This window comes from Muscardinus avellanarius (genome assembly GCF_963383645.1).
Source record: "Muscardinus avellanarius genome assembly, chromosome: 4".
In the NCBI taxonomy this organism is placed as follows: Eukaryota; Metazoa; Chordata; class Mammalia; order Rodentia; family Gliridae; genus Muscardinus; species Muscardinus avellanarius.
This window is the reverse complement of record NC_137789.1, coordinates 116,821,877-117,060,963: the sequence shown is the minus strand read 5'-3', so window position 1 is coordinate 117,060,963 and position 239,087 is coordinate 116,821,877. Positions and strand designations below refer to the sequence as shown.

At 42.5% G+C, this 239,087-nt stretch overlaps 4 protein-coding genes across 6 annotated transcripts; all 4 read right to left on the bottom strand.

Annotated features, from left to right (window-relative positions):
- Window positions 1-6,167: 6,167 nt before the first annotated feature.
- Window positions 6,168-35,201, bottom strand: DDX21 (DExD-box helicase 21; the record flags this gene model as incomplete). 2 transcript variants are annotated; one of them, XM_080694942.1, is made up of 15 exons in its annotated part: window positions 6,168-6,437; window positions 8,662-8,706; window positions 10,764-10,898; window positions 13,044-13,203; window positions 14,783-14,856; window positions 15,845-15,964; window positions 19,724-19,885; window positions 20,546-20,695; window positions 21,424-21,569; window positions 23,761-23,946; window positions 25,743-25,860; window positions 26,695-26,873; window positions 27,968-28,043; window positions 31,231-31,683; window positions 35,115-35,201. In XM_080694942.1, 15 exons carry the CDS (start codon window positions 35,199-35,201, stop codon window positions 6,168-6,170), a joined length of 2,361 nt encoding a protein of 786 aa, XP_080551068.1. The 2 variants fall into 2 exon arrangements, with proteins under 2 accessions (XP_080551068.1, XP_080551069.1); XM_080694943.1 differs by lacking the exon at window positions 19,724-19,885.
- An 8,207-nt stretch (window positions 35,202-43,408) lies between these two features.
- On the bottom strand, window positions 43,409-91,600 carry DDX50 (DExD-box helicase 50; the record flags this gene model as incomplete). Its single annotated transcript, XM_080693778.1, has 15 exons — window positions 43,409-43,720; window positions 45,188-45,232; window positions 47,639-47,773; window positions 52,048-52,207; window positions 52,430-52,503; window positions 53,467-53,586; window positions 54,821-54,982; window positions 63,987-64,136; window positions 74,937-75,082; window positions 75,558-75,743; window positions 75,861-75,978; window positions 78,746-78,924; window positions 79,738-79,813; window positions 82,697-82,993; window positions 91,514-91,600. The coding sequence occupies 15 exons, from the start codon at window positions 91,598-91,600 to the stop codon at window positions 43,448-43,450; spliced, it is 2,208 nt and encodes a 735-aa protein (XP_080549904.1). The 3' UTR covers window positions 43,409-43,447.
- Window positions 91,601-102,305: 10,705 nt separating this feature from the next.
- Window positions 102,306-152,607, bottom strand: STOX1 (storkhead box 1; the record flags this gene model as incomplete). The annotated part of the gene is made up of 4 exons (XM_080693777.1): window positions 102,306-102,453; window positions 105,984-108,336; window positions 109,923-110,075; window positions 152,307-152,607. 4 exons carry the CDS (start codon window positions 152,605-152,607, stop codon window positions 102,306-102,308), a joined length of 2,955 nt encoding a protein of 984 aa, XP_080549903.1.
- Window positions 152,608-168,516: 15,909 nt separating this feature from the next.
- Window positions 168,517-235,933, bottom strand: CCAR1 (cell division cycle and apoptosis regulator 1; the record flags this gene model as incomplete). Of its 2 annotated transcripts, XM_080693774.1 has the most annotated exons (24): window positions 168,517-168,576; window positions 171,972-172,177; window positions 172,804-172,989; window positions 173,085-173,205; window positions 174,617-174,763; window positions 176,633-176,715; window positions 184,511-184,622; window positions 186,294-186,533; window positions 191,453-191,644; window positions 195,357-195,542; window positions 196,906-196,989; window positions 197,788-197,998; window positions 198,726-198,892; window positions 199,419-199,532; window positions 200,056-200,281; window positions 202,683-202,844; window positions 203,085-203,211; window positions 205,515-205,707; window positions 205,795-205,909; window positions 209,957-210,150; window positions 216,361-216,393; window positions 224,577-224,621; window positions 225,679-225,851; window positions 235,861-235,933. In XM_080693774.1, 24 exons carry the CDS (start codon window positions 235,931-235,933, stop codon window positions 168,517-168,519), a joined length of 3,450 nt encoding a protein of 1,149 aa, XP_080549900.1. The 2 variants fall into 2 exon arrangements, with proteins under 2 accessions (XP_080549900.1, XP_080549901.1); XM_080693775.1 differs by lacking the exon at window positions 224,577-224,621.
- Between the last annotated feature and the right edge of the window lie 3,154 nt (window positions 235,934-239,087).

The following is a 239,087-nucleotide window of genomic DNA, read 5'->3' as shown; positions in this document are numbered from 1 at the left end:
CCCCTACAGTGGGAGTTGGGACTCCTCTTGGTCTGTTGTTTAATATCGTCTTACTTTAACGAAGCATTTCAAAATATTGCCTACAAACACACTAGCTAGCCGGGCGTGGTGGCGCACGCTTGTAATCCCAGCATTCGGGAGGCTGAGACCGGAGGATCGCGGTTCGCGGACAGCCTCAGCTACTTAGTGAGGCCCTCTGCAACTCAGTGAGACCCGGTTTCAAAATAAAGAATAAAAATAGGGTAGGGGGTGTAGCTCAGAGGTCGAATGCTCCGGGTTCCACCCCAGACCCGCCAAACACACACACACACACACACACACACACACACACACACACACAGAGAGTAACTCGTATTTAGTTGATGTAAGCGGGAAGGCAGAAATCCTTTGGACATTAACATAGTACTTTCCATCACTGGATACAATTTTCTTTTAAAAAGACTGAGATGAAGCCAAATGCAGTGGTGCATATCTATAAACCCAAGAATTTGGGAGGCTGAGACTGGAGAATCTAGGTTCAAAAACAACCTGAACAAATGAAGAATCAGCAACCTGGCGAGACCGTCTCAAAACAAGAAGTAAAATAGGGTTGGTGTAGCTCCGAGGTAGAATGATCCTGGGTTCAGTCCTCAACAACACACACACACACACACACACACACACACACACACACACACTGAACTCCAAGAGGGATGCACCCATTATTATTGATACATGACTTCACGAGCTGGGATCAGTGGCACAATCCGTAATCCCAGTACTAGGGATTGCAATTTGAGACTAGCCTCAGTATTTTGGCAGCCCTCAGTAACTTAGTGAAACCTTGTTTCAAATTAAAAAAAAATAAAAATAAAAGGTGGTGGGAGTGTAACTCAGAGGCAGAACACTCCTGGGTTCGATCAAAAGTACCAAAACAAATTGAAAGCCATAAATGTAAAAAGATTTCAGTGGTGGTGATAGGCAAGAATTTTCACTTCAACTCTGAAATATAGGTTGCAGGGATGGGTATAACTGCCCAATGTCAAAACCTAAGGTTCACAACAGTGAGGGGCACCTCCTACATGGCATTTCCTCATTATGTATCTAAGTTAAGGGAAGGGCAGGTAAGATTTTAACCCTTAAGCACTAGCTGTGTAAAGCACTGACACATAAAAGGGCATGATGGCACATGCTTGTAATCTCCGCGCTTGGGAGGCTGAGACAGGAGGATCATACAGGTTCGAAGCCAGCCTCAGCTACTTAAGTAGTGAGGTTTTCAGCAACTTAGTGAGACCCTGTAAAATATAAAATAGGTCTGGGAGTATATGCCCAGAGGTAGAAAGCCCCTGGGTTCCACCCCCAGTACCCCCAAAAAAAGAAGGCACTGTTTTAGAAAGCACATGGACATAAGGTTTCAATTTCAGATGTTTCTTAGTAAAAAATTAACTTTTCTAACCTTTTAAGATTCTTTTTTCGTGTGTGTGTGTGTGTGTGTGTGTGTGTGTGTGTGTGTGTGTGTGTGTAACTGGGGATCGAACCCAGAGGTATTCTACCTCCAAGCTATACCCCCCATCCTATTTTTTATTTTGAAACAGGGTCTGAGTTGCACAGGGCCTCACAAGTTCCTGAGGCTGTCTTCAAACCTGGGATCCTCCTGTCTCAGCCTCCCAAGTACTGGGATCACAAGTTTGGGCCACCAAACCAGGTTTTCACAGTAAAATGTGTTAGTTATTGCCACAGAATTATTCTGAATAAATAAAATTAAATGCATATCCTCTAAGTGATGATATTCTTGGATTCCTTTCTCTAAGTCTTGTCCCTGGAAAATCTTACCCATTTCCAAGCTTTTCATTACATCTGCAGCATATCCCTAAATTCAGTCTCCAGACTGGAGCGCCATACTGGAATATCCAACATCCAAGCACTGAACAGTCACATCTCAATATTCCACCAGCTCCCATGTATTAAGTGGTCCCTCAGTATCTACCAAGGATCGGTTCCAGGACAGACGCTTCAGATTCCAATCTAAGGATGCTTAAGTCCATTATATGAAATGGCACCTTTGCATATAATCTGTGCATGTCCTCTTTTTCTTTTACTATTTTTCAGCTAAGGCAGCACATAGATGACTTATTGTACACGTAATACACTTGGCCACAACTGAGAACGGAACTAGTTTAGAATATCACAGGTCCGGGGCAAAGGAGCGAGATGGGCCTCTCAACAGTGGTCTTGGTGACAAAAGGGTGATGAAAGTTCCATTATCAATGGAGACAAAGCTCTAGACAGCAGGACACACCCAGGATTCCTTATTTCTGTCTTCCGAGCCTCCATCTCAAGTGGGCAGGCTGCTAGTACCTGGGCCTCTGCCTCCTCTGCCCTTCAGCCTGGACATTTGTTTATTCCTCCACTTGGCTCTCACAACCACAACACTGACACTTGTTTTGGGGATTGAAACCAGGGGTATTCTCTCTCTGAGCTACACCCGTATCTATTTCATTTTGAAAGAGTCTGAAACAAATTGTTGAGACTGGCCTCAAACCTGTAATCCTGTCTCAGCCTCAGAAGTACTTTGTATTATAGGTGTGTGCCACCAGGCCCCTAGCACTGACTTTTTTTTTTTGGGGGGGGGGGGTCTGGAGATTGAATGCAGGGGCATTTAACTTCCGAGCTACATCCCCTGCCCTATTTTTTTAAACTTTTATTTTGAAACAGGGTCTAAATTGCAGAGGGCCTCCCGAATGCTGGGATTGCAAGCATGCACCACCACGCCCGGCGCCAGCCCTATTTTATTATTTTTTTTGAAACAGGGTCTGAGTTGCAAAGGGCGTTAAGTAACACAGGCTATCTGGAAACGGGGTTCCTCCTGTTTCAGCCTCCCAAATGCTGGGATTACAAGCACGTACCACCATGCAAAGCTTAAAAATATACATATTTAAATTTCTTTATGGTACTGGGGGTGGAACCCAGGGGCTATATAGCTCCAGGCTATATTCCTAGACCTATTTTATATGGAAACGGGGCTCACTAAGTAGCTGAGGCTGGCTTCAAACCCACATGATCCTCCTGTCTCAGCCTCCCAAGTGTGGGGATTACAAGCGTGGACAACCACGACCGGCTTAAAAATATATTTTTAAGAATTATGAGCAATAACATGTTCTTAGAGAAGGCTCAATAACACCTCTTTATTTGTGAACGTGTGTACAGTACTGGGGAGTAAACCCAGGGGCATTCTACCTGAGCTACATCCTCAGCCCTAGGCTCTCATATAGTAAATCGTTATGAAATAGTTAACCAAAACAAACAAACAAACAAACCAGCCTGCACGCTTGTAATCCCAGTACTTGGGAGACTGAGACAGGATTATTGCAAGTTCAAGAACAGCTTCAACATATACTAAGATTCTGATTAATCTAGTAAGACCCTGTTTCAAAATAAAACTAGGGAGGGTTTTGAGTGTAGGTGGGAGGTAAAAATCCCCTGGGTTCAATCCCTAGTGTATGTACATATACATACATTTTAAAAAATAAAAATATTTTTTTCACATACTTATAAAGTAAGTATGTGAAAAACTGTTCACATTGTTAGAAATGGAGTAACTTGTGTTTTTTTACCCCTAGAATGTTTTCATAAAAATTTCAGGCTATTTTCATTGTAGAAAACAAAAAGGCACCAAACAGAAAAGTTCTAATATCTTTATTAGGGCATATATCTGTTATGTTATACAGTAACTCATTTTAGAGTTTAGAAATATTTTATGTACTGCTGTAGAGAAACCACCAAGCTACGCTCCCAATCCTTTTTTTTTTGTGGTACTAAGGGTGGAACCCAGGGGCTTTTCTACCTCCGGGCTATCCTCCCAGACCTATTTTATACTTTATTTGGAAACAGGGTCTCACCAAGTTGCTTAGAGCCTCACTAAGTAGCTGAGGCTGGCTTCGAACCTGTGTGATCCTCCTCTCTCAGTCTCCCAAACACTGAGATTACAACTGTGAGCCACCATGCTCGGCTATTTTTTTTTTTTTTTAAATATATAGGGTCTCACAGCCAGGTGTGGTGGCACTCACTTGTAATCCCAGTACATGGGAGGCTGAGACAGGAGGATCATGGGTCCACAGCCAGCTTCAGCTACTTAGACTCTCCACAACTTGGTGAGGCCCTGTTTCAAAATAAGGAATTCAAAAGAGGACTAGGGGTGTAGCTCGGAGGTCGAATGCCTCTGGGTTTCATAGCCAATAACAGGGGGAAAAGGTCTAAATTGTGGAGGGCCCTGCTAAATTGCTGAGGCTGACCTCAAACCTGTGACCCTCCTGCCTCAGCCTCCTAAGTACTGGGATTACAGGTATATACCACCACGCCTGACTGGGTTGTAATTTTAAAGTCCACTGAGTTATTTGAGACATATATTGCAAAATATTTCCTCTAGTAGAAAATAGTAAAAATGGTAACATTTTCCAGACTAGCCCAAAAAGTCCACTTAAACCAAACAGTAGCCGATCACATATATAAATATGGTTTCCATATTCAGAAGAAACGTTACCTTCATTTACTGCATTACAGTTTTTCTTAAAATTGCATAAAGCAAAATTCTTATTCTCCCTCTTACTCTTGATTTGCCTAATTTTCTAATTTAGGCTAATCCATAACTCATAGCAGTTTTAGCCATTCCTTCCTTCCTCAACAATAGCTACCGGAACTTTTTTTTAGCAGTATAGGGGATAGAGCCCAGGAGGCATTCTTCCTCTGAGCTACAACCCCAGCCCTATTTTTATTCTGTTTTGAAAAAGGGTCTCACTGAGTTGCCGAGGGCTTAAGTAGTAGCTGAGGCTGACTGTGAACCATGATCCTCCTGTTTCAGCCTCCCAAATGCTGGGATTATGAGCATGTGCCACCACGCCTGGTAACTACCATAACTTTTTTTTTGGGTGGTACTGGGGATGGAACCCTTCTACCTCCAGGCTACACTCCCAGACCTATTTTTGTATTTTTTAAATTTGGAAACAAGGTCTCTTAAGCCAGAAAGGGTGGCTTCAAACCTGCACGGTCCTCCTGTCTCCGCCTCCCAAGCGCGGGGATTACAAGCATGCACCACCACGCCCGGCTACCATAACTTTTGAGACAGGGTCTAAGTGGCCAGGATGGCTCCAAACTTGTGATCTTACTGCCTTAGACTCCAATTAACTAGGGTTATATAATGCACTATCAGGTCCAGCTAACATATCCTTTTAACCTGCCCAATAAGGTGCCCATGCCCATCCAAATCATGAACTGTTCTGGTAATTATTAAAGCATGGCACAGGATTTGGGCAAAACCAGAATAACTATAACCCACAAAAAAGCACAGATTCATCAAATATCTTCCCCTGATTCCCTGTGGCATGATAAAAACCATCATGAATAGGTGAGATTATAGGTATGCCCAGTTAAAAAATGTAATTTCTATGTATATTATCTGTGAAGAATTCACTGAAACACGAATGACCTTATATAAGAAGCTAAAAGCAGATTAAAATGCATATAACCACAGGTAATCGATACTGAATTACTTCATCCTCCAACTCCAGAGCATACAGAAGCACAAACTATTATAGCCAAGCTAAGTTTGAAATCTCATTTCAAAACACTGCTCAGTATTAATTCTTAGAAGACACATTATAGGATCACACAGTAACTGGCAGGAAATTGGCCGAGGAAAGCCAATTACAGAAAAATGGTTTTCAAAGGTGGAAGTGGTCCTCCAGAGATTGCTGCATTCCCTTAGGTATTTTAAGAGATGCTTTACAAGACTGGGGGCGTGGCTTGGTGGTACAGCACATGCTCAGTATGTGCCAGGGCCTGGGCTCAATCTCCAGCACCAATCTCCACTAAAAGAATAAAGACAAATCAACTTACAGGTATAGATTGATATGCTTGATTTTTACCTTGTATCTGCACACAATATATCAGAATAAAAATGTAAGAAATTCATATTTCTTTTTAAAATGGAAACCTGATAAAAGACATAGCAAAAAAGATATAAATGTAAATGATCGAATGAAATAATTTAGATGAAGCCAGTCTCTGAAACAGACGGGGACTGAGCAAGCCAAAAGGAAGAACAATATACTTTTAGCTTTGTAGGAAACAGGATTCAGTTCCATGGCACCAAACATAGTCCAGTTTTCGCCATATAAACCTTCTGCCTGTAATCACTGACCGAATGCTTTATTAAAATTCCGCTTCTGGCCTTTGTTCTGGGATCTGTTAGTTTGGTTGCCACCTCCTGATCGTTGTCCTCTGAAGCCTCTATTTCCTCCCCGCTGTCCCCTGAAGTTTCTGTTTCCTTCTCGCTGTCCCCTGAAACCACGGCTGCCTTCCCGCTGACCCCTGAAGCTTCCATATCCTTCCCGTGGTCCTTCCAACTCCGGCTGCTCTGTGGCTACAGTGAGCTGCCACCGCCGTGAATCATGCCATTTTTCCTGTTGAGAAAAGGTTTTATTTTCACCTGCTTTGGTATATAAGGCATAAGAAAAACAACTTTGTCGCCATTTTCCCAATGAACAAAAAGACTAGTAACTTAAAAGGCCATTGGTTGGAGCCGGGAAAAGTGACATACGCTTATAATCCCCGTGCTTGAGGGGCTGAGACAGGAGGATTGCACAGGTTGAAAGCCAGCCTCAGCTACTTAGTGAGGCTCTCAGCAACTTAGTGAGTCCATTTCCAAGTAAAATATAAAATAGGCCTGAGTGTGGTTCAGAGGTAGAAAGACCCTGGGTTCCATCACCAGTTTAAAAAAACAAACAAAAAAAAAACGCACGCACACACAGACACAGACACACACACACAGAGACACAGACACACACACACAGAGACACAGACACACACACACACACACACACACACACACACACACACACACACGCGCGCGCCAAAAACAATACTGACCCTCTGGCCCCAAAGTCAATACTGCTGACATGTAGGAAAGTAACTTTCACTATGATTCAATACAATTCAATTGCTACAGGGTCTCTGCATCTGCCAGAGTTAACACAAATACATCCTGTACAAGTGCACTTCTCACAGCAGTGCTAAATAAAGATGAAGCAATAGCCGAGTGTAGTAGGGTGTACTCCTGTATAATCCCAGTACTTGGGAAGCTGAGACAGGACTGCAGGTTTGAGACCAGATTCAGCAACTTTAAGTGAGGCCCTCTGCAACTTAGCAAGACCCTATTTAAAAAAAAAAAAAAAAAAAAAAAAGGCCAGGTGTGGTGGCACATTCCTGTAATCCCAGTACTTAGGAGGCTGACATGGGAGGGTATACATATTCAAGACCAGCCTCAGCAACTTAGTGAGATCCTATTATTGATTGTGGTATTGGGAATGAAACACAGGGGCATTCTACCTCCAAGCTATACCCCAGGGCTATTTTTTATTTTTTGATGGTACTAGGGTTCCGGGAAACCCTTCTACCTCCAGGCTACACTCCCAGACCTAATAATTAATATATATATATATATATATTTTAAATTGGAAACGGTCTCTTAAGCCAGCAAGGCTGGCTTCGAACCTGCACGATCCTGTCTCCATCTCCCAAGCACAGGGATTACAAGCGTGCGCAACCACTCACCATGCCCAGCTTTTTTTTTTTTGGCGGGTTTGGGGATGGAACCCAGGGGCATTTGATCTCCGAGCTACACCCCCTGTCCTATTTTTTATTCTTTTTTTTTGGGGGGGGGGTATATTGGGGGTGGAACCCAGGGACTTTCTACCTCTGGGTTATACTCCCAGACCTATTTTTATATTTTACTTGGAAACAGGGTCTCACTAAGTTGTTGAGAGCATCACTAAGTAGTTGAGGCTGTCCTCCAACTGCGATCCTCTGGTCTCAGCCTCCTGAATGCTGGGAGTTGGGCGTGCGTCACCACGCCCAATTCCCAGGGCTATTTTTATTCCTTATTTTAAAACATGTCTTACGCCGGGTGTGGTGGCACACGCTTGTAATCCCCACGCTTGGGAGGCGGAGACAGGAGGATCGCGCAGGTTCGAAGCCAGCCATACTGGCTTAATAGACCCTGTTTCCAAATAAAAAATATATTAAAAAAAAATAGGTCTGGGAGTGTAGCCCGGAGGTAGAAGGGCTTCCAGGAACCCCAGGACCACCAAAAACAAGGAAAAAAAAAAAAAAAAAAAAACAAAACCCCAAATCCAAAAAAACATGTCTTACTAAGTTGCAGGTCTCACTAAGTAGCTGAGGCTGGTCGTGAACCTGGGATCCTCCTCTCTCAGCCTCCCAAGTACTGGGATTACAATTGTGTGCCACCACACCTGGCTGTGAGATTCTATTTTAAACTAAAAACTAAAACAAAGCTGAGGTTATAACCGAGAGGTAGAAGGCCCCTGGGTTCCAAAAAAAGATATAACAAGTTAAAATATACATGAAAACACATTTAACATAGTTGTGCGTGTGTGTGTGTGTGTGTGTGTGTGTGTGAATATCATTCAACTATTCTAGAAAGGAAAAAAGGTAAACTCAACAAATGTATCAGAACAAAAAGGGTAAGAGAAAAATGCACTGAAATTTAATCCTCAACTGTCTTTTAGTAAGAGGACTAGAGCTATGTGTTCCCTCTATTGTTGTTTTCATAATGAACATTACAATTTAGGTATTAGCTGCAAAAACAAAATCCAAGAAAAAAAATACCTGTATTTCTGTGACTGCTGCAGTACGAACATCAAAACAAACACCCTAAAAATTAAAGGACATCAAAATTAATCCAATTGATATACATTAAGTGATGCTGCAAAACAAGACAATTAAAAAATTAATAAAAATCACAAGGCATTAATTTTCTTTTTCTAACTAATTGTTTTGAGATAGCACCCCTTCACTATGATGCTCAGGCTGGTCTCATGATTCTCTTGTCTCAAGTAACTGAGATTTTAGGCGAGCACCATCATGCGTGGTTTTAGGTATTTCCCAAAAGCACAACAGCAAGAAGCTAAAGGCTATTTAAGGACTCAAAACAACTTGAAACTTCCTGATTAAAGCCATCCCTGGTTATTACATTGTGCTAACTCTTCAAGTAGCTATTAGCTGGCTACTTGTGGTTTGTTTTTTTTTGGACAGCACAGGCTTAAGACATTTTGACAATTTTCCCATTAAGATAGGAATCCAGAAGAGTGCCATATGGACTCCTTTCTAGGTAGGTAGTGCAGAAAGGATACCAGCTCCATTTTATAGCTGAGCAAACAGGCTTGAAGAGGCTAGCTGACTTAGATAAGGCCCCACAGATGTTAAGAGGAACAAGCATTTAAAACCTGGCCCGAGATCGGGCATGGAGGTGCACTTGTAATCTCAGCATTTGGGAAGCTGAGACAGGAGGATCTGGGGTTAATGGCCAGCCTCAGCTACTTAGGCCTTCGGTAACTCAGTGAGACCCTGTTTCAAAATAAAGAACAAAATCTGGGCTGGGGGTGTAGTTTTGAAATAGAATGCCCCTGAGTTCAATCCCCAGCACCACAGAATAACAGAAAAGAAAATACAGGATCTGGTCTTTGATAGTGTTTCTTCCCCACTATCACTATCAAAGAGGTAAACTTGTCCCTATATATGACAGGCACTCTTCTCTCTTTGCCATCTTGAACTGCAGGATTTTATGAGAAACGCCCCAGTAATGCAGTTATTCCCAGGCCCTGATGGATTTTGCTGCTCATGCGACTCTTCACTCATATATGTGGCACGCATCTGTACTCCAGACATTCACTGGGGCACCGATAAACAGAAAGCAGTTTTTGCCTTGAGTAGATCATGGTACTCTTGAGGCTTTTAGTTATAAACACAGCCAAGGTAAAATTTAACTGAATAATGTTATGTCTTAAGTACTCTGAAGTGTAGATAAAGAGCTAGGGAAGCAGCTAGGGAAGCCTCACGGGCAGATTAAAGGCTAAACAAAAGCATAAAGGACACCGTGAAGTGAAAGGCCTCTAAACAGAGGCTCAGCCTACACTCTGGATGAGAATGCACTGAGTACCAGGCACTGCCAGAGCGGAGGGTGTTGGGGCAGCGAAACAGAGCTAAAACCGCCAAGTGGGCAGGATTAACTCCACCTCACTAAAGACAGCTCACCACCTATCTGGATGGCACAGTATCTAAAGCAATTCCACATAACCTCTGGGATGAAGCAGCTATGGTTCATAGCAATGGTTCCCAAAGTGTAGTCCAAATACCTTTGGAAACCAGAGACCCTTCAAGAGATCCACAAAGTCATATGTTCATAGTTATTTTTAAGCATTACATGTCCCTTTCTAACTCATCCTCTCACAAAGGTAAAACAAAGCTTCCCAGGCTTGGAATAAAACTTAATTTTGAACTTGAATTCAAGATTCTGAATTAAAGCCAGCCATGGTATATGCCTATCTCAGCTACTCGGGAGGCTGAAAGGATCAGCCAATCTGGGTTATTCATTGAGATCCTGTCTCAAAATAGAATAAAAAGAACTATAGATGTAAATCAGTGGTACAGGACCCTGGATTCAATCACAAGTACTGGCGAAAATAAAATCTGAATTAAGTCATTAAGTCACAGATGTCGCAATGTAGTTAGATCTTCAAGTCTGGCATCGGAACAGAATGGGTCGGGCTTGAGATCCATATGGCAGCTGTCAGTAACTGAGTGGCCCTCAGTTGCAGGGCCCAAGGAAGACATGACAGCATCCTCACAGAAGAGGGAAAAGACACCAGCCCATTTGCCTGCCCACATTAAGCTATTAAATCAAAGAGAGGACACAGAGGCCCCAGTCTTACCAGTTTTCCTTTCAGAAAGACCATTCCTTTCACTTTGGAATCAATATCCTCACCCAGTTGCTCCTTCAGTTCTTTCCAAGCGTAACTAATATTTGGCATTTCAATTGAACACCGCAAGATCATGGTCACAAAACCCTTTTGGAAGAAAGACAAAATTAAAGACTTGAAAAATAAACCTTATTATAATATAAACACTGGCCTTCACAATGTGATATACTTCCAGAAAAATTCTTAGTGAAAGCATACAACAGCTGGGGGCATTGGTGCATACCTGCAATCCCAGCATTAGGGAGGCTAAAACAGGAAGATCACAACAACCAGGCCGGTCTGAACAGATAAAAAAGTAAAAAGGGTGGGGGGTAGAACTGAGAGTTACAGTGTCCCTGTGTTCAATTCTCAGCTTGAAATAATAAATTAAGATACAATTCATATATACCTTAATAGTCAATCTATTTATTCATTTACTTTTTTACTTATTTACTAGAGATTGAGCCCAGGGGCATTCTACCTCTGAACTATATCCCCAGCCCTATTTTATTTGGGAAAAAAGTGTGTGTGTGTGTGTGTGTGTGTGTGTGTGTGTGTATGTGACTGGGGTGTGTGTGTGTGTGTGTGTGTGTGTGTGTGTGTGTGTGTGTATGTGACTGGGGGTAGAACCCAGGGGCTTTTCTATCCCCGGGCTATACTCTGAGACCTATTTTATACTTTATTTGGAAACAGGATCTACGTTGCTGAGAGCCTCACTGAGTAGCCGAGGCTGGCTTTGAACCTGGGCAATCTCCTGGCTCAGCCTCCTAAGAGCGGGGATTACATGTGTGCCACCACGCCCGGCTAAGGTCTTCCTTAGTTTGATGGTAAGAGTATCATTACTTGCCAAGACTCTTTGAACCTTCAAGCCTCCTATCTCAGCTTCAAATGTAATTCAAACTTGGCCTAGTTAAACCCAGGGCTGTGCTACATCCCAGCACTTTTTATTTTTATGTTATTTTTTTTGGCAGTACTGGGATGCAACCCAGGGGCATTCTATGTCCTCGTTACACCCCAAGCTGAATTTTTTATTCTTCATTTTTAATTTTTTGGTGGTACTGGGGTTCCTGGAAGCCTTCTACCTCCGGGCTACACTCCCAGACCTATTTTTACATTTTTATTTGGAAACAGGGTCTCCTAAGCCAGCGAGCACAGCTAGCTTCAAACCTGTGCGATCCTCCTGTCTCTGCCTCCCAAGCGTGGGGATTACAAGTGTGCGCCACCATGTCCGGCTTTATTCTTTATTTTGAAACAGGGTCTGAGTTTTGCAGGGCCTCATTAAGTAGCTGAGGCTGGCCACAAACCCAGATCATCCTGTCTCAGCCTCCAAGTAGTAGGATTATAAGCGTGCGCCTCCACAGAGTGGGTAGGTGAGTGTATGTATGTATGTACTCAGGGTGAAACCCAGGAGCTTTTCTAACTTTGGGCTATACTCTCAGACCTATTTTATATTTTATTTGGAAACAGGGTCTCACTAAGTTGCTGGGAGCCTCACTTAGTAGTTGAGGCTGGCTCTGAACCTGTGTGATCCTCCAGCCTCCCAAAATCTGGGATTACAAGCGTGTGTTACCACACCAGGCCTTATTTTTTATTTTAAAACAGGATTTTGCCAAGTTGCTGAGGCTGGCCATGAACCTGTGATCCTCTTGTCTCAGCCTGCCAAGTACTGGTATTATAGGTATAAATACCACACCCAGCTAATATTTAGCACTTTAAATTGCATAATGCAGTGGATTTTTTTTTTAGCAACCACAACTAAATACATTCCAAGCTGGGCATGGTGGCGCATCAAAAGAAACCCTGTGTCAATTAAGTCACTGCCTTTCCTCTACCAACCTGACCCTGTAACTACACATCCACTTTGTCTCTATGAATTTGCACATATGGTGTTCTTTTGCAGGAAGAGGGATTTTCTATAAATAGAATCCAGAGCCGGTGTGGTGGCACACGCTTGTAATCCCCGCGCTTGGGAGACTGATAGGAGGATCGCGCAGGTTCAGAGCCAGCCTCAGCTACTTAGTGAGACCCTGTTTCCAAATAAAATATAAAACAGGTATGGGAGTCTAGCCAGAGGTGGAAAGCCTCTGGGTTCCAACCCTAGTAACACACACACACACACACACACACACACACACACACACACACACACACAAAAGAAAAAAGAAAAAAAGAATCCAGAGGCATTCCACGTTGAGCTCTTCCCCCACCTCAGATCTTGCTCAAAAGCAAAATTATAAAGTATCAAAAACTTACTGCTTCTGAGTTTATCAAGGAGCGCTGGTCTACCGATGTGGCACCTGAAATATGAGCCAATGCGGCTGCCAGGGCTTCCACAGCTCCCTTCTCCTCTATCAGCTTCTCGGCTGACTGCTTGAAGTGGCTGATGGCAGTGGGAGGCACAGAATCTAAAAGCCTGTGGTTTGATGGGAGTACATTTGTTAGGAGAAAGGTTTAAAGTGAACATCACAGTGAGATTAATGATAATGCCAATATCAAAATTCCCTATACTATTATTATTATTTTTTGCAGGTTTGGGGATGAAACCCAGGGGCATTTGACCTCTGAGCTACACCCCCTGCCCTACTTTTTATTCTTTATTTTGAAACAGGGCCTCAATAAGTACATGAGGCTATCCGCGGCATGCACCACCACACCCGGCTTTAAGTATGAATACCTCTAACCTCTAATTTAAAAACTCAAAGATGTTTATTATTTTGACACAGGGCACTCTACCCACTGAGCCACACCTCCAGTTCTTTTCTTTTTATTTTCTGCTTTGAAACGGTCTCACTTAGGTTGCTGACAGTCTAAGTTGCTGAGGCTTACAATCGGAGTATTTGGGAGGGTTAGGAGGACTGTGGTTTGCAGACAGCCTTAGCTACTACTTAGTGAGGCCCTTTGCAACTCAGTGAGACCCTGTTTCAAAATAAAGAATAAAAAAATAGGGCTGGGGGTGTAGCTCGGAGGTAGAATGCCCCTTGGTTCTATCTCCAGCACCGCACACACACAAAAAACTTGTGGTGTAATCTAATCAGTCACAGAACAGAAAGTACCTATACCACATACAAGACACCACTCCTTAAAATGCCTAAATCAAACCAAACTTTTTTTTCCCCTACTGAGGATGGAACCCAGGGATAATCTACCTTCGAGCTACACCCCTAACCCTGTGTTTTATTCTTTTTTTTTTTCAGCTATATTTTCTGCTCTATTTTTTATTCTTTATTTTGAAACAGGGTCTCACTAAGTTGCAGAGGGCCTCACTAAGAGGCTGTCCATGAACTGTGATCCTCTAGTCTGAGAAATGCACCACTACACCCAACCTATTTTTTATTCTCTATTTTGAAACAATCTCACTGAGTTGCAAAGGGCCTCTAAAGCTACTAAGTAGCTGAGGCTGTCTCCAACCACACCCTCCTGTCTCAGCCTCCCAAATGCTGGGATTACAAACATGCACCACCACACCCAGTTCCAAACCAAATTATTAATAGTGGTTTTCTCTGGGGAATAGGACTGGGCAGGGATGAATGAAATGACATTTATTTTGTCAGATCCTACTTTGGCACAGCCTCAGTGTTTTGTGTTAAGCAGAGTATCAACTGTTAACAATAATAAAGAAAATAAATGTTAGCTGGGCATGGTGGTACATGCTTGTAATCCCAGTTTTCAGGAGGCTGAGACCAGAGGATAACGGTTACCGGACAGCCTCAGCTACTTAGTGTGAGGTCCTTTCCAACTTAGTGAGACCCTGTTTCAAAATAAAGAATAAAAAATAGGGCAAGGGATGTAGCTCAGAGGTCAAAAGACCCTGAGTTCCATCTCCAGACCTGCAAAAAAAAAAAAAAAAAAAAAAAAAAAAAAAAAAAAAGTTGATCACCAACACTGCAAAAAAGAAAAAGCAAATTTAAAAGCTCAAATTTCTGCACTACAAAGTCTAAAGGCATTCAGTATACAAAACAAGCACTAAAACAGACTGACTGTAAGGAACATACCTGATGGCATCTTTGCTGGAAGCCTTTATGATTTCTGTTGCAGAAGGAACACCTATTCGTTTAAATTTAATTCCCTACAAGAAAACAAATCACAGTTTAACCTAATAGCCATAGCGCCACCAACTGTTTCTGTTGAGATTAAATACTCTATCTGTGGTTGAATCCAGAATGCTCTACCACTGAACTACTCCCTCGGTCCTTTTTCTTATTTTGAGACCAGTCTTGCTAAGTTGCCATGGCTGGCCTTGAATTTGAGGTCCTCTGCCTCAGCCTCCAGAGCAGCTGAGATTACAGATGTGCATCACTGTGCCCTAAGTTTAAAGGAGTTGTTTTGTAGAATGCCCCTCAATATGAGATTGCAGAAAGAGGAAAGAATTCCAGAGGTGAATGTCCATCTCCCCATGTGCTTTTCACTCACAGCATGGACAATAATTATGTGGCTCAGATAATGTTTGCTAGGCTCTGTGCTGTGGATTTGACCCCCACCATCCTCTTTTCTTTGCAAGTCAATCGCTAAGTGCAGTATTTACAGTCAAGGGAATAGGGAGAGGCTAACCCAATCCTCACCATCTAGATAATTAATAAACTACAGAAGAGTCAGTTTTTATTCTACCGGACACAGGACTAAATTAAGATTGGGAATGCAATCTGCAATCTAATCAGTCAACAAACAAGACAAACCAAACTAATGATATTGTTTTCCATCTCCTAGAGGAGGAAATATCTACATAAATTATTAAAGCTCTGTAAGGAAAATTAGGCCCTCCTCTCCCCTTTGTGTTTTTGGCTGCTTCTGCATCCTTATGAGCAATTCCTATACCCCATAATTTAAATACCTTTGATATGTTCATGTTAACCTTATCTGAAAGTTGCCTTTCAAACATATGAAATGGAAACTCCTGTATTCAAATATGAAGTTATTTCAAAAAGCCTCATAGGACAACATACAGCATGTACGTAGCATGCTTCCAGTCAGGGCTATAAGCTAGAAAGAAACAAGCAAAGAACCAAACACAGACTTAATACTCCTGCTGAATCAAAGTTACAAAAATATACTCTTACCGCTTTTTGCTCCACTTGCACTAATTGATATTCTTCTTTGTGCTGATAAAAGCAGATGCAAACCCCGGTTCTTCCAGCTCTACCCGTCCGCCCGGAACGATGAATATAGGACTCTACATCCTATTGAAGTAAAACACGTGAGTGAAATAACAGAAAGACATACACACCTGAGTGGCCTATGCAGAGGTCAGTGAACACTAACAAGTGTGGTTATGTGCCTGGGGCACGAGGGAGCGGTTCCCTCACCCATCCATCTACCTATCCCTTCTGCAATACTGTGAATTGAACTCAGGTGTTATTCTACTGAGCCACATCCCCAGCCCTTTCTACTTTGTGTGTGTGCGCTTTTTTGTGGTAATGAGGCCTGAACAGTATTGTTCTACCCCTGAGCTATAACCCTAGTCGTATTTAATTTTTTTTTGAAGCAGGGTTTTACTAAATTGTTGAGGATAGACTTGAACCTGTGTATCCTTGCTGCAGCTTTCAGAATAGCTGGAATTACAGGTGAGCACCAACATGCCCAGCTCAATACTTCAATTTAAATCGATCTGTTAACAATTTTTCTTCTTCTTTTTTCTTTTTGCAGTACTGTGCATCGAACTCAGGGGCATTCTACGTCTGAGCTATACCCCCAGCCCTATTTTTTATTCTTTATTTTGTAAAAAAGGTCTCATAAAGTTGTAGAAGGCTTCACTAAGTAACTGAAGCTGGTTGTGAACCTGTGATCCTCTTTTCTCAGCCTCCCAAATACTGAGATTACAAGCATGCCACCATGCCCAGCTTTATAACAATTTTTTTTTTTTGCAGTACCAGAGAATTCTACCATTGAGCTACAACCCCATTGAGCTACAACCCCATTGAGCTACAACCCCATTGAGCTACAACCCCAGTCTTATTTTTTATTTAATTTTTTTCTGTGTGTGTGGTACTGGGGTTCCTGGAAACCCTTCTACCTGTGGGCTACACTCCCAGACCTATTTTATATTTTTATTTGGAAACAGGGTAAGAGACCAGCGAGGCTGGCTTCAAACCTGTGCGATCCTCCTGTCTCCACTTCCCAAGTACGGGGATTACAAGCGTAGGCCACCACGCCTGGCTTATTTATTTTTATTAATTTATTTTTGCAGTACTGGGGATAAAACCCAGGGGCACTGTACCTCCCCAGCTGTTTTTTTATTCTTTATTTTGAAACAGGGTCTGAGTTGCAAAGGGCCTCACCAAGTAGTAGCGAAGGCTATCTGCAAACCAAGATCCTCCTGCCTCAGCCTCCCAAATGGTGGGATTACAGTATGTGCCACCACGCCCAGCTCTTCTTTATTTTAAAACAGGGTCTAAGTTGCAGAGGGGCTCGCTAAATAGCTGAAGCTGGCTGAGAATCTGAATTCTCACTAAGTGGCAGTTGGCTTCATAAAGTAGCTAAGGCAGGCTGTGAACCTGCTATCCTTCTGTCTCAGCCTCCCAAGTACTAGGATTACAAGCATGTGTTATCACACTCCTGGCTTTTATTTTTTTATTTTTTATTTTTTTGGTGGTACTGGGGTTCCTGGAAGCCCTTCTACCTCTGGGCTACACTCCCAGACCTATTTTTTATATTTTTATTTGGAAACAGGGTCTCTTAAGCCAGCGCGGCTGACTTCGAACCTGCGCGATCCTCCTGTCTCCGCCTCCCAAGTCTCCGCCTCCCAAGCGCGGGGATTAAACGCTGCCACCACGCCTGAAACAATGGTTTAACTTTGCTTAAACTGGGCGTGGTGGCACATACTTGTAATCCCAGAATTTGGGAAGCTGAGACAGGAGGATATGGGTTCGCACATAGCCTCAACTACATAGTGAGGCCCTCTGCAACTCAGTGAGACCCTGCTTTAAAATAAAAAATTAAAAAAAAAAAAAAATAGGGCTAGGGGTGTAGTCTGGAGGTAGAATGCCCTTGGGTTCCACCTTCAGGACCACAGAGGGAAAAAATAATTGCATAATCATGTAGGCAAATTTGCAAAGAGCTAGTGTCTAAATAGTGTTCATCCAATAGAGGCACATAATGTACTTCCAATTTCCAAGCTGTTAAAATAAAAGTTAAATTAAAAAACTGTTTTGGGGGAAGATACTGGGGATTAAGATCGAGGATATTTGACCTCTGAAATATACCCCCAAGCCTTTTTTATTGTGAAAGTGTCTTGCTAAAATGTCAGCAGGTATTTTTTTTTAAATCACTGTAAACAACCTTTTTTTTTTCTTCTGGTGGTGCTGGTGTTCCTGGAAACCCTTCTACCTCCAGGCTACACTACCAGACCTATTTTATATTTTATTTGGAAAGAGGGTCTCTTACAAGTGTGTGCTACCACGCCCGGCTAAACAATCTTTAATTGTATGGAATTTGCCTGAGGAAGTTATGGAGGCTTCACAATGGAAGTGATTAGAACAGACTCCTTTACACATAAACACTGCTCAGCCAGGCATGGTGGCACATGCTTGTAATCCAAGCACTTGGGAGGCTAAAACAGGAGGATCCTGGTTTATGGACAGCCTCAGCTACATAGTGAGGCCCTGTTTCAAAATAAAGAATAAAAAATTGGGCTGGGAGTATAACTCGGAAGTAGAATGCCCCTGGGCTCCATCCCCAGTACTGCGCCAAAAAAAAAAAAGCTGGGTGTGGTGGTGCATGCTTGTAATCTCCAGACAAGAGGATCCTGCAGGTTCGCAAGCCAGCCTTAGCTGGCTTAAGAGGCGGTTTCCAAATAAAATATAAATAGGTCTGGGAGTATAGCCTAAAGGTAGAAGGCCCTGAGTTCCATCCCCAGTACCACCAAAAAAAATAAATACTGACCACACCACAAATACTATGCTGTTTCAAGTCTTTCCATAATACAAACTAGCACTTTCGTTTATGTAAAAGGCTTCGTAATCTAAAAACTTCAGCAGGGGGTGGGGAGAGAGAGAGAGAGCGCGCGCGCGCGCGTGTGTGTGAATCCAGGGGCATTATACCTCCAAGCTACACCCCTAGCCTTTTTTATTTATTTTTTTTTTAACTTTTTAAAAGTTCTCATAGGTTGCTGAGGCTGCTCTCAAAGCTGCAATTCTGTTTCCAGTCTCCCAAGTACTGAGAGTAGAGTCACGCAACACTATGCCAGCCTGAGGTGTGTGTGTGTATGTAAGAGAGACAGACTGACTAGAAACTGAACTCAAGGGTATTCTACCTCTCCGTCCTATTATTTTTGAAATAGTTTCTCACTAAGTTGCTGAGACTAGCTTTGAATCTGTGATCCTCTTGCATAAACCTTCCAAGTACTCAGATTACAGGCATAAACTAGCACACCTGGAAAACCCTCGGCAGTTCTACCAGAAGTTGACTCCACGTCTTTTGATCTGTTCTAGCCCATGCATTTACCATTTCCTATACCTACCCCATCTAAATCCTACCAACTTCAAGTTCCAGTTCAAAATTGTACCACCTCCATGAAGCCTTCCAGAAATCCCTTCTGGTTAACCAGAAGCCATCTTTCCAATTTCTGGCTACTGACTCTTCTAGCACTCAGCTGTCAGGGACTGAGCGGAGGCTCTCACAAAACAGATTCACTTTTTTTTAGCACAGGTCTGGAACCCAGAGGCATTCGCCTCCAAGCTATACCCCCTGCCCTATTTTTAATCTTTATTCTGAAACAGAGTCTCACTGAGTTGCGGAAAGCCTCACTAAAGTATGTGAGGCTGTCCACGAACTGCGATCCTACAGTCTCAGCCTCTTGAATGCTGGGATTACAAACATGCACCACCACGCCCAGCTAGCATCCTAGCACAAGCAGCAGTTTTACTAAGCATGTGTAAATGAAGTAATTACGTTTAGCACCAAAAATAAAATAAAATAAAATCTAGATATAAACTACATACCTTCGGTGGAGAGCTCTGTACCACCAAATCAACTTCAGGGATATCTAACCCACGTGCAGCGACATTGGTTGCCACCAAAACTCCAAAATCACCATTTCTAAATCCTTTCAGTGTGATTTCCCTTTGTTTTTGTGGGATATCACCATGTAAGGACTGGGCATCCTGTCAAAGAAATAAAACGGCTTAAAAATACCAGTTGTAACAATATATATCCTCACTTAGGCCTGTAAAAGATTCACATTTTGGTGAAAGTCCTACTTAAAATGTAACAGAGAAAAACATCCATGCATCATATTTGTTTTGCAAAACTGGGGATTTAACTCAGGGGCATTCTACCTCCCAAACTATACCCCCAGCCCTATTTTATTCTTTATTTTGAAATAGAGTTTCACTAAGTTACAGAGTGCCTCACTAAGTAGCTGAAGCTGGCTGTGAACTTTCGATCCTCCTGTTTCATCCTGCCAAGTACTGGGACTAGGAGCGTGTGCCATCACGCCCAGCTCATCTATCTTCTTAAATGAACACAATCTCCAATTTATTTCCAAGCATTCAGTCATTATATTAACCATATATATCTAAACACTGGTCGAGAACACCAGGCAAAAGAGATCAAATCTGTCAGTATAACTTTTGGTAGGTTTCTTCATCTGTAAGATGAAACTGATGAACTCTAAAACATATATCCACTCACCATCAACTGAGAAGCCGCTTATTATTTCTATCCTAAGATAAACCAGAAGTCACTAGATGAATGAAAAATAGACCTACCAAAGGTGAGGATCTACTGACACCTCCAGCTTTATAGGAATAAGAAGGACCAACCTGCTTTATACAGGAATTCTGTGACAGTTCCTGGGCTTCTTTCTTAGTTTCACAAAAGATGATAGTACGTCCTTGATGACCACTATACACTCGGATGACATCCCCAATAACTGCTGCCCTCTGAGTCCAGTGGCACTTGATAGCCAGATGCTTTTAAAAGAGGAAGAAGCAACTATTTAGATTTGCAGGAACCTAAAATTTTCTGCTCAACTCTAATCTGGTAACTGCTCAAGCCTTAGAGGGCAGACTGCTGCCACCACTGCCAAGAGAAAAGAGGACGAAACTAAATAAACCATTGAAGAGCAACATGGTCTGTAACCTGCACTTTTCCCCTTCCTCCAAAGAGCATTTAGCTTGATTTTCTGGGTCAGCTAAAAATGTAGGAAAGAAATGCTATTTCCCATGTTCCTACAGTAAACCAGGTTAACTGAAAAGGATAATATTCCAGTACATTTTGCCCTTTCGTCCATTTGAAAGTGCAATGTGTAGTCAGTTACTGAATTGGTCTGTCCCTTGGGTAAAATGAATTCATCTAGGTACCGGACCCTAATATGGAACCAGCTTCAAGCTAGAGCATTACAATTCTCTGCTGCCTTCTAGTGTTTAAATTCTAAGTGGCTTAAATTCTAAATTCTTTATTTACCTAATTCACGTGTATTTTATTTCCAAATGATTCTGAAATCAGGCTAACATATAAAATTTAGAAAACACAGACACCATGTGCAACTCAAGAGAAATATACCTTTACTTGGCTTTTCACATGGATTTAGCATTCATCTGGAAAAAGAACTTGTATTTGTCAATTTTAACTATTATTAGAAAGGAAACAAGGGATAGACAATCTTAAACTAATTCCGGCAACTAAATGAATCATTTACCTCCACAGTTATTGCTGCTTTCTGAGTCTTTTTACCAATCAGGTCCACCTGTTCATATGTAGATTTCATGTATTTCTTAGCAACATTAAATACCCAATGAGGGCAAGTTGCAGAGAAAAGCAATGTTTGGGGATTGTCTTCAGAATCTTTGGAGGGGAAAAAAAATGTCAGTATGAATGATCCAAACAAGCCTACACAGTACTTCACCTCACCTAGTACTTCCATGGTTCACCAATGTTCATCAATAGCTGCTTGAGGCCACCATGCATTGAGGACAGAAAAATAAAGAGAAGATTCCCAATGGGCAAAGAAATACTTATGAAATAATTTATGTGAAGGTTCCTTGGTTTTGCTTTCTGATAATTGGCATTTATGAATCATAAAGAAAATCTGTCCAATAGAGTGAGATACACCAACTGGTCAATACTAATCCATATGAAGTCCAGGTAACAAATAGTAGAGATATCTGAGCAAATAATCTATTCAAAAACCACAAGAGGCAGACACTGTTGCATATACCTGTGATCCTAATACTAAGGAAGCTGAGACAGGAGAATCAAAGATTTGAAGCCAAGACTGTATTTTGAATTTTTAATATGGACTAGAGCTGGAATATCCCTGGGTTCAATCCCCAGTATCAAAAAAACAAAGACAAGCCAACCAGGTGTGGCGACAAACTCTTGTGATCCCAGGATTTGGGAGGCCAAGATCAGAGGATCATGGTTCGAGGACAGCCTCAGCTACTTAGTGAGGCCTGGCTCCACGGTCTTTTTTTCAGCCTCCCAAGTACTTGGATTAAAAGTGTGCTCCACCAGGCCTGACTCCCCAGTCCTTTTTATTTTGAAACAGGGTCTAAATTGCTGAGGATGGTCTCAAACCCACAATCCTGTCTTAGCCTCCTAAGTATTGGAGGATTACAGGTATGTGCCACCATGCCCAGTTTCCTTAATGTTTTATAAACTGAGAATTCCAGCTGGGCATGGTGGCACACACTTGTAATCCCAGAGCTTGGGAGGCTGAGACAGGAGGATCGCACAGGTTCGAAGCCAGCCTCAGCACTTGGTGAGACCCTGTTTCCAAATAAAATAGAAAATAGGTCTGGGTGTTATACCCCAGAGGTAGAAAGCCCTTGGGTTGGGTTCTACCCCCAAGTACTACCCAAAACAAAACAAACAAACAAAAAAGGAAATAAATTCAAATGGCAATGTAAGCTGGTAGAACCCCTTTGGTAGAACCTCAATATACATATAACAATGTATATTGAGGAATCAATCTATTTACAACTTTTACCACTATAATGCTACTTTGGAAATATATCCTAAATAACTAATTTCAGATACTAAAGTAGGAGAAAATCTATCTGCGTAAGTGACTAAAAGACTTATATATGAAGCCGGGTGTGGTGGCACACACTTGTCATTCCAGCATTTGGGAAAAATGAGACAGGAGGATTGCAGTTTGCATTCTCAGCTAGTGAGGCCCTTTGCAACTCAGTGAGACCCTGTTTCAAAAAAAAAGACTTACATGCAATAAAAATGAAAATATGTAGTGAAATTAAATCACGATTAGATAATTCATGGAGTACACTAAATAATGTGTATAGTTAAGATTAATATTAGCCGGGCGTGGTGGCGCATCCTTATAATCACTGTACTTAGGAGGCTGAGACAGGAGGATCACAGATTCGTGGCCAGTCTCAGCTACTTACTGAAGTCCTCCTCAACGTAGTGAGACCGTTTCAAAGTAAAGAATAAAAAAGAGGTGGGGGTATAGCTTGGAGGTAGAATGCTCCTGGGTCCAATCCCCAGTAGCGCGCGCGCGCGCACACACACACACACACACACACACACACACACACACACACACAGGCAAAAAAATAATTATAGCAAACACATGACACTTGGCATTACTAACCTGGTAAAATACATAATCTTTCTTTTACTTTCCCAAGTTTTTCCCATCATAGTTATGGGATAAATCACTACATTTTTTTTTTGGTAGCACTGGGGATGGAACACAGGGGCATTTACCTCCGAGTCATACCCCCAGCCCCTATTTTTTATTCTTTATTTTGAAACAGGGTCTCATTGAGTTGCAAAGAGCCTCACTAAATAGCTGAGGCTGTCTGTGAACCAAGATCCTCCTGTCTCAGCCTTCAAAATACTGGGATTACAAGCGTGAGCCACCATGCCTGGCTAAATCACTACCTTTTAAAAATGCTACAAGTTTTCCCAAACACATCCTCCTCCAAATCTTCCACTTATTTCCTACAACTACTTTAGTACCACCCACCCTTCCTTTGGTTTCTTTCATCAATTCCTTGATTTTGGAGTTTACCTTTCTTATATGCCACACATAAAATTTCTTCCACTTGATCAGCAAAACCCATATCCAACATCTGGTCAACTTCGTCCAGGACAACATGTTTAAGCTTCGTGAGATCTAGCTTGCCATTCTGTAGGTGGTCTTTGATTCGACCAGGTGTGCCAACCAGGATATCAATCCCATTCCGCATCCGCTCAACTACAAAGAACACCAATGAAAAGATTTGCTGTGTTTTTAAAAAAGTCCTTGAGGGTACAATTCAAATGAATTTTTACTTAAAAAAAATATGGTAAGTAATGAAGATAAAGACAGTCAAGGTGCTTCTGATTCAGTGGGGAAAATATGTAGGAAGTGATAGTTCACTGAATTATGTGACATAATAGAAAAATACACCACTGGAGGATAGTAGCACTAACTAGGAAAGAATAAACCCCTAGGCTAGAAGATCGGTAATATGAAAGTCCCAAGGCTATACAGAGAATAAAATCTTAAAAGAAATAGCAATTTTTGTGGGATATAGTAGCAGACACCTTAATCCCAGTACATGTGAGGCTGAGAAAAAATAACTGGTTGAGGATTAGCCTCAGTAACTTAGCAAGACCGTGGGTCGCCGGGCGTGGTGGCACACGCTTGTAAGGCAGAGACAGGAGGATTGTAGAGGTTCAAAGCCAGCCGCACTGGCTTAAGAGACCTTGTTTTGTTTAAAAAAAAAAAAAAAAAGAAGTATAAAATAGGTCTGGGAGTGTAGCCCAGAGGTAGAAGGGTTTCCAAGAATCCCAGTACCACCAAAAAAAAAAAAAAAAAAGAAGAAAATGAAAAAGGCTGTGGGTGTGTTCAGACAGAATAACCCTAAGCTCATTCCCCAGAACCAAACAAGAAAGGATCTAGAAGATATAGAGAGGATGAGATAGAAAGGTCAATACTTTGATTCAGAAAGTGAAATGGAGTTATTCAACAGAACCAGGATGAGATAATAATAATAACCTAGACTTTTTTTCGTGGCACTGGGGATAGAACCCAGAGACATTCTACCTCTGAGCTATATACCTCCTGCCCTACTTGATTTTTATTTGGAACAGGGCCTTTTTCAGTCATTCTTTTTTCTTTCAGTACTGGAGATAGAACCCTGAGACATTCTACATCCAGACTATAAACTCAACTCTATTTTATTTATTTTGAAACATGGTCTCATTATGTTGTAGAGGATGTCCCTAAATTGCTGAGGCTGGCCTTCAACTTCACTCCTCCAGTCTCAGCCTCCCAAGCACTGGGAATTATAGGCGTGTGTCACTATATCTGGCTTTTTGCAGTCTTTAGGTAAATACTGATAGGTAAAACAAAAGTCCCAAAAACTATACACAGGATTTATCCAACACTCAGGATTATGTTCTTGACCGTTTTTAAACAATATAGGCAAAAGAGAAATAACACCAATGTCTAGACTAGGTAGAGAAGATCAATGTTAAGGTCAGGAAGATTCCTATAATGTAATTCAAAACAATTCATTGCCAGGTGTGGTGGCTTGTGCTTGTAATCCCCCTGCTTGGGAGGCAGAGACAGGAGAATGGCGCTGGTTCGAAGCCAACCTTGCTGGCTTAAGAGACCCTATTTCCAAAAAAAAAAAAAAATTATATATATATATATATATAAAATGGGTTTGGAAGTGTAGCCTGGAGGTAGAAGGGTTTCCAGGAACTCCAGTACCACCAAAAACGAAAAAAAGAAATACAATTCAAAAGCCAGGCGTGGTGATGCACACTTGTAATCCCAGGACTTGGGAAGCTGAGACAGGACTGCAGGTTCAAGGCAACTTACTGAGGTCTTCTGCAACTTAGACCCTGTTTCAAATTACAGAATAAAATAGGGCTGGGGTACAGCTCAGAGGTAGAATGCCCCTGGGTAAAATCCTCAGTATGCACTCACGCAACACACACACATAGACACACACACAAACACACAGGATGGCATTTCCCTTCACTTGCTTTTGAACTTACTTTGACCTCCATACGGAGTTCCACCATAAAAACAAGCCACTGCCAGGCTTTTTGTGATGTCACTGAAGTCTCTGCTTACTTGACTTGCCAACTCCCTTGTAGGTGCGAGAACCAGTACCTAAAGAAGAAAAACTCATTAAATGTAAAGTATGATAAATATTTCTCTTTTTTTGCAGTAACAGGGATCAAACCCAGGGGCATTCTATCTCTGAGCTATACACCTAACCCTATGGTTTTTGTTTTTTTTTGAAACAGGGCCTAAGTAGCTGAGGCTGGCTTTGAACCTGTGTGATCCTCCTGTCTCAGCCTCCCAAATGCTGGGATTACAAGATTACAAGCATGTGCCACCATGCCTGGCTTTTTTTTTTTTTTTTTTTTTTGGTGGTACTGGGGTTCCTGGAAACCCTTCTACCTTTGAGCTATACTCCCAGGCCTATTTTTTTTTTTTTAATTTGGAAACAGGGTCTCTTAAGCCAGCGAGGCTGGCTTCGAACCAGCGCAATCCTCCTGTCTCCACCTCCCAAGAATGGGGATTACAAGTGTGCGCGACCATGCTGGGTGATGCCAGGCTTTTAATTCTTTATTTTGAAACAGGATCTCACTGAGTTGCAAAGGGCCTCACTAAATAAGTAGCTGAGGCTGTTCGTAAACTGAGATCCTCCTGTCTCTGCCTCCCAATGCTGGGATTACAAGCATATGCCACCATGCTCAGTTTATACTTTATAATGAAACAGGGTGTCACTGAGTTGCAAAAGGCCTAAGTAACTAAGGCTGTCCGCAAACCACGATCCTCCTGTCTCAACCTCCCAAATGCTGTGATTACAAGTGTGCGCCACCACACCCAACTCCAATGAGTGGTTTTAAGGGAAAGACCCTCCCCAAAAGAGCATGTTCTCTAAGACATGCCCAGAAATTTTTCTGTGTTGATTTGGTGCCTGAGGAAGATAATTACCTGAGGCGAACGGCCTTTCTTCCTGTCTTGCATCTCACTCTTAAGTTTCTCAATCAGAGGGATAGCAAAGGAGAATGTCTTCCCAGTTCCTGTCCGCGCCTGTGCAATTAAATCCTTCCCACTATACACGTGGTGAAATGTCTTTGCTTGTATAGGAAACAGGTAGCTCACTCCACGAGCTGTGAATAAATCAATCATATTAAATTTATTTATTTATTTATTTATTTATTTATTTATTTATTTACTGCAGTAAAGGGGATGGAACCCAGGGGCATTCTATGTCTGAGCTACACCCCCAGTCCTATTTTATATTCTTTATTTTGAAACAGGGTCTCACTGAGTTACAAGTAGCTGAGGCTGTCCAAACTGGAAGCCCTTTTACTTCTGGGACACTCCCAGACCTATTTTTTTATATATTTATTTGGAAACAGGGTCTCTTTTAAACCAGCGTGGCTTGGCTTCGAACCTGTGCGATCCTCCTGTCTCCGCCTCCCAAGCACGGGGATTACAAGCGTGCGCCACCACACCCGGCTATATTTTATTCTTTATTTTGAAACAGGGTCTCACTGCATTGCAGAGGGCCTAAGTAGCTGAGGCTGTCTGCGAACCACAATCCTCCCATCTCAGCCTCCCAAATGCTGGGATTACAAGCATGCGCCACCATGCCCAGCTACAATTCTGAACATAAGAGTATTTTTCCTTTTTATGGTCCTGGAGATGTAATCCCAGGGCATTCTACCAATGATCTATATTTCCAGCACTTTTTATATATCAAGATAGGGGCTAGCATTACTCAGGTTTGCCTTGAACATGTGATACTCTTGTCTCAGCCTCCCAAATAGCTGGGATTATAGGCGTGTGCCAAAGCACAAACTGAATATAGAATAAATTTCAATTTCTTGTTAGAGGAAGCAAAGGTATCACTACCACAGTCCCTTTCTGAATATACTAGTCCTATACCACAAATTGGTTGCATATATTATCCTATAATATGGCCTGACTCAAGCCGGGCGTGGTGACCCACACTTTTAATTCCAGCATTTGAGAGGCTGAGACAGGATTGCAGTTCACAGACAGCCTCAGCTACTTAGTGAGGCCCTCCGCAACTTAGTGAGACCCCGTTTCAAAATAAAGAATAAAAAACAGGGCGGGGGTGTAGCTCGGAGGTCAAATGCCCCTGGGTTCCATCCCCAGACCCGCAAAAAAAAAGTCCTGACACATCCAACAAAAATGCTACAGTAACTCCAAATAGTATGTTCTAACATATTATTACCTTTGAGAAGCTTAATAGTTTCTTCTGATATGGGAAAATTAGAGAAAGCGCCTTCTTTTTGTTCCACAGGTATTTCCTGTCAAGTAAAAGACCACAGAAGGAAATCAATAAACTTAGAATTTAATACTGAAAGCCTTTAATTTCTAAAACAAATCTGTTAAACACTCAGTTAAAAAAAAAAAATCTGGGCATGGTGGTGCACGCTTGTAATCCCAGCATTCAGGAGGTAGAGACCCGAGGATCACGGTTCACGGACAGCCTCAGCTATTTAGTGAGGCCCTCCGCAACTCAGTGAGACCCAGTTTCAAAATAAAGAATAAAAAATAGGGCAGGGGCTGTAGCTCTGAGGTCGAATGCCCTTAGGTTCCATCCACAGACCCGCAAAAACAAAACAAAACAAACAAAAACCACAGCAGGGTGTGGTTACACATGCTTGTAATACCAGCATTTGGGAAGCTGAGGCAGGAGGATCGCAGGCAGATCACAGATAGCCTCAGCTATTTAGTGAGGTCTTCCATAACTTAGTGAGACCTGTTTCAAAATAAAAAATAAGCCGGGAGTGGTGGCGCACACACTTGTAATCCCAGTTCTTGGGAGGCTGAGACAGAAGGATCGCACAGGTTTGAAGCCAGCCTCAGCTACTTAGGCTTTCAGTAACTTAATAAGACCCTGTTTCCAAGTAAAATAGAAAATAGTTCTGGGAGTATAGCCCAAAGGTAGAAAGCCTCTGGGCTCCATCCCCAGAACCACAAAATAAATAAATAATAAATGAAAAAAAAGGAAAAAGAGAGTTGGGGTTGTAGCTCAGAGGTAGAATGCCCCTAGGTTTCATCCCCAGCCCCCCCACCAAAATCACAAAATATTGTAGGTAAATAAAAATCTTAAATGAAAACACATTAATCCATTAAACACTAAAAGAGATATGTAGCAAGCATACACTGCAACAGGGTGTGGGAACCCACACTTGTAATCCCAGCATTTGGGAGGCTAAGGCAAGAAGATCTTGTTTTGCAGTCTCAGCTACAGTGAGGTCCTCTGCAATTCAGTGAGACCCTGTTTCAAAATAAAGAATAAAAAATAGGGCTGGGGTGTAGCTCGAAGGTAGAACACGGGGGGGGGGGGATACTGCATACATACTAATGTTTGTTACTAGAAAGGGCAAATTCAGTTTCATCTAAGAACTATGTTCTATAACTATTTCAAACTAACAATGCTGTTAAACAGATTAGCTTTCTTCCATAGCAACATCATTCATACACATCCATAAACTACAACAAAAATAAAATACAGCTGAACATGGTGGCACATACCTGTAATCCCAATACTTGGGAGGCTGAGACAGAAGGATTGCAGGTTCAAGACTAGCCTCAGCAATTTAGCAAGACCCTAAGTTTCAACATAAAAACTAAAAAAAAAAAAAAAAAAAAAGTGAGTGTGTAGCCCAAATGTAGAATGCCTCTGGGTTCTATCCCAGGTACCCCCTGCAAAAAGTAACAAATATTAGCGGCATATTGGTTCTCTTTGTTTTATTCAATAAAAGAAATTCAGAAAGCGCTAAAGAAAAATATTCCTAAACATTTATATTATGCATTATGTAACCATTGAACACAGTATGTATGTGCTGCCTATGTGTGTGTACACATATGGGTGCATGCGTGTTGCTGGCAATTGAACTCAGGGACATTCTACCTCCAAACTACATCCTCAGCCCTTTTAATGCTTTTATTTTGAAATAGTCTTGAGGCTAACCTCAAACCTCAATCCTGTCTCAGCCTCTCAAGTACTGGGATTACAAGTATGTATGGTTTAAACACTCAGTATTTTTTTTTTAAACAGGTCTGTGGATTGATCCCAGGGGCATCCTACCTCAGAGCTACGCCCTCAGCCTTATTTTTTATTTTAAAATAGAGTCTCATTCAGTCCTGGAGTGCCTCACTAAGTAGCTGAGGTCAGCTACAAATCCATAATCCTTTCTCACCCTCCCAAGTACTGGGGATTACAAATATGCAACATCATGCCTGGCCAAACACTTCTTGTTTTATAATGACACCTATATAAAAGACACCTATATAAAAATGAAAAAGGTGCCAGTCATGGTGCATGCCTGTAATTCCAGTAGTTAGGAAGCTGAGAAAGGAGAACCACAAGTTCGAGATCAACCTCAATAATTTAGCATGACCCTGTTTCAAAATAAAAAAATATTAGCCAGGTGTGGTTGTACATGCACATAACCCCAGCATTTGGGAGGCTGAGACAGGAGAATCGCGGTTCACGGACAGCCTCAGCTACTTAGTGAGGCCCTTTGCAACTCAATGAGACCCAGTCTCAAAGTTAAGAATAAAAAATAAGGCTGAGAAGCCAGGCGTGGTGGCGCACGCTTGTAATCCCAGCATTTAGGAGGCTAAAACAGGAAGATCATAGTTCAAAGACATCCTCAGCTACTTAGTGAGGCCCTTTGTAACTCAGTGAGACCCTGTTTCAAAGTAAAGAATAAAAAATAGGACTAGGGGTGTAGCTTGGATGTAGAATGCCCCTGGGTCCCATCCCAAGTACCCCCCCCCAAAGGCGTAGCTGTAGCTGGACCTTGTGGTACACACTTGTAATCCCAGTACTTGGGGCTGAGACAGGAGCATATGGGTTTGTAGCCAGCCTCAGCTACTACTTAGGCACTTTGCAACTTGTTAAGACCGTTTCAAAATAAAGAATAAAAAATAGGAGCCGGGCTTTGTGCACCCTTGTAATCCCAGCATTTGGGAGGCTGAGACCAGAGGATCGCGGTTCACAGACAGCCTCAGCTACTTAATGAGACCCTTTACAACTTACTGAGACCCAGTTTCAAAATAAAAAATAGGGCTGGGGGTGCAGCTTGGAGGTAAAATGCCTGAGTTCCATCCCCAGTACCAGAGAGAAAGAGAGTGGGGGGGAGGGTAACATGATCACCTAAACCACTTCAGTGGTTCCACTGAATGAAAAAAGCACTTGGAAGTTTGGATCCAGTTACTTTATGTTTCCTACTGATTTCTGACTTGAAAATCAGCAGACTCTCCTTATGCTGAAAGAGATCTGCTTATTTGCAAGGGAGGCTGACACTTTAATTTTGCAGATGAAGTCTTACCCTACACAGCCTAACAAAATCTACAACAAGGTGCTAAAACATCAAACTTCTTTCCACTGTCAAAATATTATGAGTATATGTTGTCATGATATATTTATTTTTCTGAAACAATGAAACATTGTCCCTTACAAATACACTGTAACTTTACCTGCTCTATCTCGCTGTTACTTTCTTCACTGGTAGCTTCATTGGAGTTACAGTCGGGTTCAGAATGAGAGAACCCATTCTTTTGTTTGGAACCTTTAGCTCCAATATCTCCATTCACTTCCTTTTCTTTCTTCATCTTCTTGGGCCTAGGAGGACTTGCGTCTTCTTCAGAAGGCTCCTCACTTTTTACTGCTTTTTCAGTTTTGGGAGAGACAACTTTCTTTTCAAGGGGCTTTTTCTTCTTTGCACTTTGAACTTTAGAAGGAGCAACATCATCTTGAGAAGGCTCCCCTTGCTTTTTTGCCTTTTTGGATTTGGGAGAATTCATGTCAACTTCAGAAGGCTCTGACTTCTTTTTAACTTTTTTAGCTTTGGGGGAAATGGTTTCTTCATTTACTTCTGCTGATTCTTCATCTTCAGTCTTTTTAGATTTTGGCTTCTCTTTTCTAGCTTTCTAAAATATAAAAAAAATTAAAACACTGAAGAAAACTTCTATACATTTATATCACCCATCAATTCCATATTATTTCAAAAGCACTTGTAACTATGAAAGATAGAATTCAGGGGTATTTCACTTTTGTATTTTCACCTTGTCATAAGGTAAAAATCAAACAGTATGCTTTGGTGGGGGGTACAGGGCATTGAATTCAGGGACGTGTGTGTGTGTGTGTGTGTGTGTGTGTGTGTGTGTGTGTTACTGGTGACTGAACCCATGAGTAATCTACCTCTAAGCTATACTCCCAAGCCCTATTTTATTCTTTAGTTTGAAACATGGTCTCAATGAGTTGCAGAGGGAATCTTTAAATTTGCTGAGGCTGCCATGAACCTGTGATCCTCCCTTCTCAGCCTCCCAAGTACTGGGTTTACAAGCGTGTACCACCACATGTGCCTAACCCAGGGGAAATCTGAGCTGCATCCCCAAGTCCCCCCTTTTTTGTTATACTAAGGATGGAACCCAGGGGCATTCTACCTCTAAGCTACACTCTCAGCCCTAATTTTGTATTCTTTATTTTGAAAGAGGGTCTAAGTTGCAGTGTAACTTTTAAGTTCTTAGTTATATAGAGATAAATACATAGTTTTATCCACTTGGGGGGGAATCAAGTCACTTAGTAACTCTTACTTAGTAACTATTAGTAACTCTTAGTAACTATTCAATCCATATTAATCTAACTCTTGTAAAACCCAGTTTTTATTGTTTTTATTTATTTATTTATTTATTTATTTATTTATTTATTTATTTATTTATTTATTTTGCAGTACTGGGGGTGGAACCCAGATGCTTTCTACCTCCAGGCTATACTACCAGACCTATTTTCTATTTTATTTGGAAACAGGGTCTCACTAAGTTGCTGAGAGCCTAAGTAGCTGAGGCTGGCTTCAAACCTGTATGATCCTCCTGTCTCAGCCTCCCAAGCGCAGGGATTACAATGGTGCGCCACCACGTCGGGCTAAAACCCAGTCTTTTTGTTTCTGGGTTTTTTTTTTTTTTTTTTTTTTTTTGGTGGTACTGGGGTTCTTGGAAGCCCTTCTACCTCCGGGCTACACTCCCAGACCTATTTTTACATTTTTTTATATTTGGAAACAGGGTCTCCTAAGCCAGGGCACGCGGCTGGCTTCGAACCTGCACGATCCTCCTGTCTCTGCCTCCCAAGAGCGGGGATTACAAGCGTGTGCCACCACGCCCGGCTAAAACCCAGTTTTTATAACAGATATGAAGTGGGTCATGGGATGCTCTGACACTCTAAACTATAATAGAAAGTAATCAAGGGCGCGTAGTGGTGTATGCCTATAATCCCTGTACTTGGGAAGCTGAGATAGGAGGATCAGAGTTTGAGAACAGTTAGTGAGACCCTAAACAATTTAGTGACACGCTGGGAGTGTAGCTCAGAGGAAGACTATCCCTAGGATCAACTCCTAACATCACAAAAAAGTTAATTAAGTGTTGTCCAACTTTCTCTACAGAGAAGACTATATATATCCACAGATTTAATAGTTATAAGAGTTCTTTCTCACTGCTAAAATTCCTATAGTAAAAATGGGGAGTCATATTTGTACCTTGCCTATCTCACAAGAGCAAATGAATATAAAAAAAACCTTTCTGAAACAAAAAGCTACAAGCCAGGCATGGTGGCACACTTGTAATCCCAACATTTTGGAGGCTGAGACAGAAGGTTCGCAGCCAGCCTCAGCTCATTAGTAGGGCCCTTTGAAGTTCAGTGGGACCCTGTTTCAAATTAAAGAATAGAAAATTGGGCTGGGACATGTAGCTTGGGGGTAGACTACCCCTGAGTTCCAGCCACAGTACCACAAAAAAAAAAACCCTGCAAATTCAAACTATCATGATATGCATAAAAAACTACGCTCACTTAAATGCACAAGTTACAAATAAATGGAAAGGGTAAAACCTCAAAATGAAATCAGACAGATGATTATGGTTCTCACCCTAAAATTTTTAGTCCTCTCCAAGTTTTCATATTACTGAAAACAACTAACAATTAGGTAATATAGCCACCATAGAATCTCTCTGGTAGAGCCCCAGGCCAATTCCAGAACTACAAAGACCTAAAATCTGCCTCTCGGAAACTTCAGGTTCTGGCCTCTACACTCAAATCATGAATTAATCTCTAGACCACACTATCAACCTTCACCCTGGTTCGGTTAGCAGCCAGCTTCAGCTACTTAGGGAGGCCCTCTGCAACTTAGTGAAACCCTGTTTCAAAATAAAGAATAAAAAAAAATAGGGCAAGAGGTGTAGCTCAGGTCAAATGCACCTGGGTTCCACCCAAAAAAAAAAAAAAAAAAAAAAAAAGAAGAGGAAGAAGAAGCCGGGCGTGGTGGCACTTGTTAATCCCAGCATTCAGGAGACCTGAGGATCGAGGTTTGCTGACAGCCTCAGCTACTTAGTGAGGCTCTCTACAACTCAGTGAAATCCTGTCTCCAAATAAATAAAAAATAGCTTGGAGATAGAATGCCCCTGGGTTCCATCCCCAGTACCTCAAAAAAAAAAAGAATAAAAAGAGGGCTGGGGGTATAGAACGCCGGGATCCATATCTAGGACCGCAAATAAGTTGAGAGAGAGCTGCCCATCAACAAGACTCAAAAAAGGAAACCCCACAGTGTATACAACACAAGTTCAGGAACAATTTTTATTCTCACAGACTTTATCTCAGAACAGTCTCAGCCATAATTCAAATCACTAAGCAATATCCACATATCAGACAGCTACCTAGATAACTTAAGACTACCGCACACTGCTAGACTGTGAAAGAAATACGGTGTTCAGTCGCAGAAAACGTAGTTACATTTGCACACGAGACACGGCCAATAAATACTGAGTACTGAATTACCTCATTTTCTATGGACTGCCTTCTGAAAAAAAAAAAAAACATACTTCCCTTACTAAGAACAAGAAACTTTTTTTAAAGGAGGGAAAAGAAAAAAAATGTCCACGTCCAACTGCAGGCGCCGTCCACGTGCGCATTGGGGTTTAAGACCTTCGTCTCATCTAGGACTTCAGTTCCCACTTTGATGCTCACGCCTGGCGTTAAGTTTGAGCACGTGGGGCCCGACTGCGGCCGTCTAACTTCGCGCACCTGCCGCGGGCCGGATCGGCCGCGCCCACGTGGGGCGCCTGCCCTCTCTGGCGCGCAGCGGGCCTCTCTCTGCCAGGGCCAGGGCTCACGGAAGCGGGGCGCTGGAGAGGTCGGGGCGACAGAGCGGGCTCGGATCGGAGGACCAGGCGTCCAGGGGCCGAGAGAGCGCCGGCCGCGGGCCCCACGCCGGCTGCTTGGACCTGCGGTCCTTCCCGGGCCACGCGCCCGCAGCCCGCTCCGCACCCGGCCGCGGGGCCCAGCTCCCTCGGCGCCCCTGGTCCCTCGGTATCACCTTCGCGCTTTGCTTTCGCAGCGTCTCCATCTTCTCCAAGAGCGTGTCGGACTCCAAGCTGGCGTTGCTACGGAGTTTTCCCGGCATAATTCAGCACAAGCAGCTGAGGTCTACCGGTCTCTTCAACCGCGTGCAGAGGAAAAGGAAGTACCACCCTTGGGCCCACCCAGCTTCCGTCACTTCCGGCACCAAGGCACTTCCGGCGGAAGCACAACGTACCCGGAAGGCAGTGGGCCACCTGGTAGTTTTAGAGGGCTGGCCGCCGGGACCAACCGAGTGAGACGAGAAAGTACCCACAGAGGAAGCAGAACCGGAGGGACCCACAAAAATTACTTCTGTATTCTCATTCCAACACTGGTAGATACTCGCTAGCGCTGCTTGGTAAATGAACACTTGGAATTGGTGTGAGTGGCTCCTCTTCAGCGCTTTCTGCTCGAGTTTCCAAAGTCCTTCCACGTTCAAAATCCTGGAATGTGTTATTGTTATGGTTTTGTCAGCGCCGTTGGCTCTCTTCCTCGGTTAAAATAGATATGTTGAGTAAGGAAATTTAGCTAATAGCTCGGCTGTGGGTTAAGCAACTTTTTTTTTTTTTTTTCGGTACTGGGATAGAACACAGGGGCATTCTACCACTAAGCTACACCCTCAGCCCTATATATATATATTTTTTTTTCTTTATTTTGAAACAGGGCCTCACTGAGTTGCAAAAGGCCTCACTAAGAAGCGGAGGCTGGCCGCGAACCACCATCCTCCTGTCTCAGCCTCCCAAATGCTGGGATTACACGCGTGTGTCACCATGCCCGACTGCACATCTTTATTATAAAGTAAGAGATAAACCAGGGGTGGTAGTGAACGCTTGTAATTCCAGTTCTTTCGTTCTTTCATTCATTTTGCGGGTCTGGGTATGGAACCCAGGAGCATTTTACCTCCGAGCTACACCCCCTGCACTATTTTTTATTCTTCATTTTGAAATAGGGTCTCACAAAATTGTGGAGGGCCTCACTAAGTAGCTGAGGCTGTCCATGAACTGCAATCCTCCTGCCTCAGCCTCCCAAATGCTGGGATTACAAGCGTGCACCACCATGCCCAGCTTGGTATAGCTTTCAAAGTCAGCCCTTGTTACTATTTATTCTGTGATTATATACACTTTACTTAAACTAAATGTTTCTCATGCATGATGAAAAATGGGAAAACAAAACGACTTCTTAGTTGGGCACTTTGGGCCACACCTATAATCCCAGCTACTCTGGAGGCTGAGACAGAAAATCACACATTCAAGGCTGCTTTAGGCAATTGAGCAAGACCTTGTCTTAAAGGGGGGCTGGAGATGTAGCTCACTGGTAGAGTACTCCTGGGTTCAACTCCAAGTATTGTAAAATACAAAAACAAAGACACTTCAAGGCTTGACAAAGTTAAATATTGAAAAGGGTTTAGCAGTGCCTGGCACACAAAGTACAATAGATAAGGACTATTAAGCCATGGGCAATGGCATATACCCGTAATCCCAGTACTTGGTAACTGAGACAGGAAAATTACAAATTTGAGGCCAGTACACTGTAATTTAGCAGGATTCTGTTTCAAAATAAAAAGGAGCCGGGTGTGGTGGCGCACGCTTGTAATACCACATTTGGGAGGCTGAGACCTGGAGGATCATGGTTCATGGACAGCCTCAGCTACTTAGTGAGGCCCTCTGCAACTCAGTGAGACCCGGTTTCAAAATAAAGAATAAAAAATAGGGCAGGGGGTGTAGCTCAGAGGTCAAATGCCCCTGGGTTCCATCCCCAGACCCTCAAAAAAATAAAATAAAAATATAAAAAGGGCTGGTAGTGTAGCTCAGCCCCTGGGTTCAATCCCCAGTACCAAAAGACAAAAACAAACCCTACCTGACCAGTATATCACAATTATTTTTAAACATAGTTCAAAATATTGCTTTTTAAGCTGGTCATTGTGGCACACGCTTGTAATCACAGCATTTGAGAGGCTGAAACTGGAGGATTGTAGTTCTCGGACAGCCTCAGCTACTTAGTGAGGCCCTTTGCAACTTAGTGAGACCCTGTTTCAAAATAAAGAATAAAAAAAAGAAAAATGGGCAAGTTGGTCCCCAGAAAATAGTTGTCAAAGCTTATAAAGTATATGCAAGCCAATTTGTAACATATACACATAGGCACAAGCCCAAAATCTCAAGAGGTAACAAACAAAAGACTTTTTTTTTTTTTTTTTTGATGGTACTGAAGGTGGAACCCAAAGGCTTTCTACCTCCGGGCTATACTCCCAGACCTATTTTTATATTTTATTTGGAAACAGGGTCTCACTAAGTTGCTGAGAGCCTCACTAAGTAGCTGAGGCTGGCTTTGAACCTGTGTGATCCTCCTGTCTCAGCCTCCCAAGTGTGAGGATTACAAGCGTGTGCCACCACGCCTGGCCAAAAGGCCCTTTTTGACTCAAAAGTAGCCAAATTATTATATCAAGGCTAGACAGTAGAATAAAATTCAGTTAACAAATAGAACAATTAGTCGGGCGTGGTGGCACATGCTTGTAATCCCAGCATTAGGGAGGCTAAAACTGAAGGATCACAGTTCGCAGACAGCCTCAGCTACTTAGTGAGGCCCTCCGCAACTTAGTGAGACCCTGTTGCAAAATAAAGAATAAAAATAGAGCCGGGCGTGGTGGCGCACACTTGTAATCCCCACACTTGGGAGGCTGAGACAGGAGGATTGTGCAGGTTCGAAACCAGCCTTAACTGGCTTAAGAGACCCTATTTCCAAATAAAATATAAAATAGGTCTGGGAGTATAGCCCGGAGGTAGAAGGCCCCTGGGTTCCATCCCCAGTACCACCAAAAATAAATAAATTAAAATAAATAAAATAAAAATAGTGCAGTGGGTGTGGCTTGGAGGTCAAATACCCCTGGGTTTCATCCCCTGCAAAAAAGGGGAAGAATTAAGTTCTTGAATATTTTCCTTGAATATTTCCTCAATTCTGCCAAACCAGTTTTAAGTGATGTGCTGTTTTCATAAAATTTGTGAGCCGCACGTGGTGGCTCACGCTTGTAATTCCAGCATTCGGGAGGCTGACAGGAGGAACGCGGTTCGCGGACAGCTTCAGCTACTTAGTGAGGCCCTTCGCAACTTACTGAGACCTGTTTCAAATTAAAAGAAAAAATAGGGCAGGGGGTGTAGCTCAGAGGTTGAATGCCCCTGGGTTCCATCCCCAGTCTGGGGAAAAAAAAAAATACACAAAACAAAAACAATGTGAGAGAACGTTGTCAGTCATACCTAAATGTGAATTCATTATTCCATATTTTAATGCTGAGTAGAACAAAACAAATTGTATTTCATTTACAAATTCAAAAACTGAAGCTCAGAGTAACTGATCCAAATTCAAATAGCTGTTAAAAACTGGAAGCCAAAAGATGAAGTCTATAAAGATGCTGGGTTCTTTTATTTCAGGATTGGGGATGGAACCCAGGGGCATTCTACCTCCGAGCTACTCCCCCAGTCTTTTTTTTTTTTGTTGGTACTGGAATGGAACCCAGGGACTTTCTGCCTCTGGGCTACACTCCGAGATATATATATATATATATATATATATATATATATATATATATATATATATATATATATATATAAAATTTTTTTAAATTGAAATAGGGTCTAAGTTGCTGAGAGCCTAAGTAGCTGAGGCTGGCTTTGAACCTGTATAATCCTCCTGTCTCAGCCTCCCAAATTCTGAGATTACAAGCATGTGCCACCACGCCCAGCTTCCCAGTCCTACTTTTTTATTCTTTATTTTTTGAAACAGAGTCTCACTGAGTTGCAAAGGACCTAAGTAGTAGCTGAGGCTGTCTGCGAACCGCGATCCTCCTGTCTCAACCTTCCAAATGCTGGAATTACAAGCATGCGCCACCACACCTGGCCGAGATGCTGAGTTCTAAAAGGAAGGAGCAGAACAAAGCTCAGTGGCCAAGTGTGGCATTAAGTTGAATTGTGTGTGTGTGTGTGTGTGTGTGTGTGTGTGTGTGTGTGTGTGTAGCTGGGGATTGAACTCAGGGGCCTTTTACCTGAGCTATACCCCCAATCCAATTTTTTAATCTTTATTTTGAAACGGCATCTCACTAAATTGTGGAGTACCTCACTCAGCAGCTAAGGCTGGCTGCCAAACTGCCATCCTCCTTTCTCAGCCTCCCAAGTACTGGAATTACAAGCATCATCATCACATTATGCTTGAAGCTGAGAGTTTGATGCTACATTTTCCTTGCCCACTCTCTTAAAAAAGGTATGGGAAGCTATTAATCTTATTAAGACACCTGCTTAAAGGGAGGATGACTTTTAGCAGGTGGAGCCTTTAAACCCACCACTTTGAGCTGGGCGTGGTGGTGCAGTCTTGTAATCCCCGCGCTTGGGAGGAGGAGACAGGAGGATCGCGCAGGTTCGAAGCCAGCCTTGCTGGCTTAAGAGACCCTGTTTCCAAATTTAAAAAAAAATACAAAATAGGTCTGGGAGTGTAGCCTGGAGGTAGAAGGGTTTCCAGGAACCCCAGTACAACCAAAAAAAAAAAAAAAAAAAAATCCACCACTTTGCCCAGATAGTGACCTACTCTTGGGAGGCTAAAACAAGAGGATTGCATGTTTACAACCAGCCTCAGCAACATGAGGCCACTGCAACTTAAGAGACCTTGTTTCAAAATAAACAATACAATAGGACTGGGGGTGTACCTCATAGGTAAAAAGGCCCTAGCATCAATCCCCAATACTGCAAAAACAGAACAAAACAAAAGAATCAAAATCATACCTGATCATACCTGGGAATATGGGGGGAATTGACGCACAATTGTAATCCCAGCATTTGGGAGGCAATCAGGAGGAATGAGATTCATGGCCAGCCTCAACTACTTAGTGAGGCCCTTTGCAACTCAGTGAAACTCTGTTTTAAAATAAAGAATAAAAAATAGGGCTGGGGATGTATTCGGAGGTGGACTGTCCCTGGGTTCCACCCTCAGTACCACAAAAAACTATATATACATATACATATACATATATATATAGTTTTTTATATATCTATGTATATATATACACAATACACACACACACACACACACACACATATGCATTGCATGCCTGGGAGTATAGCAGCTCAAAAATAGAATGCCCCTGGGTTCAATCCCCAGTACCGCAATAAATAAATAAATAGCTTTACCCATACCTCTCCCATTTCTAGACTGAATGTCCTTATGCAGAGTTCAGGTATTATTGCACATAATCATTGCCATGGACCTAGATTTCTGTGTCCATCTATCACAAGATTCTTAGCTCTGAGGGCAGAGACTAGGTACTCCATATTCACCCAAAACAAACTACCTGGGACACTGTAAGCCTCCAACATAATCTGACTGTGCTAGTACTCCTACAGCTTAGAAGGAATTTATGTATAAATTTAGAGCTCACAGCCAGGCATCGTGGTGCATACTTGTAATCCCAGTACTTGGAGGGTGAGACAAGAGAACTGCAGTTTGGAGGACAGCCTCAGCATAGAGAGATTCCTAGCAAGACCCTGTTTCAAAATAAAATAACATAAAATAGGGCTGAGGGTGTAGCTCAAAAATAGAATGCTCCTGGGATCAATCCCCATTGCCACATACACACTAAAAGATATATTAAGAGCTCACAATTACATAAATGCAGTACCAAGATTCTCTCCATAGTCATGGCTGTCTGGAACTGTTTTACCTAATCAAAAATTTCTCCCTGGCTGGGTATGGGGCACATACTTGTAATCCCAGCATTTGTGAGGCTGAGACAGGAGGATCATGGTTTGTGGACAGCCTCAGCTACTACTTAGGCCCTTTGCAACTCAGTGAGACACTGTTTCAAAATAATAAAAATACAAAAAATAGGGTTGAGGGTGTAGCCTGGAGGTACAATGCCCCTGGATCCCATCACCAGTACCAAAAAAAAAAAAAAAAAAAAAAGCCCCTTCCTCAACCCAGCACTGAAAATCTTCCCCTTCTTGGTAATTACAGTCTGGCTATTCCAGAACAATATGCCCCTGCAGCTTTCTCAACACAGGCATTGCTCATCCCCCACATTCCACATGCCCTGGATTGTGCCGGTGTTCCCCTCTATTTCTGGAGCCCAGGTCCAAAGCTCTACTCCTTCACTTCATGTAAAAGCCCTGGGCCTTTGGAGGATGTATGGTAACTTTTATCCCACACCCCTCCTCATTCAGGTAATTTGCCAGCTTGACTTCACTGATAATTTGGAATCTGGTTTAGTCTTTATCCCAGGAACCTTGTCTGTGAAAAATATCTATGTAATACCTAGCTTTGTAGTTCCTCAACCACTCAAGTCTGATGACCTTTGCCCCCAACAAGCATCTACCACATCCTGCACTTTTCTTCTCATTGCATGGTGGGTGGGTGGGTCAACCCCAGGGCCTCAAGTATACTAGGCAAGCACTCTTCCACTGAGCTACATCCCCGCCCCTTCCATTCATGAAATGTCAAATTAAGACAGCCCTACTGATTCTGGGCAGGGTGGCACATGCTTGTAATCCCAGCATTTGGGAGGCTGATAGGATCAGGGTAAGTGGACAGCCTTAGCTACTTAGGCCCTCTGCAACTTAGTGAGACCCTGTTTCAAAATAAAAAATAGGGCTGGGGGTATAGCTGGAAGGTAGAATGCCCCTGGGTTCCATCCCCAGGACCACACACACACACACACACACACACACACACACACACACACACACACACACACAAAATAGCCTTATTGGACCTTCAGTTCCCTGCCCCATCTCTATCTCCAAGCCCTACATAGTCCAGACTCCATGGGCTGGACTTAAAAAAAAAAAAAGAATTACTTTGCCAAAATCCTCAACACATGTACCTTGTCATATTTTCATCTCTCAGAACAGAGTAAAATCCCAGTTCTGGGTCAGTTAACTATCTCCCATCTCCATTCCTACAACAGAATACTAAGTGTTGCTACAGACTATTCAGTCACTAATTGTAGCCACTACAAATTGTTTTTCTTTACTCAACACCTGCAAACAACCTGCAGGATGCTTTCTCCTAACAAAATGTTGAGATATGTTTCTCTCATCTAAGGCCAAAATATCTAGTTTTGTGCTTGATCCTATCTGGCAGGTCTTTTTAGGGATCTTCCTCCAATATATATTCCTACTTCTGAATCTTCACAGTACCTTCTAGCTTCTTCCCATTAGTACTTCAACAAGTTCAATGTTTACCATCACCACCCCCAAAAAACAAGACCCTCAAACAGAACAATCCCACATCCTTTATTCTACCTCCAGCTATAGTTTATTCTTCCATATGCACAACCAAATTTCTTTCTTTTTTCTTTCTTTTCTTTTTGGTGGTACTGGGGTTCCTGGAAACCCTTCTACCTCTGGGCTACACGCCCAGATCTATTTTATAGTTTTTTATTTGGAAACAAGGTCTCTTAAGCCAGCTTCAATCTTGCGCGATCCTGTCTCCACCTCCCAAGTGCAGGGATTACAAGCGTTTACCACCACGCCCGGCTCACAACCAAATTTCTGAGTGTGTATAATTGTTCTTATTTTATCTCCCATTTCCTTCAGAACCCACTGCAAAATGGTTTCTATTCTCAGTATTTTATTAATACGTGTCACATTTCCTTTTTGCCAAACCTGGTGGCCTTACAGGCTTCTATCTTGATTTTTTTTTTTCTTTCTTTTTTTAGGGTACTGGGAATGTAACCCAGGGGCAGTCTACCGCAGAGCTATATCCCCAGCCCTATTTTTTATTCTTTATTTTGAAATAGGGCCTCACTGAGTTGCAAAGGCCATAAGTACTGAGGCTGTCCTTGAACCTCGATCCTCCAGTCTCAGCCTCCCAAATGCTGGGATTACAAGCATGTGCCACCACGCCTGACTTACCCAGCCCTATTTCTTATTCCTTATTTTGAAATAGGGTCTTACTAAGTTGTAAAGAGCCTCACTAAGTAGCTGAGGCTGGCCACGAACCTGCAACCCTCCTGTCTTAGACTCCCAAGTACTGGGATTACAAGCGTACACCATGATGCTCGGCTCATAAAAGAAATTTTAAAAGATTAGACGGAGAAAATTCTTCACATACAGTGAAAAGAGACAATAAAAGGAGTTTTTTATTCAAAGGTATAACTGGATAAGTAGATTTGTTTACAACCATTCCTGTGAAATACTTTTTAAAAAAATACGACCAACTTCTTTGCAAATAGCAGACACATACTTCAACTATGATGACCTAATTTTTGGTGTGTAATGTACATGATTAGGCAGAAATAGGCAAGCTCACACTGGTAGATTAACTATCAAATACTCAGTCAAAACTCCGTTTGTGGCCCCCACTTCTTGAACGGTTCCTGTTCCCACCTCGTCTTCTACCATCTTGTCGACTTCCTGACCGACTCCCCTGTCGACTCTGTCTACCTGACCGGCCACCAGAACGACCTGAACGTCCTGACCGGCCAGACCTGCCACCTGACCAGCCACTCCTCTGTCTGGAATTGGATGTGTTTCCATCATAATATTCTTCAATTTCAGGTAGTTTGGCTGTCACCGAAAGTATCCAGTCTGAATCATGCCACTCTGCCTGTTAAAGGAATTTACAAGGTTAATATAAATGCAAAATAGAAACCATAAACAAGAAAAATAAAGAAGAGGCCTTTTAGATCCTTTATTAATTAAGTCATCTATCACTTAAATTCAAAGTGTTGGAAACAAAACTGAAAACCAGAAAATAAGCAAAACAAAAACATGTGCAAGGTTTATTCACTAACATTATTTATTTTTTGTGGTACTGGGGATCGAACCCAGGGGAATTCTACCTCGAAGCTATATCCCCAGTCCTATTTTTTTTTTCCTTATTTTGAAACAAGATCTCACTAAGTTGCTAAGGGCCTCAATAAATTTCTGAGGATGGCTTAGAACCTGTCATCCTTCTGCCTCAGCCTCCCAAGCATGAGCTACCATGCATAGCTTATTCCTAAATTTTAGTTCCAGGAGAATCTCACTGAGACAAATGATGTCAAGACTTATTCTCATACTGGGGATTGAACCCAGGGACATTCTACCTCCCAGCTACACTTTTTTTTTTTTTTTTTTTTTAAACCAGGTCTAAAGTCGGGTGTGGTGGCACACACCTGTAACCCTAGCATTTGGGAGGCTGAGACTGGAGGATCAGATCCGGGTTCGCAGACAGACTCAGCTACGTAGTGAGGCCATTTGCAATTCTGTAAGACCCTGTTTCAAAATAAAGGAAAACAAAATAGAGCTGGGGGTATATAGCTGAAGAGGTAGAATACCCTTGGGTTCCACTCCCACTACCAAAAAAAAAAAAATGTAGGAAAGTGGATAGACATAGAAATGAAAGAGCCGGGTATGGTGGCGCATGCGTGTAATCCCAGCCTTTGGGGAGCTGAGACAGGAGGATTGCAGTTCGTTGACACCCTCAGCTACTTAGTGAGGTCCTTCACAACTCAGTGAGACCCTGTTTCTTTTTTTTTTTTTGGAGGGGTCGTACTGGGGTTCCTGGAAACCCTTCTACATCCGGGCTACACTCCCAGACCTATTTTTTATACTTTTTTTTAATCTGGAAACAGGGTCTCTTAAGCCAGCACAGCTGGCTTAGAACCTGCACGATCCTCCTGTCTCCGCCTCCCAAGCACAGGGATTACAAGCGTGCGCCACCACACCCTGCCCCCTGTTTCTTAATAAAGAATAAAAATAGAGCTGGGAGTATATCTCAGAGGTAGAATGTCCCTGGGTTCAATCCCTAGTACCACAAAAAAAAAAAAAAAAAAAAAAAAAGAAATAGAAATGAAACAAAACTGTCTATGGGTTGATAACTACTGAAGTATGGGGATTGGGGATTCACTACACAGCTCAACGATTTTTTATGTTTTAAATTATTGTGACAAAAAAAATTTAATTATGAGACCAGATTTTATAAGGAATTCTTAATTGATATAGAAACAATGATATTATGACAATATTTTTGAAAACAATCTTTTAGAGAAACATACTCAACTATTTAACAAAGAAAAAAATTTTTAAATACCTGTAATCTTTCAGATTCAGTTGTGGGAACATCAAAGCAAACACCCTAAAAGCAAAATAAAGACATTTTTATTTAGGTATGTTAGTTACCTTTTACTAACACACTAATACTTGCTGATAATCCTTGCTAAAACAGAAAAAAAAAAAAGTATCATATTCTAGAGCATCTGTTTAATGTATTTTTTTTTTTTTTTGGTACCAAAGATTGAACCCAGAAGCATTCTATCTCCAAGCTACATCCCCAACCCTAATTTTTATTCTTTATTTTTGAAACAGGGTCGGACTTGCAAAGGGCCTCGCTAAGTAGCTGAGGCTGCCCACAAACCTTAATCCTCCTGTCTCAACATGTCTGTAACCTCAGTACTAAGGCTGAGACAGAATGATTGCAGGTTCAAGGGCAGCATTATCAAGTAGTGAGATTTTCATTAACCTAGCAAGATCCTGTTTCAAAATTAAAAAGAGCTGGGAGCAGTGGTGCATGCTTGCAAAACCAGCATTTTGGAAATTAAGATAGGAGGATAGAGGTTCGAGGACAGCCTCTGCTATTTAATGAGGCCCTCTACAACTCAGTGAAACCCTGTTTGAAAATAAAGAATAAAAAAAAAGGGCTGGGTAGTATAGCTCTGAGGCAGAATGCCCCTAGGTTCCATCTCTAGTACCACAAAAAACAATAATAATAAATAATAAGTGGCTAGGCATGGTGGCGCACACTTGCAATCCCAGCGCTTGGGAGGCTGAGACAGGAGGATCACTAAGGTTTGAAGCCAGCCTCAGCTACTTAGTGAGGCCCTGTTTCCAAATAAAGTATAAAATAGGTCCTGGAGTATAGCCCAAAGGTACAAAAGCCCATGGGTTCCACCTCCAGTACCCAAATAAATAAATAATAAAATAAAAAATAAACGAGTTGTGGGTTCAGCTGAGAGGAAAAATGCCCACTGAGTTCAATCCTTATTCTCACACACACACACACACACACACACACACACACACGGCTGGGGGTGTAGCTTGGAGATAGAATGATCCTAGGTTCCATCCCTAGTCTCACACACACAAAAACACTGAGTGAAGAGCTAGAGGTACAGCTCAGTGGCAGAGTCCCTGCCTAGCATATGAAAGGCCCTGCATTCGATCCCCAGCACTGTAAAAATAAACAAAGTAAAGCAAATTTAGCCGAGTGTGGTGGTGCACACTTGTAATCCCAGCACTAGGGAGGCTGAGACAGGAGGACCACACAGGTTCAAAGCCAGCCTCAGCTACTTAGTGAGGCTCTCAGCAACTTAGACCCTGTTTCCAAATAAAATAAAAATATGTCTAGGAGTATAGCCCGGAGGTAGAAAAAAGCCCCTGGGTTCCATCCCCATACCACACACATACACAAAAAGTAAATTTAATGCCAGAAAGTTTCTCTCTTAAAAAGCTGCTATATGTATCATATAATGAGATTGATGTAACCCAAATATGTTTCACCCCCAGTACCACGAAAATAAATAAATAATAAAAAATAAACATAAGCTGGGCGTGGTTCTGCACGCTTGTAATCCCAGCATTTGTGAGGTGAAGACCCGAGGATCACGGTTTGCAGGGGAAGGGGGGGCTCAGCTACTTTGTGAGGGAATTCGCAACTCAGTGAAACCCTGTTTCAAAAAGAATAAAAGACTAAAAAATAAAGGCTCTAGGTGTAGCTTTCCAAGGTAGAATGCCCCTCAGTTCCATCCCCAATACTGCCAAAAAAAAAACAAAAAACAAAACAAAAACATAAGACAGGAGTAGCGGCTCACACTTGTAATCCCACCATTCAGGAGGCTGAGACCAGAGGATCACAGTTCATGGACAGCCTCAATTACTTAATAAGGCCCTGTATCAAAATAAAGAAAAGAAAAAAATAGGACAGGTGCATAGCTTGGAAATCAAATGCCCCTGAGTTCCATCTCCAGACCCATAAAAAAAGTAAATAAATAAAAACAAACATAAACCAGGCATGGTGGCACACGCTTGTAATCCCAGCCTTCGGGAGGCTGAAACAGGAGGATCACAGTTTGGGGACAGCCTCAGCTACTTAGTGAGGTCCTTTGCAACTCAGGAGACCCTGTTTCAAAATAAAGAATAAAAAATAGGGCTGGGGGTGTAGCTCAAAAATAGAATGCCCCCGGGTTCCATCCCCCAGTACTGCAAAAATAAAAAATAAATAAATAAACATAAATGCAAAAACACATGGTATATGTGCCAAGGCAAAAGCTTAAATAACTTGGGATAATCAAACCAGAATAACTTTTAGCTCTTGAGGAATGAATAATTCATATAATTCCCTCAATTTCTAACTGGAAACAAACCAATACGGGAGTGGGTAGATGACATTCCCTTAGGCGTAAAAAAAGAAGGAACAAAATTTGGTAGTCTTTATTAACATTTCTGGTAGTTGATAATACCTTTTGAATTATTCAGAAAAGCTTACCATATTTCCTTTTAGGAGGCACATTCTGGTAATTTGGGACACAGCATTACTACTCAGCTTTCTGTTAAGTTCTTTCCAAGCACAGTTGACATCTTCTATTTCTTCTGGGCTTTCCAGAGTCATGGTCACAAACCCCTTAAGGAATAAAATTCACATTATGCTTGGGAAAAAAGAATCAGCTACATGAAGTTGAAGTGATAACTTTATAGTCCTCATAGCTTCACTGTGCATCTTTTATGAGCCAACAGTATAACATGGCTACTTAAAAATAACTTTTTTGAAACTATACTAGAAGACTAATGTTTATAGATCATTGAAAGTACCATTCTTCAGTGCACTGCCACCATAAGGTATATATTTAATTTTTTTTTTTTTTTTTTTTTTTTGCGGTACTGGGTATGGAACCCAGGGGCATTTTACCTCCAAGCTACACCTCCAACCCTATTTTTTTATTCTTTATTTTTCAAACAGGGTCTTACTGAATTGCAGTGGGTCTCACAAAGTAGCTGAGGCTCTCCGCAAACTGTGATCCTCCTGTCTCAGCCTCCCAAATGCTGGGATTACAAACATGTGCCACCACGCCCGGTGGGAATATATTTAATTCTAACCATCATGCTTTAAGAGATAATTAAACAAATCAGAGCATCAGAAAAAGATAACAGAAATAGTGAAGACTTAGCCAGGAATGATGGTGCATGTCAGTAATGCTAGTACTTGGGAGGCTGAGACAGGAAGATTCCAGATTCAAAGAAAGCCTCAGCAAGTAGTAAAACTCTCTGCAACCTAGCAAAACTCTGTTTCAAACCAAAAATAAGCCAGGCATGGTGGCACTTGTAATCCCACTATTTGAGAGGCTGAGACAGGAAAATCAAAGGTTCTCTGCCAGGCTCAGCAACCTTGTGAGGCCCTCCACAACTTCCTGAGAACCTGTTTCCAAATAAAAAAGAGCCTGCTGAGGGGTTAGGCCGGTGCCGGGGTCTCAGAGGCTGGGATCGAAGCCTGCCGAGGGGTTAGACTAGTGCCGGGGCCAGCGGCCAGCATTGGAGCCTTCCGTGAAGCAAGGCCACTACTGAGGCCTCTGAGGCCTGGAATGGAGCCTGCCGAGGGGTTAGGCCGATGCCGGGGCCATAGGCTAGCATCGGAGCCTGCCATGAGGAAGGCCGGTGCTGGGGCCTCTGAGGCCGGGATCGGAGCCAGCTGAGAGGTTAGGCCAGTGTCAGGGCCAGCGAGACCAGAATTGGGGCCTCCCATGAGGCAAGGCCGCTGCTTGAGCCAGCAAGTTCTGGATCAGTCCACCGGGTAGCCAGCCCACTACTGGGGCCGTCAAGAGTGGGATCGGTATTTTCAACACGGCATGTACAGAGAAATATCGCAGAAAATTAAAACCAAATGCTTCCCATAGTCAGCAATAACTTAGGAGGAAAGGGGCAACAGGAAGTGGTCGAGCTATAGAAAGGGCCCTATAGTGAAGCAATTAAGGTGACCAATCAGAGGGTATGGAATAGGGGAGGATGGAGCCTCTTTAAAAAGCAGGAGGTACATAAACATATGTATCAAAGTTAATCACCAAACAAGCATGGGATCAAGGGAGGGGGAGGGAATGGGATGGGGACTGGATGAGGGCTAATTGGATGATGTGTGCTTGTATATCCTCTCAAGTCTTGTATTCCAACGATGTATGATTACAATGCACCAATAAAAATAAATTTAAAAAAATAAAGTTAAAAAAAATAGCGCTGGGGTTATAGCTCAGAGGTAGAATCCTAGGTCCAATCTGTAGTTAAACACACACACACACACACACACACACACACACACACACACACACACAATAATAAGGATAATGAAGGTCTAGGGAAGAGAGTAAAGGGAGAAGTAAGCTATTTTTGAGTGGTCCAGGATGACAAGGAAAGACTTCAGATACAGTAATGTCTGAACAGAGAGCAGAATGAAGTAAAGGAGGAAACCATACGGTTATTAGAGGGGAAGAACATTCAAGACCATGAAAACTAAGTACAAAGACATTGTGAAGGAACAGGCTAATGTACTGAGGAAAAGCAAGTCAGTTAATGTTGCTGAAACAAGCAACAAGAGAGTGGTAAGAGATGAAGTCACAAACGTAGCAAGAGGAATATCCTGTAGGACACTCACTGCAGGATGTTCATGAGAAAGACTTTAGCTATTTGGTTTATAAATTAAAAAATTTATCTATAAAAAATTTTTCAAAACATCTTGCTCTGCTGGACGTGGTGGCGCACGCTTTAATCCTTGCACTGGGGAGGCTGAGAAAGGAGGATCGCACAGGTTCGAAGTCAGCCTCAGCTACTTAGTGAGACCCTGTTTCCAAATAAAGTATAAAATAGGTCTGGGAGTATAGCCCAGAGGTAGAAGGCCCCTGGGTTCCATCCCCAGCACCACAAAAAAAAAAAAGAAAGAAAAAAGTAAGAAAAAACATCTTGTTTCTAAGATACTTAATCAAAGATTGAACGACCTATTTGCCAAAGAAGAATTATTTTAGTGGATAAGAGCTGGGACTAAATAACCTCTCAGATTTTTTTTTTCTGTGTGTAGTACTGGAAATTGAACCTAGAGATGGTCTACCTCTGAGCTACACCCTCACCCCTATTTTTTATTCTCTCAATTTTTTTTTTTTATTTTTTTTTTGCGGTACTAAGCATGGAATCTAGGAACATTCTACCTCCAAGTTACAATCCAGCCCTATTTATTATTCTTTTATTTTGAAACAGGGTCTCAGTGAGTTGCAAAGGGCCTCACTAAGTAGATGAGACTGGATGCAAACCGTGATCCTCCTGTCTTAGTCTCCCAAATGATAGGATTACAAGTGTGAGCCACCATACTTGGCTTCTTTCTCTCTCTTTCTCTCTTTCCTTTCCCTTTTTTTCTTTCTATTTTTTGCGATTCTAGAGATGGAGGCCGGGGTATCCTACCTCTGAGCTACACCTCCAGTCCTATATTTTATTCTTTATTCTGAAACATGGTCTCACTGAATTGTAAAGGGCCTCACTAAGTAGCTGAGGCTGGTCACAAACCACAATCTTCCTGTCCCCTAAATTCTGGGATTATAAGCATGCGCCACCATGCCATGCTTATTCTTTATTCTTATTTATTTTGAAACAAGGCCTCAGTGAGTTGCAGAGAGTGTAAGTAGCTAAGGCTGGCTGCAAACCTGTGATCCTTCTGTCTCAGCTTCCCAAGTACTGGGATTATAAGCATATGCCACCACACCCAGCTATCTTTTATTTATTTATTTTTGCAGTACTGGAGATGGAACGTGGGGTCATTTTACCTCCGAGATACACCTCTAGCCCTATTTTTTATTCTTTTCTTTTTTTATTTTGAAACAGGTTCTCACTGAGTTGCAAAGGGCGTCAATAAGTAGCTGAGGCTGTCTGCGAAATGTGATCCTGTCTCAGCCTCCCAAATGCTGGGATTACAAGTGCGTGCCACTACATCCAGCATTACCTTTTATTTTATTTATTTATTTTGTGGGTCTGGGGATGGAACCCGGGTGCATTCGAACTCCGACCAACACCCCTGTCCTATTTTTTTATTCTTTATTTTGAAACAGGGTCTCACTAAGTTGCTGAGAGCCTCACTAAGTAGCTGAGGCTGTCTGTGAACTGAGATCCTTAGCCTCAGCCTCCCAAATGCTAGAATTACAAGCATGTGCCACCACTCCCAGCTATCTTTTATTTTAAAACAGAATCTCCAGGCCAGGTGTGGTGGCATACACTTGTATTCCCAGCACTTGGAAGGCTGAGACAGGAGGATCGCACAGGTTCAAAGTCAGCCTCAGTTACTTAGTGAGGCTCTCAACAACTTAATGAGACCCTGTTTCCATATAAAATAGAAAATAGGTCTGGGAGTTTAGCCCAGAGGTAGAAAGCCCCTGGGTTCCACCCCCAGTACCACCAAAAAAAAAAAAAAAAAAAAGATACAAAGCAATCCATCACAGCAACACACAACTGTTATCCTAGTACTTGGGAGGCTGAGGCAGCAGGAAGGCAAGTTAAACACCAATCTCAACAATTTAGTGAGACCCTCAGGAACTTATGTAGTTTCTGTTTCAAAAACAAAGGGCTGGGGTTATAGCTCAGAGGTAGAATGCCCCCCCTCATAAAAAAGTACATAAAGCAAACATATTAAAAATTATTGAATCTAGAGGGGTGATATATCTATTGCAATAGTTTTTACATTTTTCTATAGATTCCACAATCTGGAAATGATGATTGTCAAAAAAAATCGAGTGGCAGAGAAAATGTTAATACCAATATCAAATTGAGCAAAACAGTTCTACACAGAAAGCATAGTATAATGAAGAGTAAATGCAACGTGGTTCAATTTTAACCTTTTCCAAACCAAATACAAATTTTCTCACAGATGTCTACCTTATCAGAGGTGATCAAAGATCGTGGTTCAAAGCTTGATGCACCAGAAATGTGGGCTAATGCTGCAGCCAATGCATCTACTGCCCCCTTTTCCTCTATGAGTCTCTGAGCTGATGGTCGGAAAAAATCAACAGCAGCATAAGAAACAGATGCCAGAGACCTATGGTTTAAAAATAGAAAATTTTCTTGGTCAAGACACAATGAAAAATGGAAAGATAAGAGAATAAGTGGGAAAAGAGTAACGTTTTCATATTTTAATGTAACTAAATATCTGCTGGTAAAATTGTTGATTAAAATTTTTCTGATATTTCAACTAGGAGAGCTTAAAGATGAACAGCCTAATGCAAAAGAAAAAATTATTCAGCAAGGTCAGAAAGCATACCTGATGGCATCCATGCTTTTAGATTTAACTAAATCCATTGTAGAAGGAACACCTACACGTTTAAAAGTAATTCCCTGAAAATGAAAGAATTACATTAAAGAAAAATGGAAGTTGTTATAGTTAATTCCTAAACTAATAGTTTGTTGTTGAATTTCCTTTTTTTTTTTTTTTTTTGGACTTAAAAGATTTCCAAGCCTTAGCAGGTTAAAAGATCTGCTTTGTCTATAAATCATCCATTATAAATTCCAGAAAGAGAAAAAAAATTTTTTCAATGGCCCTTGAACTTGGAGTTTCACTTGTGAAACAAAGATGATTTTAAAAAAGAGAGACACTGTTTAAATCTATCACTTTTTTTCCTAAATATACTCCCATCTTACTGTACAAAGTATATGAGATACTATATGGAAATATCTTATTAAAACAGGAAAAAAATGTGAAGTACTATAAAAAATTCTAGAACCAAAGAAAATGAACAAAATTTTAATAGAAACTGGCTATTATTCCATCATCAATATAACTTTAACACCAAATAATGTCAATTTTAATGCTGTATTTTTTTTTGTGTGTGTGTGTGTGGTACTGAGGATGGAACCCTGGAGCATTCTACCTCCGAGCTATACCCCCATCCCTAATTTTTTGTTCTCTATTTTGAAACAGGGTCTCACTGACTTGCAAAGGGCCTCCCTAAGTAGCAGATGCAGCTGTTTGTGAACCGCGATCCTCCTGTCTCAGCCTCCCAAATGCTGAATTACAAGCGTGCGCCACCACGCCCATCTAATGCTATATTCTTATAACAAAGTCCTAACATTTTTTATTTCAAGGGAAAATAAGAAAGTCAACTCTTCTGTCTTCACAGTGAGGGCTGTATGAGAACAGTCTTGCAGCTGATAGAAATTTTAGCTCTCCACATGCATCACATCCAAATGCAAGTTAAGCTGAGAAGTTAGGAAGATCTATTTGTGAGAATAAATATTAAAAAAACTCTTCTCTAAGGCATCATTTAGATAATAAGGGTGAAATAATTTAAATTTACTTACTGCTTTTTGTTCCACATATCTTAGTTGACCTCTTTCTCTAGGTTGATAAAAACATATGCAAATTCCTGTGCGCCCAGCTCTACCTGTTCGCCCAGAGCGGTGGATATAGGACTCGACATCCTAAAACAAAAGGATGAAATGCTTTTTATTTTTTTTTTATTACAACAGATATTTATTTAAAGTGATACATCTGAAGGCCAAATAGTTCTTAAGTTATTATGTTTCAGGCTTAGCCAGCTTCATAAACATACTTTAAGGACAGCTACATTCACAGATGCCAACTAAAGGATTACTTCTTTGCCCATTCTTCTCTCTCTTTTCTTTCCCGGATAACTTCTTTGAGATATGGCTCAAGATAAAATTTATCCTCCTCGTATTTTGTCCACTGTTCTAAAAATATGGAACGCTTCACGAATTTGCGTGTCATCCTTGAGCAGGGGCCATGCTAATCTTCTCTGTATCGTTCCAATTTTAGTATATGTGCTGCCGAAGCAAGCACATGAAATGCTTTTTAAAAACATGACAAGTTCCAAAGGGATTATAGCATCCAAATAATAATGCTAATAATAAAAATGATAAAATTTTTAACTTCAATTCCACTGCCCTTTTCAACATCCCAAATAATTTCTATTTTAGAATTTTAAAGTAAAGGTAATATTATTTAAAAGCTTGTTATCCACTTACCCTAGGGTTCTTTATGTACTTTTTTTTGTTTGGTATTAGGGATGGAACCTTGGGGCATTCTACCTCCAAGCTACACCCTCAACCCTATTTTATTTTAAAACAGGGTCTCACAAATGTGGAAGGCATCATTAAGTTGCCAATTCTGGCCGAGAACTTGAGATCCTCCTGTCTCAGACTCCAAAGTACTGGGAATACAGGTGTGGATCACCACGCCTGGCTTGTACAACTTTTTATATATGTGGTACTGAGGACTGAACCTAGAGGCATTCTACCTATACCCACTCTATTTTATTTTAATTTTGAAACAGGATGTCACTAGGTTGATGAGTCTCACTACTTGCTGAGGCTGTCCTTGAACCTGTAATCCTCCTGTCTCAGAATCCCAATACTGGGATTACAGGCATGCGACACCACACCCAACTTATGTATAACTTTTATAATTCCTTTGTATGATTCTGTCGGTCCAAGTTTTAACAATGAAGTTAATAATTGACAAAAATATCAAATTCTAATCAATATAACACTAACAAAAAAATAGATAAGAGCAAGAAAAAAATGACATATTTTTCACATCCCAGGCAATAAGGTAAAATAAGCAGCAATGCTATAAATTACACAACAACTTAAAATATTGCTCTTGTTCTTCCCAAAGTCAAATCCCATTTCCTACCTGTGGAGGAGAACTTTGAATCACCAGGTCAACCTCAGGAATGTCCAAACCACGGGCAGCCACATTGGTTGCCACCAAAACTTTAAAACTACCTTCTCTGAAGCCTTTGAGTGTAATTTCTCTTTGTGACTGTGCAATGTCCCCATGTAAACACTGGGCATTCTATTAAAAAAAAAAGGGGGGGGAATTAAGTGTATTGTCATAGCTGCAAATGATAACATAATAATACCATCCAGTCTGTGCTTTTTGTATTGTTGCTTTAATGCTTTCTTTTATTTATTTATTTATTTATTTATTTATTTACTTATTTATTTATTTATTTATTTTGTGGTGCTGGGAATTGAACCCAGGGGCATTCTGCCTCCAAGCTGTGTCCCCAGCCCCATTTATTATTTTTTATTTTGAGATAGGATCTCATTAAAAGTTGCTGACTGCCTCACTAAGTTAATGTGGCTGGCTTCAAAACTGTAATTCTCTTGTCTTAGCCTCCCAAGTACTGGGAATATAGGCATGTGCCACAATGCCCAACTCTGTAGGCTCCCTTTTCAGACTTTTGATTGTTTAGTTTGCTACACAGAAGCCCATTAATTTAATGCCATCCTATTTATCGATGCTCGTTTCTCTCTCTCTCTCTCTCTCTCTCTCTCTCTCTCTCTCTTTTTTTTTTTTTTTTTTTTTTTTTTTTTTGGTGGTACTAGTGATTGAACCCAGGCAAATTTTTTTTTAAATCAATACTGGGGATTGAACCCAGAGGCATTCTACCTCCGAGCTATGCTCCTAGCCCTATTTTTTTTTTTTTTTTTATGGTACCAAGGATAGAAAACAGGGGCATTCTACTTCCAAGCTACACAGCTAGCCCTATCTTTTTATTATTCTTTTTTTTGCGTGTGTGTGGTACTGGGGGTGCAACCCAGGAGCTCTTCTACCTCCAGTCTACCCTCCCAGTCCTTTTTTTATACTTTATTTGGAAACAGGGTCTCACTAAGTTGCTGAGAGCCTTACTAAGTAGCTGAGGCTGGCTTCGAACCCATGCCATCCTCCTGTCTCAGCTTCCCAAGCACTAAGATTACAAGCGTGCACCACCATGCCCGGCTATTTTTTATTTTGAGACAGGGTCTCACTGAGTTGCAAAGAGCCTCACTAAGTATGTTAGGCTGTCCGAGAACCACGATCCTCCTGTCTCAGCCTCCTGAATGCTGGGATTACAAGTGTGTGCCACTATGCCCGGCACCTAGCCCTATTTTTTAATTCTTTATTTTGAAACAGGGTCTAAGTTATGGAGGGCCTCACTAAATTGCTGTAGCTAACTTCAAACCTGTGATCCTCCTGTATCAGCATCCCAAGTACTGGGATTACACCTGGCTAAACCAGGGACATTCTACAGTGAGCTATAACCCCACCCCTATTTTATTTCTTATTTTGAAATAAAGTTTCACTAAGTTGCTGAGTACCTTGATAAATTGCTGAGACTGATATTGAACCTGTGATCCTCCTATCTCAGCCTTCCAAGGATCACAGGTGTGTGCCAACATGTGTACCTCCATCCTCATTTTTATTTATTTTTCTTATTTTTTTTGGTGGTATTGGGGGTGGAACCCAGAAGCTTTCTACCTCCGGGCTATACTCCCAGACCTTTTCTTTAATATTTTATTTGGAAACAGGGTCTCACTAAGTTGCTGAGAGCCTCACTAAGTAGCTGAGGCTGGCTTTGAACCCGTGCGATTCTCCTGTCTCAGCCTCCCAAGCACAGGGATTACAAGCGTGTGCCACCACGCCTGGTCTCCATCCTCATTTTTATTTTCTGAGCTTTAGAAGTTATTACTGAAGAAGTCTCTACCAAGGCTGGGAGTGTAGCTTGGAGGTAGAATGCCCCTGGCTTCAAACCCCAGTACTAAAAAAAAATTGGTAAAATGCCTTAGTACTCTAAAATTACTACATACAGGAATTAATTCACTGGGAACTTGCTATGTGCCTAGATTTTCTTAATTTCAGAAAAATTGAAATATAGCTTAGAATTCACAATTTGACTGGCATTTTCAATACAGTATGATATATGCTGCAGGAGGTATACTGATACAGGTTACTAATGGAATACCCAAAATAGGAATCCAATTTACTCTTCTTTGAGGGGAAGGCAACACTGAAACTGAGAACAGACTGATAATAAAGAACCAGAAGTCAGGGCCGGGTATGGTGGTGCATGCTTGTAATCCCCACACTTGGGAGGCTGAGATGGGAGGATCACACAGGTTCAAGGCCAGTCTCAACTACTTAGTGAGGCTCTCAGCAACTTACTGAGACCCTGTTTCCAAATAAAATATAAAATAGGTCTGAGAGTATAGCCCGGAGGTGAAAACTCCTGGGTTCCAACCCCAGTACCACTAAAAAAAAAAAAAAAAAAAGAACCAGAAACCAGGTAAAAGAAGGAACAGAAGGCTATAGAGTTCTGGGTAAGAAATATGATATATAACAGTATGTCTGGAGAACTACAAATATTTGAGTACACGACTGCTAAAATATAGAATGAGAAGGAAAGGAGAGAGCTAAGACTGAAAATTGCCGGGATTGGTGGCGCACGCTTGTAATCCCTGCACTTGGGAAGTGGACACAGGAGGATCGCGCAGGTTCGAAGCCAGCCTCATTGGCTTAAGAGACCCTGTTTCCAATTAAAATATGGGTCTGGGAGTGTAGCCCGAAGGTAGAAGGGTTTCCAGGAACCCCAGTAACACACAAAAAAAAAAAAAAAGAAAGAAAGAAAGAAAGAAAGAAAGAAAGAAAGAAAGAAAGAAAGAAAGACTGGAAAGGAATATGAACTCTAAAATGAAGATGGGGTGGAACAACTGAATATTGTAGGCAAGGTTGATTACTATTTACCTTCCATGTGTTTATATCAGACATTTCAAACATAAAACTTAACATGACACAGTTAAAATGACATTGTAAAAGATCGCAATAGCATAGTCTTTTTTTTTTTTTTTTTTTTGGTGGTACTGGGGGTGGAACCCAGAGGCTTTCTACCTCCGGGCTATACTCCCAGACCTGTTTAATATTTTATTTGGAAACAGGGTCTCACTAAGTTGCTGAGAGCCTCACTAAGTAGCTGAGGCTGGCTTTGAACCTGCGCGATCCTCCTGTCTCAGCCTCCCAAGCGCGGGGATTACAGGTGTGTGCCACCACGCGGGGCTGTAGCATAGTCTTTCAATCTCCAGTTCTAGGATAAGGAAACTAAATATTCATAGACAACATCTATGGCAAAACTAAGTGATAGAGTATTCTAGTGATTTCCCAAATATGAACAAGAAAGTGAAAAACCTGTAACATATAAGTTAATTTACTAGACCCAAGAACCAGTACTTCCTAAAAAGCATATGTTCAAGCAAGAAATAGCAGCTAAAGAGCTGGGCATGGTGGTGCATACTTGTAATCGCAGTACTTTGGAACCTGAGACAGGAGGATCCGGGTTTGCGTTCAGTCGCAGCTACTTAGTGAGGCCCTCCACAATTTAGTGAGACCCTGTTTCAAAATAAAAAATAAAAATTAGGGCTGGGATCTGGGCATGGTGGCGCATGCTTGTAATCCCAGCGCTAGGGAGGCTGAGACAGGAGGATCGCACAGGTTCAAAGCCAGCCTCAGCTACATAGTGAGGATATCAGCAACTTAGTGAGACCCAGTTTCCAAATAAAGTATAAAATAGGTCTGGGAGTGTAGCCCAGGGGTAGAAAAGCCCCTGGGTTTCACCCCAGTACCACAAAAAAAAAAAAAAAAATAGGGCTGGGGTATAGCTGGAAGGTAGAATGCCCTGGGTTCAATGCCCAGTACTAAAAACAAACAAAAAAAAAAGGAGCTAAAGCTGGGAGTTACTGCATGGGTAAACATAACTGAAGCACCAGAGGTAAGGTCTGTGGAGATGAGAGCAGCTCTGACCCGGCTCTATCTCAACATTGAAAATTAGCCAGTACTCCCTTTACAGAGCAAACACTCACCTGAGGAAAAATTTTTGGGTCTAGAATCCAAACTAAAGATGTAGGAGATAATAGAATAAAGGGGAAAAAAATCAAGAGAAAAGTAAGGTAGGTCAAGCTGGAGCTGGAGCTCAGAAAGTGGGAGGCCTTTTTTATTTTTTTGGCGGGTATATATATGTCCTGCCCTATTTTTTATTCTTTATTTTGAAACAGGGTCTCACTAAGTTGTGGAGGTCCTCACTAAGTAGCTGAAGCTGTCCATGATCCTCAGTCTCAGCCACCTAAATGCTGGGATTATAAGCATGAGCCACAACACCCCACAAGAGGCCTTCTTTTTTAAACAGCTTTATTGAGATGTAATTTGCAAATTGCAGACTTTTTTTTTTTTGGCTTTGACTCTTAACTTAGTTTCAAAAACAAACAAAAGCCGGGCATGGTGACACAGGCTTGTAATTTCAGCATTTGTAAAATAGGAGGATCATAGGTTCGTGGACAGCCTCAGCTACTTACTGTGGCCCTTTGCAACTCAGTGAGACCGTTTCAAAATAAAGAATAATAAAAAATAGGGCTGGGGATATAGCTCAGAGGTAGAATGCCCCTGGGTTCCATCTCCAGTACCATGAAGAAAAAAAAACTGAGCTAGGCGTGGTGATGCACGCTAGAAATCCAAGAATTTGGGAGGCTGAGACAGGAGGATCGCGGTTGGCAGACAGCCTCAGCTGCTTAGTGAGGCCCTTTGCAACTCAGTGAGACCCTGTTTCAAAATAAAGATTAAAAAATAAAGCCAGGCGTGGTGGCGCACGCTTATAATCCCAGCATTCGGGAGGCCTGGTGTCCTATTTTATTTTTTTTAATTTCTAACTTTTTTTGCAGTTCTATTTTGAAACAAGGTTTCACTAACTTGCAGAGGGTCTCACTAAGTTTTTGAGGCTGGCCAAGAATCTGCATCCTCCTGTCTCAGCCTCTCAAATACTGGGATTACAAATTAATAATTGAGCTGGGCGTGGTAGCGCACGCTTGTAATCCCCGCGCTTGGGAGGCGGAGACAGGAGGATCGCGCAGGTTCGAAGCCAGCCACGCTGGTGTAAGAGACCCTGTTTCAAAAATATAAAATAGGTCTGGGAGTGTAGCCCGGAGGCAGAAGGGCTTCCAGGAACCCCAGTACCACCAAAAAAAAAAAAAAAAAGATAATTGAAAGTACTGATTACTACTGAATTTTTGGGGGGAGAGGCACCACAAAAAACAAGCCTGGCACTGTAGCACTTGCATATAATCCCAGTACGCAGTACATGGTAGGCTGAGACAGGAGGTTAGAATATTTGATGCCAGCTTCAAATAATTTAGAAAAGCTGGGTATGGCGCCACACACTTGTAATTTCAGTACTTGGGAAGCTGAGACAGGAGGATGGAGGTTCCTGGCTAGCCTGAGCTACTTAGTGAGGCCTTCTGCAACATAGGCGTGACCCTGCTTCAAATAGGGCTGGGGGTGTAGCTTGGAGGTAGAATGCCACTGGGTTCAATCTCCAGTACTGCCAAACAAACAAAAAAACTTAGAAAGACCATGTTTCTAAATAAAAAACAAAAAAGGTTGGGGGTGTAGCTCCAGGATGCAATCCCCAGTACCACAAAAACAAAGAAACTCAATTTTATATATATTTTTTTCTTTTTTTTTTTTTTTGGCAAGTGTGGAGATGGAACCCAGGAGCATTCGACCTCTGAGGGCCTCACTAAGTAGCTGAGGCTCTCCACAAACTGCAATCCTCCAGTCTCAGCCTCCCAAATGCTGGGATTACAAGCGTGCGCCACCACGCCCGGCTATATATTTATCATTAAAAAATTAATAAGCAGCCAGGCGTGGTGGCGCACGCTTGTAATCCCCGTGCTTGGGAGGCTGAGACAGGAGGATCGCACAGGTTCAAAGCCAGCCTCAGCTAGTTAGTGAGGCTTTCAGCAACTTAGTGAGACCCTGTTTCCAAATAAAATATTAAAAAAAAGTTCTGGGAGTATAGCCCGGAGGTAGAAATCCTCTGGGTTCCACCCTCGGTACCACCAAAAAAAAAAAAAAAAAAAAAAATTAATAAGCTTGACATGATGTTGCACACTTATAATCCTAGACTGAGACAGGAGGATTGCAGGTTTGAAGACAGCCTTAACAAGTAGTGAGACTCTTATCAACCTAGTGAGACTCTGTTTCAAAATCAGGAATAGAACAGTAGGGTGTGATGGTGCATGCTTGTAATCCCAGCACTTAAGGGAGGCTAAGACTGGGAGGATCGCGGTTCATGGACAACCTCAGCTACTACTTAGTAGGCTCTTTGCAACTCAGTGAGACCCTGTTTCAAAATAAAGAATAAAAAAATAGGGCTAGGGGTGTAGCTCAGAAGTAGAATTGCTTTGGGTTCCATCCCAAGTACTTCAAAAAAGAAAAAAAGAAAGAAAAAAAAAGAAAAAGAAAAAGAATAAACACTGGGGCTTAGAGTGTAGCTCATAGGTAGAATGTCCCTGGGTTCCATTCCTCAGTACTGCAAAAATAAATAAATAAATTAATTAATTAATTAATTAAAACAATAGGGCTAGGGTAGAATGTTCCTCACTAAACACTAACGGTCACACGTGACTGCACATGCTTATAGTCCCAGTACTTGGAAGGCTGAGACAGGAGGATCATAGGTTCGAGGATAGCCTCAACAAGTGGTGAGATGTTCATCAAACTAATGAGACCCTGTTTCAAAATAAAAATAAAAAGTAGATCTGGGGGTATATCTCAGAGGTAGAATGCCCCTGGGTTCAATTCCCTGTACCACAAAAGAAAAATCTGAAAGAAGAAATGGGTGGGCATACAGATAATATAAGCTAATTATTAAAGCTAGAAAATGAATACATGGGTTCATTACATTATTTTAATTCATTCAATAGATGTTTATTTTGTGGTATTAAGGATTAAACCAAGGATATTTCTATTTTTATTTATTATTATTATTTTGGTGGTACTGGGGTTCCTGGAAACCCTTCTACCTCCATACTACACTCCCAGACCTAATATATATATATATATATATATATATATATATATATATATATATATATATATATTTTTTTTTTTTTTTTTTTTTTTTTTTTTTTTTAAAACAGGGTCTCTTAAGCCAGCAAGGCTTCGAACCAGCACGATCCTCCTGTGTCCGCCTCCCATGTGCGGGGATTACAAGCATGGGCCACCACGCCCGGCTAAACCAAGGATCTTTCTACCTCTGATCTTCACCTCCAGCCCTATTTTACAATTTTTTATTCTGAAACAGGATCTTCACTGAGTTGCTGAGGCTGGCTCCAAATCTCCGATCCTCCTGTCTCACTCAGCCTCCCTAAGAACTGGAATTACAGACATGAGCCACAATGCCCAGCTTCAATAAGTATGTCATTTGTTCTTAAAACTCTAAATCATTATCCAGTCATATCAACAGAAATTAATTTTGCGCCAGGCTTGGTGATGCACACTTGTAATCCCAGCATTCAGGAGGCTGAGACCGGAGGATCACAGTTCGTGGACAGCCTCAGTTACTTAGTGAGGCCCTCTGTAACTCAGTGAGACCCGGTTTCAAAAATAAAGAATAAAAAATAGGGCAGGGGGTGTAGTCCAGAGGTCGAATGCCCCTGGGTTCCATCCCCAGACCCGCAAAAAAAATTAAATAAAAATAAAAAACACTAACAGCCAGGTGTGGTGGCACATGCTTATAGTCCCCGAACTTGGAAGGCTGAGACAGGAAGATCATAGGTTCAAGGACAGCTTCAACAAGTAGTGAGATGCTCATCAAACTAGTGAGACCCTGTTTCAAACTAAAAAATAAAATAGTAGCTGGGTGTGGTGGCGCATGTTTATAATCCCAGCATTTGGAAGGTTGAGACAGGAGGATGAAGGTTCACAGACAGTCTCAGCTACTTAATGAGGCCCTTTGCAACTTGGTGAGACACTGTTTCAAAATAAAGAATAAAAATAGGGCTGGGAGTGCAGCTTGGAGATAGAATGCCACTGGGTTCCATCCTCAGTACCATAAAAAAATAAATAAAATAGGGCTGGGGATGTGGCTTAGATGTAGAATATCCCTCAGTTCAATTCCACTAATAACAACTAACAATTCTCTCGTAACATCATGTTGTAAACCTTAAAATTAAATAATAAAATTCATTTTTATTTATTGGTTTATTTTTCATGGTACTGGACATTGAACCCAAAGACATTCTACCTCTGAGATACACCTGGCCCAAATTTTTTATTTTATTATGAAATAGGGCCTCACTAAATTGCTTACAGTCTCAACTAAGTTGCTTGAGGCTAGCCTCAAACCTGTGATCCTCCTGTGTCAGCCTCTTAATGATTGGGATTACAAGGCATGTGCCACCATACCCAGCAAAAAAAATTTTTTTCTGTGTATATGGTTCTGGGGATTGATCTCAGGGGTATTCTACCTCCAAGATACAACCCTAGCCCATTTTATTGTTTATTTGAAAAGATTTCACCAAGTTGCTGAAAGCCTCACAAATTTCCTGAGGCTAGCTTCAAACCTGTGATCCTCCTATGTCAGCCTCCTAAATACTGAGATTACAGGCATATGCCACCACACCAGGGTCAAAATTCATTTTCTAAGTGATTTGCCAGGCATGGTGGCACACCCCTATAATCCTGGTACTTAAGAGGCTGAGACAGGACAATGAAGGTTTGAGGACAGCCTCAGGAAGTAGTGAGACCATGTTTCAAAATAAAAAAAAAACCAGTCTGGAGGCATAGCTCAGAGGTAGAATGTCCCTGGGTTCAAACCCCAGTATCAAAAATAAATAAATAAAGGTTTTAGCTGGGTATGTTGGCACATGCCTATAATCCCAGTACTTGGGAGGCTGAGACAGAAGGATCTCCAGTTTGAAGACACTATTTTAAGTAGTGAGACTCTCATCAATTTAGTGAGACCCTGTCTCAAAATAAAAATTAAAATAAGGCTGGAAGTATAGCTTGGAGGTAGCATGCCCCTGGGTTTAATCCTCAGTACCACAGGGGAAAAAAAAAAAAAAAAAAAAAAAAGGCTATTTTTCTGAATTAGACTCAATTCTGAGAATTACTATGAAATCTGGTCTACAAAGGACAATTATGCTATTTGCTTAGCAATTTACCCCATAATCTCAATTAAAGAAAGCATGAAAAAAGAAAAAAGACTTACCTGTTTTATGTGCGGATTCATGGCCATTTCAGTTACGTTCTTCTTGGTCTCACAGAAAATAATAGCCCGTCCTTCAGATCCGCTGTAGACTTGAAGAACATCTCCAATAACTGCTGGCCTCTGAGACCAGTGGCACTGGATGGCCAAATGCTTTGAGGAAAGAAAAGGTGAAATATGTGTTTCATCAAAAGTATTTTCTTTCCAAGCCGGGCATGGTAGTACACGCTTGTAATCCCTGCACTTGGGTGGCGAAGACAGGAGGATTGCGCAGTTCGAAGCCAGCCTTGCTGGCTTGAGAGACCCTGTTTCCAAATAAAAATATAAAAAATAAGTGTCTGGGAGTGTAGCCCGGAGGTAGAAGGGTTTCCAGGAACCCCAAAAAACAAAACAAAAGTATTTTCTTTCCTGTATGTTTTTTCCTACCTGATCAAGAACTGGCCTTTTGGGAGACAATATGGTAGAATCTCTCTTCAATCACATTTAAAAACCAATAGATGGCTTTCAATATGTGAAAGGATAAACAACTGTAGTATATCAAACAACAGAATACTTTGGCAATTAGAGAAACCAACTACTAGCAGGGCGTGGTGGCGCACGCTTGTAATCCCCGTGCTTGGGAGGCTGAGACAGGAGGATAGCACGGGTTCGAAGCCAGCCTCAGCTACTTAGTGAGGCTTTCAGCAACTTAGTGAGACCCTGTTTCCAAAGTAAGTATAAAAAAGGTCTGGGAGTATAGCCCAGAGGTAGAAAGCCTCTGGGTTTCACCCCCAGTACCACCAAAAAAAAAAAAAAAAAAAAAAAAAGAGAGAGAGAGAGAGAGAGAGAAACCAAATGTAGGTGAATCTCAAGCCAGGCGTGGGCATACTTGTAAATCCCAGCATTCAGAAGGCTGAGACAAGAGGATCTGGGTTTGCAGCCAGCCTCAGCTATTTAGTGAGGCCCTTTACAACTCAGTGAGACCGTATTTCAAAATAAAGAATAAAAAATAGAGCTGGGGTTGCTGTCTCTGGGTTCCATCCCCAGTACTGAAAAAAAAAAAAAAGAAAAATATATATATATATGTAAATGTATATAATATATGAATCTCAGACAGTATGCTAAGTAACTGAAGCTTTACTACATACAGTATAATTCCATTTATATGAAGTTCTAGAATAGGCAAACTATTCAATGGTAAGGAAAAAATCAGATCGGTTGTTTTCTCTGAATGGGGGCATCTGGGAAGGGGCATAATAAAACGTTCTGGGATGACTGAAAAATCTGGTATATTGTTCCTCTCTGAAACTCATGTTCAAAATTGCCCCCAATGTAACACCGTTAAGAGGCATCAACTTGCTCTCCTGCTTTCTCCCAAGAGTTGAAAGAGCAAAAGGCCCTTTCAGAAGCCAAGCAGGTGCCAGTGTCCTGCTCTTGGACTTTGTAGCCTCCCAAACCAGAGCTAAAATGAACCTTCATATCACCCAGTCTCAGATATTGTTACAGAACAGAAAATGAACTAAAACAGAGGTCCTTCCAGAAAAATATCAAGAGATGTATACACCTTTCAATCTGTAGAACAGCAGAGATACTGTCTAAAATTATGACTTCCAAACATAATAAACTGAAAAATACACGTATAATCAAGCTATACCCACAGCCCCATTTTTTATTCCTTATTTTGAAACAGGGTCTCACTGAGTTGCAAAGGGCCTCACTGAGTAGCTGAGGCTGTCTGCGAACCTGGATCCTCCTGTCTCAGCCTCCTGAATGCTGGGATTAAAAGCATGTGCTACCACGCCCGGCTTTATGATAAAAAATATTTGATATACGGTAAAGGTTTGGATTATACACATGTATAAATGTGTCAAAACTAAGCAACTATACACTTATTTCATTGCACACAAAACATATCTTAAAAAAGTAATTATTAAGCTAAGTATCATAGCATAAGCTTGTAACCTCAGTACTTTGAGAAGCTGAGACAAGAGGATCATAGGTTTGTGGCCGACCTCAGCAACTTATATAGAGGACTTCAGCAACTCAGTGAGACTCTATTTCAAAATAAAAAGTAAAAAGCCAGAAGCCAGGCTGGTGGCGCACACTTGTAATACCAGCATTCAGAAGGCTGAGACAGGAGGATAGCAGTTCGAGGAAAGCCTCAGCTACTACTTAGGGAGGCCCTTTGCAACTCAGCGAGACCCTGTTTCAAAATAGAGAATAATAAACCAGGCGTGGAGGCGCACACCTGTAATCCCAGAATTTGAGAGCCTGAGACCGGAGGATCATGGTTCAAGGACAGCCTCAGCTACTTAGTGAGACCCTTTGCAACTTAGACCCGGTTTCAAAATAAAAAATAGAAAATAGGGCTGGGGGTATAGCTCAGAGGCAGAATGCTCCTTGGTTCCATCCCCAGTACCACAAAAATAAAATAAAAAATAAAAAAATAGGGCTGGGGATGTAGCTTGGAGGTAGAGTGCCCCTGGCACCATCCCCAGTACTGCAAAAAAAAAAAAAAAATTATAACAAAAAATAAAGCCAGGTGTGGTGACATATGCCTGTAATCACAGTACTTGGGAGGCTAAGACAGGAGGATCACAGGTTCATGGCCAGCCTCAGCTACTTAGTGAGGCCCACTGCAACTTAGTGAGACCCTGTTTCAAAATAAAGGATAAAAAATAGGGCTGGGGATGTAGCTTGAAGGTACAGTACCCCTGGGTTCCATTCCCCGTACCACAAAAAATAAAAATAAAAAATACAGAAAACAAAATAAAATAGAGCTGGAGGTAAAGCTCAGAGTAAAATGCCTCTGGGGTACAATCTCTAGTAACAGACACACACACAAAAACCATATGGATGAAGCTAAAACATACTAAGGAAAATAAATCCACACAAAATATCACATATTACTTAATTACATTCATATGAAATATTTAGAACAGGTAGATCCATAGAGACAGAAAGAAGATTGGTGGTTGCTACGGTTTCCTTTTGAGACAAAAAAAAGTGTTTGGGGCCAGGTGTGGTGGCACACACCTGTAATCCCAGTACTTGGGAGGCTAAGACAGTAGGATTGCATAGGTTCAAAGCCAGCGTCAGCAACTTAGTGAGACCCTATTTCAAAATAAAATATAAAATAGAAATAGATCTGGGAGTGTATCCCTGAGATAGAAGGCCCCTGGGTTCCATCCTCAGCACCGCCCAAAAAAAAAAAAAAGTTTTGGAACTACATAGACGCAATGGTTGGCCGGGTGTGGTGGCACATGCTTGTAATCCCTGCAGTTGAGAGGAGGAGACAGGAGGATCGCGCAGGTTCGAAGCCAGCCATGCTGGCTTAAGAGAGCCTGTTTCCAAATAAGTATAAAATAGGTCTGGGAGTGTAACCTGAAGGTAGAATGGCTTCCAGGAACCCTAGTACAAAAAGTAATGGTTGTATGTCATAAATGTATTGGATGAAACTGAGCTGTACATTTTTTTTTTTCCTGGTGGTACTGGGGTTCCTGGAAGCCCTTCTACCTCCGGGCTACACTCCCAGACCTATTTTATATTTTATTTGGAAACAGGGTCTCTTAAGCCAGCAGAGGCTGGCTTCGAACCTGTGCGATCCTCCTGTCTCTGCCTCCCAAGTGCAGGGATGAGCTGTACAATTTAAAATGTTTATAGTTTTTAGCTGTGTGTGGTGGCGCACACTTATAATCCCAGATTTTGGGAGGCTGAGACAGGAGGATCCAGGTTCGCAGACAGCCTCAGCTACTTAGTGAGGCCCTCCGCAACTCAGTGAGATCCTGTTTCAAAATAAAGAATAAAAGCCAGACGTGGTGGCGCACACTTGTAATCCCCATGCTTGGGAGGCTGAGACAGGAGGATCGCGCAGGTTCGAAGCCAGCCTCTGCTGGCTTAAGAGACCCTGTTTCCAAATAAAATATAAAATAGGTCTGGGAGTGTAGCCCAGAGGTAGAAGGCCCCTGTTGTTCCATCCCCAGTACAATAAATAAATAAATAAATAAATAAATAAATAAATAGAATAAAAAATAAGGCTTGGGGTGTAGCTCAGAGGCAGAATGCCCCTGGGTTCCATCCCCAGTACCACACACACAAAAAAAATATTTATAGTTTTAAGCCAACTACAAAGGGACATGCCTATATCCACGGCTATTTGGGAGGCTGAAGTAGGAGGATCATAGGGACTGTCTGGGCAACATTATCAAGGACAGATGAATGGATGGAAGGACAAAAGGAAAAAAGAAGAAAAGAAAGAAAAAGAAAGCAGCAAGGAACATGAGAAGGACGGAAGAGAGATGGAAAGTGGGAAAGGGCTAAATGAGTGCTGTGTGCATGTATGCCTCTACCATCTTGTACTCCATTAAGATGTATGACTACAATGCACCAATAAAAAAAATTTTTTTAAATAAAAGAAGAAAGGAAGGAAGGAAAGAAATTGTTGGAGCCAGGTGTGGTGGCATAATGCCTATAATCCCAGTATTTGGAAAATTCAAGCAAGAGGATTAGAGGTGAGATTGAGACTAGCCTCAGCAAATCAGTGACTGTGACCCAATTTCAAAATTAAAAAATTAAAAAGGGTGTATCTTTGAGGCAGCATACCTTTGGTTTCATTCCCAGTACCAAAAAAGAAAAGAAAAGAAAACGTGGGGCTGGGGATATAGCTCCAGTGATAGAGCACTTGCCCAGCAGGCACAAGGGCCTGGGTGTGTCCCCAGGACTGAAAAAAAAGTTCACTTTCAGTTATATGGATTTTATCTGAAATTTTTAAAATTCCAAATATTATGTTCTAGTTAAATATATGCATGATAAAATACTTAGGGGAAGCCAGGCGTGATAGGGCACACTTGTAATACCAGCAGTTAAGAGGCTGAGAAAGGAGCCTCGGCTACTTAGTGAGGCCCTTTGCGACTCAGTGAGACCCTGTTTCAAAATAAAGAATAAAAAACAGGGCTGGAAGCTGGGCATGGTGGCACACGCTTGTAATCCCCACGCTTGGGAGGTGGAGACAGGAGGATCGCGCAGGTTCGAAGCCATCTGCGCTGGCTTAGGAGACCCTGTTTCCAAAAATAAAAAAATAGGTCTGGGAGTGTAGCCCAGGAGGTAGAAGGGCTTCCAGGAACCCCAGTACCACCAAAAAAAAAAAAAAAAAAAAAACAGGGCTGGAAGTGTAGCTCAGAGGTAGAATACCCTTGAGATCCATTCCTAGTACTGCAAAAAAGAAAAGAAAAGAAAAGAAAATACTTATGGGGGTTATACCCCATAAGTATACCTCATTTCTGCAATATGAAATAAATACAAACATAAGATGGGCTGGGCATAATGGCACACACCTGTCATCCCAGAGACTTGGAGACAAGAAAGTCACAAGCTTGAGATTTTTTTTATAGGGGATGAAATCCAGGGGCCATCTGCCTCTGGACTATACTCCCAGACCTATTTTATATTTTATTTGGAAACAGGGTCTTACTAAGTTACTGAGAGCCTAAGTACCTAAGGCTGGCTTTGAACCTGTGAGATCCTTCTGTTTCAGCCTCTCAAGCACTGGGATTACAAGCGTGCGCCACCACACCCAGCTGAGTTTGAGCTTTGAAGACAGCCTGGGCAACTTAGTGAGATCCTGTTTCAAATTAAAAAATAAGCCAGGCACAGTGGTGCATACTTGCAATCCCAGTACTTGGGAGGCGGAGTCAGGACAATCACAGGTTCATAACCAGTCTTAGGAACTTAGTGAGGTCTTCCACAACTTAGTGAGATCCTGTTTCCAAATAAAAAAATAGGGCTGGAAGTGTCGCTCAGAAGTAGAATCCCCATGGGTACAATTCCCTGTACCACAAAAAACAACAAGCAAACAATAGATTTCCCAGAGTTCAATCTCTAGTATTACCAAAAAAAAAAAAAAAAAAAAGACAAAATCCACAGAGTTAGGGCATGATATAGTTCAGTGGTAGAGCACATACTTGCTTGAGCAAGGCCCTGAGTTCAATCCTTAGCACATGAAAACACACACATACACACAAAAAAATTTATGTATTTTTTCCTAGTATGAAAATAATACTTTGGATTTCTTTTTCTTTCTTTCTTTCTTTCTTTCTTTCTTTCTTTCTTTCTTTCTTTTTTTTTTTTTTGCAGTACTGGAGATGGAACCCAGGGACATTGTACCTGCAAGCTATACCCCTACCCCTATTTTTTATTCTTTATTTTGAAACAGAGTTTCACTGAGTTAGAAAGGGCCTCACAACTGAGGCGGTCCACGAATCACGATCCTCTTGTCTCAGCCTCCCAAAAGCTGGTATTACAAGCGTGCGCCACCATTCCCAGCTTGGATTGTTTTTTTAAGCACCCTAAAGAAATAAGATCTAGGGCCAGGCATGGTGACTTATACTTGTAATACCAGTTCTTAGGAGGCTAAGACGGGAAGATTATAGATTTGAGGACTGCCTCAGCTACTTAGTCAGGCCCTCCATAACTTAGTGAGACCCTGTTTCAAAATTAAAAAAAAAAAAAAAAAAAAAGGTAGATCGGAGATAGAACGTCCTTGGGTTCAATCCCCAGTACATCAAAAAAAAAAAAAAAAAAAAAAAAAAAAAAAAAAGAAAGGAAGAAAGAAAGAAAGAAAGAAAGAGAAAAAGAAATAAGATCCAGGTACTGTGTTAACACACTTGTAAGTACAAGAGGACCAAAAGTTTGGGGCCAGCCTCTGCAAATCAGTAAGACCCTGTCTCAAAGTGGAAAATAAATCTGGGGGGCTGTGATGTAGCTCAGTGGCAAAGTGCAGCGCTATGGTTTTGAACCCCGGTTCCAAACAGACAAAAAAAAAAAAAAAAAAAAAAGCCTTAAAAAAAAAAAGAAAAGAAAGCTGGACATGGTTGTGCACGCCCATAATCCTGTACTTGGGAGGCTGAGACAGGAGGATGACAGGTTTGAGACCAGCCTCACCAACTTTGTGAACCTGTTTCCAAATAAAAGATTAAAAACAGGAGCTAGGAGCCGGGTGTAGTGGCGCACACTTGTAATCCCAGCATTCAGGAGGCTTAGACAGGAGGATCGTGGTTTGCGGACAGCCTCAGCTACTTAGTAAGGCCCTGGGCATGGTGGTGTATACTTGTAATCTAAGCATTTAAGAGGCTGAGACTGGAAGATCATGGTTCACAGACAGCGTCAGCTACTTAGGGTCTGACTGAGTTGCAAAGGACCTCAGAGATCCTGTTTCAAAAATAAAGAATAGCTGGGCATGGTGCACACACTTGTAATCCCAGCATTTGGGAGGCTGAGACAGGACACAGTCATCCTCAGCTACTTAGTGAGGCCCTTTGAGACCCTGTTTCAAAAGAAAGAATAAAAAAATAGGGCTGGAGGTGTAGCTTGGAGACAGAATGTCTTTGGATTCAACCCTCAGCAACACACACACACACACACACACACACACACACACACACACACACACACACAGGCTGTATATCTAGTGGCAGAGGGCCTCAAAGTTCAATCCATAGAGAGGGAAGGAGGGAAGAAGGAAAAAAATACCTGGGATTGCTTCAAATGCAGGGGTAAGAATGCACTTATAAAAAATACATATATAAAAAATATAAAAAAGATTATTGTTGAAGCCTAGTCATAAGGTACAACATGTTCCTTACACTATTAATTTTTTTATGTTTGAAAATGTCCTTATTAACTATTTCTCACGGGTATATTTTACATTCTTAATGTAAAGTTGTTTGGGGGTACCATGTGTTGATCCCAGAGACTTTATACATCCAAACTATACCCGCAGCCTGTTGTTTTTATTTTAAAACATGGTCTTTCACCGGGCGCAGTGGCGCACGCTTGTCATTCCCGCGCTTGGGAGACAGAGACAGGAGGATCGCGCAGGTTCGAAGCCAGCCGCGCGCTGGTTTAGGAGACCCTGTTTCCAAATAAAAATGTAAAAATAGGTCTGGGAGTGTAGCCCGGAGGTAGAAGAGCTTCCAGGAACCCCAGTACCACCAAAATAAATAAATAAATATATAAATAAATAAATATGGTCTTTATAAATTGCTGAGAATCTTACTAAATTACTGAGGTTGGTCTTGATCCTATTATCCTCCTGTGAGTTTCCTTTTGACTATGTGACACTATAACTTCCACACAGAAATAACTATTTTTTAGAAATAATAACTATTTGCCGGGCACGGTGGCTGCGCTTGTAATCCCAGCATTTGGGAGGCTGAGACTGGAGGATCACAGTTTGCGGACAGCCTCAGCTACCTAGTGAGGCCCTCTGCAACTCAGTGAGACCCTGTTTCAAAATAAAGAATAAAAAGTTGGGCAGGGGGCATAGCTGGGAGGTAGACTGCCCCTGGGTTCCACCCCCAGACCCACAAAAAAAAATAGAGTATAATTATTTGATGTTTACTCTTTTTTTGTGTGTGGTACTAGGGATTTAATCCAGGGAGAGTCTACCTCCAAGGTACACCCCAACCTTATTTTATTTTTATTTTGAAATGGAGTATTATTACATTAATGAGAGTCTCACTACTTGCTGAGGCTGTCCTCAAACCTCCAATTCTCCTGTGTCAGCCTCCCAAGTACTGGGATTATAGGTGGGTGCCACCACAACTGGCTATGTTTATTCCTTAGATCTATTTTTATGCATTTTTCTTTCTTTCTTTTTTTTTGCAGTACCGGGGATGGAACCCAAGGGCATTCTACCTCCGGGCTACACCCTCAGCCCTATTTTTTAGTCTTTCTTTCTTTCTTTCCTTATTTATTTATTTTGCGGGTCTGGGGATGGAACCCAAGGGCATTTGACCTCCGAGCTATACTCCATACCCTATTTTTTATTCTTTATTTTGAAACAGGGTCTCACCAAGTTGCAGAGGGCCTCACTAAGTAGTTGAGGCTGTCCGCGAACCGCGGTACTCCGGGTCTCAGTCTCCCGAATGCTGGGATTACAAGCGTGCGCCACCACGCCTGGCGTCTTTTTATTTTTTGGAACAAGGTCTCACTAAGTTGGGAAGGGCCCTAAGAAGCTGAGGGTGAGCCGGGGCATGGTGACGCACGCTTGGGGGGAGGCCCTTCGCAATTCAGTGAGACACTGTTTCAAAAATAATTAAAAAATTAAATAGAAGCTGGGCTAGGTGGCGCACGCTTGTAATCCCTGAGCTTGGGAGGCGGAGACAGGAGGATCGCGCAGGTTCGACGCCAGCCACACTGGCATAAGAGACTCTGTTTCCAAATAAAAAGTATAAAATAGGTCTGGGAGTGCAGCCCGGAGGTAGAAGGGTTTCCAGAAATCCCAGTACCACCAAAAAAAAAAAAAAAAAAAAGAGGAAACAAACAAACAAACAAAAAATAGGACTGAGGGTGTAGCTCAGAGGTAGAATGTCCTTGGGTTCAATCCTCAGGACTTCAAAAAAATAAAGAAGCTGAGGCTGTCCTGAATCAGGATCCTCAGGTCTCCGCCTCCCTCCAGAATGCTGGGATTACAAGGGTGCACCGCCACACCCAACTATACATTTATACAAATACCTAAATAATCTTTTTGAAATTTTTTATGAATTTATTTACTCCCATTTTATTGTTATATTTCTGTGATAGCAGAATGAATACAGGTACATTCTATCTCTGAGCTATACCCCCAGCCCTATCTTTTTTTTTGTTTTTTTTTCGGTACTGGGAATGGAACTCAGGGGCATTTTACTTCCAAACTACACCCCCAGTCCTATTTTTTATTCTTTTTTTTGAAACAGGGTCTCACTGAGCTGCAAAGGGCCTCACTAAGTAGTACCTGAGGCTGTCCTCGAACAGTAATCCTCTGGTCTCAGTCTCCCAAATGCTGGGATTATAAGCATGGTCCACTACACCCGGTTCCTATTTATTTTTTACTTGAAAATGGGGTCTTACTAACTTGCTGAGGGTCTTGCTAAACTGCTGCAGCTGGTGTCCTCAATCCTCCTGACCCAGCCTACCAAGTACTGGGATTACAGGCATGCGCTACCATGCCCGAGTTTTGCATTTTAAAAAGTTTGATTCTATCCATATCATTCTGTAATTTGTCTTAGTTTTGCCATGCTCAGAACTGAACCCAGGCAATTTGGTTTTTATCACTCACTGTAATTATCTGTTTTTTATTTGGTGGTACTGGGGATGGAACCCTTCTACCTCCAGGCTACACTCCCAGACCTATTTTATATTTTATTTGGAAACAGGGTCTCTTAAACCAGTGAGGTTGGCTTCAAACCTGCCCAATCCTCCTGTCTCCGCCTCCCAAGCACAGGGATTAAGTGTGCACCACCACGCCCAGCGTAATTTATCCTTTTTAACCACTGCATTGTATTCTACAGATACTATACTGCTTGGTCCATTTTTTCCCACATATATATGAAAAAGTAATATATGCGGTACATGCCTGAAAGTCATAAATACTGTAAACAAGTACCTTCAATTTTTTGCGTGTAAATATACTACTGATTTAATTTTCATAAGGTCACAATACAATTTACCCTTATAGTTTATTCTTCTAAATTCTATGTTTTAAAAAGCATTCCTTTCCTGAGATAAAATAACTATTCACTTATATCTGTTTTAAACTGTTTTATTACAACTTAATTTTTAAAAATCTTTCAGAAACTTTTTTTGGTATATGGTATAAGATAAAGATCTGGCTTTCTTTAGCTAACCTTTCACAAATTATCTTAGCACTATCTTTTCCTAATGAATATGAATGGCCTTTTCTGTCTCATTCTAAAAATTTTCAGTCTGTCTCTATGGCTGCTGGTAGGCCTTCTGTTAGGACTTACTTGTTCGTATTTCCCCCTGTTTATTCTATTCTGCTCCTCATTTTCAAACTACTAAAATACATATATATCTTATTAACTAAAGGCAGAAAAGAGAACTTAGGCCTGAATGAATACAAAAACTTGAGTTTAGCTTTTACAAAAGTATATAACAACTAAAAGCTCAAATCTATCATGCTGGATAGCTACTTACTTCCACAGTAGTTGCAGCCTTTTGAGTCATTTTTCCAACAAGGTCAACCTGTTCATATCTGGATTTCATGTATTTTTTTGCAACTTTGTATACCCACTGTGGGCAAGTTGCAGAAAAAAGTAAAGTCTGAGGATTGTCTTCAGAATCTTAAATAAACAAAAAGAATGCAAATGTTTTCTTAATATCCCATGATGTAGACAACTTTTAAAAATCACCTCAAGCTTCAAAGAACTAATGAAAAATTCAAAATTGGGGAAGAATTTTTAGCATAGATTTCATTGCAACTATTAAAATTTTTTCACTTTTAAAACTGAGGACTGTATCAAGAAAACTGAACTCAGAGGAAAAGTAAAAATTGAGAAAAAAAATAATAAAGAATCAGTAAAGTGAGTTAGTAAACCTAACTAAAGACTATACAAAATTATACATGAAGGAAAACTCAGAAAACTAAGAAAATATATAAACCATGCTGTTGTAGTTTTCTTTTTAAAGAAAGAATCGACACCAAATTAGTTTTGTTAGAACACCAAGGGTAGTAAAAATTATGAAACAAAAAAATGTATAAGGTTTTAAGATCAAAGGATAATTTCTAATATGGTTATTTTTAAATTAGAAATATACCAGTTTTGTAGGATTCGTGGATAATATCTTCAACTTGTTCCGCAAAACCTAAATCTAACATTTGATCCACTTCATCAAGCACAACATGGCGCAGTTTAGAAAGATCCAAACGGCCACTCTGCAGATGGTCTTTGATGCGACCAGGAGTTCCAACCAAGATGTCAATACCATTTCGAATATGATTAACTGTGAGGGGAGAGAAATGTTAGTTGTATGTAAAAATCAAATCCACACTTCCAGATGATTTCTTTAGCTCTAAGTAGCAAATACATCTTTACACTACTATCACACATATGTACTCACTTTGGCTTTGATATGATGTTCCACCATAAAAACATGCCACGCTGAGCTTCCTAGTTATATCTTTGAAGTCTTTGGCTACTTGGTTTGCCAGTTCCCTTGTTGGAGCCAAAACAAGTACCTGAGCAAAAGGTTTAAAAACAAAGACACTTAAGATTTACTTAAATTCAACCTGAAAGGTCTTTTTTTTTTTTTTTTTGCGGGTCGGGGGATGGAACCCAGAGGCATTTGACCTCCAAGCTATACCCCCTGTTCAGTTTTTTCTTCTTTACTTTGAAACAGGGCCTCACTGAGTTGCAAAGGGCCTCACTAAGATCCTCCGGTCTCAGCCTCCCAAATGCCACCACGCCTGGCTCCTTATTATCTTTTTAAGCTACATCTAAAAATAGGAATCTCAACATTTATGTCAAAAGTATTTGAAGACAGAGAACAGGCTCAGTGGTAGAACACTTACTAGCATGCACAAGGCTTTGATCCCCAGCACCACCACTGCAACAACAAAGAAAGATAACACAAATAGCAACAACAAAAACAATAACTTTAAATCTTTTTTATGCTACTTGTCAGGTCTCTTCAAAATTCACTTTGTGCCGGGCATGGTGGTGCATGCTTATAATTCCAGCATTTGGGAGGTTGACACAGGAGGATCTTGGTTTACAGACAGCCTCCTCAGCTACTACTTAGGCCCTTTTGCAACTCAGTGAGACTCTGTTTCAAAATAAAGAACAAAAAATAGGGCTGGGGTCAGGCATGGGAGGCTGAGGCTGAGACAGGAGGATCACACAGGTTCAAAGCTAGCCTCAGCTACTTAGTGAGGCTCTCAGTAACTTAGTGAGACCCTGTTTCCAAATAAAATATAGAAATAAGTCTGGTAGTGTAGCCTGGGGGTGGGGGTGGGGGAGAAAGCCCCTGGATTCCATCCCCAGTGCCAAAACTGCCCCTGGGTTCTAACAGCAGTACCACACACACACACACACACACACACAAAAAAAAAAAAAAAAAAAAAAAGTCACTTATCAGTGAGGTTCCCAAGTTTCTTTATGTCTTCCTGGTCCTTTTTATTGCTTTTCCTCAGCACTTATACCATCTAGGATATTTATATTTTACTTATTTTCTGATTGTCAATTTAATCCACTGAAATGTAAGGGCCATGAAGACCAAGACTTAGTCAGCTGAGTCACTGTATTCCTCATATTTCAAACAGTACCTGGTATAGAACAGATAATCAGTATTTGCTAAATAAATCAACGTTAGCCAGGTGTGGCAGTGCATCCCTATAATCGCAGTACTTGGGAGGCTGAAACAGGAAGATTGCAGATTAGAGACCAGCCTCAGCAATTCAGGGAGACTCTCAGCCACCTAGCAAGACCCTGTTTCAAAATAGAAATAAAAAGCCGGGCATGGTGGCACACACTTGTAATCCCGGTACTTGGGAGGCTGAGACACGTTCATGGCCAGCTTCAGCTACTTAGTGAGGCCTCTGCAACTTGGTAAGACCCTGTTTCAAAATAAAGAATAAAAAATAAGACTGGGGGTGTAGCTCAGAGGTAGAATGCCCCGGGTTCAATCCCTAGCACTGGAAAAAGAAATAAATAAAAAGAGGCTCAGCATGGTGGCATGCGCCTGTTATCCTAGTGCTTGGAAGGCTGTGACAGGAGGATTAAGGCCAGTGAAGACCTGCAGCAATTTAGAAGACTCTTGCTGGGCCTGGCAGCACACGCTCATAATCCCAGTACTTAGGAGGCTGAGAAAGGAGAATGGCAGGTTCACGGCCAGCCTCAGAAACTTGTAAAGCCCTCCACAACTTAGTGAGACTCCGTGTCAAAATAGAGAAAATGGGGCTGGGTATGTAGCTCAGAGGTAGAGTGCCCCTGATTTCAATCCCTTGTACTACAAAAAAATTAAAAATAAATAGGGCTGGGGATATAGCTCAGAGGTAGAATGCCCCTCAATGCAATCATCAGTACTACCAAAAAAAAAAAAAAAAGGACTGAATGTTTACCATTTGCTAATTTGATTCTCATGAAAACCCTGAGGTTGTACTCTTATTCTAATTTTTTTTTTTTTTTTTTTTTTTTTTTTTGTGGTGCTGGGGATGGACCCCAGGGCAGGGGCTTTCTACCTCTGGGCTACACTCCCACACCTATTTTATATTTTAATTGGAAACAGGGTCTCTTAAACCAGCTGAGGCTGGCTTCGAACCTGCGCCATCCTCCTGTCTCAGCCTCCCAAGCGGGGGATTACAAGCGTGCGCCACCACGCCCAGCTCTCTTATTCTAATTTTAAAGATGAAGATTTGAGTCTCAGAAGTTATAAATCTTGCCCAAGATTAATGGAGCTATAATCTCTAGATTCCGATACAAAAGCAGCAGGATAGAAATAACTGTACATTTGTAGATTATTCTGTTACTGCTGCTGCTGCTTCTTTTTTTTTTTTTTTTTTTTTTGATACTGGAATTGAACCCAGGGGCATTCTAACTCTAAGCAATGCTCTCAGCCCTTTTTTATTTTTAAACAGGGTCTCAGTAAGTTGCTGAGGCTGGCCCGAACCTGCAATCTCCTGTCTTAGCCTCCCAAGTCTGGGATTACAGATGTATACCAATGCTAAGGTTTTAGTTTAGAACCCAAATTTTAGCCACAGGGCCAACTTCCACTTCCACTTCTCTTCTCTTCCCTTTCCTTCTCTTTTCTCTCTCCCTCCCTCCCTCTCCCCTCTCCCTCTCAGGTATTAAATCTAAGACTAGTATGGTCTTCCAGGGCTGGGAATACAGCTCACCAGAAGAGTTTAAGCTTGGCATGCAAGAGGCACAAAAAAAGACTAGAGTAATTTCTCTGTCTCTTTCCATTAGCGTAACGTTCAGAGGTTTTACTCCCTTTATAACCATTACCTTTGGTGAGCGGCTTTTTTTAAATGTTTCTTGATTTCTTTGGAGCCTTTCAATCAAGGGTATGGCAAAAGAGAATGTCTTTCCTGTTCCTGTTCGTGCTTGAGCAATTAAATCTTTTCCTTCATATACAGGACCAAAGGTCTTAACTTGAATAGGAAAGAGGTATGTTACCCCTCGACCTGTAAAATGAGATTTCATTAAAATATTTAAGATTAGCACTAGAAAAAATACTACTTTGAAAATGACAGTCCTGCTTCCTCTATGTCTGCCTAGAAATATCTAAAGTTATTCCTATCCTGAATCTTAACAAAATTCCTAAACTGAAATCATAACAAAATTAGTCTGAACTTTTGACAATTACATATGACTGATAAGGTTAAAAAGAGGTCAGAATGGCTGGGCGTGGCAGCGCACGCTTGTAATCCCGCGCTTGGGAGGAGGAGACAGGAGGACCACGTAGGTTCAAAGCCAGCCTTGCTGGTTTAAGAGACCCTGTTTCCAAATAAAAATATAAAAGAGGTCTGGGAGTGCAACCTGGAGAAGGGTTCCATCCCCAGTACCACCAAAATAAAAAAAATAAAAAAAAAACCCTGAAAAAAATAATAAATAAATAAGAGGTCAGAATACTAAAAAGTACGATGCAGCAATAATTGCAATTAAAGAAGAGCTATTTATCTTTTACATTCTTCTTCTGTTCAGAAAAAGCACAACAATTTTATAAAATCAAGTTATAAATTCGTGTTTGTGTGTGTGTGTGTGTGTGTGTTTTACTAGGGACTAAACCCAAAGGCAGTCTACCTTCAAGCTATACCCCAGCCCAATTTTCTTATTTGGAAACAGGGTCTTCCTAGGTTGACGCTAGCTGAGGCTGTCCCTGAACCTGCGATCCTCCTGTCTCAGCCTCCCAAGTCCTGGGATTACAAAGCATGCACACCACACCTGGCTCCAGTCGGAGATTCTGAGCGCATATCTGTTAAAGAAAATTATCATACCTCTCAGAAGCTTTATAGTTTCTTCAGAAATAGAAAAATTGGAGAAGGCTCCTTCTTTCTGTTCACGTGTTAAGGTCTGTTAAAAGAAAATTAAGTTCTAAATAGTACAGTTTATGTTAGACTTTTGTTCATTTGCTATCTTTAATTTTACCAAACTAGCTGCTTAATCAATTCTTTTTCTTTCTTTCTTTCTTTTTTTTTTTTTTTGTGTGTGTGTGGTACTGAAGTGGAACCCAGGGGCCTTTCTACCTCCAGGCTATATACTCCCAGACCTCTTTTATATTTTATTTGGAAACAGGGTCTCACTAAGTTGCTGAGAGCCTAAGTAGCTGAGGCTGGCTTCGAACCTGTGTGATCCTATCTCAGCCTCCCAAGCGCTGGGATGACAAGCTTGCACCACCACGCCCAGATTGCTTAATCAATCTAATTAGTACTTGCAAAAATTGTGTAGAAAAACTTAAAAAAGAAAATTAGACCAGGAGCTGGGCATGGTGGCACAGGCTTGTAATTCCAGTACTTCAGAGGCTGGGACAGGAGGATCAGGTTTGTGGCCAGCCTCAGCTACTACTCAGTGGGCCCTCCACAACTCAGTGAGACCATTTCCAAGCCAGGATGTCCATCAACACGTGAGTGGACTACAAAACTATGGGATATGTACACAATGAATTGTACTCAGCCATAAAGGAGAACAAAATTATGTCATTTACAGGGAAATGTATGGAACTGGAAAACATTATGCTAAGTGAGATTAGTCAGTCACAAAAAGAAAGAAATCGGATGCTCTTCCGATGCGAAAGCAAGGGAGAAAACGGGTCATAGGAACTCTAGACGAAGGAGAAACTATAGATGAACAAATAAGGCAACCTAACTGAGAGGGGTGGGGGAAGGAAAGTTCCCTAATGTACATGGTGTCCATTAAGCATATTGAAGTTAACACTAAGCCAAACACAGGAAGGAGGGCAAAGGGAAGTAGGGTGGAAATTGGGTAAGGGCTACATGAGTGATGTGTGCATATATGCCTCTACCATTTTATACTGCATTAAGATGACTACAATGCACCAATTAAAACTTAAAAAAAGGCCGGGTGGCCGGGCGTGGTGGCGCACGCTTGTAATCCCTGCACTTGGGAGGCGGAGACAGGAGGATTGCGCAGGTTCGAAGCCAGCCGCGCTGGTGTAAGAGACCCTGCTTCAAAAATATAAAATAGGTTTGGGAGTGTAGCCCGTAGGTAGAAGGGCTTCCAGGAACCCCAGTACCACCAAAAAAAAAAAAAAAGGGCCGGGTGTGGTGGCGCATGCTTGTAATCCCCGTGCTGGGGAGGCTGAGACAGGAGGATCGCACAGGTTCAAAGCCAGCCTCAGCTACTTAGTGAGGCTCTCAGCAACTTAGTGAGACCCTGTTTCCAAATAAAGTATAAAATAGGTCTGGGAGTATAGCCCGGAGGTAGAAAGCCTCTGGGTTCCACCCCAGTACCACCCAAAAAAATAAAAAACGAACTTAAATAAATAAATAAATAATCAGGCTGGGGGTATAGATGGGGGGGGTAGAATGCCTCGGGTTCAATCCCTAGCACCACAAAACAAAATAAGAAAAGAAAAAAGAAAAAACTTAGGCCAGGCATGGTGGCATATGCCTGTAATCCCTGTACTGGGAGGCTAAGACAGGAGGATCAGAGGTTCGAGGCCATTTTCAGAAACTTGGGGAGCCAGGCGTGGTGGCGCATGCTTGTAATCCCTGCGCTTGAGAGGCTGAGACAGGAGGATTGCACAGGTTTGAAACCATCCGCGCTGGTTTAAGAGACCCTGTTTCCAAAAAATATATATATAATAGGTCTGGGAGTGTAGCCCAGAGGAAGAAGGGTCCCATCCCAGTACCACCAAAAAAAGGAAGAAACAGGGAGAGCCTCAGCCACTCAGCAGGGCCTTATTCTAAATAAACAAATAGGGCCAGGTAGCAAGGAACCAACCACCAAACAGATTCTATACACTTAAAGGTTATGTTTTGGTACTGGAGATTGAACCTAAGAGTATTCTACCTCAAAGCTACGCCCAGTCCTTTTTTTTTCTTTTGAAGTAGGGTCTCTCTTAAGTTGCAAAGGGTCTCACTGAGGCTAAACTCAAATCTGCAATCCTCCTGTCTGGGTTTCCCTAGTACTGAGATTACAGGTGCACACCGCCACAGACAGCTGAAATTTATTTATTTATTTATTTATTTATTTATTTATTTATTTATTTATTTTTGGTGGTACTGGGGGTGGAACCCAGAGGCTTTCTACCTTTGGGCTATACTCCCAGACCTATTTTATTTGGAAACAGGGTCTCACTTAAGTTGCTGAGAGCCTCACTAAGTAGCTGAGGCTGGCTTTGAACCCGTGCAATCCTCCTGTCTCAAACTCCCAAACGCAGGGATTACAAGCGTGTGCCACCACGCCCGGCTCAGCTGAAATTTAGATTATTTAAATTTCTGCTATTAAGCCAGGCATGGTGGCGCATGCTTGTAATCCCAGCTTTCGGGAGGCTGAGACTGGAAGATCCGTGTTCACAGACAGCCTCAGATACTTAGACCCTTCACAACTCAGTGAGACCCTTTTTCAAAATGAAGAATAAAAAATTGGGTTAGGGATGTAGCTTGGAGGTAGAATGCCCCTGGGTTCCCCCCTCCCCAGTACCATAAAAAAATGCAAATAGGTAACCACCAATAAGTAATTTGTAAAACCTGTTTAGGAACCCAAATATATAGGAAATGTTTAAGTACCACACTCCCACTCCCCCCACAAAGAAAAGGCAATACAATGAAAGAAACAAGGATGAAAGGAAAAAAATATTTATATTTCAGCTCTACAGACTCTCGAGTACAAATGAGAGCATGAGACACTCTGCAGCAAATATAGAATCCATTTTTATTAGCCTCAAATGTCAAAGCAGCCTGTATTGCAAGGATTAAAAAAAGGTATGCCTACCTCCTCCAGTTTATCATCGCTTGATTTCTGAGTGGAACTTTCTAAGGATGATGCTCGCTTTAATTTTTTTTCATATTCATTAATATCTCCATTTGGTAGGTCTTTTCTTCTTGACTTATGAGATGTAGAAAATTCATCTGAAAGTCTATTAAATCCTTCTTCAGTGTCTCCATTTAGCTTCTCTTTTACTTTAGCTTTCTTGGGTTTGGGGACATCCAGGTCATCTGTAACACCGTTTTCTCTTGTTTCTGTTTTTTCATCTGAATCATGACGGTGCCTTGACTTCCTTCTGTCGCTCTGAGGACAAAGAAACAGTGACAAGTGGGTCACAGTCTTCTTTAGGACCCTAGAAAAGCCACACCACGACTCTCTAACCAGGAAGCTCAATCTCAGTTACAATGCAAACCTACCCGGTAGGAATTCAGATTATAATGCCAAGCCCCAGGCCTTACACATCACTGTGACTTTCGTCACATCTCTTTCATCCTCAAGTACCCTCTAGTCCATCTCTAATTCCATCATCAAATTTTAGGGAAATTAGACTAACTATAAATTAGAATACACATCCTCAGCTGGGCATGATGGGGCATGTTTGTGATGTTAGTACTTAGGAGGCTGAGACAGAAGGATCAAAGGTTCATCTCAGCAACTTAGCAAGAAGCTATTTCAAAGTAAAAAATATAAAATGGAGCTGGGCATGGTGGCACACGCTTGTAGCCTCACCTACTTAGTGAGAGCCTTTGCAACTCAGTGAGACCCTGTTTCAAAATAAAGACTAGCCGGGCGTAGCGGCGCACGCTTGTAATCCCCGCGCTTGGGAGGTGGAGACAGGAGGATCGCGCAGGTTCGAAGCCAGCCTCGCTGGCTTAAGAGACCCTGTTTCCAAATAAAAATATAAAAAAATAGGTCTGGGAGTTTAGCCCAGAAGTAGAAGGGCTTCCAGGAACCCCAGTACCACCAAAAATAATAATAATAATAATAATAATAATAATAATAATAATAAAATAAATAAGTAAATAAAGACTAAAAAATAGGGCTGGGGGTGTAGCTCAGAGGTAGAGTGCCCCTGGGTTTCATCCTCAGTACCTCAAAAAATAAAAAAAATCATAAAGTAAAAAAGGGCAGGGGTGTAGCTTGAAGGTAGAATGCCCCTGGGTTCAACCTCCAGAACCAAAAAATCAAAAACAAAAACATAGCCAGGCATGGTGGGACACACTTGTAATCCCAGCACTTGGGAGGTGGAGACAGGAGGATAGCAAGTTTCAAGCCAAATTCACCAAGTTAGTGAAACCCTGTTTCAAAAAAAAAAAAAAAAAGTCTAGGTGTATAACTAAGAGGTAAAATGATAGAATGTCACTGGGTTCAATCCCCAGTACTAAAAAAATAAAATTAAATTAAAAAAGATAAAATAAATGGGGCGTGGTGGCGCACGCTTGTAATCCCAGTACTTGGGAAGCTGAGACAGGATGATTGCAAGTTCAAAACCAGCCTCAGCTACTTAGTGAGGCCCTTCACAACTTAATGAGACCCTGTTTCCAAATGAGAAATAAAATCAGGCTGGGGGAAGCTCAGAGGTAGAATGCCTCTGGTTTCAATCCCCAGTGCCCCCCCACACACACACACACAAAGATAAAATAAAAATTTCTAATATCTCCAAGAGAGAAAAAAGTATTTATTGAGTACCTACCCAGCACTGTGTAATGTGCTTTCGGCTTATCTAATATAAATCTTCTTAACAACCCTACAGGGAAGTACAGGTCCATGATCCCTTATCCAAAATTCTGATATCCACATAGCTCTGAAAACCGAAAGTGTTTTTGTAACTCATATGGAGGCAAAATCTTACCTGACCTGAACTGATTTGATGGCAAAATTTTACTAGAACTAATGTGAAGCTATTTATAGTCTTTATCCCACTTAATATGACTCTTCATGTTTAATATTAAGGTGATTGGTTACAGGCTGCAAGTTCCAAATCCTGCTAGGGTATTACCCTTCTATAAATCCCCAGCAGTTTTTTTTGTTGTTGTTGTTGTTGTTGTTGTTGTACTGAGGAGTGAACCCCACAGTAAGTACTATACTCCCACCCTATTTTTTCATTTTTATTTTAAAACAGGGTCTCCCAAGGCTGATCAGAGTCTCACTACTAGGCTGAGGCTGTGTCCTTGAGCCTGCAATCCTCCAGTCTCGATCTCCCAAGTACTGGGATGACAAGCGTGCACCATCACGTCAAGCTAAATCCCCAAAATTCTGAATTCCAAAATATACCTAGGAATTTTATTTTATTTTTCAGTACTAGGGATGGAACCCAAGGGCATTCTACCTCTGAGCTATACCCCCATCCCTATTTTTTTATTCTTTTTTTTTTGAAACTGGGCCTCACTGAATTGCAAAGGACCTCACTTCACTAAGTAGCAGAGGATGTCCGGGAACCCTGGGATTACAAGCGTGCACCACCATGCCCAGCTGGAATTTTAGATAAGGGATAGTGAACCTGTATTAAAAACTCATCAATAGGTGTGGTGGCAAACACTTATAATCCCAGCATTTGGGAGGCAGAGACAGGAGGATTGTGGTTCGAGGACAGCCTCACCTACTTAGTGAGGCCCTCTGCAACTCAGTGAGACCCTGTTTCAAAATAAAGAAAAAAAAAAAAGCGGGGCGTTGTGGCACACGCTTGTAATCCCAGCATTTGGGAGGCTGAGACTGGAGGATTGCTGAAGGATCACAGTTCATTAACAGCCTCAGCTACTTAGTGAGGACCTCTGAAACTTAGTGAGACCTTGTTTCAAAATAAAAAATAAAAAATAGGGCAATGGATGTAGCTCAGAGGTCGAATGCCCCTGAGTTCTATCCCCAGACCCCCCCAAAAAAAAATAAGTAGAACGGGGGGGGGGGGAGTAGAGCTGGGGGTATAACTCAGAGGTAGAATACCCCTGGGTTCCATTCCCAGTACAGGGTCTCGCTAGGCTGATCAGAGTCTCACTACTTGGCTGAGGCTGTTCTTGAGCCTGCAAATCTCTTGTCTCAATCTCCTAAGTAATGGGATTACAAGCGTGCACCACCATGCCAAACTAAATCCCCAGAATTCTGAATTCCAAAATACACCTAGAAATTGTATTTTATTTTATTATTTATTTATTTTATTTATTTTTTGGTGGTACTAGGGGTGGAACCCAGAGGCTTTCTACCTCTGGGCTATACTCCCAGACCTTTTTCATATTTTATTTGGAAACAGGGTCTCTCTAAGTTGCCAAAAGCCTCACTAAGTAGCTGAGGCTGGCTTTGAACCCGTGTGATCCTCCTGTCTCAGCCTCCCAAGCACAGGGATTACAAGCGTGTGCCACCACGCCCGGCTAGAAATTGTATTTTATTTTATTGGGAGGCGGAGAAAAAATTGTACAGGTTGAAAGCCAGCCTCAGCTACTTAGTGAGGCTCTCAGCAACTTAGTGAGATCTTGTTTCCAAATAAAGCATTAAAAAGAAAATGGTCTGGGAGTGAAGTCTGGAACTAGAAAGGCCCCAGGTTCCACACACACACACAAAAAAAACTCATTGAAGCTGGGGATGGTGGTGGACACTTGTAATCTCAGTATTTGGGAGGGAAGCTGAGACAGGAGGATTGCAGGTTTGTGGCCAGCCTCAGCTACTTAGTGAAGCCCTCTACAATTTATTAAGAACTTGTTTCAAAATAAAGAAAAAAATTGGGACAGGTGTGGTGACGCACGCTTGTAATCCCAGCATTTGGAAGGCTGAGACAGAAGGATCACAGTTTGAAGACAACCTCAGCTCCTTAGTGAGGCCCTCTGCAACTCATTGAGACCCTGTTTCAAAATAAATTTTAAAAAAAATAGGAGCCAGAGCCAGGCATGGTGGTGCATGCTTATAATCCCAGCACTTGGGAAGCTGAAAAAGGAGGATCACACAGGTTCAAAAACAGTCTCAGCTACTTAGTGAGGTTTTCAGCAACTCTGTGAGACCCTGTTTCCAAATAAAATATCAAATAGGTTTGGAGTTTAGTCCAGAAGTAGAATGCCCTTGGGTTCCATCTCCAGTACCACACACACACACACACACACACACACACACACACACAAAAAAAATAGGACCCAGGTGTGGTGGCACAGGCTTGTAATCTTAGCATTAGGGAGGCTGAGACTGGAGGATTGCTGTTCTGGATAGCCTCAGCTACTTAATGAGGTTCTTTGCAACTCTTTGAGACTCTGTTTCAAAATAAAGAATAAAAAAAAAAAAAATAGAGCTGGGAGTATAACTCAGAGGTAGAATGCCCGTGGGTTCCGTCCCCAGTACCGCAAAAACAAAATAGTAATAATAATAATAATAATAATAAATAATAATAATAATAATAATAATAATAATAGGGCTGGGGGTCCTGGGGGTGTAGCTCAGAGGTAGAATGCCCCTGAGTTCCATCCTCAGTACCACACACACACAAAAAAAACTTATCAAGCTAGGCATGGTGGATCACACTTGTAATCCTAGTACTTGAGATCATAGGTTTGCAGCCAAACTCAGCTACATAGTGACGCACTCTGTAACTTGGTGAGACCTTACTTCAAAATAAAGAATAAAAAATAGGGCCGGGGGCATAGCTCTGAGGTAGAATGCCCCTGGGTTTAATCCCTAGAACTGCAAAAAAAAAAAAAAAAAAAAAAAGCTCTCATCAATATACTTCAATGGAAAAAATATTTTTCAAAATGTTTTTATCTAGCTTGGCGTGGTGGCGCACGCTTGCAGAGACAGGAGGATTCCGCAGGTTCGAAGCCAGCCATGTGTGCTGGCTTAGGAGACCCTGTTTCCAAATAAAAATGTAAAAATAGGTCTGGGAGTGTAGCCCAGAGGTAGAAGGGCTTCCAGGAACCCCAGTACCACCAAAAAAAAATAAAAAATAAAATGTTTTTATCTAGTTAACAAAACCTTAAAAACAAAATACAATAAACAAAGGCACCATTCTGCAATTTCAGCTTTTTTTTGTATGTGTGGCACTGGGGATTGAACCCAGGGACATTCTACTCCGAGCTATACGCCCAGCCCTAATTTATATAATTTTTTTATTTTTTTATTTTTTGCAGTACTAGGGATGGAACCCAGGGGCATTCTACCCCCGAGCTATATCCCCAGCCCTATTTTCTATTCCTTATTTTGAAACAGGGTCTCACTGAGTTGCAAAGGGCCTAAGTGGCTGAGGCTGTCCCAAACCATGATCCTCTGTGTCAGCCTCTTGAATGCTGGAATTACAAGTGGGTGCCACCACGCGCAGCCTCAGCCCTATTTTTTTTTTTATTATTTTGAAACAGGGTCTAATTTGCAGAGGGCCTCACTAAGTAGCGGAGGCAGGCCACAAACCCAGATCCTCCTTTCTCAGCCTCCCAAGTACTGGGATTAAAAGCATGCACGACCATTCCCAGCTTGCAACTTCAGTTTTAAAATGCCAAACTGGTGGCAAATGTTTTAATACTTATAAACCACAAGAAACTATTTAGAAATTTGGCACTTCTTCAGAGTTACTTGGTTAAATGTTCAAAATAAATTAACTGATAAGCCAGGCATGGTGGCGCACGCTTGTAATCCCGGCGCTTGGGAGGCTGAGACAGGAGGATCGCGCAGGTTCAAAGCCAGCCTCAGCTACTTAGTGAGGCTGTCAGCAACTTAGTGAGACCCTGTTTCCAAATAAAATATAAAATGGTTCTGGGAGTATAACCCGGAGGTAGAAAGCCTGTGGGTTCCACCCCCAGTACCACCAAAAAATAAAATAAAATAAATAAATTCACTGATGATGATTAGTGATAGTAAAAAAAAAATTATCAAAACCAAAATTTTCATGACTTACACAATTCCCCCCATCTATTCATTTATTATAAAGGCTCTCTGATTCTTTTGTAGATCTCAATTCTATTTTTTTATTTGTTAGTGGTGTATTGTAGTCATACATCTTAATGGGATAAAAGATGGTGGAGGCATACCTGCACACACCACCCAATTCGCCCTTACCCAATTCCTGCCCCATTCCCTCCACATCCCTCCTTCCAGTGCTTGGCTTAGTGATTGACTTTGATATGTTTAAGTACATCATATGCTTTAGAGAGTTTACCTCTTCCTGCCTCCTATCCCCTCAGGTCGCCTTATTAGTTCATCTATAGAATCTCACTTATTTTTGTTGTACTAGAAGTGGAATCCAGGGGCATTCCACCTCCAAACTACATGTCCAGCCCTTTTTTTTTTTTTTTTTTTTTTTTTTTTTTTTGCAGGTCTGGGGATGGAACCCAGGGGCATTCAACCTCCGAGCTACACCCCCTGCCCTATTTTTTATTCTTTATTTTGAAACCGGTCTCACTGAGTTGCAGGGGGCCTCACTAAGTACCTGTGGCTGTCCATGTACCACAATCCTCCAGTCTCAGCCTCCCAAATGCTGGGATTACAAGTTTGTGCCACCATGCCCAGCTCTATTTTTTGTTTTGAAACAGGGTCTCATTAAGTTTCTAAGGTTGTCCTCGAGCCTGTGATCCTCCTGTCTCAGTCTCCTAAGTACTTGCATTACAAGTGTGAGCCACCATGCCCAGAACTTACAATTTTTGTGATTTTTTCATCCATAAAATAGTTGTGAGCATGGAATAACATATGTGAAAATGTTTCCCAGTTACACCATTTAACATTTAGTTAAACTGCACCAACGTGTATCTCCCCACACCAATAGTTCTACAGAAAAACAAAATTATTTATAGAATCCACCCTGGGTTTTAATTGCTCCTGAGCCCTGCACTTTAGGGAGAAGACGGAGGAAGGCAAAGTGAGGTCTCTAAGTCCAAGCCCAGCAACAACCACGGTGATGAAATATACTATTCCACACTGGACCCACTGTGCTTGACACTATTTCTTTGGTTTCTGTTACACTCTGCATGCCCTTCTTATCCTCTTACTTCTATCACATCTCCTCAAATGGCTGCTCTCCCTCCCCCTCCAGTGGATGCCCCCTGAGCCTCTGTTCTGTGTGTACACTTTCATGTAATTTTCATGGTTTCAACACACAATTCTAAATTCTCTTCCTTGCCTACATTCCAATTCTAAGAACTTATATCTCAACGTATCCAAGCCAAAGTTACCTTCCTCTCAATGCCTGACCCAGCCTAATACTCTCATTTCTATTAGTTGGTATTTCGATCCATTTCCTTTAGTTAATCTTCATAAAGGACAACCAACAAGTATCTGGAGAACCTTACAAAGTGAAAGCTACCAACTTACAAGAATACAGTGAAATGTAACAAAGTTCAGTCACTTGCTTCAGGAATCTTTGAGAAATATTTAGGGAAGGTACACAGAAAAAAAAGAACTAACTTTTCAAGGACACACACAAGACTTCAAAGGGGAATATTACTGAACACTGGGGTGGTCAGAAAAGTTATAAACTAGACCTTGACACAGTATTTGGATGTAGAAGGAAAAACAAACATCTCAAGAGGAGAATTAGAATAACTGCCTAGGGCTTCTATTTACAATCTGCTGAGGCTGGGAAGAGAGAAATGGGAAGTTGGTGTTTAATGAGCAGAGTCCCAGTTTGGGAAGATGAAGACATTCTCGAGAAGCATGGTGGTGATCAATGCAAAACAATGTGAATGTACCTAATTCCACAAAACTATACACTTAAAAATGATTAAAAAGTAAATTTGAGTGTATTTGTGTGTGTGTGTGTGTGTGTGTGTGTGTGTGTGTGAATAGGGATTGAACCCATCTCAGAACTACATCCCCATCCCTTTTTATTTTGAAACAGAGTCTCAAGAAGTTGCCAAGACTGGCCTCAAATTTGTAATCCTTTTATCTTAGCCTCCCAAGTACTGGGATTACCATCCTGTGCCACAGACCCTGGCTTGCAATGTAAATTTTAGGTTTGTATATTTTACCACAATAAAAATAAAAACTGGTTGGCTGAAATGGCAAGTGTATTTTACTGGTAAGTTGGAGGGGTACTTTCAGCCCTCTAGCATTATACTGAATAAACCTTATTTTGTTGGATGTCATTCTTCTAATACTGCTACTATTTTTCCCCCCTTGGTCAAATGTCTCCAGTAAAAAACTTTACCTGTCCATTTTTCAGCACCTTGTGATCCTCTATTGTCTAGGGATTTTTTTTTTTTTCTTTTTTGGATGGGGGTAGGGGGTGTCTCTACAACTCCTCCAGGACAGGAACTATTTCTCATATTTAACTAGTTTAAACTCCTTGGTACTCAGCAAAGAGTGTGGTACAAATTAGGCTCAAAAAATACCTGTGGATTGAATAAAAATACTGACAATAAGGGCCATTAATAATACAACCCACACGATCTCCACCACAGTCAAATCCTGGCAACGCTGACTTTGACAATATTCCTTACACCTCTATAAACTAATCATCGACCTAAAATCACGTTCCCCAAGATTCTTTCAGGGAAGAGGGTGACGGGAGATGCAAAACGTATTCTAGACAATCATTTTTCTTAATCATCTTCTAAGAGTGCCCAGGAGAACCAAATGACAGGCTCCGCGGCTTGAGGAAACGGAGAGAAGCAGACTCCGCGGAGATGGGGCTCTGGGTCTGCCCATCTCTAGCGGGAAGGGCTGAAGGGCCACCGGAGACCAGGCCAAAGCCCAGGGTCGGGAGCGCGGCGGTGAGAACGGTCCCAGAGCGACCTCCGAGGGCCGAGGGCGGCGCGACCGGAGGCCCACGGATGCTCCGGCCGTCCCGACAGGCCATCGTCAGGGACAGATGCCCTCCCCGCCCTGGCCGGCGCAGCCCAGAGGAGGCGCGGCCCATCCTCAGCGCACCTTTTGCCTCTCCTTCTTCTGGTTCTCCGACTCTTCCAAGGGTGCCTCCAGCTCCATAATGTCCCCCCAGAGGAGTTTCCCAGGCATTACTGGCCGCCACCACCTCCCTCCGGGCACGGCGGCCACGACCACCTAGCGGGCAGCGACGGCGTGAAAGGAAGCGGGGGCAGGGCGGCCGCCCGGCCCGGGGCGTGCGTCACTTCCTGGACACGCACCGCACGGCGAGGGAAAATAATCCCGGATACCCTCGACATAAGATCATCCCATCCGCCGCAACCTCCCCGCCAATGTGTGTGAGAGGCCTGCACAGGCCCACCCTTGTTGTGAAGTGATTGGCTTCTAGCAGACAGGCCTGGCCAATCGCCACAAAGGACGAGTTCGCTGATTAGCATAAATGGTTCTCCTCTCCCCCTCCCCCGCTCCGAACGGTTCTCCGCTGCACTCCAGAGGCTCTTCGGGGCTTCCCAGCATGCACTGCTGGGGCTGCGATGCCCCTTAACCGCGGCGACCCCGCGCCGAAGCTCGCGGCCAGCAGGCTCGTGGGCAGCCCGGCGCCTGTGTGGGTGGGGAGCGCCACGCGCCGCGGCGCCATTCGCCCATCGCGGGGGAGGCGTTAACGTCCAACGTCTGCGCGCGCGGGGAGGGGCGTGGCGTTCGCGCCGAGGGGCTTCCTGGGGTCTGCGGGGCCAGATGGGCCTGAGGTCCTGAAGTCGGAGGTCCAGTTGCGGGTTTGGGCCTTGCTCTATTTTATCATTTTACAGAGAGGAAACTAAGCGCACCCGAGAACGTAACTTAATTGTGTCACCTGTTAGTGGCACAGCCTGGACTGGAGAATTTATCCAAGATCAGTGCTTTCTCTGCGATGCCAATCTGAAAGCTTGGAGTTTACAAAACGTTTGGAGGAAGATTCTCCCAAGAAACCATATGAATACGAAAACCCCAAAGATACTAAGCAGTTCCTGCTAGAGAGAAAGCGAGCCTAAATGTCTTTGACAGATTATATACTTGCAATGAATAAACATATTTGGTTTTACTGATTAACTGGGTTACCCCTCAATTACCTTATACAAAACTAAAAGTTACATCACTAGCGCTGGCTTGCTTTCAGAGCCATTTCCATCTACTCAGTTTCTGTACTCCAGAGAGCAAGAAACCAAGCTGACAGACAAGGGCACTTAAAAACCTCTTGACAATGTCTGCATACCAGTTTTGCAACTTCTACATCAGCAAAATTACAAATTGCTACGTGTGAAATTTGGAATTGGTCCTGAGTAACTGGAATGGTAAATTTAAATAAGTGATTGCTTCAGGCCTTTTGGATTGGCCTGAAGTCAAGGGCTGTGTGTTTATAAAAGTTATGAATTCAATACTAATAACACAAGTAGTGTTCCGTTACTAGTAACAGATAAATGCATGTTTCTCCCTAGGTTATGAGAAACATCTTCTAGATCTGTACCCTTCTAAATCCTTTTGTCCCATTCTGTCACACTTATTCCCATTTCTACTGTGGTGATGTCTGTAGCCCTACAGCAGAGCATAATGATGTGCATCGTAACATGGAGTAGATATGGCTGAGAATGTCACACACACACACACACACACACACACACACACGAGAGGAATAAACGTTAATCTTTTTTTTTTTTAGTGTGCAGGGGGAGGGGTTACTGCAGATTGAACCCAGAGACATTCTACCTCCAAGCTACACTCTTTTTTTTTGAAAAGACCTTAAACCACATATTAACATCTGAGCCAGGCATGGTGGCACACGCTCCTAATCCCACTGTTTGGGAGGCTGAGACAGAGGATTGCAGGTTCATAGCCAGCCTTGGCTACTTAGGCCCTCTGCAACTTGGTGAGACCCTATCTCAAAATAAAAAATAGGGCTGAAGGTGTCCCTTGGAGAGAATGCCCCTGCATTCAATCTCCAGTACTAAAAAAAAAAAAAAAAAAAAAAAAGACACACACAGATGAAGTTTTAGCTCCTCAGGACTATTCTTGACATGCACTTGTATATCAGAGCTCGTAACAGCAGGTCTGAAAAAGGAAGACTATATTGTTCTACGCTGTGTTCAAGAAACTAATAGTATTTTCTAAAAATAACCTGTCACAAAACTCCAAAAACCGTTTGTAATCTCTAATCGACTCAATTCTCGGACCACTATCTGTGCCCGGTAGAAAGGGTAGTAACATTAATACTACACATCGGTAACTACCGCGGAGTGGCTTAGCTGGAAATTATTTGGATGTCGAATCATACATGTTCTCAATGGATAATCTCTTGCCTCAACCATTAAGCATGGAAATGGAGAACTGTTTTTTCCATTTGAAAAATCTCAAAAGATTTGTGTCTGATGAGATTTGGAAAAAAGCGGAGGCATACTATGGATGAATAATTAAATTTCATAGTAATTCAAAATATAATCCTGAGAGTTTGAGATAGGAGGATCACAGATTCAAGGCCAGCCTCAGCAGCTTAGCAATTAAAAGGGCTGGAGGTAATTTTACTCAGCCATAAAGAAAAACAAAAGTATGTCATTTGTGGGGAAATGGATGGAACTGGAAAACATTATGCTAAATGAGATTAGTCAGTCACAAAAAGTGCAAAGTCAGATGTTTTCCCTAACATGTGGAAGCTAAGGAGGAAAAGGATCATAGGAAGAATTCTAGACAAGGAGAAACCATAGATGAGCAAATAAGGTGACCTAACAGGGGGATGAGAGGGGGAAGAGAGAAATTCCCTAATGTACATGATGTGCATTCATAAAGTCAATCAGTAAGCCAAACATGAGAAGGGGGGGGGCGAAGGAATGGGGTGGGAATTGGGGAAGGGCCAAATGAATAACGTGCACGTGTATGCCTCTACCATCTTGTACTCCATTAAGATGTATGACTACAATGTACCAATAAAAAAATTAAAATAAAAAGGGCTGGAGGTGAAGTTCAAAGTTAGAATGTCCATGGGTTAAATTCCCAATACCAAAAAAATATCTGTATATAATCCTGAACTCCTAAACTCAAGCAAATCCTTCTTGAACCTCCCTAGTAGCTGGAACTATAGACATAGCACCCAGCTCCAAAATATAATTTTATTTTTCCATGTATTTTACCAGAGTCATTGATTTCTTTTGCAAAAGTATGAGGTGAGCTAGACATGGTGGGGCATGCCTGTAGTCCCAGTACTTGAGAGGCTAAAACAAGAGGATCACAAGTTCAAGGACAGCCTCAGCAACATAGCAAGACTCTAAGCAACCTAGCAAGACCCTGTTCCAGAACAAGAAATAAAAGGGTTGGAAATGTAACTTAGAAAATGCCTCAGGTTCAATCCACAGTACCAACCCCCCCAAAAAAATTGATTTGAGAGCCGGGCATAGTGGCACACGATTGTAATCCCAGCATTTGGGAGGCTGAGACAGGAGGATCATGGTTTGCATACAGCTTCAGCTACTTTGTGAGGCCCTTTGAAACTCAGTGAGACCCTATTTCAAAATAAAGAATAAAAAATAGGGCTGGGGGTGTAGCGAGGAGGTCCAATGCCTCTGGGTTCCATCTCTGGTACCTCAAACAACAACAAAAAATTGAGTTGAGTGTTAACATCTACAACTCTTGTTCCAAGTTTCTGTGTGTGTGTGTGTGTGTGTGTGTGTGTGTGTGTGTGTGTTGTCTTTGACCTTAATTTGTTTTTTAAAATGTGGTCTTTAATATCCAAAACAATATAATTCTAAATTTAACCTCACTTTATTTTCAAAACTATATAGCTTCTGAGCATGGTGGCACATGCTTGCAATCCCACTACGTGGGAGGCTGAGACAGGAGGATTAAAGGTTCATAGCCAGCCTCAGCTACTTGGTGAGGCCCTTCGCAATTTAGCAAGACCCTGTTTCAAAGTAAAGAATAAAAATAGGGCTAGGGGTGTGGCTGGGAGGTAGAAAGCTCCTGGATTCAATCCTCAGTACTGCAAAAAAAAAAAACTCTATATGGCTAAGGCTGGGGATTTGCCTCAGTGGTAGAAAATTTGCTTAGCATGCACAAGACCCTTAGTTATATTCCCAATATCATAAAAAATAAACAAACCTAAAGGGCTAAATTTTAATATTTTTATTAAATATTAATAATTACTTAACACCCGGCTCTAAATTTTAATTTTTGATTAGGGTTAGAATTAAAAAGTGCCAGCCGGGTGTGGTTGCACACGCTTGTAATCCCCGTGCTTGGGGAGGCTGAGACAGGAAGATCACACAGGTTCAAAGCCAGCCTCAGCTACTTAGTGAGACTCTCAGAAACTTAGTGAGACCCTGTTTTCAAATAAAATATAAAATAGGTCTGGGAGTACAGCTCGGAGGTAGAAAGTCTCTGGATTCCACCCCCAGTACCACAAAAAAAAAAAAAAAGAAAGAAAAGAAAAAGTGCCATGATATATAGCATTTTGCAGCCAGGCCTGATGGCGCACACTTGTAATCCCAGCATTTGGGAGGCTGAGACAGAAGGATTTGGGATTGCGGACAGCCTCAGCTACATAGGCCCTTTGCAACTCAGTGAGACCCTGTTTCAAAATAAAGAATAAAAAAAAAAATAGGGCTGAAGGTGTAGCCCAGAGGTAGAATGCCCCTGGGATCCATCCTCAGTACCCCCCCCCCACACACACATCCCAGTTTTGGGAGGCTGAGACAGAAGGATCTCAGGTTCGAGGACAGCAACAACAATTAATGAGGCTCTCATTAACCAAGCAAGACCCTAATTCAAAATAAAAATAAAATCGAGCTGGAGGTGTAGCTCAGAGATAGACTGCCTCTGGATTTAATACACAGTAGCAAATAAGAAAAAGAAAAAAAAGAGGAAAAAAAAGACTGGCACACACACCTGTGATCCCAGTACTTATAAGGCAGAGATAGGAGAATTACAGGGTCAAAGACTGCCTCAGCCACTTAGGGAGACCCACAGAAACTTTGTGAGACCCTGTTTCAAAATAAAATATATAAGCCAGGTGTGGTGGCGTACACTTGTAATCCCAGTATTTGGGAGGCTGAGACTGGAGGATCGTGGTTCGGGACAGCCTCAGCTGCTTAGTGAGGCCCTCTGCAACTCAGTGAGATCCGGTTTCAAAATAAAGAATAAAAATAGGGCAGAAGGTGTAGCTCGGAGGTCGAATGCCCCTGGGTTCCATCTCCAGACCCGCAAAAAATAAAATATATAGAACTTGGTAGGGGAAGGGGTGGGTAGATTGGAGGTAGAATGCTCCTGGGTTCAATCCCTAGTACCAAAAGCAAATGTGTTGTTAGAATAAAGCCAGGTGGCCGGGCGTGGTGTCGCACGCTTGTAATCCCCGCGCTTGGGAGGTGGAGACAGGAGGATCGAGCAGGTTCGAAGCCAGCTGTGCTGGTTTAGGAGACCCTGTTTCCAAAAATAAAATAGGTCTTGGAGTGTAGCCCAGAGGTAGAAGGGCTTCCAGGAACCCCAGTAACACCAAAAAAAATAAAAATAAAAATAAAATAATAATAATAATAAAATAAAAGACAGGTGTGGTGACACACACTTGTAATCCCAGTACTGGGACACTGAGGAGGATCGCGGTTCGAGTACAGCCTCAGCTACTTATGCCCTTTGCAACTCAGTGAGACTCAGTTTCAAAATAAAGAACAAAATAATAATAATAATAATAATAATAATAATAATAATAATAAGGCTGGGGGTGTAGCTCAGAGGTAGAATGCCCCTGGGTTCAACCCCAGCACCACAAAAAAATACTCTTAAGTGGTCTCACTGTTAATCAATTACTTAAATGTTTTGAATCAAACTATACAAAGGATTCTATCAATGTTATATGATTTACAACACAAGAGGGCACCATTATCCAAAAAACGTTTTGAAGCTGCTTCAGATAGAGGGAAAATTTTGTTTCAAAAATAAGAGAGGGCCTGACATGCTTGTAATCCCCGCGCCTTCAAAGCCAGTGACTCTAGTTTAAGAGACCCTGTTTCCAAATAAAAAAATATAATAAAATAGGTCTGGGAGTGTAGCCCGGAGGTAGAAGGGTTTCCAGGAACCCCAATACCACCAAAAAACAAAAAAAAAGTAAGAGAGGGAAGCCAAGTTTGATGACATACACTTGTAATCCCAGTACTTGGGAGGCTGAGACAGGTTCAAGGCTAGCCTCAGATACTTAGTGAGGCCCTCTGAAACTTAGTGTGTGTGTCCCTGTTTCAAAAGAAAGAGTAAAAATAGGGATGGGGGTATAGCTCAGAGGTAGAATGCTCCTGAGTTCAATCCCCAGTACCAGAAAAAAGAAAAAGAAAAAGAAAAAAGAAAAAAGAATTAAAAAGGGAGAGAGGAGCCAGGCGTGGTGGCACACGCTCGTAATCCCAGCGCTTGAGAGGCTGAGACAGGAGGATTACAGGATCGCACAGGTTCGAAGCCAGCCTCACCTATTTAGTGAGAGAGTAACTTAGTGAGACGCTGTTTCCAAATTAAATATAAAATAGGTCTGGGAATATATGCCAGAGTTCGTAGAAGGCCCCTGGGTTCCAGCTCCAGGACCACACACACACAGAAGAAGCTAGGCGTGGTGGCGCACTTTTGAAATCCCAGCATTTGGGAGGCTGCGACAGGAGGAGTATGGTTCACAGATAGGCTCAGCTACTACTTAGTGAAGCCCTCTGCAACTCAGTGAAACCCTGTTTCAAAATAAATAATTAAAAAAAAAATAGGGCTGGCAGTATAGCTTGGAATGCCCCTGGGTTTAATCCCCAGTACACACACACACACACACACACACACACACACACACACACACAACTTGAACATAGGGACATTCTACCTCCAACCTACACCTTCAGCTCTTTTTTTTTTTTTAATTTTGAAACACAGTCTCACTAGGTTGCTGAAGTTGGCTTTGAACCTCATGCCTGTAATCCCACACATGCCTGTAATCCCAATACCTGGGAGGCTGAAACAGGAGGGTTTCAGGTTCAAGGACAGCCTCAGCAAGTAGTGAGACTCTTATCAACCTAGTGAGGCCCTGTTTCAAAATAAAAGTAGGCCACCAGGCATGATAAAGCATACTTGTAATCCTAGTACTTGGGAGGCTTAGACAAAGGATTCCAGGATTGAGGACAGTCTCAGCAAGTAATGGAACTCTCATCAATGTAGAGACCCTGTCACAAAATAAAAATTAAAAAAATAGGGCTGGGGATGTAGCTCAGAGGTAGAATGCTCCTGGATACAATCATCAGTATAAATAAACAAACAAATACATGTAAAATAGGGCTGAGGGTGTAGCTCAGAGGTAGAGTGCCCCTGGGTTCAGTTCCCCAGTACCAAAACAAAACTAAAAGTTTCCATATACAAAAATTATTACTGGAAAAAATGTAGATCATCTATTTTAAATTTTTGAAAAAAAATTTTTTTGCGGGTCTGGGGATGGAACCCAGGGGCATTTGACCTCCGAGCTACACCCCCTACCCTATTTTTTATTCTTTATTTTGAAACCAGGTCTCACTGAGTTGCAGAGGGCCTCACTAAGCAGCTGAGGCTGTCCGCAAACCGCAATCCTCCGGTCTCAGACTTCCAAATGCTGGGATTACAAGCATGTGCCACCATGCCCGGCTTAGATCATCTATTTTAGATAATAAATACAAAACAATTTAATAGGACATATTCCCATCTTGCTTTAATATCTGCAATTATATGATGAATGTTGTAGGAAAAGCAAAAGCTTTTTTTATATTTTTTTTGGTGGTACTGGGGTTCCTGGAAGCCCTTCTACCTCCGGGCTATACTCCCAGATCTTTTTTATATTTTTATTTGGAAACAGGGTCTCTTAAGCCAGCGAGGCTGGTTTCGAACCTACAGATCCTCCTGTCTCCGCCTCCCAAGCACTGTGATTACAAGCGTGTGCCACCACGCCCGGCGCTTATTGGTTTCTTAACAGATCTAAATTAGTGTCATAATACACCCAGTGGCATAATTAGACAGGTATCATTAGTACCTACATGTGGCTAGAGCCTCAAAAGGCTTTGGATTCTTCTCTGTAAGAACCTTGCTCAGTCCAAAAAGTCAAAGCTGGAACACATTGTTGGCGATACGATGCAGAATCGGAGAACTGGGAGCAATACTCAGTATATGAGTTCAATATTAAATGATTCTTACTGAATTTTATAAACATGAAACTTTAAACTTGGAAGAGTTTTTTTCCAAAATTATCCAATTTCACCATTCAGTTAAGCAAAATAGTGAAAAAGCCTTTGTACAGTGGGAGCACTGGTACACGCTGAGATCCAGCGAGTAGGGATGCTAAGGCAGGGGGATGGCAAATTCAAGGCGTACATGGACAACTTAGCAAGGCCTTGCCTCAAAATAAAAAATAAAAAGGGCTGGGGATATAGCTTAGGATTGGAATGCCCCTGGGTTCAGTCTCTTTCAGTACCACAAAAAAAAAAAAAAAAAAAAAAAGCCAGCTGGGCATGGTGGCGCACACTGTAATACCAGTACTTGGAAGGCTGAGACAGGAGGATTGCAGGTTTAAGGACAGCCTCAGCAAGTAGTGAGATCCTGTTTCCAAATAAAAATAAAATAGAGCTGGGGTGTAGCTCAGAGGTAGAATGCTTCTAGATTAAATCTCCAGTGCCACAAAAAGAGAACAACTCTAGCGAGGGATGGTGGCATACACCTGTAATCGCAGTACCTGGAAGGTTGAGTCAGGACACAGGAGGATCCAAGTTTAAGGCCAGTCTCAGCAACTTAGGCCCTCTGAAACTTAGTGAGACCTTGTTCCCAAATAAAAAATAAAATAGGGCTGCAGGTAGAGCTCAGAGGTAGAATATCCCCGGGTTCAACCTCTCAGCAGCAAAAAGAAAGAAAGAAGAAAGAAAGAAAGAAAGAAAGAAAGAAAGAAAGAAAGAAAGAAAGAAAGAAAGAAAGAAAGAAAGAAAGAAAGAAAGAAAGGAAGAAAGAAAGGGAAAAGAAAAAAGCCTCCGCAATACAGCAGCAGAGACAGCGCTCCGAGTGCCCTCTGTAAAAGCCACCCACTTCACCTTCAGATAGCTTTGTCTAGTAGGAAGTACATCATTCATAGCTGAAATATTTCTCCTAAATTCCATTCTATGGTGCTAATTCCATGCTCTAAGGCCCCTTAAAACAATGCTTCCACTCTACCTTTCCCACAAGGCTTTTCTATGCCAGATTGCCCGTCGGTACTTTGAGCAGGGGTTTCCCATGTCCACTGGCACCATAGCTACTCTTGGAATGACATGGCAGGCTGGCAAGGGCTGCTGAAAACCAGCAGTCAGGAGGAAGCGGCCGTGCCGCTGTGACACAGCAGTCAACCTGACCTCCCTCTTCGGGCCTTCCACAGGACCTGCACACGGCTCCCCAGGACTGGCCTTCACTCTGACCTTCATATCGGGAGGTGAAAGCTGGGAAGGGGCTCCCTCCAACTCTTCAATCACCTTTGAAATCTATGGCTTTCATAGTACTCAGAAACCTCTTAGGAATAACATCCCCTTGCTAGACGTAGTGGCACACACCTGTAATCCCAGCAACATGAGAGGCTGAGGAAGGAGAATTGCAAGTTTGAAGCCAGCCTGGGAAACTTAGCAAAACTCCATTTCAAGATTTAAAAAAAAAAAAAAAAAAGCTGTGCATGGTGGAGCACGCCTGTAATCTCAATACTTAGAAGGCTGAGACAGGAGGATCACAAATACAAGACCAGCCTCAGCAACTTGGCAAGAGAACCTGTTTCAAAACTTAAAAAAAGGAAGCTGGGCGTGGTGGTGCATGCTTGTAATCCCAGTATTTGGGAGGCTGAGGCCGGGCTTGGTGGGGCACACTTGTAATCCCCACACTTGGGAGGCGGAGACAGGAGGATCACGCAGGTTCAAAGCCAGCCTTGCTGGATTAAGAGACCCTGTTTCCAAATAAAAATATAAAAAAAGGTCTGGTAGTGTAGCCTGGAGGTAGAAGGCCCCTGAATTCCATCCTCAGTACCCACAAACAAACAAACAAACAAACAAAACTATACAGCTGCCAGGTGTGGTGGCAAACTTTGTAATCCCAGTACTTTAGGGGCTGAGACAGGAGGATCGAAGATTCGAGGCCAGCCTCGGCAACTTAGTGATGCCTCTGCAACTTGGTGAGACTATTTCAAAATAAAGAATAAGTCTGTGAGAATAGCTCTGGAGGTAGAATGCTCCTGGGTTCAATACCAGTACTGTAAAATAAAATAAAAATAGGGCTGGCTGGGATAATTTCTTACACACACACACACACACACACAAGTTTTCTGCATTTTGTGGTAAGATCCACTTAAGAACATAGAGTAGGTAAAGCTGGGCATGGTGGTGCACACTTGTAAACAGACCCTGTTTCAAAATAATGAATAAAAATTGGGCTTGGGGTGTCGCAGCTCAGAGGTAGAATGCCCTTGGGTTCAATTCCCAGCACCACACACACAATAAAAGAACACAGTTTAGGTAAAGAAGCTTGCTACTGGGTAGTAAATTAGCATCCTACACATTTGAGAAACTAATGAATGAAAAAGTTAATGACATTTAATGGGAAAAGGAACCAACAATTCCATATTTTTATTGCAGTCTATATAATCCCAATAAGTTTCTAGTAAAGTACAATAAAGCCTGCTTTAAAATATCAAAAGAATAAAGCAGTAGTTAGAACAAAATATGTAATGAGGTTAATAACATATTCTTGTCTGCTTGGCCTTAGAGAATTTTTTAGTATTCACTTGATTGGAGGATTCCTCTTGATTGAAGAACTTTTCTGTATCACTTCCAAAAGAAAATTAAACATTTATGACTGGAGTTAGTTGTAGTAAGGAATTGGATGTAAGTGTTTGATTTTTCTTTGTGCCTTCAAAGTTCTGCAGAAAATTCTGTCTTTTTTTGAGTCCATCCAAAATGGCTGAATTATTAAATGCCAGGCTCTGTGTCCTAAAGATGTTAAAAATAAAGTATTATCGCTTTCAAAAGGACTTGTAATTCTTTCTTTTTTGTGTGTGTGTGTGTCTGGGGGTAGAACCCAGGGGCATTCGACCTCCGAGCTACACCTCCTGCCCTATTTTTTATTCTTTATTTTGAAACCAGGTCTCACTAAGTTACAGAGGGCCTCACTAAGCAGCTGAGGCTGTCCGCGAACTGCAATCCTCCAGTCTCAGCCTCCCGAATGCTGGGATTACAAGCGTGCGCCACCACACCCGGCTTAAGGACTTGTAATTCTAATCAAGGCATTATATTTTTATTTGTTACCCTGAAGCAGTACATAACTAATACTGAGGTATACTTACGAATAAGTCAACCTTTAAAAATTTAGCAGGGCATGGTGGTGCATGCTTGTAATCCCAGTATGTGGGAGGCTGAGAGAGGCCTCAGCTACTTAGTGAGCCCTCTCCAACTTAATGAGACCCTATTTCAAAATGAAGAATGAAAAAGAGGGCTGGGGGTGTAACGTGGAGGTAGAATGCTCCTGGGCTCAATCCCAGTACTGGAAAAAATGATAAATATAAAAATCTATTTACAGCTGGGCGTGGTGGCACATGCTTATAATCCCAGCGTTTAGGTAATCCCAGCATTTGGCTGAGACAGAAGGATCCAGGTTTGAGGACAGCCTCAGCTACTTAGTGAGGCTCTTTGCAACTCAGTGGGACCCTTTCTCAGCCTCCCAAGTACTGGGATTACAAGTGTGCGCCACCAAGCCTGGCTGATAACTGCTTTCAAATTCTTATTTTCTGGGCCAGGCATGGTAGTGCATGCTTGTAATCCCAATGCTTGGGAGGCTGAGACAGGAGGATCACACAGGTTTGAATCCAGCCTCATCAACTGAGTGAAGCTCTCAACAACTTAGTGAAACCTTGTTTCCAAATAAAGTATAGAATAGGTCTGGGAGTATAGCCCGGAGGTAGAAAAATCCCTGAGTTCCACCCCCAGTACCACAAAAAAATAAAATTCTTATTTTCTGAACATCTGTTATCCAATCCAATATCAAGTATATGCTAGTGAGAAACTACGTTTCCTAAAATTTCTGCTATACAGTTGAAGTAGTCAGTGTCTGTCTACCTATGTAGTTTATTTTCGAAAAGTCACTAAGAAAGGAAAAAGCCAACTATTTTTCATATTGTATTATTTTCCTAGGAGTTATAAGCTATATCCTTTAACACATGTCTTGCTTCAGACAAGTCACATTACTCGTTTTGTTGTTTGTTTCATTTTTTGGTGTTGGGGATAGAACCCAGTGCCTCATTGCATGCTAAGCACTTGTTCCTCTACTACTAAGCAATACTTCCAGACTTTTGCTTTTGACACTTCCCCTTTTACACCTTGTTCCTCTCCATCAATTGTTCATTTGATTAACATATATCTCAAGAAGTGGCACATACCTATCATCCTAGTTCTTGGGAAGCTGAGATAGGAGAAGCGGAGGTCCAAGGACAACCTTAGCAAGTAGTGAGACTTATCATCAACCTAGTGAGATCCTGTCTCAAAATAAAAAGTAGGCATGCTTTTAACTCCAGTACTTGATAGGCTGACACAGGAAGATTGAAGGTTCAAGGCTAGCCTCAGCTACTAAGTGAGGCCCTCTGCAACTTAGTGAGACCCTGTTTCAAAATTAAAAAAAAAAAAATTTGGGCTGGGGGTATAGCTCAGAGGTAGAATGCCCCTGGGTTTAATCTCCAGTTCTTCGAAAAAATAAAATTTAAAAAATAGCCAGGCATGGTGATGCACATTTTTTTTTTTTTTTTTTTTTTTTTTGGTGGTACTGGGGTTCCTGGAAGCCCTTCTATCTCCGGGCTACACTCCCAGACCTATTTTTACATTTTTATTTGGAAACAGGGTCTCCTAAGCCAGCGCGCGGCTAGCTTCGAACCTGCGCGATCCTCCTGTCTCTGCCTCCCAAGCGCGGGGATTACAAGCGTGCGCCACCATGCCCGGCAAGGTGATGCACATTTTAATTCCAATATTTGGGAGGCTGAGACTGCAGGATTGCAGGTTGGAAGCCAGCATCAATAACTTTTTGAGGCCCTCTGCAACTTAGTGAGACTCTGTTTCAAAATAAAGAACAAAATAGGGCTGGGATTGTAGCTCAGAGTTAGAATGCCTCTGGGTTCAATCCCCAGTACTATAAAGAAAAGAAAGAAAAGAAAAGAAAAGAAAAGAAAAGAAAAGAAAAGAAAAGAAAAGAAAAGAAAAGAGAGGGAAGGAGGAAGGGAGAGGAAGGGAAGGGAGGAAGGAAGAAAGAAAAAGAAAAACAAAAGAAGAAAGAAAGAAAGAAAGAAAGAAAGAAAGAAAGAAAGAAAGAAAGAAAGAAAGAAAGGCAAGCTGGCATGGTGGCACAAGCTCATAATCTCAGTATTTGGGAGGCTGAGACAGGAAGATGGCAGGTTTGTGGCCAGCCTCAGCTACTTAGTGACATAGCTCTACACAACTTAGACCCTGTTTCTAAATAAAAAATAAATTAGATCTGGGAGTGTGGCACAGAGGTAGATGGCCCCTGGATTCTATGCCCGGTTTTACAAAAAAAATTAATTAAAATATATTAGTACTAGAACAGTAAAATTTGGATACCCAGTACCAAAAATAAGAAAGAACTCTAGCCAGGAGTGGTGGTACAAGCTTGTAATCTCAGTACCTAGGAGGTTGTGACAGAAGGAGCAAAGGTTTTCAGCCAGCCTCAGCTACTTAGTGAGGCCTCTGCAACTTAGTGAGACCGTGTTTCAAAAAATAAAGAATAACCAGGCCTGGTGGCACACGCTTGTAATCCCAGCATTTGGGAAGCTGAGACAGGATCCAGGTTCGTGGACAGCCTCAGCTATTAGTGAGGCCCTTTAAAACTCAGTGAGACCGTTTCAAAATAAAGAATAAAAACTGGGTTGGGGAGTAGCTCAGAGGTAGAAAGCCATGGGTTCCATCCCTAGTACCACAAGAAAAAATAAAGAATAGCAGGGCATGGTGGCACACACTTGTAATCCCAGCATTTGGGAGGCTAAGACAAGAGGATCACAGTACACAGACAGCCTCAGCTACTTAGTGAGGTTCTCCACAACTTAGTAAGACCCTGTTTCAAAATAAAGAATAAAAAATAAAAAACAGGGCTGGGGGTATCCCTTGGAGGTAGAATGTCCCTGGGTTCCATTCTCAGTATTGCTAAATAAATAAATAAATAAATAATTGGGCTGGGTGTATAACTTGGAGGTAGATGTCCCTGGTTTCAAGCCCCAGTACCGCGCAAAAGAAAAAAAAAAAAAACTCTATTTAAAAAATATTTTTACTGGTGCTATTTTTATTTCTTAATTTTTATTGGTGCTCTATTGTTATATGGGACCTCACAAAACTTTATGCAATTTATTCACTAAGGGCTGATATAATTGTATCAGCATTATAGTTTATTCAGGAATCTCTCACTAGGCAGCTCAATATACTCTTGATTTTAATAACTCCTGTGGGACAGCAATGTTACGTGTACTTACCGGGGAGAATCTATTCCACTATCTCCAGTCATGCTATGATTTTCTGTTCCTTCCAAGTGGTTGTGTTCATGCTGGATATCCTGTGCCAATACTGTTGTATGTGAAGAGGTGAAAAGCTCTATCTTTTGGGTGACATGTTTTTCCATTTCCTGATTTTGAAGACTCTGACTCCATCTAGTTGGTTTCTTCCCTGTGTCACCAAAAGAGTCTTGTAGGATTTCAGCGTCGGCATTGGGTTTCCTTGCACTACAGTAATCAAGTAACTGTCCATCAGCAGGTGCTGAGGCCTGTACACATTTAGCAACACTCAGTTGTTCTTTATACTTAAAATCACACTGGGTTCCTGAATTTAGACCATAGTTTTCAGCAGAGAGATTTGGTTTTTGGCTTTCACTAGCATTTGTCAGCAACCCAGTGGGCTTGTAACAGTCATTTCTTTTAAGCACCAGAGGTTCAAGGCTATCCATTTTGCTGTTACACTCAGGTAGCGATCTCTCAGTCACCTGTGGTCTTCCTAAACGAATCCATTTGCTTCCATCTATACAGGAATACTGAACGTGGCCAGGCAGCATTTGACATATATCATCATTCTCAGAAAAGTCATCCTCCTCTAGATACAATGAACTGCAAGCCCCATCATCATTCTCGACTTCTTCATGAGATGAGGCCTGGTCATCATCAGAAAGCCCTTCATTTTCTAGACTTGCAATCTCCTTCTCTAGGACAAATGCCTTTTTCAATAATTCTTCTGAGTCTCTGTCTTGTCTCTCAGGTTGTCTCAAAGGGTTCATACCAACTGGGCAATCCAAGAGGCCAAGGTTTTGAAACTGGTTTATTGTTTTATCTACCAATCTACCAACAGAGGATGTTAGGTCCAAAGAAGAAGAACCCTGTGATGGCAGCAGCTGTGTTTCCTTGACCTCCTCTAATTTGTCAAAGTGAGAATGACTTTTCCTCCACACTTCATGGCTTGCCTTGTTTTTTCCACCATACACATCAGATCTCAGCGTGCATTCCCTAAAGGAGCAGCATTGACTGTCCTTTTGCAAAATGCTACATTGAGGATGCTTTAAGAGGCCATCTCTGAAGGCATCACTGACAGGTTGGACACTAGACTTAGTCATCCGAGTGGACTGTGCCTTCAATTTAACACGACACTGTTCAGTGCACAACTGCTGGGTTTCACCATCAAAGATTCTCGAGGAATCTGAAGACCTTGACTTTTGGAAAGGCTTTTCTTTTGGTCCTGTCCGATTGGGTTTCAGATCACTGGTCTTCTGCTTGTTGTAGCCTTTGGTTATTGGGTTCCCTCGGAGAGACAAACCCTGGAAGGGATTACTGATTTGCTTTTTGTAAATCAAATGGGAATCCAGCACTATTGGAGTCTCACCAAGCAGTTTCTCAACTTGAGTCTCATTGGGGATTTTAATTCTGGGGCTGGCCTGGGGAACAGGGAGCTTGGGGTGCTTCTCCAGTTTAACACTTCCTGGGTGAAGCTCGCTGCCCCAGCTCCGAGCTTTGTGTCTACGCCTATGAGAGCGACCCCGTCTGCGGGGCTTGGCAGCCCGGCCCTGCCTATTCTTAACTCCCTCTTTGGGAGGATACTTAAGCCTGGATGTCAGCATGTCGGTGGAAGTGCCCTGGCTGTTATACTTTTTCTGTTCTTCATATTTTTGCATTAAAACAGTGTGTTTGAATAGGTTGTCAACAGTCAGAATGGGATTGATTCTCTTGATTATCTCATGTTCAACGTCTCGGGGGATATTGTCCAAGTTATCTTCATCTCTGACAGGCCATTCTTCAGGTGGGAACTGGGCAGAGAAACTGCTGTGCTCTGTTTTTGGCTTCTCCTTTCTAGACATGCTGCGCCACAAAAGACTGAAACCAAACTTCTTGCTTTTTTCTTTGTCTTTTGTATATGGTGAAGATTTGGGGTTGTCACGGGTATGATTCTCCTCAGATGCTGAAACTGCCTGATTCTGAACAAGCGGTGTGAATTCCTCAAGACCTTTCTGGCCTTTTCTAGTTGCTTCTGCAGCAGTGGGTGGTTCCTCAAAATCCTGAGTGCATACATTGGAAAAACACTGGCAAGACTGACAGTGGGAAAGAGGAGCAGCGTTCTCTTTGGGAGACTCAGCACAGCTTTCCATGTTCACCAGATAGGTCACAGAAGTGGGTACCAGTTGACTTTCGTCTGACAGGACTCTCTTGTTTTCCTGGGCAGTTGTGTTTGTGATGAAGTAAGTCTGAGGAGTCACTATGAAGTATCCTTCTCCAGTGTGATAAATCTTCCTTTGTTTAATGAGACTTCCCAGAGTGCTATAGAGAATATCTTGAGATGGAATTGCAACGCCTAAAACAAACAAGCATTTTTTTTTTTTTTAATGGTACTGGGGGTGGAACTCAGAGGCTTTCTACCTCCGGGCTATACTCCCAGACCTTTTTTATATTTTATTTGGAAACAGGGTCTCACTAAGTTGCTGAAAGCCTCACTAAGTAGCTGAGGCTGGCTTCGGACCCTGTCGATCCTCCTATCTCACCTCCCAAGCACGGAGATTACAAGCGTGTGCCACCACGCCAGGCTCAAACAAGCATTTTATACTGACAAAATTTTGAAAAGGAAACATTTTAAGGAGTAAAATCAGTAACTCAGAAGTGACCACACATTTACTTAATGAACTCAGAGCTAATTGTAACACATTTAGTATATGTCACTAAAATGGCCATGAAGAGCTGGGCGTGGTGGCACACGATTGTAATCCCAGCATTTGAGAGGCTGAGACAGGAGGATTGCAGTTTGAGGACAGCTTCAGCTACTTAGACCCTTTGCAACTCAGTGAGACCCTGTTTCAAAAATAAAGAATAAAAGCCGGGCGTGGTGGTGCACGCTGGTAATCCCAGCATTCAGGAGCCTGAGACCAGAGGATTGTGGTTCATGGACAGCCTCAGCTACTTAGTGAGGCCCTCTGCAACTTAGTGAGACACTGTTTCAAAGAATAAAAAAAAGGGCAGGAGGTGTATCTCAGAGGTCGAATGCTCTTGTATTCCATCCCCAGATCCACACACACACAAAAAAGAATAAAATATAGGGCTGGGGGTGTAGCTTGAAGGTAGAATGGCCTGGGTTCCATTCTCAGTACTGCAAAAAAAAATAATAATAATAATAAGATGCCCATGAGTCATGAATGATATTCATAACTTAACTGAATAATAGAAATATAATTTGTTTCCCATAAAGACATAAAGCTAGACAGGTGGGTTACATACACCCAGTACTTGGATGTTGAGACAGGAAGATTAAATTCAAAAATAGTCTCAATAACTTAGTGAGACCCTATTTCAAAGTTAAATAAAGGATTGAGGGTGTAGCTCAGAGGTAGAATGCCCCTGGGTTCGATTCTCAGCATCACACACACACATAATAATAATAATAATAATAATAATAATAATAATAATAATAATAAATTAATAAAAAGGGTTTGGTATAGCTCAGAGGCAGAATGCCCCTGGGTTCTCCAGTATCTAAATAACAGAAGAAAGAAAGAAAAAGCCAGGTGTGGTGGTGCACGCTTGTAATCCCCACATTTGGGAGGCTGAGACAGGAGGATCACATAGATTCGAAGCCAGCCTCAGCTACTTAAGCTCTCAGCAACTTAGGGTGACCCTGTTTCCAAATAAAATATAAAATAGGTCTGGGAATATAGCCTGGAGGTAGAAAGCCCCTGGGTTCTATCCAAGTGCCACAAAAAAAAAAAAAGAAAAAACCCTTATCAAATCTATTAAATCTATTGATACAGGACTTTTTCTGACAGGATTCTGATTCTATAAAAGAAAAAAAAGGATATCATCTACTTTACTTATGTACTTAAGTAGATTATGTATAAATAGAAACCAAACATATGCAGTGAGCTACACGTAGAGAAAAACTCCTTACTCTACCTGGGTGATGTTTCATCAAGTGCTCCAAAAGTGATTCCTGTGTCACTGCAATCCGAGCAGCATTCATATCAGATACAGCACAGCAAAGGACCTCGGCCAGCGGGACAAACTGAGACTGAGCTATTGCACTCATCTGCACTGGGAAGACATCACCTAAATTGAAGGTCAAAGAGAGAGTGGGTTATGAATCCGAGAGAGTATAAAATAGAATTAGTGAACCAACCAGGCATGGCGGTGTACACTTGTAATCCCAGTACTTGGGAGGCTGAGACAGAAAGATCATAGTTTCAAAGCCAGGCTCCACAACTTAGTGAGGCCCTCTGCAACTCAGTGAGACCCTGTTTCTTAGTTTCAAAATAAGAAGTAAAATAGGGGTGGGGGTGTAGCTTGAAGGTAGAATGCCCCTGGGTTCAACTCCTGGCACACACATACACAAAAAAGAACCAAGAATAGTTTTTAAAACTGTGATAGAGCTGGGCATGGTGGCGCACACTTGTAATCCTAATACTTGGGAGGCTGAGACAGGAGGATCGCACAGGTTCGAAGCCAGCCTCAGCTACTTAGTGAGGCTCTCAGCAACTTAATGAGACCGTTTCCAAATAAAAATATAAAATAGGTGTGGAAGTGTAGCCCGGAGGTAGAAAGCCCCTGGGTTCCATCCCCAGTACCACACACAAACAAAAAAAACTGTGATAAAATTGCAATTTTACCAATTTTTACTCAGCATCTGTTTAAATGACTTGGAAGAAAAAAGTTAACATTATGGTCTTTACTTTTTAGCAGTCTGTACTGTCTGTCACTACAAACAAAGGTCAGCAAGTTTCCACAGGAAATATAAAAAGTACGACTGAGAGTTCAGTAAGAAGGGCACAGCTGTGCATATTTTGTAATACCAGCAACTCTAGAGGCTGAGGCAGGAGGATGGCAGTTCGCAGACAGCCTCAGCTACTTAATGAGGCCCTCTGCAACTCAGTGAGATCCTGTTTCAAAATAAAGAATAAAAAATCGAAGCCAGGCCTGGTGGTGCACGCTTGTAATCCCAGCATTTAGGAGGCTGAGACAGGAGGATCACGGTTCGCAGACAGCCTCAGCTACTTAGTGAGGCCTTCTGCAACTTAGTGAGACCCTGTTTCAAAATAAAGACTAAAAAATAGGGATAGGAGTATAGCTCGAAGGTAGAATGCCCCTGAGTTCCATCCCCAGTACTGCAAAAAAAAAGAAAAAAAATCAGGCTGCGGTGTACCTCAGAGGTAGAATGCCCCTAGACTCCATCCCTAGTACCACACACACACACACACACACACACACACACACACACACACACACACTATTTTACTTTATCTGAGGCTTGAGAAGAGAGGGTGGACTGAGAAAATGTGCCCGTGCCCTGCAGACTGCTCTGTGACCGTGGGGCGGGAGTGCGAGGCATTGGTCGTGGGGGGAGGAAGGTGGTGAGGTGGTGAGCTGTGACGGGTTGTACAGGTTGGTCAGTGACCAGCCGTCCTTCTTCTATCTGCAGGAAGATAACGGGCTTTCATAAGGGAGTCAGTAAGCAGCTTGATGGTACACGTCACATTGCTCTGCTCGCTTGTTAGCTTTAGCTTCTCCATGAGGCAAGCTGGCCACCTCACAGGGCAGAATGCTGCCTGCCTCCGCAGCGTGGGGCAGGACTGCATTTCTAACAAGTTCCACGGGGAAGATCTGAGCCCCACTCTTTGGCCTGGTCAGGATGCTAACCTGGAGGGTCAGGATGCTAACCACAGGATAGCAGTGTTAAAGGAGTCACTCAACAAGTAAACGTGGTTCTGGGCCGCGTTGGGAGCCCGGGGGTGCAGGTATGGGTATCCCCTTGGGTGAAGCCCAGATGTCTATAGCATTCTAAAAATTCAGGATGAATACCTAATCGATTAATTAGCATTTCAATAGACAGCACTTGATGCCCGGAAGCTTACTTTTCCAGTGGGACGTTAATCGACCTGAAACTCAAACGTCCTCCTTGAAACTACTCCTGAGCTAAGGGTAGTGAGGCCTCCCTCCACATTTCCTCTTTGCCTTCCTCTGTAACCTACATTATATTTACTTTATATTCTTTTTTTTGGGGGGGGTACTGGGGATTGAACCCAGGGACATTCTATCTCAGAGCTGCACACACAACCTTTTTTATTTTGAAATAGGGCCTCAGAAATGGGGTCTTTCTAGGTTGCTGAGAGTCTTACTAAGTTGCTAATGTTGGTCTGGAACCTGTAATTCTCTTCTCTCAGCCTTCCAAGTACTGGGAATACAGGCGTGTGCCACCAAGCCCAGCTGGGACTCTTATATTTTATTTATCCATTTATTTATTGTGTGTGTGTGTGTGTGGTACTTGAGGTGGAACCCAGGGGCATTCTATCTCTGAGCTATACCCCCACCCCAGCCTTATTTTATTTTTTACTTAGAAACAGGATCTGGCTAAGTTGCTGAAAGCCTAAGTTGTTGAGGCTGTCCTCAAACCTGCAATCCTTCCATCTCAGCGTCTCAAGCACTGGGATTACAGGTGTGTGCTATCATGCCCAGCTTGGGACCCTTAATTTTAAAATGGAGGGGTTGCTCCCTCCCCTTAATGATAAGGGTCAGAGCACTGGAGAAGATGCTAAGGCAAAGCCTGAAGACTTGGCACAACCCCCTGGGAGCCCCGCCCCAGCTCTCCCTAAACACCAGCCTTGAGTTTTGGGGTGAGGGTGGGGAAGACACTGAAAGAGAGGCTCCGTGGGCCACACCCGCCTGCCACGGCTCCCCACTGTGTGCTCTGGTCTCCATTTCACCCTTGAGCCAAATCTGAAGTAGCCTGTTTTCTAACAATTATTTAGTTTCCTTTTTTCAGAAAAGATAAAAATAAGCAATAATCAAAATAGATTTTCCAAGGGTCTGACCAAAGAGCACATGGGACATTCCTGTCCATTTCTTTGCTTCCTTCTGTGAATCTTCAGTTGTTTCAAAAAAGAAATTAGTATTATTATTTTTTGTGTGTGTGGTACTGGGGGTGGAACCCAGGGGCTTTCTACCTCCAGGGTATACTCCCAGACCTCATTTTATATTTTATTTGGAAACAGGGTCTCACTAAGTTGCTGAGAGCCTCACTAAGTAGCTGAGGCTGGCTTCGAACCTGCGCTATTCTCCTGTCTCAGCCTCCCAAGCGCAGGGATTACAAGCGTGCACCACCACGCCCGGCTCAAAACAGAAATTAAATAGGTTGTTTCAGAAGGCTCTAGTTTTGAATTAAGCAGAAATATATGAGAAACAGAACTCTTTCTTAATTATTTTAAAAAGCATGAAGAACTTTTTTAAAGGAACCCAAACACTTCTTAGTAAACTCAAAGATACTCTTAGGTAATTTATTCATAATGTCTACATTGGTGTGGTGGTGTGTGATTTTTGCAAGCAAATCTACCAACTAGGAAGACAAATTGCATTTTTTCCTCCTTAAAATTAATACAACAATACGTAAAATGTGCCACAAGAATGCGCTGAATGGCTTTGCCCCGCCCTGTGATGCTCCCTCTAGACGAGCCAGGAGAGGCTTCTCATCTCCTTCCCAGCTGTTGCTAAGATACATCCTTCAGGTGCATCAATCAAGTCTTCTTTGTGCAGAAGAGCAGAGTGAACCCTAACATGAGAACTTTAGTGACAGATGCAGGGATCATTTCCAAGCTACAGAGCTGGGCTGTTTCAGTTACTGTGACTATCCTCTGGATTCTAGAATGCAAAATGAACTTTCTGTGCAGAAAATCCCACTAATACACAAAACCAGATTCCACAATAAGAAGCAGCCAGCCCCTTGGCTTTATCCTCAGTTACTATGGAATCATTAAAAAGCATCCTTAAGTCTAGGCCTGCTGTGGCCCTTTGACCCTGGCACTGGAGCAGGGATCAGAAGACCAGAGAGAGACTGTGGGCCAGAGAGCAAACAGTTGGCAACAATGTTCTCTCTGTTCACATGGTTTTGTACTCTTGGGTGCTTCAGAAAGGGAAAAATGGGATAGGCTGAAAAACAAACACCAACAAAGGAGAACAACAGAGACAAGGCCAGTATGTCTGATGCATTTTTCTGCAAAGGACCAGGAATTATTTTGTTGGTGTATAAAATTCCCAAAAATTTCCAAATTAACATGAAAAGCAAAGAATGATAAGTTTAAAATAATTATTCTGCCAGGTGTGGTGGTACACACTGTAATCCCAGTATCTTGGAAGGCTGAGATCACTGATTCGAGTCCAGTCTTAGCAACTAAGCCAGACTGTCAGCAACTTAGTGAGATCCTGCTTCAAAAAAAGGGGCTGGAGTGTAGCTTGGGGGTAGAATCCCTAGTACCCCTAACAAAAAATGGTCATTACTGTTTGGAAGTTCACTCGGGTGGGGGGCAATGTAAGGCAAAGTAAACATATGTAGCATGTGGATGGATGGCTAATCAGCTCTTCACTAACAAAAGCTGATGACATCCAGTAAAGTCGAGCATGACCAGACTCAGCCTTCTGTGGTTGGACGCACACTTAGTAACCCCAGGCACTCAGTCCCTGCTCACCCTGGTGCCTGATGACAGTGACTTAGAAAGCTCCTGGCCTGTGGGAGCAGGCCCTGAAAAAGTATGACTTGCTCTTGGAGTTGATGACAATAGCTTAACAAAAATTGTGTGCAAGCCGGGCGTGGTGGTGCACGCTTGTAATCCCAGCATTCGGGAGGCTGAGACTGGAGGATCGCGGTTCGCGGACAGCCTCAGCTACTCAGTGAGGCCCTCTGCAACTCAGTGAGACCCGGTTTCAAAATAAAGAATAAAAACTAGGGTAGGGGGTGTAGCTCAGAGGTCAAATGCCCCTGGGTTCCATCCCCAGACCCGCAAAAAAAAAAAAAAAAAAAAAAAAAAATTGTGTGCAATCCTCACACAGTTCTGAGGAAAAAGAGGCCTTTCTTCATGAAAGGACACAAAGGAGACACGAGGTTGCTCTATAGACTCAGGTGGATGACCTTGAGAGAAACACTCCACAGCAGCCGTGGCAGCAAAAGAAGTGAGACCCATTTCCCGGCCAGTTGATGAGGTGTGAATATTCATGCCCCAATGCACAGGATCGAGAAGGACACCATGACAAATACTGATGCAACACATATGCAAATAAGGATGCCTTTCACCAGACACAGTGGAGCCGCTGGAGTGGACAGCGTGAGTGTCCCTAAGAACTGCGCTACTGGAAAAGTCTGAACTGGAGCCAGCGGAGCCCTAAAGCCTGCCAGTTCCAGATGATCAGTGGGCAGCTTTAGTAAAACAAGCCTCAAGTTGGCACTCACTGAAGTGGAAAAATTGGTGTCGGCACACTGGCCTGTTGAGGGAGGCCACTTTCCCCAGAGCTGGCAGTGTGGGAAGCAAAGGCCAACAGAAGTGACTGTGGCAGGCCGGGCACCCTAAGTGAAGCTCTGACACGGACTGCAGTTCTGTGGTTCAAAGAGCACGTTCACTCCATCTTGAAGATTAACAGTTAAAGGTGAGGTTTGGTGTCATGAGCATTTTAGGGGAACACAGACACAAAGAAAGCTTGTGATCTGAGCTCACCAAGTAGAAGACAGAAGCAAAATCGAGTTACAGTCTGCTCAGCTCAATTCTGTGTTGCTTTTTCCACTGAGAAACCCCTTGAAGTAAAGCTGGGTGTGGTGGCGCACACTCGTAATCCCAGTACTTGGGAGGCTAACACAGGAGGATCACAGGTTCACAGCCAGGCTCAACTACTTAGTGAGGCCCTCTGCAACTTAGTGAGACACTGTTTCAAAATAAAGAATAAAAAATAGGGGCTGGGGGCCTACCTTGGAGGTAGAATGCCCCTGGGTTGAATCCCCAGTACAGCAAAAAAGAAAAAAAAGTAAAAGAAAACCCTGGAAGTAAATGCATCTTTACCACACTTGAGAGTACTTACCTTGCTATTGGAATGTTCAAGTAAGTTTTAGGAACAAAATTAAAGATTTATATTAAAACTGTAATTTTAAACTGGGCACAGTGGTACATGCCTGTAGTCCCAGTACTTGGAAGGCTAAGACATGAGGAACACAGGTTCAAGGCCAGCCGTAGTGACTAAGCTGAGACCTTGTTTAAAAAAAAAAAAAGCCTGGCTGGGTGACACAGGCCTGTAATTCCAGTACTTGGGAGGCTGAGACACGAGGATTGCTGGTTCTTGGCCAGCCTCAGCTACTTAGTGAGGCCCTTTGCAATTCAGTGAGGCCCTGTTTAAAAAAAAAAAATAATAGGGCTAAGGAGTGTAGCTGGGAGGTGGAATACTCCTGGATTCTATCCCCAGTACTTAAAAAAAAAAAAAAAATAGGGCTGGGGGTGTAGCTAGGAGATAGAATGAATGTCCCTGGGTTCCATCCCTAGTACCACAAATAAACAAAACAAAACAAACTAAGGGAAAAGAAAAGTATCGTACTTACATTTATGTTTATCTTATTTTTGGTGGTACTGGGGGTGAAACCCAGAGGCTTTCTATCTCCAGGCTATACTCCCAGACCTTTCTTTTTTTTTTTTTTAAATTTGGAAACAGGGTCTCGCTAAGTTGCTGAAAGCCTCACTAAGTAGCTGAGGCTGGCTTCGAACCCGTGCGATCCTCCTGTGTCAGCCTCCCAAACACAAGGATTACAAGCGTGCGCCACCACGCCCGAATGGGATGTTTATCTTATTTTTAAGGTGCCTAACCAAATTCCAAAAAAGGTGTCTGATTTTTGGAACTTAAATTCTGACAAACTGGCCGGGCGTGGTGGCGCACGCTTGTAATCCCAGCATTCGGGAAAGTGAGACCAGAGGATTGCAGTTCGCGGACAGCCTCAGCTACTTAGTGAGGCCCTCCGCAACTTAGGGAGACCCAGTTTCAAATTAAAGAATAAAAAAAACTAGGGCAGGGGTATAGCTCGGAGGTCAAATACTCCCGGCTTCCATCCCCAGACCCGCAAAACAAAACAAAACAAATTCTGACAAACTGAACTTGATTTTAAGGTCAAGAGACTGTGTTACCAAATATCAAAACAGAGGAAATATTTCTTTGGACATATGGAAAACGTATACATTCAAACTTCTGTGTGTCATACAAAAACATGAATTTGTCATAGTATTAAATCATAGGTAAATCAATCCTAATATATTTAAAATGTAAACTTTACTATAAAAACATTTAATCTCTCCACAAGTGTGTGTATGGACTTGGTGCTAGGCAGTCTGCCAGAAATTCATGCATTATTGACCTTCAAATGGTTTCACTGAGCTGCTCTACCTGGGCTAATTACCCGGACACATGAAATCTGAAACCATCTTTTTGGGCGCCAGTATTGAATCCCACTGTGGGAAAGGTATCTTCTACCTGCATTAGAGATGACAAGAAAGCACAAATAAAACAGCCTGCAGATAAACTCAAGTTTAATTTTTAAAAGGATGTTTTGTTCAAAGTAACCCAAGAAGTTTCCCTGCTTTTAAACTGCTCTTTTATCCAGTACAGAATTTCCACCAATTTTTTTAACATTAAAATTAATCCTGAACTTGTAAAACTGGAAGCATTTGGTAACAACATGCTTTTCCTCAGAGATAAGCAATGCAAAAACCTCAATGGCTTTAAATAAGTAGATCTATTATGTTATAACTTCAAATAGATTCAGAAAATCAATCGAAATGGAAATAAAAAGAAGGGTTCACAACAGCAGAGCCAACCCTCATTCCACCTTTCCTTTTCAATTTAGCAAAAGAATGCAAACACTTCACTCCACATGCAGAAATAAAATAGTGCCAGGACTCAGAAGCTGGCTGTAGATCTAAGGGTACTCAGGTTATCTGCCACAGAAGCTGGAATTTTTTTCGAGCACAGTGATGTTTATTTTGGGATCAGACAAATGGCTCCCTTCTGCAAAATGCCCTCTGTTGAAAGCTAAGAGCTTCCCTTAAAAGGCTAGGCTGTCCCCAGCACAAGTTCCTTAGTGATATTTTCTTTTATAATCACACTTCTACCCTGTCTGCATTCCTGAATTAGTGGCCTTCTTTTAAGTGATATATATCCTAATATCAAATATCAGTTGAGTCCCAGGGGCCCTGGATGAACTGATTGTTAAACAGCACATGGACACACAGAGGAGAAAAGTCCTGTTTTGGGGTGCACTTTGAGGTTATAGCATGGTTAGCTCATGACCACCATCATTTTGGATAGAGATACAGGAGGTCTTGGCTGGGAGAGAAAGAGGCAAATGATTCAAATCAGTTGGCTCTTAAAATACATTATCACAGCCGGGTGTGGTGGCGCACACTTGTAATCCCCGCACTTGGGAGGCTGAGACAGGAGGATCACACAGGTTCGAAGCCAGCCTCAGCTACTTAGTGAGGCTCTCAGTAACTTAGTGAGACCCTGTTTCCAAAAATAGGTCTGGGAGTATAACCCTGAGGTAGAAAGCCTCTGGGTTCTACCCCCAGTACCCCACACACAACAAAATTATCACATGGGGCATGGTGGCACATGCTTTTAATCCCAGCATTTGGAAGGCTGAGACAGGAAGATCATGGTTTGCAGACAGCCTCAGCTACTCAAAAAATATATATATATCACATGGGGCATGGTGGCACATGCTTGTAATCCCAGCATTTGGGAGGCTGAGACAGGAAGATCACGGTTTGCAGACAGCCTCGGCTACTCAGTGAGGCCCTCCACAACTCAGATCTCATTTAAAATAAAAAATAAAAATCGGGCTAGGGGTATTGCTCAGAGGTAGAAAGAATATCCCTGGGTTCCATCCCCAGTACCACAAAAAAACAAAACAAAACAAAAATACCACAACTAGCCAGGCATGATAGCACACACCTATAATCCCAGTACTTGGGAGACTGAGACAGGAAGATCACAGGCTCAAGGACAGCCTCAGACTCAGCAAGTAGTGAGACTTGTCAACCTAGCTATACCATTTCCAAATAAAAATAACATAGGCCTGGAGGTGTAGCTTGGTGGTAGAATGCTTCTAGGTTCAATCTCAAGTACAAAAAAATCAAAAAACAAGCTGGGCGTAGTGGCACACGCTTGGGAGGCGGAGACAGGAGGATCACGCAGGTTCGCAGGTTCAAAGCCAGTCTCAGCTGGCTTAAGAGACCCTGTTTCCAAATAAAAATATAAAATGGGTCTGGGAGTGTACCCCGGAGGTAGAAGGGTTTCCAGGAACCCCAGTACCACCACCAAAAAAAAAAAAAAAAGCAAAAACAAATAACAAGAACAAAACATGTAATCCCCGTACTTGGGAGCCTGAGACAGGAGGACTGAAAGTTCTCAGCCAGCCTCAGCAACTTAGTGAGACCCTGTTTCAAAAACAAAGACTAGGTCAGGTAATGGCGGCGCACATTGTAATCCCAGCATTCAGGAGGCAGAGACTGGAGGATCAGCTACTTAGCGAGGCCCACTGCAACTCAGTGAGACCCTATTCCAAAAATAAAAAGATTTTTTAAAAAAGGGGCCAGGGTTGTAGCTCGGTTGTAGAATGCCTTTGTGTTCCATCCCCAGTACCACAAAAATAAATATGATGATGATGATGATGATAATGATAATAATAATAAAGAATAAAAAATAAGGCTGGGTTGTAGCTCAGAGATAGAATGCCCTTGAGTTCAATCCCAGTACTGCAAAAATAAATAAAAAACATTATTACAACTATCCAGGCCTGTAATCCCAGTGTTTGGGAGATGAGACAGGAAGATTACAGGTTCTCAGCCAGCCTCAGCAGATTAATGAGGCTCTCTGCAAGGGGATATAGCTCAGAGGTAGAATGCTCCTGGGTTCAATCTCTAGTGCCAAAAAAAAAAAAAATATTACAAGCAATTCACACTTGACCCTAATGCCCTTCAGGTCCTGAGGTACATTTTCTAACTTCTCCCTTCAAGGCTCTGGATAGATTAGTGACACTGCCCAGATGCATTCGTTTTCTATGGTTGCCAAAATGGATTACTCCAAGCTTAGTGGTTTAAAATCATAAATTTAGCTGAGCATGGTAATGCATGCCTGTAATCTCAGTGCTTGGGAGGCTGAGACAGGAGGATCACAGGTTCCAGTAAGTAATGAGACTCTTATCAACCTAGTGAGAGCCCGTTTCCAAACAAAAATAGGGCTGGAGTTGTGGCTCAGAGGTAAAATATCACTGGACTCATTCCCTAGTATGACTCCCCACCAAAAAAATCATAAATCTGTTATTTTACAGACTGTAAGGTCAGGGGTCTGAGCAGCTTCATGTGGTGCTTTCCTCTGGGTCTCACAGTCACAAAGGGCTGGGCAGATTGGGTTCTTAACCTGGCGACTCTGGGGGAGAATCTCGGGTTTTTGGCAGAATTCAGTTCCTTACGGTTGTAGGACTAAGGACTCAAGGTTCGTATTTCCTCGATGGCTGTCAGATGGAAGCCTCTCTCAGCAATCCACAGCCATCTGTGTGTCTCGTCATGGTGCCCCTTCACCTCTAAAAACAGCAGGGAATCCTCCTTGCACCTCACTTCTCTCTGATTTGACCTTAAGTTGTGTCGCTTCTGCTTCTAGCCAGTGAAATTTCTGTTTTCAAAGATTCATGTGATTAAACTGTATCCTTCCTGATTGTCGAAAATGATCACGCTAATTTCAAGTCTGTAACCTAATTCCTCTGCAAAGTCTCTTTTGCCTACATAAGGTAACATATTCATTGGCTGCAGGGATGTGGACATAGGCATCTTTGGTGAACCATTTTACCCACCACACCAGGTAGAAAGCATGGGAACAAGAAACAGCTAAAGAGAGAGGCAGACGTTGTACACTGCTCTGATCCCCGTAGTTCCCTAAAAATAGCTATGCAGAACATCCCTTCTTTCTCCTTCAGGCTGTCTTGGGCAGCTCTGATTCTTCTTCACAAGATTCGGAAGGCCACACAGGCACCTCTAATCAAAATCCCTACTCAAGGAACATTTATTGTTCCCTCATTTTTTCTGTGATGAGCAAACTGTTTGGATCGCCAAGGGCTTGATTAAAGTTTCTGGGTCGGATCACTACGAGATGCACTTTTTAGCACCTTCACTACTGTGAAGGAAGAATCCAGAGTAGGTGACAGGCAACTGGCACAGCCAGTGGCTCTCATTTATATTTGTCAATTATAAAATGACACGGTACAAAATGGGAGACGCGATTACAGCATCAATGTTGTTTGAATAGTAAACTTAAAAATGCCTTTCTATTCACATGGTCCTCATGCTATAAATGAGGCCTATACTAGGGGTCATGTGATCTGGTCAGGGTATTGGGGTTCTGATGCAGATTCAGCTCTGAAGCCTGAAGCCACCTCTCTTCTCTGTCTAGTTTTCTTTGCCTGCACAGGTGGGGCTGAGCTAGATCAGTATTTCCCAAGATGTGTTCTGTGGCACATGCACCCAAATATTTTGCAAAATATTTGAGAAAGGCCGATTACAGTCGCAATGACTTGTGGCTCAGTAATGAAAAATCTACTTGATGTTTCCTGACCATATTTGACAATCTCCTGGCTATTTGACCACAAACTCTCCCTGAATAGTCCATTCTTTACCACCTCTTTGTCCCTGTCCTCATTTCCTCCACTCCAGCAGTCTTCCCTACATCTCATTTTCAAAATTCCCCGTTACCTAAGACTTGTTCAAATGCTGAATGGCTATCATGGAATGTTCCTGAACCCTAGAAGCTGAAAACAGTCTTCCTCACTTGCACTATTTGAGAAGCATTTTGTGAGTGGCCACTACGGTTTAGCATTAGGTACTTGTTCACTGATACCATAACAGTCCTTCCGTCATTCTCTATCCAGCAAATATTTATTGATTACCTACTATATGCCAGTTACCGAGGAAACAAGAATCTAGGACAAAGTTCTTGCCCTCAAGGGGCTTTGATTCTAGTGAAAAGCAATGGCTGCAGAGAACCAAAACCTCTCAGATGTTGTGGATGCCCGAGCAGGACATCAAGAGGAAGAAGAGCCAGATTTGTCCTTGTGGGTCTTGGAGTACTTACACAGCACTGGGGCTTTGGAATTGGTTAAGCTGATGTGGGCTCAAACCCCTTAATTCTACTTGCTGATCATGAGTTATTTTTGACTGCTAGTGACCTCAGCTGTTCAATGTATCTGCTCAAAGGTTTTTGTGGAAAATATATGAAAGTACCTAGAATAAGACTTGACACACGTCAGTTCTTCCACTGACATTAGCAATGTTTAACTTTTCTTCCCAAAGTAGGAATGTTACACTTGACCATCCCTCGTTCTGTGTTATTAGTATTTCCAGGTTTTCCTTGTAGGGCACTTGTTAGGCACATGGCCAATTCTAAATTCACTTTTCCCACCTTCCATAACCTATCTGACCAGACACTAATGGTGACCATGGGAGGAAACGATTCTGCTGGTAAAGTTGACTATTAGCTGTCCTTTGTTTTTGAGAGGTATAGCTCCACGGTCCGTCCTACTCAATGCTATTTTATTGTGACCCCTCGTGGTAGTGGAGATACATTCCCAGTCACCTTTTCCCTTTTCTTCTAGTATGGAGACAGAAAAGTTCGATGCTAGCCTCTCTTAACACTAGCAGACATATGCCACAACTGTGGCCAATGAGATGAAAAAAGGCCCTTCCTCTTTTACCTTTTCATCCTTGATTCTTTCTTCCTGCTTGGGTCTTGAAGAGGAAGAAGCCATCTTGTGGCCCTAAGAGGATGAGCAGGATGTCAGAAGGTCTCTACTAAGGAAGGGAAAGCAGAAAAAGACACAAAAGGTCTCTGGACAGCCTTGTTGAGCTGTGAGTGCTCCAGGCTCACTGACTCCACACTTCTGTGATGCAAGGCAAATCGACCTCTCACTTGGTCATTTTTAGAGGGTTTTCTATAATCTGCAACAAACACACCTCTAACCAAAATCCCTACTCAAGGACACTTGACATTTTTTTCTGCGATGAGCAAACTGTTTGGATCGCCAAGGGCTTGATTAAAGTCTCTGGGTCGGACCACTACGAGATGCTCTTTTTAGCACCTTCACTACTGTGAAGCACGAATCCAGAGCAGGTGACATTTACAGAAAAGGTGCTGGTCCTGCTGCTTTGCACAAGTACACATCAGGCTGGGCTACAGAAGCTTTGGCTCCAACTAGTCCTGCTAGCTTTTAACTACTTGGTGATACCCTTCTGCATGTGGAAATCAGAGAACAGCTCACTCTGGAAATGGGTATCTAGAGTTACAGCCCTGAGAACAGGATGCCTTTCAATCTCTCCTGAAAGGAAGTCTGTGAAATGGAGATCAGAAGCCAATATCACCATCAGTGCCCATGTATTAACACAGGATTTGAAGAAACAAAGATGGACAAAGATGTCAGGAGTGGGTAATCCCCTGCCATTTGTTGACCTTGAAAGAGCCTGGGTCCACCCTGGCCCCAGTCCTCTGTGGCTGGGACTGCCTGGAAGTAGATTAAGCCAAGCAGAGGCCTCCTGATCCAATGAGAACTGGGCGCTGTAGTGACAGTAGCTGGGAGAGGGCTCCACTTTGCTTCACTAGATAAACTCAAGGCTCAATGCTAGATAAATACTCTAAATACATTCACTATATAAATACTCAATACTTTCCCCCTAGACTATGTGCATATACATATGCTTTACCTAAAGCACCACAGAAATTGCAACCATGTCTGCCTCTCTTCTGCTGACAGAGATGGGGTATGGGGTGTCCCAGAGCAATAAAAAGGGTCTACCCCAGAATCCAGGGAGGTCTATCCATGCCTACGCTTCTCTACACCTCCTCAGTGAGGCTGCACTGCCCAGCCCGCCACCTTCCCTCCCAGGCTCGGAACCTCGGTGGCCCAGTCTGAGAAGCATCGCTGAGTTTCTGCATGAATGGTCCCTTTCAGTTCCCCAGACTGCCTGCTCTTGAGCTGTTTATAGGCTCACCCAGCCTCTGAAATATTAATTTTTCAAAGATAAAAGCCACTCTAGGGAACAAGTCACATAAATGTCTTTTTACTGAGAAGCATTTCTAGGGTGTTAGAAACTTTAAGGACAGAAGACGTTCCATTTTTAAGACTGTGGATGCGGCGGAGGTGGTGCCATTCCTGCTGTATGACAGGGTCGCAGCTGGGAGAGAATTCCACAGGGCTGGAAGACTCTGGCAAAACTGAAGCCATTATCCCTCTCGATTTTAGTTATAATAATGATAATATTAATGAAATTTGAAATTTTCTTAAAATTAGGACTGTTGTTTTGAAATAATCTGAAAATTGATGGGAGTATGACTTGAAAATGCCCTAAGATTTGTGCTGGAAATAGCAGTAAGAAGAATATGACTATGGGAGAACTTTCAAGAAGCTACATAGAAAAGAGCTCTTTGTGCTTCTGCTCACAACACCTAACTCACTTAAGGTTTCAGCCACGAAAGGAAAAGTTAACTTTAGGTAAATTATACCACTGTGCAAGGTCCTCCATATGTTGCTTATAAGTTAGGGGGTTGACTGTAGTATCCCCCTCAGGGGGCTAACACTGATCAGAATACTTTTCCACCTCCAACCAATCCTCCACTTCCCTATACAGGAGTGTATGATGAATGGCAAGCACAGAGTTAATATTACTAGAAAATGGCTTGATGTCAGGACTCTGCCATTCCTAGAGAGGGCTGGGCAGGCAGGGACCTCCTTGGTGCCTGCTCACTAAAAAACAAGAGTTTTCTTGGTAAACAACTGAATAGGTATTATAGAAAATTAGGTGTAGGCATTGTATGTTAGGAAAATAGAATAAGTTTAGTGGGGGTTTGGTGGTTGGGTAAAAATAAGTTAAAAGAATACCTAATGGCCAAAACAGCAGATAAAATTAATAGTTAATTTTAGAAGTAGATACAGTAAGTCTAATATTTAGTAGCTAAGATAGAGGATAGGATAAGTTCAGTTAAGGTTTATTATGTGTGATGTAGAGTAGTAATAGGTTTTGTGGGTCAATTCATTACAAATTAATAAAGCACAAAAAAGAGGAAAAACAGGTGGCTTCAAGGTGTGCCTGCTATGTGAAATTCAGGTTAATAAAAAACAATGTACGTGTAATGTGCTTTTGAAAAAAACTAAATGAAAAAATATGTATGATGTGGCTTGCTATAATTTGTCAGATTCATGTATAAATAAGGTATATTGTAGGGCAGAGGCAGAGATGCCTTCCCCCTGCTACTAAGCACAGCATCTCTCATTCTTCAATTTTGCCAACCCTACACCTCCTTCAAGACCCCTGGACTGGCCTAGGCTGGGCCTCGGCATGGATGCCCTTCTCTTCAGAATAGAAGTAAGGCTTCATATTGCATCTGGACAGATGTGACTCACCTCAGCAGGACATAAGACCATTGCCTTAAAAATCAAATGTAAAGTTCACAATCCCTGAGAAATCACTCTGATCTCTACCTAAGGGGCTGACTTGATTGTCCAGTGTAGGAACTAACCACCTAGGCCATGCTATGCCACCTAGGCCACAACTGCATCCTTCCCCAGGCCGCTGACGTTTCCTCAGAGCGCGTCCAGGCAGTACCGCTGGGTCCATCTGCAGAGGCTGTCTGGCCTTTCCCCTGGCCTTGCGTGACACAGCTCCCCTCTCCAGTCTCTGCAAGGAGGGCCATTATCTTTTTAAAATATACTTGCTTTCTAGCTTACCACTTCTCTAGTCCCCTCTTCCTCCTTTTTTTGGGTATCTAAGACCAACATACTCCTTCTACTCATGAACTATCCCCTCTCCCCACACACGGAACCTTCTTTCAATTCCAGCTCACTTCCCCATCCATGCCTGGCACCTCCTCCCCACCCCAGGCTAAAGCCTAAGGGAGCAGCAGGGGCCACCTGGTCAAAAGGCTTGCTCCCAACATGGCCCCATGGCAAGATTGCTGGCAAGACACCAGAATCTTTGTTCTTGAAGAATTGGAGCTTTCTGAGAAAATGCTGCTGAAAACTTGGTATCTTTAGCTTAGTTATAATCACCTAGTAAGACAGTCTCGAGAGAGATTTATCTAACTCAGGTGTGGCTACATGACATTGGAAAAGGAGGCCCAAGATCTTGGAGCCACCAGAGCTGATCTGGCTCCTGAAGAGATGTATTTATATTCCAACATTCCAAAAGGTTAGAAGGAGTAGCCAGGACCCTTTCCCTCCTGTGTCCAAGCAGCAAATATATATTTTTTTCCTTCCTCCTTTTAGGAGAGGAAGCAGTTGGCTACTTCCTTTATCCCTCCCCATGGGTCATGTATCATTACCTCACTCTAAACAGTGAAACAAACGAGGTTACCTACATGGTTATATTTTCATTCTATTTTACATGACTATATAAATCATAACTAGCCGGGCGTGGTGGCACACACTTGTAATCCCCAACTTGGGAGGCTGAGACAGGAGGATCGCACAGCTTCGAAGCCAGCCTCAGCTACTTAGTGAGGCTCTCAGCAACTTAGTGAGACCCTGTTTCCAAATAAAATATAAAATAGGTCTGGGAGTATAGCCCAGAGGTAGAAAGCCTCTGGATTCCACCCCCAGTACCACCAAAAAAAAAAAAAATCATAACTAATCTGTGTCAGATCCAGAACACCCAAAGTATGTTCAGAATAAAATTAATACAGGTGAATATCAAAAGCCCAGCAGTTACAGTGGCAAGGGGGATGGCATCCTATTTGTCACATGGCTTACTAGAAGAGACAGCTGAGAGACTGGTTAGTAAGGCTTGAGCAATATCCATGGGAACCAGCACAGAGCTGTGGAAAGAACTGGGAGGTCTAAGAACCAGGTATGAGGAGATGGACTTGAAAAATTCAGCCCAGATGGCACCTCTGGGTTTTGCTTCGCCCTGCCTCGCATGGGTCTGAGAAGGGACCTAGAAATTCCTAATGGTGGGACAGGCAAAGTTTAGATATCTCCCTCCTACAGGTGAGAGGAGGTCTTGGCAGAGCAAGTCAAAGATAGCAGAGCCAAGCTGTCTTAGACCTGCAGGGAAGGGTTCTGGCTGCCTCAGAGAAGCAGCTGACCCTTAGCTCCCTCTCTACCTTGGTTGATCCTTGGGGGTCAGGCTGATCTTCTGTGAAGCCTCCTTACAAAGGGGAAACAGATGCATGGCGCAGAGAGATTCCGATGTTGACAGTTCTGTTGGAAATCCACAGCCTCACGTCTGTTGGAGGGGGGACACACCGTAGGAAAGTTGCGATGCTGAGGGGTGTGGAATGAAGACCTCCTGAGATCCAGAATGGTGGTGGGGTCTAGACTGCCACCCGGGCCTGCTTTGAGCCTCACTTCTGCATCCCTAACAGGGCAGAAACAGCTTCTCCCAGCAGCTACAAATTGACTCTTCAAACTGTTGAACTGAACTGAGAGAAATTTGTGCAAAAATTTGCAGTGAAAAAAAAAAAAGAGTCTTTAAACTGCTTCATATTGTTTTCTCTGCTACTGTGTCTGAATGTATGGCAGAAATTGATTTCGATGCTGTATTTTTGTCATAAGCACTAGGACGGGATTATCCAGTCCAGGAAAGCTACAGAGAATTTTGGAGGCTACCAGAGCTCGTAGACTGACCTTGCTTCTCATTGTCCTTCATAGAAACGATGCCTCTTAATCCTGGGCTTCTGCTGTAAGGAAAAAACTGCTGGCTTCTTAACCATCCAAATGGAAGCCTGGAATTTTGTTAGATTCTAGAAGTGTGAGACAGAGCTGGTCTGCAGGATTTTTGTATTTCTGCTTAAGCAAAGAGGCAGTATGATGTGAGAGCGTGACAAGAGGGCAGTTTCTCGTGGAGGAGCACTTTCAGGAGTGTGGGAAATGATTATCAGATCCATGCCTTGTTTGCTAATGGGCTCAAATCTGATGCCCCCATTCCAGGGGATTCTATGACTGACAGGTGAAAGGAGCTTTTCCCAAAGAAATCCTTGCTGTACAAGGCCTCACTAGCCAGTGGCCTCTCGGCTTTGCAGGAGGGGACAGCCATCTCCTTCTGCTAGCTGAAGCAGGGGAAAGGTGCTGGCTGTTTAGGGGCCAAGGGGAATCTCAGATTTACAAGGTTTCTCTCAGTTACCTGGGCCCTGGCTCATGGATGCCTGGGATAGTTTCCAGGTTTGCAAAGCTGAAAATGGGTGTGGTCACCTTGTTTGGTGAGCTGAACTCAGACTCTGAGACTGTCAAAAGACACCGCTTTGTGGGGCTATGAGAAGTACACATGCATCATGAATGGGGGGGCCTGTCAGGGTCATATGCAGATGCCCACCAATAGGGCTATTGTTTGATGAGGCTTCTGTTGATTGAACCTGGTTTTCTAGTGAAAACTGCCAGGCATGGAAGGTCAAATCCCCAGAAGCCTGGCTCCTCTACCCAATGCAGGGTAGGCTGAGTCAGATGGGACTTTAGGCCTCCTCTTAAGAAGAGCTCATTGCTGTTGGCCTTTTAAATCTGGCTTCTCTGGCTTTGCAACCTGGCATTTGTGCCTTTTCTGGTTCTGGTAGAAGTCACCAAGAGTCAGTGCTAACCAGGTGTGGTGGTGCACGCCTGTAATCCCAGTACTTGGGAGGCGGAGGCAGGAGGATCACAGGTCCGAAGCCAGCCTCAGCAACTTAGCAAGATCTTGTTTCAAATAAAAAATAAAATAGGGCTATAGCCCAGAAGTAGAATGCTCCTGGGTTCAATCCCCAGCAACACACACACACACACACACACACACACACACACACACACACACACAGAGTCAGTGGCCAGGCTGGAGGGACTCCAGGCTCTCTCTCACCTTTGTCCTTGTCCTCATCTCTCTACTCAAGCCTCAGGAAGGTGTTTGATTATTCGATGCAGCTGTTAACAGACACAGCTAATCCTATCTGTAGGCTTGTCACTGGGTCACGATCAGGGCAAGAGACAGGCACAGGAGAGGGTAGAGGGAAGACAGCACAGGTCTACCATGAAGAAAAGTTTTTACATTTAGAATTCTGCCCTGACAATTCTCTGGGACATGATGTATCTCTTCCCCGCGCTTGGGAGGCTGAGACAGGAGGATCGCACGGGTTCGAAGCCAGCCTCAGCTACTTAGTGAGGCTCTCAGCAACTTAGTGAGACCCTGTTTCCAAATAAAATATAAAAAATAGGTCTGGGAGTATAGCCTGGAGGTAGAAAGCCTCTGTGTTCCACCCCCAGTACCACCAAAAAGTTAAAAAATAACAAATATTTATATTCACTTTAAGAACTCCTGTGAAACTGTGTGGCTCTCCAAAGGTATGCATATCCAAAAAGCCACCAAATAGCTGAGAGCTCTCACTTTACAGAGGCAATGTGAGCCACTGCTAGTTACAATGGTGGGTTTGGAAGTGTGGCTAGGCCAAGTGGGTGGAGGACAGTCAGTGGCCCACAGAGCGCTCAAGTCTGCTGCACATGCTAGCAATGGAGTAACAGTTGAGGGTTTAGATGTTGATTCTCTGGCCACTGAACAGAGTAATCAGAGAATCCAAGTAAAGAGAGAACCCAAGATGCATACCATATTCATGGGGCTCAGGGCGGGATGAACCTGCACACGAGCTTTCACCACACTGTGAAGATCCTCACTGTCCCTGAACCAGGTGAGGAGGCTACACAGAAGGAAAGGATATCTCAAGAAAATGAAGAAACAAAATCGTAGAGCATAAGGATAGATTCAGCAAAAAATAAATGCAAATAAAGGTAAAAAATACTATGCAAAAATGTTTTTTGGTTTTTTTGGGTTTTTTGTGGTACTGGGGGTGGAACCCAGGGGCTTTTCTACCTCCAGGCTTTACTCCCAGACCTATTTTACACTTTATTTGGAAACAGGGTCTCACTGAGTTGCTGAGAATCTCACTAAGGAACTGAGGCTGGCTTCGAACTGTGCCACCGTGCCCAACATTGCAAAAATGTTTTTTGAAGAGGCTTAGTCTCAGATCCAACCTCTCTAGATGAAAGGTCTGGATGAGAGGATGATGGAAAAAAGTGTAAAGTTATACCAATGGGACACACTGGGGCGTTCTTGTTTGTTTTTTAAAAATTGAGAGATCCAAGCGTGGTGGCACACAACTATAATCCCAGTATTTGGGAGGATGAGACAGGAGGATGCAGTTCAGACAAAAGCCTCAGTTACTTAGTGAGGCCCTCTGCAACTCAGTGAGACCATGTTTCAAAATAAAGAATAAAAAATAGGGCTGGGGGTATAGCTCGGAGGTAGCATGCCCCTGGGGTTCCACCCCCAGTACCACACACACACAAAAAGAAGCTTTAGAAATAATTAAGATATTAGCTGCTAAATAACCTTTCTTTAGATTTACAGAAGCGAAGAAAGATATAGAAGATATAGTAACTTTCAAATAACATCAGAATGTATAATGCCCTTCCCAATTCTTTAGTTCTGTGTATCAACTAACACAAAGCATGTAAGTTGCCTCATGTATGAGTCGCAGAAAAGTAATATAAGCACCCCGACATGGTAGTACACACTTGTAATCCCAGTACTTGGGAGGCCGAGACAGGAGAATCTGGGTTCACAGCCAGCCTCAGCTACTTAGTAAGGCCCTTGGCAACTTAGACCCTATTTCAAAATAAAAAGGATAACCTGAAGCCGGATGTGGTGGCGCATTCTTGTAATCCCAGTACTTGGAGGCTGAGACAGGAGGATCACATAGGTTCAAAGCCAGCCTCAGGTACTTAGTGAGGCTCTCAGCAACTTAGTGACACCCTGTTTCCAAATAAAATATAAAAGAGATCTGGGAGTGTAGCCCAGAGGTAGAAGGCCCCTGGATTTCATCCCCAGAACCACATAAAAAAAAAAAAGAAAGAAAGAAAGAAAGAAAGAAAGAAAGAAAGAAAGAAAAAAGAATAACTTGCCGAGGTGGCTCATACTTGTAATCCCAGCATTTGGGAGGCTGAGACAGGAGGATCATGGTTCTCGGATAGCCTTGGGTACTTAGTGAGGCCCTCTGCAACTCAGTGAGACCCTTTTTCAAAATAACGAATTAAAAATAGGGCAGGGGGTGTTGCTCGGAGGCAGAATGTCCTTGGTTCCATCCCCAGTACTACTACTACTACTACTACGAAGCAGAAGAAGAAGAAGAAGAAGAAGAAGAAGAAGAAGAAGGAGGAGGAGGAGGAGGAGGAGGAGGAGGAGGAGGAGGGAAGAAGAAAAACAAGGCTGGGGATGTAGCTTGGAGTTAGAATGACCCTGGGTTCAATCCCCAGTACTGACCCCCAAAAAAAGTAAAAAAGTAATATGAGATCAAGTTCCACTGTAATATTTGGAAAGAAACATATGCCTCATGTATGAGTCGTGTCCCTGCTTAGCACACGCGGCCATCCTGCCCACCTTTTTCCCTTCCTAGAAATGCCCTTCCATACACCTGAGCTCAAGATGAAGCTTCGATTGCAACAGCCCCTCCACTGTATCAGGGAGTAATGTTTGAAAACTGATTTCCATCTCACCAACTCTCATCTCCCAAACGCTTTTAAGAAGTGAGCAGCCGAACCAAAGTCCAGTAACAGCTACACAGAAGACTGAATTTGCCACAGGTTTCCTCCTTGCAGGCCATGGCAGTCTGTCCACATTATTAGTATGCCCGGCTATACCTGGGTATATGCCTTCAGCCAGGCTAATTCAGTAACTTGAAGAAGCTCTGGGGAATTAACCTAGGGGCATTTTACCTCCAAGCTAACCCCCCAGCCCTATTTTATTTTTATTTGAAACAACACCTCTCGAGATTGATGAGAGTCTCATTATTTGCTGAGATTGTCCTCAAATCTGTGCTCCTCCTGTCTTAGCCTCCTGAGTACTAGGACTGCAGGCATGTGTCACCACGCCCAGATAGCTACAGGGTTTTCTTTCTTTCTTTCTTTTTTTTTTTTTTTTTTGGCGGGTCTGGGGATGGAACCCAGGGGCATTTGACCTCCGAGCTATACCCCCTGCCCTATTTTTTATTCTTTATTTTGAAATCGAGTCTCACTGAGTTGCAGAGGGCCTCACTAAATAGCTGAGGCTGTCCGCGAACCACAATCCTCCAGGTCTCAGCCTCCCGAATGCTGGGATTAAAAGCGTGCGCCACCACACCCGGCGTAGCTACAGGGTTTTCTAAGGGAGACCTTTATGCTAATTGAGATGTGTCCAACTGACTAAAACCTTGGAGGCTGAGTCTAAAACCAGTGCAATGGGACTGACTTCATCCTGCCTCAGGAATCTGAAAGGCAATGGGTGGCTAAAAGCTATTTAAAACAAACCCAAATGCCAGGCATGGTGGCACACACTTGTAATCCCCGCGCTTGGGAGGCTGAGACAGGAGGATCGCACAGGTTCGAAGCCAGCCTCAGGTACTTAGGGAGGCTCTCAACAACTTAGTGAGACCCTGTTTCCAAATAAAACATAAAATGGGTCTGGGAGTATAGCCCGAAGGTAGAAAGGCCCCTGGGTTCCACCCCTAGTACCACCCAAAAAATAAAAATAAATAAATAAAACAAACCCAATATAAGACAGTCAAGGACCCCCATAGCAAAACAGCACCTTTTAAGAGAGTACAAACTCTGCGGGAGAATCAAGACAGTCAGGGACCACCATGGTGACAAAAGGCAATGCACCGTGGGCCTTCACTCACAGCCAGTGTTAGCCATTCAGAGCCTGGAGCACAGTGTGTGTTTGTCCTTACTCTTCAGGTAACTCACAGCTTGCTAGATACTGACAGTCTGTTGTGTGTCCTTCTCTATTCCCTCTTTTTGCCTCAAAAAACAAAAAACAAAACAGATAGGTGGGCTTGGTGTACATGCTTGTAATCCTAGTACTTGGGAGGCTGAGACAGGAGGATCACAGATTCACAGTCAGCCTCGGTATCTTAGGAAGGCTGTCAGGAACTTAGTGAGATGTGTTTCAAAATAAAAACTAAAATAGGAGCCAGACATGGTGGTGCAAGCTTATAACCCCAGTACTTGGGAGACTGAGACAGGAGGATAGCACAGATTTGAAGCCAACCTCAGCTACTACTTAGTGAGGCTCTCAGCAACTTAGTGAGACCCTGTTTCCAAATAAATTATACAAAAATAAAAATAGGAGCCAATATGGTGGCACATGCTTGTAATCCAAGCATTTGCGAGGCTGAGACAGAAGGATCGCAGTTCACGGACAGCCTCAGCTACTTAGTGAGGCCCTTTGCAACTCAGTGAGATCCTGTGTCTAAATAAAGAATACAAAATAGGGCTTGGGATGTAGCTTAGAGGCAGAATGCCCCTGGGTTCCATCCCCAGCACTGCAAAATAAATAAATAAAACTTTAAAAATAGGTCTGGAAGTGTAGCCCAGAAGTAGAATGTCCCTGGATTCCATCCCCAGTACCACAATTAAATAAATAAATAAATAAATAAATAAATAAATAAAAATAGAGCTGGGGGTGTAGCTCGGAGTTAGAATGCCCCTGGGTTCAAACTCAAATGTCTGTCTGTCTGTCTGTCTGTCTGTCTCTCTCTCTCTCTCTCACACACACACACACACACACCAGATGTATCATTAAAGTCAGGATCCTACCCTCCCCTCCCCCACTCTCCAAAACAACATGAAGGCCAAAACTGTAGAGTCCTCAAGACAGTAAATTTCCAGGGCCGTTAACTTGTTACTTGCCATGATTTGTGTTTTCTTCCACTCTCCACCTATGTGTTTTCCTGAGAGCTGTCACAACTCATCCTTATCATAAGGCAGAGATGTTTATATAGGATGTGGCTGTCATATGAGAGATGTACTATTTAGTGCCAGGATGAGGGGTTAACCACTCCTCCCTCAAGGTTAAAGTTCTTGCCCAGGAAAATAAAACACCTATAAAATTTACCTAAAGCCAATTAACATTCCTGAACTCTAGCCCACTCTACCACCCTTTCCCATAAAACTAGCTCTCTCCTTTGTCCTGAGAGCTGACCTGACACTCTCCTGTCTGTTCTGTCTCCCTTCTCAAGTAGAAGCCCTAATAAAAGCATTGCATGGATATTCACTTGCCTTTCTTGTCCCTGTCCAGTATCAAATGGATTTGTCCTAGCACCTGCACGTGAGATTAGAACTAAATGGCCAAGAGAATAGCATATTATGGAAAATTTATCAGCAGCCAACTATGGAGAAATATAAGAGGTGGAATCCTGGGTTGTAAACAAAAAAAGTTGTCTTAATGCATGGAGCTTTCTGAATAAATTGTACTGAAAATTTGGGATCCTGAGTGGGACTTGGAAAATTAAGCTGCAACTGTATAAATGGAGAACTCCAGATCCTTTTGCTGACCTATAGGGGTCCATGTTTATAGAATATGAGGCCCAGGACCTTGGAGACATCTCTAGGTCAAAAATATGGAGCCACCAGGGCTTATCTGATCCCTGGAAAGATATGTTTACATTCCAAAAGGGTGCAGAACCAGTTTTTTTTCCCCCCAATGTCCTAGCAGGAAAGCTTTTTCTCCCTCCTCTAGGAAATGGGGGAGAGGTAATTAATTACTTTTGTGTGTGTGTTACTGAGATGGAACCCAGGGACATTTTACCTCTGAGCTACAGCGCCAGACCTATTTTTTATACTTTATTTTGAAACAGAGTCTTGTTGAGTTGCAGAGGGCCTCGTTAAATTGCTGAAGCTGTCCACAAACTGTGATCCTCCTGTCGCAGCCTCCCAAATGCTGGGATTACAAGTGTGTGCCACCTCGCCCAGCTAATTAATTGCTTTTGTTCTGAGTATAAGCAGAGGAAAGAAGCAGTTGTCATTCCCATGCCAGCAGCGTATCTGAGATCTGAGAGGAGGGGAACCTTTGACACAAAGATAACAGAAATGAAATAAGGTCAAAGAGTACAATTACAGGGAAAGTGCTTAATTAGGAAGGGAAAGGGGCTGGGCTTCCCCTCATGGAGGTCAACAACTCAGAGAAAATTTTGGCTGGACCCGAACAAAGGAAGGTGCTAGCCTTCAATCAAGCAGCTGAGGTGGGTAGGTACTAGGGTCTGATATTTTTCCTACTTAGTGAGGCCCTCTGCCACTTAGTGAGATCTTGTTTCAAAATAAAGAATAAAAAGCCAGGCGTGGTGGCACACGCTTGTAATCCCAGCATTTGGGAGGCTGAGAACAGAGGATCACGGTTCGCATACAGCCTCAGCTACTTAGAGGGGCCCTCTGTAACTCAGTGAGACCTGGTTTCAAAATAAAGAATAAACAATAGGGCCGAGGGTGTAGATTGGAGGTCGAATGCCCCTGGGTTCCATCCCCAGTACCATAAATAAATAAATAAATAAATAAATAAATAAATGTATGTGTGCTTTTGATTGACAATGTTGTAGAATGTGATAGCATACTTGTAAACAAATATGGGATAAAACGGTATAGGATAGTTGTAAACAAGCATTAAGGTTGGAAACAAATATTACGGGATGGAATACTATATGATAGTTGTAAGTAAAGAGTATGTAAGCAACCAATTGGAGAAAGTGACCTGCTCAATCTGCTAACCAATCTGAAGAGAGGTAACCAATCCAGCCTTGACTACAAAGAAAACCCCTATTCAAAGAAAGACCTGTGGCCAGCTAAATGAGAGCGAGGCAAACGATGGCCATGGCGCCACGGCCCCCTCGATTCCATCGAGCCCAGTCATCTGAAGGGTCTCCTGAAGTGACCAGTGATCACCTGGCACCAAAGCCCCCGGCCTAAGTCTCAGATGGGAGTTGCAGAGACTCACGGGGAGTCAGTCACTCAGAGTGGGCCCAATAGGGACCACTAGGCCACGGTCAACAGCTGGACCCTCCTGCTTCTCAGACTGGACTTTTGATTTAGATTTTAAACTGAGTGAGTAAACTGTGTGAATGTGAACTTATTAAAATTGGTGTGTAGCCGGGCGTGGTAGCGCACGCTTGTAATCCCCGCGCTTGGGAGGCAGAGACAGGAGGATCGCGCAGGTTCGAAGCCAGCCGCACTGGTGTAAGAGACCCTGTTTCCAAAATATAAAATAGGTCTGGGAGTGTAGCCTGGAGGTAGAAGGGCTTCCAGGAACCCCAGTACCACCAAAAAATAAAAAATAAAAAATAAAATAAAATAAAATTGGTGTGTAATTAATAGGATATGCTTTCATTCCTCAATTGACCACAGTCCGCCAGGGATCAATCGACTTGAGCACTGTGTGGTGATTACCCCTTTTGCTTTTTTTTTTTTCCAGTACTGGGGATTAAACCCAGAAGCATTCTATCTCTGAGCTAAACTCCCAGCCCGATTTTATTTCTTATTTGGAAAATAGGCCTAAGTTGCAGAAGGCCTCACTAAATTGTCGAGGCTGGCTTTGAACCTGTAATCCTCCTGTCTCACCCTTCCAAGTACCGAGATTACAAGCATATGCCACCACACCCGGCTCCTATTTTTTATTCTTTATTTTGAAACAGGGTCTCCCTAAGTTGCCAAGGGCCTGAGAAGCTGAGGCTGGCCATGAATCTGTGATCCTCCCAAGTACTGGGATTCCAAGTGTGGGCCACCATGTCTGGCTCCCCCTCTGCTTTATGATCAGGAGAGCTGACACTGTGGAAAGACACATAACGCAGAGCGCTCACAGCACTGGCGCAGCAGGGCTCTTAGTCAACAACTAAAGGCAAGGCTCGCTGGTTCCACACAGCATGCAGCAGCAGAAGACTTACACACTACCTTTCAGAGCTCAAACCCACCACCTGGCCCAGCAAAACAAACTCCCCGCAAGCCCGAGCCACTACCACAGCGCCTCTGCTGATATTCTCAAACCCCACACTGGAGTCATCTTTTGTCAGCTTCCAAAATCTTTTCCCTTCAGTAGATAGAGACTTTCTAATTCTTCCCAAGGGATTTCTTTTGAATCCCTCCTGCCCCCATTCCTCAGAAGGATGTACGTGAATCTCCTGGAGTTTCCATTTTCTCTGCTTCCTCACACATCTGCACTACCTTCTACTACTTGTCTGGAAGGCATCTGGTTTCACAGAAGGCTTATTTAAAGACTAGAAGTCAAGGATCAAAATTTACATTTGGCCGGGCGTGGTGGCGCACATTTGTAATCCCCAGGCTTGGGAGGTGGAGAACGGAGGATTGCACCGGTTCAAAACCAGCTGCACTGGTTTAAGAGACCCTGTTTCCAAATAAAAAATATATATAAAAATAGGTCTGAGAGTGTAGCCCAGAGGTAGAAGAGCTTCCAGGAACCCCAGTACCACCAAAAAAAAAAAAAAAAAAAAAAAAAAATTACATTTGAGCCAGGCATGATGGTGCATACCTGTAATCCCAGTATTTGGGAAGCTGAGACAGAAGGATTGCTAAGGACAGCCTTAGCAAGTAGTGAGACTCTCATCAACCCTGTGAAACTATGTTTAAAAATAAAAAAAGGAGCCGGGCGTGGTGGCTCATGCTTGTAATCCCCGTGCTTGGAAGGCGGAGACAGGAGGATCACGCAGGTTGGAAGCTAGCTGTGCTGGCTTAAGAGACCCTGTTTTCAAAAATACAAAGTACAAAAAAATAGGTCTGGGAGTGTAGACCGGAGGTAGAAGGGCTTCCAGGAATCCCAGTACCACTAAATAAATAAATAAATAAATAAATATATATAAATAAATGGAGCCGGACGTGGTGGCAGAGGCTTGTAATCCCAGCATTTGGGAAGCTGAGACTGGAGTATCCCGTTCGCAGACAGCCTCAGCTACTTAAGCCCTCTGCAACTTAATTAAGTCCCTGTTTCAAAATAAAGGATAAAACATACGGCTGGGGGTATAGCTCTCAAGTAGAATAGCCCTGGGTTTGATACTGAAAAAAAATAAAAATAGGGCTGGGGATGTAGCTTAGAGAAAAAATACCCCTGAGTTCAATCTCTAGTAACACACACACACACACACACACACACACACACACACACACTTGTAACATACAGTCAGAAACCAGAAAAGCTGAAAAGAGATACTCACTGCCTCTGCAGATTAGAAGAACCCATATTGCTAAATGTGAATTCTTCCCAAATTGACACAGATTTAACATAAGCCTAGTAAAAACCCCAAAAGGATTTCTATTTTAAGAATAGATGCCTGGCTGGGCATGGTGGCACACACTTGTAATCCCAGCATTCAGGAGGCTGAGACCGGAGGATTGTGGTTTGCAGACAGCCTCAGCTACTTATAGCAAGATCCTTTGCAACTCAGTGAGACCCTGTTTCAAAAATAAAAAGACTAGAAAAGTAGGGCTGGGGATATAACAGAGGTACAATGCCCCTGAGTTCCATCCCTAGTACAAAAAAATAGATGCCTATAATCCCAGTACTTGGGAGGCTGAAATAGGAGTATCACAGGTTTAAGGATAACTTCAGTAGTGAGATTCTCATCAACCTAATGAGACCCTGTTTCAAAATAAAAATAGGAGCCAGGCGTGGTGGCACACACTTGGAACCCAGCATTTGGGGGCTGAGACCGGAGGATCACGGTTTGCGGACAGCCTCAGCTACTTAGTGAGGCCTCTGCAACTCAGTGAGACCCTGTTTCAAAATAAAGAATGAAAAATAGGGTTGGGGGTGTAGCTCGGATGTAGAATGCCCCTGGGTTCCATCCCCAGTACTGAGAAAAAAAACAGGGCTGGGTGTAGGTCAGAGGTAGAACACCTCTGGGTTCAATCCCCAGTATCACAAAATAAATAAATAAAACTAACTAAATAAATAAAATGGCTGGGGATATAGTTCAAAAGTAGAATGCTCCTAAGTTTAATCCCCCAAAAGAAAAAGAAATGGACAATCTGAGTCTATATTTTATATGGCAAAGTAAAGGACCTATAATAGTCAAACAAAAATAAATCAGAGGACTCAAGTAACTGATCTCAAGACTTGCTATATAGCTGTCACAAAAGAGTATAGTAATGGTATGTAGGAACAGAAGTCTAAAAATAGATTCATATATATGTGGTCAACTGATATTCAACAAAGGTTGAATGTAATGAAGAACAGTGTCTTCAACAAACAAGTGTTTTTGGTGTTTCATTCTCAGTGCTGGGGGTCAAGCCCAGCCTCCTGCCGGCTAGGCAAGTGCTCTGCACTGAGCCACATTTCCCACCCTCACAACCAATCTTGGACAACTAAATACTGATGTGGGGGAAAAAATCTCAATCCATATGCAAAATTTAATGAGAAATGCATTGTAGATCTAAAAGTTAAATCTAAATTATAAATTGCTAAAAACAGGACATCCAGGCATGGTGGCCCATGCCTATAATCCCAGGACTTGGGAGGTCGAGACAGGAGGATAGTAGGTTCAACACCAGGGTCAGCAACTTAGTGAGATCCAGTTTCAAATTTTTAAAAATGGGAAGCCGGGCGTGGTGGCTCACACTTGTCATCCCAGCATTTGGGAGGCTGAAACTGGAGGATCGAGGTTCACAGACAGCCTCAGCTACTTAGTAAGGCCCTCTGCTATTCAGTGAGACCCTGTTTCAAAATAAAGAATAAAAAATTGGGCAGGGGCCAGGTGTTGTGGCGCACGCTTGTAATCCCCGCGCTTGGGAGGCTGAGACAGGAGGATCGCACGGGTTCGAAGCCAGCCTCAGCTACTTAATGAGGCTCTCAGCAATTTAGTGAGACCCTGTTTCCAAATAAAATATATAAAAAAGGTCTGGGGGTATAGCCCGGAGGTAGAAAGCCTCTGGGTTCCACCCCACCAAAAAAAAAAAAAAGAATAAAAAATAGAGCAAGAGGTGTAGCCTACTGATATCCCATGAAACTAGTGTCCCTGCATACACATAGCAATGCTGTTAAATTCCTTGTATTTATGCATTTACTATAGTTTATTTTTGTGGTATTGGTGATTGGAGGAGGCTTTACCTCTGAGTCTTATTTATTTTTGTGGTACCGGTGATGAAACCCAGGGGCATTCTACCTCTGGGCTAGATCCCCTGCCCTATTTTTTATTCTTTATTTTGAAACCGGGTCTCACTGAGTTGCAGAGGGCCTCACTAAGTAGCTGAGGCTGTCTGTGAACCATGATCCTCTGGTCTCAGCCTCCGGAATGCTGGGATTAGAAGCGTGCGCCACCACGCCTGGCTCTTTTTCTTCATTTTGAAACAGGCTCTCATTGAGTTGCAATGGGCCTCACTAAGTAGTAGCTGAGGCTGTCCATGAACCACAATCCTCCTGTCTCAGCCTCCCAAATGCTGGAATTACAAGCGTGCACTACCATGCCTGGCTTCAGATCCATGGTGAGGTTGATTTTTTTGTATGGCCATGTACATGGTATAATTTCGTTATTTTGCACAAGGGTATCTGATTTTCCCAATACCATGTGCTGAAGAGACAACCTTTTCCCCACTGTGTATTCTTGGCACCCTCATCGAAAATATATACAGAACTGTGACAAGGGCCACACGCATGCAGATCCTGAAGCTCACAATCTAATTTGGAAAACAAAGCAAAATTTCTTTTCTTTCTTTTTTTGTGGCACTGGGGATTGAATCCAGAGGCATTCTACCTCCAATCTACATCCCCAGTCCTATTTGTCCTATTTTATTTCTATTTTGAAACAGGGTCTCACAGGTTAATGAGTCTATTTTCTTTCTTCCCTTTTTTTCTTTTTCTTTTTCCTTTTGCAGTACTGGGGATGGAACCCAGGGGTATTCTACCTCCCAGCTACTTCCAACCCTATTTTTTATTCTTTATTTTGAAACAGGGTCTCACTAAGTTGCAGAGGGCCTCACTAAGTAGCTGAGGCAGTCCATGAACCTGCAATCCTCCTGTTTTAGCCTTCCAAGTACTGGGATTACAAGCGTGCACCACCATACCATCTTTGAGTATATTTTCTTTCTTTCTTTTTTTTTTTTTTTTTTTTTGCGGGTCTGGGGATGGAACGCAGGGGTATTCGACCTCGGAGCTACACCCCCTGCCCAATTTTTTATTCTTTATTTTAAAACCGGGTCTCACTGAGTTGCAGAGGCCTCACTAAGTAGCTGAGGCTGTCCACGAACTGCAATCCTCTGGTCTCAGCCTCCGGAATGCTGGGATTACAAGCGTGCGCCACCACGCCCAGCTTTGAGTCTATTTTCTTTTTTTTTTTTGGTGGTACTGGGGTGGAACCCAGAGGCTTTCTACCTCTGGGCTATACTCCCAGACCCATTTTATATTTTATTTGGAAACAGGGTCTCACTAAGTTGCTGAGAGCCTCATTAAGTAGCTGAGGCTGGCTTAGAACCTGCATGATCCTCTTGTCTCAGCCTCCCAAGCGCAGGGATTACAAGCATGTGCCACCATGCCCGGCTGAGTCTATTTTCTAAGGCTGTCCTTGAACCTGCAATCCTCCTATCTCAGCCTCCCAAATACCAGATTACAAGTTTGCACTACTATTTCCCACTAAAACAAAATTTCAAAGTGCTAAATGCCAATATAAGGAGTGTCTCAAGTGGCCCTTGCAGATGTGTTCTCTGAACTCTGACCAGGGCGGATCTTTGTAGACTGGAGTGGCCTGGGAAAGCTGTGGAGGTTCCTTCCATCCAGGACCAGGAGTGACCAACTTCAGGTCAGGTACAGGGACAGCAGAGGCACATGGACCTCAGCACTGCAAACTGCCCAGAGTGGGAAGACAACAGGCCCCAGGGAAGGTAAAAAGCATTATCAGAAAGGCAGGGAGGATCCCAGCACTGTCCAGACCTCTGCCCTCCACAGGCAACACACCCTAAGTAAGCCTAGAGCTGGGGAACTCTACTAGCAGCAGGCATGGGGCCCTGGTAGAGCACCCCCACCCAGACACCCAGCAGAGGGGACATACTGCAGACAGCCTACAAGAGCCCAGCTTGCTCGAGGACAGTACAGCTCAGGCCGATAGCAAGTGCAGCGGTCAGTTTGATGTGGCTGGGCATAGCTTCAGTGCTCAGTTATGCAAACACTAAGCTAGGCACTACTGTCAAGGGTTTCTGTAGTTGTGATATTTATGTGTCTGTGTATGGTACCGTGGTACCTGGGAGGGAACCCAGGGGCATTCTGCTTCCAAGCTACACCCCTAGCCCTATTTCATTTTTGGCTTTGAAACAGGGTCTTATAAGATTCCTGAAAGTCTTGCTACTGGCTGAGGCTGTCCTAGAACCTATGATCCTCCAGTCTCAGCTTCCAAGTACTGGGGTTACAAGCATGTACCACCAAGCTTCAGCAATTTAGCAAAGTCCTCAGCAATTCCAAAAGATTCTGTTTCAAAATAAAATCGGGCTGGGATCATAGCACAGAGGTGAATGCCTCTGTGTTTAATCACCAGGGTCACAAAAGAAGTAAAAGGGAGAAGGAGAAGAAAGGCAAAAGAAGCTGGGCGTGGAGGCGCATGCTTGGTAATCCCAGACAGAGGATCAAGGTTTGTGGACAGCCTCAGCTACTTAGTGAGGCCCATGGCAACTCAGTGAGACCCTGTTTCAAAATAAAAGTCTGAAATCTGCAGGTAGGGCCATCCTGAAGGGCAGCCTGGAACTGTCAGGCACAGGCTGAAGGTGCCAACAGAGGTAGAACAATTTCTTCTTTGTTGTCATCATCTCCTCCATCTCTGTCTTCTCTTTTTCCTTTTTTTTTTTTTTTTTTTTTTTTTTGTGGGTCTGGGGATGGAACCCAGGGCCATTTGACCCCCGAGCTACATGCCCTGCCCTGTTTTTAATCTTTATTTTGAAACAGGGAGGTAGAATGCCTCTGGGTTCCACCTCAAGTACTGAGAAAAAAGAAAAGAAAAAGAAAAAGAACTAGACAGATATTTTGGCTATAACTCACTGAGGAGGAGATAAGAGTTTTGAGTTGAGCCAAGTTAATTACTTGACAAAATAAAATCAACACCCCACAGAGAAACCTAACAATCCAGTATCACTACAACATATTATTTACAATATCAGAGATCCGATCCATAGTTACTAGACAATTCAGACACAGGAGCACGTGATTCATGCCCAAGCTTAACTATAATCACTGGGACAACCCTGAGACGAACCAGAGGGTGGAATTACAAAGATTTTGAGGAAGCTATTATAGCTTTCCAGAAAGAAAAATATGCTTGTAATGAACAAGAGAGTTTGTTTTGTTTTGTTTTTCTTTTGCAGTACTGGGGATGGAACTCTGGGGCATTCTACCTTTGAGCTACACTCCCAGCCCTATTTTTTTTTTTAATTCTTTATTTTGAAGTAGGGTCTCACTGAGTTGCAAAGGACCTCACTAAACAGCTGAGGCTGTGCAGGAACCACGATCCTCCTGTTTCAGCCTCCCAAATGCTGGGATTACAAGCGTGGGCCACCAAGCCAAGCTTGTTTTGTTTTGTTTCTATGGTACTAAGGACTGAACCCAGGAACTTTCTACTTCCAACCTACATCCCTAGCCATACCCCAGCCATTTTTTATTTTGAAACAGGATCTCACTAGGCTGCTGAGACTCTCACTACATTGCAGTGTCTGGCCTTGAACCTGAGAATCTCCCAAGTACTATGATTATAGGAGTAACTACCATGCCTGGCCAGAAACACTTTATTTTGTGGTACTAGGGATTGAATCTGGGGGCATCCTACCTCTGAGCTACACTCATGGCCCTACTTTCTTATTTTATTTTTATTTTGAAACAAGGTCTTACTAGGTTGATGAGAGTCTCACTACTTGTTGAAGCTGTCCTAAAATCTGCTATTCTCCCATCTCAGCCTCCCAAGTACTGGGATTACAGGTATATCCCAACAGGCCTGGCTCAGAAATAATAATAATAATAATAATAATTATTATTATTATTATTATTATTATTATTTGGGGAACCAGGGATCGAACCCAGAGCGCCGCACCTGCAAAGCAGGTGCTTTACCACTGAGCTACATCCTGGCCTTCAGAAATTATTTAAAAATAACCAAATGCAATCTACTTAAGAATAAAAACACATGTATACATACAGATTTGCACATAAGTGTTAATAGCATTATTCAGTGTCCAAAAAATGAAAACAGCTCAAATTACTATCCACTGATGAGTGAAGAAGAAAAATGTGGTATATCCACATCCAATGGAATATTACCCACCATAAAAATGAAGTATCAGTACAGAACACAGGGTAATCCTTGAAAACACTAAGTAAAATACATAAAGATCATCATGTTATTCCATTTATGTAAAATATTTAGAAAGAGAGAGACAAATTCAGAGACAAAATAGATTAATGGTTGTCAGAAGACATGGAGAGGTGGGAATGAAGAGTGTCTGCCAGCTGGGCGTGGTGGTGCATGCCAGGCATAGTAGTATATACCTATAATCTAAGTATTTAGGAGGCAGAGATAGAAGGACTTCAAGTTTGAGGCCAGACTAGGCAATTTAGCAAGATCCTATCTTAAAATAAAAAATAAAGCCTGGTGTGGTGGCACACATTTGTAATCCTCCGCACTTGGGAGGCGGAGACAGGAGGATCGCGCAGGTTCAAAGCCAGCCTTGCTGGCTTAAGAGACCCTGTTTCCAAATAAAAATATAAAATAGGTCTGGGAATGTAGTCCGGAAATAGAAGGGTTTCCAGGAACCCCAGTACCACCAAAAAAATAAAATAATAAAATAAAAAATAAAAAGGTCTAAGGTGAAGCCGGGCGTGGTGGCGCACGCTTGTAATCACTGCGCTTGGGAGGCTGAGAAAGGAGGATCGCACAGGTTCGAAGCCAGCCTCAGCTACTTAGTGAGGCTTTCAGCAACTTAGTGAGACCCTGTTTCCAAATAAAAAATATAAAAAAGGTCTGGGAGTATAGCCCGGAGGTGGAAAGCCTCTGAGTTCCAACCCCAGTACCACCAAAAAAAAAAAAAGGTCTGAGGTGTAAATCAGTGACAGAGTCTCTGGGTTCAACCCCAACCTATACCTATAACTTATTCTCAAAATGGATCCTAGACCTAAATGTAAAACTATTAAACTGCTAGAGAAAAAATAGGAGTAAATCTTTATATTAGGCAAAATACCTATAGGAGGCAAAAGTTTGGACCAAAAAGGAGAAATAATTAGACTTAATTTAAAAATTCTCCAGTTGGATGTGGTGGTGCACACTTGTAATCCTAGTTCTTGGAAGGCTGGGACAAGAGGATTACAGGTTCGCAGCCAGCCTCGGCAACTCAGTGAGTTTCTCTGTAACTTAGTGAGTCCCTGTTTTAAAATTTATAAAAAAAGTAAGAAGCCAGACGTGGTGGTGCATGCTTGTAATCCAGTACTTGGGAGACTGAGACAGGAAGATTGCAGGTTCGAAGCCAGCCTCAGCAGCTTAGTGAGGCTCTCAGCAACTTAGTGAGACTCTGTTTCCAAATAAAATATAAAATAGGGCTGGAGGTGTAGCATGGAGGTAGAAGGCCCCTGGGTTGCACCCTCAGCACCACACACACACACACACACACACACACACACACACACACAAAACACACACAAAAAAGTAGAGCTGGGATTGTAGCTCAGAGGTAGAATGCCCTTGGATACCATCCCTAATACCACTAAAAAAAAAAAATTTTCTTTGCAGTACTGGAGATGGAACCCAGGGGTATTCTACCTCCGAGCTACACCCCAGCCTTATTTTTTATTCTTTTATTTTGAAACAGGGTCTCACTGAGTTGCAAAGGGTGTCACTAAGTAGCTCAGGCTGTCTGCGAACCCCTTGATCCTCCTGTCTCAACCTACCAAATGCTGGGATTACAAGCGTGTGCCACCACGCCCAGCTACCACTAAAATTAAAAAAAATAATACAAATGAGCTTCAAAAGATACCACTAAAAATTGAACAGTCATGCTGGGATACAGCTCATAGTAGAGCCCTGGCCTAGCATGCATGTGGCCCTGAGTTCAGCTCCCAGCACCATCAAAACAAAACTGAACAGACAAACCATGGGGTACCCGTACTTGCAAATTATATATCTAGTAAATTACTGGTATTTGAGACTTATAAAGAACCACTATAATTCAATAAAAGAGGTAATTTAAACTTTAACAAGAGTAAAACATTTGACGCTTCACAAAGGATGCTATAAGCACAGTATCATTAGTCAACAGGGAAGTACAAATTAAAACTAAAAGACCGGGCATGGTGGCGCACGCTTGTAATCACAGCATTCGGGAGGCTGAGACAGGAGGATCGCAGTTCGCGGCCAGCCTCAGCTACTTAGTGAGGCCCTTTGCAACTCAGTGAGACCCTGTTTCAAAATAAAGAATAAAAATAGGGCTGGAGGTGTAGCTTAAAGATAGAAGGCCCCTGGGTACCATCCCCAGTACTGCAAAAAAAAAAAAAATTTTTTAATAAAAAATAAAAAGACTTAAAAATAGGGCTGGGGTGTAGCTCAGAGGTACAATACCCTGGGCTCCATCCCCAGTACCGCAATCAATCAATCAATAAAATAAGCTGGGCATGGTGGTATATGCTTGTAATTCCAGTACTTGGGAAGCTGAGGTTTGAGTGCAGCCTCAGCACCTAATGCGATTCTCATCAACCTAATGAGATCATGTTTCAAAAATAAAAGTAAAAGAGGTCTGAGGGTGAAGCTCAGAAGTAAAATGCCCCTGCGTTCCATCCCTAGTACGACAAAAACATAATAATAAAATAAGCCAGGTGTAATGGTATACACTTGAAATCCTAGTACTTGGGAGGCTGAGTCAAGAGGATTGCAGGTTTGAGGCCAGCCTCAGCTACTTAGGCCCTTTGCAACTCAGTGAGACTCTTTTTCAAATGAGACTCCATCTCAAAATAAAGAATAAACCAGGTGTGGTGACTCATGCTTGTAATCCCTGCATTTGAGAGGCTGAGACAGGAGGATCACAGTTCACAGACAGTCTCAGCTACTTAGTGAGGCCCTATGCAACTCAGCGAGACTCTGTTTCAAAATAAAGAATGAAAAATAAGGTTGAGCGTATAGCTCGGAGGTAGAATGCCCTGGGTTCCATCCCCCATACCGCAAAAAAAGAGAAAGAAAGAATGCCTCTGCGTTCAATCCTCAATACCCCCCCAACAAAACAAAAAAACAAAAAAACAAAAAAACGAAGGGAATACACTACTTGGCCAAGTGGCCTCCCAGCATTAGCTTTCTGTGTCCCAATAGGTGCAGTTTCCCAAACAAACACAGGTGTGTCCCTCCAGACCCGCCCTCCACACGGGCTCAGCTGGGTAAGCAGCTGTCACCCAGCCGCTACCAGAACTCGCCCTTTCATTTGTTAATGTCATTTGTTAACGAATACAAAGACCAAATCCTAGAGGACTAGAACACAAAAGAAGAGTCAGCTCCCTGTCACCAGATAAAGACCCAATGTCCCTCTTGTTAGGAAAATACTCTCTCTGCCAGAAAACTCTTTTTCTCACTAGAGGAAAGCAGAGGTACAGAAAGTAAGAGGAGAGAACGACCACCCCCTCCCTGTCTGGGAGCCTGCGCCTGCTCCCTGCTCAGGTCTTGAGAGGCGCCAGGACCCTGGAGCACCCATGGGAGCACAGCTGGATTCATAAAGTTGGCCGCCGTCCTCTCCAAGCATTTTTTGTCTGAGGCGGCCTGCAACAAAACTCCCTGCACCCGATGTGAATTAAAAAGCTGACAGGAAGCCGGGCATGGTGTGCACATCTGTAATCTCAGTACTTGGGAGGCTGAGACAGGAGGATTGCAGGTTCGAAGAGAGCCTCAGCACGTATCTCCACCTAGTGAGACCTTTTCAAAATAAAAATTAAATCAAGCTGGGATGTAGCTTTGAGATAGAATATTCCTGGGTTCAATCCCCAGTGCCACAAAAAAGCAAACAAATTGACAGCAAAGATACCGTTGATCCTTTGTGCCACGCACAGGGGCACACACCTGTAGTCCCAGTACAAGGGAGGCTGAGACAGAGGCCAGCTTTAGCAAGTCGGCAAGACTCTGTGTCTCCATTTAGGGAGACTCTGTTTCAAAATTAAAAATAATAAGCCGGGCATAGTGGTGCACATTTGTAATCCCAGCATTTGGGAGGCTGAGACAGGAGGGTTGCGGTTTGCAGACAGCTTCAGCTACTTAGTGAGGCCCTTTGCAACTCACTGAGACCCTATTTCAAAATAAAGAATAAAAAATAGGGCCGGGGATGTAGCTTGGAGGTAGAATGTCCCTGGGTTCCATCCCCAGAACTGCAAAAGTAAATAAGATAAAATAGCACTCCCTTGTAATCCCAGTTCTGGGGAGGCTGAGAAAGGAGGATTGCAGGTTCATGGCTAGACTCAGCAACCTTGTGAGGCCCTCTGCAACTTCATGAGACTCTGTTTCAAAATTTAAAAAAAGAATAAAATAGGGCTGGGGGAAGCTGGGTGTGGTGGCACACGCTTGCCTCAGCTACTTAGTGAGGCTCTCAGCAACTTAGTGAGACCCTGTTTCCAAATAAAATATAAAATAGGTCTGGGAATATAGCCCGAAGGTAGAAAAATCCCTGGGTTCCACCCCTAGTACCCCCCCCTCCCGCACACACACACAAATAGGGCTGAGGGTGTAGTTCAGAGGTAGAATGCTCCTGGGTTCCTTCCCCAGCGTGTGTGTTTGTGTGTTTGTGTTTGTGTTTGTGTGTGTGTGTGTGTGTGTGTGTGTGTGTGTGTGTGTAGGTGGTAGGGGTGTCAACTCTCAGTACCAAAAAAGAAAAAAATGAAGAAAAAAAAATCAAATGGATCCTTCTTGGACTTTTCTACCATTTTACTCATTCCCATAGAGAAGCATCAAGAAGGCAGCAACCTGCCACTGTCTGGGCAGCTTTTCCCTTGCCGTCCTGGAAGCCCACTGTGGCTTCTGGGAGCCCACGCTGCCAGAACAGGAGAGCTACAAGACTGAACTTCCACTGCCTTCAGGGAAAGCGGCTTCTCCTGCCTTCATCACCCTGTGGGAGAGCTGCCTGGCCACTCCTGTGTTGCCCTGACCTGGTGACCCCAAGTTAGATGTAATTAGCAACCTTCTTCAAAACAAAAGCACCCCTCCGCCCACATGGATCCATCACCGGGCATCAAATGAGACCTTTCTTCATTTGGCTCCTCAAAATGTGCTTCTGGGTCCAAATTCCAGCTAAATGTCCAAGTTCCTGTAAGAACTCAATTGGAAACCTTAAAATCATTCTGGCCAAAAGACGTGTGAGGCCTGATGACCCAGCAGAAAAGCAGAAAGAACACTACATTGCCACCCCACAAAACACAATGCTGAGCTCGTCCTGAGTCGAGATGGGAACAGCAAACAGCACCAACCCAGACACATCATCAGGACTCTGAAAACCATAATCCAAGTCTGGTGCTTAACTTTGAACTAAAGGACACTGGAGAGCTGGGCGTGGTGGCGCACGCTTGTAATCCCCGCGCTTGGGAGGAGGACAGGAGGATCGGGCAGGTTCAAAGCCAGCCGTGCTGGCTTGAGACCCTGTTTCCAAATAAAAATATAAAACAGGTCTGGGAGTGCAGCCCGGAGGTAGAAGGGTTTCCAGGAACCCCAGTACCACCAAAATAAAAAATAAAAAAATAAAGGACACTGGAGGGTCTTTTCTGACCTTCTGACCTTTTTTCTGACCTCCTTTTCTGACCTTCTCCTGCCCTCTTTTCTCCTGTTCCTCTTCTCCCTTTAGGCAGGCCACAGAATCTCAGGATACATCTTCCCCAAAGTGGACCACAGAAACTAGAGCCTGTCCTCTAAAGATGACCAAAAAATCCAGAAATATTACTCTAGCCTTTCCCTGCCTTTTTCTGACCTACTGTGTCTGACAGTGGATTATAAGACTCTCATTCCAAAGGGATCCTGCCCTCCATATGGGAGCAAAGAACGCTAGAGAGAAGCCAAGAAGAGTCCGGCAGACAGGCCTATTAGTTTATAAGTCTAATCATCAGTCTATTAGCATAAGATAGTAAGCTTTTTGTCCAATCACTTTTTTTGTATGTGTGTGTGGTACTGGATATTGAACCCAGGGGCATTCTACCTCCAAACTACACCCCCAGCACTATTTTTTTTTTTTTTTTTTTTTTTTGCGGTACTGGGGATGGAACTCAGGGGCATTCTACTTCCAAGCTATACTCCCAGCCCTATTTTTTATTCTTTATTTTGAAACAGAGTCTCACTGAGTTGCAAGGGACCTCACTAAGTAGCTGGGGCTGTCCTCCTGTCCTCAGCCTCCCAAATGCTGGGATAACAAGTGTGCACCACCATGCCTGGCTATTTTATTTGTGTGTGTGTGTGTGCAGTGCTGGGGATTGAACCAAGGAGCATTTTACCTCCAAGCTATACCCCAGCCCTATTTTTTATTCTTTAGTTTGAAACAAGGTCTCATTAAGTTGCAGAGGGCATCACTAAGTAGCTGAGGCTGGTCACAACCAGCGATCCTCCTGTCACAGCCTCCCAATTGCTGGGATTACAAGTATGTGCCACCATGACTGGCTTGCTTTTTTTTTTTTTTCTTTGCTTGTAGTACTGGGGATGGAACCCAGGAGCATTCTACCTCTGAGCTATATCCCCAGCCCTATTTTTATTCTTTATTTTGAAACAGGGTCTCACTGAGTTGCAGAGGGCCTCACTGAATAGCTGAGTCTGGCTTAGAACCTGTGAGATCCTCCGGTCTCAGCCTCCCAAATGCTGGGATTACACACCACTACACCCAGCTCTTCTTCTGTTATGGGAAATCCATCCTGGTGACCAGGAAACATAGCACAGCTCTCTGTCCCTATGCCAGCCGTCACCAATACTCAGTGGGCCCGGAGAGTGGCATGAGGGCTGCCTCTGACTTAGCCCAGCCGGTTTTTATTTCATCCCAGGTCTAGACCCTCGCAGCAGTATGTTCTATGTTCACCCTATGAAAGGGGGTGGGGGAACCAGAGAATGGAACGGCTAATTCAAACCAGAAACACCCAGGACACAGAGCTGAAAAGCAGCTTTCATCCTGCTGCCCTGGCAGGGTTTTGGCTTGGCTATTTGGCTCTCTGTTCTCAGAGCTAGAAATCTATTTTGTTCACTCACTCCTGCATGCAAAAGGAGATGAAACATGCATATGTGGTTCTGCAATGAGTTTTTTTAAATCTTTTTTTCTCATAAGGAATGATAAGTGAGGAGGAGTGGAGTGCGGGCAGACAGCACAGAGCGGGGAGCGGAGGTATAGCTGCATTGGCCTGGGCCTGGAAGACTTATCCCTGGGCAGATGATACACAGCCTCAGGTGCCTCCTGCTGCCCTCCCCTTGCCTCTGGGGACTGAAACAAATGTTTATTTGCTGCTCCTCCTCCTCCTCAGATGGGAGGATGATTTATAGAGGGGTTGTTTGGGAGTCAAAACTCATGGTTGGAACAACTGATGACCTGTCAACAAGATACCATCAAATGAGCCTCATAGGTCCACAAAAATGCACAGCCAGCTAGGCTGTTACCCTGCGATAACATGCCTGCCTTGTCAGGGACCATTCACTGGTTGTGAGGTTGTGTGGCTTCTCAAATGAGTGGCTATTGTATGCAGGGGAAATGATGTTTCCTAACAAGCAGGTTAATCTGAAAAGACTGGGAAGGTGGGAGCTTCTCTACTCACTACTAGCATAGGATGAGTCCAAAGAACTACCAGATTTCTTTTTCCTAGCAGTTAATGATCCCAAATTTTCCCTTAGGCCTTGCTCCTAGACTATGACACCATCTACTACAGAAGCATATGAAAACCACAGACTGTCATTCACACTTATCAAAAAGAAAAAGAGAGCAGCAGCCAGATGCCTAGCCACGCCCCGGGTACCTTCCCAAGTGCCACCATGGAGTCAGACCAGGTCCCTGTCTTCTGAACGCTGCTCTGCCACCCCAGCCCAAACCTCTTTCCCCCAGCATTACCTTTTTTTTTCTTTTAATTGAACCAAGGAGCATTCTACTTCAGAGCTACACCCCCAAGCCCCCCAAGCCCTATTTTATTTTTTGTGGTACCGGGCATTAAACCCAAGGACATTCTATCTCTTAGTTACACTCCCGGCCCCAGCCCTATTTTTTTTCTTCTTTATTTTGAAACATGGTCTCACTAAGTTGCTGAGAGCCTCACTAAGTAGCTGAGGCTGGTCCTAAACCTGCGATCTTCCCGTCGCAGCCTCCCAAGTGCTGGGATTACTAAGCGTGCGGCACCACGCCGGCTCCAGCATCACTTTTTTCCCCCCCGGTATTGGAGATGGAACTCAGGGGCATTCTACTTCTGAACCACAGCCCCATCCCTATCTTTTATTCTTTATTTTGAAACAGGGTCTCACTGAGTTGCAGAGGGCCTCACTAAGTATCTGAGGCTGTGCGCGAATCGCGGTCCTCCGTTCTCAGCCTCCCAGATGCTGGGATTACCATCGTGCGCCACCACGCCCGGCTCCAGCATCACTTTTGTAAGTAGAAAGCTCTTCCGCCGGGACCCTGCGCACTCCCGCGACTTGGAGGGCGGGGCCGGCGCCAGCGCTGGGGGTGCCTCGCCCGCCCCGGCCCCTCGGCCGCCCGGCCGCACTCACCCACGGCGCGGATGCAGAAGCCCCGCGGCGGGCGCAGCGCCCGGCGCCGCCAGGCCTCGCGCAGCACCTGCAGGCAGGCGGGCGGCGCGCGCACCAGCAGCACGGCGCGCCGCAGCCAGCCCAGGAAGCGCAGCCGCGCCGCCGCGCGCGCCAGCCGCGCGTCCCAGAAGCAGCGCGCGTTGGCCCCGCGGAAGGCGCGGAACACGGCGCGCCCGGCCGGCTCCTCCGCGCGCGCCGCCGCCCCCGGCCGGCCCAGCACCAGCGCCAGCGAGCCGGGCGCCAGCTGCACCGGCGGGGCCATGCCGCCCCGCGCCGCCCCGCCAGGCTCGCCCGCCGACTGCGCCGCGCAGCCCCGGCCGGCCCGACCCGCGCCGCGCCGCGCCCCGCCTCCGCGCCCAGCCACGCCCCCGCCACGCCCCTCCAACCAGGCCTGGGGGCCGCCCCCCGCCCCCCCAGGCGGCCGGCTGTCCCCTCGTCCCCCAGAACCCGAGGAGAGGGCGCCGCCGTCGCCCGGACTTTGGGGTCGCTCCCTGGGAGGCCCGGAGTGTCCTGGGCTTTGCTCTGGCGGCTGGGGTCTCCATTCTACTCCTAGCCTGTTTGCATAAGTTATTAAGCTGCTCTGGCCTCAAAACTGGCCAAACGCCTGGATTTACAGAGTCGCCGACGCTCTTGAAGTTGCAGGATCTTCTCCCGTCCCTGGAATAGCCTCTCTGTTCTTGAGAAATGAGGGAAGTCCTCTTAAGAGGTTTCACTTCCACGGTGAGGCACCGCGGGGACATCCCTGGGACTCAGCCCTGAGGATCTGGGCATTCCGAGCAGACAGACATGAGCCCCTTGGGGCAGAGAGGGGACAGCTTGTGACCTGTTCGACAGACAGACCGTGGCCAGCGCCTCAGAGTATTGAGGGGCAATTCAGGTGCTAAGGGACAAAGAGATTGGAATCCTGAATGGGGTCTTGGATGAGGCTTTTTTTTTTTTTTGCGGTACTGGGGATGGAACCCAAGGGCATTCTACCTCTGAGCCACACCCCCAGCCCTATTTTTTTTTTTATTCCTTATTTTAAAACAGGGTCTCACTTAGTTGCAGAGGGCTTCACTAACTGTCCACGAACTGCAATCCTCCTGTCTTAGCCTCCCTAATGCTGGGATTACGAGCTTGTGCCACTACGCCTGGCTCTTTTATTCTTTACTGTGAAATAGGGTCTCACTAAGTTGTGGAGACCCTCACTAAGTAGCTGAAACTGGCTGAGAACCTGCCATCCTCCTGTCTCAGCCTCCCAAGTACTGGAATTACAAGTGTGTGCCACCACACCTGGCTGGAAACTTTTTAGTTTTTTCTATGGTACTGGGGCTTGAACTCGGGCATTCTATGTCTGAGCTACACCCCGAGCTCTTTTTATTTTATTATTTGGAAACAGGGTCTCACTAAGTTACTGATAACCAAAATAAGTTGCTGGCTTCCATCCTGCAATCCTCCTGTCAGCCTCCCAAGTGCTAGGATTGCAACTAAATTCAGACTTGCTCTATGATCATTGCTATAGGAGAGAAACTTAACCCTCTGACGCTCACTTCTACCATGTGTCTGTCCTAAGTAGGATTCTGTCTAATTCACACGCTCATCGAGCCTGTCTTTGTAGCTTCACCACATCTCTTCTCCCTGTCCACACCAAGAACGTGTGCTCTAGCCACACTGCAACTTCCAAGAACGCAGGCTCCCATCCTTGCTCACATTGTGACTTCTGCCTAGAAAACCTTTCCTCTTTTCTACCAAGTGACTTCCTACAAAACCCAGCTCAAAATCTGTGATTCATCCTGAAAGATTGCATCTGCTCTCAAGCACACGGTTAACCTTTTATGACACTTGAGTAGCAAGCACTAGAATATTTAGTTACCAGTCTTATCAGGCAACCTGAGATTCCTTGAGTGCCAGGCTCTGCCTAACTTATCTCTGCATCCTAGCATGTAGCCCAGGGCTTGGCACATGGCTTCGCCCAGCCTGAATCAAATCCAATTTAATTCGCACTCCATGCTTTCTGTGGCCTTTGCACTATCTGTGTATCACATACACAAGAGCATTTCTGATCTATTGGCTGAGTGTCTTGGTTATTCACAGTAAAGGCCACTGGATATGGTGGCTTATACCTATAATCCTGAACTTGTGAGGCTGAGACAGGAGGATTGCAGGCTCAGCCTCAGCAACTTAGCAGGACCCTGTTTTAAAACAAAAAATGGGCTGGGGGTGTAGCTTGGAGATAGAATGTCTCTAGTTTCAATTCCCAGTAACACACACACACACACACACACACACACACACACACACACACACACACACACCAGCAATGGCCAAGGCAATAACTCAAGGAGCAGCCAGCCTCTTCACACACCTAGAATCTGGATTGTTTCAGAGGTTTCTCTGGGTCTATTTACTGCCCTGCCCATGTTATAATGAGGACAATGTTTGGGTTATCTGCCTTGAAATTTTTTTTATACCAAATGTCATAGGCTGATATTCCCTTAATTCAGAAATCAAACCTTGATGCTGAAGGCTGATGTAGAAAGCATTTCCTAAACTGGGCATGATGGCTCATGCTTGTAATCCCAGTACTTGGTAGGCTGAGACTGGAGGATTGCAGGTTCTCTGGTCAGCCTTAGCTACTACTTAGGCCCTTTGTAACTCAGTAAGACTTTGTTTCAAAATAAAGATAAAAGCCGAGCAAGCATGGTGGCACATGCTGTAATCCCAGCATTTGGGAGGCTGATACAGGATGATTGGGGTTTGGGACAGCCTCAGCTACTTAGTGATGCCCTTTGCAACTCAGTGAGACTCTGTTTCAAAATAAAGAATAAAATAAGCTAGGCATGGTGGCCCACGCTTGTAATTGCAGCATTCAGGAGGCTGGCGGTTTGTGGCCAGCCTCAGCTACTTATTGAGGCCCTCTGTAACTTAGAGAAACCCTATTTCAAAATAAAGAATTAGCCGGGCATGGTGGTGCATGCTTGTAATCCCCACACTTGGGAGGCTGTGACAGGAGGATCGCACATGTTTGAAGCCAGCCTCAGCTACTTAGTGAGGCTTTCAACAACTTAGTGAGACCCTGTTTCCAAATAAAATATAAAATAGGGCTGTAAGTGTAGCCTGGAGGTAGAAGGCCCCTGGGTTTCACCCCTAGTACCACACACACACAAAAAAAAGAATAAAAAATAGGGCAGGGGGTATAGCTCGGAGGTCAAATGCCTCTGGGTTCCATCCCCAGACCCACCAAAATAAATAAATAAATAAAAAATAGGGCCGTGCCGGGCGTGGTGGCGCACGCTTGTAATCCCCGCGCTTGGGAGGCTGAGACAGGAGGATCGCACAGGTTCAAAGCCAGCCTCAGCTATTTAGTGATGCTCTCAGCAACTCAGTGAGACCCTGTTTCCAAATAAAATATAAAAAAGGTCTGGGAGTATAGCCTGGAGGTAGAAAGCCTGTGGGTTACCCCCAGTACCACCAAAAAAAAAAAAAAAAATAGGGCCGAAGCCGGGCATAGTGGTGCACCCTGGTAATCCCAGCACTTGGCAGGCTGACAGGAGGATCGCACAGGTTCGAAGCCAGCCTTAGCTACTTAGTGAGGCTCTCAGCACCTTAGTAAAACCTTGTTTCAAAACAAAGAATAAGCCAGGCATGGTGGCGCATGCCTGTAATCCCAGCGCTTGGGAGGCTGAGACAGGAGGATTGCACAGGTTCGAAGCCAGCCTCAGCTACTTAGTGAGGTTCTCAGCAACTTAGTGAGACCCTGTTTCCAAATAAAGTATAAAATAGGTCTGGGAGTATAGCCTGGAGGTAGAAAGCCTCTGGGTTCCACCCCCAGTACCACCAAAACAAAGAATAAAACATCGGGGTGGGGGTGTAGTTTGAAGGCAGAATGCCCCTGGGTTCAATCACCATCACCACAAGAAAAAAATGATAAGAACATTCAAGAGAAATGCACTGATAGGTACAGGACCCACTACAGGGGCAAGTGTAGAGACTGGCTGGACTCTGACTCTGACTCTAACAAAACTAGGGGAAGAAATCAGCTGGCTGGCTGGGTGTGGTGGCAACACTTGTAATTCCAGTACTTGGGAGACTGAGACAGGAGGATTGTGGTTTTCAGAGAGCCTCAGCTACTCAGGCCCTCTGCAACTTAGTGAGACCCTGTTTCCAAATAAAATATAATTTGGAGGTGTAGCCTGAAGGTAGAAGGCCCTGGGGTTCCATCCTTAGCACGCCCCCCCACACACATACACAATCAACTGTCTGGTCACACTTGGGGCCATCAACGCCAGTAAGCACTGGAGCCAAATGAGGAGACCCCCACCACTCCATCATCCCATTGAAGGACAGGGGGCAGGCTCGGAGCCTAAAAATACTACTTTCTGAAAGAAAGCACCAGCCGCTGAGAAGGCAGTGACTGAGTGAGCTGAAGCTGGGCAAGTCAGCCCAAGGCAAGACTGGTTCAGGATTTTAAAGGTGAAACCACACTTCTCAGTTTTATTACTGCAGACCGTGAAAAGCTGGTCTTCATATCCCACTGTTTACATGCAAATTCCACAAAAAATGAGCTGTCTGGCCTCTTGCCAGATGCAAATCTCCAAGGAACTCTGTTTTCAGTGAAGCCCCTGCCTCCTAGTATGAAGTTCCTCTTCCCTCTGTTTCTTATGGACGGATGGGGCAGGGGGAGATGCAAAGGCCTCTCTTCTCTACACCCTGAAATCATTCATTAGAAAACAAATTGTCCAGGAGGCTGAGACCAGAGGATCATGGTTCGCGGACAGCCTCAGCTACTTAGTGAGGCCCTTTGCAACTCAGTGAGACCTGGTTTCAAACTAAAGAATAAAATATAGGGCAGGGGGTGGTAGCTCTGAGGGTTCAGAGGTCTGGGGGTTCCATCCCCGGATCCACACACACTCCACCCTATTTTTTTATTCTTTATTTTTGAAACAGGGTGTCACTAAGTTGCAGAGGGCCTCACTAAGTAGCTGAGGCTGCACACGAACCACGATCCTCTGGTCTCAGCCTCCTGAATGCTGGGATTACAAGCGTGCGCCACCACGCCTGGCTTTAACAGACTATATGGTCTGTAAAGCTTTAAATATTTCCCCTCTGGTCCTGTACTGAAAAGGCTTACAGATCCTGTCGTAGGCCCTGTAGATGTGGTCACTATGTTACAGAGCAGAGCCAGGAATATGGGAGTATTAGGCACACAAGGTGGATCTCTTGGTCCCACCCAGCGGCTCCACATGCTGGATGCTGCTGGAAGAGCAGAGAAGTAGCAGCCGCTCTGTGTCCTCAGGCCAACATGCTGCGCTTGTGTGGTGGGGTATTATTTCTTTTTGGTGGTGGTATTGGATATTGAACCCAGGGGCATCCTACCTCTGATCTAGACCTCCAGCCCTAATAAATAAAATTTTTTATTCATTCATTCATTCATTCATTCATTCATTTGTGGTACTGAGGATTAAGTCCAGGGGCATTCTACCTCTGAGCTACGCCCCCCAACTCTATTTTATGTTCTTTAATTTTTTGTGGTACTGGAGATAAAACCTCCAAGCTACACTCCCAACCCAATTTTTTATTATTTATTTATAAATATTTTTGTGGTACTGAGGATGGAACCTAGGGGCATTCTACCTCCTAGCAACACCCCCAGCACTATTTTATTTTATTTATTTATTTTTGCGGTACTGGTGATAGAACCCAGGGGCACGCTACCTCAAGCTACAATCCCAGCCCAATTTTTTATTCTTTATTTTGAAACAGGGTCTCAGTGAATTGCAAAGAGCTTCACTAGTAGCTGAGGCTGTTTATGAACCATGATTCTGTCTTAGCCTCCCATCTGGGATTATAAGCGTGCACCACCACGCCTGGCTTTATTTTGAAACAGGGTGTCACTGAATTTCAAAGGACCTAACTAGCTGAGGCTGTCCGCGAATTGTGATCCTCCAGTTTCAGCCTCTCAAATGCTGGGATTACAAGCGTGTGCTACCATGCCCGCCTTTAATTAGTTAATTAATTAACAGTACTAGGGATGGAACCCAGGGGCATTCTACCCTACCTCTGAACTACACCTCCTGCCCTATTTTTCATTTTTTAATTTTGAAGAGGGTCTAAGTAGCTGAGGCTGTGCATGAACCTGCGATCCTGTCTCAGCCTCCCAGGTACTGGGATTAAAAGGATGCACCACAATGCCCAGCTTATTTTTATGCATTTATTTGGTGGTACTGGGGTTCCTGGGAGCCCTTTTACCTCTGGGCTACACTCCCAGACCTATTTTTACATTTTTATTTGGAAACAGGGTCTCTAAAGCCAGCGCGCACGGCTGGCTTCGAACCTGCGCGATCCTCCTGTCTCTGCCTCCCAAGCGCGGGGATTACAAGCGTGCGCCACCACGCCCGGCTCGCAGTTTATTTTTATTTTGAAACAGGGTCTTACTAGGTTGATGAGAGTCTTACTACATGCTGAAGCTGTAGGCAAATTTGCAATACTCCTGTCTCAGCCTCCTAAATACTGGGATTACAGGTGTGTGCCACCACACCCAGCACAATTTTTATTTTATTTATTTGTGGTACTGGGGATGGAACCTAGGGACATTTTACCTCTGAGCTACACCCCCAGCCCTATTTTTCAGTATTTTATTTACTTGAGGTACTGAGGATGGAATCTGGGGCATTCTACCTCTGGGCTATATCCCCAACCCTTTTTTTTATTCTTTATTTTTGATGGTACTGGGGGTGGAACACAGAGGCATTCTACCTTCAAACTACATTCCCAGACCTGTTTTCTATTTTATTTGGAAACAAGGTCTCACTAAGTTGCTGAGAGTCTCACTAAGTACCTGAGGCTGGCTTCGAACCTGCACAACCCTCCTGTCTCAGCCTCCCAAGTGCTGGGATTATAAGCATGTGCCACCACGCCTGCCTCAGAACACATTTGTGTATGTGTGTGTGTGAGTATGAAACACAGGGGCATTCTACCTCTGAGCTACACTCCCAGCCCTATTTTATTCTTTATTTTGAAGCAGGGTCTCACTAAGTTGCAGAGGGCCTAAATAGCCGAGGCTATCCTTGAATTTGCCATGCACCTGTCTCAGCCTCCAAAGTAATGGGATTACATACCCTGCTATTTTTTCTTTTGACAGGGGCTCACTAATTTCTCCTACTGGCCTTCAACTTGCAATCCTCCTGTCTCAGCATCCCAAATACCAGGATTCTAGGCCTGTACCACTGTGCCCAGCCCAAAACAGATTCTTATAGTGATGGCTAGTTGGTTATCTTCTGGAAATAGCTCAAAGGTTAAACATTTATCTTTTTTTGGGGGGGGGTGCTAGAGATTGAACTCTGAGGCATTCTATCTCTGAGCTACACCCCCAGCCCCTATTATTATTATTATTTTTAATTTTGAAGCAGGATCTAAGTTTCTGAGGGCCTCACTAAGGCTGTCCTTAAACCTGTGATCCTCCGGTCTCAGCCTCCCAAGTACTGGTATTACAAGTGTGTCCCACCACACCCATTTTAAACATTTATCTTGAAGAAACATTTTTGTTTTGGTGGTACTGGGGTTCCTGGAAACCCTTCTACTTCCGGCTACACTCCCAGACCTTTTTTATACTTTTTTATTTGGAAACAGGGTCTCTTCAGCCAGCACGGCTGACTTCAAACCTGCGCGATCCTCCTGTCTCCGCCTCCCAAGTGTGGGGATTACAAGTGTGCGCCACCATTCCAGGCTGAAGAAACATTTTTTTTTTTTTTAAACTGAATCCAGTGGCATTCTACTTCTGAGTTATACCTCAGATCTTCACCTCCAGCCCTATTTAGTTAGGGGTCTTACTATGTTGATGAAAGTCTCATTAGTTGCTGAGGATTGCCCTGCAATCCTCTTGACTCATCCTCCCTAGTACTGAGATTACAAGTGTGCCCATCATGCTCAGCTCTGAGAAACATTTTTAATAGCCAGGTGAAGATCTCCTGAAATTTTAGAACTGGAAAAATCCCTGGGATAAGTAACAGATGGCTCTTGGGAAATTACATAAGTGTAGCCCAAAGCTAGTACTTTATGCCTTACAAAAGAATGATTCAAAGTAGGTTTTCCTTTAATTAAACATTTATGTTTTAGCTAGAAACAGCAAATGGTCTTTGTGTGGCCAGATCTACGCACTGAGGAAAAACCTCAAATGATTATTAAATATTAATTTTTTAATGTTAAAAGTAGACTTTATCCTTTCCCTGCCTAAAGAAAATAAAAGAGGTAGCAATAACAATAACCTGCACTTACAAATGCATTTGTGTGTGTGTGTTGGGGGGGTACTGGGGATGGAACCCAGAGTCCAAATAATGGGACCCTAACCCAGAACCCTTGATTCAGATATTGTGGGGGTGGGGTCCAGCTATTTATCAACAAACCTTCTTGATGATTCAGATGGATACTAGTTTAAGAACCACTGCCTTCAAACAGGCATAATATTCATACTCTGTAAGTAATGGTATGAAATAAGATGAATCAGTGACTTAAGTAGTACCCAGTACCCATCTTATCTGACACAATATGCCCTCTATACACACAAGAAAAACTAAGTATATAATTTATCAATGAGACTTTGTTTCAAAACAAGAATAAAATAGGGCTGGGGACATAGCTTGGTAGAATGTGCCTGGGTTCCCCAGACCCCACACATACAAAAAATAAAAATTAGGTCAAGAGTATTCTAGAAGCAGGGCATGGTGATACATGCCTATAGTTAATCATAGTACTTGGGAGGCTGAGACAAGAGAGTCACGGTTCAAGGACAGTATCAGCAATTTATTGAGGCCTCAATAACTTTATGAGACCTTGTTTCCAAATAATAAAACAGTCTGTTTCCAAATAATAAAATAAGAGTCCAGTATGGTGGTGCAAATTTGTAATCCCAGTACTTGGGAGGCTGAAAAAGGATCACAGGTTCAAAGCCAACCTCAGAAATTTAGTGAGGCCCTCCACAACTTTATGAGACTGTTTCAAAATTTAAAAATGAGGTTGGGAAGCCAGTATGGTGGAACACGCTTATAATCCCTGTGCTTGGGAGGCTGAGACAGGAGGTTCGCACATGTTTGAAGCCTGCCTCAGCTACTCAGACTCTCAGCAATTTAGTGAGACCCTGTTTCCAAATAAAATATAAAAAAATAGGTCTGGGAGTATAGCCCAGAGGTAGATTCTAGGTTCCACCCATAGTACCACCAAAAAAAAAAAAAAAAAAAAAAATTGGAGCTGGGAGTCAAGCGTGGTGGCGCACACTTGTAATCCCAGCATTTGGGAGGCTGAGACCAGAAGATTGTGGTTCACGGAGAGCCTCAGCTACTTAGTGAGGCCCTTTGTAACTCAGTGAGACCCAGTTTCAAAATAAATAAGCTGGGCGTGGTGGCGCACGCTTGTAATCCCTGCGCTTGGGAGGCAGAGACAGGAGGATCGCGCAGGTTCGAAGCCAGCCGCGCGCGCTGGCTTAGGAGACCCTGTTTCCAAATAAAAATGTAAAAATAGGTCTGGGAGTGTAGCCCGGAGGTAGAAGGGCTTCCAGGAACTCCAGTACCACCAAAACATAAAAATAAAAAAATAAAGAATAAAAAATGTTTGGGGGTGTAGCTCAGAGTAAGAATGCCCCTGGGTTCCATACACACACACACACACACACACACACACACACACACACGAATGAAAAAAAAGCTCAGAGGTAGAATTTTAGTACCACAGACAAAAAAAATAAAAGGTACAATTTTCACTATGGCAGAAATCCCTGTTTTTTTCTTTTTTTGTGTGTGGTACTGGGGATGTAACTCAGGGGCCTTCTACCTCCGAGTTATAGCCCCGACCTATTTTATATTTTATTTGGAAACAGGGTATAAGTTACTGAGAGCCTCACTAAGTGGCTGAGGCTGGCTTGAACCTGTGCAATCCTCCTGTCTTAGCCTCCCAAGTACTGGAATTACAAAGCGTGAGGCACCAAGCCCGGCTCAGAAATCCCTGTTTATCTCTTTGATTTCAGCTACAGCTTGTTGGCCCACAGGACTAAGACACTTGAAAATTTCCCCTCAACTGAGAAACAGAAAAGAAAGAATTCTCAGCATTTTCAAGTGTCTCTGGTCTACAGACCTGTGTTCAAATTAATTTTACAGCTAAAGAAAGAATTTAAAAATTTATTTATTTATTTAGGTGGTACTGGGAGTGGAACACAGGGGCTTTCTACCTCTGGGCTATACTCCCAGACCTATTTTCTATTTTATTTGGAAACAGGGTCTCACTAAGTTGCTGAGAGCCTGAGTAGCTGAGGCTGGCTTTGAACCTGCGCGATCCTCCTGTCTCAGCCTCTCAAGCGCAGGGATTACAAACATGCATCACCACGCCCGTCTTAAAAGCATCTTTAGGTCTCTTCCTGAGTACATCTCTGGTAAAAGTCCTAAGTGTGGCTCCTAAGCAAAGTTATAAACGATATCCTAGGTACTCTCAACATTTGAAGAAAGAATAGCACAAAGGCACACAATTGCTGATAGGTTATTTTATTTTTTTTGTGGTACTGGGGATGAAACCCAGGGGCATTCTATTGCTGAGCTATACCCCTAACCCCACTTTTTATTCTGTATTTTGAAAACAGGGTCTAAGGCCGGGCGTGGTGGCGCACGCTTGTAATCCCCGCGCTTGGGAGGCAGAGACAGGAGGATCGCGCAGGTTCGAAGCCAGCCGTGCGCGCTGGCTTAGGAGACCCTGTTTCCAAATAAAAATGTAAAAATAGGTCTGGGAGTGTAGCCCGGAGGTAGAAGGGCTTCCAGGAACCCCAGTACCACCAAAAAAAAAAAAAAAAAAAGAAAAAAAGAAAACAGGGTCTAAGTTGCTGAGAGCCTCACTAAGTAGTTGTGGCTGGCTTTGAACCTGTGTGATCCTCCTGTCTCAGCCTCCCAAATGCTGGGATTATAAGTGTTTGCCACCACACCCGTCTGAGAAATTGCTTTTTGAGGAATTACAATTAATGACTACTATTTAGGTCCCATTCTGCTAAACACACAAAGACAAGGTGCAAAGAGCCTTGGGTTGTTGCCGTTTTTGTTTGAGACAGGAATCTTACTATGTTACTTAGGCTGTGTTCAAACTCTCTTGTTAAACTCTGTGTAAGGTGGCATGACTGTAATCCTAGCTATTTGGGAAGCTGAGGCAGGAGTATTGCAAGTTTCAGGCCAGTTAGGGCAACTCAGTTATATCCTGTCTCAAAATGAACAAAAAGGCCTGGCATGGTGACACATGCCTGTAATTCCAGGACTTAGGAGGCTGAGACAGGAGGATTGCAGGATAATCAAAGACAATTGAGGATTGAGGACAGCCTCAGTAAGTACTGAGACTCTCATTAACCATTAACCTAGCAAGTCCCTGTTTTTTTATTTTGGTAGTGGATGTTAAACGCAGAGACAGTCTGCCTCTGAGCTACATCCTCAGCCTGTTTTTTTTTTTTTTTTTAATTTCTCTTTTGATCACAGGGTTTCAGTAGGTTGCTGAGAAGCTCACTAAATTGCTGAGGTTGGGTTTGAACCTGTAATCCTTCTGTCTTAGTCTCCCAAGAACTGGGATTATAAATGTTGCCACCATGCATGGAGAGACAGTTTAGTTTCTTTCTTTTTTTGGCAGGTCTGGGGATGGAACCCAGAAGCATTTGACCTCCGAGCTACACTCCCTGCCCAATTTTTTATTCTTTATTTTGAAACGGTCTCATTGAGTTGAGGAAGGCCTAAGTAGCTGAGGCTGTCTGCAAACCATGATCCTCTGGTCTCAGCCTCCCAAATGCTGGGATTACAAGCATGCGCCACCACACTCGGCTGAGACAGTTTCAAAATAAAAATAAAATAGGGCTAGGGTATAGTTTGGAAGTAGAATGCCCCTGGGTTCAATCTTCTGTATCAAGAGTCCCTGTTTTATTTACTTATTTATTTATTTAGTGGTACTAGGGATGGAATCTAGGGGCAGTGTATCTCCTAATGAGAACCCCAAGCCTATTTTTTATTCTTTATTTTGAAACAGGGTCTCACCGAGTTGCAAAGGGCCTCACTAGCTAAGGCTGTCCATGAACCGTGATCCTCCTGTCTCAGCCTTCCATATGCTGGGATTGCAAGCATGCATCACCACGCCCAGCCAAAACTCTGTTTTAAAATAGTAAATAAAATAAGGCTGGGAGTATAGGTCAGAGGTAGAACGAAACTGGGTTCAATCTCCAGGACCAAAAAAAGGGGTGGGGATATAGCTCAGTGGTGTAGCACTTGCATAGAAGCGCAAAGCCCTCGTTTTTTTTTTTTTTTTTTTTTTTTTATTTATTTATTTATTTTTTTTGGTGGTACTGGGGTTCCTGGAAGCCCTTCTTCCTCCGGGCTACACTCCCAGTCCTATTTTATATTTTTGAAACAGGGTCTCTTACACCAGCACGGCTGGCTTCGAACCTGCGCGATCCTCCTGTCTCCGCCTCCCAAGCGCGGGGATTACAAGCGTGCGCCACCACGCCCGGCTTCAAAGCCCTCGTTTTAATCCACGGTACCACTTTATTTTTGGCGGTCCTAAGAACAGAACCCAGGGGCCTTCTACCTCTGAGCCATTCTCTACATTCCCCTTTTTATTTCTTGTCGGGGCCCACTCGGCTGGACTGAGATGGCACCCAGGCTTGTAGCCAGCGTGGATTCAAGATGGCGCCTAGGCTTGCAGCCAAGTCATGAGACTCACAAGATGGACGTCTCCTTGAGCATGCGCAGTGTGCCATGCTACGTGCCTGCAGAATGATCAGTGACGCAAAGCCTCATGCTACCACCAGCCTGCCTAAGAGAGAGTCAGAAGTGTGCATGCCCTAGCTGTGGGAAGCTTGGGGTTGGTAGGGAATAGAGGGAGGGATTATGATGCTGATATATATTGTGCTTGTTGTATGCATTGTCAGACATATTAGATATATTATTGAGACATATTAAGGATCCATTAAAGAAGAATTCATATTTCAGCTGAAGAGGTGTCTGTGTCGTTCTCTAAGCCCCTGCGGATCAGAGTCTTAGGGGATGATAATTTCTTACTTTGAAAAAGGGTCTTACTAGGTTGCTGAGACTGGTCTTATTTTTCCTCGTGAAATTGGGACTGAACCCAGGGACATTCTACATTTAAGCTACACTCCCAGCCCTATTTTTTATTCTTTATTACTTTTTTTATGGTACCAAGGATGGAACCCAGGGGCCTTCTACCTCCATGCTACACATCCAGACTTATATTTTATTTGGAAACAGGGTCTAAGTTGCTGAGAGCCTCAGTAAGCTGCTGAGGCTGGCTTCGAACCTGCGATCCTCCTGTCTCAGCCTCCCATGTACTGGGATTACAAGCATGCACCACCATGCCTGGCTCTTAATCTTTATTTTGAAACAGGGTCTAAGTTGCAGAGGGCCTCACTAAGTTGCTGAGACTGGCCAAAAACCTGCCATCCTCCAGTCTCAGCCTCCCAAATCCTGGAATTACAAGAGTGCACCACCATATGCAGCTCTTCCCAGAGTACTACTTTTTCTTTTTTTTTTTTTTGGAGGGTATTATGGATTGAACCCAGAGATATTCTATCTCCAAGCTAAACTCCCAGCAGTACTTTATTCTTATTTTGAAATGGTCACCCAGGCATGATGGTGAACACTTATAATCCCAGTACTTGGGAGGCTGAGACAGGAAGATCACAGATTCAAATCCAACTTTAGCAGATTAGTGAGCTTCTTATTTGGAAACAGGGTCTCATTAGGTTGCTGAGAATCTTGCTTAGATGCCAAGGCTGGCTTTGAACCTGAGATCCTCCTGTCTCAGCCTCCCAACTACTGGGATTACAAGTGTGCACTATTATGCCTGGCTTCCTGTACCAATTTAAAAAACAAAGCCAGGTGAGTATGGTGGCCCACACTTGTAATCCCAGCATTTGGGAGGCTGAGACAGGAGGACTGCGGTTCGCAGACAGCCTCAGCTACTACTTAGTGAGGCCCTTTGCAACTCAGTGAAACCCTGTTTCAAAATAAAGAATAAAAAATGGGGCTGGGGGCATAGCTTGGAGGTAGAATGCCCCTCAGTTCAATCCCCAGTACCACAAAAATAAATAAATACAAATAAAAATCAAAGCTCAAGCTGGGCATGGCGGCAAATGCTTGCAATCCCAGCATCTGGGAAGCTGAGCCAGAAGGATCGTGGTTTGAGGACAGCCTCAACTACTTAGTGAGGCCCTTTGCAACTCAGTTGAGACCCTATTTCAAAATAAAGAAAAGCCAGGCATGGTGGCGCATGCTTGTAATCCCAGCATTTGAGAGGATGAGACAGGAGGATCGCATGGGTTCGAAGCCAGCCTCAGCTACTTAGTGAGGCCCTCTACAACTCAGTAAGACCCTGTTTCAAAATAAAAAATAGGGCTGGGATTGTAGCTTGGAAGTACAATGCCCCCGGGCTCAATCCCCAGTTATGCAAAACAAACAAACAAACAAACAAACAAACAAACAAAACCTATAATCTGTGTTGGTGTATAGGTCATTGGTCAAATGCTTGTCTAGCATGTGGAAGGCCCAGGGATCAATCTCTAGTACCCAAAAAACCCTTATAATGTTCTCATCTCCCTTTAGAGATGGGGAAGCATTTACAAAGTAAAAATATAATTACAGATCGATCAGTAATCAGACCTTAGAAAGGTTCAACAAGACTAAGAGAAGACATCCATTTAATACAAAAAGGAATCTGAAAGAATTCGAGGTGTTTTAATCCAGCTCTTAAAAGAGCTACATGGATTCCATTTAGTTAACTCACATGTAACATGGCACTTCAGTCTCATATCCACCTATTTAGAACACCTAGCAATTATCCTATCAAGACAAAATAATATAAAGTATATGACAGCAAAACATCCCATTAAGAGTTTTTAAGTATATATAAAAAAACTAAACCATCTGCTACAAATTCAATTAAGTTTTCACTAGTATAATTCAAAAGACAAAATGTAATTTTGTCCTATACACTTTTGAAAGTAGGGTTTCTCAAACTGGGCACTATTTGCATTTTGGGCTAAACAATTCCTTATTGTGGGAAATTCCCATGCACCTTCCTTAGCTTCTACAAATTAGATGCCAATAGCACTCCACCCAATTGTATGCCTAAAAAAATCTCTAGACAGCTCAGTGGTAGTGTGTTTGTCTAGCATGTGCAAGGCCCTGGGTTCAATTCCTAGCACCAAAAAAAAAAAGAAAAAAGAAAAAAATCTCTAGACATTGCTAAGTATTCTCTGTGGGGTAAATTCACCCCACTGAGAACCACTGTGGTAGAGTACATTTCCTTCTTTTTCCACTCAACAGTTAACCAACTCTTAAGCATCCGCTAAAATTCTGAAGTACACAGATTAATAAAAAATTATTTTTAATTAAAGAAGATTCAACTTAAGGCATCATACTGACATCTACTGGCTTGATACTAAACTGTACATTTGAAATACACTGCATTTCTGCATTTTTTAAAACCTCAAAATTAAAAGTAATAGAGGTGCTATCCTAGGAAAGTAGAACAATTAATTGAAAGCAGTAACATTAACATCAGGACTATTAGTTTTCTGTAAAGCCTAACAAATATAATAACACCAGTTTTCTATTGCTTTTTTATTTGTTACACTGTCTTTTGAATGAACTGGATTTTTTAATAAATGCTTTTAGACTGGTAAATAGAGGGAATTTTTGGTGGAGAGTAAAAAAATTTCTGGCCCAAAACACTTGCAAAAATTAAGCAGCATGCTATTTTATGATTTATAGCAAAAGTTTAAAAGATGAACTACAAAATTAAAAGGCTAATTATAATTCCATAAATAAAAAATAAAAAATTTCTAGGCATTTTAATAAAAGGCATTTGGTAATTAAATACTATTGTCAATTAAATTGATGAACTTTATTGGGGTTAAAACTATAACAAAGTTCATCCTAAAACATTTTGCAATGCAAAATTACTTCACTCAAGGAGTGTTTAATAATTTGAATGCTAGAAATTACAAGCAAGTTTCAAAGGCAGTTGCACATTCATAAAACTTTATACATCATTTGAACTAACAGAATTTATACTACTAAAATCAAACATGCATCACTTTCAAACATTCTTGTATCGTGATTTAATATATTACAGTATTTAACATCATTTCGCATCAATACATGGATTTTTATCATACACTTGCACCGTTTTCCTTGGACTTCTGATCTTTGTCTTCATTCTTTATATTATCCTACAAAACAATAGATAAAAAGGTACATTTTATTAGATTCTCTTTTTTTGCAGTACTATGGACTAAACCCACCCAGGGGCTGCTCTACTAATGAATTATTTAACCAGCCATTTTTGTTTTTAAATTTGAGAGTCTCATTAAGTTATCCAAGCTGTCCTTAACTTGTGATCCTCCTGACTCAGTTTACAAAGTCACTGGGATTATAGGGTATACCATCATAACCAGCTATTAGATTCTCTTAACTGCTACTAGGAATTTAGACTGTAATTTTTTTTTTTTTTTTTTTTTAGGTACTAGGGATTAAACCCAGGGGTATTCAACCTCCAAGCTCCACCCTCAGCCCTATTTTTTATTCAGGGCCTCACTAAGTTGTGGAGGGCCTAAGTATCTGAGTCTGGCCTTGAATCTGAGATCATTCTGTCTCAGCCTCCCCAGTACTGGGATTACAAGAATATAACATCCTGCCCGGCTTTGTTTAATGGTATTTTTAAAAAAATTTAGTGATAAAGAATATATATAAAAAAATTTTTTTTTTTTTTTTAAATTTTGGTGGCACTGGTGGTGGAACCCAGAGGCTTTCTACCTCTGGGCTACACTCCCAGACCTATTTTATATTTTATTTAGAAACAGGGTCTCACTAAGTTGCTGAGAGCCTCACTAAGTAGCTGCAGCTGGCTTTGAATCTGTGAGATCCTTCTGTCTCAGCCTCCCAAGCGCAGGGATTACAAGCATGTGCCACCACGCCCAGTTTATATTATTTTTTGTGATATTGGAGAATGAACCCAAGAGACATTCTACTGTTTTTTTACAGCACAGGGGATGAAATCCAGGGGCATTCTACCTCCTAGATACCCCCAGCTCTATTTTTTATTCTTAACTTTAGGGTTTTCTTTTTTTTTAAGGTAATGAAGATGGAACATAGGAGCATTCTACCTCTGAGCTATACCGCCATCCCTATTTTTTATTCTTTATTTTGAAACAGTGTCTTACTGAGTTGCAAAGGGCCTAAGTAGCCGAGGCTGCCCTCAAACTGCAATCCTCCTTTTTCAGCCTCCTAAATGCTGCGATTACAAGCATGTGCCACAAAGCCCAGCTTCTCAGAGGCATTCTACTTCTGAGCTACACCCAGCTCTATTTTATTTTTTAATTTTTATTTTGGTTTTTATGTTTTTTATATGTATGTATGTCTCTGTGTATGTGGTACTGTGGACTGAACCCAGGTGGGGGCATTTTACCTCTGAGCCCCCAGGCCTATTTTTTTTTCTTTTTTCTTTTTGTGGTACTAGAGATGGAACCCAGGGGCCATCTACCTCCGGGCTACACTCCCAGACCTATTTTATATTTTATTTGGAAACAGGATCTCTTAAACCAGCTGAGGCTGGCTTCAAACCTGCGTGATCCTCCTGTCTCAGCCTCCCAAGCGCAAGGATTATAAGTGTGCACCACTACGCCCAGCCTGTTTTATTCTTTTTTTTTTTTTTCTTTTCTTTTCCAAGTCTAGGGATAGAATCCAGCGGTATTTGACTTTCGAGCTACACCCCCTGTCCTATTTTTTATTCTTTATTTTGAAATAGGGTCTCACTGAGGGACTCATTAAGTAGTAGAGGCTGTCTGCAAACCATGATCCTCCAGTATCAGCCTCCTGAATGCTGGGATTACAATTGTGAGCCACCATGCCCAGCCTATTCTTTATTTTGAAACATGGTCTTACTAAGTTGTGGAGGGCCTTACCAAGTTACTGAGGCTGGCCACAAACATGCCAATCCTCCTGTCTCAGCCTCCCAAGTACTAGGATACAAGCCACCATGCCTTGCTTCACTTTTTATTTTAAAATAGAGACTCACTAATTTGTGGAGGGCCTTGCTAAGTTGCTGAAGTTGGCATTGAACTATGATCCTCCTGTCTCAGCCTTCTAACCAATTTAATAAATCCTCTTTTTTTGTGTGGTAGTAGGGATTGAACCTTGAGGCATTCTAACTCTGAGCAATAACCCTATCCCTTTCTTATTTTTTGTTTTTTGTTTTTTCGTGGTGCTGAAGATGAAACCCAGGAGCTTTCTACTCCCAGACCCATTTTACATTTTATTTGGAAACAGGGTCTCACTAAGTTGCTGAGAGCCTAAGTAGCTAAGGCTAGCTTCGAATCTGTGCGATCCTCCTGTCTCAGCCTTCTAAGTGCGGGGATTATAAGCACAAGCTTGCGCCACCATGCCTGGCTTTATTATTTTTTTTAAATGGGATCTTGCTAGTATGCTGAAAGGCTTGCTAAATTGCTAAAGGCTGTTTTTTTCCTTTTGTTTTGTTTTTGCGGGTCTGGGGATGATACCCAGGGGCATTCAACCTCTGAGCTACACCTCCTGCCCTATTTTTTATTCTTTATTTTGAAACAGGGTCTCACTAAGTTGCAGAGAGCCTCACTAAGTAGCTGAGGCTGGCTTCGAACCTGTGCGACCCTCCTGTCTCAGCCTCCCAAGCGCAAGGTTTACAAGAGTACGCCACCACACCTGGCCAAGCGTACATTTTTCTAATGAACTATACGCTCAGCACACAATTTGTTTTAGAAAGAAATCTGTTCACAAAAATTTCGCTGAGCTGGGCGTAGTGGCGCAGACTTGTAATCCCCGCGATTGGGAGGCTGAGACAGGAGGATCGCACAGGTTCAAAGCCAGCCTCAGCTACTTGGTGAGGCTCTCAGCAACTTAGTGAGACCCTGTTTCCAAATATAGGTCTGGGAGTATACCGGAGGTAGAAAGGCTCCTGGGTTCCACCCACAGTACCAAACAAACAACAACAACAAAAACCCGCTGATATTCTATATGATTTTCAGGAAAAGATAAGCTTTTGGGAATTACTTTTGACCAATCTCAGGAAAAATAGAATGCTATCATTATTTCCTTCTAGAAAAAACTACAAAGAACATAATAAAATTAAAATACATTAAAAGTCAGGTATTAGCCGGGCGTGGTGGCGCACGCTTGTAATCCTCGCGCTTGGGAGGCGGAGACAGGAGGATCGCGCAGGTTCGAAGCCAGCCGTGCTGGCTTAAGAGACCCTGTTTCCAAATAAAAAATATAAAAATAGGTCTGGGAGTATAGCCCACAGGTAGAAAGGTTTCCAGGAACCCAGTACCACCAAAAAAAAAAAAAAGGTCGGGCATTGTGATGTACACTTGTAATCCCAGTACTTGGGAGACTGCTACGAGGACCTCAGGTTTATGGATAGCCTCAGCAAATATTGAGACTCTCATCAACTTAGTGAGACCCTGTTTCCAAATAAAAATAAAATAGGGGGTTATAGCTCTGAGGTAGAATTTCCCTAGGGCTAATCCCCAGGGACACACACACACACACACACCCCTATAAACTGAGAAAATGTTGAAGGTACAAAATTTCTAACCTTCTTGAGGACAGTGTGGATTTCATCCATTACGGTAGATAAGTTTCTGATTGTCTTATTTAGCTGGTTTTCAAACTGCAAATTCATGTTTTCTGAAACCTTTAAGTTTTCTTGTAACTGACTGAGGTCCTTTTTTACTTCTCTGAGTTCACCAGACAGGCTTTTGTTGGAATTCTCCAAATTTAATATGGTTTTTTCATCTTCATCTGTTAAGTAAAACACAAAACACATCAATTTTCTTTTACAGGTCTGGGGATTGACGCTAGGGGCATTCAACCTCTGAGCTATTCCCCCTGCCCTATTTTGTATTCTTTATTTTGAAACAGGGTCTCACTAAGGTGTGGAGGGCCTCACTAAGTAGCTGAGGCTGTCCGCGAACCTCGATCCTCCAGTCTCAGCCTCCTGAATGCTGGGATTACAAGAGTACGTCACCATGCCTGGCTCAAGTCACATCGCTTTAACTCCTAAAATTTCTAGTATAGCCTTCAAGTTAGAAATATTAAAGCTATGAAATTAACTTCAGTAGTTATATACAAAGAATGCTTCTTAGAACATCAAGTGAACCTGAGAACACATATGAATACTAAGATAATAACAAGATAAGTTTATGGCCTTTGACAGAAATGGAAAAAAGCAGAATTAAATATGCTGCTTAGATTAAACATGAAGTATGTCTATGTGTATAAACAAAATTTTATATATATAAATTTTATATATTTTATATATTTTATAATATGTATATGTATGTGTATGTGTGTATATATGTATGTATGTATGTATATATATATCCCAAAAGGTTTAGAAGTACTAACGTATTCATGGCATCTCTCACCTGTTTTCTCCTCTAATAACTGCAGCTTCTGCTCTACTTCAGCTCTTACTCTTTCACTCTTTTCCAATTTTTGCAAGAGGCTTCCCACATCTACCATTGCACCATTGTACACGATGAGTCCAACATTTTCTTCCACATCCTTTGATTCCTGTCTTATTGTTGGTGTTGGAAGTAGCAACCTATTTCCTATAATATAAACAATACCATATATTTTAACAAGATATTTTTCTCCTTTATCGAATAAATATTTATAAAAAAGTAAGATATCAATATACTCAAACCTAGCATATCTTCCTGCAATGACTCAGACTCTTCATGGTTTTCTTCATCTTTTGAGGTATCTGTTAATTTCCGATAAAAGCAAGACTCACGAAGCACAACTTTATTCAGAAGCTTCTTTACCTATAAGAGAAACCAGCAAACAAAGTAATAAGTTAAAAATTTTTTGATTCTCCTATAACAAATATGTTATAATTTTCACAAATGAACATCAATGGAAACTTTTTTAAATTATCCACTCCGACTCAAGTAAAGCAGCTATGCATTTATGTGTCATTTCTATAAATCTAATATCCAAGTTGTCAATTGAGAAATTGTTAAAAAATATATCATTGATACAAATACTAATACATACATTAAAATAAATGTATAAGGATACTTATTATGGGAGTTTATAATTCTAGACAATGAAAACCACCAGCAATAAAGAACAGTTAAGTAGATTATAGAATATTATGCAGTTATATAAAGTATGAAGTAGAGCCAGGTGTGGTGGCGCACGCTTGTAATCCCAGCACTTGGGAGGCTGAGACAGGAAGATCGCACAGTCAGTTCAAAGCCAGTCTTGGCTACTTAGGCTCTCAGCAACTTAGTGAAACCCTGTTTCCAAATAGAGTATAAAATAGGTCTGGGAGTATAGCCCGGAGTTCCACCCCAGTACTCCCCACCCCCACCCCCCACACACAAAAGTATAAAGTATCTAGGCATGGTGGCACACACCTATAATCCTAGTACTTGGGAGGCTGAGACAGGCCCCAGCAACTAGGGGAGACCCTGTTTCAAAGGGTTGTAGCTCAGTGGTAGAATGTCTTATTCCATTCCCAATACACACACACACACGAGACAGAGCCCTACTTTCATGGTAGAAAATCCCTGATATTTTGGTAAATTAAGCCTATCAACTGCAAAGAATAATTTCACGTCTTACTTATAAAAATTGAACTATCACATGAGTTTGTTAAAAAAAAAAAAAGCTAGATGGTTATATATTAGTCATAAGGAGAAGATAGGAAGCATCTTTAACTACATTTATTTTTTGTATCCTAACTTAGCAAAACCTTATCAAGGTTTTCCAAAATGTAGCAAGACACTATTTCAAAATACAAAAAATAAGCTGGGTGTGGTGGTGCATGCATGTAATCTCGATACTTGGGAGGCTGAGACCAGAAAACTACAGGTTTTCAGCCAGACTTAGCTACTTAGTAAGGCCTTCTACAACTTAGTGAGACCCTGATTCAAAATAAAGAATGAAATGGTAGGATTGGGTGTAGCTTGGAAGGTAGAATGATCTTGGTTTCAATCCCTGGTAAAACACACACACACACACACACACACACACACACACACACACACACACACACACAGCACAGACAGAGCTGGGGGTGTAGATTATAGGTAGAATGTCCCTGAGTTCAATCGTAGTAACACACACACACACACACACACACACACACACACACACACACACACACACACACGGTCAAAAAATACTTAATTAAAACAGCTTTCATTTTAAATTCACAAAAAAGGTTACCTGAGCCCGAGAAAGATGTAATCCAAGAGTATAGAGTATTTCTTCCAAGTCCTTTTCAAGAAGGTAACCACAATGGCTTTGATCAAAATAAACAAAGGCCATTAACAGATCCCTATTAATTGTGATCATCTGGGTTTTTTCTTTTTCCTAAAGAAAATGCAGAAGTAGAAGACATAGTATATATAATTTTACTACCACTAAAAAATGAGAAATTGAGAATGTTTCCATGACAGCAATAATCTTATCTTTATTTCATCCTAGCTGAAATAAGTTGATTTTAGCTGGGCGTGGTGGCGCACGCTTGTAATCCCAGCGCTTGCAAGGAGGCTGAGACAGGAGGATCACACAAGTTCCAAGCCAGCCTCAGCTACTTAGTGAGGCTCTCAGCAACTTAGTGAGACCCTGTTTCCAAATAAAGTATAAAATAGGTCTGGGAGTATAGCCCGGAGGTAGAAAAGTCCCTAGGTTCCACCCCTAGTACTGCAAAAACAAAACAAAACAAAAAAAATAAATAAAATAAGTTGATTTTGTATATAAATACGAATGGAAGAAAACCGATTTACAATGGTCATCTGACACAATTACCAAAAAAAAAATTAATGGAATTTTTTTAGTTGTAATAACTATATATTATATAGGAGAACTAATAAACTTCACAGCTGTGTTTTATTTAAAAATAAGTTTAAGTCCCAGGCACTGTGATGCACATTTGTAATCCCAGCATTTGGGAGGCTGAGAGAGGAGGATCACAGTTCTCAGACAGCCTCAGCTACTACTTAGTGAGGCCCTTTGGCAACTCAGTGAGACCTTGCTCCAAATAAAGAATAAAAAATAGTTTGTGGTGTCACTCAGAGATAGAATGCCCGTGGGATCCATCCCCAGTACTGTAAATAAATAAATAAATAAATAAATAAATAAAGCCATGCGTGGTGGCACACACTCCCCCCCAACCCCCCCAGTGGTACTGGGAATGGAATCCAGGGGCATTCAACCTCTGAGCTAAACCCTCGAACCACTTTTTTATTCTTTATTTTGAAATGGTCTCACTGAGTTGCAAAGAGCCTAAGTAACAGAGGCTATCTGTGAACCGTGATCCTCCTGTCTCAGTCTACCAAATGCTGGGAATACAAGACTGTACCACCACCCCCAAGTGGCCCACGCTTCTATTCCTAGTTCTTGGGAGGCTGAGACAGGAGGATCCGGGTTCACGACCAACCTCAGTGAGACCCTATTTCAAAATAAAAAATAAAGCCGGGCGTGGTGGCGCACGCTTATAATCCCAGCATTCGGGAGGCTGAGACAGGAGGAATGTGGTTGGCAAACAGCCTCAGCTACTTAGTGAGGCCCTGTTTCAAAATAAAGAATAAAAAATAGGGCAGGGGGTGTAGCTCGGAGGTCAAATGCCTCTGGGTTCCATTCCTAGACCTGCCAAAAAAAAAAGACAAAATAAAAAATAGCCAGCCTTGGTGGCACATATTTGTAATCGCAGGATTAAATCTGTAGGCTGACAGAGGAGGATCCGAGATTGAGTTAGTGACCAGCCTCAGCTACATAGTGAGGCATTTGAAACTGAGATACTGTTTCAAAATAAAGAATGAAGGCCCCAGCACTTGGGAGGGGGAGACAAGAAGATAGCATAAGTTCAAAGCCAGCCTCAGGTATTTAGTGAGGCTCTCAGCAAGTTAGTGAGACTGTTTCAAATAAAGTATAAAGCCTGGGAATATAGCCCAGAGGTAAAAAAGCCCCTAGGTTCTAGTCCCCAGTACCACGAAAGAAAGAAAGAAAGAAAGAAAGAAAGAAAGAAAGAAAGAAAGAAAGAAAGAAAGAAAGAATAAAAAATAGGGCTAGGTGTGTAGCTTGGAGGTAGAAAACCCCTGGGTTATATCCCCAGTACCGCACAAAAAACAACAACAACAACAACAACAACAGAAAAAAAATACAGGACTGAGGGTAGATATCAGAGGTAGATTGTCCCCTGGGTTCGATCTCTAGTACCACACACAAAACAAACAATACCTTATCTTTAGAAGGCCTCTCTTTGCAGTATCTGTTAATATCCCTTTTATCATCACGTTTATTCATTTCTTCCTCATCTCGATCTGTAAAATAATTTTAACAGCAGCAAAAACTCATTAATATATTTTCAATTATTGAAGAAGCCAAACCTATTGTTCCATTAAAGTTTCTAAATTATGAAATATCAGCGGGGAGTGGTGGCCCATGCTTGTAAACTCAGTATTCAGGAAGCTTCCAAAAAGGATCTCAGGTTCAAGGACAGCATCAGCTACTTAGTGACTCTGTTTCAAAATGAAGAAAGCTGAGCGTGGTGATGGCGCACGCTTCTAATTCCAGCATTAGGGAGGCTGAGACAGGAGGATCACGATTTTCAGAAAGCCTCAGCTACTTAGTGAGGCCCTCAGCAACTCAGTGAGACCCAGTTTCAAAATAAAGAATAAAAAATAGGGCAGGGGGTTTAGCTCAGAGGTTGAATGACCCTGAATTCCATCCCCACACCCACAAAAAAAAAAAAAAAAAAAAAAAAAGAGCTGGGGGTGTAGTGTAGTTCAGAATGCCCCTAGGTTCCATCCCCAGTTTTACAATAAATACATAAAATTATGAAATATCAAAGAAATGTATGAATAAATATAATATAGATGTTATAAGAAATAATTAGACAATATTAGAGAAATAAAAAAAAAATTTTTTTTGGTGGTGCTGGGGGTGGAACCCAGGATCTTTTCTATCTCCGGGATATACTACCAGACCTATTTTATATTTTATTTGAAAACAGGGTCTCACTAAGTTGCCAAGAGCCTCACTAAGTAGCTGAGGCTGGCTTCGAACCTGTGTGATCCTCCTGCCTCAGCCTCCCAGGCGCGGGGATTACAAGTGTGCGCCACCATGCCCAGCAGAAAGAAATTTTATTTGTTTATTTATTTATTTATTTATTTATTTATTTATTTATTTATTTATTTATTTATTTATTTATAGGTCTGGGCATGGAACCCAGGAGCATTTGACCTCCAAGCTACATCCCCCACCCTATTTTTTTTATTCTTTATTTTGAAGCAGGGCCTCACTAAGTTGCGGAAGGCCTCATTAAGTAGCTGAGGCTGTACATGAACCGCAATCCTCCAGTCTCAGCCTCCCAAATGCTGGGACTACAAGCATGACTACAAGCATGCACCACTACGCCTGGCAAAGAAAGAAATTTTTAAAGAAATTAAATGGGCTGGGCATGGTGACACACTTGTAATCCCAGCATTTGGGAGGCTAAGAGAGGAGGAATGTGTTTCACAAACAACCTCAGCTATGAAGAGAGGCCCTTTGCAATTCAGTGAGAACCTGTTTCAAAGTAAGTAATAAAATAAAATAAAAAAAAATAGGACTGGTGGTGCAGCTCAGAGGTAGAATGCCCCTAGGTTCCATCCCCAGTACCGCCAAAACAAAACAACACGAGAAACAGATTTTTTTCCTTTCCTTTTTTTTTTTTTTGCGGCACTGAGAATAGAAACCAGGGGTATTCCACCTCCAAGTTACACTTCTATTCTATTTTTTAGTCTTTTTTATTTTTTGAAACGGTCTCACTGAGTTGCAAAGGGCCTCACTAAGTACAAGCATGGGACACTCTGCCGGCCCCTTGAGATGTTGAAAATAGTTAAAATGAGACAGGCGTGGTGGTGCAGGCTTGTAATTCCAGCATTTGGCAGAGACAAAAGGATTTTGGTTTGGAGAGTCTTAGCTACTTAGTGAGGCCCTTTGCAACCCAGTGAGACTCTGTTTCAAAGTAAAGAATAAAAAAGAGAGCTAGGGATATAGCTCAGAGGAAGAATGCACCCTGGATTTCATCCTCAGTACCACACACAAAAATAATAATAATTAAAATGATCTAACACTGCTAATATCTAGATTTACTGACTCTAATACCCATAACAAAAATACGTACATTATTTATGAGTGTGTGTGCATATATATACACACACATATACATATATTTTTTTTCAGTACTGGGGATGGAATCCAGGGGCATTCTACCTCTGAGCTACACCCCCAGCCTATTTTATTCTTTATTTTGAAAAAGGATCTCACTGAGTTGCAAAGGGCCTGAGTAGCTGATGCTGTCCCCAAACCTGGATCCTCCTGTTTCAGCATCCCAAATGTAGGGATTACATGCGTGTACCACCCCACCCCACTATATATATATATATATATATATATATATATTTTGTGTGTGTGGTACTGGGGTTCCTGGAAGCCCTTCTACCTCGGGGCTACACTCCCAAACCTATTTTTACATTTTTATTTGGAAACAGGGTCTCCTAAGCCAGTGCACATGGCTGGCTTCGAACCTGCGCGATTCTCCTGTCTCTGCCTCCCAAACGCGGGGATTACAAGCGTGCGCCACCACGCCCGGCCCACAATTTATATTTTACTGAGGATGAAACCTAGGGCCTTTCTACCTCTGAGCTACAGCCCCTCCCCCACCTGTTTTAGTTTTTTATTTTTATTTATTTATTTTGCGCTACTGGGGGTGGACCCCAAGGGCTTCCTACCTCTGGGCCACACTCCCAGGCCTATTTTTTAATAATTTATTTGGAAACAGGGTCTCACTAAGTTGCTGAGATCCTCACTATGTAGATGAGGCTGGCTTCGAACCTGTGCGATCCTACTGTCTCAGCCTCCCAAGCGTGAGGATTGCAAGCGTGCGCCACCAAGCCTGGCTTAGATTTTTAAATTTTGAAACAGAGTCTAATTAAATTGATAAGGCTGGCCTCAAAGCTTTGATCTTTCTATATCAGCCTTCTAAGACAGGGAATACAAGTATAAGCATCCATACAAGACTTAATTTACTATTTAAATAAAAACAAGCCGGGTATGGTGGTGCACACTTGTAATCCCAGCTTTTGGGAGACTAAGACATAAGAATTGCGGTTCGTGGTCAACCTCAGCTACTACTTAATGAGGCCCTTTGCAACTCAAGGAGACCCTGTTTCCAAATAAAGAATAAAAAATAAGACTGAGGTTGTAGCTTGAATGTAGACTGTCCGCAGTACCACAAAACACAACACAACAACAACAACAACAACAAAAAGAGCCAGATGTGGCGGCCCCATACTTGTAATCCCCGTTCTTGTACTTGGGAGGCTTAGACAAGAAGATCGCAGGTTCACAGCCAGCTCAGTTACTTATTGAGGCCCTCTGTAACTCAGTGAGACCCTTTTTCAAAATAAAGAATAAAAAATAGGGCTGAAGGTATAACTCAGAGGTAGAATGTCCCTGGCTTCCATTCCCAGTACCGCAAGTAATAATAAAAAATGAAAAAGAAGGCTGAGACAGGAGTATTGTGCAGGTTTGAAGCCAGCCTCGGCTACTCCATGAGGCCCTTTGCAAATCAGTGACACCCTGTTTCAAGAATAAAAAAATAGGGCTAGAGGTGTTGTTGCTCAGAAGTAGAATGCCCCTGGGTTCCATCCCAGTACTGGGGAAAAAGAAAAAAAAAAAAAAAAAAAAAAAAAAAAAAAAAAAAAAAAAAAAGAAAGAAAGAAAGAAAGAAAGAAAGAAAGGAATGAAAAAAGCTAGGCATGGTAATTCCAGAATTTGGGAAGCTGAGAAAGGAGGATCACAATTTACAGACAGCGTCAGCTACTCAGTGAGGCCCTTTGCAACTCAGTGAAACGCTGTTTCAAAATAAAGAATAAGGCAGGATATAATTCCAGCATTTGGGAGGCTGAGACAGTAGGATCCAGATTTGCAGACAGTCTCAGCTACTTAATGAGGCCCTCTTCAACTCAGTGAGGTCTTGCTTCAAAATAAAGATAAAAAAAAAAAAAATAGGGCTGGGAGTGTAGCTCGGAAATAGAATGCTCCTGGGTTCCTAGTACTGAAGAAAAAGAAAAAAAAAATCAGGCTGGGGATGTAGCTTGGAGGAAGGCTTGAGGATGGAACCTTTTGGTTCCATCCCCAGTACCACACACACATAAAAGTCAGGTGTGGATGCTTGTAATCTCAGTACTTGGGAGGCTGAGAAAGGATTGCAGGTTTGAAGCCAGCCTCAGCAAATGAGTAAAATCTCAGCAAGACTCTGCCTCTTTTTTTTTTTTTTTTTTTTTTTTTGCGGATCTGAAACCCAGAGACATTCGATTTCCAAGCTATACCCTCTGTCCTATTTTTTATTCTTTTTTATTTTTATTTTTTGGTGGTACTGGGGTTCCTGGAAACCCTTCTACCTCCGGGCTACCCTCCCAGACCTATTTAATATTTTTATTTGGAAACAGGGTCTCTTAAGCCAGCGAGGCTGCCTTCGAACCTACGCGATCCTCCTGTCTCAGCCTCCCAAGTGCGGGGATTACAAGGGTGCGCCACCACGCCCAGCTAACTCTGCCTTCTCTTCAAAATAAAATATAAAATATGGCTAAGCAATAGCTCACAGACAGACCACCACTGGGTTCAACCCTTAGTAACACATCAAAATAACATACATATATACATATGACAGGAGGCTTACAGGTCCAAGCCCAGCCCCAGCAATTTAGTGAGATCTTCTTTCAAAATATAAAGGGCTCGAGCTGAGCATGGTGGCTCATGCTTGTAATCCCAGTACTTGGGAGGCTAAGACAGGAGGATCACACAGGTTCAAAGCCAGCCTCAGCTGCATAGTGAGGCTCTCAGCAGCTTAGTTAGACCCTGTTTCAAGATAAAATATAAAATAGGTCTGGGGGTATAGCCTGGAGTTAGAAAGCCCCTGGGTTCCATTCCTAGCACCACCAAAACAAAACAAAAAACAAAAAGGGCTGGAGTATATCTCAGAGTCCCCGAGTTCAATCCTCAATACCAAAAAACATTTACATATATAAATAAGCAGCAAATTGGAAACACCAGGCAAATAAAAAGAACTATAATTCTATCACTCTGTTTAGTTTTGCAGGTTATATTTATTTCTATTTAAGCGGAGTGCATGCCTGTAATCCTAGTAGTTGGGAGGCTGAGATAAGATCATAGGTTCAAGCCCAGCACGTGACAATCTGGTGAAACTTTTTTTTTTCTCCATGGTACTGGGGATTGAACACAGGGGCATTCTACCTTTGATTTACAACTCAAGCCATATTTTATTTTTTAGTTTGAAACAGGGTTTCACTAAGTTGCAGAGGGCCTTACTAAACTGCTAAGGGTGGACACAAACCTGCAATCTTGTCTCAGCCTCCCAATTATAGGGTATACAGTTGTGTGATAACATGCCCGGCTTAGTGAGACCCTCTTTCAAAAGAAAAGGGCTAAGCCAGGCATATTGGCGCATGCTTGTAATCCCTGCGCTTGAGAGGCTGAAATAGGAGGATTGCACAGTTTCAAAGCCAGTCTTAGCCACTTAGTGAGGCTCTCAGCAACTTAGTGAGACACTGTTTCCAAATAAAATATAAAAAAATAGGTCTGGGCCGGGTGTGGTGGCACACGCTTGTAATCCTCGCACTTGGGAGGCTGAGACAGGGGGATCGCACAGGTCTGAAGCCAGCCTCAGCTACTTAGTGAGACCCTGTTTCCAAATAAAATATAAAATAGGTCTGGGAGTATAGCCTGGAGGTAGAAAGCCTCTGGGTTCCACACCCAGTACCACCAAAAACAAAAAAAACAAAAACAAAAAAAACACCCACAACCCACAAAACCAACAAACAAAAGAAAAGGGCTAGAGGTGTAGTTCAGTGATAGAATACTACTGGGTTCAATCACCAGTTATCAACACCAGTCCAGTTTATTTTTATTTGGAAACAGGGTCTTGTTAGGTTAATGAGCAAGCCTCACTACTAGCTGAGGCTGTCTTCAAACATGTAATCTCCTGTCTCAGCCTCCCAAGTACTGCAATTAAAGGCATGGGCTAACATGCCCAGCTATTAATATATTATAATGTATGAATATTTGGTTAGTATCAATTTCATATAGCTGGTGACAAGTGATCTGATTCTGAATATGTTTTTAAAGATAACATAACTTTACCATAGATTAAAAGTTATATACAACAGAAAGAAGTCAAGGATAACTCCTGGGTTGTATCCTGAGGAACTAGAAAGATGAATGTGCAATCAAATGAGCTAGAGAAGGTTTAGGATGGAAGACCTATTTGTTTTCTTTAGGGGAAGGAGGTAGAGAGTAAGAGTTCAGTTTGGTTTGGTTTTTGTATTAGGAATTAAACCCAGAGGTATTCTACCTCTGAGTTGCAACCCAGCCCCCACCCCCTTTTAATTTTGAAACAGCTTTACTAGGGCACTGAGAATCTCACTACATTGCTGAGGCTGTCCTTGATCTTGCAATCCACCTGTCTCAGCCTCCCAAATACTGGGAATACAGGCATGAGCTTGCCTGGCTAGTTCAGTTTTAGACATGTTGGTTTTGAAATGTCAGATAACTGTTGAGTGGAGATATCAAGCAGACAGCTTAAAATGGGAAACTGAAGTCAGGAGGATCACAGGTTCGCTGTCAGCCAGCCTCAAAAACTTAATGAGACCCTGTTTCAAAATAAGACAAAGTAGCCGGGCGTGGTGGCGCACGCTTTTAATCCCCGCACTTGGGAGGCAGAGACAGGAGGATCGCGCAGGTTCGAAGCCAGCCGCGCGCGCTGGCTTATGAGACCCTGTTTCCAAATAAAAAAGTATAAAAAATAGGTCTGGGAGTGTAGCCCGGAGGTAGAAGGGCTTCCAGGAACCCCAGTACCACCAAAAATAAATAAATAAATAAATAAATAAATAAATAAATAAATAAATAAGACAAAGTAGCCAGGCATGGTGGTACATGACTGAAATCCCAGTACTTGGGAGGCCGATAGGAAAAGCACAGGCTTAAGGATAGCCTCAGCAACATAGTAAGAATCTCTAGTGAGACCCAGTTTCAAAAAAAAAAAAAAAAAATCAAGTGGGCGTAGAGCTCAGAGTTGGAATGCTCCTGACTTCCTTAATCCCCAGTACCCCCCAACCCCCTCCCCACATGAACAGACAAAATCTGGTCTGGTGGCGCAGGCCTGTAATCCCAGTCAGTACTGGGGAAACTGAGAAAGGAGGATCACAGATATATGGATAGCCTCAGCAATGTAGAGAAACTAAGCAACTTACAGAGACTGTTTCAAAGAAAAAATAAAATCAGACTTGGGGTATAGCTTGGATAACTGCCCCTGGGTTCAATCTCCAATACCACAAACAAACAAACAAGAGAAGTCAATTAAAGGCTAAAAGCAAATATTCTGACATAATACAAAACAATGAAATGACACTTCAGTGATTTAACTACAACAGTGATAAAGAAAACATGGCTATAAAAAGGGGTAAGTCCAAAACTTTGGGTATGGTGGTACACATTTGTAACACCAGTACTTGGGAGGCTGAGAAAGGAAGATCACAGGTCCAAGGCCAGCCTTAGCAAGTAGTGAGCCTCTCATCAACCTATTGAGACTGTTTCAAAAGAAAAACAAAATGAGTAACTTATTTTCAAGATACTCTACTACATCTCTCTGATGTAGTGCTTTTACTCTGTCCATTTGCCTTTGTAATAATAAAATTGCTTAAGCTTACAGCAGAAGAGTTCTTGCTATTCTTTTCTGAAACAGCTAAGAACAAGAACCCGCAGGTAAAATCGCTTAAACTTACAAAAAGAAAAAAATTATAAAGAGAAAAAAAATGTGGCTTGGGGTGTACCTCAGAGGTACAATGCCCCTGGTTTCAATCCCCAGGAGCGCGCGCGCGCGCGCGCACACACACACACACACACACACACACACACAAAAAAAAAAAACATATTTTTACTAGAAAATACATTTTATTTAATATAAAAAAAATTAAAGTTACCAAGTTTCAGTAATACAGTTACCAAGAACAACATTTTTCAACTCTAAGGAGAAATAAATATGAATCATACCATCTTCTTCATCCTCAGCTTCTTCTGCTTCCATTGGGTCATATTCATCTTGATTATTATCTTCTTCAGTTTCATCATCGTCTTTAGAATCATCTTTTCTTTTATCGTCTTTCTGTAATTTAAAATGCCTTATGACTAAGCCCATTAAATTTATATACTTAAAATGGCTTCAACTTAAATGTTTTTTTTTTTTTTTTTGCAGTACTGGGGATGGAACCCAGGCGCATTCTACCTTTGAGCTAAACCCCCAGCCCTATTTTTTTATACTTTATTTTGAAACAGGGTCTCACTGAGAGTTGCAAAGGGCCTCATTAAGTAGTTGAGGCTGTCTGTGAATTACGATCCTCCTGTGTAAGACTACCAAAATGCTGGGATTACAAGTGTGTGCCACTAGGACTGTCTTATAAATTTCTTTTTAACAGTAACACAATTAAGAATAAATTATCAGCTGGGTGTGGTGGCTCATGCTTGTAATCCCAGTTTGTAATCCAAGCATTCGCAAGGCTGAGACCAGAGGATCATAGTTCGCAGATAGCCTCAGCTACTACTTATTGTAAGGCCCTGCACAACTTAGTGAGACCCTGTTTCAAAATAAAGATTAAAATATAGGGCTGGGAAGCCGAGCGTGGTGGCGCACGCTTGTAATCCCAGCATTCGGGAGGCTGAGACCAGAGGATCGTGGTTCGCAGACAGCCTCAGCTACTTAGTGAGGCTCTCTGCAACTCAGTGAGACCTGGTTTCAAAATAAAGAATAAAAAATAGGGCAGGGGATCTAGCCCGGAGGTCGAATACTCCTGGGTTACATCTCCAGACTTGGAAAAAGAAAAAGAAAAAAAAAAAATATATATATATATATATATATGTGGCTGGGGGTGTAGCTTGGAGGTTGAATGCTCTGGGTTGTATCCCCAGACCTGCCAAAAAAAAAAAAATATATATATATATATAAATATATATATATATATATATATATATACACACACACACATACTATCAGTTACCCTGGGGGTGCATGCCTACAATCCTAGTACTTGGGAAGCTGTGAAAGTAGTATCACAGATCTGGGCATGGTGGCATACACTTCTAATACTTGTAATCCCAGCATTTAGAAGGCTGAGATAGGAGGATTCGGGTTCATGGATAGCCTCAGCTATTTAGTGAGGCCCTTTGCAACTCATTGAGACGCCCGTTTCAAAATAAAGAATTAAAAAAAAAAAAATCATAGCTTCAAAGCCACTGCCAGGTAACTAAGCGAGACTGTTTCAAAATAGTAAAAATAAAAGGGGTGGGGGGCGAGGGGTTGGGGATGTAGCTCAGTGATGGAATACCCCCAGGTTCAATACCCAGTATAACACACACACACGTAAATATATAAAAGGGACAAACTAAGATATTCATGCAGGATTAATTCAAAGAGTTAAATTTCTAACAATACATTAAAACTCATTTTAAGCCATGGAAGCTTGTAACCCCAGTACTTAGGAGGCTAAGACAGGAGGATCACAGTTTCATGATCATCCTCAGCTACTTAGTGAGGCCTCTGCAAATTAGTGAGACCCTTCTTCAAAATAAAGAATAAAATAATAGGGCTATAGGTGTAGCTTGGAGGTAGAATGACCCTAGGTTCAATCCTCAGTTCCACAAAAAAAAAAAAAAAAAAAAACCTTTTAAGTTTGGACTATATATTATGACAGAAATAACATCCTTAATATGTTCTCTATGTTCTAGAAGACTGTAATAAAAAAAACTTCTAAACTAGATCCTGCTCATAAAAATAACAGACCTTCCTTTCATCTCTGTCTTCTTTTTTATCTTTATCATCGCCAGATTTTCTTCTTTTTGGTTTTGGCTCATCAGTTTCATCATCTCTATCTTCTTTCTTATCTTTCCTCTCATCTTTTTTGCTTTTCTTATCCTTTTCTTTTTTGTCCTCTTTCTCAGGAAGAGATAGCAATGATTTGTATATTCGAACACCAAAATCTCTTTGAAGCATTTCATTAAAAAGTTCTGCAAACAAAGAAACCTATAAAAAGATACCAATATTAACCCATACAAATTCAACAGAATTATTGAATAAATCTACCAGGTAAAAATTTAGCAAATAAAGACCTATAAAGTATACTTTACTTTACTATGAAAAATAACCCTTCTAATATAAAAATTTTAAAGTATATAGAAAACAGACTTCATATCATGCTAACAAAATCATTAACACTCATGATCAATCAACCTTTTCATTTATTCAATACATTTTTAATAAAAACAATACATGCAGCTAACAACCCAATTAACATCAAATTACAAGAAAAAAGAAGCGCATAAAGGTGTGAGAGGATGTAATAATTTTTAGGTCATCAGCCTAGGATGCCTAAGACCTTGTTTAGGTTGGATCTCTATCACCACAAAACAAAAAAACAACAAGCACCTAAAAAATAATGAGTCAGAAAAGGTCCTTCTAATCAGGTGATACTTGACAAGTGATCATAAACCAGAACAGGTGGCACTTGACTGTTCCTCTTACTTGGTAGGCTAAGATAAGAGTATCATAGATTTGAGGCCATTTGAAGTGAGAAAAAATTCGAAATTATGAACAAGGAACAACCATTATTATTATCTATAAAAAAGAAAGTACAAGCCAGGTGTGGTGGCACGCTTGTAATCCCAGCATTTGGGTGGCTGAGATGGGAGGATCGCAATTTATGGGTAGCCTCAGCTACTCAGGCCCTTTGCAACAAGAGTGAGACCGTGTTTCAAAATACAGACTAAAATACAGGGCTGGGGGTGTAGCTTGGAGGTAGAATGCCCCTAGGTTCCATCCCATAGTACCACAAAAAAAAAAAAAAAAAAAAAAGAAGAGAGTACAGCATTCACAAAACAAAAAGGACATATTTTCTTTTTTGTGTGTGTGATTCTGGGGATAGAACTCAGGAAACTGAACAATATCTCCAGCCCTATTTTATAATTACTTTTTTAGGGCATTCCACCTCCAAACTAACCCTTAGCTCTTTAGCTTGTTTTATTTGGAAATGGGAGTCTCACTAAATTGAGAGTGGGTTCTAACCTGCGATCTTCCTATTTCAGTCTCCCAAGCATTTGGATTACAGATGTGCACCACCATGCCTGGCTATTTTTTATTTTTTTGTTATTTAGTATTATTATTTTTGTGGTATTGGGGATGGAACCAAGGGGCATTCTACCTGTTTTTTTTTTTTTTGTGTGTGTGTGTGGTACTGGGGTTCCTGGAAGCCCTCCTACCTCCGGGCTACACTCCCAGACCTATTTTTACATTTTTTATTTGGAAACAGGGTCTCCTAACCCAGCGCGCGCGGCTGGCTTCGAACCTGCGCGATCCTCCTGTCTCTGCTTCCCAAGCGCGGAGATTACAAGCGTGCGCCACCACGCCCGGCTCTACCTGTTTTGAAAGAGGGTTTCACTGAGTTACAAAGGACCTCAACGAAGTAGCTGAGGCCCTTTGAACCACGATCCTCCTGTATCATCCTCCCAAATACTGAGATTACAAGTGTGCACCACCACATCCGGCTATTTTGTATTTTGAAACAGGGTCTCATTAAGTTATATCAAACTAGTCTCAGATCTCAGATCATCCTATCTTAGCCTCCAAATTATTGGGAACACAGGACTGTACCATTGCACCCAGAAATGCTAAATTTTATTTTTAGTACTGGGTATGGAAACCAGGGGCATTTTACCTGAGTCACACCACCCTCCCTATTTTTTATTCTTTATTTTGAAACAGGGTCTCAGTGAGTAACAAAGGGCCTAAGTAGCTGAGGCTGGACATGAACTGCAATCCTCCCGCCTCAGCCTCCCAAATGCTGGGATTACAAGCATGCACCACTAGGCCCAGCTTCAGAAATACTAAATTTTCTATGTAAACAATAAAAGGCTAAGATGCACTGCTTTCAAAAATATTCTTTAAAAATTCCACAATTTGGGCCAGGTATGGTGGCACATGTCTGTAAATAATAAAATTAAAATTTTTAAAAAATTAAAAAAATAAAGGGCTGATGATGTAGCTGAGGTAGAATGTCTCTGGGTTCAATCCCCAGCACCCACCCCAAAATACACACACACACATACACGCAAAATTCTACAATTAGTCTGGTGTCCTAGTGTATAACTATTCAGGGTGCTCAGATAGAAGGATTGCATATTCAAGGCCAGTCTCAGAAACCTAGCAAAATCTATCTCAAAAAGAAAAAAAAAAAAAAAAAAAAAAGAAAGCCGGGCGTGGTGGCACAGGCTTGTAACATCAACATTTGGGAGGCTGAGACAGGAGGATCGGGGTTCTCGGACAGCCTCAGCCACTTTGCAATTCAGATGCTGTTTTAAAATAAAGAATATACTGGGCATGGTGGCACACGCTTGTAATACCCGAGCTTGGGAGGCAGAGACAGGAGAATCACGCTAGTTCAAGCCAGCCGCACTGGCTTAAGAGACCCTGTTTCCAAATAAAAATATAAAAATAGGGCTAAGAGTGTAGCCTGGAGGTAGAAGAGCTTCCAGGAACCCCAGTACCACCAAAAAAAAAAAAAAAAAAAAAGAAAGAAATATAAAAATAGGGCCAGGGGTATCACTTAGAGGTAGAATGCCCCTGGGGTTCCATCCCCAGTACTGGGGGGGGGGGGGCAGCAAGACAAGCTGGATATGGTGGTACACACTTATAATCCCAGTACTTCGGAGGCTGAAAAAGGATTGCAAGTTGGGGTGGGGATGAACTACTTGTGAGGCCATCTGCAATTTAGTGAGAGCCTGTTTCAAATAAAAAAAATAAAATACGGCTGGGGGTATACTTCAGAGGTAGAATGCATGAGTTCAATCAGCAGTACCGAAAAAAAAAAAAGAAAAAAAAGGGGGAACTGGATATGTAGTTCAGTGGTAGAGCACTCTTGGATTCAATCTCCAGTAGGAACACAGCTCTAAATGGTATCAGCACGATTTGGTAAAAAACAGACTACTTCTTTTTTTCATTTTTTTTTGCGAGTGGTACTAAAGATGCAACCCAGGGGGGCATTATACCTCAGAGCAACACCTATAGCCCTATTTTTTTATTCTTTATTTCGAAACAGGTTCTCACTGAGTTGCAAAGGGCCTAAGTAGCTAAGGCTATCTGTAAACCACAATCCTTCGGTCTCAGCCTCCCAAATGCTGAGATTACAATCATGTACCACCATTCCTGACTAGACTACTTTTCTGAACATAAACAAAACTACAATTTATTATTATTATTATTATTTATTATTATTATTTTTTTTGCAGGTCTGGGGATGCAACCCAGAGGCATTCGACCTCTGAGCTACACCCCCTGCCCTATTTTTTATTCTTTATTTTGAAATGGGGTCTGAGTTGCAGAGGGCATCACTAAGTAGCTGAGGCTGTCCACAAACCGTGATCCTCCAGTCTCAGCCTCCCAAATGCTGGGATTACAAGCGTGCGCCACCACGTCTAGCTAGTTTATTATAATTACAACTGATTTTATACTGTTTCTTCAGTTCATACCCATTTTCATGTTTCAAGTAAAAAGGAATTTACTATTAATAAAATGAGCAACAGAATTTTGAAAACTCCATTCTGTTAACCAAAAACATAAAATGGACAAAATCCCCACTTGTGTAAGTAAATAAAAAGAGGCACTTTTTCTCTAGTATAATATTCTCCGTTAATCTACAAATGGAAAGCAATAGTTAAAATATTTTTAAGTCAAGTGCAGAAGGGCAAATGACTGTAACCTTAGTATTTTGGAAACTGAGTCATGAGGATAATGTGCGAGATCCTCAATAACTTAGCAGGACTCCGTTTAAAAATAATTTCCTTTTATATTGGTGGTACTGGGGATGGAACCCAGGGGCCTTCTACCTCCGGGCTATACTCCCAGACCTATTTTATATTTTTATTTGGAAACAGGGTCTATTAAGTCAGCGCAGCTGGCTTCAAACCTGCGTGATCCTCCTGTCTCTGCCTCCCAATCGCGGGGATTACAAGCGTGCACCACCACGCCTGGCTCAAAATAATTTTTATTATGTGCGCTTGTAATCCCCGTGCTTGGGAGGCTGAGACAGGAGGACCGCACAAGTTCAAAGCCAGCCTCAGCTAGTCAATGAGGCTCTCAGCAACTTAGTGAGACCCTGTTTCCAAATAAAACATAAAATAGTTCCGGAGGTGTAGCTTGGAGGTAGAAGACCCCTGGGTTCCATCCACAGTACTACCAAAAAAAAAAAAAAAAATGCTTTCGCCGGGCGTGGTGGCGCACGCTTGTAATCCCTGTGCTTGGGAGGCAGAGACAGGAGGATAGCGCAGGTTCAAAGCCAGCCATGCGTGCTGGATTAGGAGACCCTGTTTCCAAATAAAAATGTAAAAATAGGTCTGGGAGTGTAGCCTGGAGGTAGAAGGGGAACGCCAGTACCACCAAAAAAAAAAAAAAAAAAAAAAACTTTCTGGCCAGGCCAGTTGTGCTTGTAATCCCAGTACTTGGTAGGCAGGGATAGGAAGATCACAGGGTTTCAGTGCATCTCAGCAATTTAACAAGATTCTCGGCAATGTAGTGAGACTATTTCAAAAAGTAAAAAAACAGATAAGTATTTTGGTGCATGCCTGTAATACCAGTGTTGGAAGGCTGAAGTGGGAGGATCGCAGGTTCATGGTCAGTCTCAGTAACTTGGCAAGGCCATCCACAACTTTGTGAAACCCTGACTGAAAATAAAAAATAAACAGGGATGGGGTAGAGTGAAGTAGAATGCCCTTGGTTTCAAGCCCTAGGACCATATTAAAAAAGGGAAAAGGAAACAAACCACCAGTTTTCCTACCAACTAATAATTGTAAGAAAAACATCATCAAAACACAAAAACAAATGAAATAAAAAAAGAGACACATAACCAGAATATGTAGATCTTATTTGGATTCTAATTCAAACTTAAATATTACCTCAAATGAATGTTCTTTATTATCCTCTAATCTGTAGTCCAAAAGGACACTCAAAGACATGATGCTACAATCAAACTTGCCACTTTTTGCAGCCCAATTTGGGTGCACAATGATAGCTGGTTCATCAGGCAAAATGTATCTTCTTTCCCGACGCTGGCGTTCCATTTCCTCCTGACGTTTTCTTTCTTCTTCCTAGATATTTGAAATTTTAAGTCATGGTTAAATCTCCATGTATAGTACATATGCTTTTCAAAAATGTATGCCATAAAGGCAGGTATGGTGGCACACACCCGTAATCCCAGTATTGGAAGGCTGACAAAGAATTGCAGGTTTGAAACCAGCATCAGCAACTTAGTAAGGTCCTTAGCAACGTATTGATTTTTTTTTTTTTTTTTTTTTGGTGGTACTGGGGGTGGTACACCCAAGGGCTATACTCCCAGACCTATTTTATATTTTATTTGGAAACAGGGTCGCACTAAGTTGCTGAGAGCCTCCTGTCTCAGCCTCCCAAGCGCGGGAATTACAAGCGTGCGCCACCGCGCCCGGCTCGAGATCTTATTTTAAAAATAAAAAATAAAATAGGGTTGGAGGTATAATTCAGAGGTAGAATGAACCTAGGTTCAATCCTCATAAGGCCTCCTGCCCCAACAAAAGTGCACCATTTGTAACAGTGTGGATTTATAATGTCCCCCAAGACTTCATGGAGAGCAGGGCAGCCGTGATGGAGAAGGGGCTTGGTTGTAAAGAAGAGTCCCTGGAGGTGTGGCCTTGAGGAATGTATATTGTCCCCCCACACCCTGTTCTCTTTCTTGTTTCTGGCCTCCATGATGTAAGTTCAGAGCCCGTGCTCTCCCTTTCTCTGCTTCCCACCTGTGTGCCCTAAGCACCATAGAACAAAAACAGAACCCTGAAAGCTCCAGAACTGCGAGCAAATAAATCTTCCTTCCTCTAGAGGTTGTTTAGTAAAGATTATTGGGTTACACCAGTGAGAATGTTCGCAGTGACAACCATATGAAGAAAAAGGGCAAAATAATCAGTATCTTTAAGATGGTTACGGTGACCATAGGACTAAAAAGAAAAAAGTTCAAATTTACTAAGCATAGTAGCTTTTATGTCTACTAATTCTCTTTTATATTTCTAAGCTTAAGAGCCTGAATTTTAAACTTGAGAACAGGGGCTGGGATGTAGCTCAGTGGCAAAACGCCTGCTTTGCAGGTGTGGAGCTCTGGGTTCAATCCACAGTTCCAAAAAGACAAAAAAAAAAAAAAAAAAAAAGCCGGGTGTGATGGTGCACTCTTGTAATCCCAGCATTCGGGAGGCTGAGGCCGGAGGATCGCAGTTCATTAACAGCCTCACCTACTCAGTTACTTAGTGAGGCCCTCTGCAACTCAGTGAGACCCGGTTTCAAAATAAAGAATAAAAAATGGGGCAGGGGTACAGCTTTGAGGTTGAATGCCCCTGGGTTCCATCCCCAGACCCAAAAAAAAAAAAAAAAAAAAAAAAAAAAAAGCTGAGAACAACAACAAAAAAAACCCCTACATTGAACAGGGTGTGGTGGCGCTTATTTTTATTTATTTATTTATTTATTTTTATTTATTTATTTATTTTTTTTTTGCGGGTCTGGGGATGGAACCCAGGGGCATTCAACCTCCAAGCTACACCCCCTGCCCTATTTTTTATTCTTTATTTTGAAACCAGGTCTCACTGAGTTGCAGAGGGCCTCACTAAGTAGCTGAGGCTGTCCGCGAACCACGATCCTCCGGTCTCAGCCTCCCAAATGCTGGGATTACAAGCGTGCGCCACCATGCCCGGCTTAGGCGCTTATTTTTAATTCCAGTACTTGGGAAGCCAAAACAAGAGGATTGTAGGTTTGTGGCCAACCTCAGCAACTTTGTGAGTCCCCGTTTCAAAATAAACAATAAAATAGACGTAGGCATGGTAGCATATACCTGTAATCTCAGGACTTGGGAGGCTAAAACAGGAAGATTACAGGATCGGGGACAGGCTTAGCACGTAGAGAGACTCTCATCAACCCAGTGACCCACGTTTTAAAACAGAAAAAAAAAAAAAAAAAAAAAAAAGAAATAAAGCTGGGGTATAGCTCAGAGGTAGAAAGCCCCTGGGTCAATCTCTAGTACTAAAACAAACAAACATAAATAAATAAAATAGGGCTAGGAGTGTACCGCAGAGATAGAATACCTCTGGGTTCAATCCCCAGCACCAGCTGTGTGTGCTGGCGCATACCTGTAATCCCAGTACTTGGAAGGCTGAGACATTAAGATCAAAGGCTCAAGGACAGTCAGCAAGTATTGAGACTCTGATCAATCTCAACCCTGTTTCAAAACAAAAATAAGGCTGGGCATGGTGGTGCACACTTGTAATCCCTGCGCACGTGGGAGGGTGAGAAAAGAGGATCGCACAGGTTCGAAGCCAGCCTCAGCTGGTTTAAGAGACCCTGTTTCCAAATAAAAATATAAAATAGGTCTGGGAGTGTAGCCCAGTTGTAGAAGGCCCCTGGGTTCCACCCCCAGTACCACCAAACAAACAAACAAAAAACAGCTGGGTGTAGTAGAATACACTTGTAATCCCAGTAATTGGGAGGCTGAGACAGAGGGATCCCAGGTTTGAGGCCAGCCTCAGCTACTTAGTGAGGTGGTCTGCAACTTAGTGAGACTTTGTTTCAAAATAAAGATTAAAAAATAGGGCTGGGGGTATAGTTTGCAGGTAGAATGCCCCTGGATTCAATCTCCAGTACAATAAATAAGTAAAAATGGCTGGGAACACAGCTCAGTGGCTAAAATAATACCTAGTAGTATCCCCAGTACTGTGCTAAAAAAAATTGACTTTTACTATATATAAATTATACCTCAGCCTGTGTGGTGATGCACGCTTTTGACCAAATGCTTGCCTCAGCATTTGGGAGGCTGAGACAGGAGGACCGTGGTTTGTAGACAGCCTCAGCTACTACTTAGTGAGGACCTCTGCAACTCAGTGAGACTCTATTTCAAAATAAAAAAAAAAAAAAATAGGGCTGGGGTGTAGTTCAGAGGAAAATTACCCTGGTCCCATCCCCAGTACCACAAAAATAAATAAATTAATTAATTAAATAAATTAAATCACAACAAAACCATAAACACACATGTAATTTAAGTTACACATTCCAGAACTATGTACATACCAATATTAATTCCATAATGTACCAGTATTGGGAATGGCTTGGGAAGACTTGAGAAAGCTCTGATTATTAATAGATATATTTCAAAAATAAGTGTGTCAAAATGGCAGACCTGGGGAAAGGAAGACTTGATCTTGGTTTCGGTCAAGAAGCAAATAGCTACTGAAACTTATATCGAATTAGCTAAAAGTAATTAGCAAGTCCATAGGAGAGGGGAGCTAGGACTTCCTCTTTCTAAAGAGAGATCTACATAATAATCTAGCTAGGATGGGAGGAGGGGATTGACCTTTGTGAAAGACACCTTGGTGGGAGAGGTACCTTACAGGGTAAGGGGATGAACCTTACAGGGACATTTACTACTTCAGAATTATGTAAACAAGATGGAGGTTATGGGTATAAAAGGTCTGGTCCACCTGTTGTATCTTGGTGGGGCATTCACTAGAATCACCCCCCTCCCCGTGCCATATGGCATGGGCTGTAACTATCTTCTGTATTTCTATCTTTTTTAATAAACTTCTTTACATCTTCAGCAAGAGTCCGGACTAATGTGTATTCATCCTTAGCTCAGGACAAGAACCTGCGGTTTTTCTGTTTTTGTGTTTTGTTGTGATTTGAGGGAAATTGTATCCAGAACCCTAAACGGGGTCCTCGGGGATAGTTTCCACAAAACCGTAACATCAGCTTCAAAACCGTAACACATTACAGTACATTTAAATGCTTAGCATATACCTCTTTATCATCTTCAGATTTCCTATCGTCCTCTTCTTCCTCTTCTTTTTCAGATTTCTCTAATTCCTTCTGTTCTTCTTTTTGTTCTTCTACTTTAAGTTGTTTTGTCAATCGAGCTATTAATTGGGATTTTAGTCCTTTGGAACTCAGTGCTCGACTTTCTAATTCTTTGCGGAGATCATTTACCTAAAAACATGGAGTATAAATACAAAAAGAAAACTAGAATATAAACTATACCTTTTGTCTTTTATTTTTTTATATTAAAGCTTGAACCCAAGGGCATTCTACCTCTGTGCCACACCTGAATTCAATCCCCAGTACAAAAAAGAATGTATATATGTAATTACTTATTGATATATGTAAAATAAAAACCAAAAAAGGCTGGGAGTGTAATCCAGAGGTAGAATGTCCCTGAGTTCAATCCCTAGTACCCTTCTGACTCCAATTAAAAAAAAAAAAAAAAATACTGTTTTCAGATAGGCATGATAGTATAAACCTATAATCCCAGTACTTGGGAAACAGGAGGATCCCAGGTCAAGTCCAGCCTATGGTAACTTAGCAAGATTTTACGTTTTCATGGTACTGGGGATTGAACCCAGGGTCACTCTACCTCTAAGATGCTTCCCCCAGCCCTATTTACTAATTACTTTTTTGAAACAGGGTCTCACTAAGTTGCTGAGGACCTGGCTAAGTTGCTATGGCTGGCCATGAATCTGCAAACCTCTTGTCTTAGTCTCCCAAGTATCAGGATTACAAGTGTGTGCTACCCTAACTGCTAGCAAGACCCTTTTTGAAAATAAGAGTTACCAGCATTTGGGAGGCTGAGACAGGAGGATCCCAGTTTGTGGGCAGCCTCAGCTTCTTAGTGAAGCCCTCTGCAACTCAGTGAGACCCTGTTTCAAAATAAAGAATAAAAAAATAGGGCTGGGGTTGTAGCTCAGAGGTAGAATGCCTCTGGGGTTCCATCCCCAATACTGCAAGGAAAAAAATAAAGACCCTATTTCTTTTTCTTTCTTTTTGTGGTAATGGGAATTGAACCCAGGTTCAAGGCCAGCCTCAGAAGTTTAGTGAGGCCTTCAGAAACCTAGTAAGACACAGTTTCAAATTAAAAAGTAAGCCGGGCGTGGTGGCACACACTTGTAATCCCCGCGCTTGGGAGGCGGAGACAGGAGGATCGCGCAGGTTCGAAGCCAGCCACGCGCGCTGGCGTAAGAGACCCTGTTTCAAAAATAGGTCTGGGAGTGTAGCCCGGAGGAAGAAGGGCTTCCAGGAACCCCAGTACCACAAAAAAAATAAAATAAAAAAATAAAAAAATAAATAAAAAGTAAAATAGGTCTGGGTTTGTAGCTAAGTTATAGAATGCCTCCAAGTTCAATTCCTAGTATCACATTAAGTAAAATTTAAAGGGTTAGCTGTACTTCAATGGTAGAGTGCCAATGGGTTCAATTACCAGTATGATAAATAAGAAAAAATACTGCTTTCACTCTCACCAATTCTACTTATTTCTGTTCAGAGATTTCAAATTAAAAGCGATAATTTACAAAGTTACCTTCATTGTCTTTGGATCAAGTTTAGACCAATGGGTAGGAGTGGAAATTTCTTTAGCTTCACCATCATCCTTCTCTTCTTCATCCTAATATACAAAGTTAAGAAGATAATTAATATTCTAAAACTTTAAATAAAAGTAATTTATTTTTATAAGTCTGTTGCTGATCTGTGCAAGGTCACAAATGTTTCAGATTGTCTTCTCCTAAAGTTATTATTTAGGCAAGTCCACGTACATACATTCTACCACTTTTAACTGATCACAAAGACACTCAGCCAATCAAAGCCAGATCTGTGAAACACAAAAGGGTGATAAATTACAACACAAAGGATATCAGGGATGCACAAACACTGCCGGTCTCCACTAACCATACAGTGTGTCATCTTGCCCCAATTTTCAAGCCACCCAAAGACTGGTTTAGACCTTTGAAATGTACCAAAGACGTTGCCACATAGCCTGAAATTTCAAATCTCAGACTTGTGGTTGTCCAATTTCAAATATCCATGACTAGAACTGATGACCATGAAAAAGAAAATTTTTTAAATTTTAGAAAATGGCAAAATGTTTAATATGGCTTAATACTGAATCTTGCTCAACAACTGGTCCCAGATTCCAGCAACTAGACCTATGATAAAAACAAAATTGTGTGCAATTTAAGCACAACTGATTTTCCTTTGAGGTCTCAGCACTCTTAAAGTTAACATAATAGATAGAATTTTTAAGAGAAAGAGCATACAACTATACTGCTGAAAGCTGGATTACCAGTCGCTGTTACCAGCTATGTTCCTCCATGTGTGTTTGTTATGTAGTGTGTGGTGTGCATTTGTGCCTGTGTTCCTGTGCCTGTGAGAAGCGGAAATAGAAAAAGGGATTAGCGTTCAGTGCCTGTTCTCCATCAGCCTCCTTGCGTTCACCCTGAAGCTTCTCGACCAGCTGCTGCTTGTATCCTCGGGAGAGGGTTTCCCACTCTGAGCGGGTGGGAAGGCAATGCCAAACATCCGGGAAAAATAAAACCACTGTCTCCACATGAGCTGGAACTGTACGCCCCTTGTGGGTCTCCTCAGGGCGATGGTAGCGAATCTCTGCAAAACGGTACCTGTTGCAAGGGAAGAAGCATGTTGGAAAAAAAATTCTAAAATACATTTTAAAGACCCTAGTTCACTTGTAGCACATCAAGTAAAGAACTTTTGCTGCAAGAACTTGAGGTTGGTCTAAAGAAAAAAAAATTATAGAAGCCATAGTTCCTCTTTTGGTACATTTGTACAATATTTTATTGGTTAAAAGATTATGTTCCCACAAAGCATTTTCAAGTTTGGTTACTGAGCTACCCATAGTTTAAAGAATACCTGAAGAAGCTGGATAGCTGTTCAGAATTCATGTGCTAAAAAAGAATATTCTCAATTAAATCACAAGAAATATACTAAAATACACAAGACAAATAAGCCTCAAGAGAAAATATGGCTGAACAAAAATAATCAGCAACTACATCATTTTATAACAAAAGAATTATAATGAAATGAAGTTCTCTCTTGACGATCTTCTCCAGCTATACATGAAATGAAAAGTATTTCAACATACAACCAACTTGCGAAGTATAGCATAACAAAACATTTAAATTTCCATTTATTTTTATTAGTTTTTAATCCTTTTCCCCAAAAACATTTTTGGCACCAAATATACTTTTGCTATAAATAGGGAATTGCCTTTGAGATTACCTGCATGACCAGTATTGCTAAAACAAGGAAGGGGGGGGGAGGCTGATCCATAAGAACTTCTACATAATCTATTAACATTTTCTAATCAAGAAATAAATTGGTACTTACCATTGTGTGCATACACTTAGATCAATGCCTGTCAGAGCCTTACAACAACGAATAGCAGTCTTAATCAACACAGAGGGGTCTTTTTCTGGGTCTGGTCCATCCAACGAAGGAGACCAGTGGCCTCCAATGGCCATGGCTTCATCCTTGCCTTTCATGCCCACTAAAAACTAATTCAAGACAAAGAATCATTTACATGTATCACGTACCTTAACAAATTACAAATAAGTACTTGAAAAGGAAAGGTACAAACCTTTCCAATTTCATTTTTACTACCTCTGGTTCTGTCAGTCAAGGAAGAGTTCAGTTCATCATGTTCCACACTGTATTTCAGCAATGGAATAGGATTTACACATCATAACTCATCCTTTAAAATACTTCTTCAGATAGTGTTCTTTTAAAGAAACAAGCTACAATTCACACTTAACAGCATCCAAAGACGTCTAAACCCCATTATCACTAAGAGTTTACTATGCTACATATATAACATCAAAATGAGTTGCCCTAGTTATATGTAAATAAGAAATAGCCACAATTTGCAGTAACAATATGCAGTAACATCATTAGAGTATGAATACTTTAATAATACTAAAATTATTCACTAGTGAGATTAAAAATATGCTGTTTTTAAATTTACTTACACATAGAAGAACAAAGGTACGTGAATATATACTTAAAGTAAATGTTTCATTTTACCTTAACAAGTCTAGCAGGATGTTGAAATCCATCTCGAAGTTCTTGCGGGTCTTCAGCAAGAGCACATGACTTATGATACAAATCTTCCATACTAGGACTAGCCATCAGCATTACCTATTATAGTCAAATAATTCAAGCCTGTCAAAAATCTAAAGTAATGTGAAAAAATGAGAAGCACTACTAATTAACCTCACATGGAAAGTAAAATGCTATTAAAAATGGTATTAGATACCTTCAACAATTTTAACCTTAAGAAATAATTTTTAGATAAAGCAATGTTTTCAACCAGAAGAAATTATTATCTGTAAGCCAGATAACGTTATCCTGAAGACTAACATTAAGTGCATCCACCCAACATTAAATTTTATCTGAGGCTATTAGAAAGTTAAATAATATACAATTTTTTATCACCTTCATCTTTACATTTTTATGAGGATTAGAATTTAAAACTATCTATTACAGTGAACCAGAAAGACAACGAATTAAATTACTCAACAAAACCAGAACCAGGCAGACAAAAAGAAAACATAGGTATTCAGGTCTTTAACAAATAACTTTCTAAGGAATAATTCCATATATCCTCTATTTTGAACATCTGCTAAGAAAGTTAAACTGTAAATCATAGCAGAATACAAACCTTTGCACTGTATAAATGGTCAGCATCTGGAGGGTCAAGAATGGCCATATTTTTTTCTAAGGATTCTACTTCTCTATGCATTACATAGAAATTGCAGTAATTTCCCAGCTGAAATGGTCTTGACAAGGGGAAAGCATCCACCCATGTAAACTGAGCATCAAAAAAGTCACTAGGTATATATAAATTCTGATAACGGCGCCTTAATTCCATCATGTCACAGCTAGGACTGAAAAACAGACATAAAAATAAACAACCTTATACCAAAGGTTATGCAAAAATTCACTTAATTCTGAAGCTAAATATAGAACCTTAAGAGTAAAATGCTGAAATGAATAATTATTGAGCTATATTTGCATGCAAATACTACTATCTTATTCTCAAAATGTTTATCACAACTTTGAAATTATATTTAACTGTTGTTTGTGTTTCTATTTTTTGTGTGTAGCTTATAATTCATTAGAGAAGACTTTGAAATGAAGTAACTGCAATGCCAGCTCAAGAAAATTTAAACAAAAGCAGTTCTGCCTCAGTTTGAACAATGTAATGCTTTAAAAATTATAATTCCCTAGCCGGGCATGGCAGAGCACATTTATAATCCTCGCGCTTGGGAAGCGAAGACAGGAGGATAGCGCGCGGGTTTGAAGCCAGCCTTGCAAGGTCACAAATGTTTCAGATTATCTTGAAACGGTCTAAGTTGCAATGGGCCTCACTAAATAACCAAGGCTGTCTGCAAGCCATGATCCTCCTGTCTCAGCCTCCTGTTAGAACAGTGATCCTCATGTCTCATGACATGTTATATTTCTGGTATAAGAAACATAGACTGAGTAGCTCAGTGATAGAATGTCTAGTATTACAAGGCAGGTGGGTTCAATACCAGCACAACAAAATAAAACAAACACATTAACTTTGATAGGTGCTGGTATAATTATACCTTATTTGGTTAAGATTCTGTCGTCTTCCAGGCGTGGTGGCGCACGCTTGTAATCCCCGCGCTTGGGAGGCTGAGACAGGAAGATCGCGCAGGTTCGAAGCCAGCTGCGTACGCTGGCTTAGGAGACCCTGTTTCCAAGTAAAAATGTAAAAATAGGTCTGGGAGTGTAGCCCGGAGGTAGAAGGGCTTCCAGGAACCCCAGTACCACCAAAAAAAAAAAAAAAAAAAAAGATTCTGTTGTCGAGCTGGGTGTGGTGGCGCACTGAAACTTAGTGAGACTCTGTTTATGTTTACTCTTGTAATTCCAGCATTTGGGAGGCTGAGACCAGAGGATCACAGTTCCGGACAGCCTCAGCTACTTTAGTGAGGCCCTCTGCAACTTAATGAGACCTGTTTCAAAACAAAGAATAAAAAATAGGGCAGGGGGTGTAGCTCAGGGGTCAAATGCCCCTGGGTTCCATCCCCAGACCTGCAAAAAAAAAAAAAGATTCTCTTGTCAAGCTAGGAAAAGTGGCTTATACCTGCAATTCCAGTGCTTGGGAGGCTGAGAAGGAGAAGAGAATGTTCAAGGACAGCTTCAGGATAAGACTCAACAACCTAACTAGATCTTATTCCAAAAATAAAACAAGAACAAAATCGCTCAGAGGTAGAACTCCCCTGGGTTCAATCCACAGTACCACAATTAATATTAAACCGGTTTCTAGATCTAGAACTGAACACACAGAAATGTTTCTGTGGTATTATATATTACTATAGTTATATACTACACTGCCATGAATAAACATGAAACAACTGATTTACTATGTGTTATTGTTCATCATATATCATTATTCATGAAGTTAAATTTTTAATAAATCTGGGTCTTAAATGATTCAAGTTTTAAGGAAAAATGTCACCACAACAGAATTTCCTCTAGAAACTTTCTGGTTTCAATAGTTGATATATATATGTGTGTATTTTTTTTTTTTTTTTTTGGTACTAGGGATGAAACCCAGGGTCATTCTACTTCCAAACTACCCTCCCAGCACTATTTTTTTTTTTTTTTTTTGGTGGTACTGGGAGGCCCTTCTACCTCTGGGTTACAATCCCAGATCTATTGCGTGCGCCACCACGCCCAGCTATTCTTTATTTTGAAACAGGGTCTCACTGAGTTGCAAAGAGCCTCACTAAGGAGTAGCTGAGGCTGGGCAAGAACCATGATCCTCCTGTCTCAGCTTTCCAAATGCTGGAATTACAAGCATGTGCCACCACACTTGGCTAACAGTTACAATCTTTATTTTTTAATTTTTATTTATTTATTGTTTTGTGGTACTAAGGGTGGAAACCCAGTTCTACCTCTGGGCTATATTCCCAGACCTATTTTGTACTTTATTTGAAAACAAGGTCTCACTAAGTAGCTGAGGCTGGCTTCAAACCTCTGTGATCCTCCCATCTCAACCTCCCAAGCGCTGGGATTACAAGAGTGCGCCACCATGCCCGGCTTATCTTTAATGACTATACACAAATAAAGTACCCTTGCAAGAAACTAAATTACTACTTCAAACTGCATTTGTATAAATTATTAAGTGTCAGAAAGTAATTTTGTAAGAAAAATATCCCTAAATGTAACATATATTTTACACTAAACTATACAAAATTAAGAAGAATTAGCAATTCAATAAAACTATGGGAGAAAAAAAAAAAAAAACCAACCTACCAATCTAAAGAAAACTTGGAAAACTGCACCGTGTAACGTGGAACAACACGCCGGACTCTCCGAGGCGATCGTTCTCGCTCTCTTCGGGGAGATCTCTCCCGGGAACGCTTTCTCTGAGGTGATCTTTCTCTGGATCTACGCCTTTCCCTCTCCCTTTCACGACTTAAAGCAAATTTTTCTAAAATTACTAATATTTTTGGCATTATGAAAGAAGTCTTAATGAAATAAATGTAATGGAATACACAAGAATCCACAGTATATGTTTTAAAGTTTTAAAAAAGGTAACATATACATGAAATTTACTGTTTCCACCATCTTGAATTATACACTTCAGTGGCATTGTATGCATTCACAGTTTTGTGCAATCACCACCATCATCCATACTATATTCTTAAAGCATACCTTCGGTCATCTTTTCTGTTAGGCACTTGATCCCCTCTATCATTTCTTCCTGAAAATCTAGATGGTGGATCTAATCTTCGTGCTGGTTGTGGCTGAACTATACGAACAGGAGGTTGCAATAAACCAGCTTCATAGAAACACAAAAAAAATTAACAGGTTTAATCAAAGCTGCAAAGTAAAATCTGGTAAATTAAGCTGGGCACGGTGGCTCACACCTGTAATCCCAGTATTTTTTTTTTTTTTGGGTGGTACTGGGTGTGGAACCCAGAGGCTTTCTACCTCCGGGCTACACTCCCAGACCTTTTTTTTATATATTTTTTGGAGACAGGGTCTCACTAAGTTGTGAAAGCCTCACTAAGTAGCTGAGGCTGGCTTCAAACCTGTGCGATCCTCCTGTCTCAGCCTCCCAAGCGCGGGGGATTATAAGCATGCGCCACCACGCCCGGTGTGTAATCCCAGTATTTAGGAGACTGTCATCTCAGTATTTAGGAGGCTGAGATAGGAGGATTGCAGGCTCCAGGACAGGGTCAGCAATACAGTAAAACTCTCAGCAATCTAACAAGACCCAGTTTCGAAAACAAATCATAGGAGAAAATAAGGATTGTTAACTCACAGGAAGAAGAAATGCTCCTGAGCTCAATCTCCAGTACCAAAAATCAAACAAAACCCTCCGCAAAAAAACATGGTTTAATTAGATGAATACTGGCAGGCATGGTGGAGCACACTTATAATCCCAGTACTGGGGAGGCTGAGACAGGATTTGCAGATTTGCAGCTAGACTCAGCAACACAGATTTGCAGCTAGACTCAGCAACTTTGTGAGGCCCTCTGGAAGTAAGGTCCTATTCCAAAATAAAAAATGAAATAGGGCTGAGCCGGGCGTGGTGGCGCATGCTTGTAATGCCCGCACTTGGGAGGCTGAGACAGGAAGACCACGCAGGTTCAAAGCCAGCCTTAGCTGGCTTAAGAGCCCCTGTTTCCAAATAAAATATAAAATAGGTCTGGGAGTGTAGCCCGGAGGTAGAAGGCCCCTGGGTTCCATCCCCAGTACCACACAAAAAAACAAAACAAAAATAAATAAATAAATAAAATAGGGCTGAAAGCCGAGCGTGGTGGTGTATGCTTGTTAATCCCAGCATTTGGGAGGCTGAGACCAGAGGATCGTGGTTCACGGACAGCCTCAGCTATTTAGTGAAGCCCTCTACAACTCAGTGAGACCCGGTTTAAAAATAAAGAATAAAAAATAGGGCAGGGAGTGTAGCTTGGAAGAAGAATGCCCCTGAGTTTCATCCCTAGACCCAAAAAAAAAAAAAAAAATAGGGCTGAAGATGGAGCTTGGAGGTAGAACATCCCAGGATTCAATCATGAGTACAACCGGGACAACCAGTACAAAAAAAAAAAAAAAAAGATGACTACAACCAAGTAACTGGGAGTCATTAAAATTGTTCATAGTCAGGCGTGGTGGCGCATGCTTATAATCCCAGCATTTGGGAGGCCGAGACACGGTTCCTGTCCAGCCCAGGTACTTAGTGAGGCCCTTTGTAACTCAGTGAGACCCTGTTTTAAAATAAAGAATAAGAGCGAAGGCCAGGTGTGGTGGCGCACGCTCCTAATCCCAGTACTTGGGAGGCTGAGACAGGAGGATCCGGGTTCATGAACAGCCTCAACTACTTAGTGAGGCCCTCTACAACTCACTGAGAGCCTGTTTCAAAATAAAGAATAAAGAGATAGGTGTGGGGGCGCACGCTGGTAATCCCTGCACTTGGGAGGCTGAGAAAGGAGGATCACACAGGTTCGAAGCCAGCCTCAGCTACTTAGTGAGTTGCTCAGAACCTCTGGGAGTATAGCCCAGAGGTAGAAAGGCTCTGGGTTCCACCCCCAGTACCACACAAAAATAAATAAATAAAAATTTAAAAAAGGGCAGAGGGTATAGCTCGAGGGTCAAATGCCCCTGGGTTCTATCCCCAGACCTGCAAAAAAAAAAGTATATAATAAGAAAAATAGCTGGGCGTGGTGGCGCACACTTGTAATCTCCACGCTTGGGAGGTAGATGGCTTAAGAGACCCTGTTTCCAAATAAAAATACAAAAATAGGTCTGGGAGTGTAACCCGGAGGTAGAAGGGTTTCCAGGAACCCCAGTACCACCAATACCGCGAAAAGATTAAAAGAATAAAAATTGAGCTGGAGGATGTTGCTTGGAGGTAGAATACCCCTGGGTTCAATTCCCAGTACTGCAAAGAATAAATAAAATAAAATAAATAAATAAGCAAGCAACCCTAGGAATGTAGCTCAGATGTAGAATGTCCCTGGGTTCAATCTCCAGTACAAAAAACAAAACAAAGAAACAAAAAAGCATTGCTATTATTTTTTAACAAATAAACAATGATATATTTGTCTGAAACCAAGAGCAAAGACACACTGCATGTAATACCTTTCTGCTGTGGCTGCTGTAACAAGGGCTGTGGCTGAGTCTGCAAGAGTGGTGTAATAGAAGCTGCTGAAATCTGTGCCTGCAACAGTGACTGAGGCTGGGGCTGAGCCTGAACACCAAATGTTGTCTGTGGTGCAATTGGCTGAAGTACAGCAGGAGGAGTCTTCAGTAATGGTTGTGTTTGGGATTGATTCTTAACAAAAATAAAGAAAAAATCCTTGTAAATGAGAAGATTCAATTACCAAGTTTCTATAAAAAACTAACGCAATATTTGATGTACCTGATTTGGTAGTGTTTGAATTCTTTGTGCATTCCATTTAAAAGGCATATTAGGATTATAAGTAGCTTCAACCAACACTCTGTCACCCACTTGTGGGGTTTTCCCTTTGACAGCACTGCAGAAAAAAAATAAGTTAAATAGAAACACAATTATAAAAAGTTCTCCCCAAAAAACTTTATATACGTTGTATCTGAAAGTATACCATAACTGAAATGAAAGCCAAAAAGCTCTTTTATTTATTTATTTTTTTTTTGAAGGGGAGAAAAAGGTTTATTGTTATCAGCAGGGAATGGAGAAAGGTGGCTGAACACCCCCAAAGGGGCTGGAAATCTGGGGTCCAGCAGCTGCCTTCAGGACAATACTTGAGAGTAGCCCAAGCCGAATTGCCTTCAGTTGCAGGCTGCTTTCTTTCAGAGTTCACGCAATCTGCCAAAAGGGAATAGGAAAAGAGGCAGAACACCACTCGGGCTGTCGGGGCTCTGATGTCCAGTAGTTGCCTTTAGGTGACTACCCGAGTGTCACCCGAGCCAAGTGCCGTCAGTTGCAAACTACTTTCTCCCAGAGTCCACGCAATCTGCCAGAAAGGAGGTACAGGTCACCCCTAGGGACCCTGGTCAGCCTTGATGTCCAGCAGAGGCCTTCAGGTCACTACCTGAGAGCAGCCCGGGCCACGTGCCATCAGTTGCACTCTGCCTTCTCTCAGGGCTAACACGACCTGCGAGAGAGAGAGAACAGCTCCACAAAAGGGGAGGGGCTCCCGAGAGGGAAAAGCCCCTGAAAAGCTCTTTTAAAAAAGTACATCCTCCTGTCTCAGCCTCCCAAGCGCAGGGATTACAAGCATGCGCCACCATGCCTGGCTCAAGAGATCCTGTTTTAAAATAAAAAATAAAAAGTGCTGGAGATATACTTCAGATATAGAATTTCCCTGATTTGAATTTTCAGAAACAACAAAAACAAACACCCCAGGAAATATATTTGAAATATCTAAGGAAGACAGGCATGGTGGTGCATGCTCATAATCCCAGCATTTAGGAGACTGACAGAAGAGGATCTTGTGGACAGCCTCAGCTACTTAGCAAGGCCTTTTGCAGTTTAATGAAACCCTGTTTCAAAAAATGAAGAATAAAAAATAGGGTTGGGGGTGTAGCTCCGAAGTAGAATGCCCTGGGGTTCAATTCCCAGTACCGCAAAAACAAAAACAAACAAAAAAAGAAATATTTAAGGAAATCTATTTTTACTACAGCCACCACAAAGCTACCAAAGTACTTTTGTAAACCTCATACTATCAAGAATTTAATCCTAAAGCTGGGCGCAGTGGCACATGTTTGTAAACCCTGCACTTGGGAGACTGAGACAGGAGGATCGCACAGGTTCAAAGTCAGCCTCAGATAATACTTAGTGAAGCTATTAGCAACTTACTGAGACCTTGTTTCCAAATAAAATATAAAATACGTATGGGATTATAGCCCGGAGGTAGAAAGCCTCTGGGTTCCACCCACAATACCACACACACAAAAGAAATTAATCCTATTCATTAATTTTGTGTATGTGTGTGTGCGTTGTACTAGGGATTAAACACAGGGGCATTCTACCTCTGTGCTACACTACCAAGCCCTATTTTATATTTATTCTTTTTTTCTTTTTGCAGTACTGGGGATGGAACCCAGGGGCATTCTACCTTCAAGCTACACACCAGCCCTATTTTTTATTACTTATTTGGAAACACGGTCTCACTGAGTTGCAAAGGGCCTCCCTAAGTAGCTGAGGCTGTCCATGAACCACGATCCTTTTGTCTCAATCTCATGAATGCTGGGATTACAAGCAGGCAATACCATGCCTGGCTTATTTATTTATTGTGATACTGGGAATTGAGTCCAGGGTCATACTACCTCTGAGTTACACCCCCAGCCCTATTTTATTTTATTTTATTTGCCAGGTACTAGGGATTGAACCCATGGGCATTCTGCCTCTAGGTTATAACTCTAGCCTTGTTGTGGTAGTAGAATTGGGGATTGAACTCAACGGCATTATACCTCCAAGCTACACACCAGCCCAATTTTGTATTTATTTTGACACAGGGCTTCACTAAGTCTTGGAGGGCCACACTAAGTATTTTGAAGCTGGCCTCGAACCTGTGATCCTCCTGTCTCAGCCTCCTAGTACTGATATTACAGGCGAGCACCATCATACCCGGCTTTTATTTATTTTTTTTATGGTATTGGGGATGAAATGCAGGGGCATTCTACCTCCAAGCTGCACCCCCCAGCCCTATTGTTTATTCTTTATTTTGAAACTCACTGAGTTGCAAAAGGCCTCACTAAGTAGCTGAGGCTGTCGCCAAACCGCGATCCTCAGGTCTCAGTCTCCGAAATGCTGGGATTACAAGCGTGCACCACCACACCTAGCTTTTTATTTTATATTTTGAAACATCTCATTAAGTTGCAAAGGACCTATGTTACAGGGGCTGGCCTCGAACCTGCAGCAATCATTTCTCAGCCAAACAAGTGATGGGATTACAAGGGTTTACCACCATGCGCAGCTATTAATATTTTGACGAAAAGTAATTTTTTAGTCTACATTGTCAGCTAGATCAAACAGTATTCTTTTTTTTTTTTTTGCGGGTCTGGGTATGAAACCCAGGGGCATTCGAACTCCAAGCTACACTCCCTGCCCTATTTTTTATTCTTTATTTTTGAAACAGGGTCTCACTGAGTTGCAAGGGCCTCACCAAGTAGCTGAGGCTTTCCGCGAACCGCGATCCTCTGGTCTCAGACTCCTGAATGCTGGGATTACAAGCCTACGCCACCAAACCCAGCTTATTTTTTATTCTGTATTTTGAAACAGAGTCTCACTAAGTTCCAGAGGGCCTCACTAAGTAGCTGAGTCTGTCCACAACCACCCCGGCAAGATTCAATTCTAAAAGCATATAACTAAACTGGGCGTGGTGACACAAGTTTGTTTGAGGTTGAGACAGGAGCATAGCAGATTAAAGAACAGAGTTAGCAAGTAGTGAGACTCTCATCAACCTAGTGAGACTCTGTTTCCAAATAAAAATAAAATAGGGCTGGGGTATAGCTCAGCCCTATTTAGAATACTCCTGGGATCAATCACAGTACCACCACCACCACCACCAAAAAAAAAAAAAAAAAAAAGCATGTAACAACTTGAACTTCAAATCTCAAAGTCTGATCATGAACATTGATAGTAACGCCACCTAACTTTAATAGTAATAAAAGAACTCACCAAAGCTAGTTTGTTCAGTAGAAGCAAAAGAAATCTTTAAACCAGGTGTAATCCCAGTACTTGGGAGGCTCAGACAGGAGGATCAAAAGTTTGAAGGAAGCTGGGCGTGGTCACGCTTGTAATCCCCGCGCTTGGGAGGCTGAGACAGGAGGATCGCACAGGTTCAAAGCCAGCCTCAGCCACTTAGTGAGGCTCTCAGCAACTTAGTGAGACCCTGTTTTCAAATAAAAAATAAAATAGGTCTGGGAGTATAGCCTGGAGGTAGAAAGCCTCTGGGTTCCACCCCCAGTATACACACAAAAAAAAAGTTTGAGGGAAATGACTCTGGATTTAATCTTCAGTATAAAACACACGCACACACACATATATCCTGGATGTGGTGATATCCTCAGTATAAACACACACACATACACACAAAAACTCTGTTAGAATGGGTGTGGTGCTATATTAATATAATTCCAGGATGAGACAGGAGACCAGCCTCAGCAACTACTTAGCAAAGTTCTCAGCAACTTTGTGAGACCTGTTTCAAAAACAAAAATAAAGGGCCAAGGATGTACCTCAAAGGAGGAATGCCCCTGGACTCCATCTACAGTATGGAGAAAAAAAAAAAAAAAAAAGCTGGGCATAGTGGCACAGATTTGTAATCCCAGGACTTGGGAAGATTGACATAGGATCACAGGTTCATGGCCAGGCGCATCAACACAAAGTCCTCCATAACTTAATGAGACCCTGTTTCAAAACAATAAAATAGGACTGAGGCTGTAGCTCAGAGGTAGAACGCCCTTGCGTTCAGTTATGCATGCAAGATGAATAAATAAAACAGAAAATTACAACTAAACTACAATCTCTGCCAAGATTAAACAAGTGCTTTATAATAAACATAAAGAGCAATCTGTCAACATCTAATGACGTTTACCTAAGCTGAAAGAATACATCTTCATCCACAAATCCAAATGTGTCGTGTAGCTTCGTAACCACTCCTGTGAACACACGCTGCTTCTGAGGTTGGGTTTGTTGCTGACTGGACCTTGGTGTTGGATATGATACAGTTATCTGTGCCGCAGGTTGAGGAGTCGACAGGCTAAGGCTTGTAGGCAGTGCAACAGCTGGCTATTAAACAAAAGTAACATCAAATTATGGTAATAACTTCAAATGACCTGAAAATTAAAAATAACTACTTAAACATATGCTGCTGTCCGCAAACCTGCGATGTTCCTGTATCAGCTTCCCAAATACTGGGATTACAAGCATGCACTACCACTTCTGGCTACATATACATCGTTTATTTGTTTATTATTTATTTTTGTGGTACTGGGGACTGAACTCAGAGGCATTCTTTTTCCGAGCTACACCCACAGCTCTATTTTTTATTCTTTTTTTTTTTTTTTTGGTGGTACTGGGGTTCCTGGAAGCCCTTCTACCTCCGGGCTACACTCCCAGACCTATTTTTACATTTTTATTTGGAAACAGGGTCTCCTAAGCTAGCGCACGTGCCTGGCTTCGAACCTGCGCGATCTTCCTGTCTCTGCCTCCCAACCGCGAGGATTACAAGCGTGCGCCACCACGCCCGGCCTTCTATTTTTTGTTCTTTAAAAAAATTTTTTTTGGTGGTACTGAGGGTGGAACCCAGGGGTTTTTCTACCTCTAGGATATACTCCCAGACCTATTTTATACTTTATTTGGAAACAGGGTCTCATCATGTTGCTAAGATCCTCACACAGTAGCTGTAACTGGCTTTGAAGCTATGCGATCCTCCTGTCTTAGCCTCCCAAGCGCTGGGATTACAAGTGTGCACCACCACACCCGGCTTATTCTTTATTTTGAAACAGAGTCTAAGTTGTAGAGGGCCTCACAAAGTAGCTGAGGCTGGATGAGAACCTGTGATCCGATCCTCCTGTCTCAACCTCCCAAATACTGGAATTATAATTGTGTACCAACCACATAAGGCAAATATGTACATCTACAAAGTGAGAAAATTAGTAAATTATTTTCAACTAATTTTATCTATACGTTTCCTTCAATAAGTATTTTCAAAGGTTGCTTCAGGAGAAAAAAGAACCATGGTGCAATGAACTTTTAAAACACTGTCAGTTGGGCACAGTGGCAAATGTCTATAATCCCAACACTTGAGAGGATGAGACAGGACTGCAGGATGGAGACAAGCCTCAGCAACTTACTAAGACAAAATTTTAAGGGAAAAAAGAAAGAACTGAGAGTGTAGCTTAGAGGTAGAATGCCCCTGGGTTCAGTCCTCAATGTAAAACAAACAAAAAATTCTTTCTATAGTCCCAACTACTCAAGAGACTGAGGTAGAGAAGAGAATCCCCTGAACCCTACAAGTTCAAGAAAATCCTGGACAACACAGCAAAACTTTTTTGTTTGGTTGTACTGAGAATTGAACCTAGGGGAATTCTACCTCTGAGCTATGCCTCCAGCCTAATTTTATTTATTTTGAAACAAGGTGTCACTAGGTTCATAAGGGTCTCCCTACTTGGTAAGGCTGTCCTCAAAGTTGCTATTCTCCAAGTACTACAAGTACTACAAGTAGAAGTACTACAAGTACAGGTGTGTGCCACCATGCCTAGTTTCCCTGTTTCAATTAAAAAAAGCAAAAAAACCCCAAAGTCATTTGTGATAGTGCATACATGTGTGCAAACCTAGCTACTTGATGGCTGAAGCAAGAGTAACAAAAGTTCAAGGCCAGCCTGGGCAACCTACTAAGATCTGTCTCAAAAAAGTGCTGGGGATATAGCTCAGTTTTAGAGCGCCTGCTCAAAGGCCTGGGTTCAATCTCCAGTATGGTAAAAGCAAATAAATAATAAGAACTTCAAGCAATTTCTTTGCCATGTTAAGATACTAATGTTATTTCTGGGCACAATATGGAAGATGGCATTCTCAGGAGAGAAACTTCTTCAGCTTTTCTACTTCATTTGGAAATTCCACTGTTGGTAATTAAAATGTGATAAATGTAAGTAGATTTTATTTTAGTCTTTAATAAAAATATTAAGGTTCATCAGATATGGTGTCACACGCTTGTAATCCCAGCATTTGGGAGGATTGCAGTTCATGGACAACATCAGCTATTTAGTGAGGCCCTTTGCATGTTAGTGAGACTCTTGTTTCAAAATAAAAATAAAAAAATAGGGCTGGGGGTGTAGATCAGAGGTAGAATGCCCCAAGGTTCAATCCCCAGTACGGCAAAAAAAAAAAAAAAAAAGATTTCTGAATTATAGTGCACTTTATTTCCATAAAATAAGTAACAATTTAAGAGAAAAAGATATAAAAATTACACAGTGAAAGCTTCTACTATCCAGGTTCCTTGGCTACTTAGTTCCCTATCCTTGAAGCAATCACATACCGCTTATCACATGGCCTCCTGAAGACATTTTATTCAAATACACACATACAGCCGGGCGTGGTGGTGCACGCTTGTAATCCCCTCGCTTGGGAGGCGGAGACAGGAGGATCGCGCAGGTTCGAAGCCAGCCGCGCGCGCTGGCTTAGGAGACCCTGTTTCTAAATAAAAATATAAAAATAGGTCTGGGAGTGTAGCCCAGAGGTAGAAGGGCTTCCAGGAACCCCAGTACCACCAAAAAAAAAAAACACAAATACACACATACAGATAAAAAGACAGGTATTCTTCTAGTCTCTCTTAAGTAAATCAAAATTATATAATTATAATTATATAAATATAAAATTATATAATGCAGCAGGGCATGGTGGCGCACACTTGTAATCCCAGTATTTCGGAGGCTGAAACAGAAGGATTGCAGTTCACAGACAGCCTCAGCTAACTAATGAGGCCTTCTACAACTTAGTGAGACCTTGTTCCAAAACAAATAATAAGAAAAAAGGACTGAGGGTGTTGCTTGGAGGTAGAATGCTCCCGAGTTCCATCCCAAGTACCGCTGAAGGAAAAAAATACATTATAGAATGCATACTACACCATACTTGGTGTAGTGCTGGGGATTGAATCCAGGGGCATTCTACCTCTAAGCTACACCCCCAGACCTATTTTTATTCTTTTTTTTTTTTTCTTTTTGGTAGTACTGGGGAAGGAACCCAAGGGCATTCTACCCACAAGCCACACTTCCAGGCTTGCTTATTTTACACTTTATTTGAAAACAAGGTCTCACTAAGTTTTGAGAGCCTCATTAAGTAGCTGAGGCTGGCTTCTAATCTGTGCCAATCTCCTTCCTGTCTCAGCCTCCATGTACTGGGATTACAAGCATGTGACAGGACTCCTGTCTTATTCTTTATTTTGAAACAGGGTATCACTGAGTTGCAAAGGGCATAAGTAGCTGAGGCTGCCTGTGAACCACAATTGTCCTGTCTCAGTCTCACAAATGCTGGGATTACAAGCCTGTGCTACCAAGCCCGGCTTACACCATATATATATATATATATATATATATATATATATATATATATATATATATATATATATATATATTTTTTTTTTTTTTTTTTTTTTTTTGCGGGTCTGGAGATGTAACCCAGAGGAATTTGATCTCCGAGCTACACCCACTGCCCAAGTTTTTATTCTTTTTTTTTGGTGGTACTAGGGTTCCTGGAAGCCCTTCTACCTCTGGGCTACACTCCCAGACCTATTTTCACATTGTTATTTGGAAACAGGGTCTCCTAAGCCAGCGTGCGCGGAGGGCTTCGAACCTGCGTGATCCTCCTGTCTCTGCCTCCCAAGCGCGGGGATTACAAGCGTGCGCCACCACGCCCGGCCTACACCATATATTTTCTTCTCATATCCATACATAAAATTTGAAGGCAATCCAGGTACGGTGGCACACGCTTGTAATCTCAGCATTTGGGAGGCTGAGACCAGAGGATCGCGGTTCGTGAAGAGCCTCGGCTACTTAAGACCCTCTGGAACTTAGTGAGATCCTGTTTCAAAATAAAGAATAAAAGCCAGGCGTGGTGGCGCACATTTGTAATCTCTGCGCTTGGGAAGAGAGGACAGGAGGATCGAAGAGGTTCAAAGCCAGCCGTGCTGGCTTAAGAGACCCTGTTTACAAACAAAAAAGTATAAAATAGGTCTGGGGGTGTAGCCCAGAGGTAGAAGGGCTTCCAGGAACCCCAGTACCACCAAAACCAAAAAACAACGACAACAACCAAAAAAAGATATAAAAAATAGGGCAGGGCATGTAGCTCAGAGTTTGAATGTTACTGGTTCTATCTCCAGACCGACCAAAAAAATAAATTAAATTAAATTAAAGGTTAAGGGTATAGCTCAGTGGTAGAGGGGGTGTATAGTTATGTATGAAGCCCCAGATTCAATCCTGAGGTTGGGAGAACAAGAAGTTCTGCTTCATATTTTAGAGAGAGATAGATTGTGTGTGTGTGTGTGTGTGTGTGTGTGTGTGTGTGTGTGTGTGTGTGTGTGTGTTGTGTGTGTCTATTTGTTTTACTAGGAACTAGACCTAAAAGCATTTTACCTGGAAGTTATACCTCTGAGCTTTTTAAGTTTTTGTTTTGAAACAGGGTCTCACTAGGTTGCTGAGAGTCTCACTACTTGCTAAGGCTGTCCTTGAACCTGTAATCCTTTCTCAGCCTCCCAAATACTGGGATCACAGGCATGAGCCACCACATTCAGCTTTTTGTTTTCATTTTTAGCAGCAAGCAGCGCAGTATCTCACTGTATGTAAATACCAGGGGCAATAAATTAAGGCTCGTGGGCCAAATCTAGCCCACAGGCTGTTTTTGTCTAGTTGATAGGCAAGGAATGGTCTTTATTCTTTTTAAAGGGCTGTAAGAAAAGAGAGAGAATATGCAACAGAAACCAAGTATTCTGTAAACCCTAAGTAGCATTATATATCAAAAGTTCAAAACTGAGTGTGTGTGTGTGTGTGTGTGTGTGTGTGTGTGTGTGTGTGTGTTCCCAGAGATCAAACCCAAGGAACCACACATATTAAACATGTGCTGCCGGGCGAGGTGGTGCACGCTTGTAATCCCTGCGCTTGGGAGACAGAGACAGGAGGATCGCGCAGGTTCCAAGCCAGCCTTGATGGCTTAAGATACCCTGTTTCCAAATAAAAAAGTATAAAAATAGGTCTGGGAGTATAGCCTGGAGATAGAAGGGTTTCCAAGAACCCCAGTAACACCAAAACCAAAACCAAAACAAACAAAAAAAAATGTGATCTAAGCCAGGCGTGGTGGCACACACTTGTAATCCCAGCATTCGGGAGGCTGAGACAGGAGGATAAGCGGTTCACCGACAGCCTCACCTACTTAGTGAGGCCCTCTGCAACTCAGTGAGACCCTGTTTCAAAATAAAGAATAAAAAATAGGGCAGGGGTTATAGCTCGGAGGTCAAATGCCCCTGGGTTCCAACCCCAGACCCACACACAAAAAAAATGTGTTCTACCACTGTTGTTATACTCTCAGTACCAAAATATCAAAACATTTTAATGTTGCTGAAAATTTATTTTTTTCTTTGAGGTACTGGGAATGGAACCCAGGGGCATTCTACCTCTAAACTATACCCTCAGCCCTAATTTTTTTTTTAATTCTTTTTTTTTTTTTTTTTTTTTGTGGTGCTGGGGATTGAACCCAGGGTCATTCTACCTCCAAGCTACACCCCCAGACCAATTTTTTTTATTCTTTATTTTGAAACAGGGTCTCACTGAATTGCAAAGGGCCTCACTAAGTAACTGAGGCTGTCCGCAAACCGAGATCCTCCTGTCTCAACCTCCAAAATGCTGAGATTACAAATGTGTAACACAAGCGTGTCCTACTACGCCTGGCTAATGTTTCTGAAATATTAAATTAATAATTTCACGTGTTAAGATTAAGCTAAAAAATAAAAATGCAAAAATTTTCAAAAGAATTACCTATAAAATGTAAAAGTTAAAGAACACTATTAAGATTAAAATTAAGACTTCAAATTTATTCAACTATCATAATAACTGAAAAGGCGTGGTGGCACATGCCTATACTCCCAGTACCTGGGATGCTTAGACAAGAGGATCACAGGTTTGAGGACAGCATCATAAGTAGCGAGAATCTCTTCAATCTACTAAGATTCTGTTTCAAAATAAGAATTAGGCTGAAGTGTATAGCTTGGAGATAGAATTCCCCTAGGTTCAATCTCCAGTACTAAAAAAAAAAAAAAAAACCCAAAAACTATTAATAATAACTGAACTGCAATAAAAACACATAAAAACTTTGTCATTATTCAGCAGTATACTACTAGTATTTTACACAAATCCAACAAAATATCTTTGAACTCTGAAAGAAAAACTAGAATCAAAATAAAGCTTCATTCTACTCTTTAGGTATTCAAAAGAAAAATAATGCAAAACTAACCTGTGTTAAAAGGGTCTGCTGGGGTTGCTGTAACTAAAAGTAGGAAAATAACAAAAAGAGAGAAATGGAACAATCAGTTTGTTTCATAGATGCTATATAAAAAGAAAAATTACTAAAGAATATTGATTTATTTCTAATAAAAATATCAAAAGTAACACATCATTAGATAAAAAGTTACCTACAACTATTTCTAATAACTATCAACTTGATATTCACTTATTTTAAGTTACTTGTTCAAAATTAGGTATATAGCTACATTTAACAAAAATTGATTTTTATTATTTCACAGAAAAAACACTCTTCTTCACATACACACACAAATACACACACAAAAACAAAACTCCACAATTTCCTAAAGGAGATTACTAAAACAAAATGTGTTTATTACAAAGCTACAGAAAACATTATTTTTTCTTTTTTTTTTTCCTAACACGGGGCTGGAGATGGAATCCAAAGGCATTTGACCTCCAAGCTACACCCCCTGCCCTATTTTTTTTAAATGGTGGTGGTACTGGGGTTCCTGGAAACCCTTCTACATCCAGGCTAAACTCCCAGACCTACTTTATACTTTTTTTTTATTTGAAGCACGGCTGGCTTCAAACCTGCACGATTCTCCTGTCTCCACATCTCAAGTGTGGGGATTACAAGCGTACGCCACCCCCACCCGGCTCAGAAAGAATTCAATATCATCAATATGGTAATTTTATAAAAAAAAAAAATAGCACTGCTGAGCCAGGTTTGGAGGTCAAATGCCCCTGGGTTCCATCCCCAGGGCTGCAAAAATAAATAAATAAATAAATAAATAAATAAATAAATAAATAAATAAAAAAGCACTGGTATGGTGGTGCATGCTTGTAATCCAAATCCTGAAAAAGGATGATCGTAGGTTCACTGCCAGCCTCAGCAAATTGAGGCCCTGTTTCAAAATAAAGAATAAAAGAATAAAGAAAAAATAAAGATTACGCTTGTAATCCCAGCATTCGGGAGGCTGAGATCGGAGGATCATGGTTCGAGGATAGCCTCAGCTACTTAGTGAGGCCCTCTGTAACTTAGTAAGACCCGGTTTCAAAATAAAGAATAAAAAATAGGGCAGGGGGTGTAGCTCGGAGGTCGAATGCCCCTAGGTTCTACCCCCAGACCCGCAAAAAAAAAAAAAAAAAAAGGCAGAAAAACAGAAAAAAAGAAAAACATTATAGACTTACCACAAGCATGCATACCATAAAGAACCATACATTCTGAAAAATGTTTTTCTGACAATAGCAAAACATGCAATTATCACAAAGGAAAAGGAATTGATATGGAAGGAGAGAGAAACTTAGTCTGGAATATAAATCTGACATAGGTGAGGATATATATATATATATTTTTTTTTTGGGGGGGGGTGGTACTTGGGTGTAACCCAGAGGCTTTTCTACCTCCAGACTATACTCCCAGACCTATTTTTTTATACTTTATTTGGAAACAGGGTCTCACTAAGTTGCTGAGAGCCTCATAAGTAGCTGAGGCTGGCTTCAAACCTGTGGAATCCTGTCTCAGCCTCCCAAGCACTGAGATTACAAGTGTGCATCACCAGGCCTGGCTCAAAATATATACTTTTAAAATTTATCTAAAATTTTTAAAAATACTATTTTACTATAAGAACAGTTGAGTAGTATATATTCATGTGGTTTAAACTTAGGATATATACACTTTTTTTTTTTTTTTTATGGTACTGGGGTTCCTGGAAGCCCTTCTACCTCTGGGCTACACTCCCAGACCTCTTTTTACATTTTATATTTGGAAACAGGGTCTCCTAAGCCAGCGCGCGCGGCTGGCTTCGAACCTGCGCGATCCTCCTGTCTCTGCCTCCCAAGCGCGGGGATTACAAGCGTGCGCCACCATGCCCGGCAGATATATACATTTAACCTTAGCACTATAATTTATAATACTTTGTTTGTTACAGTACTAAAGTCTGAGGGTATTTTTTCTTTAATTAAAAAAATTTCTGGGGAGCCAGGTGTGGTGGCACACTCTTATAATCCCAGCTTTTGGGAGGCTGAGACAGGAGGATCACAGTTCGAGGCCAACCTTAGCTACTCAGTGAGGCCCTTTGCAACTAACTCAGTGAGACCCTGCTTCAAAATAAAAAATAGGCCGGGCGTGGTGGCGCACACCTGTAATCCCCATGTTTGGGAGGCTGAGACAGGAGGATCGCACAGATTCGAAGCCAGCCTCAGCTACTTAGTGAGGCTCTCAGCAACTTAGTGAGATCCTGTTTCCAAATAAAATATAAAATAGGTCTGGGAGTATAGCCCGGAAGTAGAAAGCCCCTGGGTTCCATCCCCAGTACCACCAAAAAATAAAAATAAAAAATAGGGCTAGGGTGTAACATGGAAGTAGAATGCCCTGGGTTCCATCTCCAGTCCTGCAAAAATAAAATAAAATAAACAAAGAACAAGAAATAGAGCTGAAGCCGGGCATGGTGGCACATGCTTATAATCCCAACATTCGGGAGGCTGAGACTTGGAAGATCGCGGTTTGCGGATAGCCTCAGCTACTTAGTGAGGCCCCCTGCAATTCAGTGAGACCCAGTTTCAAAATAAAGAATAAAAAATAGGGCAGGGGGTGTAACTTGGAGGTTGAATGCCCCTGGGTTCCATCCCCAGACCCGAAAAAAAAAAAAAAAAAAAAATAGGGCTGAGGGTGTAGCTCAGAGGTAGAATGTCCGAGTTAGAGGTAGAATGTCCGAGTTAGTTCCATCCCTAGTTTAAAAAAAAAAAAAAAATTGGAGGGCCAGACATGGTGTTGCACAGTTGTAATCTCAGCATTTGGGAGGTGGAGACCAGAGGATTGCGGTTCACAGACAATCTCAGTTACTTAGGCCCTTCAGAATTCATTGAGACCCTGTTTGAAAATAAGAAAAGACTAAAATATAGGGTGAGAGGTATGGCTCAGAGGTACAATACCCCTGGGTTCCATCCCCTGTACACACACACATATACAAAATAAATTGGGGAACCAGGCTTTGTTGTGCACACTTGTAATCCCATTACTTGAGAGGCTAAGACTGGAAGATCACAGGTTCAGGCCAACCTGAGCTATTTAGTAAATCCTTGTTTCAAATTAAAGGACAAAAAATAGAGCTGGGAGCCGGGAGTGGTGGCCCACACTTGTAATCCCCCGCACTTGGGAGGCTGAGACAGGAGGATCACACGGGTTCAAAGCCAGCCTCAGCTACTTAGTGAGGTTCTCAGCAACCTAGTGAGACCCTGTTTCCAAATAAAATATAAAAAAGTTCTGGGAGTATAGCCCAGAGGTTTCAGAAAGGCTCTGAGTTCCACCCCCAGTACCACCAAAAAAAAAAAAAAAAAAAGAGCTGGGGGTATAGATTGGAGGTAAATGACCCTGACTGTGTTAATCAACAATATCACAAAATAATAAATATTTTTTTTGGTAGTGCTTAAGATTGAACACCAATCCTTAACGCATGCTAGGCAAGTACTCTACCACCAAGATACACTCCTAGTTGTAGCTCAGAGATAGAATAGCCCTGGGTTCCATCCCAGTACCACATACACACACACACACACACACACACACACACACACACACACACACAAAGATAAACACCGAGTGGCATTCTGCCTCTGAGTTACACACCCAGCTCTATTTTGTGTGTATGAGTATGTCCATGTGTGGTACTGGGAATGGAACCCAGGGATGTTCTACCTCTGGGCTTCACTCGCAGACCTATTTTATATTTTATTTGCAAACAGGCTCATCCGGGCTGGGTGGCTCATGGTTGTAATCCCAACATTTGGGAGGCTGAGAAAAGAGGATCGCAGTTCACAAACAACCTGATCTACTTAGTGAGGCCCTTTGCAGCTTAGTGAGATCCTGTTTCAAAATAAAGAATAAAAAAAAATAGGGCTGGGGGGTATAGTTTGGAGGTAAAATGCCCCTGGGTTCCATTCCCAGTACCCCCCCACACACACACACACACACAATCAAGAAAAAAATAGTAAAGAAAGAAAACAGGGTCTCAATAAGTTGCTGAAGCTGGCATCAAAAATGCGTAATTCTCCTGTCACATCCTCCCAAATACTAGGATTACAGGTATGTACCACCACATCTGGCTCCCAGCCCTATTTTTTATTCTGTATTTTCAAACAAGGTCTCACTAAGTTGCAGAGAGCCTCACTAAGCAGCTGAGGCTAGCCGCAAATCTGCCATTCTCCAGTCTCTGCCTCCCAAGTACTAGGATTACAAGCATGTGCCACGACACCTGTGCCACCATGCCCAGCTTTCTCAAGGTATTTTAAAAATTGTTTTCAGTTGGGTGTGGTGGCACAGGCTTGTAATCCCAGCATTTGGGAGGCTGAGACAAAAGGGTCGCAGTGCATGGACAGCCTCAACTACTTAGTAAGGCCCTTTGCAACTCAGTGAGAGCCCATTTCAAAATAAAGAATAAAAAAATAGGGCTGAGGGCGTAGCTTGGAGGTAGAATATGATCTTCGGAGAAAATGAAAGGCAGAGTTGGGTGTGGTGGCCCAAACTTGTAATCCTAGTACTTGGAAGGCGGAGACAGGAGGATCCAGGTTCACAGACAGCCTCAGCTACTTAGTGAGGCACTCCACAACTTTGGTGAGACCCTGTCTCAAAATAAAAGATAAAAAATCGTGCTGGGGGTGTTACCCGGAGGTAGAAATGCCCCCGGATTCCATCCCTAGTATCACACACACACACACACACACACAAACACACACACACACACAAAGAGAGAGAGAGAGAGAGAGAGAGAGAGAGAGAGAGAGAGAGAGAGAGAATGATGAAAGGCTTGTGATGTCCCAAAGGGCTTAAACCAAGAATGAAACTAGACAATGGATATAGAAGCAAGAGTTTATGGACTGAAAAGATCTATATTAAAAGCTGGCTGTGAAGCCGGGCGTGGTGGCAGGCTTGTAATCCCAGAGCTTGTGAGGCTGAGACAGGAGGATCTCACAGGTTCAAAGACAGCCTCGGCTCCTGAGTGAAGCTCTCAGCAACTTAGTGAGAACCTGTTTCCAAATAAAGTATAAAATATGGTCTGGGAGTATAGCCCAGAGGCAGAAAAGCCTCTGGGTTCCACCCCCAGTACCACAAAAATAAATAAATAAAATAAAAATAAATAAAATAAAAGCTGGCTGTGGTGGTGCATGCTTGAAATCCCAGCATTTCGGAGGCTGAGACAGGAGGTTCTCATATCATGTTCGAGGACAGTCTCAACTACATAGTGAGGCCCTTTGCAACTCAGTTAGACCCAGTTTCAAAATAAAGGATAAAAAATAGAGCTGGGAGCCAGCACGGTGGCACACACTTTTAATCCCAGTATATAGGAGGCTGAGATAGGAGTGGGGTTCACAGCCAGCCTCAGCTACTTAGTGAGGTCCTTTAAAAATCAGGGCTGGGGGTGTAGCTTGGAGGTAGAATGCACCTGATTTCCATCTCCAGTACGGCCAAAAAAAAAAAAAAAAAAAAAAAAAAAAAAAGGCTGGGGGTATAGCTTGGAGATAGAGTAATCCCTAGTACCACCCCACCAAAAAATTCACTTTTTACCATAATGTCTGTTTTTGTGGTAGTAGGGGTTGAACCCAGGGGCAATCTACCTCTGAGCTATATATCCAGCCCTTTTTATTGATTTTTTTTTTTTTTTTTTTTGGTGGTACTGGGGTTCCTGGAAACCCTTCTTCCTCTGGGCTATACTCCCAGACCTATTTTTTATATTTTATTTGGAAAGAGGGTGTCTTAAGCCAGAGCGGCTGGCTTTGAACCTGCGAGATCCTCCTGTCTCCACCTCCCAAGCGCAGGGATTTCAGGAGTGCGCCACCACGCCCGGCTATTTTTTGTTCTTAAGTAGAGTTTCATCAGGTTGCTGAGACTGTCCTTGAACCTGCAATCCTGTGTTAGCTTCTCAAGTACTGGGATTACTGGCATATGCCAACCACACATGTTTTTTTGTTCTCAAAAGAACTTGGGATTGTGGGATTGAACCCAGGGCCTAACCCAAGCCCTTTTATTTTTGTGGCACCGGTGATTTAATCCAAAGGCATTTTACCTCTAATTTAAACCCAATTTTATTTCTTATTTGGAAACAGGGCCTCACCAAGTTGTTGAGGTTGGCTTCAAACCTGCGATCCTCCTCTCTCAGCCTCCGAAGTGTGTGCTTCCATGCCCAGCTAACCTCCAAGTCCTATTTATATTTGCAGGTCTGGGGATGGAAACTAGAAGCATTTGACCTCTGAGCGATAACCTAAGCCCTGTTTATTCTTTATTTTGAAACAGGGTCTCACAAAGTAACAGAGGATATCCTGAGTGCTGTGTCTGAAATAACTTTCCTCAGTGCTGTGTCTGAAATAACTTCTCTTTTCTGTCTTATTTTGGTGCTGGGGAATTAACCTAGGGCCTAATGCACATTAGGCAAATTTTCTACCACTGAGCTATACCCATAGCCCTTTTCCTAAAACATGATGGCACTGAAAAGGACCTCCTAAGCCGGGAGTGGTGGCGCACGCTTGTAATCCCCATGCTTCGGAGGCAGAGACAGGAGGATCACGCAGGTTCGAAGCCAGCCATGCGTGCTGGCTTAGGAGACCCTGTTTCCAAATAAAAATGTAAAAGTAGGTCTGGGAGTGTAGCCCAGAGGTAGAAGGGCTTCCAGGAACCCCAGTACCACAAAAAAAAAAAAAAAAAAAAAAAAAAAGGCTACTTAAACTAAAAATTATTGAAATTTCAGCAGGGCAAACTTTTTTTTTTTTTTGCAGGTCTGGGGGTGGAACCCAGGGGCATTCGACCTCCAAGCTACACCTCCTGCCCTACTTTTTTTCTTTATTTTGAAACCAGGTCTCACTGAGTTGCAGAGGGCCTCACTAAGTAGCTGAGGCTGTCCGCGAATCGTGATCCTCTAGTCTCAGCCTCCCAAATGCTGGGATTACAAGCATGTGCCACCATGCCTGGCTTAAGGCAAACTCTTATTTAATGTTTTTTTGGGTTCAGGTTTTCTTCCTGCCTCACAGAGGTAAGACTTACCAGAGCAAAATGATGGGAGTATGAGTCTAAGGGGAAAAAAAGGGACAAGAAAACTTACTTTTAGTTTTTTTGCGGTACTGGGGGTGGAACCCAAGGAATTTTACCTCTGAGCGACACCCCCAGTCCTTTTTCTTTAACAGGACTGGGGGTGGAACCCAGAGACATTCTACCCCAAAGCTACACCTCCGGCCCTATTTTTTTTATTCTTTATTTTGAAACAAGGTCTGAGATACAAAGGACCTATGTAGCTGAGGCTGTCCATGAACTGCAATCCTCCTGTCTCAACCTCCCAGATGCTGGGATAAGCGTGCGCAAGCATGCCCTGCTTGCTTTTAGTTTTTATTTTGTTGCTGTTGTTTTTGTGGTACTGGGGGTGGAACCCAGGGGCTTTTCTACCTCCAGGCTATACTCCAGGGTCTCACTAAATTCCTGATAGCCTCACTAAGTAGCTGAGGCTGGCTCCAAATCTGCACGGTCCTCCTGTCTCAGCCTCCCAAGCGCTGGGATTACAAGTGTGCTCCACCACGCCCGGCTGCTCTTAGTTTTTAAATGAGTTTTCAAATTATTCAAATTTGCCTTGAGAGTAGGATTGTGAACTACAAAAGGATGTTTCCTCCCATTACAACACTTCTATTTTAATATTTTGTGTACTGGGTTTCTATAAATAATTTCAGTGTGTACAGGGGGGTTCTCCTAAAAAATGTTAATAAAGGATACATAGAGTATAGGCTTTAAGTGGGAAAAGAAACTCTTCAACTTCACATGTATTTTAGTTTAGTACAATAAAAACAGGGGTTTAGGCTAAAAGACTAAGAGTGGTTCAAAATTACCCTTACATATTTTCTTAGAAACATGTGAGAAAACTGACAATTAGATGAGTATTTGTGCTTTAAGACCTTCATCTTCTAAGAGTGGTTCAAAATTACCCTTACATATTTTCTTAGAAACATGTGAGAAAACTGACAATTAGATGAATATTTGTGCTTTAAGACCTTCATCTCCCTCTTTTTCAGACATTCCTCTTTCCTTATTATCATCCTCTCCTTTACCCTTCTCCCAAAAAATTCCAACCACATATTAAGATAGCTAATAGTGAATAAGTCTTTATCAATTCAACTTTGGAACAGATGGCTACTTTAAAATCATTTTGAATATGAAAAATATAAACTAACCTGTTGCTGCACACTATACAAGGCCTGCTGAGGTTGTGAATATTGCTGAAAGATTAAAAAAACAGATTATTCAAAGGAAAATATGAATATTAGTTTTATTCATTCTGAAAAAAGTGATATACAAACATAGAAACAGACAAAAGTTAGAAAAAGACATTCTAGAAGAGTTAAACTTTATCTAAAATTTTTAAAATGCTGATTACTTATACTCTGTGATCCATCACAGACTAACTTTTGTTCAAATAATTATGTATAAGAACTACTCAAGCTGAGAGTGGTGTGCATGCTTGTAATCCCAGTACTTGGGAGGCTGAGACAGATTAGCAGACAGCCTCAACAACTGTAAGGTTCTCTGCAACCTATGAGACTGCTTCAAAATGCAGGAAAAAAATAGGGCTGGGGGTGTAGCTCAGAGGTAGAATGACCCTGGGTTCAACTCCCAATACTGCAAAAAAATAAAAAATAAAAAATAAAAAAAGGAAAAAGAACTACCCAATGTATAAGATTTTTAATTTTTTGTGTTACTGGGGATTGAACCCAGGGCATTCTACACCCAAGCTACAACCCAGGCCCATTTTTTATCCTTTACTTTGAAACAGGGCCTAAATAGCTGAGGCTGGCCCCAAACCTACAATCCTCCAGTCTCAGCCTCCCAAGTACTGGGATTACAAGCATGTGCCACCACACCTGGCTAAAACTTAAGAATTTCTACTACACAACTACCTTCTCTGTATGTGCTAAACATATGCAGAGTAATTTTTTTTCTTTTCTTCAGAAATGGAGATGGAACTCTGGGCCATTCTACCTCTGAGCTACATTCCCAGCCCTATTTTTTTATTCTTTATTTTAAAACAGGTTCGCACTAAGTTGCAGATGGCCTAAGTAGCTGAGGATGGCCAGGAACCTGCAATCCTCCAGTCTCAGCCTCTCAAGTACTAGGATTACAAGCGTGCATCACTGCGCCCAGCTTATAGAGTAATTGTGCTTGCCAGAAAAAAGCATAATGAAATCCAGAAATCTTCATTCTTTAAAAGGCAGAGATATATCTTTATTCAGATTTTACAGTCTTCTACATCACATACTGAAACCTATTAAAATTCACCTGTTGCAATGCAGCTGCTGCAGCTGCAGCTTGTTGCTGCAATGCTGCAGTTTGTGTTAACTGATAGTTTGCTGGAGTTTGTGTAGTGAGGCCCGCTGCCGCCAATGCAGTTTGCTGTGTATAAATGGTAGGAGATGCTCCAAGAAGCGATGGCTGCTGAACACCCAGTGCAGCTAAAATGAGATTAAGGGGGGGAGGGGGTTAGATCAAGATTATTTGGATACTAGGAATTTTCAATGCGTGCTTAATTGAACATTATTGTCTGTCATTGTTCACCAAAAAGCTAAAGAACACTGGGCGTGGTGGCCCACTGTTATCCTGGTGCTTGGTAGGCAGAGACAGGTTCGAAAGTCAGCCTTGCTGGCTTAAAAGACCCTGTTTCCAAATAAAAATATTATATAGGTCTGGAAGTGTAGCCCGGATGTAGAAGGGTTCCATCCCCAGTACCACCAAAAAAAAAAAAAAAAAAAAAAAAAATCCAAGTAATGTTGCTGAATTTCTCATTCATGTCCATCCAGATCCATATGCCTTTATTCACCTTTTTTTTTTTTTTTTGGTATTAGGAATTGAACCAAAGGGCGCGCGCGCACGCGTGTGTGTGTGTGTGTGTGTGTGTGTGTGTGTGTGTGTGTATTTTTCTGGCAGTACAGGGGATGGAACCCAGGGGCATTCTACCTCTGAGCTACACCCCAGCCCTAGTTTTTATTCTTTATTTTGAAACAGGCTCTCATTGAATTACAAAGGGCCTCTAAGTAGCTGAGGCCGAGGCTATCCCAGAACCACGATCCTCCTGTCTTAGCCTCCCAGCCTCCCAAATGCTAGAATTCCAAGCATGTGTCACCACCGGCTCAGGGTATACTATGTTATATGTTAGCCATTTATATTTTTTTCTGATACTGGGGACTGAACCCAGGAACATTCTATTCCAAGCTACACAAAGGCATTTTTCATTTTTTAAAACAGGGTCTTGCTAAATTGCTGAGTCTGGCCTTAAGCCTATAATCTCAGTTTCCCAAGTACTGAGGTTACAGGTGTGAGCCACTATGCCTGGCCCTTTTTACTTTTTTAAAATTTTCTTTTGTGGTGCTGGGGATTACATGCAGTAACATTCTACTTCCAAGCTACACCCCCAGCTTGATTTTTTATTCTTTTATTTGGAAAAAGCGTCTAATGCAGAGGTCCTCACTAAGTAGCTGAGGCTAGCTGTGAACCCATATCCTCCTGTCTCAGCCTCCCAAATGCTGGTATTACAAGCGTGTGCTACCATATGGGCCTGGCTCCTTTTTACTTTTTTTTTGTTTTGTTTTTTGCAGTACTAGAGATGGAACCCAGGGGCATTCTACATCCGAGCTACACCCCCAGCCCTATTTTTTATTCTTTAATTTTGAAACAAGGTCTCACTGAGTTGCAAAGGGCCTCACAAAGTAGCTAAGGCTGTCCACAAACATTGCCTACAAATGCTGGGATTACAAGCCTGCACCACCAAACACCAGGGTTTCACTTTTGAAACAAGGTCTGGCAAAGTTGCTAAAAGTCTCACAATTCCTGAGGCTAGCTTTGAACCTGCAATTCTTGATTCAGCCTCTAAATTACTGGGATTTTAAGCGTGGGCCACCATGCCTGGTTGTGTGTATATGTGTTTGAGTGTTAGTTACATGGTGATTAAACCACCATGCCCAGCTAAATGTGTGTGTGTGTGTGTGTGTGTGTGTGTGTGTGTGTGTTACTAATGATTAAACCCAAGGGCATTCTAGCCTTGAGCTATCTTCCAGCCCAATTTTATGTTTTATTTATTTGTTTGGGGTGTTTTTTTGCGGTACTAAGGATGAAACCCAGAACCATTCTATCTCCGAGCTACATTCTCAGCCCTATTTTTTTATTCTTTAATTTGAAACAAGGTCTCACTGAGTTACAAAGAGCCTCACTAAGTAGCTGAGGTGAACCGGGATCCTGTCTCAGCCTCCCAAATACTGGGATTATAAATGTGTGTCACCACGCCCAGCTTTATTTATTTTTGGTATTGGCGACTGAACCCAGGGGCATCCAACCTCTGAGCTACACCCACAGTCCTATTTTGATTCTTTTTGTTTTTTGCAGAAATGAGGATGGAACCCAGGAACATTCTAACTCGAGCTATACCTCTAGCCCTCACTAAGTTGCAGAGGGCCTCACAAAGTGGCTGAGGCTGTATGCGAACCTGGATCCTCCTGTCTCAGCCTCCCGAATGCTGGGATTACAAGCGTGCACCATCATGCCAGGCTTGATTCTTTATCTTGAAACATGTTCTTATAAAGTTGCAGAGGGCCTCACTAAGTATTTGAGGCTGGCTGGGAACCTGTGATCTTCCTATATCAGCCTCCCAAGTACTGAGATTACTTGTGTGTGCCATCTCTCCTGGTTTACGTTTTATTTTTTTAAACAAAGTCTCACTAAGTTGCTGAAGCTGTTCTCATATCTGTGATCATCCTGTCTTAGCGTCCCAAGTAGTAAGATTACAAGTGAGCAACACCATACCTAAATAAACTTTTTTTGTGTATAGTATTAGGGATGAAACCCAGAGGCCTTCTACTTCTAGGCTACATCCCCAGGTCTATTTTATTATTTGGCAACAATAGGTTGCTGAGAGCCTTACTAGGCTGCTATGGTTGCCTTTGAACCTGCAATCCTCCTGTCTCAGCCTCCCAAGTACTGGGATAACAAGTATGTACCACCACACCAGGCTGAGATAGGCTGAACCTACAATCTTCCTGTCATAGCCTCCCAAGTACTAGGATTATAAGTATGTCCTGCGCCAGGCGTGGTGGCGCACGCTTGTAATCCCCACGCTTGGGAGGCAGAGACAGGAGGATCACGCAGGTTCGAAGCCAGCCACATGCTGGCTTAAGAGACCCTGTTTCCAAATAAAAATATTAAATAGGTCTGGGAGTGTAGCCCGGAGGTAGAAGGGTTTCCAGGAACCCCAGTACCACACACACACAAAAAAAGTATGTCCCACCACACCCAGCTGAAACCTTGTTTCAAAATAAAAATGCCTGGTGTGGTGGTGCATGCTTATAATCCCAGCGCCTGGGAGGCTGAGACAGGAGTATTGCACAGGTTCAAAGTCAGCCTCAGCGACTGAGTGAGGCTCTCAGCAACATAGTGAGAGCCTGTTTCCAGATAAAGTATAAAATATGTCTGGGAGTATAGCCCGGAGGTAGAAAATCCCTGGGTTCTTCCCCAGTACCACAAAAAAATAAATAAATAAATAAAAAATAGGCCAAACATGCTCATGCATGTTTGAAATCCCAATAATTTGGAGGCTGGGACTGAAGGATCTCAGGTTCGCAGCCAGCCTCAGCACTTAGTGAGATCCTTGTGTGTGTGTGTGTGTGTGTGTGTGTGTGTGTGTGTGTGTGTGTAGTACTGGGGATGAAACCCAGGGCCTTCTACCTTCGGGCTATACCTCCCTGCCCTATTTTATTTTTTATTTGGAAATAGGGTCTCACTAATTTGCTGTGGCTGTCCATGAACCTGTGATGATCCTCCTGTGTCAACCTCCCTAGTACTTGGATTACAAGCGTGCACCACTATACCGGACTATGAGATCCTCTTTCAAAATAAAAATAAACATAAAACATAGGGCTGGGGGTGTAGCTTGGAGGTAGAATGCCCAAGTTCCATACCCAGTACCACAAAAAAAATAAAAAAATAAAAAACATTTAACAAGGAAGGAAAAAGAATAGTAAGAAACCAGACAAAGCGGCATGTGCCTGTAACCCCAGCTCTTGAAGACGCTGAGGCAAGAATACATAAAGTTTGATGCCAACTTGGGTAAAAAAGGCAAGAAAAGAACAAACAATGTGAAAGTAGCCTGCAATAATAATATTTGTAGAAACTAGAATTTTATTCAAAACAATATCACGGGAAAGTTCCATTTGGAACCTACTTCAGGATTATTTTTTGGTACTGAGGACTGAACCCAGGGGCAGTCTCCCTCTGAACTAAACCCCACCCCTTCATATATATATGTATTTATTATTTTTTTTGGTACTGAGGGCTGAACACAGACACATTCTTCCTTTGAACTACACCCCCAGTCCTATTTTTCAGTCTTTTTATTTTTAAAACAGGGTCTGAGTTGCAAAGGGCCTCACTAAGTAGCTGAAGCTGTGCCTGCACCTTGATCCTCCGGTCTCAGCCTCTTGAATGCTGGAATTACAAGCATTGGCCACCACGCTCAGCTTATTTATATATTTTATACCACCAGCAACCCCCTTTTTTCATGGTACTGAGGATGGAACCCTGGGGCATTCTACTTCTGAGCTATACCCTCAGCCCTGTTTAATTCTTTATTTTGAACCAAGATCTCACTGAGTTGCAGAGGGCCTCACAAATTGCTGAGCCTGGCCACAAACCTGCGATCCTCTTGTCTCAGCCTTCCAAGTACTGGGACTGCAAGTGTGCACAACACCTGGCTATATTTTTTATTATTTATTAATTTATTTATTTATTGGTACTGGAGATTGATTGCAGGAGCATTCTACCTCCAAGCTATACTCCCAGCCCTACTTTAATCTTTTATTCTTTCGCGTATCTGGGGGTGGAACCCAGGGGTATTCAACCTCCGAGCTATACCACCTGCCCTATTTTTTATTCTTTATTTTTATTTTTATTTTATTTTTTTATTTTTTGGTGGTACTAGGTTTCCTGGAAACCCTTCTACCTCTAGGCTATACACCCAGACCTATTTTATAATTTTATTTGGAAACAGGGTCTCTTAAGCGAGAGAGGCTGGCTTCAAACCTACACGATCCTCCTGTCTCCGCCTCCCAAGCGCAGGGATTACAAGCATGTGCCACCACACCCGGCTTTATTCTATATATATATATTTTTTTTTTTTTTTTTTTTTGGTGGTACTGGGGTTCCTGGAAGCCCTTCTTCCTCCGGGCTACACTCCCAGACCTATTTTATATTTTTGAAACAGGGTCTCTTACGCCAGCACGGCTGGCTTCGAACCTGCGCGATCCTCCTGTCTCCGCCTCCCAAGCGCGAGGATTACAAGCGTGCGCCACCACGCCCGGCTTTATTCTATATTTTGAAACCAGGTCTCACTGAGTCGCAGAGGCCCTCACTAAGTAGCTGAGGCTGTCTGCAAACCATGATCCTCCGGTCTCAGCCTCCTGAATGCTGGGATTACAACTGCGCACCACCACGCCCAGCTATTCTTTATTTTTAAACAAAGCCTCGCTAAGTTGTGGAAGGCCTCACTAAGTTGCTGAGGCTAGCTACAAACCTGCTATCCTCCTGTAAACAGCTCCCAAGTACTAGGATTATAGGCATGTGCCATTACTCCTGGCTATTCCCATCCCTTTTTATATTTTATTCTGAAATAGGGTCTCGCTAAATTGCTAAGTATAGCCTCAAACCTATCCGCCTAATTCAGCCTCCCAATTACTGTAATTACAGTAATTGCATGCCACAGTACTTGATTCAGAATTTTTATAAACCAAGCCTAGCCGGGCGTGGTGGCGCACGCTTGTAATCCCCGCGCTTGGAAGGCAGAGACAGGAGGATCGCGCAGGTTTGAAGCCAGCCGTGCGCGCTGGCTTAAGAGACCCTGTTTCCAAAATGAAAATGTAAAAATAGGTCTAGGAGTGTAGCCCGGAGGTAGAAGGGCTTCCAGGAACCCCAGTACCACCAAAAAATAAAAAAAATAAATAAACCAAGCCTAGATAGGAACAAAAACTTACTAAAATGATGATTTGTAAAGCCGGGCATAGTGTTGTGGCACATGCTTGTAATCCCAGCATTTGGGAGGCTGAGACAGGATAATCACAGTTCTTGGATAGCCTCAGCTACTTAGTGAGGCCCTCTGCAACTTAGTGAGATCCTGTTTCAAAATGAAGAATATAAGCTGGGCGTGGTGGCGCACGCTTATAATCCCAGCATTTGGGAGGCTGAGACTAGAGGATCACAGTTCACTGACAGCCTCAGCTACTTAGTGAGGCCCTTCGCAACTCAGTGAGACTCTGTTACAAAATAAAGAATAAAAAATTGGGTAGGGGGTGTAGCTCGGAGGTCAAATACTTCTGGGTTCCATCCCCAGACCCGCAAAAAGAAAAAATATATACATAAAAATAGGAGATGGGGTATAGCATGGAGGTCAAGTGACCCTGGGTTCCATCATCAGACCCACACACACACAAAAAAAAAGAAATATCCTAAAAAAATATCTTTTTTGTTCTTGTCACTGAGGATTAAACCCAGGGCACTTTAACTCCTATCATAGCTACACACCCAATCCTGTGTTTTATCTCAGCCTTCCAAGTACTAGGATTACAACCATATGCCACCATGCCCAGCTAGCCCTGTTTTATTGTATTTTTTGTAGTGGGGATTAAATGCAAGAGCATTCTACTTCTAAACAATACCCTCCAGCCCTTTAAACTTTTTTCTTTTTTGTTCTTTTTTTTCTTTTCTTGGTGGTACTGGGGTTCCTGGAAGCCCTTCTACCTCCAGGCTACACTCCCAGGCCTATTTTATATTTTTATTTGGAAACAGGGTCTCTTAAGATAGCACGGCTGGCTTCGAACCAGCGCGATCCTCCTGTCTCTGCCTCCCAAGCGTGGGGATTACAAGTATGCGCCACCATGCCCGGCTAACTTTTTTCTTATTTTGAAACAAGGTCTTGCTAAATTACTGAGGTTGGCCTCAGGTAAGATCCTGAAGCCACGCATCGCGTACAGCTTTCGGGAGGTGGACACAGGAGGATCACGGTTCAAGGACAGCCTCTGCTACTTAGTGAGTCCCTCTGCAACTCAGTGAGATCCTGTTTCAAAATAAAGAATAAGCCGGGCATAGTGGCGCAGACTTTTAATCCCCGAGCTTGGGAGACAGAGATAGGAGGATAGCGCAGGTTCGAAGCCAGCCACGCTATCTTAAGAGACCCTGTTTCCAAATAAAAATATAAAAAATAGGTCTGGGAGTGTAGCCCGGAGGAAGAAGGGCTTCCAGGAACCCCAGTATCACAATAAAATAAAATAAAATATAGAGCTGGGGGTGTATCTCGGAGGTAGAATGCTCCTGGGTTCCATCCCCAGTACGGGGGTGGGGGTGGGGAGGTATATCACCACTCCCAACTTTTTATTTTATTTTGAAACAGAATCTCACTAAATTGATGGGAGATCCTGCTAAGTAGCTGAAGCTGTCCTTGAATCTTTGATCCTCCTATCACAACCTCTCAAGAACTGGGATTATACCCATGTATCAACAAGCCCAGCTTCAAATTTTGGAATACTTAAGTTAGAAGTTTGCTGTGTCTCAGAAACTGGCCTCCAATTACAAAACAGATATCTTAAGTAAAGTTCAGGAACAAACTACAAAAGATACTGATCTAAAACAAAAAATAACTATGACAAGATGTACATACCTTTAATTCCAGCTACTAAGGAGGCTGCAGTAGAAGGACACAAGTACAAAGACAAAGTGGGATACTTAGTAAGACCCTGTCTCAAAATAAAATTGAAAGCCGGGCGTGGTGGCACACGCTTGTAATTCAGCATTTGGGAGGCTAAGACAAGAGGATTGCAGTTCAAGGACAGCCTCAGCTACTTAGGGAGGACCTTTTCAACTCGGAGAGCCTGTTTCAAAAATAAAAAATAGGGCTGGGGATGTAGCTCGAAGGTACAATGCCCCTCTGTTCCATCCCAAGCACCACAATAAAAATAAAAGTAATTAATTAATTAATTAAAATCCAAAAAGGGTTGAGAACATAGATCAGTGGAAGAGTGCCTTTGTAGCATGGGAAAGGCCCTGGGTTCATCCCTAAGAACAGAAAATTGTATACATAATGTGTCTGTGTATGTGTTGTGTGGATATTCTAATTAACCAAATGAACTGTAACTTTTCGAAATACTCAAAACCTCATTCTTTAGAATCCTTAGGAAGCTTATTTCAAATTCCTAAATACATAAGTAGTTATTACATATAAAAAACAGAGCCAGGTGTGGTGGCACACACTTGTTATCCCAGCATTCAAGAGTCAGAGACCAGAGGACTGTGGGTTCACAGACAACCTCAGTTACTTAGTGAGGCCCTTCACAACTCAGTGAGACCTTGTTTCAAAAAAAAAACTAAACTAAAAAATAGGACTGGGGACGTAGTTCGAAGGTAGAATGTCCCTGGGTTCCATCCCCAGTACTGCAAAAAAAAAAAAAAAAAAAAGGAGCTGGACATGGTTGCAAAGCCTGTAATCCCAGTAGTGGGGAGGTTTGAGGACAGTAGCAGCAAGTAGTGAGACTCTTATCAACCTAGTAAAACCTTGTTTCAAAAATAAAAATATTTAATGAGACCTTGTCTTAAAATAAAAATTAAAGGATTGAGCTGGGTGTAGTGGTGTATGCTTGGGAGGCTGATACAGGAGGATCCCAGGTTCGAGAACAGCCTCAGCAACTAGTAAGACTTTCAACGTAACGAGTCCCTTTTCCAAATAAAAATAAAATAGGACTAGAGGTGTAGTTTGGAGGTAGAATGTCCTGGATTCAATCCCCAGTACGACAAAAATAAAAAGTAAAGTAGGGCTCTAGGGGTAGCTCAGAGGTAGAATATCCCTATGTGCAACTTCTAGTACCACACACATACACAAAAAAATAAATAAGATAGAAAAGCCAGGCGTGGTGGCTCATGCTTGTAATCCCAGCATTTAGGAGGCTGAAATAGGAGGAGAGTCCTTTGAGGACAGTCTCAGCTACTACTTAGTGAGGCCCTTTGCAACTCAGTGAGACCCTGTTTCAAAATAATAAGCCGGCGTAGTGGCTCATGATTGTAATCCCAGCACTTGGGAGGATGAGACAGGAGGATCGCACAGGTTCGAAGCCAGCCTCAGCTACTTAGTGAAGCTCTCAGTAACTTAGTGAGACCCTGTTTCCAAATAAAAACATAAAATAGGTATGGGTGTATAGCCCAGAGGTAGAAAGCCCCTAGGTTCCACACCCAGTACCACCAAAAAAAATAAATATTAAAAAAAAGAATAAAAATGCTGGGCATGGTGGCGCATGCTTGTAATTCCAGCACTTCAGAGGCTGAGACAGGAGGATCGCACAGGTTCAAAGCCAGCCTCAGCTACTTAGGCTCTCAGCAACCTAGTGAGACCCTGTTTCCAAATAAAGTATAAAATAGGTCTGGGAGTATAGCCCAGAGATAGAAAAGCCCCTGGAGTCCACCCTCAGTACCACAAAAATAAAAATAAATAAATAAATAAATAAATAATAGGGCTGGGGGTGTAGCTCAGAGGTACAATGCCCCCAGGTTCCATCCCACATACAGCAAAATAAATAAAAGAAATAAAAAGAGAAGGAGAAAAGAAGGATTTGAATTGTAGCTAAGTGGTAGAGACTTTGCCTAGCATGAACAAGGCCTCTGGTTCACTCCCTGGCATCTCCCAAGAAAAGGATGTGTGGTGGGAACAATAGATATAGTTCATTGGTAACGTGGCTGCTGAGTATGCATGCGGCCCTGAGTTGGATCTGAAGCATTGGAAAAATGATAAAATTCTGAGCTGGCATGGTGGCGCATGCTTATAATACCAGTACTTATGGCCTCTAATTACAAAACAGATATTTGGGAGACTGATATAGGAGGATTGAGCAGGTTCGAAGCCAGCCTCAACTACTTAGTGAGACCATTTCCAAATAAAATATAAAATAGTTCTGGGAGTGTAGTCTGGAAGTAGAAAGCCCCTAGTTTCCATTCCCAGTCCCACAAAAAAAAAAAAAAGTTAAATTATAATGAATGAGTAGCTGCTAAACTATAATGCAATTAAATCAAATGAATTAAAAGTTAGTCAACCGAGCCGGGCGTGGTGGCGCACGCTTGTAATCCCCATGCTTGGGAGGCAGAGACAGGAGAATCGCGCAGGTTCGAAGCCAGATGCGCACGCTGGCTTAGGAGACCCTGTTTCCAAATAAAAATGTAAAAAATAGGTCTGGGAGTGTAGCCCCGGAGGTAGAAGGGCTTCCAGGAACCCCAGTATCACCACCAAAAAAAAAGTTAATCAACCGAAGGTATTTCAAATCTATAAAACCGTCCAAATCACTAAACAGTTTTTTTTTTTTGTTAGCATAGCATGCACAGCCTGATTTGCAGTTATAAGAAGGTCCCCTCCTCACCACACATTTACAGCATAGTGTCCAGCAGTCTGACCTGGCTGTGATACTGCAGTGGCTGTAAACTGAGTAGCCCACGGCGGATTCTTCTGTCCTCCAAACTGAGCCATGATGCAAGGGGGAAAAGACCTTCACTAGGGGGTCTTCTATAGCAGCAATCTATTAAGAAAAGATCCACATTTCAAACTTCAACCAAACTACAGATATCACAAAGAGACTTTTTTTGTGTGGTATGGGTATTGAACCCTGGAGCCGTCTACCTCTGAGCCACACCCTCAGCCCAATTTAATTAATTAAATTATTTATTTGGTGGTGGCAGTGGGGTGGAACCCAGAGGCCTACCTCCAGGCTACACTACCAGACCTATTTTATATTTTTATATTTTATTTGGAAACAGGGTCTCTTAAACAAGCTGAGGCTGGCTTCCAACCCCTGTGATCCTCCTGTCTCTGCCTCCAAGCACCGGATTACAAGCGTACGCCACCACGCTTGTCTTTTTTTTTTTTTTTTTTTTTTTGCGGGTCTGAGAATGAAACCCCAGGGGTATTTGACTTCTGAGCTACACCCCCCTGCCCTATTTTTTATTCTTTATTTTGAAACAGGGTCTCACTGAGTTGGAAAGGGCCTAAGGAGCTGAGGCTGTCCCCTAACTGCGATCCTCTGGTCAGCCTCCTGAATGCTGGGATTACAAGTGTGCGCCACCAAGCCCAGTTCTTATTTTTTATTTTGAAACAGTCTTGCTAAGTTGTTGAGGGCCTGTCTCCCTAAATTGTTGAGGCAGGTCTTGAACCTGCAATCCTCCTGTGTCAACCTTCCAAGAACTGTGATAACAAACATGTCACCACACCCAGTTAAAATATTTTTTTTTAATTTGCTCTGCTGGGCGTGGTGGCGCACACTTGTAATCCCAGCACTTGGGAAACTGAGATGGGAGGATGTCATAGGTTTGAAACCGGCCTCAGCTACTTAATGAGGCTCTCAGCAGTTTGAGACCCTGTTTCCAAATAAAATATAAAATAGGTCTGGGAGTGTAGCCCGGAGAGAGAGGGACCCTGGGTTCCATCCCTAGTACAACAAAAATTTTTAAATGTCATATCTATCAAGGGCATCTTCCCAAGCAGAAATAACTGAAGTAAGAAAGGCCAAATGTAATGCAGCAAAAGCACTTTCCATTAACTAGATCACCAGAAGCACCCTATTTTTAGGGATAGACTTACAAGAAAGGCACTTCCTTCGCTGACTACAGACTGTCACATTTAAACGTAAGACCATCTGCTTTATTTACCTCGTTGTTAACAATAAGTTCCTAACTTTTTAATCCCAAGAAATCTAGTCTTCACGTTTCTTGGGGCATTCAGTTGGGAATTGGGGCGAGCGGTAGAATCCTCCACAGAAAATGGAAGACGCCAAGTAAAGGTATTTAAGAATATCATTAGAATAACATCTCTACTAGAATCTTCTTGTCCCTCGCCTCCCTCGAGTAGAAAGGCAGTTGCGGCAACGAAGATTCTTTCGACAACCACTGAGAAGACCCCCTCCGCCCTCAAAGATCAAGCCAGAAAAGGCAAACATCTCGGCTCGCGCCTCCCGGGCTGCGGCGACGCTGCCGGGCCGGGCTCTGCCGTCCATCTTCCTCCCGTGCCAGCCGCTCGCGGGTCGTAGGCCGCGAGGACGGAATCCACAGCCCCGCGGCACCGGGCGAGCGCCCGGGCCCGTCGAGTGCTCAGCCGGCCGGCTCCATCCCCCACACTCGGGCCGCGCGAGCCGCCGGGCCGGAGCCGAGAGCCGGGCCCGCGCCCCCCGAGCCGCGCCGGGGCCGGGGCCGGGGCCGCACGCTGGGGGAGGGGCGCCGCCGGCCTGGGCCGACCCGCACAAAAGGGACCGCGTCCCTCCCCCAGCCCCTCAGGAGCCCACCGTCGCCGTCCGCGGCCTCCGCGCTCCGCAACCCGGGCTCCCGGCCCTTCTGCGGATCGGAGAGGGCGTGGAGGACCCTGCGTCGCCGACCCCGGCGCCCCAACCTAGCGCTGACCAGACCTTCACCTGAGTCGGGTCCCGGCTAACACCGAAGCCATTTCAAACCCGTCAGCCTGCGGCGCATGCGCCAACTCCCCCTCCCGCTCGACGGCGTCTCCGCAGCCCCCGCAGGCGCGGCGCGTACGCCTTGACGTCATACGTGCGCGCTCCCGGGCGCCGCCAAAACGCTGGCCTCTGACTGCGCGGCTGGAACTCGGCGCGCGTGCGAGGGTTACCTAGGCTTCGCCGAACAATGAGCCGGCTACGTAGGCGCTCCAGCTCCGAGGAAAAGGCCGTCCTTAAGGTGGCAGGAGAGACACCGCGGTCACGTGATCCGACCCGGGCGGCCGCCATCTTACGACTTTTTTCCTTTTTTTTTTTTTTAATTTTTATTTTTATTTAAATGTAGTATTCTAAACTGGGCGTGGTGGCGCACACTTGTAATCGGAGTACTTGGTAGGCTGAGACTGGAGGATCACAGGTTCGGGCCAGCCTCAGCTACTTAGTGAGGACTCCACAACATAGAACCCGTTTAGAAATAAAGAATAAAAAAATAGGGATGGGGATGTGGCTCACTGATAGTATACCCCTGGGTTACATTCCCAGTACGGGAAAAAAAAAAAGTAGTACTCTAGCCGGGAGGTAGCAAGCGTTTGTAATCCCAGTACTTGGTTTGCTGAGACAGCACGATCGCAGGTTCGAGGACAGACTCACCAAGTAGTAAATCTCATCAACCTAGCAAGGTCCTGTTACCAAATAGGAATTTAAACCAGGCTGGGGAATATAACTGAAAGGTAGAATGCCTCTGGGTTCAATTCACGGCAACACACACACACACACACACACACACACACACACTATTCTGGATTTCTGGATTCTGGGCGTGGTGGCACAAACCTCCCATCCCAGTATTTGGGAAACTGAGACAGAAAGATCTCAGGTGCAAGGCAAGCCTCAACAATTTAGCAAGACCTTGTCTCAAAATACAAAATAAAAAGGGCAAAAAGACCCAGGCATGGTGGGAGGCTTAGACAGGAGGATTATGGTTCGTGGACACCCTCAGCTATTACCACTTAGGCCCTTTGAAACTCAGTGAGACCCTGCTTCAAAATAAAGAATAAAAAATAAGGCAGGGAGCCGGGCGTGGTGGCGCACGCTTGTAATCCCAGCATTCGGGAGGCTGAGACCTGGAGAATCCCGGTTCTTGGACAGCCTCAGCTATTACCACTTAGGCCCTTTGCAACTCAGTGA